The following is a 288,358-nucleotide window of genomic DNA, read 5'->3' as shown; positions in this document are numbered from 1 at the left end:
GGCCCACAACATTGCAGTGGAGGGCTAAGCCCAGCAGTTATGGGCTTAGTTAAACAAAATCGTATGTATTAATTTTAACATGACTTTTATGTATTTAGTATTTTGAATAATAGTCATGGTTCATTTACACAGCTCTAGAACACATTTAAAAGTGCTTTCTATGTATATTTGCTGTTTAAATTATGTACTGATAAGGGTTTAAAAAATACCGGCTTTTGGTGATTTTGCTTATTTTTGGACCGGCGGGAGATCCAAATACAGGGGTGGTGGTAGAAAAACGATCAAGTGGCAACCCTACTTGTACCTGAAATGTCTGCAAGCAACATGCTTCCAAAACAGCAATTACCTCTTTTATTTTACAACAGTGCCTTTCGGCAAGGATGGGAACTGTAGTGTCTTGCTGGAGACGTTCTAGTGTTTCCACCAGCAACTCTGCTGAAGATTGGCTTCCACACTTACCCCACACCCATCCATCACAGGCGTCACCAGTCATATGACCCTGCTAATAAAAAGAGCCCGGCGCACATGCATGAGGCCAGTTATCAGTAACCTTACCACTATGTCCTTGTCACGTTTATTAGTATCATGAGGGCCTAGGGCCACCAACACCACAATTGCAATGATTCGGCCTACCCCCATGTGCGCGCTGCCTACCACTTAGCTGTTCCTCATGGGAGGAAGAGTAGGCAGAGCATGAGGCGCCCCCACGTCTCCCATGAAGAGAAGGGAAATCATCTCCATGCTGGAAAAAGCAGTGAAAAGAGACTGTCCACCAGTGACAGTCTGATGCCTCTGCTGCCGTCGGTCTGCTGCATGACTGTGTGAATCGACGGCCAGTGCGACACAGGGGCAGCAAGAACTGAAGGCGGCCCGAACCCCCGAGAGGTGAGGCAGGACCCTGAAAATAAGGCGGGTAACAGAGACTGCAACGAACAGGGTTGCACCAGCTGTGTCCCCATTGCAGTGCGTGCCAATAGAGAGCACCCGCTGCCAGACACCGATGCACCTGGCACACACCTTTGCAGCGCCCAGGTGATGGGCTGCACTGGGCCGGAGCGTGGCACAGGGGAGCAGAACAAGGTTGCACCTGCAATGAGGCTAGGCGGGCCCGCCCAGCAATAAAGAAAGCCCCACACCTGTAGTGGCCGCGTCTGCGGGGAAAGAGTGACATGCAGCCTAAGAAAGCTGCTAGGGCCCACCTGTGCAGCACCCATGTAGGAGGGAAGCTCCTCCCCTAAACCCGCGAGGAATCCCAAGGCAGCCTGCAGGAGGTGTAAGGGTAACAAGTCTGCCGTGGCCGCGAGGAGTAAGACACAACGTTGCTGCCTTGCAGACACGGACGTGAGAAGTGGCCATTGCCGCCACCTCCCCACAAGCGATAGGACCTGTAATCGGCCTGCAAGGCTGCAGATGGCCTCCCCCACAGCTTGTAATGTAGGTCGTCTGCCTCCCCATTGCGAGGCTGAATGAAAGAAAAAATAAAAAAGGAAATGAAAAACTGCACTTACCTGGATAGGTGAGCTGCAAGCCCGGCCACCAGTGACTGAAACCGCCAGCATCTGCACCAACGAGGCCAGCAGTCTCAGGAAAGACTGCCGCGGCCTGCAAACAGCGATATAGTGCCACCTAGTGGTCATACAGAGTTACTGCAGCCCTTTAAATGAAAATAAGGGAAGCTGCACCTCGAGTGCTTGACCCACCCCTGTTTTCTGAGGTACCTAAGGCTGCAGTGATGAAAACGCCCCCAGCCTCAGGAAGCTGACGGCATATAGAGAGTAGTGGCTCTAGTGCCACCCGTCTGTAGCCCAAGGCACCTCACCCTGAATAATAGTACTAGGGGACTGAGAGGAGAGACTGTGAGTCCATGGAAAGAGAGACTGTTGATGCCCAAAGCTGCCCCAACCAAGCAGCAAAGCCAAGGAAGGCCGCAAGTCCCCATGTTGGACACAAAGAGAACGTGCACTGTACACACAGCACTCAGCGGTAAACAGCCACCACCGCAATCCTGGAGAATGGGCACACCAGGTGCCATCAAAGGGTGCCCATGAAGGAAGAGACAATGGGGGTTATTCTATTATATCCTATGGAACTCGTAATACGTCTGGTGGTATATCCGTCACTTTACCGTCATTTTTAGGACGGATTAACACTCCTCCAAAGTTAGAATAACCCCCAATGTCCGAGGTGCACAGAGGGCCGCACTGGCGAACCTGACAACACGGGCAGGAGCCCAAGAGACAGACAGAGCCATCTGAAAGTGTGATGCAATGCCAGGGAGAAGAGGCCGCACAACCCGGCCGCACTGCAGTACAAGATGCCCACTATTGGCCCATTGTTGAGAAGGTCAGGAGAAATGACCAACCCTGCCAAAGCAGACCAAAAGAAGGCAGGAGCAAGCGCTTTGCCCTCAAGTGAAGACACGAAGGAGGAGACGGTGACCCTCCAGTCACAGAGCTGGCCACAACAAGATCCCGGAACGGACCAGGCCTGCGAGAGGTCTGAGGGGTGAAAGGATCAAGTCCTTCTGACAGGACTCAGCCTGCGAGAGGCTGCGGCAGAACAAGAGGAACCAGCTGAAGTGCAGCACAAGCCAGCGAGAGGTCAATCTGATGCAACATGCTACCCGTGGAGCAACGCCACATCAAGAAAGGAAAAGAGGAGAGATGTAATGGTCTGATGCCATGACGTGAAGAACCAGAGAAGAGTGTGACAGACCTGTCACACAGAAGATCAACACCACCACAGGTGCGCAAGCGAAAGGGAGAAGAGCGACAGGACTGAGGACTTGTACCAGCATACAAGAGGACATCCATCACCACAATCCAACCACCAGGGTGAATAGGCGTCACTGGAGACAGCTCAGCGGGTGGATCAACTGTCAGCTGCCAGCATGCGCAAACCACTTCCAGGCCCCACGTTTCCAAACTTGACCATCATGTCACCAGCCGCTTGACCACAATGGCATCCCTGTTGCCCGACTGCACACGCCATGCAAAAACTGCAAGTGGCCACAAGACCCTCAAGTTATCCTTTCACTAGGGAAGACACCCCCACCTGTTGATATACCACAAGAGATAATAAGATCGTCATCCTTACGAGGTGCATCACCCAAACCACCTAAGCAGCACAGCACCACCCGAGTTGAGACAAAGTCAGCAACAAGACCAGAAGTTGTTAACAAGGCATCCCTGGCACCGTGGGAGGCTGACCACCCCGAAACCTGCCATGAGCCACCATGAACCCACACCTGCCGACGGGAGCAGACCAGACTATTTGGATCATCCACCCTTGGGGTTGCAGGAGGCTTGGATGTGGCCCTGTTGGAAGTTCTGCAGTGACCCCTTGGCACGTCCTACAAATGGCACGCACAGCCCTGTGATGATCCAGAGGCAAGGGCCTCATGGAAATTCCGGTGACAATGGAATCCAGCCATGAGAGATATACTTGAGGCATCTCCATGACAGGCACCGGGAAGAACTCGGATCATGGATGGAGACTGGTCACCCAAAGACTATTGCACAAAGGCTAGAGCACCTGAGTCCTGAGGGCCAGAGCACGCTGACCCTATGACAACCATCCTTGTGGCTTCATGCATGATTGGGATGTGATCCTGTTGGCAGTTCCTCAGCAACGCCTCTGCTTGGCCTGCAATAGACCTGGCACAGTCCACACGGTCCCGTGACAGCCACCAAAAGGGCTTTGAGGAGACTCCTATCCAATTGAGTTCTGGCACGAGAGAGAAGCCTGGAGCTGCTCTGCCAGCAGATGTTAGGATGCATCAAGGCTTTCAAGGATGACGCTTCTTCATCTAGGTCATCCACAGTCTTGGAGGTGTGCCATCCCTTGAGCCGGAACGCCTTCCAGAGATCCCTAAAGTGGACCACCCACTGCACCTGATGCACCTACATCAAACTTTGTAAATAGACTCCAACCCTGTGAGCCCAGGTGGGACAAGACTGACAGTTCCTCAAGTGAACGGTAATGTCCTGGACAGGTGATTGTGGTATTCGGACCTCATCTACACTGCCATTTGTGTCCAGAGCAGTCTGGTTAAATGATGGAGGCGTGCCGTGATGCCCAGTGCCCCAGCTGTACCAATTCCATGCAGCATGTCTGGCGAACCGCCTTAAGAGACTCAGTGGACTCAGTGATTGTTTTATTGTTGATGTTTTCTCTCCCACAGGTTGGACTTAGTTGTTTTCTTCTTCAATAAATTTGGGGAGGGATGTAGTGTCCTGCTGGACACTTTCTAGTGTTTCCACCAGCCACTCTGCTGAGGGCTGATTTCCACACTCACCCCACACCAATCCATCACAGGCGTCACCAGTCAGATGACCCTGCTTATAAAAAGGGCCGGGCGCACATGCCCGAGGCCAGTTATCAGTAACCCTACCACTGTGTCTGTTTCACCTTTATTAGAGTCATGAAGGCCTAGGGCCCCCAACACCACAGGGACTACAAAGTGTTCACCTTAGTGTGCTGCATTGGAGCAAAGCACATGGGGCCATATTTATACTTTTTGACGCAAAACTGCGCCAACGCAGTTTTGCGTCAAAACAAATTGCGCCGTCTAACGCAATTTGGAAGCGCCATGCGGGCGTCAAATTTATACTTTGACGTACGGCGGCGCAACCAACAGGTGGGAGTCATTATTTCGTGACGCACACAGCGTCGGTCTGTCGTAAAGGAAACCCACGTAAATGCGACGCACATCACTGTGGGTCGATTTACGACAGCGCAATCGTGAAAACGCCGTTTTTTTTCACGCTATTGCGTTACATTTTTGCGCGAAAACTGCCCTTTCAGGAGAGGAGACCCAAAATGGATCCTAGATGCCCCAACAGACCCCAAGAGGATGAGAGCAGACCAGGAACCAGCCAGGAGGAAGCATACAGGACCCAGGACATTTAAAAAAAAAAAAGAAAGTGTCGCTTCAGTGCAGAGGAGCAGGAAATCCTGGTGAAAGAGGTGACGGAACACCAGCACCAACTTTTCATCTCCTCAAAATTGCCACTCAGTAGGAGAGAGGCCATCTGGAAACAAATTGTGGACAAGATTAACAGTGTGGCTGAAGAACGCCGGACAGTCACCGAGTGTAAGAAACGCTGGCATGACTGCAAACGTAGGACCAAAGAGAAAATGGCCAGGAACAGGAAGGCAGCAATGCAGACTGGAGGTGGGAGTCCAGCACAACAGGAGGCCCTGGACCACATGGAGGAGATGGTCGCAGCCGGCATCCCGGAGGAGATCGTCACAGGGATTCAAGGACTGGACAGCGCAGACTACCACGACACAACGCACATGCAGGGTAAGTCGCATGGGGAATTCAAATGCAATAATGAGGATTGTAAGCAGGGGGGATACCTACTACACAATGCATGTAAGTCAGCACATATATGAAGTGGCATGGGGAAAGGGACACGGCAGGGGGGCATGCCCAGTACTGACCGAAGCTGGGGCACGACAAAATACAGCAACCACAACAGTCCCACGGGGACATCCTGTAATTACAACAAGAGAGCCAAGGGAAAGCAGTGACAGGTGGGAAGGACACTACCTCAAATCCACATCCAGGCACTTGTCTTGCCAAATCTATTCCCCATCAACTAGGTCCCTACCTGTAATGCTGTAGCAAATACAACAACTGCAACTTAACTGCCACCACAGTTGACAATAACACCTCTCATCTCTGTGCAGCTATAGCACCAAATGGCAGGAACCCCACCCTGGAACATACATACCTAAAATAGGGGGTGAGGATGACATCTGCAATTACTCCTAGAAATAAGACAAAGGTACCAGTACACTCAAATGGCGAATGTCCATAACTGACACATACATAACCCTAAGTAAACAGCAATAGGAGCCACACAGCACTAACGACACACACATGCTGCATACGTCAGGGTCCCTCACGTGCCTGGCTAACAAGGCTACATCACTAATGTCATACTGCTCAGACAACAACATTGAGGAGGGGACACAGGCAACTGGTCACTGAAACACATCTGCACAGTCTTACAAAAAAATAGGACATTCATACGATAAACAGGCCAATCCAGTAAGACACACATTATACCCCATCATATACAAACATCAACAATGTTTACATCCATACCACATCCTAACATTGACATGCATAGGTAATGCCACGTAACATGTACAGTTCATGCAATGTGAATAAAAAGTGTATGGGGCAGGGCCTGAGAGGCAAGTGTGCTGGCAGGGCAGTCACAACACCCACAGTCAGTCAAAGTGTAGTGTGGCAAGTGAAACGTATACTTTGCGCATTAGCCTCAGGCTGGAGGCCTTTGTGCATCTTACCCTGAATGTACTAATACTCATTTGCTCACATCTAAGAGCCTCAGAGCACTTTGCACTAAATGATTCTCATTGCCCTTCCTATCAGTTAATGTAGCAAATAGTCAGTCCTAGGGTGTTGTTAATTAGTCAAATCACTCTGTTTTGCCTACTTCTGCACTGGAGTTTGCCAGAACATATTCACTCTGTGCCCCAGTCAAGGATACCGTCTGGTACGTTGCTGATAGATGTGGTAGGGTTGAAGGTCTGGCATTCCTGCGTAGGGAAACCTTGTCATCACCATGACATATGTCTTTTAAATTCACTTCCTCGTCCCAAGACACGCATGGGGGAGTTTCCAAACATAAATTCACAACTAGATGCTGCCTGCCTTGCTGCTGATGCACAACCAGATCCCAGCCCATTCCTCTGATATGAGGGATGATGTCTCCCCTGTGATTCAGACAGGCAAGCTCCAAACTTAACATGCTGTGCTATACATAGAACAAGCAGAGGGAGAGTAGAAACTGTTAGGCACCATGATAGTTGTGTACTAATGTATTAGTCTCCTGCGGACTATTTCAATTCTAACAGTGTGTATTGTTTGGGTTATTGGGGCTCACACCTAAATTCCTACAAGTCAGTTGTACAATGAAACTTCATATCAAACAAATACTGTCTTTGTCATTTGTGTATGGGAACATACCGGAAAAGATAGAAATGTGTAGGACCTGAGTGACCACCACTTCCCTGAGAAGTTCCAAAGATGTCATGCGCTTGGATGTCTAAACATTCCTTTGATGTGGGAGACCAGAGGCACTGCTAGTTAGTCTGAGCTAAATTGAATATCTGGGTGACAGAGTTATATACAAGTGGGTCAAACTTAGTCCCCCACACCATTAGCTATCCTGCTGCCTAGAAAGCCAAGAATCACATGTAGGATAATGAGAGCCCACCCAACAAAATGTCCCTCCATAACAATAGTGAAACACCGAGGGAGGAGTAGGACCAAAAAACGCCTATTTCTAAATAATTACAAAGCAACACCTAGAGGCAACATGGCAGACATGTCTGAAAGATCCATAGCATACATGTGACACACAGGTGGGCCATAGGCCTACAACAATGCCCTGTGACGGACAGCAGATACCAAGACAAACACAGAGTACAAAGTTAAGGCATCCAAAGGCTTGTATCTTAAAGCAAAATTGTCACAACACAGACACACTAATTGTACCCTGTTTCATTGCAGAGGAACACGGATCTCCTGCCGATATGCCTGTCCATGAGTTCCCTGATGACATGGATGACGAGACCATCAACCTCCCACAAGAGACCCTTGACATGGTCCTTGCAAGCCTCCAAACCCCACCTTCAGTCACAAGGAGGAGCACAGAAGAAGCAGCCACCACAGTAGAACCACCCGCCACCCCAATTGTAAGACCTGCCAGCTCCAACACAGCTGAGGACTCTGACGACACTGGCACCAGCTTCGAAAGAACTGTCGTTGGGGTCCAGCGGGAGCTGGCCAAGGAGGTGCGGGTGGGGATGCAAACTATGGCAGCCAGCCTTGAGGGGGTGCGTTCGTGCATGTTGTCAACTGCTGATCAGGCAGCTGCAATGCAAGCCAGAACATCACTCTTGGAGGAACTTTTAAAAACACAGAAGGAAATCTGCACAGCTGTCATCCAGTTGGCACAACAACTCCAACTGCAAGCCAGTCAACGTGTGCACGAATGCAACATAGAACCCCTCAGGGCCGACCCGGCTGCCTACCATCGGGATGTGGCTGCCATTCTGAAAAACCAGCAGGCCCTCCTTGCTGCAGTACTGCCCTTCATTACTCGACAGGGATCAGCCCCCGGGATGTCTGTCTCCATGTCTTCTAACACTGAGGTGTGTGTTGCCCCTTCACAACCAACAACAACAAGGATACACCAGGCAACACACACATCAGAAGAAGAAGACATGGAACAGATAACATTCACACGCAAGAGTACCCAGAAGCCCTAGTCCCTGCACCATGGCCTACTCTGACCAAGGTCCTACGTTTTGACACATGCCAGTCTCACTACAACTACCCTCAATGACTGTTCGGCAATCCACTGTATGACTTGTCCCCATTGGCAGTGAATGTTTCCCTCCTACCATTTGGCTATTCATGTTCCTCTGCACCGTCTGTGACCTCACCCCAGCATGTCAGGAGCATCATCCACACCCCGTCTGTAGGATCACTATGTAAGAATGCACCAGAACGGACTCAGCTAACATTGTGAATGGACATTTTGCATTACACCACCTACAAATAAATATCACTTGCACACCTATTGTGTCTCTGTGTCATTTCACACTTCAACTGTGCAGTAGATAACTCCAAAGTGGCTGTGTGGAAACCATGTCGATTCTCTATACTACTGTCCTGATTTCATATATACTGAAACATCTGTGCAGTGGCCAGGATTGCATCATAGCTTTACTATACTGAGGAAAATAACTGATGAAGGGACTAAGCACACACAATCATGCTGTGTTGGACAGAATGATGCACCATCTACAGCTATTCTAGACAACTAATGGTGGCTGAGAAATGTAGGCACCATGCGATACTAAAATTGGAAATTATGCTGTAAAATGAAAGGAATGATAAACAAATTACACTGCATCAATCACCCTTACGGCGTATACTTCCATGAAGGAAAGTCATGCTGAATCAGTACACACATGATGTAGGTCAGCAATGACAGCAACAAGACAAGAGTGTGAACAAATCCTCATCTACAAAGCTCTCCCTGAACTTCACAATGCTGTCCGACCTATCTATTTACCTACAATAACAAGTCGGGAAACACTCTTTGTGAAGTAGGATACATACCAACCCCAAACCTTGATGATCAATGCACACTACCAATGTTGGCTCTCCCACATGGTGGATACTTACCAAGTTAGCACACGGGTAGCTGGCATGTTAAACCTCATTAGCCTGGGGATAGCGAGCATGGAACACAAATGTCATACTAAAACTTTCTGCTACACTGATGTCAAGCCTATGAAAAGGTAGCAACTAACGCATCAGGTAAAGGGTTAACAACATTTTTATTTCTAAGTAGTAATAAAAGAGGCAACTAAGGGAAAGGTAAACCTACACTAATCTAACCTGACTACTTCTAACCCACAACTGTCCCTAACTAACCTAAGCTAAACTTACTCTACACATGTAACGAAACGATCTAAACATCAACCCCCCACCCACCATTAAGAGACAAGACACATGCAGGACAACACTTACTAACCTACACACATACTATACTATCCTAAACAAACATATATATATATTTTTTTTTTTCTTTTTTTTTTTAATTAAACAGGAATCCCAACATTGCCCCCCACCCACCCACCCACACAAAAATATTAGATAGAAAGAATAAGGACCCCCCACCCTCTTACCTAACACTAACTAAGCTAATTTCCTATACTTATCCTATAACTAACCCCCCAAACCCAACTAACAGTATGAAAAAGGAAAGAGGTGAGAGGGGAGGGGTAAAAGTTCAGGAGGGCAAAATGACTACAGATTTGCCCTCTGTAGTGTGCGCCGGATGGAGCGCACCTTCTTCTTCACCTCATTCATGTCCTCCGCAAGGTTGTCAACCTTGCGGATCAACCTGTCCAATTTTCTGGACAATGCCTGGAAGGCTTCAGGGTCAATAGGAGGGTCAGTGCTGGTCTGGGTGCCGGTGGAGGTTGTTGCTGGAGTGGAGTGGCCACGGGACAGCCCTGCTCCCAACACACGGCTGGGTCCAGGTCTGGATGAAGATGCCTGGTCCGTTGCTGTGTCCCCTTGGGCAGACCTGGTGGATGTAGTGGCAGTGGTTGTTGGTGGCACCGTTGGGGGAGCCTGTGGTGTGGCATACCACGCCCCGGAGGCCCAATCCGAATTATATCTGCGGGCCATCCTCCGATACCCACACTGCACCTGCAGGATGTGCCTGTACCTCATTGCACGGCGCTCGAAATGGTTGCGCTCTGCGGCACTCAGGTTTGCAGCTGTGAAGAGAAAAGGGAAATATTGAGCATTGATTTTACAGTGGGTTGAATACCACCATGGGTCATTTGTCCATTACTAGAAATGTATTTTTGGCAGCAATTGTTACAACATAGTTCACTGAAAGGCTCAGAGGAAGTACATGTGAATCCTGCATACCTAAGGGCATATCACACCTAGCATATACATGTCTCTACATGATGGATGACATCACCCTAAACTACTCAACCAAATCATACCTAAGGCATGAGACATTATGGCACCAGCTCTTCCGCATACTGACTTCTCTACATATGTCATTCTATGTGATAACAATCACACTCCTCACTCAATGGCATTTGGAATTAGTTGTGTGCTAAGATTGAACCCCTGGCCCAGAATCATATGTCCACACTAGGGGTCAGATGTAGGACTCTTGAAATAACAACTAGCAATTATGCAAAGCAGAACGGTGTCTCTGACACCGTCTGCAAGTCGCTATGGGGTCCCGAAAACCCACCTCATGAACATCAATGAGGTGGGTTCCAAGTTGCCCCACCGTAGCGACTATGGGCACTCACGGGGATGGAGGCCTGCTGGGACCAGCAGAAATCCATAGACGTGACTGCTTTTAAATGAACCAAGTAATTTTTCCCCAAGTGTAGGCCGTTTACCTGAAAGGAAAATGAGCTGCAATTAGTTTAAAAACACAACAATTCAACTTGGAAATTTTCAAGGTAATTATTGGTCCCTTAGACCACTGGCTGTTTTGTGCAGGATTATTTTGGTCCACTCACAAAGGTGAAGGTTTACAATGAGGACCCCTTCTAGTCAGCAAGTTGGTTACCATCCACTTCAAGTGGATGATAACAGCTACTCACTTTGCAACCACGTACTCGGTTGCAAATGGGATTGCCTACCACTGTGATTTGCAAGTAGGTCTGGTAAACCCCTTTATCATTTCCATTTTGAAAAGCACTTTCCTAATATGTACATGACCACCAAATACATTTTGGAATAGGAAACAGACGTTTGCAAATCACAAACATATATTGATGCCATTTGCAACGTGTAGACATTTTTCTCACTCTGGCCCTAGGTACTAACTCAAGTCACAAAAGGTGTTAAGTATGTGTAACATACTGGTTGCTACAGTCCTAGGTACCCTGTTTCACAGTAACATCCCAGTCTTTGTGGGTGGTGTGGGAAGAACAACCAACAATCCCATGTTCAATGCACACCCAGGAGTGTACAGAAAGTTCAACAAGTATGTGCCTTCACACACAACACCTATGAAGGGCTAGCAACACGTTGTAGTCAGCCCAACCTTGTCACATCCCAGGTCCACACTTGTCAAAATGATATGACTTAGCCCAACATAACATACTATTAGTGAGGTATGTTTAACAACACACACAGAGGAGGTAGAACACCCATTCACATGATTCAACTGAACACCTAGGCCATTGCACTCAAGTCACATACACTTCGAGTTCACCTTGTGGAAGTACATGGCCCCGGAAGATCCGACCTACAGTGTACACAGTCCATCCTCAACTAGGAAGAAACACTTGTCATCAAAGCCATGTGCCTAAGCTATCTGGGAGACTGTCAGTCTGATATGCAGACTCAGTTGATGGCAAGTCCCTGACCAAGTCTAACATTGACCAGTGTATTCCAAATGAGTCATACCATTCCCAATTGCCGCCCTAATTGAATGGGCTACAACCCCTCAATCTGAGAGATGACTAGGTATTGCTTTACAGAAACATTATTCAAATTTGATATCACACTAAAACAACAAAGCCAATGAACGGCCAGCACATCAAATCATGAATTCTCTTGAACACACAGTAATCCATCATGCTTAATTACCAAACAATGTAAATAGCACTCAGGCGACACTCACTGTAGGTATCGGGGTCGTCAAAATGGGCCACCTCTCCCATGGTGTATGGGGCTGGTCCACCTGTAAAGCATGAAACAAAGATTATACTCAGACTGGGTGAACGGACAAATAATTTCTGTTACAATGACACTGTGTGAATATGACATGGTAATGATAGACTTTCACACATGCTCATCCTGCATGGATGACTTTGTATTCAACATTATCATTGGATGAGTCTCCTGCTCCAGTGTCACACCCTACTACACTCATGCAGTGGCCAGGACAGTCATGTGTCGTCCAAGTTAATCCTCCATTAGTATGCCCCAACAATAATGTTAACCATACATCTCAGCATGTGCATCCCATAGAGACATTCCAAAACTGGTTCCATGAGGAATACATGACCACTCACAATCAAACAGGCTATGTGGACAGGTTCAACACACAGCAACCAGACACACATGTGACATATATGTGAACAACATGACTAACTTCATGTGACGTGAAGGCAACACACATGTATAGCATCATCATGTGTTTCCAATTTTCTGTCTAGCTATGGCGTCTGCATATGTAGGTATGTTGTTTCTACATGACGTACTCACTGGCCATTATGACCAGTGGAGTACAAATAGAGCAGTTCACGTGTTGCTTTTCTGACACAAATGCAACACTACATTACATGCAGCTACAGGCATCTGGTATGTGTTGCAAAAATGAGCCATCGGACTGGTAGCATAGGTCTTCATACACATTCTGCAACAAATACACATTAGGACACATATGTATACCTTGGTAGCGCAGCATTTGCAACATTTTGTGACGCAGAGAGGGGGGAACTTAGCAAAATACAAATAGATGTTGGATTTTAATGCTGTTATTGTGTGTACATGTGTTGCAAAATATGGGGATTTATGTGTATAACCATGGGCCTAGGTATCCCTAGCATTACACACAGTCAGCTACTTATTTTGCAGATTGGCTAACAATCATCACATGTTCACACACAGATTTCTATCATTCCCATTTAATAGATTTTTACTCACCAACATGGCCACCAATCCGGAGTCCCAGGTGGTCCAGCAGGTCCTGTTCCCTGGTGACCAGATCTGCCCAGCGGTGCTTGAGTTGGTGTACATTTCTCAGACTCCCGTAGACCCGGACCAGGTGATGGCGCACCTTCTCCCACCGGATTTTCCTCGCCTCCGTGTGATACCCCTGTATCACACGGCCCCCAGCTTCCAGCATTAGTGGCAGGAAATGGCTTACTAGCCATAGGAACCCCCCCAATTCGTCTTCACCCATCCTGGACAGGCGAGGACTACCTGACATATTGAGAGGACTAATGCTGGACAAAATAAATATGAAAGTAAAAGTGGGAAATGGGGAAAGGTAGAGGTGTGAAAGAAAAAGAAGAAGGAGAAAAATAGCCCAACTAACCCCCCAAACTATGCTACCCACAACAGACTCCCACTGACAATACAAACTATCACAGGTATAGACAAAATAACACTAAACAGACTGAGACAATGTTATACAACAATAATAGATTGACAATAAGACAAAATACAAGGCACACAGGACACAAAAGCAGTAAAACACAGGACAACACCTTTCACACAACCACACAGTCTAGATAAATCTGAGACTGCAAAGTGAAAGTGAAAGTTAACTCCCAGTACAGATTTTGTAAACAGGATATCCTATTACATCACTTCCTGCAGAAAATGGCCGCCATTTTTATTTTCCCGTTTTGCGTCATATTTTCACGCATACACAGTTGTGCGTCATTTTTTTTTGACGCATTACAGTGCACATGATGCGGAGTGAAAAAATATGATATGATTATTAATATTTTATAATGTACATGAGATGACCAACATATTGTCCATGTAGCGTCAATTTTACCACGCATACAGCATGGGCGTCATTTTTTTTACACGTACAGTAGTGCACATGATGCGGAGTGAAAAAATATGATATGAATATTAATATTTTATAATGTGCATGAGATGACCAACATATTGTCCATGTAGCGTCCATTTTACCACGCATACAGCATGGGCGTCATTTTTTTTACATGTACAGTAGTGCACATGATGCGGAGTGAAAAAATATGATATGAATATTAATATTTTATAATGTACATGAGATGACCAACATATTGTCCATGTAGCGTCAATTTTACCACGCATACAGCATGGGCGTCATTTTTTTTACACGTACAGTAGTGCACATGATGCGGAGTGAAAAAATATGATATGAATATTAATATTTTATAATGTACATGAGATGACCAACATATTGTCCATGTAGCGTCAATTTTACCACGCATACAGCATGGGCGTCATTTTTTTTACACGTACAGTAGTGCACATGATGCAGAGTCAAAAATATTGTGGATGTCAATTATACTTTGAAGGCGAAATATTAAGACACTTTTGGATACATTTGTATTTGACTCTGCATTGTGTGCACACATGTACGTGAACAAATTATGTCGGCCATGCTGTATGCGTAGAATATGGAGCAAATTTTTCCTTATGTCTTCATGTTTTTAGCTTTGGAAAGGGGATTTGTCATGGTCAAACGGTGCGATGTGATACACATATGTGTTTGGATATGACACATGTCCGTTGTTTGATGTATAGAAGGCATTCACACTGTAATGTTTGGGATATGTTAACTAATGTATTGACCATATTTGACTACATATTTGGTGTAATTGCTGATGGCTATTTTGAAATGATGGATGGGATACCATTATGTATTCCATCTCCAAAATGGGTCCACATTTATGATGGTGATGCTTTTATCTGTAGTCCTAACAGGGAGTGGGAGAGTCACTTTCAGTTTTTATGGGGCTGAGCATGTCCCATTATGATTTTGTGTTTCAGATTTGTGTTGGACTTGTGACATGGAGGCCACACATGTGCCTTATGCATGTGTTTAGTTCACAAGTACATGATTCTTGTATGTTTTGGGGGCGGTAGAGGTGGACTTAGGCCCCCAGCACCCTAGGATTTGACCATCTAGAATAGCTACTGTATCCATGGAGTATATTTATTATATCATGGCAAACCTGCAGCAGCGGGCTAATGTAAGGCCATATGGTATGAATGACTGTTGACCATTCATTGATCTCATTAGCCCATTTGACGTTTGCAGTAATGATGAATTGGAGCAAACTTGCATACCATTTTCCTATGACTATGTTTGCAAGACTCTCAGCGTTCCCGATGTGATAATGAGAAGAATATTTTGGTTGTCTGTGTCACTTTCTGCATAAACTGGTTTAGTGTCATGTTACAATATTCCTGCTAGGTTCAGACTGGGACACAACTGTGATGGTCTACTTTCAAATATTAGATTGATTGTATGACATATGTGTACATGTGTGTGGGAATGTGGATCCACTATCACCTGTCTGGGTGTATGTTGTCACTGTAACTTCAAGGTCTCCTCCTGAGTTAGTGGCAGCTGATGTTGTAGCTATTGTGTATTGCTCATATCACACACTTGAGAGAAGCCATTGATGACATGGTCACGTACACATGGATGGTCCCACCCAGTCTCTGAACACGTGTAATGTGACTTTCAAATGATCTCCAATTTTGGGCTGGATGAGAGACTGTTTCAGTTGTTTGGATCCGGCATGTGTAATTGTCACATTTGTACTCTTGTTGGGCTCTGTGTATGGTAATGTATCATGTCACATCCTACCCTCTGTGCATACAGTTGTGATGTTTATTTTTGGTGTGATGAATTTTAATGGCATTCTTGATCAATGAGACGACATTCATCTTCAGCTATTTCAAACTAAAGGTGGTCAGAAATGAATAGGCCAAAGCATGATGTGGTGTTTGTTATCTGTGTTTATTTACAAGTGTGGAATACAAGTGATTATAATAACTTAAGTAAAAAAATTGTTCACAAGCTGTTGGCGCCTACGCACTCCTGCTGCTGTGTTAGGTTGTTCCCCCTCCTGTTGCAGGCCAGCATCCTCCTCATCATCATCCTCAGGCATGTCTGGGTCCGGTTCAAGGAGGGGAATGTTCCTTTTTACACAAATATTGTGTAATATGGCACAAGTGAGTATGATCTTACAGACCATCTCTGGGGAGTATAGTAGGCTTCCGCCAGTGATGTCAAGGCAGCGGAACCTTGACTTTAGGATCCCAAAGGTCCGCTCCACAATGCTGCGTGTCCTCTTGTGGGCGTCATTGTATGCCTGCTCAGCAGCAGTATTTGGGTTCCCATATGGTGTCATTAGCCAAGGCTGGATGCCATACCCCTGATCAGCTGAAAGAGAAACACAGAATGGTATCAATTAGATGTAGGAGGCACTGTTGTACGTATCTTTGATGGAAGTAGTTGTGTTGTGTTGTCTGTGACTATTTTGTGTACTAATGTGACAACCTATGGTTGTTGGTGGAAACTTTGGCATTGTTTTTTTTCCTTGGCTGAGCAAGTGTTTGTTGGCTAACTGTTTGTCAGCAGGATGTATCGGTTTCTCAAGTACAGTGTGCCCTCCCTTGCATTGTGACTTGTGACACAGGTGTCCGTGTGTCCTCACTGGGGGTGTGATGATAGTTCCATGCAGAGTTGAAACATGAAAGTGTATTAGAAACGTTCAATTGAACATACCCAGGCCATCCCATCCCTTAAAACTTATGCATTGTATTAGTGTACAGGTTATTGTGAGACTTCCAATTTGCAAGGTGACATTTAAGCAACCACAGTCATGAATGTCTTCACACTAAGCTGTAGAGTAAATTCCAATGTGTGAGAGGTTCAATGGTGACTTGTGAAACATGGCTAGTGATGTGAGTACCTCAGTGTGTTCCTGTCTAGGTGTTGCTATTGTGGTGTATGGGTTGTTTATCCTAGAGGGTTTCTGTGCAGTGAGTATATAAGTAGATTTTTGTCCTTACCAACAAGTAGTCCATTGCCATACCGTCCATCCTGGAAGTGTTGGTTGATGGTGCTGTGACGGAAGATGAATGCGTCATGTACACTCCCAGGATATTTAGCCACAATGTTGCTGATCAGTCCTTGGTGATCGACTATGGCCTGCACGTTGATGGAATGTGTGTGCTTCCTGTTGCGGTAGAGGTGTTCACTCGCAGCAGGTGGCACAAGGCGTACGTGTGTGCAGTCGATTGCACCAAGGACATGCAGAAAGCCACTGATGGCGTAGAACCCCTGTTTAGTTTCCTGCTGCTTCTGCACTGTGTTAGGGAAGCAGATGTGGCGGGGTGTCAGTCCAATGATGGCATCCAGTACTTTAGGCAGGAATGCGGAGAAAGATGGTTGTGAGATTCCACCAACCAGGGCACCAGTTGTCTGAAAGGAGCCACTTGCCAGCATGTGAAGTACGGCAAGCAGCTTTGTTTCTGTTGGGATAGTGCGTGGAGTCACTAAAGTGGGGGCCAATTGCTGTTCAATATTTGTCAGCAGCTGCTGAATGGCCTGTCAGTTCAACCGGTACCTCTGGATGATGTCTCGTTCCCTGAGGCCATGCAGGGTTGTTCTTGGGCGGAATATCCTCTCCTGCCTTCTGCGCTGTCTTTGGGATCCCTGCTGTTGTTGTTGTGGCTGCTGTTGTTGCTGCAGGGCTCTGCGTCTACGTGCACGCTGAAGAAAAATCACCTCCATGTCTCCCTGTTGCTGCTCTGCTGCTCTGTTGTTTGTTCTGTGTGTTCTGATTAAGCACAGGTGTGTTTGCCCCATTTTAACGCCTGCCCTGACCCAGGCATTAAAATTTCACGATATTCGTGCTTTGCACCATTTTTTTGCGCCGCCTGCCGCGCGGGAGTGATTTTTGCCCTGAATCATAAATACCACGCACCGCTATGTGCGTCTGTTTTTGGACGGGAACGCCTACGCTGCATGTCATTAACGCAGGGCGGGGTGCCGCTTCCAAAAACTGGCGCACATAGCGCCATTTTCCTGGTGCGCCGGATCGGGGGTCAGGGTTTAAATATGGGGCAACGTTTGCGCTGAAAGTGCGTCAAAATTTTTGACGCACATTCGGCGCAAACGGAGTATAAATATGCCCCATGGTACTTTATTCCAATAACTGGAGTTTTGTTCTTGACTATTTTACTGCATGTATCTGTGTGTGCCATTGTGAGGCTGTGAATGGTAGCAAATTACAGGAGTCCAGCGTTTTATTTATTTAAAGTTACTTCTAGCTCTCACTCAGCAACTCTTTTATATATGCGAGGGGCTAACTGTTTTGGGGTTTACACATATAATGTGCAGCCCACAAGTGTTAGGATCTGATGTATGGTGGGGAAACCTTTCTAATAGTTATGGATCAGTTACGTTTATACGCTCTCTTCTTTAGCGTGCTTTTCTCTGTGTCATCCTTCATTAGTTTTTTCCTCAAATTGAATATGGTGCATGTGAGGCCTTCAAAAATGAGACGCAATAAAAAAATAGTTCACTCTTGCAGTGTTTGTGTGTGCTGGGTAGAGAGTGGGAGCTGAGCCTTCTAGCTAAAAGTGTCCACTTGTGCAAGGAAGAAGAGCATCAGCAGTGCATCTAGAGTACCTGAGCAATAGGAAATATTCGGAACTCTGCAGCTTAGTGTTCTTCACAGCAGCCAGCAAGCCTTTTTTTCTACCACATGGATTGGCTGCAGTTAGTGTAGAGTCTAATGAATTACCTCACCTGAATGGTAGCGAGTAGATCAACTGCAGAAGCTCCCAGATACACATGCAAGGCATACACCCCAGAGCGGGTATGCAACCTTAAATATAAAAAAGTTTGTTGCATTGATGTTGAGGGACAATGGAGGGAAACGATGGTCACGATTGCTAATGAATGGAGGTCTGAGACAAAGAACAGACTGGGCCTGAACACATCCGGTAATTTTGCAACAGAACTGTGATGGTGTTGGTACAACGTCTTAATGTATTTCATTGCTTATGCTTCTATTACTTACTGGTGATTGCATTACTGGGTGTCCTACTCTTGCTTATCGCCATGGCACAATGAGGCCCCTGTGCCTCATAGACTCACCCCTAACAAAATAAAAGCACCCACTCCCTCCATCCCTCCTGTACATACCAAGCCTCCGTAGACATAGTTGACCTAACAACCTGGAGGAAGGGCTATAATGGAGATAAGTGAGAGTAGGACACTGAGAAATGCAATTACCAATGAGTAATAGAAGCATTATCTCCTCATCCCTCTCGCTAATCTCCATTAAACTATGAGACATACCATGCCAAAAATGACGAGGACAACTGTACAAGGAGCTGCTTAGAAACCCAACCAAAGATGCGCATTGATTGGTAAATAAACAGGAAAAACAGGTCAACACTGACACAGCAAACAGAACATCCGAGCCAAAACCAGACCCAAAACACAAAAAAGAAAGGAGACCAACCAGACGACTAGTTGACCTTCCACAGCCAAACGACATTACTGCCTCCAGAAAAAAAACACCTTTAAAGCCAGAAGGCGTAACTCCACAGACGACAGAGATACAAACGGGGGATACTAAAGAGCCTGCAAAACCAGAAGGAAAATCCAAGAGGGACACACCACCTGAGGGAATGGATGTAGAATGGATAACCCTGTCAAAGATGCAGGAGACCTGACCAAGGCTGACCACCCGACTCCAACTGGGGGGCTAGAAAACCTCAAAAGCCATCCGGGAGAAATTCCTGCACCAGAGGCAGAGGCACAGAAAACTGAACCACAGGTTTCCGATCACACTAAACCACCACCAGAACAACCTGAGACTTCCCCCTGTAAACCAGTACCAGAAACCTCTGGAGCAAGGAAATGGAGGGAAGCAAATACTAGGCCCACCGGTCAAGGGCCTGTCATGGCATCCAACCTCAAAATAGACACTTCTCTTCCACTGGATGCAAAACCGGGGAAAACGCGCAAAGTCTGGGCATGCAAACAGGCCCACCCAAGGGTGACCCCACAACCAGCACATCTTGGCAAACAACTGAGGAGAAAGACAAAAGCCCTGGAATTATGGAACCTCCTGCACAGGAGTTCGGCCCTACATTCAAGACTTGCCTGAGGAAGATGGCCCAGATGAACCTAATTGTGACCAAGCCCGTAGAAATGACTGCCTCGCAAACAACAAAAAAACCATGCAATGCCAGTAGATCCATCATGGGAGCTTGAACTATGCAAAAAAATTGGCCCACAGCCCGAACGGCAAGACCAGGACCTGGAAAAGAGTGGACCATACACAAAACACCAAAAACTGCTGAAGACACAAACAGGAATGCAACCTGCAAAATGTTTTCAGCCACGAAAATTCCAGGAGACCTCAGGGGAAGCAGCAGCAGTAAGGAAAGCAGATGAATGGAATAGACACCACCCATGGGCCAAGGCGACCTAGACCCTAAGGAGGCTGAAATACCCCAGAGACCATCAGTACCAGGAAAAGGACAACATACACTCCTCACCCCACCACCAAATCGAATCAGTGAAACTGGGATGAGCTGCCTTGGTACAGGAGCAGGGAGGCACCGTGTAACTGAAGGAAGGAAGACGAAATCGAGGAGATGGCAGCTCCCAATGAAGCTTCACACCAACTAGACAGAAAGACAAGTACCCATGGATGAAGGAACGCTGTAACATACCATCTCCAAGTCATTTGTCCATTGTGCAGCCCAAGCCAGGAGTGCTGCCCGAGAGAGCCGCAGCAAGGAAGATATCCTGCTGCACCCCTTCCCCGGGCCTGGACCTCCCTTACCGAAGGAAAAGGAAAAAGTTCTGCACATGGTAAACCCCTGGTCACCCCAGCAGCCAAACAAAAATAATCGCTGGAACCAGCCGGACCAAGTGTGCAACCAACCATGAAGAACAGCTGGGCAGCGAAGAAGGTGTAACCAGTCCTGCAACCAGAGGAACCAACCGACCATGATAACAGTGGAGGAAGGAAAGATGCCAAAAAGAACTGCTGACCCAACATCCAGAAAGGAATTATGACGAACCATGTGAACCGTGGCATCCAATACACAGGCCGAAATAGCCCCCACCAAAGCCACGAAAAATCCACCTGTAAGGATTTTGCCTGCAGTGCCCCATATGATGCAAACCCAGCACCAAACTAGAGACTAAGAAAAACTCCGTCAGTCCATCATCCACCATGTGAACCACAGGAAAGAAATGCCCTAACCCCACTGACGTAAGAAAGCTCTCCAAAACCAGAGGGGCCTAAAAGGAAGCAATCCAGTGGTATGCAGCAACAGTGCCACCCAACCTCCAATGCACAGGTGAAACTGGAGACAGAAACATTCTTCTCACCAAGCAGCAGAAAGAGCTTTACTGCCAAGCTGCACCATAGAAGGCCACGAAACACAGTGCAACTGTAGGCAACAGAAAACAGCACAATAGGAGGGCATAACTGGAGGCACATACACAATAAGACGGAATATAATCAGTCAAATCATGTTATGTTGATGTGTATAGCACACCAATCGCCCGAGAGGGCATCCAGGTGCAAGGAAGCACCACAAACCCCTTTTATTTGTATTTTTTGTTTCTACCCAGAGGGAAAGCACCAGGAGAGTAGCAGGAGGCCAAATCAACTCAAACATACTCACATCGGCTGGAGGGAGGCTTTGCAGACCACCAACCGGGTGAACAGATTAGTGGAGCTAGGAAAAGTCTGCTGCACTAGGTGCAGATGCCACTCCAGTCCCCGGAAAAATCAAACTTAAACGTACCGCTTTACCATAAATGCTGGCATCCATTCAAACGTGGCAGACTCTCCACCAAAATTATCAATGGCCAGGAATAAAATTACACACAGCCTAGAGAGGCCACTGGCAACAGACCACCAGGATCAGCTCAACACAGAGCCCCATAGGCCGATCGACTGGCAGCTGAGGAAAAACCAACACTCCAGCAACCCAGATATGATATGCCCACCCCGGCCAGAGGAAGGCACCGCAGACCACCGTCTGGACGCAAACAGTGCAAACATAACCATCAGAGTGAGACTGTAAGACCATCCCATGAGGCCTTTGTGAACTCACAAAAACCCAACACAACAACAAGGAGAATGGAGAAATGGCCCCAAAGGTGTTGGATGGTGGCCAGTGAGCACCAGACCACACTTGTAGCACAAGGTCAGACCTATGTCCTATAAGCCCAGGGACACATTGATTTGCCCAGAATCACAGGATGCAGAGCCAATGCTGGAAGTTGAACCTCCAACTCCAGGTCCAAAGTTGGAAACCTTGACCAACAAGCCACCGCACATTCAGACAAGAACAAACATTGCAACAGTGGTGACATTAGCACCAGAGACCCAAGACTACGACCCTGAGCTGTAGCTTCGGGAGATCTGCAGGTAGCCATGGCAACCAAAACACGCACCATGGCCAGAGAAAGGCACAGCAGACCTCCGGCCAGGCTCACAGAACAGAGGAGCAATGAAGAAGCCTGCTGCACCACGTGCAGACCGAGCCCCTCTCGCTGGCCCCTACACAGGGCCTAGACCAGCTGCTGTAAACAAGCCACCTGCTCAACCCATAATGCCACTTACACAGATCAGCAAAGTGCAGCGAAGACACCGTAACTCCGCAAACCATACAGACCAACCTGGCCTGAGGAAGGCATTACAGCCCTCCGGCCAGAGGAAAACAGAGCAAAGTAACAGTAAAGAAAGAACCATGCTCAAACATTGCACCTGAGCACACACAACGAGTGAAACACCTGGGGCCATATAACAGAAGTGCCCTGGGGTGCCAACGGGCATTTGCACTTACTTTGCGAGCTCCTGGTGCACTTTGGTATAAGAGAAAGGGCTGCATACACTTGTGCGGTCCTTTCCGTAATATAGATAGTGCTGGCGCACATATAGTGCCAGCGCTATCACCAGAGAGTGTTCCCTCATTTGCATGGGGCGTGGGCCCATGCAAATGATGTAAACACCTTTGCCTTTGCGCCAGCGCCATATTATGTATGCGGAGCACAGGACACAAAGCTGTTAGGAGGTGACGATCTGTCAGTGCACCTCCTGAAGGCAGCCTACTGGAGGAGGGAAAACAGGATCCCATGGACAATGGTGTTTTGAGTAGTGTGTTCTGAAAATACTTTTCTGTTGTATTTTTAACGATGTAAATATCATTCACCTAATGTTTGTTCTTATTCACAAATATACTTCTGCTGGGGTGTTCCTAATGAGAAAGCGAAGAAGCAATGATAATTTTAAGGTACTGATTTATACAGTGTTGGAAATGGGGTTTCTGTTTGGCTAGGTTATGCACCTAAGCCAGGCATAACCACCACTCTAGTCAGGGTAAGGGAGCTACACACCCAAGATAACCCCTGCTCACCCCCTTGGTAGTATGGCCAGAGCCATCAGGCTTATCTCAGAGGCAAAGTGTAAAGTGTTTCCATAACATACACTCCAGTGACACCAGAAAAACACCACAAAAAGAATCCACACAATGCTGTATAAAAATATAAAATATGTTGTTCATAAACCATAGAAAAGAAACATCAGAAAACAGTAGTTACCTTGCCAACTAGGCAATTGTCAAACATCACAATGGGTATAATAAAAGGAATATTCCCACATTGCACACTTCATCAGAACACCATTATTAAGCATGCTATAGCATTACATTATATATTATATGGTTATCCTGACAAGGCAAGGCATAAAACAACACATTACAGTGTACACTGAGGGCATAAAATGCAGTAGTTAAATGCCGGACGTAAATGAGTCCAAAACATCACCATAACCAAATTAGTACCTACACCGCACCATCAAACTATGTTTCACAACACTCCTGCTCTTCTGGTAGGTACCATACCGTAACCCAACCATAGAGTGCAGGGCCACCTGCACTCCTGCTACTCGATATATGGTAATGTTAACATTACTGCTTGGTATACAGTCCTGCGTCGTTCCAGGGTCCTCCCCAGAGGATTCACCCCCAAGAAGGCAGGACTCAAGGGCCCCCAAGCTCGACACACCAAATAAGTGAAGTGGGGAGGGGAAAACACAGCGTTGTCAGCCTCATGGGCCCTCAGGAGGGCCATAGCACCATCTTTCTCTCTGAACGATTCTGCGAGGAATCCCGGTGTCCCGGCAACACGCCTGCATAAGCTATTGTGCCAACTCCATGGTTCGCACCTACACTGCCACTCAGGTCCAGGCGGACAAGAATAGCTGAAAGGAATGCTGCGTCTTTCGAAGCCTCAGCAACAAAAATGGATGCCTGCTTGTGGCCTGGGGGGCACTAGGTAGTGCGTGCTTCATCCGCCCTTCCCTGGGCACTGCCGGTGGTCATCGCCAAACTGCTCCTTCTCCCCGGCCCTCCTGGGCAGTGGGACCAGTGTGACACTCTTGATTTCTTTTGGAAATGGCCCTTTCTGCAGGCTTATCCCCAAAATTTTTACCTTTTTTCTGACCTGTTTTTGTTGGCTTTAGGACACTCAGCACTTTACCACTGCTAAAGTGCAAGTGTCTCTGTCTAAATTGTATTGGTGACTGGTTTTTCCATAATTGGCATATTTGGCTTACCAGTAAGTCGCTAGTAAAGTGCACTATGTGTGCCCCGGGCCTATAAATCAAATGCTACTAGTGGGCCTGCAGCACTGATTGTCCCACCCACGTGAGTATCCCTGAAAATATGTCTCAGAACTGCCACTGTAGTGTCTGCGTTGGCAGTTTTCAACTGCCAGTTTGACGTGGCAAGTGTACCCACTTGTCAGGCCCAAACCTTCCCTTTTACTACATGTAAGTCACCCCTAAGGTAGGCCCAAGGCAGTCCCATGGGCAAGGTGCAGTGTATTTAAAAAGATAGGACATGCACTGGTGTGTTTCACATGTTCTGATAGTGAAAAACTGTTAAATTTGTTTTCTAACATTGCAAGGCCTAGCTCTCCCTTAGGATAACATGAAGATTGCCATGAAATATTCTTTAAGGGCAGTTTCCCACTGGGGGCAGATAGAGTTTGGAGTTTGGGGTCTTTGAACTCACAATTTAAAAATACTTCTTTTGGTGAAGTTGTTTTTTAAATTGTAAGTTTGAAAATGCCACTTTTAGAAAGTGGGCATTTTCTTGCTTAACTATTCTGTGCCTCTGCTTGGCTGTGGGATACACATCTGGGTCAAAGTGACAGTTAGGCTGTTGGTGAATTCACTCTAGATAGACACACAAAGGGAACTGTGGTGTATGCTGCATATCCTGTTGGGCATTCCTGGGCTAGAGTGGAGGGAGGAGCTGACATTTGCACCTGAATAGGACTATGCATGTCCTTACACAAAGCAGTCTCCAACCCCCTAGAGTGTCTGGGGCTAGGGCAGGAAGAGGCAGGGCCTTGCGCACTACAAAGACTTTCCTTTGAAGTTTGCCTAAATCAAAGGCACAAATGAGTATAACTATTGGACTGCTGACCCCAAAACATCAGAACACTTCTGGACTAAGGACATTCTGACAGGAATAAAAGCTGGATGTTGCAGGAGGAACTGCCATTTTGCCTGTTGCTTTGCTGTGTTTGTCTGATGCTTGCTGCTTCTGTCCTCAAAGTGAAAGGACTAGACGTTACTTTCTACATCCTGCTTTCAACAAATCTCCAAGGGCTTGAACTGAGCTTGCCTCTTGTTATGAAGTCTCCGGGACATCAAAGCCTTAATCTGCCAGTGTCTGTGCTCTTCTGCAGAGAGTCCTGACTTGCTAAGTGGTGCAAATCCAGTTCCTGATGTCGAAGCTGGTAACCTCAGTGAAAATCCAGGCACAGAGGCCCTTGCAGCAGAAAAATGGGCATAGCCCTTGCGCTGCGGCTGAAAAATTGATGCAGCGCCTGTCTCGCAGCAGCATAATCGATGCATCGCCTGCTCTAGCGCAGATCCATCATTGCCGTGCATCTGGATTTTCCACGCATCAACCCTGGATGTCATTTTTGTTCATCAACATTGCCTCCCAACCAGGAATCAATGCATTGCTGGTCCGGTGGTAAAAGAGTCGACGCATCACCAGCCGGGTGGGAAAAGAATCGATGCATTGCCAGCTGTGCCATAAAAAAATCCACGCATCGCCTGTCCAGCGTGAAAATAATACACGCATCGCTTGCTTTTCTGATGCAGCAGCTCCTTTGCAGCCCGCATCATCTTTGTTTTTGACGCATCCAAGGTACAGTCTGTTACAAGGATACAACCACTGATTTTTCAGGATTAAGACTTTCATACCTTTAAAAAGTGATAACCTTATTTGTGTGTGTTGAATTTTTGTCATTTTTGGTCTTGTTTTACTTAGATAAATATTGGCTATTTTTCTAAAATGGTGTTGTCTACTTTTTGGTGTTTTCACTGTGTTACTGTGTGTGTGTGTGTTTGTGTGTGGGTGTACAACTACTTTACACAATGCCTCTGAGATAAGCCTGACTGCTTGTGCCAAGCTACCAAGGGGGTAAGCAGCAATTACCTGCGACCCCCCTACCCTGACTAGAGTGAGAGTCCCTACTTGGACAGTGTGTAAAGTGACTGCTAACTCGAGAGCACATTTCCAACAGTATCTATGCCAAAAAGGGACTTGCAGCCACAGGGAAGAACAGGAGCTGTCACCACCCACTTCCTTCAGATCGAGAATAGCACTCACTTCATGCTACTTCTCCTGGAACCAGACGAGGATGCAGAACATCGAAGTGCTCACCACGTATTTCTCTCTTGGCACACCACTCACCACGCGCTGGGTGTAGTGATCACAGCAAAATAGGGAGGGGGACACACCACCCAGCCCCCAGAGAACATCTGGGGGGCACAAAGATGCAGGGAACTAGCAGCAGGCCAGCACACTTGGGTCTGTGAAGCAGGCTACAGGTCAGCACCACAAGCTAGTCAGCCCAATGGCGGTTCCTCCTGGCAGCATAACAGTTCCTTCTGGAAGTATGCAGTCTGTAGAGCCAGCGGCGTCTGGATACAAGCCCAACCAGTGTCTAAAAACATGGGGTCACAAACCCTGTAGTTATACTCAAAATGTCTTTGATCTAGGGAGCAATTCAAAAGAAATTTAGAAGTGCACAACACCCCCTTTCGACTCCAGTCCTGGCTCCAGACATCAGTGGGGGGTAAACAAGCCCTTTGTGTGAGGGCAGGACACAGCCTATACAAAGGTAAGTGTGAACGCCTTCCTCTCTCCCAGCCCAGGAAGACCATTCAGTATGCAGATGTAATCCTGTTACACCTCTACCCTCCCTGTGTGATGACTGTCTGGAAAGTATGCACAAAGACCAGCTGTCACTCTACGCTAAACATGGATTGAGGTCAGGCTGCAAAACACAAGAGTCACAAGCACAGTGAAACACCCACTTTCTAAAAGTGACATTTTCACAACAGCAATAAAATATCTACCTACACCAACAAGCAATATTTCTCACTACCATTCCAAACATACTAAATATGCCCACGCTACTCCTCACAGATCAGAAATTAACACATATGAACCTTTAAGGGAATTCCCAATGTTACCTTATTAGAGGAGTAGGCCTTAAGGCAGTGAGAAACTAAATAGAATAATTGTCACTAACAGGACATGATACACAATGAATGCACATGTCCTACCTTCTACCTACACAGCACCCTGCTTCTAGGGCTGCCTAGGGCCTACCTTAAGAGTGAACTATATGCAGCAAAAGAAGGGTTTCAGGCTTGGCAAGTAACTTTAAAGGCCAAGTCAATGTGGCGGTAAACTGCCCACACAAGTCCTGCAATGGCAGACCTGAGACAGGTTTGAAAGGCTACTTCTGTGGGTGGCACAAGCTGCACTGCAGGCCCACTAGTATCACTTAATTTAAAGGCCCGTGGTATATGGGATATCACTATACAAGAGACTTATAGGTAAATTAAGGGCCATATTTAGAAGAAAGTGGCGCATCACTGGTGATGCGCAACTTTTCTTGCTGCCCCATTGCGTCCCCTAACCCCACCATGTAGAGCCTTATTTACAATACAGCACACCATGGCACATGTTAGGGCCAATAGCGCCATTTTTTTACGCTATTGAACTGCTATACTGGATTAGCACAAAAAATGACGCTAATCCAGTATAGTGTTAAGAGGCCCAATGAAATCAATGGGAGCCTCATTTTAATGCCTTCTTTAAGCAGGCATTAAAAATGACGCTAGAAATGATGCAGTGAATCTTGTAGATTCCATTACGCCATTTTTAGCGACCCTCTAACGAGGGAACTCCCCTTTTGCACACATCATACATACATTATGCATGATGTGGCACAAAGGGTTTACAAGCTGGCGCAAACCTAGTTTGAGCCACCTTGTAAATATGACGCTATGGTAGTGGCCCATTAGCGTCACATTTGCAGCAAAAACATTTTTGCAATGTGGCACTAAGGGACCCAAGAGCCTTGTAAATCTGTGTCAAACAGGTGTAGGCCAACCATGCCACATTTAAAAGAGAGAGCATATGCGCTTTAGCACTTATCAGCAGTGGTAAAGTGCCCAGAGTCCTAACACCAACAAAAAGAGGGTCAGAAAACAGGAGGAGGAAGGAAAAAAGTTTGGGGATAACACTGCAAAAGGGGCCAGGTCCAACACAATCCTCTTCCTGCCTAAAGCCAGGGTTGACCAATCAGCGCCTTGATGGGTTTCCCTGCTTGGGGCGGTAGAACATGGACCCTGACCTCCAACTGCAGGGGCACGTTCTAATTCTATGCCAATCTGAACCCAGCTGATCTCTCGGTCTGTGCTCCCTAGACAACTTAAGCTAACCCATGGAGAGCCAGGCCCCAGGCCATCCAGGGGTCTCTGATGAGTAGGGTGCGGTAGCATGGCATTCTTTATTCTCTCCACTTCGCACCAGTTCAGGGGTTCTACCCTGCCACTGGTCCCCCAGGCCCGGGTATGCATCCATAGGCTGGACAGGGGTCTGAGGTGAGTATCTTCATCCCCCACCCCTCCTTCTGGGGTTCGCAGCATTGTACTTTTCATGATTTACGTCAGGTTTCTGTATCTTTTTATTGATTAACTGTACACCAATAGTCGATGAATTCAATTTGCCTGATGCATTATGCTCCGTCTGGAGTTTATGAAATAGAATATTATTTGCATCTTTAGATACAAACTTTTATTTATGGTGCGGTGTATTCATGTGTGTATGCTCGAAGGAGTTTTAAGGAATCAGTGTTGTTAATTTTACATTGTGTGTGTGGTAGTACATAAAGCAGCATTTTAGGGGAGATCTTGATTCCGTTTAAGAAGAAACCTCACATGATTTCGAGTTTTGGTAAGTGATTTGGGCACCACCAGGGTTCATGAAAAAAAGGTTTTGAGTGTATTTGTTTTCATTTCTGAGGTAAGGAAGCTGTAGTCAGTCGGATACATTTCCATGTAATATATTTCCCGTTTCAATTCACTGAATTGTAAGAATTGCACTACTGAGTGGCTGGTGCAGCAAAATACTTGTGTAGATTCTTAGGAAATGATTCTGTCTGTATGCACATCCTGCACTGTTAATGGAAAGCTTTCTTGTTTCCTTTGTGCTGATTTCTTGTTGTTGTTCTGTGTTCGTGTGTGCTGGTGACGGTGTCATTGAACACTGGACTGTTATTGAGTGTCTTTACAATATTTTTTAGGTCAGCAAGGGACACCAAGATAAGTTGACTGTGATTTCTACAGGTTTGCACGAGACACTTGCCTGGATTGAATACAGTTTGCTACATTACGCAGCAAAGACACCCACATGGGTTGACTGTAATTTCTACACATATAGGTTCACATCGGGAATACTTGATTGTTAATTGTTGCAAAATAACGTATGTTACTGTCAAGAGCACAACATCTTGGTGCTGAATATGAGATGTTTATCGGTAACCGAACACAATAGCACTCTTTTTATTGACAGCAGAAGGATGAAAGGTTGAGTGTACCTGTTGAGATTTAACATGTGACCATCAGGTCAAATACAGGCTCTTGGAGAGGATACATTAGTCTCCAGCCTACCAGACCTGGCAGGATTTGCAAAAGGCATTCGGATAGGTCGAGTCTAGTTTTCTGTGTAATAATTTTAAATGAAACTCTGGTTGGCTAAGTATCATTTACTACATTTTGCATGTTAGTCGAGTTCGTTTATATAGTTTGTCAACTCTATCTCTAGGTGTGATGATTTTGCAGTTGTTGAATGGTGTCATGATTTGCCAGTTGACAGTGTGTGGCATATTTTATTCGGATTGTTTTGAAGAAATAATCAGTGTGTAAGCCATATGTGTATCTGTTATTTGGATGCGATCTGGTGGCCAGTGTGAGGTTAGCCGGCTTCCTCAAAACGTAATTTCGGTAGGATGGGGTTGATTGGGTGCTGTCTTTGCGGGGTAGCACAGTCACATTTTGAAACACTGTTTGCCCTTCATCATTTTCCCATCACATCTGAAAATATGTTATGACTGACGTACATATTCTTCTCTTCTCATCTGTGCGCCCTGCCTTGCTGTAGAGAAGGTTGCAGTGTCATCATGAAACTTGGAGGGTCTTAGCTTATGTGATGGAAGTCAGGTGGAAGCAGCTGGACACGGAGCAGGAAAGCCATCCTGCCCGCGTTGGGGCTATTATTTGACCCTCTAAACTTGTATCAATAAACCATAAAGTTACTGCGTGTGTCTCAAGTGTGCATACTACATGACCCAAGGGCAACTGCCTTTTTCACTTTACAGCGCTATATATAGGACATCGTAGGAATGAGGCTGCCTCAAAACGCTGGTCATTTGTAATTGCCTTAATGACCGAATTAATAGGTCTGTCCTGAATATCACCTTACAGATCAGGAAAGTAGTTTAAATTATAAATGTGGGAGTAATTTACGTAAGTAAATGTGCATACAGACCAATGTGTGACCTCCTAAAGCAATATACGATGGATGAAAGATAGAACTGCGATCACCGAAGAGCTTGTCTGAGAAATATTGTAGCAATTCCTAACCACTGAGTCAATTAGTAAGGCTTGTCATTGGCTCTAACCTGAATTTTAGGCAGAGCCACAAGCCAGGGTGCAATAATTAGCAATACTGACATACTTCGTAGCTTCTAATCAAAGCATTACACTTGTAATCAGACACTTGTAGCAAGCTAAGAATACTACCCCTTAGAAATACAATGCAGTTGGAATTTGGAAGCGGCTACAAGAAGGGAAACAACTTATAAAAAGGCTTATAGACTTTTAGAAACCCATGAAGATGTTTTATTTAAGCACAGCTGGTATTGGGAGGCTGTATGAACGTGCATTAACTGTGTCACTTCACAACTCCTTAATTATCCTGCTAAGATGTATTGTCTTCGTCTGCCCATCAACATGACCAGTGGCAGGAGGCAACAGTAACTCAGGGGATCTCTCACTTTTGCCCAATGGCTCTGATGATTTGCGAAGCTACGGGACTCGAAGTTTGATCAAATCATTGGCATTCTGTCAGCCTATGGAGTTGTTCTGACTGGGTTTCCCTGGCCAATGGGTTCCTGTTGCTGCTGACTGTGAGCACTCTGCTCAGCGCCTTGCATCTCTGGCTGACTCAGGGTTCTGTGCTCACAGCTCTGGCAGTCCATTCACTCACCTACCCACTGGTTGAATCCTGCGGTCTTCATGATGGCCACCCCTGCATTCTCATTTGACAAGTGATCCATGGATGAACTGGGGCGTCATGGTGATTTGACCCTACCTCGCTGCCTTCTGAGGGTCACAATAGTACCAACTCTGATGTTGCTTTTTCTGTTAGTGGCAACAATCTTGGTCAGGGATGGCAATTAAGCAGTGCCTGCTAGCCTATAGTTTGATGTAGACATCTTTGATGGCCATCTTGTGTTGGTCAGGAAAAAAACTACTGTGGCTGTCATCTTTGATATACCCTAGGAATCATGACTGCTGGGGATACATATTCATCTCATGGTCCAAGAAGTATGTGAGTGGGGAGGCAGGTGCTCTCTGAGATTAATGATGGTGTGGCCTATGGCGTCCCCTTATTCTACCCAAAGCTAGTGCCCACATGGCGCATCAGTTCCAAGATGCACTAATCATGCACATAGACAAAACAATTTTGTTGTTGTCCAGCATCGTTGTTTCCCAAGTCCGGTTCTTCTTGTGACCTGGCTGTTAGTGTTTCTCGCCTGAGGTCTCACAATGTCATTGTGTAAACTGTTTTTGAGAGTCATCTGTGTTTTTTTTTACTATTTGTGTTTATAACCTGATACAGTGCTGTTTATCGTTTGGCCTTTTTGTTGACACTTGACTCTTGGTGATCAATCAAGGGGCACTGACTTGTAATGGTATACCAAGGTACCTGAGTGACCACTGCTCTTGCTGGCATACCTATGACTTTGGGTGATGCCTCCTTACTAAAAAAAAATGGTCTCTCATTTATCTTCCTCTGGTGTTGGAATGGAATTGAAGAATTGTTGTTCTGCTTTTCGCCTGCTTTCATCACTGGCAGTTGTCACAGGTGCTTGGCCTTTATCACCAGGGGCCTTTAGCAGCCCTACTTGGGCATATGACCTGGGCGAAAGTGTCTATTATTCCTTTCCTTGTGTCCATTTGGGTTATGCAGTAGTGATCTCTGGTCTCCCTAATGTTGAAGAGAAAACGAGCTAGTTTGAAGCAACATAGCACTGTGGACAGTTATATTAAGCCTCCTTCTTGCACAGCCCTTTTATCTGCAGATGATGCAGTGGAAACCCTCGGACTCACCACTGTTCTTGCCGACTCTACCTGTGTACAGCACAGCAGAGATTCCTGTGGCAATCCGGGAGCTTCAGAGGTTTGTCAAACACAAAAATGATGCTGTGACTGTTGACTTTAATCTGCTATGCTAGGACATATGCCAGACAATCAAGAAGGTGGATGTTGAAGTCCATTTTGCAGGTTCTGGCAAAGAAGATGATTGATCTTCAGACACAGTTGTTGAACACACTCAGAAGCACCAGATACATAAAACCCATTTGAAGTGCAAAATCAAGAACTCAAAGTGGATGTCTCGCAGAAGTAGATTCAGGATGGTGGGTCTGCTGTAGCAATGGTTAAAAATGCAGGTTCCATTTAGAGGACTCCTTTTTCTCTGCTGATATACATTGGTGCATAGGCCTCTTTTGTGTGTCTCTCCTGTAATTGTAACAGTTTGACTTATCAACTGCAGGGGTTGTAATGTATTACTACAGTGGACCAGAGAGAATGGAGAACTTTGTGATGAGAACACAATGGTGGGCCTTTTACTTGACTAAACCGACACTGCAGCAAGCCAGAAAGTTTTTTGATGAAGCCAAATAGACACTCAGAGACAGAGGTCTGAATTATATGCTGATTCTTCCTGCCAAGTTGCAAATTATTATTGGTAGTAAGACTCTAGTTTTTCATAAATCATGCAGTAGCATGGGAGGATGAAAATGAATTGCCTGAGGGACAGACAGTAGAGATTTCTGCGTCAAGTGCCTGGGGGAAGGGAATGTTGGAGGGTGGAAGAACCATAAGGAGAGTGAGATGATCCAGACACGATTGGAGCTGGCTTGGCATTAATATGATGTTGTACTGTGTTTATTGATCTGGTTCCCAACTCTAGGCTACTTCTTGTGCCTTGAAACTGCCATTTGTTTGGGCAATGAGCTGAACAGAGTTTGACTTTGCTCTGTTTTCTAAAGGTGTGGGGGAGATGGGTGGCAGTGTGGACAGTTTTGCGATCACTCTGCTGTCTTTCACTGATAGATATTCATTTTTATGTTCTTAGGTTTCTTGCAGATTCCCCTTTGAAGCTTCTGAGTTATGTTGACTCACCATCCAGCTAATGGGATCCGCTTGGCAATCTTTCTACTATTTCTTGTACTGTTATTTAAATGTGGGAACATAGTGGTTTGATGTGCAGTGTAAAGTAAAACAAGCTGAACTGCGATGTGGGATGCATCAGGGAGGAAATGTAGATTGTTTGGGATTTTGCTTCAGATATGTGTAAATTAGAAATAAATGGTGTCAGCTGTCAGACCTCAAACCATAACTTCAGCCCGAAGTGGGCAACCAGAGCCAATGTGAACCAACTCCACCGTCTCTTACCTCTTACTGGTATGTATGTAGGACAGAGAAGAAAAGCTCAGGTACCGGGCTGATGGTCCTGGGTGTGGGTAATAGAAGTCCCTCAGTATGGACAGCAGTGACACCTTAAAGAAGGGAAGGACAGCGTCAGTAGAAATTTGTGCAAATGTTTCCTCCTGTGTGAGTTCTACCCCGCAATTGCCCTTAATACCTACGTGAAAACGAAGTATAAGCTCGTCTATGTGTTTTGTGAAGAAGGAGATGAAGTGATGGGCACAGCCTTTCTCAAAACAACTCAGATGGATGGGATCTACAACACAACGCAGATACTCAGCTTAAGGAACAAGCACTCATCAATTTGCAGTTACTATGGGTAAGAAGTAAGCACATGCAATGACCTGTGATTAATGAAAGCATAAACAATTATCCATGTATTCAAGAACTGTCATATCAGTTATCCTCGCTGATATATCTGCAATCGGAGTGTACCACATTATGTGTTCGTTTTGAAGCCCAACATGTCAGGAAAGTGCTGTGAAAACAAAATAAATGAATACTCCTGTCAAATGCAAAGCCAGGGTAACCCCAGTTATGTTCTCACCGAAGTTGTTGTTCCTAAGGGAGTGCACTTCGTAGGAGTCTTTAGTAAAGTCAAGCATGCGCTTGAGAGGTAAAAGAAGAACTAGTTGCAAGCACTAGGAACTATAAGCATCAGATTTTTGCTCCTCACTGATACTTGCACTTAGACTACAGGTCATGTAGACATGCACTATTCAGCAGTGGATTGGCAACCAGTTAGGTAAAAGCAACAGTGGCACTCTGTGTTTGGCATGCAAATAAAGTCATTCAATGCACCCTTCAAGTATCTTTTGGCATCCTTTGCTCAGAAAACATGATCAGGCTCCATGAGCGTCGTTTCATGGGGCTCATCCAGAGCTACCTGGTTAATGTGGCGGGTTCAGTAAATGCAGATTCTTGCTGCAATCCAGATGCAGGTTGGTAGTGAGTTGGCTCCTATTAAATGCCGAAAGGAAGGATGAATCCTCTTAGGCCCAGGAATACATAGGAGCCGCTCCTGCAGGTCAGAATTGAAGCGTTGTCGGGACTGTGGATGCAGCTTAAGTATCAGTCTCTGTGGCCACAGTCGGACACCGTCGCCACACACCGTGATCATGTGAGTTCTTGCTTTTCTGTGACTAGGGCCCTGATTTATACTTTTTGGTACAAAACTGCACTAACGCAGTTTTGCACCAAAACGTTTAGCACTGGCTTGCACCATTTCTGTGCACCAGCTGCGCACCATATTTATGGAAATGTGCAAGCCGGTGCAAAGGGTAAGCTAGTGTAAAAGAAATTGACGTTAGTCGGTGGGGCTGGAGGTATGGAAGAAGGGGGTTTTGCACCAAAAAATGACGTTAGGCAGGTTAGAGTGAAATAAAATGACTCTAACCTGCCTAGAAGAATTGTCTGATGCAAAGCCATCTATACCACATGACTCCTGTCTTTAAAAAGACAGAAGTCATGCCCACCACCCCACTTGCCAGCACAGGGGACCAGGGTCCACTGGGCATGGCCATTGCACCCTGTGCCATGTGTGGGGGGCCCATTTCAGAGCCACCTGTGGCACTTTAAAAAATAAAATAAAATACTTACCTGTACTTACCTGAGATGGGTCCCCCAACCTCCGCTGTCCCTCTAGTGTAAGTGTCCCTGGGATCTGGAGAGGGCACCTATGGGCTTATTCCATGGTGTTCCACAATTAAAATAGGTCCAGAGGTCCCCTAACGCCTGCCTTGACCCAGGCATTGAAAAATGGGGCAAAGCATGGCATGACCATCGACTCCTCACTTTCCATGTCAAAACAGGTCATCGCCATCTCCTCCTCCTGCATGCTTCGCAGAGTGTACAAATGAATCCCAACAGAAACAAGAAAAACAGTAACCCAGTCCCTCGTCAGCAGCAGACTCGACTACGGCAAAGCCCTCTACACCGGTAACTGATCCAAACTCCTCCAACGCCTCCAACGCATCCAAAACGCCTCCGCCCGACTCATCCTCAACATCCCTCGCCACTGCCACATAACCCCCTACCTAAGAGACCTTCACTGGCTCCCCATCAACTAGAGGAACACCTTCAAGCTCCTCACCCACGCACACAAGGCACTCCACAACACCGGACCATCATACCTGAACAACACACTCAGCTTCTACACCCCTACCCGACATCTCCGCTCCGCTCGCCCTCGCCTCCATCCCCCGCATCCAACGCAAATCTTCTGGCGGCAGATCATTCTCGTACCTCGCCGCCAAGACCTGGAACACCCTCCCGCCGGATCTAAGACAGACCCAGGACCTTCTTTCCTTCAGAAAACTCCTCAAGACTTGGCTCTTCGAGCAGTAGCAGCACCTCCCCCCCCCCAGCGCCTTGAAACCCTCACGGTTATGTAGCGCGCTTTACAAATTGACTGATTGATTGATTGAGCATCCTTTGCACCATTTTTTGACCCCTCCTCCCTTTCGTGCACCATTTTTGCACGGCAGTATAAATATGGCATTAAGGCCATAGAGTCACTTTTTGCACGGGAACGCCTACCTTGCATCTCATTAAGGCAAGGTAGGTTTCGACGTCCAAAAAATGACTTTTACTCCATAAATTTGACGCTAGACCTGTCTAGCGCCAAAGTTTAAATATGGAGTTTGTTTTACACCGAATTAGAGTAAAGAAAATGACGCTAATTTGGTGCAAACAGAGTATTAATATGCCCCTAGATAGCTAACCCTATAGCGGTAGCCACATAGAAGCAAAAGAAACACTAAAACAATAAGCAACATCATGGGGAAAGTAATTGCCTATGCCTCTATTCCCCACAAAACATAAACACTATGACATTCATGTCTAGGGCGCTGAGCTGGGTGGTGCTATGCATAAAGGCCCAGAACCATGACATCAACATTATTGCTGATTGTCAGCTGGAATGTTCAGGGGATGAATCAGATGTTTAAGGGAAGAGGAATGAAAGGTTTCTAGCCAGGAGGAATGTTTATGTAGCAGGGTTGCAGGAGACCTAAATGAACAAGGTAGAGTTTGGACGGCTTGTGACCAAATGGGCTGGTTAGCTGAATTATGTGTTTTACGTCATTTGCTAGGTGTTGTGATAGGGATAAAAGACAGTGTACAGTAGACACACTATATTCTACAGCAACAGCACACTGGTTGTTATATCGAGGTAGTTGGGAACATCTATCATGTATTTTAAGAATTATTTGTAAACGTTGCTAATGTCAATGATTCTCCTTATTTTCAGAAAAGGCAGGAAGGAAAACATGCTTTCCTTAAGATCACTTTAATTGTATCCTACACTAATGTCTGGATATGTATAGGTTCTCCCAAAAAACACTGATGGCAGTGTTTAAAACTATGTTGGCTATCACAGCATTTCAATGGAGTGCAGGAGGTGCGGCAGATGCAACCTAGGTCTGAGAAGAGTTTCTTATGTTGTCGGTCCTATTAATTTTTTTTTGACAAACTGGAAAATGTGCACAATTGTATTTATGCTCGGAACGTGAATATATTCTCGAAACAATCACCCATTCAGTGCTCGCTGAATGGGTGGTGATAGGCTTATATCTTGCTGTGGCCCATGGGTGTAGTCTGAAGCCTTACTGATAGAGACATCTTGTATTCTACACTGAAGAAAAAGAGAAATTTAAACAACAATTTGACACAAATGTGAACTCTGTCATCGATACTGGTGTAGAATGGGAGGCTTAAAGGTGACATTTAGAGTCTCTGCATGGGCGAATTAGCGGAGGTACGATGTTTTCTCTAGGACGAGTTTTGAGCCAAGACATGGTTTAACAGAATTGACTGTTGTTGCGCCTCTCTCTATTAACAGATGCGGAGCCAAGTCTTATCTAGGCCTGTGCTAATTTTATCCCAAAATATGTAGCAATGAGTCAGGCTTTTTTCTATGTTGTTGATGAAAATGTGTTGACTTTACATGGAACCAAGCATTACAAGATGCATTTGACAGGATTATACATAATGCTCAATGATAACGATCCGAGGCAACATCGTTCCTTTTCCAGGTCATCCTTGACACTAAAAGGAACAACCCTTAACTTGTCCTTGAAAATGATGCCACCCTCCATGACTTTGATTTTCTGCTTGAATCCTCTGATTTTCTCTAGGCCATAAGAAAACACATTGGGTTGTTTATTCATAACCTTGTCTGTTAGACAGTCACCTCTAATCTTCATCGCTTTTTTTTTACCAGGGCTCATGACTATGTCAGATTAAGACCTATTGACTTACTTATGCCTGCTACCCCTCCTGAGGTATAGGCCATCAACCAGGACTGTCAAGCCACCTCGCCCTTGGCTTTTCTTTCAATCTGACTCCAGGTATAACCCATCTTCTTGCAGTCAGCCTCAAGACCTCAGGACCAGGTGTTTCTCGGTGTTGGACTTTTTTGCTTATGCAGGGTCATCCCCAATCTTTTTGCCTCCTGCCTCCTTTTTTTCTTACCTGTTGCTGTTGGCTTTTGAACTCTGAGCACTTTACCACTGCTAACCAGTACTAAAGTGCAAATGCTCTCAGTGTAAATTGTATGTAATTGGTTTATCCATGATTGGCATAATTGATTTATTAGTAAGTCCCTAGTAAATTGCACTAGAGGTGCAAGGGCCTGTAAATTAAATGCTACTAGTGGGCCAGCAGCACTGGTTGTGCCACCCACATAAGTAGCTCTTTAATCATGTCTCAGACTTGCCATTGCAGTGTCTGTGTGTGCAGTTTTAACTGTAAATTCGACTTGGCAAGTGTACCCACTTGCCAGACCTAAACCTTCCATTTTCTTACATGTGAGGCACCCCTAAGGTAGGCCCTATGTAGCCCCAAGGGCAGGGTGCAGTGTATGGTTAAGGTAGGACATATAGTAATGTGTTTTATATTTTGTGTCAGTGAAATATTGCTAAATTTGTTTCTCACTGTTGCAAGGCCTGTCCATCTCATAGGTTAACATGGGGGCTACCTTTAAATCTGATTAAAGTGTAGATTCCCTTTGGGAGCAGATGGACATGTGGAGTTTGGGATCTCTGAGCTCACAATTTGAAAATACATCTTTTAGTAAAGTTGATTTTAAGATTGTGTGTTTGAAAATGCCACTTTTAGAAAGTGAGCATTTTCTTGCTTATACCATTACTGTAACTCTGCCTGTTTGTGGATTCCCTGTCTGGGCCAGTTTGACAGTTGGGTTGGTTGCACCTCACACTAGACAGTGACACAAAGGGAGCTGGGGTGTAGACTGCATTTACTGATGAGCCATTTGTGCTAGGAGGGAGGGAAGGAGTGGTCACTTACACTTGAAAGGGCTGCGCCTGTCCTCACACAATGCAGTCTCCAACCCCCTGGTGAGTGTCTGGGGCCTGGCCTGGGCAAGGCAGGATTTCACAATCAAGAGAGACTTTGCTTTGAAGTAGGCCTACTTCAAAGGAGAGAATGGGTATAAGAAGGGCACCCAAAAACACAGACTTTAGAACACTTCTGGAAACCAAGAGAAACCTCTGCCTGGAGAAGAGCTGAAGAGCTGAGGAAGAAGAGCTGCCCTGCCTGTGACTGTGCTTTGTGGAGCTATTCTGCAGTTGCTACTTCTGCCAGAGTAAGAGGGCAAAGACTGGACTTTGTGTGCCTTCCATCTTGTGAAGATCTCTAAGGGCTTGATTTAGAGCTTGCCTCCTGTTGTTTGCAGTCTCAGGGACAGCAAAGACTTCTCTCTGCAGCACCTGGAGTCTCTGTAGAGACTCCTACTCTGCCCTGTGGTGCCCATCCAGTTCCTGGGACCCTGAAAGGAGAAGCTGGCAGCCTAAGAGGAGGAAATCCACGCACAGAACGTTGTGTGGGGAAAAGATCGACGCAACTCCGATCTGCGGCTGGAGAAACGACGCGCCGCCGGCTTTGCGGCTGAAAATCGACGCTCGCCTGAAACGCGACCGAACAATCGATGCATGGAGCTGGAGAAATGACGAGCAGCATCACTGACAGAGGCTGGGAAGTCGCAACCTGCACTGCATGGTTTTTGGATCATCGTGCAGCTGGATTTCTGACGCAAACACTGCTGGGCGTGTCAAAACAACGCAAGGCCGGCCCGGACCCGAGAGTGCTGACTGGATCCACACATCCCTGTTCAGCAGAGAGAAGAAATGACGCGCCCGACCCGACGAAAGGAGAAACAACGCAAGGTCTCGTGAGTGAGTGAAATTGACGCATCGCAAGCTCTTTTTGACGCCCACTTGCCCGTGCGGGGTTATTTTTCACGCACCCAAGGTAGATTTTCATGCTAACAGTGTTAGTGTGTGTTTTAAAGTACATAAAGACTCTTCTCGCTTTTTAATTGATAACTTGACTTGTGTATTGTGGATATTTGTCGTTTTGGTCTTGTTTTGTTTAGATAAATATTTTCTATTTTTCTAAACCTGTGTTGTGTCTTTTTTTAGTGTTTTCATTAAGTTACTGTGTGTGTTGGTACAAATACTTTACACCTAGCGCTCTGAAGTTAAGCCTACTGCTCTGCCAAGCTACCAAGGTGGTAAGCTGAGGTTAGCTGAGGGTGATTCTCTTTTACCCTGACTAGAGTGAGGGTCCTTGCTTGAACAGGGGGTAACCTGACTGTCCTGACTGTCAACCAAAGACCCCATTTCTAACACTTGTCCTTCCTCTTTTGCTTTTCCCTTGGGGGTTCCGGGTCAGGGTTTGCCTGCTGATGTTTGACACTGGCTTGCAGAGGGTGTTACCTATCCAGCCCCAGCCTCTTTTCATGATTTCTCCAAGAGCAGGGGGTTGGAAAGTCTGCTGTCATAAGTAGTTGTTTTTGACGGTGTTTGGCCAGCAGGTTTGGAGGATTTTCCACAGGCAGGTGTTGAAGAAAGTCTGGACTATGTTGGTGGTGGTCACTGTTGTCCTCCAAGTTTCTGCTCCATACAGAAGGACCGATTTTACATTGGTATTAAAAAGCCTGATCTTGGTTTGGAACATTAGGTCCTTGGATCTCAAGATCTTCTTTAGCTGAATATGGGGAGCCCTTGCTTTGCCGATTCTTGCCTTGACATCGGCATCTATTCTGCCCTGCTTTTCTATGACCCTGCCCAGGTAAGTGAAGGCCTCAACCTGTTCCAGTGCCTCACCTGCAAGAGTGACTGCAGTTGTGCTGGCCGTGTTAACCTTCAGGATCTTGGTCCTCCCCCGTAACTGTTGAGCCCACGTTGGGCAGATGTAGCTGCCACCGTGTTGGTCTTCTCCTGTATCTGCAGATGGGTATGGAATAGAAGGGCCAGGTCATCTGCAAAGTCCAGGTCGTTGAGCTGCATCCACTGGATCCCATTTCTTCCTCCTGCTATGGATGTCTTCATTATACAGTCTATGGCCAGCAGGAAGAGAAAAGGCGAGCGCAAACAACCCAGCAGGTTCCAGTCCTTGCTTGGAAGGCTTCTGTGATCTGTCCTCCATAGACTACCCTGCAGGCCATTCCTTTGTAAGAGTTCCTGATGATTCTTACGAGTTTATTCAGCACATCATAGTGGAGGAGAAGTTTCCAAAGAGATTCTCTACCCACACTGCCTTCTCATAAGCAATAAAGTTGACATAGAGAGAAAAGTTCCATGACATCAACTGCTCAATGATGAAGAGCAGTCTTGCACTCTGGTCTGTACATGATCTGTCTTTGTGGAAGCAAACTTGCTGATCTCTCAAATGAGCGTTAGCTTGTTCTGCTGTCTTTTCAGGATGACTCTGTTGAAGACATTGACTGTGGTTGATTGAAGAGTTATCCCTCTGTAGTTTGCGCAGTCACTCATGTCACCTTTCTTGTGGAACTGTATGAGATATCCCTCCTTCTAGTCTGATGGCACCTTTTCCTCTTCCCACATCCTTCGAGATATGGGGAAGAGAATGCCTGCTAATGCCTCAATGCCTGCTTTCAGTGCCTCTGCAGGAATGTTGTTGGGTCCTGCTGCCTTCAAACTTGTATGGCTCTCCGTACTTCTCTTTTGGGTGGTCTGCTGCAGTCAATTGACAAGTCCTTGTCAGATGAATGGATGTCTGGTGAAGACTGCAGCATGGGCTGGTTCAGCAGTTTTTCAAAGTGCTCCACCCATCTTCGTTGTTGGCCTTCGTTACCCATGATTTTCTTCTCAGCTTTGTTTTTAATTAGGTCTATCTGGCTTGATGTATCTACCAGAGAGTGAAACCAAACTAAACTGTTGAGGCCCTTTTCAGCAATGTAGACCTTGCTTTACATACTTTGCCCCCCTAAATTCTAGAATGTCTTCAAAGAACCCCATAAGGTCAGTTTTACAACCCTATTAGGTCAGCGCTGCACGATCAGGAGGTTCCAACACCCTATCACCTCATGTATCAGGAAGCAATTCATGAGTGATCTTGGTACCAGAATCAATTAAAAAAATGAACCTTGTCCACTCCCCCCACCTTAACATCAATGTATGGTTCTACACAGTACAATGAGTCACCTTTCTAACACCACTATCAGCTACCACAAATGATGTTAACCTTGTAACGCTCATCTTAACTCACAGTCATCAGATAAACTGGCCACCTTGCTACCAACATTTATTGTGCTATGGCAGACCTTGACAAAGTGTTGTATCTTTTTGCATAGTCTGCAGGTAACATTCTTGATGAAACAAGGTCTGTCATGGTTGCTATGCGTCTGATATGCACACCTGAAACACACATTTGTTTTCTTCTAAAAGGCTTTTGAGTCTTCAATGTTCCCCTTCCATTCCTTGTCAGGCCTATACCTAATCATGCTTACAGTTTCTACTTGTCTGTCATCCAATTCCCTGGAAAACACAGTTATATTTCAATGCTTTTTTGAGTATTAATTGCCTTTTCCAGGTAAGAAATGCCAAAGGATAGCAACTTCCTAAATGTACCCTTAGCAACACTGTGAGTAATAAATTTGTCTTTTTTATATGAGTTGATCGGAAAAAATCTCCAATAGCAATCTGCAACTAATCTTCGCACTGAAGGTATATATGTGTTGACATCCTCCCCAATTTATGTACTCTTGTAAAAAACCTGTATCCAACCACCATCAAGATGGGCTGCACATTAAGTCTACCCTCAGTTTTCAGTCCCACTTCCTGGTATTCATTAAGAGCTTTCCCCCTATTCAAAACAAGAGCTGTTAAATGTTTAAAATTAGACTTCCCCCAAATTCCAAGTAATGCAATAACAGTAGTTTTTTTCTTTCAGGTCTAACCCCAGTGCCCTGAGGGCCCTATTGCAGATTTCAATTGTGTCAAACCACTCACAATTTCCAGTAAATTTGTGATTTGCTAGGTGACTCCAAAACTACAGGCGGTGAGTTTACTGATTGCATTGTGGACCACAAAATCACTGGAAACACAACAGTGTTGCAGGAATAAAGGAGGGGAGAAAGGGCAGGCTAATATTTTTTCAACGCACAGATATTAAGGTACTCACGGTTCAGAGCAAACCTCCCCCTCTTGTAGGATGCACCAAGAATGTACAAGCACTGAGCACTGAAGATAACACTCCCCATATGACGGTGGAAAGAAAAGCTGAGATACAGAACCTTTGAACATTAAAACTGTGATCCGTGTTTGTCTTGTGCCCAAACTAATAGTATCTCAGTAGAGCCCACATGGAACGAGAAACAAACACAAAATAAAACATTTTCACCTGACCTCAAATGTGTTGTGTGCTCATCACCATGACACTACGCTAAGGCCCAAAAAAATCAAGACCCAGAGTCAGGTGTGTGTGTAACAGCATGCGCATTAAAATAACCATCACTCCTGTTGAAGACCAGTCATGGTGGAGTGTACTTTACAAGGAGTTCACTGATCAGTTTTCAGGAAACCATCATGACACGCATCACAAGTGCAGTGATGAACAAAGAAGTGCTGTGGAATCGCATTTTACAGTTCTTAGGTATGCTATGCCTAGTGGCCCCTGTGATACACAATGACAATCTCTGCACAGGCCTACATTAAGTAAAGAGGCCTACAAATGTAATTCGCTACTGCTAGGAACGCATTATGTTGCAAGGCTTGCTCTCTGAACAGCCATCATGAAATATCATCGTCATTGCATGCTAGCTGAAGCAATCTCCCTTCTGGAAAGTACCAGTCTGAGTACGTGATGTTCTCAAGTTCTGTCACAAGATGGACCATGTGATATTAGGCACGTAGGCCACCTTGTGTAAAATCCTTTTCTATGCTTTTTGTTATTATATATGGTATGATAGGAAAAACTACCTTCAGCCATAATGGAGAAGTAGTCATACGTCAATGCCAAAGAACCAATAAGACGTTGAATTATGTTTGTGGTTTAATAGTATAAAAGATTGTGTATTACTTCCTTGTATTAGGCTGTTCGTGTACACTAGTACAGAGCATCCTCCATGTACATGTCTTTCTATTCTATCCCTAATAAATTCCTTATGTTTATCTAGAAGAGCTGGCTAACGGTCGTTTGTATCCTGAATGGGTGCTGAATAATTAGACTTCTACAGTGACACCCCTCAAAAGATGGTGCATTAACTTCCAGGTACTCTCTCCAGTCTGGACTCATCATCATGTGTTCCACTGTGGCCTAGCTGCACCATGTGTCGTGAATCTGGGCCAGAAGATGATGCTGGAGAGCTGGAGCAAAAATGGTCATTAAGGTGGAGCAATAATCCGAGTAGTGGGAGATCTGAGAGTCAGGACTTCTCTTCCTCAAGGGTGCAGGAGATGTCTGAGCATTAACCACGCTCATGACTACGCACACAGGTTCCAGAAATGGTGTTGGCTGTCAGATATCTGCATCAACCTGTTTACGTAGTGATTTTGCAGGAAACCGCAGCACGCTTCAAGAAAAACAGGTTTATTCACAAGATGCTACAGAATGCTCAGGATAATCTCAGATGTCCCTACTGCTTGATGAAGACCATAATCAGTTAGCTGCAGTCACTTTACAGAATTTTATATTCATAGGAAAGCATTTGATATGCTTAGCTGGAGGGATATGGAGATGGTTTTGACAGACTTTATGTAAAAGGGTTCTGTGTGAGAGACTTGAACAAGATGATTTCCGCTCTCGTAGCTGTGTCAGGAAATGTCTTCTTTTCCCATATATTTTCTCTCTGGTGGCTATATATGTGGCATGTATTACCAGACATCAACTCTGCAGGCATTGGATTGACTGCTGTGGAGTTCCCCAGGTGATATCGCAGAATGCGGATATCATTTTTTTATCTACAGGATCTGGCAGTATTCTCTTGAGAGAGCGTAGTTTAAATATCATATATTATAGACGTGAAACGCTTACATTTGGCAAAGCAATATTAATAAATATTAATAAAAATGCATTAATAAAAGTGAAGATTTACTCATTTATGAACACTAATGATAATAATAATAAGATATATGCATTATTACAATCAAAACTGTATTCATTAAAACGTGTATGTCTTAAGTTAGCATGAGTTGCGAACTAGCTGTGTAACTCTCATTTCAAAGCTTGTTTTTCCTGCTTTTTCTGTGTGCGGACTCACAAATGATTATGACCCAGCTATTGTTCTTTCTATATTAATTTGAAACATGAAGAAATCTTCCCATCCGCATGCTAGCAGCTTTTAGTATAAAAGATATGTGCTTTGAAACAGTAATGGACACTCTCAAGGACGATGGGACGAGGGGAAAAGAACTCCTGACCCGAGACGTGTGCCAAGATGGTGAAGTAACCCCGGACGTACCACCTACGAAAAATGCTGATTATGAAGACCAATTGAGAAACAATTCAGTATCAAGAAATAACAAATGCATTACTTAATGAATAATTTGATTGGTTACCAATGATGGGGTGTAGTTATTAACCAATAGAATTTTGGGGGAATGGATTACGAAAAGGGGATAAAAACTCATGGCACAAGAGACAACACACATTAGGTAGGGAATGATACCGATTGCATCCAGAAACTCTGTCACTCTATTTGGTGATTTGAGACTTAGACAAAATTATCCTAGCCGATAGACTGCCCTATTACACTTTCCTCCTTATGAGGAGAGTGTCCCTTGTTTCTATTTAGTTAGATTGACGGTGAACCATCTGATGTCCTGAAGACGAAGACTGATCCTATATGCTGACTTAACTCGAGGAGGGTAATTATTAATGCTAACAGAATCTATATGCCTTTCTTTCTAGGTACCAACTGCTGTATGTTTAATTAGGTATCTTAGTTAGATGTTTTTCAAATTGATGTTCTAAATTGTTTTGCATGAAGCCCAACATGCTAATGCTAATCTGAGGTTAGATAAGGTATTCATTTGACGGATGGAACTGACGTGACTGACATGTAGCTATGCTGAACTGATATTCTATTGTTTATCATGCACTATGGTCTAATCTCTGCTAACATAACTATCCTATGATTCTGATAATCGCATTATTGAAAGTTCATCATAAGTGCCACTTTGTGACTATGCTTTTATGCTTCTTGGTTTTAAGATTAATACGTTTATTATTAGATTGTAATCAATAGGGAATAAAATCACAAAATCTTCCTCCAAGGTGTGATTATTTGAGTCAGAGAATAATGAGTGCGCCGTAGATTTATTGATGCTAATGTGAGATGTATTCTGATACTATTTCTTATTGATTAATGTCTGGTAATTTCATTCTACGGAGACTCACCACTGGGTCAAAAGGTTCATCGACCTAAAACGAGTCCTGATGTGTATAAATTAACATAGACGGACGCGTTATCAGTTCTGGTAGCAGAGCGACGGTTTGGCCCTTGGGGGCCCTAGGACGGAGTTTTCATTGTTAATTTTGTTTTCTGTGATAATGAAATTTGCCAAAACGATGAGTGGCTAGGTTCACCATGGCTTTCCTGGGATCTTGGAGCCTGCCTAAGATGAGTTGGGAATGTTCTCGGCGCCATAGTATGTGTGGTTAGGGTCTTTGCGCTTGCTCAAAGCTTATGCAACTTGCAGGAGATTGTGAGATTGTGTGTATTTAGGCCAAAATAAGTGTCGTTTAGCAGGAGTGGGAGTACTCCACAGTATGAGAGTAGGGAAGTCGGCGTACTTCATGTGAATACAGCGCTTATTGTTCAAAATTATCCACGTGGTTGGTAAAAGTACAGGCCTATTGAGGTCTAAGACTCCGGAGTAGGATGAAAAATATGGTTTATGTTGTAATCTGCGCGATTTAATAGGTCAATCGGGTGTGGTTGACAAGTCAAGTTTGAGTCACAACGTATGTGTGAAACCTTCGATGGAGATTTGACAAGTTCTAAAGTGCACTAGAAGAAGTCATTGACAAGTCAAGAGTAGGATTTGCGGGTCGAATTCTGCTTGCGTATGAGGGAACTGAGAAGGAGAGAGTAGCGGCCGAGGCTTCAAGTGAAATCTCTGTAAAGTTCTGAAGCGAATGTGTTACCCTTCCTGTAGTAAATCGGCAGATTCGTATTGTCATTTAAGGTGTTTGCAATAAATCGCATTAGTTTGTATGAGTTATAAGAAGTTAGTGAGGTGTGGACAAGCCGCAAGACTTTGTCAGCTGCAGTGTGTATGAGTGTGACGTCAGTGGTGCCGCGCTGGGATAGGTCAGATGTTGAGAGAGGTCGCGCACGGATTGGCTGCCGTTCGTGAGAGGCAATAGGGTGAGCAAAGGGCATTTGAAGAGTGTCCTGGGAACTAAGCCGTTTCTGATTAAGTATAAAATAAAATGAATTTTGTTAAGGCATTCAAAAGCGCTTTGAGGGGAGATGTGTACATCGTTGTAACAGATGGGGAACCTACACCGCCCAAGGGTACTCCAGCTTATACAGTTATGGAGGAAAAGGGTGTTGCACCTTGTTTGTGGTTAAAACAATGGCGCAAGTTGACAGAAAAAGAAGGGTGTCTAGCGTTTCCGGAACATGGGACGTTCAATCAAAAAGTTTTAGAAAACTTGAGTTGGATGTTAAGCACACAAAAACCACCTCCGAGACCAGCACAATACGAGGCTCTAGCGATCTGGGATCTGATGGCTCTTAAACATAGGCAGGAATGGTTTCACAGGAGATTGACAAGAGCAGAGAAATCTTATGCAGAAGCAAGGTGGGACAACGAGAATAAGATGTGGAGACGGGGAATAGTAGATGGATTAAAGCTATTTCCAGCGATAACACAGGGAGAAGAGACACAGGGAAAGAAAGCTTCTTGCAAAACTAACAAAGACTCAGACAAAGTTAAAGAACAAAAAAGGACCTTGGAAGAAGAGGATGATTCAGAGGATGAGGAGTTTATGGATAGGTTACTACATGACCGACCACCACCTTATGCGGTGAGTGACAATGTTCCGAGCACTAGCTTGGATCCTGGGAACCAGACACAGGAGAAGGGAGTTACTGATACGGTACAAACTAGCGATACAGCTTTGATACAGAATGGTGACAGTGTACCTACTGCTCCAGACGTACCGACACAGTTACAACCTCCACCACAGATAAAAAGAATTTATCCCGATGTTCCGGTGCTCGAGACTACTACGAACTTAGTGGTGCCGCCAGACCCGATATATACAAAACCAAGATTGGTTCAGATCGAGTCAACCCCACAGTTGGTGTCACAACCGCCACAACTGATACCGGGGTATAACCCAGTAGCGGGTCCTTTGAAAGAACCTGCACCAGGATTATTGGAGCAGACCTATGGTGTTGCAGCTCCTAGAAGCCTGGGATCAGGTCAGACACCTGCCGCAATATCACTACCTATCACTGTTGGTCCCCCAGTACCGTTATATGCCCAAGAGAGAACAAGGACATGCGAACAGGGAGTCATGACCCATGAAGCCATAAGAGGAGGGTCTATTAGAACTCCACAAATAATGGCCCAGGGAGGTCAGGTTTCCGAGCGATCGAGACCTTTAATGGACCTCAGTCCAATAGGGGCACCTCTTGAGGCAATGCGGCAAGCAGGTTTGGGAGTCTTAACTCCCCAAACCATGAGTACAAATACCTCATATACTCCAATGATACATACAGGGAACATTTCACAGCAGGGTTTTATAGTACAACAGTTAAATGAGTGGTTAGAGAAAACGTGTACATCACAAAAGGCTACTGCAACTACAGTAACCGAAGTCAATCCCGAAAAAGAAAAACAAGATGAATACCTGAATCTGGTACGGCTAGGTGCGGAAGCTGCTGAGTTGGTGGAAGGAACAATGGGGGTGAACAGGTTAGAATCTTACACTGAGGCAGAACTGAGGTACTTATGCCCTAATATTACTAAAGAAGTGGGAAAAATACACCAGAGATTAACGAATTTGGCAGACAAATACAACATCGATATTAGGAACACGAAACATTTGAAACGAAGTTACAGATTAGACTTCGACACAAAAGATTTTGAACACATGAGATCCGCAGGCATGAAGACACACCTGAAAGAATTGCTGCAGAGTGCGCAAATCTGGGGAGCATTAGAGAAATGGGAAAACCGTTGGGCAAAGAAAAAAGACAAAGGGAAGAGGGATAGCCCAGGGTCTATTGAAACAGCGACCACACCCAATCTAGATTCAGTAAAAATCCTGCCCATGAGAGAAACAGCTGGTGGTGTTTTAGTCCATGTGCCATGGTCCAGGGGAGATATTTTGTCTTTTACAAACGATTACCCGAGGTTAAGAGAAAAACCGATCGAGTGGTATCAGCAGACAGATAGATTTGTGAAGCTCGCAAAATGTCTTTGGGAGGACTTGAATACTTTGTTTGAGATTATTGTTCCACCAGATTTGTGGCTTGAGTGCAAAAGAGGGGTAGATTGGCCCACTAAGGAACCGACAGGAGCACCTTCTGAAGAGGTGATGAAATATTATCATAAAGTGATTGAGTTTTTGAAACAAAAGGTGTCACCGAAGGTGACCGATTGGCAGAAAATCGACCGGACTTCGCAAGAGGTTAAGGAGTCAATACATGCCTATTATGAGAGATTGTTAAAAGCATTTAAACATTACAGTGGTACTGAAACGATCGAGCCGAAGGACGTGAATCATCTTGTGTTCAGATTTGTTGAAGGGCTGAGACCAGAGGTTGGTCAGATGATTAAGAACCATTTGATTTGTTGGCAAGCTAAACCGATTGACGAGGTGTTGCAGTATGCGAAATACTGTAGTGATGAAATTGAGTTAAAACAGAAAAAGCTGAAAGAAAAGGTGATGGTGATGCAGATAAGAGCTGCACAGGCTGGAATTCAGGGAAATGGTGTTCAGCAAATGATGCATCAGCAACCGCAAATGAACGGTGGGTTTCAGGTACAGCCGAGAGGTAGAGGTCGAGGCTTTGTGAATCGTAATTTAGACATGAATAATGTTGTCGTTCAAAATGATGGGCAAATAGTGAAGAGGATGTCACCATGTCACGCGTGCGGGGGCATGGGACATTGGAAGCGGGATTGTCCAAATATGGTGCATGATGGTACAGTTCAGCAGAGCATGAATGTTGGGGCACAACAGAATCCATGAGGTCCAAGAATGAGACAACAAAATCAGAATTATCAAAATAATTTGGCACAGATGTCAGGGGTACAACCCATGCAGCAAATGCAGACGCCACGTTTCCAAACTGTGTCAGTACAACCAATGCAACAGCAGATTCCTATGGTGCCTAGACAGCAAATGCAGCTACCTCTAGCCCCGATGGGTCAGCAACAGGTGATGCTTCCTCAGCAGGTCACAGGTCAAGTGTCGAGTCAAAACAACACTGTACAGCAATTCCCATTGCGAGGTGAAAATGAGACGAATGATGAATGGTCAGATGACAGTTCAGACAGTGAAGAGTGTAGGCTCGCAGCCTCATTAGAAGTAGATCAGAGAGGCCCATATGTAGAAGGAAAAGTAATGGGCTATAAGGTTTCATTTTTGGTTGACACTGGAGCTACACGCTCTACAGTCCGCAGTGTGGAAGTACCAAGGTTACCCTTATCAGGACGCACAATACGAGTGGTTGGTGTGGCTAATCAGTATTTGACAAATCCAATTACCGATCCAGTACAGATTGAAATTGGAAATTTCCAAGGCCTGCATAGGTTTGTCGTATGCGACTCGAGTCCAGTATCCCTACTGGGAAGAGACTTACTATGTAAAACTAAATGTTCAATTACCTGTTCCAACGATGGAATAGAAGTTCAGACAAACAGTGATGATGAAGGTGATGAGGACCAGCTCATAGGAGGAGGGAAGACGAGCGAAGATTACCCTCTAATTACCTTATTCCCAGTGTTCACACTAATCGACTTACCTGCTGACCTACAAGGGTCCGTAACAGAGAGAGTGTGGGATTTGACAGGAAAGGAGGTTGGATTAATTAAAGGAGTTAAACCAGTCAAGGTGCAGATAAAACCAAATGCAGTATTCCCACAAGTCCCACAATATCACATGACTCAAGACGTACTCATCGAAGTGACACAGATAATTGCAGATTTTCTCAGGCAAGGAGTTTTGAAAGAAGTTTTGAGCAGTCCATGTAACTCACCTATTATGGGTTTAAAAAAGCCCTGTGGGAAGATCGGATTGTGCAAGATTTGAGAAAAATAAATGAAATTGTGATAAAGTGCTGCCCTGTGGTTCCTAACCCAGCGGTAATAATGTTCCAAGTTCCTTGTGATGCTGAATGGTTTACCGTAGTAGACTTATCACAAGCATTTTTTTCAATACCACTGCATGAGGAAAGCCAATGTTTGTTCAGTTTCAAATTCCTAGATAAGGTGTACAGTTGGTGCAGGATCCCTCAAGGGTTTTCTGAATCGCCATCTATCTTTAATCAGATCTTAAAGAAGGATTTGGAACCTCTTGTACTGCCTTTTAATTCAACTCTTGTGCAGTACATTGATGACTTGTTGATTGCATCCAAAACCAGAGACAGTTGTAAATATGATAGCATTGCATTATTGATTCATTTGGGAAGAAACGGGCATAAGGTGTCACCTAAGAAGCTGCAGTACTGTCAGAAAGAAGTAAAATATTTGGGGCATCTAATTGAGAAAGGATCCCGAAGAATATCAAAGGAGAGAATAACAGCTGTCATACAAATGAATCCCCCAACAACAAAAAGAGATGTCAGAATGTTTTTGGGAATGGTGGGTTATTGCCGCCAATGGATACCCAATTTCTCAATCATTGCAAAACCATTAATAAAATTGACAGGAAAAGATGTTAAAGATGAGCCATATACAATCACTTTGACAAAAGAAGAACTTGAGTAATTCTTGGAACTGAAAGAATGCATGTGCAGGGCCCCAGTATTAGGGATGCCTGATTATGAAAAACCTTTTCTGTTGTTTTGTCATGAACGTGATGCTTGTTCTTTGTCTGTTTTAACACAGGTCCACGGAGATGCAAATCGCCCTGTAGCATATTTTTCAGCTACTTTGGACCCTGTCGCAGCAGCTCTACCGGGTTGTTTGCGAGCAGTTGCAGCAGTTGGTCAAAGCCTTTCCCAATGTGAGGGCATAGTCATGGGATACCCTTTGACAGTTTTGGTTCCACATTCTATTGAAATCTTGTTGACAAGAACGAAAACACAGCACATGACAAATGCACGACTTACCAAATATGAGACGATTATTTTGGGATCACCAAATGTTACACTGAAAAGATGCACAGTACTGAACCCGGCAACTCTGCTTCCCAATAAAAATACAGAAATAAAAGAGGGGGAAGAATTTGAGCATGATTGTCTCGAGGTGACTGACCTCTGTACCAAACCTCGCCCAGACATACAGGACACCCAATTAAAAGAAAATGATTGCATTATGTTCGTGGATGGGTCCTGTTTAAGAGATTCAACTGGAACATTAAGAGCTGGCTATGCAGTGTGTACAATGTCTGGCATAGTCAAAGCCTCCTGGCTTGAAAAGGTATTTTCAGCACAAGTGGCAGAATTAATAGCTCTTACAAAGGCCTGCCATGCTGCTGTAAATTTGAAAGTTACAATTTATACTGACAGTAGGTATGGATTTGGGATTGTACATGATTTTGGTCAGATCTGGTCACAAAGGGGTTTCATGACCTCTTCCGGATCACCTGTGAAAAATGGAGAGCAGATAAGAGATTTGTTACATGCAATTCAGTTACCTCTTGAAGTTGCCGTAGTAAAGTGCAGTGCTCACACCAGATCACAAGACTTTGGGGGTGATTCTAACCCTGGCGGTCGGTGTTAAAGCGGCGGCCAACCCGCCAACAGGCTGGCGGTAAAAAATATGGGATTCTGAGCCTGGCGGGAACCGCCAACACAGACAGCCACTTTAACACTCCGACCGCCACGGCGGTACAAACAAACAGCGCGGCGGTCACCGCCAACAGCCAGGCGGCAGCCATTGTACCGCCCACACTATTCCAACTCACCAATCCGCCACCTTTTCCGGGGCGGGAGCACCGCCGATAAAAACACGGCAGAAACAGACTACGGACGGGAAAACGCTCACCACTACGCACTCCAGGAGGAAGGAGGACAGCATGGAACCCGAATTAAACATCCTACCTGCTCTCGTCTACCTTCTCATCTACCACGAGTACGAAGTCCGGCGCAGACGACAACGGTGAGTACTGCACCTACGACACACGGGAGGGGGAGGACGAAAGGTTACGGGCACACACATATGCGACCCCCCCCCCCAACTATGTACACACCAATGCAGAGCAACAAGTCACAGTGACACCACCCAAACACCCCTGAAAAATGCTAGGACATAATCAAATTTGGAATAAATATTTATGTACCAAAAAGCTCCAGAAAATTATTGTACAACCATGAAAGATATTCACAAGAAAACTAATGACATACACATCAGTGTATAACTGAAGTAACAAGTCCTGCACATCCTACGAATTCATCATGTCCGTGGGCCAAAGTCTTGAGAAATAAGGGCAAAGCCCACACAGGAGACCTGAGTCCTTTGGAGAGAACACTGCAGGGGCATCAGATGTAAAAACTACAGGCACCTCAGGGGGAAGGGAAGGGGGGGGGCACCACAGCCACATGAGTCCACGACGCCAGATCCACGAGGAGCCACCATGCCCACTGTACCATCCTGGGGAGTGCAAAGCCACAGTCTCTCAATGTCTCTACAGTGGGTGGGCTGCCCACTGGACCATCCTGGGGAGTGCAAAGCCACAGTCTCTCAATGTCTCTACAGTGGGTGGGCTGCCCACTGGACCATCCTGGGGAGTGCAAAGCCACAGTCCATCAGGTGGATGACAGTCTCCACTGGTCAAGGAGAAGGCATGGTGGGCACAGTGAACCATAAACAGTGATTGAGACAGCGGTGCCCAGCGGAGCGGTGCATGACAGGAAGGGCCCAGCGGAGCGGTGCTTGAGACGGCGGTGCCCAGCGGAGCGGTGCATGACAGGAAGGGCCCAGCGGAGCGGTGCTTGAGACGGCGGTGCCCAGCGGAGCGGTGCATGACAGGAAGGGCCCAGCGGAGCGGTGCTTGAGACGGCGGTGCCCAGCGGAGCGGTGCATGACAGGAAGGGGCCAGCGGAGCGGTGCTTGAGACGGCGGTGCCCAGCGGAGCGGTGCTTGACAGGAAGGGCCCAGCGGAGCGGTGCTTGAGACGGCGGTGCCCAGCGGAGCGGTGCTTGAGATGAAGGGCCCAGCGGAGCGGTGCTTGAGACGGCGGTGCCCAGCGGAGCGGTGCTTGAGATGAAGGGCCCAGCGGAGCGGTGCTTGAGACGGCGGTGCCCAGCGGAGCGGTGCATGACAGGAAGGGCCCAGCGGAGCGGTGCTTGAGACGGCGGTGCCCAGCGGAGCGGTGCTTGAGATGAGGGGCCCAGCGGAGCGGTGCTTGAGACGGCGGTGCCCAGCGGAGCAGTGCTTGAGATGAAGGGCCCAGCGGAGCGGTGCTTGAGACGGCGGTGCCCAGCGGAGCGGTGCATGACAGGAAGGGCCCAGCGGAGCGGTGCTTGAGACGGCGGTGCCCAGCGGAGCGGTGCATGACAGGAAGGGCCCAGCGGAGCGGTGCTTGAGATGGCGGGGCCCTGTTCAGCGGTGCCTATCTCCACGGCGGGGCCCTGTTCAGCGGTGCTCTTCTGCACCGCGGGCCCTGTTCAGCGGTGCCTATCTCCACGGCGGGACCCTGTTTAGCAGTGCTCTTCTGCACCGCGGGCCCTGTTCAGCGGTGCCTATCTCCACGGCGGGGCCCTGTTCAGCGGTGCCTATCTCCACGGCGGGGCCCTGTTCAGCGGTGCTCTTCTGCACCGCGGGCCCTGTTCAGCGGTGCCTATCTCCACGGCGGGGCCCTGTTCAGCGGTGCTCTTCTGCACTGCGGGCCCTGTTCAGCGGTGCCTATCTCCACGGCGGGGCCCTGTTCAGCGGTGCCTATCTCCACGGCGGGGCCCTGTTCAGCGGTGCTCTTCTGCACCGCGGGCCCTGTTCAGCGGTGCCTATCTCCACGGCGGGCCCTGTTCAGCGGTGCCTATCTCCACGGCGGGGCCCTGTTCAGCGGTGCTCTTCTGCACCGCGGGCCCTGTTCAGCGGTGCCTATCTCCACGGCGGGGCCCTGTTCAGCGGTGCTCTTCTGCACCGCGGGACCTGTTCAGCGGTGCTCATCCAGCAGGTCAAGGGAGCCAGACCTGGCCTGGACTCCCGTCTCAGTCGCCCTCGGACCGTGACGTTTCTGGACCCTTCGGGGACGGACTCCTGGCCTCCTTAGTGTCCTCCTTCCCAGCTGGGATGTGGCATGTGGGGTCCACCTTCTCCGCGCTCCTGCTGCCCTTCCGCTCCTTTGATGGGGCTCTCGGGCCCTTGCCTCCCCTAGATGGTGTGGGTGGTGAAGTGGCCGCACATTGCTCCTTGGGGGCAGCCCTGTCGGTCCTCGCACAGCGGCCCTTGTTTTTGCGGGTCCTCTTGCCGGGGGGGGGGGCTGGACGTGTCCTTGCTGCTGATGGATGTGTCACTGCTGGCAAAGGGTGGGCTCCAGAACCCATGCACAACAGTGACACCCGAAGCTGGGCTGGTGGTGGCTGCGGTGCTCTTGGGACTCTTTGAAGATGGATGGGGGAGCTCATCGGGGGGAAAGAGGTCAAGGTTAGCCAGGAAAAGTTTTTTAGGGCCAAGGTAAAAGGGAGGAGAAGTGGAGATGGAAGTGGAGGTAGAGGAGGTGGTTGTAGGAGAGTCAGGTGTGCTGTCATTGGGTGAAGGTGCTGGTGCTGTAGGCTGTCGTGAGGTGGATGGCTATTGGGTGGGTGGCTGCCTGCGTTTGTGTGTCTTGGAAGAGGGGGTGACAGACACAGTGGGAGAGGACACAGGGGACGTGTAAATGGCAGTGGGGGTGGTGACTGCACAAGTGTGGACTGTACTGGAGGGTGAGGTGGTGATGGAAGCACTGGCTGATGTTGGGGTGCATGCAGGTGTGAGTGTAGACGTCACAGGGAGGGAGGAGGGAGACGAGGAGGAGGGGGATACAGGGGTGGGAGTGGCTGTTGGCATGTCTGCATCTGGGTGTTGCTTGGGTGAGTGTTTGTGGGATCTGTGGTGCTTGTGTTTGGATGAGCTGCTCTTGGGTGTTGAGGTGTGTGCAGGCTGGTCTGATGGTGTGGATGGGATAGGCTGAGGGACAGGAGACAGAGAAAGGCTGGAGGCAGTAAGAAGAGGGAGGCTGGAAACAGGGACAATGGCTTCCGTCAGTGCTGAGGCCAGAGCAGTGAACGCTCGTTGATGGGCAGCCTGACCCGAATGAATGCCCTCCAGGTACGCATTGCTCTGTTGCACCTCCCTTTGCACACCCTGGATGGCATTCAAAAGGGTCGTCTGCCCAACAATGAGTGTCCTTACCAGGTCAATGAGCTCCGCACTGAGGGCAGCAGGGGCAACAGGGGCAGGGGCTGAGGTGCCTGGGGCGAAGGAGACGCGCGCCTTCCTGGGCGAACCGGCACGGAGCGAAGACTGAGGGGCTGCTGGGAGGGCGGGGCTGGTGCGCTGGGTGGCGGCTGTACCTGTAGAGGCGGGGGGCACGGATGTTGCCGCCCCCGCTCAGGAGCTCCCGTCCGAGGACGTGTCGCTTTCGCTGCTCTCACCAGCGGTCCCCGTCGTGGTGCTCCCCTCGCCCTCCGGATCACTGGTGCCCTCGGTGTCTGTTCCTGGGCCCACCGGGGCCTTGTGTCCTGCAGCTCCCTCGTGCTCCGATGCCAAGTCTCCTCCGCCTGATGATGCTAATGCACACATGCACAAGAAGATGAAGGATGGGGGTAGAAAAAAGAAGACCAGGTTGAGTGCATGCAATGTCAACACCGTTGGCGGAGAGGACAGACACAGGAGCCTAATGCACTAAGCCGCGCATTCGGGGTACACTACTCAGTACTACTGATTAGGACAACAGGCCAAGAGACGTCAAACGCGCACATGGGAGATGCAGGACCTTCAATGGCTGTACTTGTCACCCTACCGAGGTGGGGGCCGGGGGCACAGGGCCATGCCTAAGGGAGAGGACTACACTACAGAAAGCGCCCTGGCCTAATGTCACCCACAGCCCTCCTCCCCCACCCAGACGCCTCCACTGCGCAGAAAGATAGGAGAATGTGCTGATACTCACCCCCTTGTGTCTGCTGTGATGTCTTAAAGCGCCCATCCAATTCTGGGTAAGCCACCGCCAGGATCCGGGACATCAGGGGGGTCATGGTGCGACTGGCACCCCTCCTAGGTTGGGAGGCCATCCCCAGCAGTGTTTCTGCGGTCTTCCTTGTTCCGCGGCGGATGTCCTCCCACCTCTTGCGGCAGTGGGTGCCCCGTCTGTTGTGGACCCCAAGTTCCAAACTTCCTTGGCGATGGCACGCCAAATCTCGATCTTCTGATGGGCGCTGACCTATTTGACATGTACAGGGTGGAAAGGAGGAATTCATCAATGACCTGCATGTTAGATGTGATTGGCCCCCCCACCAACTTTGCCATATGGCACATGCTCTCATGTGTCGGGCGTTGCACTCCTCATTCGCCCCCCACCCCACCAACTTAAATCCACCCCAATCCACACAGGCATAGCCCATTCCATGTGCACCCGGTGTACTCACTTGTTGGTCTGGAGGACCGTAGAGTAGCGCATACTGGGGGAGGACCCCATCCACGAGCTTCTCCAACTCTTCAGACATGAAGGCAGGGGCCCTTTCCCCAGTCGCAGCAGCCATTGTATCTTCCAGACCGAGGTCACAGCAGCACTTGCAGTATAGGTCCTCTCCTGTGGATGATCAGGTCTCGAGTGATTAAGCAGATAAAAAATGGCGGTCACGCCCGCGGCGGTGCGTACCGCGGCGGTGCGTACCGCGACCGCCGGCGCACTTCGTCATTGGCTCCTGAAACCCATAGGCCTCAATGTTAACCAATGCGGCTTTGCGCCGCGGGCTTCGACCGCCTACCGCCACGGTGTGCCCCGCTAGCGCATTGACCTCACATCCCATTGTCCCACTTCACAGGTCAGGCAGCCGCCATTTCAAGGGCCTACATGGCTTAGATTTTGACTGCGACACACAGGCCTAGGCCTTGCATTGCCACACATACACGCCTTTCAACCCATTGCCATTCTTTAACTGTGCAAGCTGTCTGTACGTACCTGTGGTTTGGCTGGCTCTGTGCTCCATGTTGTCCTTCCTAGGCACCGTCCGCTGGGACTTGCGATGAGAAGGAGGAATCCTCACGTGTACCGCCCGCTGGTGGACCTGTCGACAATGGAAGAACGCCACATCATACTACGATACCGACTTGACCGAGCCACTATCCATGAACTGTGTGCCCAGCTGGAGCCAGCCCTGATGTCCCCCATCCGCCAACCCACAGGAATTCCCCCTCTGGTGCAGGTTTTGTCAGTCCTCCATTTTTTGGCGAGTGGGTCATTCCAGACCACAGTGGCCATGTCATCTGGAATGTCTCAGCCTATGTTTTCAAAGATTTTGAGTAGAGTGTTGTCTGCCCTGATGAAACTCATGCGGAGCTACATCATTTTCCCAGAGGAGGGTGACTTGCCTACAGTGAAGGGTGATTTCTATGCCCTTGGACATATCCCCAACATCATTGGTGCCATTGATGGGACACATGTGGCTTTGGTACCCCCAAAAGACGATGAGCAGGTGTACCGAAACAGAAAAAGTTATCATTCGATGAATGTCCAGGTGGTCTGTTTGGCTGACCAGTACATCTCCCATGTAAATGCCAAATTCCCAGGGTCAGTGCATGACGCGTATGTGATGCGAAATAGCAGCATCCCCTATGTGATGGAGCAGCTACAGAGACAACGTGTGTGGCTAATAGGTGACTCTGGTTACCCCAACCTGCCTTGGCTACTGACCCCAGTAAGGAATCCCCGGACCAGGGCAGAGGAACGGTACAATGAGGCCCATGGGCGAACTAGGAGGATCATCGAAAGGACCTTTGGCCTCCTGAAGGCCAGGTTTAGGTGCCTGCATATGACTGGGGGATCCCTGATGTACTCACCAAAGAAGGTGTGCCAGATCATCGTGGCCTGCTGTATGCTTCACAATCTGGCATTGCGACGTCAGGTCCCTTTCCTGCAGGAGGATGGTGCAGATGGTGGTATTGAAGTAGCTGTGGAGCCTGCGGAGAGTGAAGAGGAGGAAGACTCAGAGGACGACACAGACAACAGGGACAGAGTAATAGCACAGTATTTCCAGTAGCACACAGGTAATGATCACCCATGCCATTTTACATTTCCTGAAAGCCTCCTGCATCTCCACTTTGTCGATTTCCCCCCAGACCTATGGACATGATGTTTGAATTTCCCTTGCCTTTTCTGTGCTGTATGAGCCACTGCGTGACCTCGGCTTGGTTGGCCCATGGACTAATGCTAAGTTACCTCGGTATGTGTAATTCACAATGTTCACAATACGTAATTGATATGTAATGTGTCATACTTTTGTAAATAAGACAGCCAGAGTCCTGTTGATTTCAGTGCAATGTGTGATTTATTATTAGTGCATAGATATTGGTACATGATGGTGAAACAGTGATGGGTGGGGGTGGAGTAATGTCCATGGCGGAGTCCAGTTCTCAGTCTCACAGGTGCATTGTCCATACGCCTGTGGCAGGATGGAGCAGGGGCAGTTCAAGGTTTGACAGGGTGGCCATGTGGGACAGTGGGAGGACTTCAGGGGGTATGTGATGCTGGCGGGGGACTTGACATCCTACTCTGTCGGTTTTTTTGATCTCAGGCTCCTTTTGCGGGGCGGTTGTTGTTCAGCAGGAGGTGGGGTTCTGGGGGGCTGTCGTTGTGGTGGGGCCTCCTGTCCACTAGCGCCGGCGGAGGTGGTAGGCTGTTCCTGTTCCTGGGTAGTGACAGGGGCCCGGTGTGATGCCACATGGGCCCGAAACGTGTCCTCTATGCGGTTCAGGGCCTGGACTATGCTCCCCATAGCGGTTGAGATGTTGGTTAGTTGGTCGCTGAACCCCATGTAGCGTTGCTCCTGCTGTGCCTGGATCTCCTGGAACCTGGCCAGTACCGTCGCCATCGTCTCTTGTGAGTGGTGGTAGGCAGCCATGATGGTGGTGAGGGCCTCTTGGAGAGTGGGTTCCCTGGGCCTCTCCTCCCCCCCCTGTCGCACAGCAGCCCTCCGAGTTGCCCTGTTTCCCTGGGCCTCTGTCCCCTGGACGGTGTGCCCACTCCCACTGCCCCCAGGTCCCTGTTGTTGTTGGGTTGGTGGGTTACCCTGGGGGCCCTGTAGTGGTAGACACACCGCTGCTTGACCTGTCCTAGAGACAGAGGCATGGGCCCGCTGGGTGGGAGCTGTGCGGTTGTTCCCAGAGGGGGTTGGGTCTGCAGTGGCCTGTGTCTGGGTGAGGGGAACCGACTGCCCAGAGGTCCCCGATGGTCCGGGCTGGTCGTCAGGTTCCAGGTCGACAGAGCTGCTGTCATCACTAGTGGCCTGTTCCGGGGGTGGGATGGACATTTCTGGTCCCTCCTGACCGGTGTGTTGTCGTTCGGGTCCTGCATGGGGTAAGAGGGTATGGTTATTGTTTCTGTGTGTGCATTAGCTTGCGTTTTATAGGTGCCCTTGTCCCCCAGTGCTGGCATTCCCTTGGGGGAGGTGTTGTGAGGGTGTTTTGTGGGGGGGGGGTGATGGGTATGTGCAGTGGTCATGCTTAGGTGATGGGTGTCCATAGTTTGGGGGTGGCATGCAGGGGTTGGTGTTGGGTGGGTTGTGCTGGGGAGACATTCTCAGGGAGGATGTGTGCTGGGGGGTTGGGGGTGAGGGTGGGGGTTAGCATGCTGGGGGTGGGGTGAAGTGGTTGGCCTTGTACTTACCAGAGTCCATTCCTCCGTGTACTCCAGCGAGGCCATCAGGATGCAGGATGTTGAGTACCTCCTGCTCCCATGTTGTGAATTCGGGTGGAGTGGGTGGGGGTCCCCCGCCAGTCTTCTGCACTGCGATGTTGTGTCGTGAGACCATCAAGCGCACCTTCCCCCGTAGTTCGTTACATCATTTGCGGATGTCCTCTCTATTTCTGGGATGCTGTCCCACCGCGTTGACCCTGTCCACGATCCGCTGCCAGAGCTCCGCCTTCCTCGCTATGGTGGTGTCCTGGACCTGTGAGCCGAAGAGCTGGGGTTCCACTCTTATGATCTCCTCCACCATGACCCGGAGTTCTTGGTCCGAAAAGCGTGGGTGCCTTTGTGGTGCCATGGGGTGGTGTGTATGAGGTGTGGGGTGGTGTATGTGATGATGTGTGTGTTGGTGTGTGGTGCTTTGTGCTTCTATGTGGTGTGTGTGATGTTGCGGTGTGCCTCTGTGTGTCTGGCTATCCATTCTCTGATGTGTGTCTCTCTCTCCTTCGTCTCTGGTTTTTGTTGGTAGGGGTTTGTGGGTGATGTGGGTGTGTGTTTTATATGGTATTGGATGTGTGGGAGTGGTGTATGTATGGGTTTCAGGTGTGTGCCTTTCAAATTGTCCAATGTGGTAGGGGTTTGTAAAGGTGTGTGTATTTTGACCGCAGCGGTGTGTACCGCCAATGGAATACCGCGGTTGAATGACCGCCGCGTGGATTTGCGGGTCATAATGGGATGGGCGTATTTCTGTTGGCGTGGCGGTGGAGGTTTGGTCTTCTCCAGTTTACCGCTGGCCGCTGATGTGGCAGACTGCAGTGGAGGGCGGATTTTCGGAGGTTTTGCAGTTGTGGGTCAGAATGTCCGTGGCGGCTGACCGCGGCCGCGGCGGTATTGTGGCGGCCTTCTGACCGGCGGTAAGCGGCTTTTACCGCCGAGGTCAGAATGACCCCCTAAGTGTCAATGGGGAATGATTATGCAGATCAGGTAGCAAGATTTTGTACATTAAATTGTATATCATTCAAGGAACAGTGGGAATTGCTACCTCAGCCAGAAAATGACACAACTTTGAATCTAGCATTACAAGTGGTTGATACCTTAGATGAGTTAAAGACACTACAAAGCCATGCTAACAAAGAAGAAAAACGTTCCTGGCAGAAAATGCAATGTACACAAAGAGCAGATGATATATGGGTCTCAGATGATGGAAAGTTGGTTTTACCTAATAGTCTTCTGTCACAATTTGCCCGAATATATCATGGGCAAGCACATTTAGGAAGAGACGCCATGATCAGATCTTTTAAAGTTGATTGGTTTAATCCAAAATTCAGACATGCTGCAGAAATTACTTGTCACACGTGCATTATCTGTCAACAGATGAATGCTGGAAAAGGAACAGTGGTAAATTTGAGCCACATTGGAAGAGCTGGAGGTCCATTTAATAGAATACAAATGGATTTCATTGAAATGCCTGTTTGTGGAGGATTGAGGTACGTGTTGGTGATTGTGTGTGTTTTCAGTCATTGGATTGAGGCATACCCTACACGTAGAAATGACAGTCTCACAGTTGCAAAACTATTACTAAGGGAATTAATACCACAATTCGGGTTCCCGGTTTCTATAGAATCAGATAGGGGAAGACACTTCGACAATGAGGTGATCAAGCTTCTATGTGCAGCACTCAACATCGAGCAGAAGTTACACTGTAGCTATCGCCCTGAAGCATCAGGACTAGTTGAACAGATGAATGGTACCTTAAAATCAAGAATAGCGAAAATGTGTGCAGCAACAAACATGAAGTGGCCAGATGCATTACCGCTAGTACTGATGTCCTTGAGAAACACACCAGATAAGAAAACAGGATTGTCCCCCCATGAAATCCTCATGGGTAGAGCAATGAGGCTACCAGCGGTACCTGCCAATGCACTAGTGAATATTACAGATGATATGGTGTTGGATTACTGCAAAAATGTAGCTGACGTGATACGCTCTTTCTCTCACCAGGTAGAAGCTAACACGTTACCACCAATTGGCGAACCAGGACACTCTCTGCAAGCTGGGGATTGGGTGGTTGTCAAGAAACACGTAAGAAAATCGGGTCTTGAGCCGCATTGGAAAGGGCCATATCAAGTGATATTGACGACCACTACCGCTGTGAAGTGTGCCGGGGTTCCTAACTGGATACATGCCAGCCACACAAAGAAGGTAACGTGTCCTGTTGAAGAGGAACTTGAAAATTCCAGCACAGCAACTTCGAGAGAAGAAGTCTCAGAATCAGAGATCAGTCAAGAAAGATCTGAGACTACAGGAGAGCCCGCTGAGAACAGCCGCGTCCCTCACACTATCAGAGAGTTCGAGAGAGGTGACGAAGTGCCAATCTCAGTGGAGGCAGCAGGAGAACAAAGACAAGGAGAGGTTCTCCCAGAAGCAGACGAATACAATTCAGAACCAGAATACAGTATTGAACCAGAAGGAGAGAGAGACGGAATAGTGACAAATCCAAATCAAAACGAATCAGACTATTCTGATCGAATTCCAAGCCTACCGAGAGAAAACACCATATCACAAGAGGAGGGTGCTGTCCAACGTCCTGAAGGAAATCACCGAAACAAGACACATAGAGGTGATACATGGCCAGAAAAGTCGCCTTTTAGAATAAGAAAATTAACAAATGAGACAATAATAGAAGAGAGTGATACCTCACAAGCAGATGATCTGAGTGAAGGAGAACAGCAAGGCGAACGAAGATTAAAAAGAAAGCGAATAGCAAATCGAAGGTACACAGGTCCTGAATGGGCATATGCTACAACCTCTGAATGGCAACAAGAATTCTTAGCATTCTGTTTTGATCGAGAAGTACCTGGCCAATACTACGGTACCTGAAGGAAAGCAACAGGAAAACTCTGCAGAAAATATATCAAAAGGAAAGAGACTTTATAAACCTACCGGAAAGAGACAATCAAACCTGGATTTGACATCAAGAAACCTGATTACGACAACCTGCTAACCTGAATTGACAAAAAGGGTCCTGGAGTGAGAGAAGACGCTGTAAATACGCGTAAAGAGTTTGCCATCTTAAGTTGATTGTTGATCTGCTATTCTGATTCTATACAAACATGGCTTATAGCAACAAAGGAAGTAAAGTGTGTGGTTGGTTAGGACTTATGATAGGTGTTGTATGCGCGATAATGATTGTGGGAGTGATTGTGGGAATGCCGTGGAGAGAGAGTGAAACTATTAATGCAACTTCAAAACCTGAGACTACCACTACAACTAATAAATTATCACCGTGGGAGAAATTCGAACAAGATACTAAACATCTTCATGAGGGAACTAATACGAAGAGGGAACTTTCTACTAATGTCTTCTATCGCTTATTAAATGAGTATATGGAAACTATGGATACAAAAGATTGTTATGTGTGTACTAAAATTCCTTCATCTGTGCAGGAGGGGGTTACTTATCATAGTCTCCCTCTTACTTATGGAATTAGCTGCAGCTTGTTACTAACGCGATTCTATAATCAAGAGCATGTACAATACTTCTATTCGAATCTGGATGTTGTGTTTTCTTTTGTGCCTGTAATTGAATTCCTAAATAAACTATCTAAAGAGCATGATATAAAATTAGTTAGAGGATTCTTTGAGCCAACACTAACATTTGGAACTGCTTATGCACACCGCAACAATTTAACATGCTTACTGTCTTCTGTAGAGAAAAGCTTTTTAGATCACACAGATGATAGACGCAAAGCATTAAAAGAAAAGTTAGAAAAAGGCTTAGAAAAACGTACTTATGCAAATGATTATGCTTTCACTGCCATTAAAACACAAGGCAAATTAGCTATAGATGCTTTACATGTAGGTAGGCTATGTATATACAGACCAAAATCTGATCAAGACAATTTGTTTGTGGGTACGAGTAAATGTAGGCATGTGTTTTTGTTTCAGAGTAAATGGACCTTCATGTTAAATGGACAAGACCCAGCGATTCCTGGAATCTATTACATCTGTGGGTTAAATACATATTATCGTCTCCCAAAGGGATGGTATGGGACATGTTATTTGGGAATAGTTTTCCCAAAGATATACCAGATTGATGACTTAAAACAAATACCTAAATCTTCTGAAATACAACATTCTAGACAAAAACGAGAATCAGTGGCTGCTGTCATTGGTGACATATTTGGAGCAATAATCCCATCAGTTGGGGTTATCTTAAATTCTATGAAAATTCAAAAGCTATCTACTATTGTGGATAACATGCTGACAAACTTTACAGGAGCAATATTATTAATGGATACTGAACTTGCTGCAGAAAGAGCTATGACTCTTCAAAATCGGCTTGCTTTAGACATTCTTTTAGCAAAGAATGGAGGTGTGTGCAAAATGCTTAATGAGCGTCACTGCTGTTCCTATGTACCCGATAATAGTAAGGAAATTAGAAACATGCTTACTAACCTGACTAGAGATAGTACAGATTTGAAGGAACTGAAAGAACCTGGAGTTTGGGAAAAGTTTGGAAAAGGAATTGCCCGGGTAGGAAACTGGTTTACCAATATTTGGAATGGTGTTCTTGCAAAAATTATGTTGGGCCTACTAATTGTTTTAATTTGTCTATTAGGATTATGGGGAGCATGCAAAATTACCGACAAAATTAGAAGAAACTTGTCAAAAAGAGTCAAACAGAATGAAGAAAGTGAAAGAGAGAAAATGTTCAATGAAATATGGGAAAGTTCACATAAAGGGCAAGATTTTGAAATGCGTATTATGCGCAAGGTGAAAAATTGAAAATCAAGAATTGTGTGATGACGTGCGTCATCAGAGGAGGGACTGAGAGAGCGTAGTTTAAATATCATATATTATAGACGTGAAACGCTTACATTTGGTAAAGCAATATTAATAAATAATAATTAAAATGCATTAATAAAAGTGAAGATTTACTCATGTATGAACACTAATGATAATAATAATAAGATATATGCATTATTGCAATCAAAACTGTATTCATTAAAACGTGTATGTCTTAAGTTAGCATGAGTTGCGAACTAGCTGTGGAACTCTCATTTCAAAGCTTGTTTTTCCTGCTTTTTCTGTGTGCGGACTCACAAATGATTATGACCCAGCTATTGTTCTTTCTATATTAATTTGAAACATGAAGAAATCTTCCCATCCGCATGCTAGCAGCTTTTAGTATAAAAGATATGTGCTTCGAAACAGTAATGGACACTCTCAAGGACGATGAGACGAGGGGAAAAGAACTCCTGACCCGAGACGTGTGCCAAGGAGAGTGTCCCTTGTTTCTATTTAGTTAGATTGACGGTGAACCATCTGATGTCCTGAAGACGAAGACTGATCCTATATGCTGACTTAACTCGAGGAGGGTAATTATTAATGCTAACAGAATCTATCTGCCTTTCTTTCTAGGTACCAACTGCTGTATGTTTAATTAGGTATCTTAGTTAGATGTTTTTCAAATTGATGTTCTAAATTGTTTTGCATGAAGCCCAACATGCTAATGCTAATCTGAGGTTAGATGAGGTATTCATTTGACGGACGGAACTGACGTGACTGACATGTAGCTATGCTGAACTGATATTCTATTGTTTATCATGCACTATGGTCTAATCTCTGCTAACATAACTATCCTATGATTCTGATCATCGCATTATTGAAAGTTCATCATAAGTGCCACTTTGTGACTATGCTTTTATGCTTCTTGGTTTTAAGATTAATACGTTTATTATTAGATTGTAATCAATAGGGAATAAAATCACAAAATCTTCCTCCAAGGTGTGATTATTTGAGTCAGAGAATAATGAGTGCGCCGTAGATTTATTGATGCTAATGTGAGATGTATTCTGATACTATTTCTTATTGATTAATGTCTGGTAATTTCGTTCTACGGAGACTCACCACTGGGTCAAAAGGTTCATCGACCTAAAACGAGTCCTGATGTGTATAAATTAACATAGACGGACGCGTTATCACTCTGAAAGTCGTGACTGGGTTGAATCATTTTGAAACTTCTCTGCTGTGCAGATTAATTAGAGAAAGTGTGTGTTGGCTCGTTGCCGGCCTGTGTGTTGGAGGAGATATCGGCATTGCAATACATGGGCAATAGGATCCCTTCTGATGCAAAGGCGCTGTATGAACAAATGCTACAGTGCGCTGCACAATGCTGTCCATTCTCTGTAACTTTAGAGCAGATTTCTCATGTTATGGATCAGGATTATCCCACTCACTAGTTTCTTATGTGTTTTTAAGTATTTCCCCATAAATTCTCTAATTTGCTTTTTTAAGAACTTGGGTAGGATGCTGCCTAGCCTTTAATTGAGCATGGCACATGATAGGATAGCACTACAAAAGCGGGTCCTATCTTAAGCGGTTAGTAGTCTGGAAGCTCAGCATTTTGAATCTTATTAACCGGCTGCAGTCATACAACATGTAACGGACTAGTTTGTTTTTTTGCGAAAGCCAGTGAAAATGACTATGCACGGAGACGCAGGTGCTGCTTTCTTGTGATCTTTTGCCTTGGAAAGCATTAAGGGGCATATTTATACTCCGTTTGCGCCGAATTTGCGTCGTTTTTTTCGACGCAAATTCGGCGCAAAACTAACGCCATATTTATACTTTGGCGTTAGACGCGTCTAGCGCCAAAGTATGAGGAAAGAGCGTCATTTTTTTGCGTGAACGCCTTCCTTGCGTTAATGAGATGCAAGGTAGGCGTTCCCGTCTAAAAAAATGACTGCGACGCAAATGCGTCGTATTTATACTCCCGGGCAAAAATCATGCCCGGGAGTGGGTGGGGCAAAAAACCCCGCATTTGCGCCGGATTTTAGCGCCTGGGTCAGGGCAGGCGTTAAGGGACCTGTGGGCTCAAAATGAGCCCACAGCTGCCCTCCCATGCCCCCAGGGACCCCCCCTGCCACCCTTGCCCACCCCAGGAGGACACCCAAGGATGGAGGGACCCATCCCAGGGACATTCAGGTAAGTTCAGGTAAGTATAATTTTTTATTTTTTTTATATTTTTTTTTGGCATAGGGGGGCCTGATTTGTGACCCCCTACATGCCTCAATGCCCAATGACCATGCCCAGGGGACATAAGTCCCCTGGGCATGGCCATTGGGCAAGGGGGCATGACTCCTGTCTTTACTAAGACAGGAGTCATGTAAATGGCGTCTGGGCGTCGTTAAAAATGGCGCAAATCGGGTGGAGGCGATTTTTTGGAGTCAACCTGACTTGCACCATTTTAAGACGCCCTAACGCCATTTTCCCCAACGCCGGCGCTGCCTGGTGTACGTGTTTTTTTTCCACGCACACCAGGCAGCGCCGGTCTGCTAGCGCCGGCTAACGCCATTCAATAAATACGGCGCCCACATGGCGCTTCAGAATGGCGTTATCCGGAGCAAAACTTTTTGACGCTAAACTGCGTTAGCGCAGTTTAGCGTCAAAAAGTATAAATACGGGCCTAAATACATTGGGTATTTTTTCCTTATCGGCTCCGACAGCCAGGGAAACTGAGTGACTGTCCGCACATGTGACACTGACCATGGATGATGTTCTTTGGTCCTGCTTGTTCTGGTGTTTTCCCCTCTTCCCTGTATAGGTGGATGGATTAGAGGATTGTCCCCAATTTCGGATGAGGAAGACATGTAGACCTTACTAGACTACACATACCCTCAGGGTTCGTTGCGTTTCTGCAAAACCTGTACATGTATTGCCTGCATAATCTTTTTGTTTTTCAGTATTAATGGATGGGTCTCCTTTTTTCGAGAACGGATTATTTTGATATCTGTTTTTCTGTGATTCAGTGAAAAACTATAAATATTTCCGTAAAAAGAACAGCCGCTGCGTCAATTGAAATAAAAAAGGTAAATGTGCATTCGTGAAAATTAGAATAATGTTGACATTCTTTGTTTATTTTGCCATTTCTATAAAGTGCAAAGCTCAAGTATGTAAGAACTGATTTATTTGTGTACATATTGAAAAGCAGTTATTATTAGAGTATAACTAGCGAGAGTTGACCGTGAGCAAACAAGTGAAGTGCGATGAATGCAACACAGAAGAAGATAGTGCTTGATTGAAGTATGATTTTGAGTGTGAAAGATAAAAATTTGTAGGCTTTGTGATAAAGGGAGGTACTTAAGTTTGCAGGAGAGCATCATATATGTATAGGGCCTAAATGATTAGAAAATGGTGCAGCGCGGTGCCGCAAGCAATTTTGCTGCGCCGAGCTGCAGCATTTCCAAAACACAGGAATGCGCCGTATTTGCAAGAATATGGCGCATTACTGTGTATACCCCTGCGCTAAATCAGCTGCCTAATGCCAATGCAGGCACCCTTGCCCCATGGTGCAAGGATGCCTGCGTTGTGGGGGAGATTGTTTATGTGCAGGAAGGGACACCTTCCTGCACATAAACAATAATTAATGGTGATTTGCTCCTTCTGTGTGTGCTGCATTCTGCACAAACTGCAAAAAACAAGGAGAAATAAAAGTATTTCTCCTCATTGCGCAATTCTAATGCCACCCCTGTGGAGGCATTTGTTTTTGACGATGCTTCAGGTTTACGATTTCTCGTAAATCTGGGGCAGTATCAAAAAGCAATGGGTGTTGCGTGGGTACGCCGACAGTAACACCCATTGCAAGCCCCTTTGATGCAGAAAACTGTGTTGGGCGGCCCATATTTACAAGGCTGCGTTAAACCACAAAAAGTGCCTTGTAAATGTGGAGTAGGGCACAGCGAAAGTGATGCTCCGGTGGCAGAAGGGCCTCGTAAATGAGGCCCATAGTTTGAGATATAGAAAATGCTGTGCTTGAACACAAGCTGCCTTTATACTCCAGCCTAGTCATTAACTTTCCCCCTAATTGTACAACACTCTACTTCTTTGTGGCTAGGTTTGTGCCATATAAATACCAAAACTCACCTACATACATACCTGGGCACTGTCTCTAACTCATCCAGGCTTCAATGGTGCCCTTCCTGGTGTTGGCTACCAGATATCACCTGAACTGGTGGATCTCCAGCCCCTTTTTCAGTTATGAAAGCCCAGAGGTATCACAAGGTATTGCTGGTAGCAGACAGACTGGAAGGAAAAAAAACTATATAGAATGGCTCTGTAACATCCACTTTAGAAATTCAATGTTGGTGCTTGGTTGGTAAGTAAATTATTTAGATAATGAATGAAGATTTTTGTAAATGGGTAAAGTTTATCTCTTTTTATGCATAACTCAGACCGATCACATTTTTATTGTGTAGGACTAAAAATTGGCAGTGTTTTGTTGCATTGTTGACATTGTCAATGTTATTTTAAGGCACAAAAATCTATGTTGCATTTAATATCAACATCTTGCAAAACTTTATTCGACAATCATTCCATCAAAGTCATCTACAATACAATATACAAATGTAAGTTAAAAACTTAAAACATAATAACTAGAATAAAAATAGCACAATATCAAATAAATAATTTAAAACGTACATATAAACGGGGAGCAGTCACAGCTAGCAGCAAGCAAAATCAATCAAGATGCACTTGTATCTGATCCTCCATATGTCCGCCAAAAAATATGATACCCCACATGCCACACACTGGCTAGTGTCAGGTCTTATTATTCTCAATGCCTCTCTGCAAGCCCTTATCCGAATAAGGTGGCAAATTGGAAGAATACATACGGTTTCTACCTGGTCTGCAGAAACGTGACACGATTCTGTGCTTGACTTGATACTGCGACCCCACCTGGCAGTAAAACTAGAAAGAGGTAGGGTTCCATATCTCTGTTGCTGAGAGAGCTTTCTGGTGAGTGGGGGCTCTATTTCATCCAAGAACTGTTCTAGCTTAAACTCAGCCTTCAGTTACAAAAATGGCACTGTCAGGGAACCCTGGAATGACCATCTATGGAATAAACCCTGCTTAAGTTGCCAGGAAGCTCACTTGGCCTGGTCCTTTGTAATTACACTGGCCTCCATAGGGACATCCCAGAGACGTGAGAGCCCAATATTTGTCAAAGTCACCTATACATGCTTCAACCACGAAAAATCATAGGCTGGTTGTGATCACAGCATATGAGGGGCCTTAAACAAATTTTGTCCACTACACTTTTTTGCGCCAAATCCAGCCTCAAAGGAATCAATGGCGTGCTGGAACGTAAGCCGGTAAGTTGGTGCAGAAAGCGATTTTCAGCTATTCCGAGAGTAGACACATCCATATGACCCCACAACTCTGCTCTATAAAGGACAGGTCCAAGTCCCTGACAGTTATATACTTGAAAGTGCAGGGGCAATGGGAGGAAAATATGACCCTCCTGCATCTCTTCACTATTCCTCCTCCAATCTGATCGTTTTTAAGTCTGCACCTTGCTAACTGCTTCTGCCAATCAAGGTTTTCAGTGAGCGTAACCCCCAAATAATGAAAGTTGTGGACACACTCCAATAAGGACCCTCTAAGCATGGGGTTGGCACATGTAGACTTACTGGGGTTAAAAACCATGTACTTCATCTTAGCAATGTTTATTTCTATGCCTCTGAGTCTGCAAGAAGAGTCAAATTTGTCAAGGATTTTTTGGAGAGCCATGGGAGACCTTGACAGAAGCAATGTATCATCTGCAAACATTAGGGCCGGAGCTCTAGTACCTGCAAGACATGGAGCATCTGACTCACTATGGTCCACATAGCCCACCAGTTCATTACTGAAAAGTGTTACCTGGGAATGGATCTGTTAACTCTCCTTGCTGCCTGCACATAAATCCGGCAAAATTGTTTTCATGAAGCCTCATGATTAGCTTTACCAAATAGTGTGGAACCCCTATGTCAGCCAGAATCTGCCATAACTTGGGGCGAGATATAAGGTCGAATGCTGACTTAAGGTCAACGAACACTGCATAAAGGTGCCATTGCCCCATGACAACATACTTCCAGTGTAAGAGCAGTGGGTGAAAAACCTGATCTATGGTCCTGGTGCAGTCCCTAACCCCAGCCTGAGGGGGGTAATGTCTGGGAGACATTCATCCATTCTCGCAATCTAGGGCAAAATATGGAATCCAGACCTCAGGTCTGTCCATGAAAAGATCGCCAGGGACCATATCCAATACTGAAGCCTTATGAGGGACTATTTTGCTTATTCCTATAGTGACTTCCTCCATGCTAATGTAAGAGGAATCATATTGTCTAGCCAGGTAAAACAACAAAGAGCCTGCTGCCCTTGAGCGAGGTCCTTTGCTCTAGATCTGGAGTTGAGCCAGTTAGTTCTGAGTTATATATAATGTCCTGGAGTTTAGCTGGACTTGATAGGAAGTTGGGAGACCCAGAGTGGGTTACTTACATTAATAATCAGGATATTTGTCTCTTTCAGGAGACTTGGGCTGAGGATCAAGTTTATATAGATGGGTTCTTATCATATTGCACTCGAGCTCAATCCCCAGAGAGGGGTCTAGGTCGTGCCAAAGGAGGTCTCTTGGTGCTGTTAAATAAGAAATTGCAATGCGATCATTTGGTATTAAAATAGATTCACCTGATTTAATGGGAGTACAATTTACATTCAATCGAGATTTTAAGATTACTTTCATTAATGTTTATGCTCAGTCTGTCCTTCGGGGATCTGAGTCCCAGTCCTTAGTGCAGTTGTCTGAATTTCTGGATACTTTGCACTCCTCGACTAACTTAGTGCTAGCAGGAGAGTTGAATTGCACCTTTGAACCCTCATATTTGAACAGTGGGCTAACGGATGAAGAAGATGAACCCTAGGGCATTCCACAGCTAATGAATACCCGCCAATATATTCGCTCTTGTGTTGCCTCTCAGTTGGCATCCTTATGTTTAAAATACGGACTTAGGGCCTATAATGGTTGTACGCCTTTCGACTTAAACACTGCGCCTACATTTAAACAAGGTATGTCCACTAGTGTAATTGATTATTTCCTAGTGGACGTTAGATTGTGGTCCTCTCTAAAAGATATGAAGGTGGAAGCCCGTTATGAGAGTGATCACAACCCCCTGCTCCTTACTTTGCACAGGGATGTATTCAGTCGGTCATTGAATGTTCAACGTACTATGGTTCCAACTCCAGTGCTGGACAATAATTATACTCGGGTCTGTTGGCCAAAAGTGCTGTCTAACCCCTTCTTGATAAGTAGGATCTACCAATTGTTTGTTAATGTGATGGCAGTTTATGAGGAGCATGAAGTCAATAACATTACCATTTTTAGTATCCACGAAGACATATTGAAGAAATTGCAGAGTTTTTTTTAATAATAAGACCTTCATTAAACTTTTTGATGTTAATTTGAATAACAATGAATGGTTTAATAAGGACTGCACAAAGGCTAAGTCTGTATTAAAAACAGCGATTACGACCGGCTCTCAAGGGGTGATCCAATCAGCTAGACGTACTTATAAGGAGATTATAATACAAGCAAAGAAAATTTATGAAGACTCAATTTGGCAGAATTTGCTAGATGCAACTAAACGTAACGATAATATGACATTCTGGAAATTATTGTCCAAAAGACAATATAGAGCAATATAAGTAATCATATACAACCCGAAAGCTGGGTGATTTATTTGGCTAAACTTTATGCCACTCCTTGTAATTTCCCAACCCATGATCTAGTTCCTCCACTGTTGGCTAGGATGAGCTATTCCTTAGATTTATCAGGACTGGATAATTGTACTTTCAATGATCCTATTATTTTTACCTTAGTGGAAACTACAGCAGCAATTAATTCTTTAAAATCTGGTAAAGCACCTGGTCCGGATAAGATACCGGGAGATTTATATAAATCAGAACCAATAATTTGGTCTTTGTATATAAATCTGATTTCAAATAAAATTGCTGCAGGGGGTCCACTCCCGAGTACTTGGAAAGGGGCCGAAATAATTCCTATTTATAAAAAGGGCAATGGAAATTCCCCAGCCAATTATAGACCTATTAACCTTATTGATAATCTACAGAAAATCTTTGCCAACAGCTTCTGGAGAGGCTACTAAGTTGGGTACAAGATTCTCAGGTGCTATCTCCACTACAGGCAGGCTTTTACCCAAAAACCAATACGATAGACAAGGTTTTTAGGCTGATGCTTTTGTATTGGAAATATGTAGTCCTTGCCAAGCAATATTTCTACGTTGTTTTTGTGGACCTTCGATCTGCTTTCAATATGGTCCCAAGAGAAAAATTATGCGAAGTATTACACAGAATGGGTACTCCTATTAATATAATCCATCTTTTACAATGGTTACATGAAAATACATATGCGCAGGTGAGATGGGGCAATCAGGGAGAGTTGACAGAACATATTCCCATTCAGAGGGGGGTTCGCCAGGGTTGCATTTTGGCCCCTACTCTATTCACTTTATTTATTAACGAGGTGGTACAAATTTTGTCCTCCTGTCAGAATGATGCTCCTTCTCTGAATGCGCAGAAAATCCCTATCCTACTTTTTGCTGACGATTCTCTTCTTCTTTCTAAGACACCAATGGGCCTTCAGATTCTTGTTGATAGGTTTAAATCATTCTGTGTAGATTATGGCCTGGAACTGAATGTTAGTAAAACCAAATTAATGGTGTTCAGTCCAGGACTAAGTAGGAGATGTACTATCATTTTGGACATGATTCCCTTAAGTAAGGTTAGATCAATAGACTATTTGGGTGTGAGGATATCAAACAATCTACACTGGGAGGACCAGATCAGCAAAAGTGTGGGGCATCTCTGGCATAGAGCGGCCGTTATCCTGCGTTTCTATAAAAGCTCTGTATCTAAAGCTGCATCCCAAGCTATTAAAATGTATTTGGCAAAAGCGCAGGGTGCGGCCGCTTATGGTGCTGAGAAGTGGGGGTTCTGTAATAGTAAAAGATTATCTATGGGTGAAAATAATTTTGCCAGGGCTTTAATTGCGTGCCCCCGTAGCACACCCCTGATTCCGGTGTTTATGGATCTCTGGTTCAATTGCATAGCCGATCTGATAGCTTTAAGACCCTCACTTTTCTGGATAAGGATTTGGACTACCCCTGAACTTGTCATATATAGGGACTCCCTTTTTGATTTATTAAAAAGATCGAATGTAGTTTCCATTCCTTGGTTTAGACACGTGTCAAACTGGTTCTGTATTTTGGGGTTGGGAAGCTATTGGGAGAACCCACAAAACTTGGTGAAAAATCATAAATCTATTCTAAAAACAGCTTATTGGTCCCACGTAAGAAACAACTCTATCTGTGGCAGATCATATGGTTGGTTGACCAATTTATTTATCAATTTTAAGGGGTATCCTCAGTACGAACCCTGTTTAGATTTGATACCTGACATGCTGGGGAATGGTTTGTATGCTCGTTTTTTTTTTGGGTGTTTACCGGTGCTGTCCTAACAAGCAGTTGGGGATCACCTTCAGCCTATGATTCGTGCCCTGCCTGTTTTGGCAGTATTGAATCTGTTGAACATTTCATGTTTTTTTATCCTGCATACTCCATTCCCCGGTCAAAATGGATTCGTACAACTTGCTGAAATTTGGGCTTAAACCATTGTCGCACTGCTTTAAGGATTTTAAAAAGTGTTACTTCTAATTTTCAGATCCTTGTGGTTAGCAGGTTCCTTGTGGCCACTTGGCATATACAAATTTATTCTCTTAAATAATTTTCTATTAAAATAAATCATGTATATAAGTATGTTATAGCTATGAAGTGGAAGGATTTATATTTTAGTATATAGTTATATGTTTCTTGTATTTGGCCTATTTTTTGAATTTTTTATGAGCTTAAATTGTTTTACGGATGCGTTGATGGTTATGTTGACCAAATAAAGCTTGTTTGATGATGATGAAACAAAGAGGCCGGCTCGAGACACCAGCCCAGAAACATCACCACCACCAGAGCTGCCAGGGACCAGGTCAGAATGCTCTATGGGCTCCGGAATGGAATATAATGCAGAAAGATACGCCACCCAGTCAGACATTTGTATATTATTTTCAATCAGGAGGTAGTCATCCGCACTGCCTGTCCTGCCTGATCCAAAATGTCCGTCAGTCGCCCCTTCTCGCTGCAGCTAACGAACCCTCCCACTGCCTAGTTTCCCAGTCCATCTTTGATTCTTGTATAGCAAGTTTATAAGCCCGCCTGGAGGCTTGACTCTTTACTCTGTCTTGGCATTTAATTTCACTAGATAGTGTTCCTCTAGCATCACTGCATCATTTGCTATACCAGGTAGGGGGTCTGTTTTTCCTTGCTGAGTGCTCGTTACCACAAAGAAGAATTCTTCCAGATTTTTAAACAGTTCTAGGTGAATATTGCAGAGATTGGTCCGAGCTTCCATCTTCTCTGCAGGTTGATCTAACAGATGTGATACCTCCCCAGTACAATTGGCAACCAATTTATATAGTGCAGCAACTGTGTCTAATGAGTAAGACAATGCAGTCAGTTTTACCCTATGTTTGTTTGTGGCCAGGACCATCCTGCTGACTAGGGGCTCATTACTAGCTGGACATAAACAAAAACTAGTGGCTTCTAGGGCCAATGCATTAAACGGAGTAGTGCGGCCATATCTACTAATTTAGGCCAAAGCTGAACATCAAGCAGAATGTAATCTAGAAAGCTAGAACTCTGCAAACGCTTCTTGTCCAAGATGGTCCTTCCATTACAACCTCCAAGACCATGATTCAGTGTTAGAGCGTTGAGTTGGATTGCCAGTGGTGACTATTTTTTTACTGCTGGAATTGCCAGCTCCGGTATCCACCAGAGCATCTTCCTCTAGTGGATGTATGGAAGACAGGGCATCTATTGGCTCAAACTGCCAATTGAAATCACCCCCATTCTTAAGAACCTCAATGGAAGGTGAAGGAAGCTGGTTCTGTATATACTAAATCAAAATAAGATATAGGGGGTGATTCTGACCGCGGCGGTCATTCTGGCTTTCCCACTGGGCTGGCGGGCGACCGCCGAAAGTCCGCCCGCCAGCCCAGCGGGAAACACCCTTCCCACGAGGAAGCCGGCTCAGAATGGAGCCGGCGGAGTGGGAAGGTGCGACGGGTGCAGTTGCACCCGTCGCGAATTTCAGTGTCTGCAAAGCAGACACTGAAATTCTTTGTGGGTCCCTCTTACGGGGGCCCCTGCAGTGCCCATGCCATTGGCATGGGCACTGCAGGGGCCCCCAGGGGCCCCACGACACCCCATACCGCCATCCTGTTCCTGGCGGGTGAACCGCCAGGAACAGGATGGCGGTATGGGCTGTCAGAATCCCCATGGCGGATTCCCATGGGCGGCGGAAAGTCGGCGGTACACCGCCGGCTTTCCGCTTCTGGCCGCGGCTGTACCGCCGCGGTCAGAATGCCCGGCAGAGCACCGCCAGCCTGTTGGCGGTGCTACCGCCAACCTCCGCCATGGCGGTAATTACCGCCAGGGTCAGAATGACCCCCATAGTGTGCACAGAGTCCAGGGGTTCCCCAAGAGGCGTGACTGAGCCAATAATAGATAATACTAATGCTCTATTTGTGGTAGTGTGGTTGAGCAGTTAGGCTTAGCAGAGGGTAGTGTTCAGCTTTTGTTGTACCCACACAAGCAATAAGTGAAAACACACACTCAGGGGGTGATTTTGACCCTGGCGGTAAAAACCGCCAGGGCCGGGGTCCGCGGGAGCACCGCGAACAGGCTGGCGGTGCTCCTTTGGGCATTCTGACCGCGGCGGTACAGCCGCGGTCAGAAACGGAAAGTCGGCGGTGTACTGCCGGCTTTCCGCTGCCCAGGGGAATCCTCCATGGCGGCGCAGCTTGCTGCGCTGCCATGGGGATTCCGACCCCCATACCGCCATCCTGTTCCTGGCGGTTTCGGGCGCCAGGAACAGGATGGCGGAATGGGGTGTCGTGGGGCCCCTGCAGTGCCCATGCCAATGGCATGGGCACTGCAGGGGCCCCCGTAAGAGGGCCCCATTTAGAATTTCAGTGTCTGCTTAGCAGACACTGAAATTCGCGACGGGTGCTACTGCACCCGTCGCACCCCTTCCACTCCGCCGGCTCCATTCGGAGCCGGCTTCCTCGTGGAAGGGTGTTTCCCGCTGGGCTGGCAGGCGGCCTTTTGGCGGTCGCCCGCCAGCCCAGCGGGAAACCCAGAATGACCGCCGCCCGCCAAGCTTGGAATGACCCCCTCAATGACTTAACTCCAGGCCCATGGATTTTTATATAGAAAAATATTCTTTTGTTAATTTATTTATAGAACCACAAGATATATTTAGAAAGTAAGTACATTAAATGAAAGGTACTTTGCATAGTAATAGTTAGGACTTTGAATCAAATCAATACTGTACACAGTTTTCATTAAAATGGCAAAAAGCTATTTTAAAAGTGGACACTGCAGTTTCCAACAGTTCCTGGGGGAGGATGAGTGCAGTACAGTTTCTGAGGTAAGTACCACACCTACGGGTTCAGCCTCAGGGGATTAGGTAGCTCACCGTTGGGGGTTCAAGGCAACCCCAAACACCCAGCACCAGTAACACAGGGCCAGTCAGGTGCAGAGGTCAAACAGGAGCCTAAATAACGTGGGCGCCTATGGAGACAGGGGTCCTCCGGTTCCAGTCTGCTTGCAGGTAAGTACCCATGTTGTCGGAGGGCAGAAAAGGGGGATTTGAAGGAGTACTGGAGGGGCCCCAAGTAGGCACAAAAACCACACCCTCAGCGGCACGGGGCGGCCGGGTGCAGTGTGCCAACAAGGCATTGGGTTCTCAATAGAACTCTATGGAGGGACCCGGGGGTCGCTTAGGTGCTGCCGGCAGGGCACAGTGGGGCCTCTCGGGCACGCCATTGACTGGGCAAGGGTGAGTGCCGCCTGCTGGTTGTTGCTGCACCGGTGGTCGGTTTCTCACAGGCCTTGGGGCTGCGGGCGCAGTGCTTCTCCAGGCGTCGGATATCTTCGTCCCTGGCAGTTTTGGTCAGGGGGTTCCTCGGGATTCCCTCTGCAGGCATCCTCATGGGGGTGCAGAGAGGTCATCCCACGGTGGACACGTCGTCGGAGTTGCCTGGGGGTCCTCTCTGGATAGTTGGTTTCTCTGGGCACGGGCCGGGGGTGTCGGGTGCCGAGAAGATGGACTCATGCTTCTAGAGTGAGGTGAGAGTCCCTTTAAAGTTGTTTTTTTGTTCTTTTCTTTAGGCAGGTCCGCTGTCTATGGGAGTTTCTTGGTCCTTTGTGATGCAGGCAGTCCCCTGGAGGCTTTTCAGTGGTCGCTGGTCCTGCAGAACATATTGCTTCTTTTCTTGCAGCTTTTTGAAGCAGGAGACGGGCTGGTAGGGCTTTCGCCGAGTCAGTTGTTGCCTTCTTCTCTTCTCTGTGGGGTTTTCATCTCAGCAGTCCTTCTTCTTTCTTGAGGTCACCAGGAAATCTGAAGAACTGGGTTCAGGGTTGCCCCTAAATACTAAATTTAGGGGTGTGTTAGGGTCAGAGGGCAGCAGCCAATGGCTACTGTACCTGAGGGAGGCTACACCCTCCTTGTGACCACTCCCCCTGGGAGGGGGGCACATCTCTATCCCTATTGGTCCTAATCCTCCAAAGCAAGATGGAGGATTTCTCAAGGGGGGGGGTCACTTCAGCTCTGGTCACCAAAGGGTGGACCTGGCTGAGGGGGGTTGACTCCTCCTTTTTTTTCTCATTATCCCTCCGGACTTGCCGCCAAAAGTGGGGGCTTGACCGGGGGAGGGCATCTCCACAATCTGGAGTGCCCTAGGGCATGTAACACCAGGATTTAGCCTTTGAGGCTCACCACCAGGTGTTACAGTTCCTGTACGGGGAGGAGTGAAGCACCTCCACCCAGGACAGGCTTTGTTTCTGACCACAGAGTGCACAAAAGCACTCACTCCATGTGGTCAGAAACTCGTCTGCAAGTGGCAGGCTGGCACAGACCGGTCGGCCTTGCACTTGCAGTTGGGCTAACATACAGGGGGCATCTCTAAGATGCCCTCTGTGTAAATTTTCCAATAAATCCCACACTGGCATCAGTGTGGGTTTATTGTGCTGAGAAGTTTGATACCAAACTTCCCAGTGTTCAGTGTAGCCGTTATAGTGTTGTGGAGTTCGTAATGACAAACTCCCAGACCATGTACTCAGTATGGCTACCCTACACTTATAATGTCTAATAATTGACTTAGACACTGTAGGGGCATAGTGCTCATGCTGCTATGCCCTCACCTGTGCTATAGTGCACCCTGCTTTAGGTTTGTAAGGCCTGCTAGAGGGTGACTTACCTATGCCACAGGCAGTGGTTTGTGGCATGGCACTCTGAGGGGAGTGCCATGTCGACTTTTTCTTTTCTCCTCACTAGCACACACAAGCTGCAAAGCAGTGTGCATGTACTGAGTGAGGGACCCCTGAGGGTGGCATAATACATGCTGCAGCCCTTAGGGACCTTCCCTGGCCACAGGGCCTCTGGTACGAGAGGTATATTTTACACATCACTGAACTGGGTGCCGAGGCTGTGCCAGTTGTGGAAACAAAGGTACATTTTTAGTGAAAGAACACTGGTGCTGGGACCTGGTTAGCAGGGTCCCAGCACACTTCCAATCAAAGCTGGTATCAACACTAGGCAAAAAGTGGGGGGTGACCATGCCAACAGTGGCATTTTCCTACACAACCCCCCCCCCCAAACAAAAGAGGATGAGACTAACCTATCCCAAGATACTCTTCATTGTCTAAGTGGAAGAACCTGGAAAGGCCATCTGCATTGGCATGGGCAGTCCCAGGTATGTGTTCCACTACAAAGTCCATTCCCTGTAGAGATACGTACCAACTCAAAAGTTTAGGGTTCTCTTCTTTCATTTGCATTTGTCATCTGAGAGGTCTGTGGTCAGTTTGAACTATAAAGTAAGTAGCAAACAAGTATGGTCTCAACATTTTCAGTGACCAAACCACAGCATTCTTTAAGCCAAAGGGCATAACAGTAAACTGATAATGCCCATCAGGTGGTGAGAATGCTGTTTTTTCTTTTGCTCCAGGCGCCATCCTAATTTGCTAGTACCCTGCAGTTAAGCCAAAGATACTCAGAAATTTGGCTGCACCTAACTTGTCAATCTGCTCATCTGCTCTGGGTATGGGGTGAGCATCTGTCTTGGTGACAGAATTGAGTCCTCTGTAGTCCACACAAAACCTCATTTCTCTCTTTCCATGTTTGGTATGAGGTTTGGGGACCAAGACCATGGGGCTAGCCCAGGGACTGTCAGAGTGCTCCATTACCCCTATCTCCAGCATCTTGTGGATTTCCACTTTGATGCTTTCTTTGACTTGGTCAGACTGTCTGAATATTTTGTTTTTGACAGGTAAACTATCTCCTGTGTCCACATTTATGGGTACACAGATGTGTCTGACCAGGGGTCATTGAAAAGAGCTCACCATGCTGTTGTAGGACTTGCCTACAGTCAGGTTGCTGTTGGAGAGAGAGGGTGTCTGAATAGACCACACCATCTACTGTCCCATCCTTAGGGTCAGTTAAGAGGAGGTCAGGGAGAGGTTCACTCTCTCCTTCATGATCCTCATCAGTAACCATCAACATGGTTATATCTGCTCTGTCATTATAGAGCTTAAGGCGGTTAACATGGATCACCCTCTTGGGTGTCCTGCTAGTGCCCAGGTCCACCAAGTAAGTGACCTGATTTTTTTTCTCAAGCACTGGGTAAGGGCCACTCCATCTGTCCTGAAGTGCCTTGGGAATCACAGATTCTAGAACCCAGACTTTCTAAGCTGGCTGGAATTCAACCATTGCAGCCTTTTGGTCATACCACAACTTCTGGAGTTGTTGGCTAGCCTCAAGGTTTTTGGATGCCTTTTCCATGTACTCAGCCATCCTTGAGCGGAGGCCAAGCACATAGTCCACCACATCTTGTTTAGGCTCATGGAGAGGTCTCTTCCAGCCCTCTTTTACAAGTGCTAGTGGCCCCCTTACAGGATGGCCAAACAGAAGCTCAAAGGGGGAAACCCTACTCCCTTTTGTGGCACCTCTCTGTAGGTGAAAAGCAGGCATGGCAGGAGGATATCCCATCTCCTTTTGAAATTTCCAGGGAGCCCCATAATCATGCCCTTCAAGGTCTTGTTAAACCTTTCAACAAGGCCATTAGTTTGTGGAGGATAAGGTGTGGTGAACTGATGTCACCCCAAACTCATTCCACATGTGTTTGAGGTATGCTGACATGAAGTTGGTACCTCTGTCAGAAACCATCTCCTAAGGGAAACCCACTCTGGTAAAGATACCAATTAGGGCCTTATCTACTGCAGGGGCAGTAGTTTACCTAAGGGGAATTGCTTCAGGGTATCTGGTAGCATGATACACTACTACCAATATGTATTGATTCCCTAAGGCTGTGGAAGGTTCAAGTTGACCCACAATGTCCACACCAACCCCTTCAAAGGGGACTCCCACCACTGGAAGTGGAATGAGAGGGGCCTTTGGATGGCAAACCTGTCTTGCCACTTGCTTGACAGGTGACACAGGAGCTACACAACTCCCTTACTTTCTGGGATATATTTGGCCAATAGAAATGGTTCACTAATCTGTCCCATGTCTTGGTTTGTCCCAAATGTCCATCTAGGGGGATGTCATGGGCTAAAGTGAGGATAAACTCTCTAAACACCTGAGACACTACCACTCTCCTAGTGGCACCAAGTTTGGGATCTCTTGCCTCAGTGTAAAGGAGTCCATCCTCCTAATAGACCCTGTGGGAGCCACTGACATCTCCTTTTTCCTGCTCAGCAGCTTGCTGTCTTGGGCCTTCAAGAGTGGGACAAGTCTTTTGTCCCTGGCACAGGTGTTCCCTTGAGGGTCCCCCTGAGCCCAAGAGCTCTACTTGGTAAGGCTCCAGCTCCATGGACTCAGTTCCCTCAGGGGATAGGACATCTTCCTGGGAAGAGAGGTCCTGTTTCTTTAGCTGTCCTCTTACCTTTTCTCTTGGAAGGCTGGGCCATTATTTCAGGTTCCAGCACTTCTATTTCACCCTGTGCTCTGCTCTTTGCTCTTGACTTAATATACACCAGTTCAGGGATACCCAGCATGGCGGCATGGGTCTGGGACTCGATCTCAGTCCATGCTGAGGACTCCAGATCATTCCCTAACAATCATTCTACAGGGATTGCAGAAGAGACCACTACCTGTTTCAGGCCAGTAACCCTTCCCCATTCTAAAGTCACCATTGCCATGGGATGGACCTTAGTTTCATTGTCAGCATTGATGACTGGATATGTTTGTCCAGCCAAATACTGTTCTGGGGAAACCAGTTTTTCTGTCAGCACGGTGAAACGCACCTGTATCCCTGAGGGCTTCTACCCTTGTCCCATTTATCAAGAGCTGTTGCCTGTATTTTTGCATGTTAGGCGGCCAGGCAGCTAGTGTTGCTATATCCACCCCACGCTGAGAGACTAAAGTAGCTTCAGTGTGAACCCTGATTTGCTCTGGGCACACTGTTGATCCCACTTGGAGACTGGCTATTCCAGTGCTAACTGGAGTAGAAGTTGCTGGACTATTCTTGGGACAGGCCTTGTCTCCAGTTTGGTGTCATGTTGTTTACAGGTTGTGGAATCACGTTCTCCTGGATCCATTTGGACCTAGTAGACCCTGTGATACACAATGAAAATACAGGCTTGTTTTTGTTGAACACATTACAATGTTGAATTAACTAGGCCTTGAAGAAATGTCTATTGTGTTTGAAACGCATTATGTTGCAAGGCTTGCTAAACTGACGGCCATCACAAGACACCACCGCATGCTAGCTTGCGAAATCCTCTCTGCTAAAAGTACTAACGTATGCACTTATGGTTCCTCTTTCTCCACCTATAGATGTATCACAAGACATTTGATTCAGAGGACATTGTGCAAGCTTCCTGTCCAACATTCTAACCCTTATATGGAGCATCACGTGTGCTATATAGAAAACGTTTAATCATACGACATTATCAAGAACCAATGAAAATGTATTAATATGTCTGCGGTTTAATGCTATAAAAGATCATGCATTACTTCTTTAGGTAGACTGTTCGAGCTGGATTTTGCCCGCTCAAGTCTCCGTGTACACGTATTTCTTATTGTGTCTTATTAGTTCTTATTAAAAGTAATCTAAAGAAGAGCGGCTGGTCTCGGTTTGTTTCCTGAATTGTCTGGATCTGAAATACTCTGACTTGGCTTTGACATCTGGCTTCGACATCTGGTGGAGAGTTGCGATTGGATTTACGATATCACAGGCTCAGCTCCTGCCTCTCTGCGGAGGGGGGCAACGGCGTTTTGGGCTGGTCGGGCCCCCTCCGGGGCAGGGTGTTGGTGCATGACCATCACGTAGGGCAAGTACCTGTTTTTGTTATATTGTTATCGTATTGTCCTATATGTGATTGAGTGCACTGTTCACCATTATTGCATTACCTGTGTGTCACCCACCACGGATCTGGTCGGGGTTCTAATCCCATACAGCCGCACCCTGTCTCAGGGCAGGAAAGCAAGGGTGTGGGATCTTTGCCTTTCTCTCTTGACTTTCCTGTCATCTTTTATTTGCTAAAAGGACGCCAGTGTACGCCGTCACCAGCACCTTGGCACTGTTTTTTTTCATTCCAAACTTGTGCATGCTTGCGGTGAACAAGGCTGCGTGTACTGTTGTGTGATTGCAGACAAACTCTCCGCTTCACTAATAACAAATGCAGTTGGCAGTGCTGATTTGAGTGCGGGTTTTCCTCATGTGTCATTTGATATGAGCGGCAGAAATAGCCGACTCCCTGGTGTTTCCTGGTGTGACTGTACTGTTTACGTGAAGTGGTAAGGGAAAGCAGTGACCTTTTATTTAGCTATGGGGAACCCCTTTAGCAAGGAACATTTGGACACACACCAAATCACACCCCCTAGGGATAGTCCTGCCTACCAAGTAGCCGTTAAGCAAGGACTACATGCATTAATGTTTCTTGACAAATGGCACAGGCTGACGGCAAGGCGACCCGACTTACAGTTTCCAAGTAATGGTACATATGACATGAACAAGTTGTCATACTTGAGACAAATGCTGATTCTAAGGGGACGTAAGACTCGTAACCTGGAATGGGACTCTTTCTATTCCTGGGACTATTACCTACGAGACCTCCGTCATGCAAACGACATAAAAGCTAAAGTGTGCAAGGAATTGGTGGTGTTGAAAGACGGATTTTATTGTGAAAGACAGAGAAATGAGAAGAGGGAGGAGCGGAGGGATAAAATGCTCGATATGGTAGGAACATTCCCATGTCTTCCTGTGGTAGGTGCACCATCACAGGAACACAGTATGCAGGGAACAACAAAGGAAGAGACCGAGGACTCACTCATAGAAGACATACTGATGGGGAGGTTAGGTAATGAGAACAAAACAGTGAGTTCGGAGGAAAAAGTGCACGTTGAGCACTTAGCGACAGGTACAAAGCCTCCTGAGCTATCTCTGGCTCATAAAACTGCAGCCCGTGAGCTCGCACATGGTTTAATAAAAGAGGAACTAACAAAAATGAACCTTGACCGATTGAAAGACTTTCAAATGCTTCAGGAAGTCAGAGAGGAAGTGGCCCACATTGCTCAGAAAACAAACAAGGAAAGTGACAGTTTGTTGGCGCAGGCTACAAAGAAAGGAAATGGACCAAAATTGTTGAATACACATTGGAAACAGCAGTTCCAAGACGCGTCCAGGGACAGTAGTGAAGGGATGAAGGGATTGCATGAGCTGATATGGGAGATATGTATTTTCACACACCACACAAAGCATAACATTGATATTTTGACGAGGTTTTTAGACGGAAGTCTATTTGAAAGGAGGAACAGCCTCACAGCAACACAAATGAAAGGAAATTCACCATACGGTACACCGAGTGCTTCTCCCAGCACACTAAGAAAGACTAAGGCCCTCATTCTGACCTTGGCGGGCGGCGGAGGCCGCCCGCCAAAGTCCCGCCGTCAGGTTATCGTTCCGCGGTCGAAAGACCGCGGCGGTAATTCTGACTTTCCCGCTGGGCTGGCGGGCGGTCGCCTTCAGACCGCCCGCCAGCCGAGCGGGAAAGAGGCTTCCACGATGAAGCCGGCTCGGAATCGAGCCGGCGGAGTGGAAGCTGTGCGACGGGTGCAGTTGCACCCGTCGCGTATTTCACTGTCTGCGCAGCAGACAGTGAAATACATTTAGGGCCCCTCTTACGGGGGCCCCTGCAATGCCCATGCCAGTGGCATGGGCACTGCAGGGGCCCCCAGGGGCCCCGCGACCCCCCCTACCGCCATCCGGATCCCGGCGGTCGGACCGCCGGGATCTGGATGGCGGTAGGGGGGGTCGGAATCCCCTCGGCGGCGCAGCAAGCTGCGCCGCCTTGGAGGATTCAATGGGGCGGCGGTACACTGGCGGGAGCCCGCCAGTGTTGCCGGTCCGACCGCGGCTTTACCGCCGCGGTCGGAATCCCCATTGGAGCACCGCCGGCCTGTCGGCGGTGCTCCCGCGGTCCTCCGCCCTGGCGGTCTTTGACCGCCAGGGTCAGAATGACCGCCTAAGTTCCTGAAATCAGACAGAAAAAATTGTCGTGCCATACTCACAGATCTCATTGATAAAAGACAGACATTTGCGGAAGTAGAAAGAGATAACAATAGGGAATACAGAGAGGAACTTCTAGCCATGGCGCGATCAGAACTGATGGCCCTAGGCCCTGAGATACACCAGATATGTGCTCACTACACTAACAGCACAAATCTCCTGCCAACAGAATACAGTTGGGACACTTCTCAAATGAGTTTCACAGATGCAGACGTGCCATCCTGGAGTAACAACAAATTTTCTGAAAAACTGTAATACGCTGTATTAAAATTACAGAAATGGAAAGAATTGAAAGAAGGGTTAAAAGCAGCTCAGGTTCTGCAGAGCCTAGAGAAAAATAAGGAAGGGACAGAACAGGTACAGACAAAGATGATGCCTCTGAGAGAGGTACCTTCGTCCTCCTTAGGGGAGGATGGCCATACCCCAACATATGTCTATGTACCTTGGCATAGAGCTGACCTGTTTTCCTTCACCAAAGACTTCCCAAAATTACGCGATGAGCCACACAAATGGTACACAGAATTGAATAGAATAGTGGCAATGGGAGAAATGTTGTGGAAGGATTTGAACATGTTATTCAGTATAATAATACCACAAGATTTATGGGAGGATTGTAAGAAGGTGGTAGGATGGCCGGCAGAGGAACCAGTGAGGGGAAAAGGGGGGGCACCGGGACAAGAGGTAGAGACAGCAAGAGACAAGGGGGGTCATTCTGACCTCAGCGGTAAAAGGCGCTTACCGCCGGTCAGAAGACCGCCATAACACCGCCGCGGCAAGCCGCCACGGTCATTCTGACCCACAACGGCCAACCCTCCAAAAATCCGACCTCCACTGCAGGCCGCCACATCAGCGGGCAGCGATAAACTGGAGATGACCAAACCTCCACCGTCACGCCAACAGAAATATGCCCATGCCATTTCGACCCACGAATCAACGCGGCGGGCTTTCCAACGCGGTATTCCATTGGCGGTACACACCGCCGCGGTCAAAATACACACACAGCACCAAAACACAGGCACATTGGACAATTACAAATACACACACCTGATACACATACACAACCCACTCCCACACAATCAATCAACTATAAAACACACCCCCACATCACCCACAAACCCCTACGACCACAATTACTGAGAGAAGGAGAGAGAGACACAGCAGACAATCCATAGCAATACACACTGAGGCACACTACACCATCACACACACCACATAGTAGCACAAAGCACCACACACCAACATACTCATCATCACATACACCACCCCACACCTCACCCACACCACCCCATGGCACCCCAAAGGCACCCACGCTTTTCGGACCAAGAACTCCGGGTGATGGTGGAGGAAATCCTAAGAGTGGAACCCCAGCTCTTCGGCTCACAGGTGCAGCACACCAGTATAGCTAGGAAGGCGGAGCTATGGCAGCGGATCGTGGACAGGGTCAACGCGGTGGGACAGCATCCCAGGAATAGGGAGGACATCCGCAAACGATGGAACGACCTACGGGGGAAGGTCCGATCGATGGTCTCCAGGCACAACATCGCGGTCCAGAAGACTGGCGGCGGACCCCCACCCACCCCTCCCGAATTTACATCATGGGAGCAACAAGTCTTCAACATCCTGCATCCTCAGGGCCTCGCAGGAGTAGCCGGAGGAATGGACTCTGGTAAGTCCAATCTCAACTACTATATCCCCCCCACCCCACCAGCATGCCAACCCACACCCCCACCCTCACCCCCAAACCCCCAGCACACATCCTCCCTGACAATGTCTCACCAGCACAACCCACCCATCCCAACACCAACTCCTGCATGCCAACACAATCCATGGACACCCATCACCCAAGCATGACCACTGCACTTACCCCCCCCCCACTAACTACCCTCACAACACCTCCCTCAAGGGAATGCCTGCACTGGGGGACGAGGGCACCCATAACACGCACGCCATTGCACACACAGAAACAATAACCAAACTCTCTTACCCCATGCAGGACCCGAACGCCAACACACCAGCCAGGAGGGTCCAGAAATGTCCATCCCACCCCCGGAACAGGCCCACAGTGAGGACAGCAGCTCTGTCGACACTGAACCTGATGACCAGCCCGGACCATCGGGGACCTCTGGGCAGTCGGTTCCCCTCAGGCAGCCACAGGCCACACCAGACCCGACCCCCTCTGCCAACACCAGCACAGCTCCCACCCAGCGGGCCCATGCCTCTGTCTCTAGGACACGTCAATCAGCGGTGTGTCTGCCACTACAGGGCACCCAGGCTAACCCAACACCCCAACAACAACAGGGACCTGGGGGCAGTGGGAGCGGGCACACCGTCCAGGAGACAGAGGCCGGGGGAAACCGGGCAGCTCGGAGGGCTGCTGTGCGATAGGGGGGGGAGGAGAGGCCCAGGGAACCCACTCTCCAAGAGGCCCTCACCACCATCATGGGGGCCTACCACCACTCCCAAGAGACGATGGCGACGGTACTGGCCAGGTTCACGGAGATCCAGGCACAGCAGGAGGAACGCTACATGGCGTTCAGGGAGGAGCTGAGAATCATCGGGACCGCAATGGGGACCATCGTCCTGGCCCTCAACAGGATAGAAGACGCGTTGCGGGACCATGTGGCACCACACAGGGCCCCTGTCACTAGCCCGGACCAGGAACAGCCTACCACCTCCGCCGGCACAAGTGGACAGGAGGCCCCAACACCACAACAGGCCACCAGAACCCCACCTCCTGCTGAAGAACAACCACCCCGTAAGAGGAGCCTGAGATCCAAAAAAAAGACAGAGTAGGATGTCAAGACCCCCGCCAGCAGGACATACCCCCTGAACTCTTCCCACTGTCCCACATTGCCACCCTGTCCAACCATGAACTGCCTCTGCTCCATCCTTCCACAGGCAAAAGGACAATGCACCTGTGAGACTGAGAACTGGACTCTGCCATGGACATTACTCCACCCCCACCCATCACCCTTATAATCACATGTACCAATATCTAGCACTGTAAATAAATCACATATTGCACACAAATCAGTTTGGAGTCATGCTGTATTATTAGCAAATGTTTTACATATTACTGTTCAATATCTGTTCTGTCAATTAGTGATGACAACATACCAATGTCAATACGCTGTAGTTCATGGGCAAACCAAGCAGAAGTCAGGCACTGAGTCATACAGCACTGAGAAGGGAAGGGAAAAACAAAAATTACCCAAAAAGATCTGGTGGGAACTACAGAAAGTACAGATGCAGGAGGCTATAAGCAATTGTGAAATGGCGTGGGTGATTCTTACCTGGGTGTTACTGGAAATACTGTTGTATCACTCTGTCCCTATTGTCTGTGTCGTCCTCTGAGTCTTCCTCCCCTTCACTCTCCACAGGCTCTACGGCTTCTACAACACCACCATCTGGACCATCCTCCTGCAGGAAAGGCACCTGGCGTCGCAAAGCCAGGTTGTGAAGCATACAGCACGCCACGATGATATGGCACACCTTCTTTGGTGAGTACATTAGGGATCCACCGGTCATATGCAGGCACCTAAACCTGGCCTTCAGGAGGCCAAAGGTTCGCTCAATCACCCTCCTAGTACGCCCATGGGCCTCATTGTAGCGTTCCTCTGCCCTTGCCCGGGGATTCCTCACTGGGGTCAGTAGCCACGGCAGGTTGGGGTAACCAGAGTCACCTATTAGCCACACACGTTGTCTCTGTAGCTGCTCCATCACATAGGGGATGCTGCTATTTCGCATCACATACGCGTCATGCACTGACCCTGGGAACTTGGCATTTACAAGGGAGATGTACTGGTCAGCCAAACAGACCACCTGGACATTAATCGAATGATAACTTTTTCTGTTTCGGTACACCTGCTCATCGTCTTTTGGGGGTACCAAAGCCACATGGGTCCCATCAATGGCACCAATGATGTTGGGGATATGTCCAAGGGCATAGAAATCACCCTTCACTGTAGGCAAGTCACCCTCCTCTGGGAAAATGATGTAGCTCCGCAAGAGTTTCATCAGGGCAGACAACACTCTGCTCAAAATCTTAGAAAACATAGGCTGAGACATTCCAGATGACATGGCCACTGTGGTCTGGAATGACCCACTTGCCAAAAAATGGAGGACTGACAAAACCTGCACCAGAGGGGGAATCCCTGTGGGTTGGCGGATGGGGGACATCAGGTCTGGCTCCAGCTGGGCACACAGTTCATGGATAGTGGCACGGTCAAGTCTGTATCGAAGTATTATATGGCGTTCTTCCATTTTCGACAGGTCCACCAGCGGTCGGTATACGCGGGGATTCCTCCTTCTCATCCCAAGTCCCAGCGGACGGTGCCTAGGAAGGACAACATGGAGCACAGAGTCAGCCAAACCACAGGTACGTACAGACAGCTTGCACAGTTAAAGAATGGCAATGGGTTGAAAGGCGTGTATGTGTGGCAATGCAAGGCCTAGGCCTGTGTGTCGCAGTCAAAATTAAGCCATGTAGGCCCTTGAAATGGCGGCTGCCTGACCTGTGAAGTGGGACAATGGGATGTGAGGTCAATGCGCTGGCGGGGCACACCGTGGCGGTAGGCGGTCGAAGACCGCGGCGCAAAGCCGCATTGGTTAACATTGAAGCCTATGGGTTTCAGGAGCCAATGACGAAGTGCGCCGGCGGTCGCGGTACGCACCGCCGCGGTACGCACTGCCGCGGGCGTGACCGCCATTTTCTATCTGCTTAATCACTCGAGACCTGATCATCCACAGGAGAGGACCTATACTGCAAGTGCTGCTGTGACCTCGGTCTGGAAGATACAATGGCTGCTGCGACTGGGGAAAGGGCCCCTGCCTTCACGTCTGAAGAGTTGGAGAAGCTCGTGGATGGGGTCCTCCCCCAGTATGCGCTACTCTACGGTCCTCCAGACCAACAAGTGAGTACACCGGGTGCACATGGAATGGGCTATGCCTGTGTGGATTGGGGTGGATGTAAGTTGGTGGGGTGGGGGGCGAATGAGGAGTGCAACGCCCGACAGATGAGAGCATGTGCCATATGGCAAAGTTGGAGGGGGGGGCCAATCACATCTAACATGCAGGTCATTGATGATTTCCTCCTTTCCACCCTGTACATGTCAAATAGGTCAGCGCCCATCAGAAGATCGAGATTTGGCGTGCCATCGCCAAGGAAGTCCGGAACTTGGGGGTCCACAACAGCCGGGGCACCCACTGCCGCAAGAGGTGGGAGGACATCCGCCGCGGAACAAGGAAGACCGCTGAAACACTGCTGGGGATGGCCTCCCAACCTAGGAGGGGTGCCAGTCGCACCATGACCCCCCTGATGTCCCGGATCCTGGCGGTGGCCTACCCTGAATTGGATGGGCGCTTTAAGACATCACAGCAGACACAAGGGGGTGAGTATCAGCACATTCTCCTATCTTTCTGCGCAGTGGAGGCGTATGGGTGGGGGAGGAGGGCTGTGGGTGACATTAGGCCAGGGCGCTTTCTGTAGTGTAGTCCTCTCCCTTAGGCATGGCCCTGTGCCCCCGGCCCCCACCTCGGTAGGGTGACAAGTACAGCCATTGAAGGTCCAGCATCTCCCATGTGCGCGTTTGACGTCTCTTGGCCTGTTGTCTTAGTCAGTAGTACTGAGTAGTGTACCCCGAATGCGCGGCTTAGTGCATTAGGCACCTGTGTCTGTCCTCTCCGCCAACGGTGTTGACATTGCATGCACTCAACCTGGTCTTCTTTTTTCTCCCCCCACCCTTTCTCTTCATCTTCTTGTGCATGTGTGCATTAGCATCATCAGGCGGAGGAGATTTGGCATTGGAGCACGAGGGAGCTGCAGGACACAAGGCCCCGGTGGGCCCAGGAACAGACACCGAGGGCACCAGTGATCCGGAGGGCGAGGGGAGCACCACGACGGGGACCGCTGGTGAGAGCAGCGAAAGCGACACGTCCTCGGATGGGAGCTCCCTAGGGGTGGCGGCAACATCCGTGCCCCCCGCCTCTACAGGTACAGCCGCCACCCAGCGCACCAGCCCCGCCCTCCCAGCAGCCCCTCAGTCTTCGCTCCGTGCCCGTTCGCCCAGGAAGGCGCGCGTCTCCTTCGCCCCAGGCACCTCAGCCCCTGCCCCTGTTGCCCCTGCTGCCCTCAGTGCGGAGCTCATTGACCTGGTAAGGACGCTCATTGTTGGGCAGACGACCCTTTTGAATGCCATCCAGGGTGTGCAAAGGGAGGTGCAACAGAGCAATGCGTACCTGGAGGGCATTCATTCGGGTCAGGCTGCCCATCAACGAGCGTTCACTGCTCTGGCCTCAGCACTGACGGCAGCCATTGTCCCTGTTTCCAGCCTCCCTCTTCTTACTGCCTCCAGCCTTTCTCTGTCTCCTGTCCCTAAGCCTATCCCATCCACACCATCAGACCAGCCTGCACACACCTCAACACCCAAGAGCAGCTCATCCAAACACAAGCACCACAGATCCCACAAACACTCACCCAAGCAACACCCAGATGCAGACATGCCAACAGCCACTGCCACCCCTGTGTCCCCCTCCTCCTCGTCTCCCTCCTCCCTCCCTGTGACGTCTACACTCACACCTGCATGCACCCCAACATCAGCCAGTGCTTCCATCACCACCTCACCCTCCAGTACAGTCCACACTCGTGCAGTCACCACCCCCACTGCCATTTACACGTCCCCTGTGTCCTCTCCCACTGTGTCTGTCACCCCCTCTTCCAAGACACACAAACGCAGGCAGCCACCCACCCAACAGCCATCCACCTCACGACAGCCTACAGCACCAGCACCTTCACCCAGTGACAGCACACCTGACTCTCCTACAACCACCTCCTCTACCTCCACTTCCATCTCCACTTCTCCTACCCTTTACCTTGGCCCTAAGAAACTTTTCATGGCTAACCTTGACCTCTTTCCCCCCGATGAGCTCCCCCATCCATCTTCAAAGAGTCCCAAGAGCACCGCAGCCACCACCAGCCCAGCTTCGGGTGTCACTGTTGTGCATGGGTCCTGGAGCCCACCCTTTGCCAGCAGTGACACATCGATCAGCAGCAAGGACACGTCCAGCCCCCCCCCCGGCAAGAGGACCCGCAAAAACAAGGGCCGCCGTGCGAGGACCGACAGGGCTGCCCCCAAGGAGCAATGTGCGGCCACTTCACCACCCACACCATCTAGGGGAGGCAAGGGCCCGAGAGCCCCATCAAAGGAGCCGAAGGGCAGCAGGAGCGCGGAGAAGGTGGACCCCACATGCCACATCCCCGCTGGGAAGGAGGACACTAAGGAGGCCAGGAGTCCGTCCCCGAAGGGTCCAGAAACGTCACGGTCCGAGGCCGACTGAGCAGGGAGTCCAGGCCAGGTCTGGCTCCCTTGACCTGCTGGATGAGCACCGCTGAACAGGGCCCACGGTGAAGAAGAGCACCGCTGAACAGGGCCCGCCGTGGAGAAGAGCACCGCTGAACAGGGCCCGCCGTGGAGAAGAGCACCGCTGAACAGGGCCCGCGGTGAAGAAGAGCACCGCTGAACAGGGCCCGCGGTGGAGAAGAGCACCGCTGAACAGGGCCCGCCGTGGAGAAGAGCACCGCTGAACAGGGCCCGCCGTGGAGAAGAGCACCGCTGAACAGGGCCCGCCGTGGAGAAGAGCACCGCTGAACAGGGCCCGCCGTGGAGAAGAGCACCGCTGAACAGGGCCCGCCGTGGAGAAGAGCACCGCTGAACAGGGCCCGCCGTGGAGAAGAGCACCGCTGAACAGGGCCCGCCGTGGAGAAGAGCACCGCTGAACAGGGCCCGCCGTGGAGAAGAGCACCGCTGAACAGGGCCCGCCGTGAAGAAGAGCACCGCTGAACAGGGCCCGCCGTGGAGAAGAGCACCGCTGAACAGGGCCCGCCGTGGAGAAGAGCACCGCTGAACAGGGCCCGCGGTGAAGAAGAGCACCGATGAACAGGGCCCGCCGTGGAGAAGAGCACCGCTGAACAGGGCCCGCCGTGGAGAAGAGCACCGCTGAACAGGGCCCGCCGTGGAGAAGAGCACCGCTGAACAGGGCCCGCGGTGAAGAAGAGCACCGCTGAACAGGGCCCACCGTGGAGAAGAGCACCGTTGAACAGGGCCCTTCTTCTCAAGCACCGCTCCGCTGGGCCCTTCTTCTCAAGCACCGCTCCGCTGGGCACCGCCGGGCACCGCCGTCTCAAGGACCGCTCCGCTGGGCCCTTCCTCTCAAGCACCGCTCCGCTGGGCACCGCCGTTTCAAGCACCGCTCCGCTGGGCCCTTCTTCTCAAGCACCGCTCTGCTGGGCCCTTCTTCTCAAGCACCGCTCCGCTGGGCCCTTCTTCTCAAGCACCGCTCCTCTGGGCACCGCCGTCTCAAGGACCGCTCCGCTGGGCCCTTCCTCTCAAGCACCGCTCCGCTGGGCACCGCCGTCTCAAGCACCGCTCCGCTGGGCCCTTCTTCTCAAGCACCGCTCCGCTGGGCCCTTCTTCTCAAGCACCGCTCCGCTGGGCACCGCCGTCTCAAGCACCGCTCCGCTGGGCCCTTCTTCTCAAGCACCGCTCCGCTGGGCCCTTCCTCTCAAGCACCGCTCCGCTGGGCCCTTCTTCTCAAGCACCGCTCCACTGGGCCCTTCATCTCAAGCACCGCTCCGCTGGGCACCGCCGTCTCAATCACTGTTTATGGTTCACTGTGCCCACCATGCCTCCTCCTTGACCAGTGGAGACTGTCATCCACCTGATGGACTGTGGCTTTGCACTCCCCAGGATGGTCCAGTGGGCAGCCCACCCACTGTAGAGACATTGAGAGACTGTGGCTTTGCACTCCCCAGGATGGTCCAGTGGGCAGCCCACCCACTGTAGAGACATTGAGAGACTGTGGCTTTGCACTCCCCAGGATGGTCCAGTGGGCATGGTGGCTCCTCGTGGATCTGGCGTCGTGGACTCATGTGGCTGTGGTGCCCCCCCCTTCCCTTCCCCCTGAGGTGCCTGTAGTTTTTACATCTGATGCCCCTGCAGTGTTCTCTCCAAAGGACTCAGGTCTCCTGTGTGGGCTTTGCCCTTGTTTCTCAAAACTTTGGCCCACGGACATGATGAATTCGTAGGATGTGCAGCACTTGTTACTTCAGTTATACACTGATGTGTATGTCATTTGTTTTCTTGTGAATATCTTTCATGGTTGTACGATATTTTTCAGGACCTTTTTGGTACATAAATATTTATTCCAAATTTGATTATGTCCTAGCATTTTTCTGGGGTGTTTGGGTGGTGTCACTGTGACTTGTTGCTCTGCATTGGTGTGTACATAGTTGGGGGGGGGGGCTCGCATATGTGTGTGCCCGTAACCTTTCGTCCTCCCCCCTCCCGTGTGTCGTAGGTGCAGTACTCACCGTTGTCGTCTGCGCCGGACTTCGTACTCGTGGTAGATGAGAAGGTAGACGAGAGCAGGTAGGATGTTTAATTCGGGTTCCATGCTGTCCTCCTTCCTCCTGGAGTGCGTAGTGGTGAGCGTTTTCCCGTTCGTAGTCTGTTTCCGCCGTGTTTTGATCGGCGGTGCTCCCGCCCCGGAAAAGGTGGCGGATTGGTGAGTTGTGATAGGGTGGGCGGTACATTGTCTGCCGCCTGGCTGTTGGCGGTGACCGCCGCGCTGTTTGTTTGTACCGCCGTGGCGGGCGGAGTGTTAAAGTGGCTGTCTGTGTTGGCGGTTCCCGCCAGGGTCAGAATTCCATATTTTTTACCGCCAGCCTGTTGGCGGGTTGGCCGCCGCTTTAACACCGACCGCCAGGGTTAGAATCACCCCCAAGGTGTTGAAATACATACGAGAAAAAGTACCAGAGGAAAAGGTTGATTCGTCTAAAATAATACATAAAAAACAGGAGAAGAATGAAAGTGTGACAAGTTACTATGACCGCCTTCTACAGGTCTACCAGCAGAGTAGTAGAATGAGGAACCCACTGGGTGAGGCGATGCCTGCGTTTGTGACCAACTTTGTATATGGATTACAGCAGCCTATACAAACTCATTTACAAACGTCTTTTGTGTGTTGGCAACAAGAACCCATTGACAAAGTGTTAGCAGCAGCCAGGTATTGCGCAGACTATCAAACAAATATCCAAAGGGCAGATGATGAAAAATTCAAAAAGGATAAGGTAAAATTTGTGGTGGCACAAGAACGATTTTACAATAATAATCAAAGCAGGGGAAGGGGCAGGGGCAGAGGACAGGGTGAACGGGTACCTTTCACGTCCCCGCCAGGTACCACCTGTTTCCACTGTAACCAACAGGGACACTGGAAGGCAGATTGCCCTTTTTTAGCCAGGGGACAAAGAAGTAGAGGTCAGCAGAGACAACAACAGGGCAGTATACAAAACGGGACACAACAGTTACTACCCCCACCTTATACTAACAATGCATATGATGCTGCCACAGTAAATGTCCCGGCTTGTGCGGGGGTGGGGTACATATCAAGACATACCACAGGCACCTCAGGGGGGACATGGGTTTCCATACCCACCTCCTGTGGAGACACATTTCACAGGCCCAGTACTGTCAGTTGATCAAGAAGGTCCATATGTAGATGGAACAGTGCTAAGCAGAACTGTGCCTTTTTTAGTTGACACTGGGGCCACTATGTCAATGCTAAAGGCCTCTGATGTACCCAACGCACCATTATCAGCAACTCAAATAACAGCCGTAGGTTTGACAGGACAACCTATGAGTGAATACTTAACACAACCATTGAAATTCAAAGTAGGCCCTATTACTGTATATCACCAATTTATTTTTGGGAGACACTGTCCAGTAAATTTGCTAGGAAGGGATCTCCTATGTAAGTTACAGTGCACCATCAGCTGCTCACCTGAAGGGATCTTCCTGGAAAGCAAGGAGAATGGGATAGCATTACAGGCTTTCATGGGATGTGACTCCAGAGGTAAGGGACAAGAACAAAGTCTCCCACAAGAATTACAAGACTCGGTCCCTAGTGAAGTGTGGGCAAAGGGGCCAAATGATGTGGGAAGAATATTAGATTGCCCCCCAGTGCGAGTGACACTGCGCCCTGGAGCCCGTCTACCACAGGTGCCACAATACAAAATAGCCAAAGAGGGAGAGGAGGGGATAGCTCCAGTAATAGAAGAGCTTTTAAAGAAGGGAATACTGCGGGAGGTACGACACAGCCCATGCGACACTCCTATTCTCCCCGTGAAAAAGGCAGCGAAAGGACCAGATGGGTCCCCGGTATACCGATTTACTCAAGATCTTAGGGAACTGAACAAGGCAGTTATACCATAATTCCCTGTGGTTCCCAACCCAGCCACCATCATATCAAACATTCCCAGTACAGCTTCGCACTTCACAGTCCTAGATCTCAGTAACGCTTTTTTCTCAGTGCCTCTTCATAGGGAGTCTCAGGGTCTGTTCTGTTTTACGTACAAAAATAGAAAGCTAACATATACTTGTCTCCCTTAGGGGTTTGTGGACAGTCCAACATTATTCTCAGATGCTTTAAGAGCAGACTTGGCATCATTGCACTTTGCAGGAGGATCCACTTTGATACAATACATTGATGATTTGTTGCTAGCCTCACCATCATGGGAATCGTGTGTCCAGGACACCGTGGCCCTACTCTGTCACCTTGCCATAAAAGGACATAAGGTCTCCCCAAAGAAGTTGCAGTTCTGCCAATCAAAGGTGAAGTACCTAGGGCACGAACTGTCACCAGGGTCCAGGAGATTGCTACCAGATAGGATAGCAACAATAACTCAGCACCCCAGGCCACAAACACAGAAGGAGGTGAGGGCTTTGCTTGGGGTGGCAGGTTACTGCAGGCATTGGATACCGAATTTCTCCCTGATTGCACAACCACTTTTGAATTTAACACACAAGGATGTGCCAGACAAAGTACCATGGTCAGAAAACTGTGAAGAGGCTTTTCAGAAATTAAAGTTAGCATTGTGTGCGGCACCAGCATTAGGCCTCCCAGATTACACCAAAGATTTCCATTTATTTTGCCATGAAAAAGGTGGTTGCTCCTTAGGGGTTTTGGCACAAAAACACGGCACCTTCTACCGCCCAGTGGCTTACTATTCGGCTACCCTGGACCCAGTAGCAGCAGGTCTTCCCCCATGTCTGAAGGCAGTAGCACCAGCCGCTTTAGCAGTGTAACAATCAGAAAGCATTGTCCTGGCTCATACTTTGGTGTTACATGTCCCACACGCAATTGACACATTACTAACTACCACTAAGACCCAGCACCTGACAAATGCTCGCCTCTCACGCTATGAGTTGACACTATTGGCACCACATATAAGGATAAAGAGATGCACAACATTGAATCCCTCCTGCCTGTTGCCTACCGAAATGGATCATGATGATCCCACCATAGATAATTCTTTCCACAATTGTATTATGGCAGTCGACACACACACCAAGGTGAGGCCAGATCTCAGAGACACCCATTCCCTGAGGCCGAGGGTAATTTGTTTGTGGATGGTTCATGCATTAGGGACCACACAGGGATGCTACAAGCAGCCTATGCTGTGGGGACGGCCAAAAGATTACTTGAAGGAGGAAGGCTACCAAAGATTAAAAGTGCCCAGGCAGCAGAATTAGTAGCACTAATCAGAGCATGCAAATTGGCAGCGGGAAAGACAACGAATATTTACACAGACAGCCAATATGCTTTTGGGGTCACTCATGATTTCGGTCAACTGTGGGCAATGAGGGGATTTCTCACTTCAGCAGGCCAACACATACAACATGCTTCATTGATTGTTGCCTTGTTGCAAGCTCTACTATTGCCCAGAAAAATTGCAATTGTAAAATGTGCAGCCCACACTTCTGCTAAGGACTATGTTTCTGTGGGAAATGCTTTTGTTGACAAAGAGGCACGAAGAATAGCCCTCAGTGGGTGTGAGTATGTAATGGTCCAGGTTAAACCCACCACAATAGCTAAGGAGGAAAGTACATATTTTGATCCAAAATGTGTTCAACAGCAGGCTGACGGGTCAGAACTAACAGATTGGGAAAAGGGTGGTTGCAAGACAGACGGGGAGGGTGTGTGGGTGGGACCCAACGGTAAAATATGTCTACCATCCACATTACTGTCCTCTATGGCACGCCTTTTTTATGGCCCCTCACATGTGGGTAGGGATGGAATGATACGACTGTTTCACAATGTTGGTTTAATACCAAATTTCGGCAATATGCAGAACATTTATGTAAGAGATGCACGGTTTGTGCACAGTACAACACGGGAAAAGGTACACCAACCGCTTCAGGCCATTTCCCACCGCCACATGGACCCTTTGAGAGCCTCCAAATGGACTTCATTGAGATGCCCCTGGTATACAAGCTAAAATATGTTTTGGTAATAGTTTGTATGTTCAGCAAATGGACTGAGGCATACCCCACCAGGAACTGTGATGCACAAACTGTGGTTAAGTGCCTTTTAAAAGAGTTAATACCACGTTTTGGGGTGCCGATTCTTTTAAGTTCAGACAATGGACCAGGATTCATTTCACATGTTATTCAGGGCCTTTGCAAAGGGCTGGGAAGAACACAAAAGTTGCATTGCGCATACCATCCACCTGCAGCAGGGGCAGTAGAGAGAAAAAATGGGGTGTTGAAAAACAGAATAGGGAAGATATGCGCAGTGACTGAACTATCTTGGATTGATGCATTACCATTAGTGCTCCTCGCTATGAGAAGTACCCCTGATAGAGTCACAAAATTAAGTCCCCATGAGGTGCCATTTGGGCGCCCCATGAATATTCCAGGCCACATGTCAGTTGCCCCATTGGCAATAACAGATGAGCTTTTCTTACAATATTGCAGGAAGATAACAGAGACGTTACGCTGTCTTCACCGCCAGGTACTGCAGGCCCTGCCAGAAGGAGGAACGCCACCTGAACACAGACTACTGCCTGGCAACTGGGTTTGGGTCAAGGCCCACACTAGGCGCCATTGCCTTCAACCACGGTGGAAAGGGCCTTACCAAGTCCTACTGACAGCCACAGCGGTCAAGTGTGAGGGTCTCAAATACTGGATCCACAGCTCACACACCAAGAGAGCAATTGAACCTGAGGTCATCCAGCCACCACCTGCGGTACCCATAAAGGTCACACCTGCACCGCAGGGGTACAACCTTCGATCAACAAGAAACACCAAACAACACTGACAGGGCTGCTCGTGCTGCACTCCTACAGGAGTCAGGAGGTGCAAGCGGGTCCTGCGGTGAGACTCCAGGGCTGCTCGTGCTGCACTCCTACAGGAGTCAGGAGGTGCAAGCGGGTCCTGCGGTGAGACTACAGGGCTGCTCGTGCTGCGCTCCTACAGGAGACGCAAGCGGGTCCATCAAAGAGTTCTTCATAGACTGCTCGTGCTGCACACCTCAGGAGAGGGATGGGTGCAAGAGGGTCTTACCTGAATATCTACGTATATCATGCAAGTGGGTTCAAGTGCTAGTAACCTCTGACACCACTCTGTGACGTGCCAACAAGAAGATACAGAGAATAAGAGATTAACAGACAAGAACTAAACAACTGCAAGTTGTGACTCTTGGAATAGAATAATGCCTAGAAGAAGAAGAAAAGAGAAAAAGTGGCCTATGGTACTAACTGACATATGTACCCCTGTTCCAGCAATAATTATCACTATAATACTTATTATATATCATGAAGAAATACAAATCCCATATCTGGACCAAGAACAGTATATAAATAACAGTGTAAATAAAATAGGGATTACCATTGCAGTGAAACAAGAACAAGGGGAGAACTCTAGTGTGGTAGAAAGGGTGGGGAACAGGACACAGTGGATAAAATATTCCAAATGGGAGGAAGATGGGAACAATTACAGGGATAATGCATTTGTGCAAATGGTGAAATTTTATAAGGAATTGGCAAATATGTCTGATTGCTATATTTGTACACATATACCCACCTCTGCCCAGGGAAGGACAGATTACGCCCAGATTCCTCTTCCTCAGTATGCTTCATGTCACATACTAAACAGCATGTTTACAAAGGAAGTAAATGGGACTATAAAGAGAAGGCCACCTAAAAGGAAGAGGAAGGTTGGAAAAGGGAGATTAAAGGAGGGAAACAGTGGGGCGGGAAGAGAAAGTAAAGGAGGAGGTAGGATGGGTGTGTGTGGACAACTTGTACCGGAAAAAGGTGAAACAGAGCTACTGGAAGCATTCAACATAGGAAGAGATGAGGGTTATGTGCAGGGGGAGAAGAACATAGATATATCACAAATGTCCCTTTCTATACATAAGGAGAAAAAGGGGTCATGGTGTTTTCGATACCTCAAAGGCAGCATCCCAAGGCCAAATACATTTTATGATAAGGTGTGTCGAATGGTTACACCAGTAATGAAATGCCCTAACATACACCTCCCCAACCATAATAAGAGCAGCATAAAGGTAGGAGAAAGCACCTGCTCCAAATACTCTGATTTGGATAACATACGGAAGGGCCCAGAAGGTTTGTCTATAGGTCTCTCAGCTCCAAGGGGAATATACATAGTATGCGGGACATCTGCATATTTTAGACTGCCTGCAGGGTGGCAGGGCTCCTGCTACCTGGCGTTCGTACTACCCCGAATGTTGCATATAACAAATTTGACCAATGCAACACAAAAGGCACCCGGTAGGGTACGAAGAAGAAGGGCACCTACTTGGTTGGATAGGTTCATAGCAGTGGAAGGAATATTTGTGATGCCATTAGGAATAGCGCATTCAGAATATCAAATACACAGATTGGCAGTATTGGTAGAAACATTAGCAAGTTCTACTGCAGCAGCCTTAGGTAACATTACTGAAGAACTTACAGACTTAAGAGCTGTTGTAATACAGAACAGACTTGCATTAGACATCATTTTAGCAAGAGCCGGTGGTGTATGTAACGTGATCCATCAGGAATGCTGTGTTTTAATACCAGACAACAGTGGGAATGTGAGGATGGCAATAGGGAAAATAGAGGTGGTAGAAGAAAGAGCAAGGAAAGTGGCGGATGTGACGGAAATAGGAGGAATACTAAAGGACATTGCAGCATGGTTCCGTGGTTGGGGATCCTGGCTGATAGAAGTTCTGGTTGTGGGAATAGTAGGATTTATAACATTATGGGCCTCATTCTGACCCTGGCGGTCCTAAACCGCCAGGGCCGCGGGCAACGGAAGCACCGCCAACAGGCTGGCAGTGCTTCATTGCCCATTCTGACCGCGGCGGTAAAGCCGCGGTCAGAAAAGGGGATCCGGCGGTTTCCCGCCGGATTTCCCCTGTCTGGGCTGAATCTCCATGGCGGCGCTGCAAGCAGCGCCGCCATGGAGATTCCGACCCCCTTCCCGCCACCCTGTTTCTGGCGGTTTTTACCTCCAGGAACAGGATGGCGGGAAAGGGTGTCGTGGGGCCCCTGGGCCCCAGCATGATTTTCACTGTCTGCTTAGCAGACAGTGAAAATCGTGACGGGTGCAACTGCACCCGTCGCACCCCTGCAACACCGCCAGCTCCATTCGGAGCCGGCCTCTGTGTTGCAGGGCCTTTCCCGCTGGGCCGGCAGGCGCTCCTTTGGCGGGCGCCTGCCGGCCCAGCGGGAAAGCCAGAATGGCCTCCGCGTTCTTTTGACCGGGGAGCTCCCAAATGGCGGTGACCGCATGGCGGGCGGCGCGGTCAGAATGACCGCCTATGTGTGTTGATAAGGGTGTGTCCTTCCTGTTTGAACATGTTAATGAAGAAAATGTGTCATAAGGACACTGAGCACCATCATAAGAGCAGGCATGAGGATGAGGCCAGGGAAGATGATGCTATTGAAATGAAACCTGTCCATCAGAATGATTAAACTGTCAATGAGTGTTTTCATTGGGTATCAGAGGGCGGAATGTGGAATCACGTTCTCCTGGATCCATTTGGACCTAGTAGACCCTGTGATACACAATGAAAATACAGGCCTGTTTCTGTTGAACACATTACAATGTTGAATTAACTAGGCCTTGAAGAAATTTCTATTGTGCTTGAAACGCATTATGTTGCAAGGCTTGCTAAACTGACGGCCATCACAAGAGACCACCGCATGCTAGCTTGTGAAATCCTCACTGCTAAAAGTACTAACGTATGCACTTATCGTTCCGCTTTCTCCACATATAGATGTATCACAAGACATTTGATTCAGAGGACATTGTGCAAGCTTCCTGTCCAACATTCTAACCCTTATATGGAGCATCACGTGTGCTATATAGAAAACGTTTAATCATACGACATTATCAAGAACCAATGAAAATGTATTAATATGTCTGCGGTTTAATGCTATAAAAGATCATGCATTACTTCTTTGGGTAGACTGTTCGAGCTGGATTTTGCCCGCTCAAGTCTCCGTGTACACCTATTTCTTATTGTGTCTTATTAGTTCTTATTAAAAGTCATCTAAAGAAGAGCGGCTGGTCTCGGTTTGTTTCCTGAATTGTCTGGATCTGAAATACTCTGACTTGGCTTCGACATCTGGCTGCGACAAGGTGTGACACCGGGCCTTCTTGGGATCAAAGCTTTTTCCCTTATACTCATTTGTGGACTATGAAGAGGCTCGGGCCCACCCTCCTGAACAGGTCTTTGGGACCCTTGACAAGACTCTTTAGTTTTGTCTTTGGATGTCTCACCACCCTTCCACTGGGAAGGCTATGTGGCCCTTTCTTTTGGTCACACCCTGTGGAAGTCTTGGTCACCTTTGTCTTGACCCAGTGGTCCAACTTCTTTCCCAATGCTTGAGGAGAAATTGGACCTAGGTATTCCCAGAGGGACTGGACTCTCCTGTGGAAGAACCAGAATCTCTGAGTCTGATTTGTGGAGACATGGGTCTTGGAACCCTGCACTCCCTAGTTAGGGTGGGTGGGGAGTTCTACCTCCTGATCCCCATCTTCTTCCCCCTCTGATGGGAGGTCTTCCCCTTCAGTAGGTTGGCCCCTAGGTGCTCTGCCAAGAGCTCCTGGAGCTTGAACTTGTAGGGTTGGACCCAGTTTTAATTTTTCTTAATTTACAGAGGGACATTAGCTCTGTCATCCCTAGATGCAGGTAAGGGGTGAGGTTGAGTTCCATCACCATATCCTCTCAGCTACTCATTATGGCCCTCATTCCAACCCTGGTGGTCTATGACCGCCAGGGTGGATGTCGCCGGAAGCACCGCCAACAGGCTGGCGGTGCTTACAGCCGCGGTCGCCCAGCCGGGTCCGGCGGTTTCCCGCCGGATTACCCCCGGCTGGGAGAATCCTCCATGGCGGCGCTGCAAGCAGTGCCGCCATGGGGATTCCGACCCCGTTCCCGCCAGCCTGTTTCTGGCGGTTTTTACCGCCAGAAACAGAATGGCGGGAACGGGTGTCGTGGGACCCCCTAACAGGCCCCCAGCATGATTTTCACTGTCTGCATAGCAGACAGTGTAAATCGCGACGGGTGCAACTGCACCCGTCGCACCCCTGCAACACCGCCGGCTCCATTCGGAGCCGGCTTCAATGTTGCAGGGCCTTTCCCGCTGGGCCGGCGGGCGCTCCCTTGGCGGGCGCCCGCCGGCCCAGCGGGAAAGTCTGAATGGCCTCCGCGGTCTTTTGACCGCGGAGCGGCCAAGTGGCGGTTCCCGCCAGGCGGGCGGCACCCGCCGCCCGCCGGGGTTAGAATGACCCCCTATGTCTCTAAAAGTTGGGATTACTTTTTAAGAAACTAAAAACTACTTCAAATACTTTTACAAAACTTTTAAACTTAAAAAAGGAGATGCTAACAGGGACTTACATAAGGCCCTAGCTTGACACTTTTCTAATGACAATTTTGAAATTTAGTTGTGTGATCAGGTATTGGCTGAGTAGTCCAGCAAATGCAAAGTCTTAGACCTCACCGCTAATCCACCAATGTAAAAAGCTGGATCTGTATATACTATATTAAAATTAGATATAGGCCCTCATTTCAACGCCGACTGCCAATATTGGACCAACAGTCGGCCGCCTATGCGGCCAGGAACCCGCCGGTCGCATTTGGACATCCCCGCTGGGCCGTAACATTACAGCCGGCTGCTAATGGAGCTGGCAGCAATGTGGAGGTGCGGCAAGTGCAGCAGCACCTGTTGTGCTTTCCACTGTCTGCCAAGCAGACAGTGGACATCGCGATGGGGCTATGCCTGGGGGCCTCCTGCACTGCCCATGCCAAGTGCATGGGCAGTGAAGGGGCTCCCAGGGACCCCTGAGTCCCCTTACTGCCAGCCTTCCCATGGCGGTGTTTACTTCCACGGACAGGCTGGCGGTAAGGGGAGCTGTTTACAACGCTGCCCTGGCGGTATGACCGTGAAGCTTCCGCCACAGTCATGATATGGCTGGAAGTGCTGTTGGTGATACTTCCGCCATTTTAACCCTGGCGGTCACCGAGGATTCCCATGAGGCTTGAGACAATAATAGATAATACTAATGCTCTATTTGTGGTAGTGTGGTCAAGCAGTTAGGCTTATCAGAGGGTAGTGTTAAGCATTTGTTGTATACACACAAGCAGTAAGTGAAAACACACACTCAATGGCTTAACTCCAGGCCAATAGGTTTTTATATAGAAAAATATTCTTTTGTTCATTTATTTCTAGAACCACAAGATTCATTTAGCAGGTAAGTACATTAAATGAAAGGTACTTTGCATAGTATTAGTTAGTCTTTGAATCAAATCAATATTTTACACAGTTTTCATAAAATGGCAAAAAGCTATTTTAAAAGTGGACACAGTGTAATTTTCAACAGTTTCTAGGGGAGGTAAGTACAGTACAGTTTCTGAGGTAAGTAACACACTTATTGGTTCAGTCTCTGGGGCAAAGGTAGCCTACCGCTGGGGGTTCAAGGAAACCCAAACACCCAGCAACACAGGGCCGGTCAGGTGCAGAGGTCAAACAGGAGCCACCATAACGTGGGCGCCTATGGAGACGGGGTGGTACTGCGGTTCCAGTCTGCTTGCAGGAAAGTACCTGCGTTGTCGGAGGGCAGACTAGGGGGGTTTGGAAAAGTACTGGAAGGGGCCCCAAGTAGGCACAAAAAGCAAACCCTCAGTGGCACGGGGGCAGCCAGATGCAGTGTGCCAACAGGGCATCAGGTTCTCTATAGAACTCTATGGAAGGACGCAGGGGTCACTTAGGCGTTGCAGGCAGAGCACAGGGGGGCCTCTCGAGCAAGCCACCGACTGGGCAAGGGTGAGGGCCACCTGCTGGTCATTGCTGCACTGGTGGTCGGTTTCTCACGGGCCTGGGGGCTGCTGGTGCAGTGCTTCTCCGGGCATCTGATATCTTCGTCCCTGGCAGTCACAGTCAGGGGGGTCCTCGGGATTCCCTTTGCAGGTGTCATCATGGGGGTGCAGAGAGGTCAGCCCAGTGTGGACACATCGTCGGAGTCGCCTGGGGGTCCTCTCTGAATAGTTGGTTTTTCTGAACACAGGCCGGGGGCGTCGGGTGCAGAGTAGTTGGACTCACGCTTCTGGAGTGAGGTGAGAGTCCCTATAAAGTTGGTTTCTTGGTCTTTTATTAGGGCAGGCCTGCTGCCCCCGGGAGTTTCTTGGTCCTCAGTGACGCAGGCAGTCCTTTGGAGGCTTTTCAGGGGTTGCTGGTCCTGCAAAACATGTTGCTTCTTTTCTTGCAGCTTTTTGAAGCAGGAGACGGGCCAGTAGGGCTGGGGCCGAGTCAGTTGTTGTCTCCTCTTCTCTGCTGAGTCTTCAGCTCAGCAGTCCTTCTTGTTTCTTGAGGTCATCGGGAAATCTGAAGAACTGGGTTCAGGTTTGCCCTTAAATGCTAAATTTAGGGGTGTGTTAGGGTCAGAGGGCAGCAGCCAATGGCTACTGTCCCTGAGGGTGGCTACACCCTGCTTGTGCCCACTCCCACTGGGAGGGGGGCACATTTCTATCCCTATTGGTCCGAATCCTCCAAAGCAAGATGGAGGATTTCTTAAGGAGGGGCCACTTCAGCTCTGGTCACCTTAGGGGTGGACCTGGCTGAGGGGGGTGACTCCTTCTTGTTTTTCTCATTATCCCTTCGTACTTGCCGCCAAAAGTGGGGGCTCTCCCGGGGGCAGGCATATCCACTAGCTGAGTGCCCTGGGGCATTGTAACACCAGGATTGAGCCTTTGAGGCTCACCGCCAGGTGTTACAGCTCCTGTAGGGGGAGGTGTGAAGCACCTCTACCCAGGACAGGCTTTGTTTGTGACCACAGAGTGCACAAAGGCACTCACCCCATGTGGTCAGTAACTCCTCTGGAAATGGCAGGCTGGCACAGACCGGTCAGCCTTGCACTCGCAGTTGGGCTAACATACAGGGGACATCTCTAAGATGCCCTCTGTATGCATTTTTCAATAAATCCTACACTGGCATCAGTGCGGGTTTATTGTGCTGAGAAGTTTGATACCAAACTTCCCAGTGTTCAGTGTAGCCATTATGGTGCCTTAGAGTTCGTAAAGACAAACTCCCAGACCATATACTCAGTATGGCTACCCTGCCCTTACAATGTCTAAGAATTGACTTAGACACTGTAGGAATATGGGGCCAGGTGTAGGTAGGAAAAAAATAGCGAGTCAGAAATTGCGATTCAATGCGAATCGCAATTTCTGACTCTCAAAATGGAATCCAAGAAAAATGTGCGACACCAATTTGCAATTCGCAAATGATGTTGCACCGCATTTTGCGAGTTCGCTTCTAGTGAGGTCGCTTTTGTCGCAATTTGCGAGTAGGGTGTCGCAAATTGCGACTGGCCCGCAAATTGCCTACGGGTGCAGCACAACAGTTTGGAAATTCACTTCCTGGCTCTTGGTGATGACATCAGAACCAGGAAGTCATCAAATACACCTGGGAGGAGGGAGGACCACACCCTTCCAAACTTCTGTGCAACACCCAGGAGAGAGGACCTGCTGCTACAATGGAGGAAACAGGCAGTGCTGGGAGAAAAAGAAAACTTAAGTTTTCTGACAAAGAACTGGAGGTGCTCAAATAGGAATGCTGCCGGCACCATTACAAACTGTTTGGGAAGGCAGCCCTGAGTGTCCCAGACACAGAAAAAAAGAAGATCTGGCAGCAAATCCAAGACCGGATTAATGCCATAGGGGTGAGCCACTGCACCCTGGAGGAAATAAAGAAAAGGTGGTATGACCTGCGCTCCAGGACAGAGGAGAGGGTAGCAGAGAGGCTCAGAGAACTGAGGGGCACCGGACGAGTCCCATCCACCGTCCCACCACCCACAGCCATGGAACAAATGGTGGAGCAGACCCTGGAGTCTGAGGCCGTACTTGGAATGGGAGAGGTGGAAAGTTCAGCGCCAGGGACATCCAAAAGTGAGTACCATGAGATATGCATTCACACCTATAAATGCAGTACCCACACTCTACCAGTACACAGCAGCAGGCACAACCAGACTAGCTCCATTCCAGTCTAGCAAGCACTAGAATGTTCCATTATGGGCAATGTAGTACAGTAGTCAGCATATAGGCAAATGTTTATTATGAGGCATAAAACAGATGTGAGAGACTGACAGTGTATTCCCTATGTCCCACACGTCTCCCACAAGACACCCCCAGCCGCGACAACAGGCAGGGAGGAGACACCAGGCCAGAGACAGTTCAGGAGGCTGCAGCAGAAATTCCTGGTCCCAGGTGGACACCACCAGAGTCTTCTCAGGGACAAGAGCAGGAAATGGGGGAAGATGATACGACCCCTGGCCCCAGCCCCACAGCAAGTCGTCCAGAGCCAGCAGCACAACAAAGGTGCAGACACATACGCAGAGTACTGGCAGTGCCCCAGGAGGAGATAGGGGAGGCAGGACATGCAGGAATAGAGCCATCCCTCCTTAACGGTCAGCGCCTGCAAAACAGACAATTGAGATCAATGTCAAGTACATTGCACAGGATGGAGAGCGACATGACCACTGGCCTGGCTGAAGTAAACACGCAGTTCACTAGACTGAATGAAAATGTGGGGGATCTCACCCAGGCCATCCGCCAACTTGTGAAGGAACTGGTGGCAGACAGACAGAGTGCGAGGCGCAGGGAGCGCCACACAGTGGCACACTTCGACCGCATGTCAGCTGCAATTGGGCGTCTTGCAACAAACACTACTGGCCTGTCTAGACGGACAGTTAGTGTACAGGTGGAACTTGGCCACTTTGCGGGGGATGTGGTACGTGGACTTGGCCGCATCAGCCACGCAGTGGACTTGATGGAAGCTAGGCAGGTGGCAAGGGGCACAAGTGAGACCACTCAGGAAAGTGAGGAGGGGTCCACAATAAGTAATGTGTCTGCCACTGACTCACGTGTGCTAAGGAGTGTGCAAGTGCACGGCAGGGGTCAGCTGACCCACCTGGAATGAGCCATGCTGGGCGCACAAGGAGGAGAGTGTAAGCCATCAGACAGCATGAGTCATGAGGCACATGATGTTAATGTGTCCTCATTACATTTGGACATGTACAGACTTCAACGGACAGCACTTTTCTTTCATCATTTAGTTCACTAATAAAAAGGTTTTGTTTGTTCCACTACACATTTGGGCTCTGTTTGTCTGACATCAGTGAGTGTGGTGACAGTGCCATGTACCTGCCAAAGTATTGGGTTGCAATGTGGTCCCGTCTCTGTCTGCCTTGATTTGCAATGCTTCTATCCCCAGGGTGTCGGTGTGGTAGCTCTTGCTCCTCATCCTCCGAATCTGTGTCTTCTGGGGTGAGATGTAGCCCGCATCTGGTGGTAATGTTGTGTAGGATTGCACAGGCGGCTACAATCTTGAATGCTGTTTCTGGGACATACTGGAGTGCACCTCCACTTTTGTGGAGGCATCTGAATCTTGCCTTTAACAATCCAAAGGTCTTCTCGATGACAGTTCTGGTCTGCCGATGGGCACTGTTCTATCGCCTCTCGTTCTCATTGCCAGGTGTTAGGTACGGGATAAGTATCATGGTCTTAGAGCACATGCACTGTCACCTGTATGCAAAAATAAGCAATGTTAGCAGGCCATGGATGGTTTTCACAGTAAAATGTATGTATGGCTTCAAGGTGTATTCAGCAATACCGAATAGATATCCGTCTCCAAACTCCCCACGTTCTAGGTGTTGGTGTATCCCACTGGGCCTGAATATGTATGAGTCATGTGTACTCCCTGGAAATTTAGCTACAATGTCAGTAATGACATTATGGGCGTCACATACCACCTGGGTGTTTAGTGAGTGGGTACATTTCCTACTGCGGAACACATATTCCAGATTTGCAGGAGGGCAGATTTGTATACGCGTCCCGTCCACACCCCCTATTACATGGGGGAAGCTTGCAATTCTGTAGAAGTCCAAATTGGTGCTGTTAATTTCTGCCTCATTCCTGGGTAGGTATATGTATCTGGACATGTGTGTGAGATTGGCATCTAGGAAACATCTGAAGAATCATGAGAGTGCACTTTGGGATACCCCACCTGCCACAGCAATCACCCCCTGATAGCTACCTGAGGCCAAGAGGTGCAGTGAGCATAGCACTTGCACATGTGTGGGGATGGCGCTGCCGCGCATTGTCTGTTGTTGAAGCTGTGGATTGAGTAGTTCAATTAATTCTAATATTGCTGCACTGCTCAGTCTATATTTGTCATAAATCTCCTCCTCAGTTTGTTGGAAAAGTGTCTACCTGGTTCGGTATATCCTCTCCTGTCTCTGGCTCCTCCTCCTCCTCTACTGGGCGGCGTGGACTCTCCTCCTTCATGCTATCACATACAGTTCAGCCATTTTGAGTAACCCAGATGCCTTCTGGGTCTCCTTTTATACTTTGGTTCTGGTTACCACCTGCTCTGACTTAGTGGTAATTTGGGTGTGCAAAATGGGCCTTTTGCGATTAGTCGCAATTTGCGACTGGCTTTTTCATATGGTTTGCGACTCGCAAATTACGACTTCCTATTTGAGGGTCGCACAATCAGGTCGCAAATTTTGCGAGTCGGTAATGGCTCGCATCACAATTTGCACTTCGGAAATGGGATTTTTGCATCCCATTTCGGATTTTGCGAGGTCGTAATTGCGATTCGGCCCATTTGTGACTCGCAAACCTTTGCTACATCTGGCCCATAGTGCTCATGCAGCTATGCCCTTACCTGTGGTATAGAGCACCCTGCCTTAGGGCTGTAAGGCCTGCTAGAGGGGTGACTTACCTATGCCACAGGCAGTGGTTTGTGGACATGGCACTCTGAGGGGAGTGCCATGTCGACTTTGTCTTTTCTCATCACTAGCACACACAAGCTGCAAAGCAGTTTGCATGTACTGAGTGAGGGTCCCTGAGGGTGGCATAATACATGCTGCAGCCGTTAGGGACCTTCCCTGGCCACAAGGCCCTTGGTACCAGGGGTAATTTTTACAAGGGACTTAACTGGGTGCCAGGGTTGTGCCAATTGTGGAAACAAAGGTACATTTTTAGGGAAAGAACACTGGTGCTGGGTCCTGGTTAGCAGGGTCCCAGCACACTTCCAATCAAAGCTGGCATCAACACTAGGCAAAAAGTGGGGGTGACCATGCCAACAGTGGCATTTTCCTACAGGAGGGCAGTTAGGTGTGCGGACAACTGCTCAATTAAGCCAGATTCTAGTTTATTAGCTGTGGACCTGCAGTAGATATTATAAATGTAGCAAATGACTTTATCTGACAAGGTCAGACTAATGCACAGCAGACCGGGCGAACCTAATTTAATTTCCCTACTCTTGCACTTCGAGGTGGTTTTAATCCATATTGTAAAAATCCCCACCCCGAGGGTCTGCCCGTCCCTGAGGAAATGGCAGCCTGGCTATAAGAAGAAAACCCTGACCAATGTAATGGGTTAAGAGACCATGTTTCCTGAAATTAGGAAACATCAAATGTATCTATAAAAGCACACCTCTCTGGATAGGACAACTTTGGGTGTAGCCCTGCAACATTCCAGGAAATTAGTATAAAATTTGAAGGTTGACTCACCAGCACGGAGTCACAATCGAAGGAACATTTGGGGGCACTTCCACCACCAGCAAGGCTGTCGATATCTGATATTACATAAAAGCGATTTTTCATCGATATCCCAATCAATTGAACAGGTGGTGAGCTAGGTATGATACATTTGGTGGTCCCGTGTTAAATCCCTGGCTGAGCCTGGCTTTGCCCCCTCAGGGCAGTTGGCACATTTTTGTAGAAGCAGCCTAGGGGTAATAAAAAAATACTGCTGATAAGCCGCTGGCTACAACCGAATGTTACACAAAAGTGGGAAACTTAAAATTATAATAACACAGTCACCTTATTGATCAACAGGTCCAGCGCCAATTCAACCCACCCTCCTTGTCAATAGAATCCTATTTGCCATATGTAATAGGCAGTTCTTGTGGTACCCCAGCTAGTGCACAGTCTTATTTAACAGATTATTATAAGTCTCTCTTTGTTCCGCACATAGGGGTGGAACTCCAGCTAAAACAAGCACAGAGGAACAGGATGCTGGGGAGAGACTAACCATGGGCTGTGTTGCGGCATGCCTCCGACCATGAGCAATGTGGGCATTAGCGGAGCATGCTGGCTCCCGTTGGATTCTTCATTGATGTGGAGCATTACTTTGCTGGAAATTAGTTGTACTGTTAGGGACCCCTATAGGGCCCCGAGTTGGGGATAATTTCCTGTGCTGAGATCAGAAATGCAGGGATGACCGCGTCCAAGGGCAACATGGGGGCTTGTTTGGCCATTCTCCTTATCAGGAAAGAAGTACGGCACGGCATCATTGGACTGAACTTGTGCTTCTTTTAGGTAGTTATTACCTTACAGCATCTGCTCAAGTGCCTCTCACTTCGAAATGATCGGGGACACTTCAGCACGCAAAAGTTTATTGATATTGTCTATACAACTCTCCAGCAACCTCCTGATGATCGCATCAGATTCCAACTGCAAAGCCATTAACTATTATAAGGATGGATTGGACCGAGGCGGCCATGAAGCTCTGTGGCAGTGCTGGTCTGGACGGCCATTTCAACTGACCGGGGCTTTGTTGCTCACTTTTGATATTTAGCCACAGTTGTGCAGCAATGACTAGGCCTTGCACTTGTGGCTGCAAGAGAGCATTGTGGGACAGAGTTAACCATCAGTGGTGAGAGAAGCAGTGGGCTCTTGTGGGGAGAGGTTCTGAATTAACAGAACAAGAAGTTTACTTAGCTGCATCGATCCATTTGCCAAATTAAACGACAGTCAGGGGCTCACCACTCTCTGGATCATCCTGTCGATTGAAGTCGTAACGGGAGGGGTCGAAGCATCAAAAACCCCTCCAACCTTTCTCTTCTCCATTTTATATTACTCTGCCTGCAATCCTCTAATACACAGTGAATAATCAATGGATGCTAAAGCAGTCTTGTGGCAACCATATATCTTATACCTCAACTGTGGGAACCAAGAGGGGTGGCCAAATCCGGCCTCGGGCAGCCGTGGGCATTCCCGCGTGTCCCGCACTGCGGAAGCACTCCAATGTTTCTGAAGGCAGGCTCTAGGTGAGAATGCTGGTCTTTGTGGTCCTCTCTTCTGGCCCCACTTGGGCTCCGCTGCCTCCTGAACACTCTTCCCATGCTGTGGGAGCACTCCAATGTTTTTGAAGCCGGGCATCCGCACTGGGATGGGCCAGCAGGGTGAGAATGATGGTCTTTGTGGTCCTCACTCCCTGCCCCATTCGGACCCTGCTCCCTCCAGAACACTCTTGCCTTGCATTTAATATAAAAAGTAAATATGAATTCTTTTCAGATAAAATTCTTAACATGTTATTCTTACCACTGAAAGAAAAACATTCAATCTGTGTGTGGATGCCTTGGAGAAAGGCAATGTATGAATACATTTTGATTCTAAAAGAGTAGCTTAATATAACAAAACTGAGAGAATGTAGAAGAAAAGATGAAGGTTGAGGTCAGGGGGTTCAAAATTAGGGGTGGACGGAACTCACGGAGTTTCACTCTGGAATTCTGTGGAGTTCCATTAAAAACTCTCAAGATTCTGTGTAGATCCATGAGCTGGCGGAAATCAGTATGTTGCGCTGATTTTTGGCACCAGGAGCTTGTTGTGTGCTAAGAAATCAGCGCGAACTGCACCACACGGTGCGTGGAGAAAGAAATACAGAGAGAAGGAAATTAAGACACGAAAAAGGGAGGATAACTGCGAGTGAAGAAGTGATGACGTGGATTACAAAGAATAGAAGGAAGACGGAAAGGGAGAAACAGAGAAAGGAAGACAGAAGAGGAGCAAATGAGGAAGTGAGAAAGGAAGAGAGGGAGAAGGACAGAGCAAGATTGGGAGGTGGAAAGTAATTTGGAAAACGAACGATGAGGTCAAAATAAAAGAAGGCCTTGGAACGATCTGCAGAAGCTGAAGGGAATGGAAAAAGAAAAGATGGCGGAGCACAACCAGCTTGACCGTGAGAAGCTGACAAATCTATTCACAAATAAGAAAATGATGAGACGGGACAGAGGCTGAGATACTGGAGATGCAGTACCAAGTCCGTTACTGCATTTGAATGTTAACACGAGAAAATGTGCTATGGCGGCAGCAAAGCACTGCCGCCTGCATCCCACGGAAAAAAAAGCTGGTTTAATTGTGTTGATGCGGCTCCTTTCTCCACCTTAATTCAGTGCGTCTCTGAAAAACCTCAGGGTGTGCTGCAATCTGTGTTAGGTGTTGACAGACAGATTACATTATCAGCACAAACCGAGCTGGAGCCTATAACCACCCGGAGTCAGCATAGATCCTCCAGGCCGGACAAGGACTTGCAGCAGACAACAAGCCCTGCACGTTCAGCTCGCTGAGACGTAACAGTGCGTCTTGGACGGCTGTCTGTGGCTGTGACATTAATCACAGTGTGAATTACACACTGGACGACACACTAAAAGCATTCCGTGCTAAGGTCCTGATTTATGAAAAGTTTGCACCGCCTTTGCGTCATCTTTTGACGCAAAAGCGGCGCAAACTTACAAAATACAATTATATTTTGTAAATTTGCACCGCTTTTACTTCAAAAAATGAAGCTAAGGTGGCACAAACTTTTCATAAATCAGGCCCTAAGGCCCATATTGAATCTTTTTTAGTGCCGCTTTGCGTCATTTTTCGATGCAAAAACATTGCAAACTTACAAAATACAATTAGATTTTGTAAGTTTGCGCCGCTTTTGTGTAAAAAAATTATGCAAAAGCAGCACTAAAAAAGTATAAATATGGGCATAAGTCTTTCCATGGCCATCTCATAGACCCTAATGCGTCATGGCTACTGGAATTAGGCGACTAAGGGTCCAAATTATGTGGCAGTGTTAACTACATTGTGCAGCAAGGACAGGCAAATTATGAGGTGTAAGTAAAGCCGCACATATTGTGGCAGTATCCCTTTATTATTTTGTCAGCTTTACCCATGTAAACACTGTCTTAGCAAAGGATTTACCTCATTAGTACCACTTCAATACTCAAATAGAGCAATAAGCTACTGAAAGGTGACCAGTCAACCTTCACGAAGGGCCTTCTATGGCACAGCAACACGTTGCTGTGTTTTTTTTAGTAACTTGTGATCCTTTTGAGCTTGAATCATTGTTTTTTGCTAAAATCTGCAAACTATTCACCAGAGGGTGGATTATGTTGCAAATGCGGCAAAGCCATAATTATGCGAATAAAAGTACATTTGCAGAATCGCATAATTCCAGTGGCCCTGAGCAGAAGATTACTTTTCAATTGAAATGGACCTGGATCTTGCGGCGTGAACCTTAGCAGACCTCTTGTTCCATTCAGCGTCTGTTTGCCTTGCTGAAACTGCACCCCATGCAATGTATGCTAAATAATGCACAGATTCTGGTCTAGTGAGGACAGGGATAGACTAGTGACAAAAAGCAGCCCTGTTAAGATGTTAATATTAGCCGCATACTACACAGATGTGAGTGAGGCCAGCAAACAATCATTGCCACTGCAAAAGGAAATTCAGGAGGTAGGCATCAGTTTACTATATCAGCTAAGATAAACAGCTACACACCTTAAAGTAAGACAGGTGGCATCAGACTGAAAGTGTGAGAGCAGAGATTTTACTTAATGAAGTTTATAATTGATAATATACTGATCTTTGGTGAACTAATGTGTGATTTTTCTAATGAATGCTAACAAAACTGGTGACTTTTGTAAATGGCCACCATAATCCATTTTGTTTTCTGCTTAGGCTAACTTTAGTGGTAATAGATTGGTTCTTCATTTTCTTAATGCTTACTCAAAAAGAGTGTGTTTAATAGTTTGTAGACTTGTAAACAGCTACCTCTAGTGGAAATTTGTGTTATGTCTGACAAGGTGTGATTTATTAGGACATTGCTAGAGTTTGACTGTCCTATTGTTTAGAAAATGTCACCAATGTGTGATTTTTCTTCGAAGATGGAATTAGGTGCAACATTGTTAGAGGTTTCTTCCTGAACATGAGATTTTGACAAGATTGAACAATGAATCCACATAGGAGACGGAAGAGAAGAAGAAATTGTTATATATTGTGTATAGCTAATGATTTCGTCAATGAGAATTTCGAATGAGAATATAGTGTAGTATGAATGTGTAACTTTTAGTTATCTCACAGTAGTTTTATTGGCTAGCTAAATGTACAACACCCCATGTCCTGACCAATCATGAGCTTTGTGGAAATTAATATAACGTTCTGTCACTTATTCTTTGGGTCAGACCTTAAAAGATTTTTCCAGAGACTTTCCAGTGATATTTCCAGAGTTAGATTAATAGGGAGTTTTGCAGTCATGTAGACTTGGGGGATTTACAGATCGTTCCTACTGATGGTCTCCCCTTACTGAAGCGATCTTCCTCTTGTTATCTTATGGGTAATGTATACATTGCTAACTGGTATAGGTGTCTTTTGTTTTACAGGTACCAGCTGCAACTCGTGAATTAATTGCTGGATAATAATAATAATATTATTTTTTATATAACCTGAGTTAGTATTTTTTCTAAATTTGTGTTTCAAATTTTTTTACATGAAGCCCAACATGTTAATGCTTATTAGAGGTTATTGAGGTATTTTGTCTTTACATGCTCAAGCTTCATATTGACGTTCTTTGATCTATTGCTTCAATGTATATTATTTCACTGCCGCAGATTTTGGTGTTATTAAGTTGTGTGCAGATTTTGGTGTTATTGAGTTGTGTCATAAAACTTGAGGTAATGTATTAACTTGCTTTGATTTAACTCAGATATACAGTATAAGGCATTCTAATCAGCCATTGATGATTCTTTATGTGTATCATTTGTGTTTGAGAATTATTTTCATGACTTTAGCATTGTTAATATAGGGAAATAAATGTATAAATCTTCTTAATAAACTGGTGTGGACATTACAGTGTAATTAGGTTATTGATTTCATGTTTGTTGATGTTTATTGTAAATGATTATGATATATATTATGGACATCCCCTCTAATCAATGTTGTGTAGGTCCATTGGCCTAAGGCGCGAGATCCACTATTTGGTCTGAGATAATAGCTAGGATTTCTCCGCGCTACAGCAGTTTTTGGTAGCAATGTTACGTTTACGTCATTATTAGATGATGTCAAGGTGATGTCATAGTTTGTGAAATAATGTTTTTGTTTTTTTACTGAAATATTCTGAAATGTTTTACGGGTCTGAGAAAATGAGTTACTAGTTGCCTTAAGTGACTTTTCTCAGTCCTTGGGGATGCTCTAGGTTGAAAGGTATGTTCCTACTGGTGTTTGATTGTATAGAGTGAGGTGAGATTATTTTGTGCTTGCACAGCTTGAGCTAATTTGCAGGTGACTGAGGTGTTCATGAGTTTAGAAGGAGTGGGGGTACTCCAATAGAGTTTAAAAGGAGTGGGCGTATAATAGGTATGAGAGTAGGGAAGCAACATCCTTCATTCGAGTGTGGCGCTTAGTGCAGGAAAAATTGTCCATGTGGTTGTTGATAAGACGGACCTAATGAAAGAGGTCTAAGGCTCCGGAATATATTAAGTGTAGTGAGACCCTTGGTGCAGGTGTTGAGAGACCCTTGGTATATATTGTAATTTGTCTATTTAATAGACCGATCCGGCGTGGTTTGTAAATCGAGTTTGTGAGGTAATTTGTGCAGATTAAATTATAACTGGGATTTGGTGAGTACTAAGTGCACTAGGACAATAATCCAATGATCAGTTGAGAAGTGAAATTTGCAGGTTGAATTTTGCTCATGAATGTGGGGAACTGTGAAAAAGAATAACTGTAGATGTGAAAGCTCAAGCCGAAATTTGGAAGGTTCCGAAAGCGATTGTGTTACCCTACCTGTAGTAAATAGACAAATCTGTTTTCTTTATTTTTGGTTTAAGATTTTCTCGCGAACTAATATTGCATGAGTTTGGTATGTAAATTGTGTGAAAGTCAGGCGGAAGATTTTGTCAGCGTGTCAGCGGTCGCGCTGAGAGAGGGTGTATATATTTGTGATGTAAGTTGTGCCGCGCTAGGATAGGTTGGTTAGTGAGAAGGGTTGCACACAGATTCGTCCATCAGTCTGATTTTTTTGTAGTGGGATTGGAAGGCGATAGCATCAAAGAGGATTGTGGGATGGTAGTCACGCTTTCTGATTGTTTATTTGTTTTTTAACATATTTCATTGTTTTGTTTTGTCTTGATTGGAATAGATTTTGTAAATATTTTTTCTGATTAGATTGTTTTTTTTAACAGATTTTTTTGAAAATGAAGTTTTTCAAAGCTTTAAGAAGTGCCTTTAGAGGAGATGAGTATATTCCGGCAAAAGAGGGAGAAATTTGTCCGCCAGAAAATACTCCTGCATACATCGTGATTGAGGAGAAGGGTACAGGAGCGTGCCTTTGGTTGAAACACTAGGTTAAGATCACAAAGAAAGAAGGTTGTTTGGCTTTTCCAGAAAATGGTATATTTAATTTGAGAATTTTGGAGAACCTGAGGCAGAAAATGTACAGTTTAAAACCTCCTCCGAGACCAGCTCAGTATGAAGCTTTAGCGATTTGGGAGCTAGTAGCTAAACAGCAACAAGCTTTGAAATTCGAGAGCAGAATGAGGAGAGTAGAAAAGACATTAGCAAAAGCTAGATGGGACGAAGAGCAGAAAGAGTGGAGACTAGCTACCCTACAGGGAATTCGGTTATTTCCTGCAAGAACAAAAAATAGTGAGAATGAGTCAAAAGCTGAGAAGAAACAGAAAAAAGGGTTCTTTAGTAAATAAAGAACGAAAATTAAAGGAGCTGAAAAGAGTTATGTTTAATGATGATGATGAATTGGATGAGGATGAATTAGTTTCTGACATTATGCAAAATCATCCACCACCATATACAGCTCAAGGAGGTCAAGGAACAAGTGAGAGTAGAACTAGTGACAGTGGAACCAGTGGAAGTGGGATTAGTAATCTGAGTCCTACTGCACCATCCACATCGGGGGTATCACAGAATATCCTGAATAGGTAATAAATTCAGATGCACAGTAGTTTTAATGATTCTTTGAACAATGGACAGCAGTTGGAGATAAACATTCTTGAGACTTATCCAGAAGTTCCGATTGTAAGGACGACTACTAATTTAGTGTTGTCTCCAAGTCAAAAAGGGTTGAGTCTAATTCAGAAAGAGCCTGTTCAAATACAGATTCCTCAAATGCAGAGCATGAGAACAATACAGACACAAAATGTTGGATCTCTTGTTAGTCCAGATAGGATTTTAGTACCTACTACCATGGGTCCGCTTATGCCACTATAGGGCCAGAGTAATAATAGTGGAATAAGTTCTTTGGCCAAGTTTCAGAATGGGGTTGTGGAGAAATCGACTCCAAGGCAAGAACAAAACCTGAATGAGACTACCTTTTTAATAGATTTGTCTCCTGTTGGGAATTCTGGGATCAGACCTTGCAGTAATAATGAAAAGAGACTATTGTCTCCAAAGCAATGTGCGGATACAGTACAGCAACAAATCTCAAGTGCACAGTCAAATGAGATTTCTTCGAAAGGTCTATCTACACGAGAAATAACCAAATGTTTAGAAGACCTAAATAGTTCAAAGACTCTAAAGAGACAGAAAAGGGAGGAAGACTCAATAGATAGAGTGAGATTGCCAATGGAAGGAAATTAGCTTCTTGAAGGGACAATGGGAGTGAACAGACTTTTGTCAGATACTGAAGCTCATTTGAGATACTTGCGTAATATCATTAAAAGGGAGCAGGAAAGGTACACCAGCAGTTACAGGAAATAGCAGATGAGTATGACATCGATCTCACAAATTTGAAAAGCCTGAAGAGAAGCTATAAATTAGGTCTTGAAGAAGATTGTATACACATGAGGTCTGCAGGGAGGAAGACACATCTTAGGGAATTACTTGAAAGAGTACAGGTTTGGAGAGCCTTAGACAAATGGGAAGGCAGATGGGTAAAGAAAAGGGAAAGACCAAAGAAAGGAGATGTGATGCAGACAGGAGAATCAGTGAAGATGTTACAGATGAGAGAAACACCAGGAGGGAATTTTGTACATGTACCCTGGAGTAGGAGTGATATCTTAAGTTTTACAAATGATTACCCAAGTTTGAGAGAGAAGCCAGTAGAATGGTTTCAGCAGACAGATAGATTTGTGAAGCTTGCAAAGTGTCTGTGAGAAGACCTAAATACTCTCTTTGATATTGTTGTTCCAGCAGATTTGTAGATTGAGCGCAAAAGGAGTGTGATTTGAAAACAGGTGCTCCATCCCCAGAAGTAATGAAATGTTACTATAAAGCTGTTGAGTTCCTGAAAACAAAAGTTTAGCTGAAAAATATTGAGTGGCAACGCAGAGATAGAACAGCACAGGAAGCGGAAGAATTAATTCATGCATATTATGAAACATTGTTGAAGGTATTTAAACATTTTAGTGGTACAGAGACAATTGAGAAACAGGATATGTATCATTTCGTGTTCAGGTTTGTTGAAGGATTGAGACCAGAGATTAGCCGATGATTTAGAATCATTTGATCTGTTGGCAAGCCAAACTGATTAATGAGTTATTGCAGTATGCAAAATACTGTAGTGACGAGATTAAAATGAAGCAGGAAATGTTGAAAGAGAAAGCAATGATGATGCAGATCAAGGCTGCACAGACAGGAATGCAGGGAAATTTTCAGCTGCAGTCGCAAGGAAATGGCATGTTTCAGAGTCAAGGTAGAGGCAGAGTTCGAGGTGGAATGATGTTTCCAGTTGTCAATAAAAATGTGGATTTGAATTCAGTGGTGATGCAGGATGAGCAGCAAAGAAGAAGAGTGTTATCTTGTCACAACTGCGGGCAATTAGACATTGGAAAAGACAATGGGGGTCATTCCGACCCTGGCGGTAAATACCGCCAGGGCCGGGGTCGGCGGTAGCACCGCCAACAGGCTGGCGGTGCTCCGCCGGGCATTCTGACCACGGTGGTACAGCCGCGGCCAGAAGCGGAAAGCCGGCGCTGTACCGCCGACTTTCCGCTGCCCATGGGAATCTGCCATGGCGGCGCAGCTTGCTGCGCCGCCATGGGGATTCTGACACCCCATACCGCCATCCTGTTCCTGGCGGTTCGCCCGCCAGGAACAGGATGGCGGTATGGGGTGTCGTGGGGCCCCTGGGGGCCCCTGCATTGCCCATGCCAATGGCATGGGCACTGCAGGGGCCCCCGTAAGAGGGCCCCACAAAGAAGTTCAGTGTCTGCTTTGCAGACACTGAAATTCGCGATGGGTGCAACTGCACCCGTCGCACCTTCCCACTCCGCCGGCTCCATTCGGAGCCGGCTTCCTCGTGGGAAGGGTGTTTCCCACTGGGCTGGTGGGCGGCCTTTTGGCGGTCGCCCGCCAGCCCAGTGGGAAACCCAGAATGACCGCCGCGGTCTTTTGACCGCGGTACGGTCTTCTGGCGGTTCCCGCTTGGCGGGCGGCTCCCGCCGCCCGCCAAGCTTAGAATCAGCCCCAATGTTCTTTGTTGAATCAAGGTGGTGGTGTGCAACAGACAAATGGTGTTAATCCCTATCCGAGCATGAATGGACCTAGGGTGAGAGGTCAAAATCAGAATTTCCAGAATAATGTAAACACAATGCAGGGTTTTCAACCTTTGCAGCCGATGCAGCAAATGCTAAATGTACAACCACAGGTACAATAAGTACAAATGCCACAGGTACAACAATTGCAGCCACAAGTGCAGATGCAGATGGTGCCTGCACAACAAATTCACATGCTGAGACAAGTTCAAGTGATACAGGGTCCTAAGGATCAACAACAGGTGATGCTTTCGCAGGTAGTCATGAATCGGAAATCAAACAAAAGTGAAAAAACATTTGATCAATTTCCTATACATAGTGAGAATGAAACAAACGATGAATGGCCATTGGATAGTTCAGATGAAGAGGAGTATGTGATGGCAGCATCATTAGAAGTGGATCAGAAGGGTCCTTATGTAAAGGGTAAAGTAAATGATCATGAAGTTTCTTTCCTGGTTGATACAGGAGCTACACACTCAACAGTACGATCTGTAGAGGTTCCAGATATACCTTTATCAGAAAAGACAGTTCAAATTGTTGGAGTTGCGAACAAGCATTTGACTAACACCCTTACAGAACCAGTTATTGTTAAAATTGGTAATTTTGAAGGTTTGCACAGATTTGTTGTTTGTGATTCCAGTCCAGTGTCACTTCTGGGAAGAGAGCTGTTGTATAAAATAAATTGTTCGATTTCCTGTTCAATTAAGGGAATTGAGATTGAGACAAACAGTGATGAGGAAGATTTAATGATTATTGCTGACAATGAACGAGTGTCCAGAGAGTTTCATCTGATTAATTTTGATGAACAGGAAAATGAGGAGAATAATTCAGTTAATTTGAATAATTTGTTTCCAATTTTTTAAATAAAAGATCTTCCAGTCGATTTGCAGGAAAGGGTTAAGTCGAAAGTTTGGGATCTTTCAGGAAAAGACATTGGCTTGATCAAGGGAGTTGAAGGAGTCAGGGTGGCAGTGAAAGAGAATGTGGTATATTCCACAGACTGCTCAATACCCAATGACAAATGAAGCAATCACAGTTATAAGACCTTTGATAGAGCAGTTTTTGGAACAAGGAGTTCTGAAAGAAGTGATGAGTAGTCCATGTAATTCACCAATAATGGGTTTGAGAAAGACAAGTGAGAAAATTCGTCTTGTCCAGGATTTGAGAAAAATAAATGATATTGTGGTCAAATGTTGTCCAGTTGTGCCAAATCCAGCTGTGATCATGTTTCAGATTCTGTGTGATGCTGTATGGTTCACTGTGGTGGATTGATGCCAAGCATTTTTCTCTGTGCCTCTTCATGAGGACAGTAGATATCTCTTTTTTTTTTTATTCCTGACCAGAGTCTATTGTTGGTGTAGAATTCCTTAGGGTTTTTCAGAGTCACCATCGATTTTTAATCAAATTTTGAAAAAGAACCTGGAGTCTTTGGTAATGCCTTACCAATAGACATTAGTGCAGTCCATAGATGATCTACTGATTGCATCAAAGACAAAAGAAGGATGCAAGCAGAATACAATTGCATTGTTTAATTTTTTGGGAGATAATGGTCACAAGGTGTCCCCTACAAAATAGCAGTATTGTCAAAAAGAGGTGAAATATTTGGGTCATTTGATTGAGAAAGGGTCCAGGAGAATTTCAAAGGAAAGAGTAGTGACAATGGTGAAAATGAAAAAACTGGGTACTCAGAAACAAATGAGGATGTTTCTGGGAATGGTAGGATATTGTTGTCAATGGATTCCGAATTTGTCAGCTATTTCGAGACCTTTGCAAAAGCTGACACATAAGGATGTTTCAGATCCCATAATGATGGATGAAGACTCTATGAAAGCATTTACGGAGTTGAAAGAGAGTCTGTGCCAAGCTGCAGCTTTAGGTATGCCTGATTACACAAAAAGTTTTCTGTTGTTTTGTTATGAACAAGATAGATGTTCTTTATCTTTTTTGACACAGAAACTGGTGGTGACAATTGACCAGTAGCATATGCTTCAGCTACTTTAGATCCAGTGGCAGCAGCCTTACCAGGATACTTGCGAGCAGTTGCAGCAGTAGAGCAGAGTATGACTCAGAGTGAGAATATTGTGATAGGTTATCCTCTAACAGTAATGGTACCTCATTCAATAGAAATTCTGTTGACATGATTAAAGACGCAATTCTTAAGGGGTGCATGGCCAAGCAACATGGTCGGTGGGGCGCGCTCCTGGTGACATCCTGAAGCGATCCTGGGGTGCCTGAGGCAAAGGGAGCCCCCCTCCTGCTGTGGGACGATTTTCTGAAGGTTCAGGTACAGCACAGTCCCTTTTTTTGGAGCCTGCGGAGGCGGGCGCTGAGGCGGTGTTTGCGGGCTTCTCTTAGGCCGCACGGGAGCCGACTGCTGGGCCCGGTGAGCTTGTATGAGAGCTGCACACGGGCGCATCAGCAGCGCTGTCGATTCAGGGGCCTGCTGACCTGGCGGCCCGTGTCCTATGCGGCAGGACTCCTAGGCCATGAGGTGAGTGGCAGAGCTTTGGAAGGCCCCATCGGACGCGGCCTGGGCCCTGGTGAGCTGCCCTTGGGCCTGATGTGAGTGGAGGTCGTGGTCGAAGGCCTCCCCTGGGCTACACGAGAGCCGACTGCTGGGCCCGTTGACTGGTGCGGTGGCGGCAGGCAGGCGGCACTGCTGTGATGCTGATTGTGCGGCCCCCAGCCACTGGTGGAGGTGTCCTGTGCCTGGAAACGGGCAGTGGTGGCCTGTGAGGGCATCAGAGGGACTGGCTGGGCTCTGGAGAGCCACGTTGGGGGCCTGATGGACTACAGTTGCTGGTCGGTACGCACCAGAGAGGGAGTGCGCGACGTTGCCCCTGGACCTGTATTTTCTACTTTTTTTACCCTTTGGCTCTTACCTATGAACGCATCGAGAGGGGTAATCTCTTAATAGGGGTATCTGCAACCTCTGCTCTGAACTCTCTGTGAAATAGTGGTGTTCAGTGGTGACTGGCAGTGGGAAGAGCAGCGGATTCAGTTTTTGTGGTTTTTGGGGGTCTTTGCATTCCAGACTTTATTGGTGTCTCTCTGCTCCAGCTAGGACTGGGTTATAGCCCTGGTCCGGGTACGAGGTGAGACTGGGTGGCACAAGCAGACAGACACATCGCAGGATAACACCATGGAGCAGTATACTACCCTGGTGCCCTTGCCAGAGAGTCCGGCCAGATCGGAAGGGAGCGGAGATGATATGAGGGTCCTTGAATCCCGCGGAGCCTTGACGTGTGGAGCTTATTGCAGCCATCCAGAGCTCTAGGGTGGCACTGAAGGGTAAGATAGAGACTGTGGCAGTGGAGGTTAAACCTGCTTCGGGTGGACCTTCGGAAGATGTCTGATAAGGTCAAGGTGACGGAAGGCTCTATTGTGGAGCTACAAATGGAGGTGGGGGCCCTGTGGAAACAAATAGTGCAGGCAAATTCCACGGTCGGACCGCTGGAGGTGAGTTTGGAGGACAAAGAGGGAAGATCCCGGTGAAATAATGTCAGACTGCTGTGTTTCCCAGAGCGTGTGGAGGGTTCCGCTGCAGAAGCTTTTGTCGAGAGCTGGATCCGAGATGTGCTGCAGCTGACTGGGCTTTCTAAAGGTATTTGTAGTGAGATGTGCTCAATGGGCCCTTGTTGCACCTCCCCAGCCTGGCGCGCCACCCAGGGCTATTATTGCCCGTCTTCTGAATTATAAGGATCGTGACTGTGTGTTGCAGAGCGCACATGAGTCTGACAAGGCAATATATGAGAACTGCAAAATATCCATTTATCCTGATTACACGAACAAGGTGCAGAGTTCTCGAAAGGGATTCATGGAGGTCAAAGCAAAACACCGTGCCATGAACAATGGTGCTTTCAGGTGGGAGATCACACTTCTTCGATCGCCCGGAGGAGGTGTGGAGATAGCTTGAGACGTGGGATAGGGTGACCCCCGGGAGGGCGGAAGGGACTGGAGGGGTCTCTTTTTGGGCCTCTGGAGCGGAGAGTCCAGACTGGAGGTCACTTAAAGGTGGTCAGCTGGAAGATGCTGGGACTAGGGGGTCAGCTGTGGACTCTACTCGCAGAGTTGAGATACAACAGGATGGAACAATGGCGGTAGTGCCTGCTGGTTTGGCTGGAGGTCTGGATGTTGAGCCGGGGAGGGGTGGTCCCTGCGCAAGTCTGACTTTGACCTTCATGATTCATGATGTTGCGCCCTTGCTTGCGGGGGTTGTGTCAACAGTGAAAGTACCTCTCCGGTGGAGATATGCGGCTGTATTTTGGTTTGGGGCCTGACGGGGCCTCACTTAAGAATTGGACTGTAGTGGTCATCTGGGGGCCGCTGATACTTAGGGCCAGATGTAGCAAAACAGCAAATTGCGACTTGCAATTTGCGAGTCCGTGCGACTCGCAAATTGCAAGTCGCAATTTGCTATGCAGAAAGGTGTCTCAGATACCTTCTGCAACTCGCAATGGGGTCGCAAAGACCCACCTCATTAATATTAATGAGGTGGGTCGCAGTTTGCGACCCCATTGTGAGTATGGGCACTCACGGGGATGGTGGCCTGCTGGAGACAGCAGACCACCATGTCCGTGAATGCTTTTTAATAAAGCAGGTTTTTTTTCTCCATCTGCAGCCCGTTTTCCTTAAAGGAAAACGAGCTGCACTTGGAAAAAAATAACGAAACCTTTAGTTTCGTTTTTTTTCAGAGCAGGCAGTGGTCCATTGGACCACTGCCTGCTCTGAAAAAATATTTTTTGCTCCATTCACAAAGGGGAAGGGGTCCCATCCACTTCAAGTGGATGGTAACTGCGATTTCATTTGCGACCGCTTTCACGGTCGCAAATGAAATTGCATTGCATTGCGAGTCGCAAATAGGAAGGGAACACCCCTTCCTATTTGCGAGTCGGAAATGCATTTTGCGAGTCGGATCCGACTCGCAAAATGCATTTCTGCATACCGGAGAGGCTTTTGCGCCTTGCAAACTGCATTTTTCGCCGTTTGCGAGTCGCAAAACCCTTTTTACATCTGGCCCTTAGTGAACTAAAATTGGGGTGGTACTTAGGCAATCATTGGATCGATGCCGGGGTGGGGGTTGACCTGGAATGTCAGGGGGTTGAAGAGCTACACCAAGCGCTATAGGGTACACTCCTTTCTAAAGAGGTATAAGGTTAATTTGCCTGTCTTCAGGAAACACATATGACAGAGGAGGAAGCACAAAAACTGAACAAGAAGTGGGGGGGTCAAATGTTTTCATCCTCCTTCTCCTCTTATGCGCTGGGCGTGTCTACCCGGGTGGCTCCAGTGGTTTCATTGACCCACATATACAGTGAAGTAGATGTCAAGGGTCGATATGTTCTGGTTGAAGGTATGTTGGATGGCACACCTATCATTATCCTCAATACGTATGCCCCTAACACTGATGATCACTCCTTTTATACCAAAATACCTGAGATTTTGGGGGACAGTGTGGATGAGCCTCTTGTCTGGGCGGGGGACTACAATTGTGCATTGCACAGTGAACTGGATCACCTTCCCCCGAAGCTGGGGACTAAGCCTTTGATGGTGAAATCTCTCACAGAAGTGATGACACATTTGGGGTTCTAGGACAGTTGGAAGGAGCCGCACCCTGAGGGCAGGGGTTACACCTGTCATTCCAGAACACATAATAAACATACCCGATTGGACGCGTTTCTATTGGGTGGTCTCAATAGCTTGCAGGTGCTGGATGTTACACATATGGGCAGGTTCTTATCTGATCATGCACCAGTGTGAATGCAATTACAATGGGGGGCAGCGGCCACCAGACTAGCGCATAGTTGGCATCTGCCTGCAGACTTCCTTACTGATGTGGGATGTCAGGAAAGGGTGGCCATCAAACAGTACATGGAATTGAATTGGAACACAACCCTGTCTACGGGCCTGGAGAGGGAGGCTATGAAGGCAGTCATACGGGGGAGTTTAAAGGTGTAGCGTGCGGGGTACGCAGACAATTGGAGAGGGAACTTACAGAACTGGAGGAGAAATCGGGGGACTTGCAGCAGCGGTTACCGGAAACGAGAATGACTGAACAGGAGGAACTCAGGTTATTCAAGGAGGATAATAGTTGTTGGGATACCTTGAGCCGGGTCACACTTACAGGTGATAGGCAACGACTGCATCAGGAGGGAGATAAATCTGGCAAACATTTGGCGTGGATTCTGAAACGGGAGGTGGAGGTTCCTCCTATTTTGCACATTAGGAAGGCTAGCTTAGAAATGCTCATGAAGTGCACGGACATTCTACAGGAATTGGCTGAGCATCTCCAAAGGGTGTTGAGGGCTGGTGCTGTACTACCCGAGGAGGGTGTGGGGGGGGTTTTCTGAAGCAGATGCGGCTTCCGTGCTTGGACTTGGAGAGTAGGGATTCACTTGAGACTGCGATTACTGTACAGGAGGTGAGTGAGGCAGTGGCTGCGATGACTAAGGCCCTCATTATGACCTTGGCGGGCGGCTTCAGCCGCCCGCCAAGATCTGACCGCTGGGCGGCCACAAAAGCGGCCGCACTCCCACCACGGTCATCATGAGAACCCCCAAATGGAGCCGGCGGTGTTGCAGCCGTGCAATGGGTGCAGTTGCACCCGTCACGCTTTTCACTGTCTGCTATGGCCAGGAAAAGGCTGGCGGTCGGGGTCTCTCCGTGGCAAATGTGGCGAAAACCGCCGGCGGTGCGACCACGGTACTTCCGCTGTGGTCGAAATACCCTGGATTGCATCGCCAGCCTGTTGGTGGTGCAATCGCCACAACAGCCCTGGCGGTCAAGGGTTGTAATGACCCCCTAAGTCTAAGTCCCCAGGTGGTGATGGTTTTCCTGTTGAGTTTTATCAAACATTTTGAAGCTCTTGGAGGTCTTTGAGGAAGCTCGAGTGCGTGGTATGTTTCCAGACACTATGCGTCAGGGTATTGTGTGCTTAATGACCCCTCCTCGAATCGCCCGCTTACCATGTTGAATAGCGATGTCAAGATACTTTGTAAGATTTTAGCCACCCAGCTACGCGGGGTGATCCAGGGTCCAGTACACGAGGATCAATGTGGGTTTATTCCTGGTCGTAGTACGTCATATAACTTGCGTTGTTTGGCACATGTTCTGCACGAGACCGAAGATGTGGGGACTGAATTGGCGCTAGTGTCCTTGGATTTGGAAAAAGCCTTTGACACATTCGAGTGGGGTTATCTTTAAGTGGTCTTACAGGGCATGGGGTTTGGCCCTGGTTTCTGCGCTTGGGTGCAGTTACTGTATACTGCTCCCACCGCACAATTACGGGTAGGAGGAGAACTATCGGACGCCTGGGAGATCAGCAGAGGCACGAGGCAAGGATGCCCACTCTTGCCTCTCCTATTTGCTCTGGCAGTGGAGCCACTAGCGATCTGGCTTCGAGAGGAGCTGGAACCGTGGCGGATCCAGGTGGGACAGTCCACACATGTAGTTTCCCTGTATGCATATGATGCATTGGTTTATTTACGGGAACCTCATGTTTCAGTGCTGATGCTGCTGCAGAGGTTGTATGTTTTTGGGGTTGTCTCTGGTCTCGAAGTCAATAGGAAATAATTGCTCCTTTTCCCCTTGGGGTCCCTCAGCGGGGTTCCGCAGGCTGATCTACCTAGAGCAAGACTCAGATGGGAGGTTGCGAGTTTCCACTATATGGGTCACTCACTTTATGGCTGTGCATGATAAACACAATGTTGAGTGAGTAGTTGCCGCCTGGAATGTTTGGTTTAATTTTGGAACAGGTTACCCCTTTCTGTGATGGGCAGGGCCCCTGTGGCAGAGATGGTGTTTTTGCCACAGTGTTTATACTTGTCCAGAACTCTCTGTTTCCATTGGCTGCCCGGCTCTTTCGTTGTTTGGATAGTCTGTTGATCTCTTTGGTATGGGCTGGGTGACGGAGTAGGGTGGCTCTGTCGGTGTAACAGAGGTACCTTGGGGGGTTGGGTTGGCGATTCCTAACATTAGACACTACTATTGCGCAGCACACTTGCAATATGCTGCCAAGTGGATGACGGATACTGATAACTGGGAGAAGAGGTTGTTTGCAGGAATGTGCGATGGGCAGTCATTGGTGCATAAACTGATGCCAGGGGTAGATCTGACTCTGATGCGCCCTACTTGATCAAGACCACTGCTGCGATTTGGGAACAGGTATTTAAACATGTACTCCGACGAGCCCCCTTCGATAGAGAGCTGAAGTTATGGGACTTGGCCCCATTTCGGGATATGGAGAAGTTGATGTCTATAGAGGCTTGGAGACTGGTAGGATGCGAAGGTGGCAGGGGATCTTTATCCCAATGTAGAGTTTCTCTCTTTTACTGAAGCTCTAGATTTGTTTGATCTTGGCCCTGTTCAATTCCTGCAATATGCTAAAATGGAGAGTGTGGCACGTGAGATCTGGAGTGGTTTTTCGGTAGCCCCTGGGCCCTCTTCGTTGCTGAATGGTCTGATTAACTTGGGTGAGGGGACGCACTTGATTACCCGGTTTTACAAAGCCCTCCGAGAGGATCAACCAGGTGTGATAAGTGTGGGACGCAGGGCATTGGAGTGTGATCTGGGGGAACCCATAGCGGATGCTGATTGGGATTTGGCTTTGTCTTTGGTGCATAAGATGTCGTGTAACAATAGGTTTAAGTTGTTGCATTTTAACTTTGTACACAAACCATATCTCACACCCAGTCGACTAAACAAGATTGACCCGAGCCATAGAGTGTGCTGCCCTAGATGTGGTATGTTTGGTGCTTCCTTCCTACACCTGGCCTGGACTTGCAGGACAGCATTTGACTTTTGGCAGGAAGTGGCAGCGACAACTGAGGAGGCCACGGGACTGGGGCTGGAGACGACGCCAATGACCTGTCTCTTGGAAGTGGCACGGAAGCCGCGTGGTCGGAGCATCCCATATAAATTGCCTCAGCTAGCGCTGGTGCTGGCCAAGCTCAGGGTGGCAATTGGTTGGATTAGCTCCCAGATGCCGATGATCTCCAATTGGATATGGGATTTAATGGAATGGGGGGCAGCTGAGGAGCAGCAAATGTGCTTGACAAGAAGGGATGAGAGGGCACTCGCTGATGTGGCGGCTTGGGGAACCTTATTGGAGCCGTTTACTAGTGTGGAGGACATAAGCTCTATAAGTAGTGCGGAGGATGAAGGGGGTGGGGATACACATCGCGTCCTCTGAGCAGGTGACGGTCAACTATGGTTTCGACACGTTCCTATTTCCATAAGCTGTTTAATGTCTGGTCTCATGATGACTTGGGCTGTGATCGCAGGATGGAGGGTAACGTTGGGGCAATGGTTGTGACCCTCTCATGGCTTGGACTCTGTTAAGTATGGCCCCTTTGGTACTGTTATACAATGATGATGTACCGTCTTGCTATAACCTGCACTGCATGTTATGTTCTTGTTGGTTTCAACCTTTAAAACTCAACAAAAACTGTTTAAAATAAAAAAAGAGGCAATACTTGACCAATGCAAGACTGACACGTTATGAGGCAGTGATTCTGGGAGCACCCAATGTAACAATTAAGAGATGTACAGTGCTTAACCCAGCAACTTTATTACCGGTTGAAAGAGCTGATTCAGATAAAATGGATGATATTGAACATTATTGTTTGGAAGTTACAGAATTGTGCACATATTGCGCAGATATTAGAGACACCTGCCAAGAAGATAATGATTGAATTATCTTTGTTGATGGTTCCTGCTTAAGAGATAACATGGATACACTGAGAGCAGGATATGAGGTATGTACAATTACTGGCATACTGGAAGCTTCATGGCCTAAAGGAGTGTTTTCTGCTCAGATTGCAGAATTGGTGGCTCTTACTAGTGCATGCCAAATTTCAGACCAGATGAAAGTAACGATCTATAATGATAGCCAATATGAATTCTGCATTGTGCTCGATTTTGGACAGATTTGGTCACAGAGATGTTTTATAACTTTGTCTGGTTCACATGTAAGAAATGGTGAGAGAATATATGAATTGTTACAAGCTGTTCAGAAACCTGAGAAAATTGCTATGGTTAAATGCAGAGCACATCAAAGAGGACAGGATTATATTGACTTTGAGAAATGCTTATGCAGATCAGGTTGCAAAAATATGTGCATTAAATAGTTTCTCTTTCAAGGGAAAGTGGGAATTAATGCCTGAAAATAATGGAGTGTATGCAAATTTTATGATGCAAACTGTTGAGACTTTGGAAGAGTTGAAAGCTGTACAAAACAATGTTCCAGTAGAAGAGCACTGAGATTGGGTGAAAAAAATTTGTATACAAAGGGAAGATGACATTTGGGTGACAGCGAAAGGAAAGGTAGTTCTGCCAAACTGTTTACTAACTCAAATGGCCAGATACTATCATGGTGAAGCACACATGGGAAGAGATGGAAAGATTAGGAGTTTTAAACAGTTTTGATTTAATCCAAAATTTAGACAAACTGCCAAAGTAGTTTCCATAGATGAATTGTCTGCCAGCAGATGAATGTTGGTAAAGGAACAGTGGTCAACATGGGACACATAGGCATGGCAGGAGGTCCATTCAGCAGGATGCACATGGATTTTAGTGAGATGCCTGTGTGTGCTGGTTTGAAATATGTGTTGGTGATTGTGTGCATTTTCAGTTACTGTATTGAGGCTTATCCTACAAGGAGAAATTATAGCCTTACAGTAGCTACGTTACTTCTCAGAGAGTTGATTCCATGTTTCAGTTTCCCAGTCTCTTTAGAATCAGATTGAGGAAGTCACTTCAACGATGAGGTGATAAAGTTACTATTTTCAGCTTTAAACATTCAGCAGAAGCTACAATGTAGTTACCGCCCAGAAGCTTCAGGACTTGTAGAGCAAATGAATGGAACTCTAAAGTCCCGACTTGCAAAGGTGTGTGCATCAACAAATTTGAAATGGCCATATGCTTTGCCTTTGGTTCTAATGTCAATGAGAAGCACTCCTGACAAGAAGACTGGCTTGTCTCCTCACAAGAAGTTGATGGGGAGAGCATTGAGATTGCCTGCAATACCTGCAAATGCTTTTGTAAATATTACAGATGACATGGTGTTAGACTATTGCAAAGGCTTGGCTGATGTGGTCCGATCTTTTTCTCATCAGGTGGAAGCCACAACAGTTCAACAATCTCAAGGTCACGGTCACAACTTGAGAACTGGTGATTGTGTCATCATACGAAAGCACATGAGGAAGTCATGTTTGGAGCCACGGTGGAAGGGGCATTAGCAGGTTATCCTCGTGACAACGACAGCTGTGAAGTGTGCAGGTTTGCCAAACTGGGTGCATGCCATTCCTACAAGGGAGGTGAATGATCCAACAGAACAAGAAGAGGAGCTATTGAGAGTACCAACAGCTAACAGCATTCCAGGTCAAGAGCAAGAAAGAGAAGAACTGGAGAAAATTCCTGAGAATGTTTGAAAAGATGCACCTACTCCTGTGACGGATGAAAAAGAGAGAAGTTTGGAGGAAAATGAATCTTCTACAAGTGGAGTAAGGGAGAATCGGCACAAGAAGAAAGAGAAATACTGGTTGAGAGATGTTCTGATCAGAGGAGGGTGTCCTCAGAAGAGGGTGATCAGAGACGACCGACTGAGAGAAAATCTGCTCAGAGGAGGGTGTCCTCAACAGCAGGTGGTTTGACATACCAAACTGAACAAGTGACTGACCTCATTGGAAAAGGAATCGAGACAGACCACGCCCAAGTGGATTTGACTCTTCCTGAACTGTTTGCGGGAACGTCAGAAGAAAAGAATTTAAGCTCAAGTTCGAATCCAATTTTGAAAAAGTTGCTGACAAGAAAATCACTGAAAGGTGATAATTGGCCAGAGAAAAGTTCAAAAGGAGAAACGATAAATGTAGTTCCACCAATTCTGGAGGAAAGAGAGCTAAATGAGGGAGAAAATACTAGTGGAGAAGAAAGTGAAACTAGTGAAAGGCCAAAAAGGAAGAGGGTTGCAAGCAGAAGATACTCTGGTCCAGAATTGGCATATGTAACTACCAATGAATGGCAAGAAGAATTTGGGAGTTATTGTTTTGATAGAGATATTGAAAATGTTCATTTTGGCACGTGAAGAACAACAGTGTATGATTGGGAAAAAGATGAAATAGAAAGAAGACTTAAAAAGTCATGCTTAAAAGAGACATTTATAACTGATTTTGACAAGCTGTGATACTGATTTTGACAAGCTGCTATACTGGATTTGACAAGGAGATTGTCATGCGTGAATGAAAATGTGAAAAAAAAAAATTAGGAGGGATTTGTTTGCTGAAATGTTTTTTTACTTTTTCGCAAATTGTAGTTTTTTTTTTTCTTTATTCTTCAAAGACCATGATGAACTTTAGTAATCAAAACAGTAGAATTAGTTGTTGCAAATGTGTAAGTATTGGTTTGGTGGTAGTGAGCGTGTTAATATTCTTATTGATGTGTGTAGGAGTGATTGTTTATGAGATGAGCGGAACCAACCATACTGTAGAGATTGACAATTCTTTAGAGGCTACTATTACATCATTAACAAAAGATAAGTTTAGAATAGATGTCAGATTCTTACATCAAGAGAAAGAGCTTTCTTCAAATGTTTTCTATAGCTTATTGCGTGAGTACGTTGAGGTGATGGATGCAAAAGATTGTTATGTCTGTACACAGATTCCAAATTCGGTGGAAGAAGAAACTACTTATCATAGTCTACCTGTGATTTATGCTATAAATTGCAGTCTTTTACTAATGCGTTTCTATAACCAGGAGTACATCCAATATTTATTTTCCAATTTTGATGTTGTGTTTTTGTTTGTGCCTGTCATTGGTTATTTAAATAAAATAGCCAAGGATAATAATATAGTCATTATGAGAGATTTCTTTGAGCCTACTTTAACTTTTGGTACTGCTTTTTTACATAGGAATAATCTAACTTGTTTACTAACACCTGTAGAGAAGAATTTTTTAGATAATACAGAGGATAGGAGGGGAAAAATAAAGGCTAAGATAAATAAGGGAATGATTAATCGTAGACCTGGGATTTATTATGCTTGTACTAACATTACTAAACAAGGAGAATTAACACTAGATACTGAGCATGTGGGAAAGCTTTGTGTATACAGGCCACAGAGTAGTAGTGATAGAGTGTTTGTGGGTAAGAGTGAATGTGGACATGTGTTTATGTTTCAGAGTAAATGGGATTTTATGATGAATGGACAGGACCCACCAGTGGCTCGTATTTACTATATTTGTGGAAGAAATGCTTATTGCCGACTTCCTAGAGGATGGTATGGCACATGTTATTTGGAAATATTATATCTGAAAATATACCAACTGGAAGACTTGACTAAGTTTCCTAAATTGATGAGAATTCAAACGAGACACAAGCGAGAATCAATTTCTAGCATTGTGGGAGACATTTTTGGTGCTACAATTCCTTCAGTGGGAGTAGTTCTGAATTCAATCAAGATACAGAAGTTGTCTACAATAGTGGATAACATGTTGACGAGTTATTCTGGAGCTATCATTCTTGTAGATACTGAATTAGCTGCTACAAGAGCTATGGCTCTTCAGAACTGCCTTGCGTTAGATATTCTTTTGGCAAAGAAGGGCGTAGTTTGCAAATTACTTGGTTGGAGTCATTGTTGCACATATATACCGGATAATTCTTAAGAAGTTAGAGGTTTGATTAATAACGTAACAAGTAACAAAGAAGATTTAAAAGAAGTAACTGAAACTACTATCTGGGAGAAAACTGGCAAGGGAATTACAACTGTGGGAAATTGGTTTGGTAACTTAGGAAAAGGAATTATATTAAACATAGTCAAATGGTTTTCAATAATTGTGTTTTGTTTAATTGGAATTTGGGGATCATATACATTATTTAAATGGGCGAAAAGGAAAAGGTTTGAAAAGAATCAGAAGAGATTTGATGTTCAAATGGAAAAAAATTATGGGAAAAGTAAAGGGAAAAACAAAATTGATGAAAAGGTAAAAGAAACAAGATTAAAAAATTTGAAGAAGAAAATAAATACATTTATTTGGGAATTTGTGTGATGACATAATTAGGCATCAGAGGAGGGATTGTGAGAGCAGAGATTTTACTGATGAAATTTATAATTGATAATGTACTGATCATTGATGAACTAATGTGTGATTTTTCTAATGAATGCTAACAAAACGGGTGACATTTGTAAACGGCCACTATAATCCATTTTGTTTTCTACTTAGGCTAACTTTAGTGATAATAGAGTGGTTCTTCATTTTCTTAATGCTTACTCAAAAAGAGTGTGTTTAATAGTTTGTAATTGTGCAAACAGCTACCTCTAGTGGAATTTTGTGTTATGTCTTACAAGTTCAGATTTATTAGGTCATTGCTAGAGTTTGACTGTCCTATTGTTTAGAAAATGTCACTAATGTGTGATTTTTCTTTGAGGATAGAAGTAGATGCAACATTGTTAGAGGTTTCTTCCTGAACATAAGATTTTGACAAGATGGAACAATGGATCCACAGAGGAGACGGAAGAGAAGAAGAAATTGTTATATATTGTGTATAGCTAATGATTTCGTCAATGAGAAATTGTTGAAAGAGAATTTAGTGTACTATGAATGTGTAACTTTCAGTTATCTCACAGTAGTTTTATTGGCTGAATGTACAACCCCCCATGTCCTGACCAATCATGAGCTTTGTGGAAATTAATATAACATTCTCTCACTTATTCTTTGGGTCAGACATTACAAGATTTTTCCAGAGACTTTCCAGTGATATTTACAGAGTCAGATTAATGGGGAGTTTTGCAGTCATGTAGACTTGGGGGATTTACAGATCATTCCTACTGATGGTGTCCCCTTACTGAAGCGATCTTCCTGTTGTTATCTTATGGGTAATGTATAAATTGCTAACTGTTATAGGTGTCTTTTGTTTTACAGGTACCAACTGCAACTCGTGACTTAATTGCTGGATAATAATAATAATAATATTATTTTTGATATAACCTGTGTTAGTATGTTTTTCTAAATTTGTGTTTCTAAAATGTTTACATGAAGCCCAACATGTTAATGCTTATTAGAGGTTATTGAGGTATTTTGTCTTTACATGCTCAAGATTCATATTGACGTTCTTTGATCTATTGCTTCAATGTACATTATTTCACTGGTGCAGATTTTGGTGTTTTTAGGTTGTGTCATAACACTTGAGGTAATGTATTAACTTGCTTTGATTAAAGTCAGATACATAAGGCTTTCTAATTAGCCATTTATGATTCTTTATGTGTATCATTTGTGTTTTAGAATTATTTTTGTGACTTTAGCATTGTTAATATAGGGAAATAAATCTATAAATCTTCTTAATAAACTGGTGTGGACATTACAGTGTAATTAGATTATCGATTTCATGTTTGTTGATGTTTATTGTGAATGATTATGACATATACCATGGACATTCCCTCTAATCAATCTTGTGCTGGTCAATTGGCCTAAGGCGCAAGATCCACTATTTGGTCTGAGATGATAGCTAAGATTTCTCCGCACTACAGCAAAAGACATCCCAAAATGACCCTTTCTCTGAAGACTAGAAGAACTCTTGCGTGACTGGTAAGTAACTTAGAGCAAAAGTGCTTGTAGAAACAGTATGTGATGTGCTGTGAGCTGTTGCTGTCCCTATGCTCAATCTCAAGATTCACAAAGCGTTTTGAGGGGCTTAAACGTACAGTTAAAGGATTAAAATGGCTTAATTTATGTCTCACATCTATCCACAAAGGATACCTGTCAGCTGTAAAATGTTTTACTCCTGTGGAATTCTCTAAGAGGGCATGGAATTCTGTAACATTAAACCCCATGCAAGGCGGAGGAATGGCAGAAACAAGGCATTGTTTACCTTGTCTTTTTGTGAATACTCAAAAACGTGTCAGGTTATGAATGCTCACAAATCCTCCATCCTGTAGTGGGCCTACACAATGGAATAAGGAGGCACACACACAAGGTAGTTGCTGCAAAAGGGGAAACTGCGTCAGCGCAGCCCGGTCTTTATTTTATAGCCTCTGTCCGCGCTCCGTCTGGACACGCGGGACAGGACACAATGTATATGAAAGTCTGGATGGCTCTCTACATCCCTCCCATGTTTTACTTCACACAGAAGGAATGTGATTACATAGAAAGAAAACCATAACCAAATAATAGGCTCCAAGACTGGAGTGGGGAGGGAAAAGAAAGAGAACAGAAACAGGGAGAGGATAGGACGAACAAACAGAGAACAGAACCAGAAAATTATCATTGTTCACACGAGCACCGGAGTGGCGCGCACCCAGCCTTCTCACAGTAGTCAACTTGTTTCTCCAGATCTCCGGAACTGTCCTCCTATCGCCGACTCATGACGCCACAGGGGTCCAGCAGATGGATGATGGTGCTGGAATACAGTTCATGATTGAGCTCGCTTACAGACAAAGTCATTCAGCTGACTGTTCGGTGCTGGTTTGCGACGCAGATGATACTTTCCACTTCGGGTGAGCGATCCCTCATGTCTGGGGTCACCAGGCGGGGGGGCCCGCATACTAGGCACCGTCACAAGGGCACTCCATGTCCCTTCATCTCCACTCTGGGATACACCCGTCGCTTCGTCTATCTCTCCTTCCTCTTTAGACAGGGCCGAGACTCCGCTCTCCTGAAGTGTGACGTGTTCCTGGTAACCCTCTGCCTGCCTTGGGCTGCCGTTATCATGGAGCCTCGAATGCCGATGATCTCCCACACTTCAGGCTCGAACGGTGTTTGTAACTTTCCTCCTGCCCGACGACTCTTCAATACTACCCTATCACCTTCCTGAAGGTCTCGATGTCTGGTTCGGTGTTTTTCAGTAGCGTTCTGATTAGTGAGTTCTCAGCACCACTGGGTGGCTTCCACATCTAGTTCTGGTGACTCCCAGTGAGGACCAGCCAGGATGCAATCTTGTGGTGGGACTTTGAACATCAAAGCTGTGGGTGCACACCTAGTGGTACTATGGGGTGTCTGGCGATAGGTGCTCAGGTACTGCTGCAGGCATTGTTCCCCCTCTTCTCTCTGTTCCACACCTATCCGGAGGGCCCGATTCAGAGTTCGCATGAATCTCTCAACGTCACCATTTGCCAAGAGGCCAGTACGGCATGATCTTGCGGTGACGTATGGCCAAACCATCAAGGTAGGACCGGAATTCTTGTCCATGAAAAGGGGGCCCATTGTCTGTCCTGATCTCGTCAGGGAGCCCAAACATCGCAAATGTCTTTTGAAGTACTGGACATACGTTTTTAAATGAGTTAGATGATATGACCTCAACAACGGGAATTTTATTGTGTGAGTCTATAAGGACGACTGTCAGCCGCCCGTCCTGGAAACTTCAGAAATCCATGCTCACCTTCGCCCATGGCTTCTGACTGGCAGGTTCGGTGATGATTGGACAGCTGGGTGGTTCTCTGGATGTGATGACGCATGAATGACACCTCCCCACCATTTTGTCAATCTGGTAGTCCATGCCGGGGTACCATACCTTGGCGCGCAACCGAGCCTTGGTTTTGCAGCACCTTGGTGACTCTGGTGTGCTAACTCTATCACTCGAGTCCACAAGCTCTGAGGAAGTACAATTCTCCTTCCCCGAAGAATCAGGCCTTCACTGTCCATGGACAGCTCATCGCTCGCCCTCCACATTCCTTGCATCGCCATCTTGTTTTCATGGTTGGACACCTTCGTTTTTTCCAAGAAGTGTTTCGATTTTCTGTGGTCTAACGCTTCCTTGACCTGGTTGAGCACTGCATCAGCCTTGGTGGCGTTTACAATGTCTGCTATGACAAGGGCATTAGGACATGTGGATTGTACGACCATGCTCACAAAGACTTTGGTGCTCTCCTTGTTTTGTTCTTGGTATTCATCTGATGTTTTCGGGGATGGGTGACGAGATAAATAAACAGCCGGGTTGTTCACCCCCAGACGACTGTAAACCGGTATGGTTGGAGCAGGACGGTCCATTGTTCGATTCGGGGAGGTGCCAGACGCGGGCTTCTAGCGAATAGCAAAACTAAAGGCTTATGATCAGTCACCATTTGGAACTCGTGCTGGTAGGTGTATAAATGAAAGTGTTTGCATGCCCATCGGACCGCCAAGGCTTCCCGCTCAATCTGAGCATATCGTGTTTCAACTGCGGATAGCGCCCTGCTGGCATATGCAACCAGAACCCACTCTTAATGGTTTTGCTCCTGGAGGAGAATGGCCTCAAGACCCACGGGGCTAGTGTCTACCATCACCTCCGTCCTTTTGTGAGGGTTGAAGTAAGCCTTGGTTGACTTGTCCAGCAGTGCTGCTTTAATGTCAGCAAACGCCTTGTCCGCGGCTGGGCTCCACTCCCAGCGGTGGGCTCCTTTGGTGAGCTGTCGAAGAGGCTCCGCCATTTTGGCGAGCTGCGGTAGGAACCTGCCGCAATACGTCACCATTCCCAAGAAACTCCTTACTTCGGTGGGACTTTGGGGAATTGGGGCTTGACGAATGGCATCTGCTTTACGCTGGTCCACTTGCAGACCATCCTTCGAGAAGCTGTAACCAAAGAATTCCACAGACATTTGATAAAATGCGCATTTCTTCTTGTGGAGTGCCAGCCCCGCATCTGCTAGTCTCTGCAATGTGGCCCTTAAATGGCGATGGTGTTCGTCCCTTGTCCTAGAGTGTATTAGGATATCGTCACTCAAGTTGATCACCCCCGGCAGCCCTGACAGAGTCTCTCTGATAGCATTCTGGAACACTTCTGCTGCCGAGGACACCCCGAAGCTCAGCCTCCTGTACCGCCGGAGCCCCACGTGTGTTGAGAAAGTGGTGATGTTTCTGCTATCGGGGTCCAGTTGCAGCTGATGATAACCCGCGTTGAGATCAAGTTTTGAGAACCACTGCGCCCCATTCAGATCCGCTATGATGTCGTCCATCGTGGGAGTTATGTGTCTCTCTCTCCGGATGGCTTTGTTGGGTATGCGCATATCAACGCAGAGGCGAATGGCTCCGGGTTGCTTGGGTTTCGGTGCTATCACCAAAGGCGAAACGCACGGTGTTGGCCCTTCTACCTTCTCTATGACTCCCTGGTCTTCGAGCAACTGCAGTTCTTTTTCCACCGCTGGTCATAGATGGATCGGCACACAGCGGTGTCTTAGGGCAACTGGAGTGACACCTGGGTCTATGTGGAGTTTGATGCATTTCCCTTTCAGCCGTCCCAACCCTTCGAAGAGCTGCGGAAACTCACTGATGAGGTGTTCGACGTGAGAGTCATATACTTGGCGCGCAAAGAATACCAACTTCAGCTCCTCCGTGGTGTAACACCCCAACAGGGTGCCTCGATCTCCGGTCACCACATAAAACTTTGCTTGTTTCAACAGTTTTCCTCTGGTTACTGATACATCCACCGTGCCCTTCAGAGAAACATAACATAACATGTGTATTTGTAAAGCGCACGTTCACCCGCAGGCATCTTGGCGCTGAATAACAGATGTTTATTGTTACCCAACTCAATGGTACTCATTTTATCGACCTCAGAATTTTGGATGAAAGGCTGAGTGAACCTGCCGGGATTTGAACCTGTGACGATGAGGTCAAACAAAGGCCCCTACAGTGGACGCATTAGTCCACTAAGCCACCAGACCCGGCGGGCTCTTGTCCTCCATAGTTGTATATTTTGGTGGTGGTTGGGGTGAGAGATGGTGTAGGGGTTAACTGTTGGAACAGGGTCTCATCCATTACATTGACTGACACCCCATCATCGATGAGTACTGTTGCTAACGTGCCGTTGACCTGTACGTTGCTCATGGGAGGCGGTCGCTTCTTCTGTTGTCTCCCGCCGGTGAATGAGATTACAAAGATGTCTTCATCCTCATCTTCCTCAAAGATGGGCATTCTGGCGGCTGTGTTTTCTCTGGAGTCTTCATTCTCTTTGGTTACGCTCCTAACCTTGGTGTCCTTTCCCTTTTGTCTCCTTGCCTATTAATTCCTGACTTACACATCTTTGCAAAATGGTTGCTTTTGTCACACGGATTGCATTTTCCTTTTGCCGGGCACCCCATTGTTGATTTGTGTTCATACCCACAGCTTCCGCAGGTATGTTTGCTGGGTCTAGAGGAGTTTGGTCTGCGTCCTGGTGGTTGGCGGGTTTGAATGGTGTCTACCTGCTCTTCTTTCACCTGAACTGGATGTGTGGTCGAAGCAGCTGCCAACGATTGTCCTCACACCGCCGACATGGCATCCTCCCAGACCGCTGATAGTTTGTGGGAGCGTGCAAGGACCAGGATTTCGTCGAGAGAGATACCTTGCTGGCGTAAGATGAGCTTTCTCAGAGCGTTGGACCAGTCATCCCTGGATGATCTGGGCTCTAATCTCCTCTTGTTGATTGAGGCCTACGCACGAGATTGCTAGCTTCCTCAGTCATGCGTAGAACATGTCCACTGACTCGACATCCATTTGTTGTGCTTGGCGAAGTTGGAATCGTTCATAGTCTGGATTCAGTTGGGGTCAAAGTGTTTCTTTAGGGCTACTACTGCTGCATCAAAGTCAGACATGTTGCCTGTGTCTGGGAGCGAATCGAATAATTCTTGCAGTTCGTCCCCGCTCATCAGCAACATGAGCGACCTGCGCACTGCTCCATCTGTTTCCCTTGTGGCACAGAAATAGTTGTCTAGTCGATTTAACCATAGGCGCCATCTTGGCGCCGCTGTGGCCGGATCAATCAGTTGGCTAAACGAGGGCAATGCTGTGATTGAGGAATGTGCTCTGGTGTTTAGTTGTGCGGGCAGCTGGGGATTTTCTTGTGGTGTGCACTCATCCTGTCCCTCCCTATGTGCGCACTTTCTGGTTACATTACTTTTACTATTATAATTTTTATTTCTGTGTCTGTGCACTTCCCTATACCAGTGCTCTTTCTATATTATTTTTTTTCTCTCCTCCTTTGTGCTTGTCAGTCTATTTTTTTTTCTTTTCCACTCTGGGGCACCACCGGGTTGTTTTCCTTTGTTAAATGCGTGGACTCACCCCTCCGGTGCTGATCCCCGCGCTCCCCGGGCCTCTCGCCTCCACGGTATGTGATTTAGGCTGTTTTGTTGCTGTTGATCGGCAACAGGGAGTGAACATGTCTCCAGACGCACCCCCCCCCACGTGGTGTCTTCGCGTCTCCGAACACAGGACCGGGCTCACCTCGGGAGGCTGGACAGCCTCGTTGCTCCTGCAGGCCGCGTCATGGGATGCCACGGGACTCACTGCAGCACAGCCGGTCCAGGTAAGATAGCGCCTGCTACCGCACATTCACGCCGCAGGACACAATGCAGCACAGCCGGTCGAAGTGAGGGGGCGCCAGCTACCACACCTACGCTCGCCGGGGATGGTGCGAGGCACACCATTCGAAGTACCTCGGCTGGTGCAGAGAAAGTGGGGGGGAAGGGGCAGACACAGGTCTGTTTGCAGTTTTTTTTTTTTTTCGTGCCCCTTCTTCACGACGCTGTTCTCGGGGCCCAATGTCGCGCTGTGCGGGCGTTCATAGTCCCGCTCGTCGCCAATGTAGTGGGCCTACACAATGGAATAAGGATGCACATACACAAGGTAGTTGCTGAAATAAGGGAAACTGCGTCAGCGCGGCCCCGTCTTTATTTTACAGCCTCTGTCCATGCTCAGCCCGGACGCGCGGGACACAACACAATGTATAGGAGAGTTCAGATGGCTCTCTACACATCCGACTCTTTCCGCCCTGGATTAAGTCAGAGTTTACTCAAGAAAGGGCAACAGCAGCTTTCCCTTTAAATGTGGGAAGGGTTTTCCATGGAGATTTATTTTCTCCTTGATGAAAGAGAAAGAAAATATGTGCCGTCTGCCTTCAAACATGCTGAATTGAACACTGTGGACATTTAGACAGTGGGAAAATACCACAATTTAACTAAATCTAATGAATTGCTCCCTAGTTGTGTGAAAAGGTGCTCTTTGCACAGTTTTCCAGGCATACTAGTGACCTAGGGCCAGATGTAAAAAACTGTTTGCACGTCGCAAACGGCGAATTTCGCTGTTTGCGACATGCAAACTGCACTTTGTAATGCACAAAACCCCTTTTGCGATTCGGTAACCTGGTTCCCGAATTGCAAAAAGGGTTTGTGAGTCGCAATTAGGAAGGGGAGTCCCCTTCCTAATTGCGAGTCGCAGTGCAATGCCAGATTGCTTTGTGACCGCGAATGCGGTTTGCACCCATTTGAAATGGGTGGTAACCCATTTGCAAAAGGGAAGGGGTCCCCATGCGACCCCTTCCCCTTAGTGAATGGAACTGCAAAAAAAATTTCAGAGCAGGCAGTGGTCCTACGGACCATTGCCTGCTCTGAAAAAAATGACACGAAAATTTTTCATTTTTCGTTTTTGTAATGCATCTCGTTTTCCTCTAAGGAAAACGGGCTGCATTACAAAAAATAAAAACTGCTTTATTAAAAAGCAGTCACAGGCATGGTGGTCTGCTGTCCGCAGCAGGCCACCATCCCTGTGAATGCCGACACTCGCAAGGGGGTCGCAAATTGCGACCCACCTCATTAATATTAATGAGGTGGGCATTTGCGACCCCCTTGCGAGTCGCAGATTGTGTCAGGGACAAAATCGTACATTCCAATTTGCAAGTCGCAAATTGGAATCTACCTACATCTGGCCCCTAGTTACTTATCAGTAATTTTAATTACTCCGAGCCATGATCTTCCTCTCTTAATCTTCACAGTTTGAGAGTGCCCTGTTAATAGGACAGAATTAGCCTATCTTTTCATTTAAAAAAAAACTTTTATAGATCCCACTTCTCCCTTCGTGGCGTGGGCCACACCCCCTCCTCAAATAAGAAAGGACGCACTGCACCCACCATCTTTACTTCCTAATTTTCGTTCCTATCTCCAGCATGCATGTTGAGTGTTTCGCTAAGGTGTCTCCTTTTTTTTTTTTTTTAAACTGTCACGTGTTCTGACTTTGGGTAGCTATTTTATTAAGCATAAAACAATATATTTGGGACATAGTGGCTTGGCTGTAGACGCACGAGCATCTTACTGTATCGTAGCTACATTGGTGTCCTGCTTCAGCAGGCAGCTAGAATGGTGACTGCAGAATGAGGACCTCAGCAGACACAAATGAGTGCAAAGGAGGGACTCATGACTTTGCCTGTCGGCGAGGGCCTGGAACAGGGGATGGGATACTGATGAAGGACATTAGCAATTTATACAGTGGCTTGAGTAGGATTAGGGTCCTGCTGTAGCACAGGGCCAAAATGATCTCCTCTTCTCAGCGCCCTCATGGATGGTAAGGTAAGCTGAAAACCTTGGATGGTATTGAGGAGCTATGACATTGAGTGAGTAGCCTCCAAATTTGCGGAAGATGCCAGGCGCTGAACATTGTGGAGCCCCTACCACTGCCTGTTTGTTTGTCGCATCTTTTCTGCATTTATCTATCATTCTGGGTGAATAGGTGGAAAGAAGAGTTCCAGTCCCTTAGCTATTGCTGCACCTCCAGAAGATGCCATGAGGCTGTAGGTATCCTCAAGGCTCACAACAATTTACAAGAGTATTAGAGAAAACATCGTTTGTATTATTAGGCGTGGAGCTCTCCAGCAGAGAAGTATATTTTACTTAGAGCTGCTCATATAAATTCACAATTCCTGCCCCCCTGTCTCTCCCTTGGTTCACAGTCGGAAATGACTGGGGCTGCAGAAAGCAATTGGATTCAAGAACCCAGTCTGCTTCAATCACTGTTATGTTTAAAAACATCCATTATTTTTTGTAAAGTGACACTCTGGGTCAATAATGTTGTTTTTATATTTTAGCAGCATACTTTTTGCAAAGAGACAACATGAATACATATCACTAGCTTTTTTACTACAGCATGGGTCGCCCTTTGTTAGTAAGTTTTCCTCTGCACTCCTTATGCTATTTTGTAGCATACTGTACACTAGGAGATATAGGGCCTGATTCTAACTTTGGAGGACGGTGTTAAACCGTCCCAAAAGTGGCGGATATACCACCTACCGTATTACGAGTCCATTATATCCTATGGAACTCGTAATACGGTAGGTGGTATATCCGCCACTTTTGGGACGGTTTAACACCGTCCTCCAAAGTTAGAATCAGGCCCATAATGTTGCATATGGTGAAATAACCAACGTCAACTACCATGTGGTGCAGAAAACAGGTAGTGTCTGAATGTAGGTGAGCCGAAACAGTTTCTGTTGTAATTCCCTTCCTCGGATACACCATGCAGTTTGGCTGCCCCCAAGCTTGGCTTCATGGAACTTCAAGTCTGGGACTATGCACTCTCAAGGTCCTGCCTCCATGTCTGGTTCATTTTTAAACATTGGTTGGGTAATGAAATGTACTCTTGCTTGGAACGGATTCTTGCAGGGCTGGTAATGGACTGTTTTTCCGTGCATGTTTGATTTTTGTCAGAGCAGGCCTAGTAGGCTGCGCAAAGAACTTTGTATTGGTCCTGGGACTAACAAGATGTCAAAGTACCACTTTTATGGTTGACTTTCTTCCACAATGATTCGTTGTGGTCACAAACAATTTAACTACCTAGAGAAAAAGGCATCCATACGGTTAACAGACCCGTAGTCAGTTTGTCTAAGTCATAGGGGCTGCACAGCAGCCAGCAGAGGTTGGAAGCGGCGTTCCAGTGACAACGTTGCAACCCTGCTCATCGTGAATTTGGTGACCACTTCATTGCAGGTCATTGCAGACACTGCTTTCAGCCCTGAACGTTTAATCTGCAAATCATTGATTTCAGGTGTGTTCATGTAATAAGGGCAATGGAAACTAAGTAAGATTACAAACCCCAGAATGCATTATGCCATCACAAAATGCTATGACTGGAAACAGGCCGCAATGAACTAGAGGGAAGCTGTCGCCCTAATTGTAAATGACACGCCAAATTGGCTCTCTGTTCCGTAACATCTGAGTTCTGACTTGGATGTCACATGCAGCAGCACATCTTTCACTCTAAGAAACCAACTCCTTCCCCCAGGTCTTTGCAGATGCAATGACAAGCTTAGGTGCGATCTCACTCCAGGAACTCGATAGATACATTCTGATCACTCCTGCCTCACTGCGCATTTAATAATAGCGCAGCGCATGCACCGTGGCACGTGCCTTCCTGCCCAATAAAAGCACACTCTCAGCGTTCCGTGCCCTTCCAGGATCAGCTAGCTGCATCACTCAACCTGGTATTAATCTTCCTCCCACAGCATGAAGGAGGTACTTGTTCTCCGATCCGCCACTCGATCAGTGGTTAGTTTCTGGCCTCCCCAAGGAATCTCCATTGTTCTCCTTAGTGCTAATAGGCTGTTCACTGTCCCTACATGCCTTTAGGGTTTCAAGACAGACGAGCATGGCAGGATCCCAGACTTTGGAAGTATTTCAGACGTAGTGTAATCAGACAGGTTTTTACAATCAATAGGGTGTTGTTTCCTGCTGTTCGAAGCCAGCGCTGAATAGCCACGTTCTGTGCCCTTTGTCAACCTGCTTCAGGCACAGTAGATGCGGATACAGAATTTGGAATTCCGGGGTCTGCTACAACTGCCCTAGCAGCGCGTACGGGCAGTATTATAATTACGTTACCTATCCCAGCGACTCAATCATATTAATACGCATACTAAGGTGCCCTTGCAGAGTGCGTGGGCTTCCTGTAAACTTTTTTTTTATGGTTCTCTCTATGCCAAGGACTGGCGCCTTGACACAGAATGGGCAAAACCCTTTGACACATCTGGCCCTTAGTGCGTTTACATTGAAATAACTGCTACTTTTGAAAGACTAATCTTCTGTTTGTGACTTTTGAGCTCTCAGGACAAACTACTACCTCGACTATAAGGAAATGGATACATTTTGCGATTACCTCAACCTATCAATCTAAAGAAGTTTAGTTGCCAGGGGATCTCTCAATAGGTGGCATTTAAAGGGGCATCTTTGAATGATGTTTGCAATGACACTGTTACCACATGAGCCATTTCTCACACCTTTGTGTCCCATTATCACTTAGAAGTGGGGAAGGTTACTCAACTGATTATGTAACTCGTGTGCTCAGTGCTGTTATTTCTTGATAACTTTAATACTTCTTTTGCTGTAATCAATTCTGCGTCCACTCACGGCTTCTAGAATTGTCTTAAGTGACAACTCAAACTTGCTTTGGAATACCTCATTTTGTTTAGAACTGTGGCAAGGAAGAGGGGCGAAGAGGTGATGATCAAGTTGCTTACAGGTTATCTTCCTTACTCTAAGTCTAGATCTTGCTCGCTTCAATCCTAAAATACCCCCCACGTGTTCCTGTGGGTTGTCACAGGGGTGGGTGAGGTTTGGTAAAGCTTGCTTAGCATCAGGTAGAATGCTACTGCTTGGGTATTTACTTTGTGATTGAGTAGGGAGCATGGCATAGGAAGTGGCATCTGTTATCATTCTTTTGTGATGTGATATTTTTGTTGGGTGAGGAAGCTCCACTCAAATTAATTAGGACTGTGGCAAGGAAGGCCTAGGCTTGGAGTAATGACGATGTCCAGTAAGTAACAGGGTCAGTAATACTGGTGCTGTTCCGGATCTAAGGTTAAAAGGTCACCTTTAACTGTTCAGGTGGCTCAGTATTTAATCAAGCATTAGCAAAACAAAAAAGATTTGATATTTTTATGGTGAATGCACCTATCTGTGCATTTTGGGGACAATAGGGCAGTGTGGTTTGTTGTGTGTAGTACAGCTACTGCTGTTACAATCTACTGCTTTGGAGGCATCATTTGTCAAAGTCAGTGATATACATGGTATCAACCTCAGAAGGATAAAAGACTGAAGGCCAGATTCACAAAGGTAAACTTAGACCAAAAGTCTAAGTTTATAACTGCAATATAGTTCGCAGTTCCCTCTCCAATATGGCCGACAAACAAGACCCAGGGAAAACTGTGCAGGGTGCTCTAGCAGAATTGGTGTCACCATCTTTGATGGCAGTGCTTGGAAGCAGAAAAGGAGAAAAGGTAGCATGAGCTACAAAGAGGACGCCATTCTGAAGTTGTGTTTTGAGGAAAAGCGAGAGTGAACGAGGGAGGTAGAGGAGGAGGCGCATCGCGGCGGCAGCAGGGAGTTTGAGCCCAAGGAGCAGGAGATCGGGACGCAGATCAAGGAAGGAGCTGGCAGACCCTTAGTCTCCATTGAAGTCGGTGAAAAGGAGAAGTCTGAAGACCTGCAGGACTTGCCAGAGATTCAAGGTCAGCTGCTGCAGAACATCACGGCTCTAAACTCAAGATGTGGCCTCAGACAAGTCTCACATTGGGGTTTATTTTGTCAGTGGTGGGGATATAAATCCCCAAAACAGAGTTTGCGCTAGAAGGAGGGAGGAAGGGAGAGTGATGTAGCGAACAAAGAGAACACCATATAATGTCCCCTTATGCTGTGCACAAATTCACTTGGGTCCTGGTGACAGTATCAATAACTGAAAGAATTAAGGGCCAGATGTAGGTAGGTATCAGATTGCGAGTTGCAATTTGTGAGTCATAGCGACTCGCAAATTGCAACTCGCAATCCGAGATGCAGAAAGGTGTCTCAGACACCTTCTGCGACTCGCTATGGAGACAGCAGACCACCATGTCCGTGACTGCTTTTTTAATAAAGCAGTTTTTTTTTTCTATTTGCAGCCCGTTTTCCTTAAAGGAAAACGAGCTGCAAAAAGAAAAAATTCCGAAACCATTTGGTTTCGGTTTTTTCAGAGTAGGCAGTGGTCCATAGGACCACTGCCTGCTCTGAAAAAATATTTTTGTGGGCATTCACAAAGGGGAAGGTGTTCCATGGGGACCCCTTCCCTTTTGCGAATGAGTTACCATCCACTTCAAGTGGATGGTAACCTCGAGTTGGTTTGCGACCGCTTTCGCGGTCACAAAGCAACTCTACATCGCGATGCGGTCACAAATAGGAAGGGAACACCCCTTCCTATTTGCGAGTCAAAATCACATTTTGCGAGTCGGTACCGACTCGCAAAATGTGATTCTGCATCGCGTAAGGCCTTTTGTGCCTCACAAACTGCGTTTTTCGCTGTTTGCGATGCGCAAAAGGCTTCCTACATCTGGCCCTTAGTCTCAGTGAGCCTCTATCTGTGTTTATCTCTGAGGCACACTGGCAGCATATTCCTGAGTGCCTGAACCCAGGGAAGACCAGGGAAGCTATATAATTCATGTGAAAAACTGGTGACAAGACTAAAACAGAATCAATTCAAGTTATCTTCAAGAAGAAACACAATTGAAGTTGCCAACCTTATTTTGTCGGATCGGAGGCAAGATGGTGCTCATGTAGATGAGGGCCGTCAGGCCCTACCCACAACAGATGGCGTCAATCATGGAGCAGCAGCCGGGGTAGACGCGATGGAATTTTTAATGTGTGTTTGATTTTTTCCCTTTTTTTTTCTTTTTTCCCTTTTTCGGTGTAGCAGTGATCCTCTGGATCGGTGCCCCCCCTCTTCACTTTCTGAGGTTTGTGCCGTCGCTACTGGCCGCAGCACGTGCAGATGGTGGAGAAGTAGCGCGAGCAGACTGTCGCTTTCCTTCTGCCTGGAGCTTTCCGCTCTGTTGGAACGAGGCGTGGATTTTGGTTGGCAGTGGAAGCAGTGGAGGCGCATTGGTAGAGACGCCGACAGCAATGGAGTCACAGCACACAACGCTGCCCCTTCTCTTCCGCTTTAGTTCACAGCGCCTCGTCTGGCTATTTAATGGACACAGGGGAGCAAGGTGAATTGAGGTGCCGTATCTGTCAAATGTGACACTTTCGAGAGCGGTAAGGTGTTTATCTAATGGATGGTGAATACTTTGTGAATATATACAGGACTTGAACCAGGACAAGATTAATTGGACATGTATGGCCAGGCCTTCCTGAAGTTAGTGAACTGAATTTTGGTTAACGAGATTTGGCAAATTTTGCAACATATTTCCCAGCAATTTTAGTACAATTATGGCACCAAAAAATGGTTGAAACCTTGGCGAGTAGGGGCAGGGAGCCCGAACTGCGCAGATTAAGAAACCTAACGGGGCATTGATCCCCGGAAGTAGATGTCCTGCCTCAATAGTAGGGACATTGTGTGGGAAATTGTCAGCAGGAGCAATTAAGGATGTCAAGAGCAGCATTCCCTCATCACCTTCCCCAGTGGAAGATAAGAGACAACCTACGATTACGTTCTATTTGAAGGGGGGCCCGTAAGAAATCAACCTGAGCATATTGTGCCCCTTCTAGTCGACACCCAATTGATGCTAAACTGGAAACTTGTGGCGGCCAGTGGAGAGAAGGTGTATTCTGAAGATGCAAGCGAAATAGCCAAGGGATAGGACTCTCTCCTAACTAGGTTACAAGGTCCTGAAGTTCCTGAGGTTGAATTGTTCGAGGGCGGTAAGGATCATCCAGCACCATTAAAGAATAAGGAAATACATACACCCCTTGGTGAAAATATGCAACCAGGCTTTGCTGAGCAAGAAACTTATGATGTCTTTCAAGCCAGCCAAGGGGATGCCACCAGCTCGCTGGCGGGTGAGGTGGGGAATTTGAATCATATGGCCCAAACATTTGAGACAGGAGTTGAAGCGAATGGGACAAAGAAGAAAGCGCCTCACTGGCCTAAAGATGGTGGCGATAAATTCTATTCTTTGACTGAGGATTCAGACTCCACCAACAGTGACCAAAGCTCGAGCGAAACTGGAGCTAGTATATCCTCCAAATCAGGGAGTTTTTCATCAACAGCCGAGTCCACAGTGCAACAGCGACAACGAGAAAGTAAGGGGTTAAAGTTGCGGGCTCCCATTAGAGACGATGTGGAGCTCTCTGCCCAGAGCAGAAAGACACTTAAATGGGACTACTCAGGAACCAATCTGATGAGTACAGCGGAGGTGCATATCCCTGAGGCTCAGGCAACGCTGAGAAGGGGGCTGCTGCACGGGTATGCAGCCTGGATCTTAGTATTGACACCAGGAATACAGACTCAGAAATGCTACAGTCTATATACGACTCGATTAAGGAGCTGCAAACCGAGACAAGGGCAGAGAGCCGTCGGGAGAGGATGGCCACGAAACGCTTACAAGGAACTGTTCGCAAGGTGGTTAAGTCATGCATAGAAAGTACAATGGAGTACAATAAAGTACAATGGAGGAGAGCACGATGGCGGTGGAGGCAGACGTTGAGGCTCTGAGAGAACAAACCAAAGCACACGATGGACAATTGATTGATATTATGTGGAAACTGGAAGATCAGGATAATAGGCAGAGGAGTTATAACCTACTGATTTTAGGCATTGGAGAAGGGGTGGAGGGCAATGACATCAGGGCATTCATGATCAAAGTGCTGCGAGATGCTTTCCCAGAGCTTACCAACTGGGACTGGGAGACTGAGGTCCAAAGGGTGCATTAATTTCCAGCAGTACGACGAGAGGGTCGCATAGGGGAGTCTAAACATCCTAGAGCTATATTAGATTATTTTAGATTAGATTATTTTGGCAATTACCTCTTGAGACAGGCCATATTTGAAAAAGCCTGCCCAGATGCCCCATACTGTGGGGAGGGGGTCATTTTCTGTACTCAAACCGACTATTGCCATGTCACTGTAGAGCGAAGCTGGAGGCTACGACAGTTGATCAAATCTTTTTAGGACAAAGGTGGAGAGGCGTATTTGCTCGCACCCGCTTGCTTAAAGACAGTGGTCAATAGGAAAGTTAGACTGTTTAATTCAGAGGTTCAGGCAAAAGAATATTTATTGGAGCTCAAAGCGGCATAATGGGGGTGGAAAAAAGGGGAAGGAAAAAAAATGCGAGGTCTTTGACATTTGAAGGGAATATTGACTAAGAAAGTTGGGGGATTTCAAAGGAGAAAAGTCAGGCAGTCTGGGGCGGTCTGCGGTCTGCACCTGGGTGACACCAACATTCAGGCCAACGTTGGTCTGATTGCTTCCAAGGGAGGTGAATGGGGGGTGGGCTCAACGAGGTGGGGGGTGGCAGTGGGAAGGAGGGGGTTAAGTGGTAGGAGGAGGGGTGGATGGGGAGGAGGGGGGTGAAGATTGGAGGGTTATGGAGGGGGCGGGGAGGGGGCAAGTCACCATTGGGGGGAGTAAAAGGAAAAAACTTTGTACCCAAAAAAATGCAGTCAAAGATATGATCAGCAGGTACAAACCGCTTTGTTGCTAGGAGCATGTGCTACGAAAATGGAAACAAAGGGGCGGAGATGAAGAACCAAGTAGCATCGTATAAATTGCAAGTTGATTATTGATAATGGTGATTTAGTCGTGCAAAATCAATTGGATTTATCTATATGACGGTATTCCGGATAGCATCTATAAATATATGTGGACTAAATAATCCCCGTAAGAGGAGGAAAACTGCAGGTGACCTGAGGATGTTAAAAGCGGACATCTATTGTTTGCAAGAAATGCATGTAGAAAAGACAGATAGAAATCTGTTGGAGACTTTGAGCTTGCGTCTGTTAGGGTGTACTGAGCAAATGTCTAATACAAAGGGGGTTGCTATCATGACAAGTAATACTAAGTGTGTTGTTACTCGGAGGAAAGTGGATTCCATTGGGAGATGGGTGCTGATTGAGTGTCTATTGGGCAATGTTAGATTCACGTTATGCTCATTATATGGTTCAGTGGATGACGACCCGTCCTTATTTGATTTCATATCTGCAGAATTAGCAGTATGGCTCGCTCCGTACATTGTATGTGGTGATTTGAATTTTGATGGGTCATGGGATGGAGCGCAGAACCTAAGAGATGTTAGGAAGGAAAGATACCCGGGGCGGAAGCCTAGAGTCTTTCAGGCCCTTAAGAATATGCAAAAGGAAATCGGATTGATAGATGTATGGCCAACTTTGGAGAGGTCAAACCCGGGATATACTTATTACTCTGCGCCTCATAGGAAATTTGCACGACTAGATTATTTTCTTGTTTAATCTATATTTTTAGATGAATTGGAGATTAAGCTATACCCCCATTTTATGGCAGATCATAATCCATTGGTGCTGGAGGTTATGATAAAAGACTGGCAGAGGTTTAGGAAGGGTTGGACATTCGAGAGAGCTTTGCTGAAGGACCCCCTTTATATACAGCATATGAGCATGCGGTTGAAGGAATTTCTGGATTTTAGTATGGGAACCGCCCCAATAAAGACAGTGTGGGACACATTAAAGGCAGTTATAAGGGGGGAAACCCTTTAGTTTAGCGTAAGGTGACAAAAACAATCAGCAGCCCAGTTTCAGGTACTCATGGGGAAATTACAGGCAGCAGAAGAGCAACTTATCGGGCGATCAAGAATGATGTAGGGGTTGAGGATACTTTACACCAGGTGTTGATAGCCAAAATGTTATTAGGAAAATATTCAACGGAAAGGACAGCTTAAAAATATCTAACAAGGCGAATGGAATGCTATGAATTTGGTGAGAAAGCAGGGCATATTTTTGCAATGCGGACTCGTCAAAGGGTTTCTTTAGGCTCAGTCTTGAAAGTACAGAACAAGGCAGGTTTGATAGTCACCGGTCCCGATGCCATCAGGGAAGCCTTCCGTGAGTATTACATAGAATTATATAGTGCTGCTAATATTGGTCACAAATATACCGATAGTAGCTGGCTGAGGGTGACTTTGGGCGGTCGGATCACTATAGAGGATCAAACAACATTAGGACAGGAGTTTACAATGGAAAATTGGCAGACGTTCTTGAAGTGCTTCCGAGTGCTTCCGAATGGGAAGGCTGTAGGGCCCTTTGTATTCCTTTAGAGTTATTCAAACATTTTAAGAATATGCTCTTACCAGTGTTGTTGAAAGTGGTGATTCATGTACAGCAAGGGGGTAACCCCCCGCTGTCTTGGGGTTATGCTAATATTGTAGGTTTTCTAAAGAAAGGCAGGGACCCGCTTAGTTTAAGCTCGTACCGCCCAATCACCCTTATAAATAGTGATGCGAAAGTCTATTCTAAAATATTTGCGACCCGGTTTTCTGTTTGTATTAGTAAGTTGGTTAGTCATGATCAGCATCGGTTTGTCCCCGGTAGGGACACAATTGATCATATTAGAAGGGTGATAGCGTTGTTTGATGCTACACATATAGCAGCAGAGCCCATGGCTATGATACTGCTGGATGCTGAGAAAGCATTCGACAGAGTCAATTGGGAGTATCTGTGGGACACTTTGCAGGTATGTGGCTTAGGGGGAAGATTTATTACAGCTGTCAAAGCCCTGTATAAGCAACCAAGTGCTAGAATACAGATAGGCGGAGACTATTCAAATGACTTTAGGATTGAGCGGGGTACATGGCAAGGATGTCCATGTTCACCCCTATTATTTGCATTATATTTAGATCCCTTTTTGCGTTTGCTGGAAATAAATGTTAATGTTCAGCCAGTTGTCCGCTATGGATGGGAAACAAAAATGTTGGCTTACGCAGACGATGTTGCAGTCATTACCGCCAACCTGGATTTAGCCCTCATGGAAATCGAGGGGGCTGCAGAAAGTTTTGGGGCAGTATCTGGTTATCTTCTTAATAAAAATAAGACTCAGATAGTTCTGAATGAACATTGCAGCTCGTCGGACGCTCGAAAGGTAGACCATGCGGTTTATCTAGGGATTGATATCCGACCTCAGGTAGAGCAGATTGTCCGGACTAACCTTCAGCCTATTATAAAAAATGCTAGGTATAAATTTGGTAGATGGAATAACTTACATTTGACAATTATGGGGCGGTGCAATATGATAAAGATGATGTTCCTCCCTAAGGTGTTATAATTATTCCGGGCTATCCCATTAGAATTTGAGAAATCTTGGTTTAGAAGGCTGGATCAACTCATAATGCTGTTCGTTTGGTCGTATGGTAAGATACTTAGAGCTAGTAAATACATGACATTATCAAAGGAAAAGGGAGGATGGTCTCTTCTTAACTTTAAACTGTACCAGATGGCAGCTGCAATGCAGTATATGCAACCTTTGTTTAAAAACAGATGTCTGGTAAGTGACGGGGAGTACGTCCCGAATATTTATGAGGTATTAATCAGCCCTGCCGCAAATGGAGCATTGCTCACACTCTTGGAGCCCAGCTACTTTAAGTTTGGTTTAAAGTTCTAAATGCTGCTTTTAAAGGTTGGGGTCCTTGGTGGAAGAAATTCGGGCTCTGTAGATATAATTACTATACTTTGATTAAGAATAATACTTTTCTCCCTGAGATTTTTAGAGACAATATCATGGCAATTTAGAATCAACAGGGGATACAAAGATTAGGTGACTTTATTGAGGGATCTACTATCACCACATTTGAGAATCTTCATGGGAAATTTGGACTAGCCCAAAGGGGCTTTTTTAGATATCTACAAGTAAGGAATTTTATCTTTCAGAAAACTGGTGGGGCAGCAGGGTTTGTAAAGAGCCCTTTGCTAGAGATGATGATCTCCTGTGATAAGATTACGATACGGTCAATATATGCTAGATTGACTGACGATTGACCTGAGGATTTGGCTAAGCATAGTAGAAAGTGGAGTGACAATTTGAATGTGGAAGAGAAGGATTTTTATGAGTCCCTCGAGTTAGGGCAGACCTCCCTGTTTTCAGCATCCTTTCAGGCACAACATTCTAAAACAATTTTTGACTTGTATATTATGCCTGGGGAATTAGTGCAATGGGGTCAGGTAGAGGGGGTGCACTGCCCAAGATGTCAGCTATATGGCATGGATGTAATTCATATGTTTGCCACCTGTACAAAGTTGGCGAATCTGCGTGATAAAGTTGGGCAGTTTATTAAAGAAGTTGCTAGACTAGAAATGTAATTAACACCTGGGGTTGTGATACTCGGTGTGTCGGAGCTAAGCGAGTCATCTGTTTCTAAGTTTATCTTCGTAGTTATGTCAGTGTATCAATTGTGTATTTCCTCCGCATGGCTGGATCAACAACCCCCTACATATCAAAGTTGGCTAAATCACCTCCTGGCAATATACCAGTTGGAACATGCACTGTGTGATCGAAAAGGGAAGAGAGGGCGACGTAAAGGGCAAGACATATTGGGCGGTATTGGGCGAATGGTTAGCTAATAGGAAATGATTGTATAGCGGTATTGTACAGTAGGGTAAATGCTTCTTTGCACATTGTGATATATTATGACTGTCCATTCTGCTGAATTATATTTGTATTTTCTTGGGTACTGAGATTTAAAAAAAAAAAAAAATTAAACAAAAATGAAGTTGCCAACCTTTTATTTTTGGTTTTCTTTATTTGTATGCCTTTTCTTTGTTTCATAAATAAAACCCATCCACTAAAAAAAGGTTGCAGCCATCATTACTCCCTTTACAATGAATTTTAGCATTGATAAAGGTAAGTTATGAGTAGTATCTTTACGTCCACACTCGGAATACAGTTTCTGCACTCAGAGCTGAGAGTTCATACTCAGGTCAGAACACAAAAAACTCTAGATGTACAACCAAAATAGCACAAAATACATCACTGGAATGATGAAATAGCTACATGTAGGCACTGTGCAGTTACAGATGTGGATGTGTATTGCTGTGGTAAATCTTCTATCAAAAACACACACCCCTACAAGAATGTTGAAAAACATCACAAGTTAAAAAAATCTTTTCACATTTAACCCACAGTCATGTGTTATGTAATGTCTTCCACAAACAGTCAAACTGTGTATGTAATATACCACTTTAGATCCATGAACAAACATCAGATTCCTACGGTTCTTCCAAACACACCACACACACACCTGTGTTAGTGCTTATCACCTCCCACCCAGCTCCAGCTGGAAGTCATTAGCCAGTAATATCCTGGCTGCAGACATAAATTCTGAGCTGCCACACACAAACCCTTTAAGACCTTACAACATGTTGCCAAATGTGTCTGTTGGGTGTCCCCTTGTTGACAGAATGATTCAAGGAGAAGGAAGAGGAGAAGGAGAGCTGAGAGGATCTCCAGATAAAGGATTAACCTCTTTGGGATATCCAGCCGAGATGTCAGCTCCAGATTCTGTTTTCCCCCTTATGTCATCTTGGAGATGCTTTTTGAATGTAGCTGGATTTTGACTCTGTGACCTGCCACTCCCATGCCACTCCATCCTATGTCAAGATCCTAGCAGCTCTCCATTTGTTTGTCACTGGCTCATTCCAGAGGGTCTGCAGTGACATTGTGGCTGTTTCTCAGGCAAGCCAGTACCAATGATTGTGTTAGCTGCATGAATAGGAGAGTGAATCAATACATATGTATACCACATACACTGGCAAGAAGGCAAAGAGTTGCTAGGGATTTCTACATCTTATCCTGCTTCCCACATGTGGTTGGTGCAATTGATTGCACTCATGTGGCACTTCAGCCACCTCACCACAATTCCCACATCTTCCACAACAGACACTTCTGGCACTTCATCAATGTGCAGAGTGTGCATGATGCCACTGGCTGCTGTACGGATGTGGATGCAGTGTTCCCTGGTAGTGCACATGATGGCTAGGCATTCCGCAGGTCACCTCTTGCCCCACAGCTGGCAGCGGGAGAGTTTGGCAACGTGTGGCTTCTGGGTAAGTGCTCAAACAACAGACATGTTTGTATTTGTGTACAGTTGTTTATATACACATCCATCACAATTTAATATTTCTTGTGACACATACATGATGCCAACAGATACTGCAAGTACCATTTCATATCTTAGTAACTTTTTAAATTCAATAGGGACATGCACCACAATCTGTACATTTTCTTCCTCAGATGATGCTGCATATGCACTTTCCCCTAATCTCCTCACAACATTCAGGCATACAATTACTGTACCTCCACGTAGGTGCAATAGGGCATACATACAGACAACTAAAGTTGTGATTTAGATGTCTTGACCGAACAGGGAGCATGCTGCTGTACTCTCCTGAAGTTGTGTGGAAAGATAATGATATTGTATTGTGTATTACACAACATTGCAGCAGGTCAGGACTTACACATAACTCTGAACCATCACTTAGGTCTGAATCCAGGGACCAGGGCCATATTACCTAACAGAAGGCAAGGTATGCAGGTGTGTGACTGGCTGGTTCACACTTTTTTCTCTTGAGACACTAGTTGTGTTACAGACTTTGGGGGTCATTCTGACCCCGGCCGGCGGCAGAAGCCGCCGGCCTGGCTGGAACTGCCAGAATACCGCTGCGCGGTCAAAAGACCGCCGCGGGTATTCTGGGTTTCCCGCTGGGCTGGCGGGCGACCGCCAGAAGGCCGCCCGCCAGCCCAGCGGGAAACACCCTTCCATGAGGATGCCGGCTCCGAATGGAGCCGGCGGAGTGGAAGGGGTGCGACGGGTGCAGTTGCACCCGTCGTGATTTTCAGGCATGGCAGACACTGAAAATCATGGTGGGGCCCTGTTACGGGGGCCCCTGCAGTGCCCATGCCATTGGCATAGGCACTGCAGGGGCCCCCAGGGGCCCCACGACACCCCTTACCGCCATCCTGTTCCTGGCGGCCACGACCGCGAGGAACAGGATGGCGGTAATGTGGGTCGGAATCTCCATGGCGGCGCAGCAAGCTGCGCCGCCATGGAGGATTCCCCAGGGCAGCGGGAAACCGGCGGTACACCGCCGGTTTTCCGTTTCTGACCGCGGCTGTACCGCCACGGTCAGAATGCCCATGGGAGCACCGCCAACCTGTTGGCGGTGCTCCCGCGGTCGTTGGCCCTGGCGGATTTTACCGCCAGGGTCAGAATGACCCCCTTTATGTGATTGCACAGTCTGTTGCCAGTGATGATTGGTGGACATTTAACACTCTGTCATTATATTCCATCCTGAGACTACTTTGTAATCCATACATATAGTTTGTCAACAATAGATGTTTTCAAGAGACAAAGTTCCCTGCTACAGATTTTGAGCCCACGTCAGTGATTAGTGTTGACAAAGTTGCAAATGACTCCATTGCCTAAGGGGAGTACATATCAATCCATTTGTGAGATCTTCATGTACAATGAACATCTTAAACTTTGTCCACACTACGGGCCATATTTATACTTTTTGACGCACAACTGCGCCAACGCAGTTGTGCGTCAAAAATGTTAACGCCGGCTAACGCCATTCTAAAGCGCCATGCGGGCGCCTTATTTATTGAATGAAGTTAGCCGGCGCTGCGGACTGGTGTGCGTCAAAAAAAATGACTCACACCAGGCAGCGCCGGGGTAGGGGAAAATGGAGGTTGGGCGTCAAAAAATGGGTCAAGTCAGGTCTGAGGCAAAATTTTGGCCTCAACCCGATTTGCGCCATTTTTTTTGACGCCCAACCCCCATTGAAATGACTCCTGTCTTAGCAAAGACAGGAGTCATGCCCCCTTGCCCAATGGCCATGCCCAGGGGACTTATGTCCCCTGGGCATGGTCATTGGGCATAGTGGCATGTAGGGGGGCACAAATCAGGCCCCCCTATGCCACAAAAAAATAACGAAAAAAATACTTACCTGAACTTACCTTAAGTTCCCTGGGATGGGTCCCTCCATCCTTGGGCGTCCTCCTGGGGTGGGCAAGGGTGGCAGGGGGTGTCCCTGGGGGCATGGGAGGGCACCTCTGGGCTCCTTCCGAGCCCACAGGTCCCTTAACGCCTGCCCTGACCAGGCGTTAAAAAATGACGCAAAAGCGGCTGGACGTCATTTTTTAAGGCCCGCCCACTCCCGTGCATCATTTTTGCACGGGAGTTTAAATAAGGCGCACATGCCTTAGAGTAATTTTTTAGAAGGGAACGCCTACCTTGCATATAATTAACACAAGGTAGGTGTCAACGCTAAAAAATGACGCAAACTCCAAGATCTTTGGCGCTAGACGGGTCTAACACCAAAGTATAAATATGGAGTTAGCTTTGCGTAAAAAAAAAAACGACGCAAATCCGGCGCAAACAGAGTATAAATATGCCCCTAAATGTCACAAGGATTGATGCATATGCATAGAGTCAGCGAGGTTTGGCACTGTGTACAAGAAGGAAACCTACATCTATATGTGAAGCTGAAAATTGTACAATTAAATGTCAACCTTAGATTTTTGAGATACCCATACTCCAAACAAGCACACATTCCCTATTGATTATGTGAAGGTTGGTGTGTAGCAGACTGTACTTTGGACAATGGCCCTTACACACATGTGACATGGGGTATCAGGCAGTGTTCGGAACTCGGGGGCATATTTACTAAATAGTGGAGCAGTGCAGCAAAGCAAGTCAGCTAACTGCATTGCGTCATTGGGAAATGCTGCTACAGGTTGGGATTTGCAGCCAAGGGTTCACTAGCCAACTTGTTCTGGACTACTAAATAAATGCATCAAGTTGCAAAGTTGGCTAGAGGACAGAGAAGCAGTGACCAAGCGATTTCACGGGTGGCTGGTGCTGAATTCTTATAACAACTAAAAGAATCAGCCTCTTTAATACACTACATACTCCCTGAAGGTCAAACAGAAATTTCTGACACTGAGATTGGGAGAGTTGCCCACTCTGGATTTTATAGTGAAATGGCAGGAAAACAAACTTAGGGGAGAAATGTTGCTTGTGCCACCAATCGACTGAGACACTGCTGTATGTCCTCTGTTTTTGTCCAGACTTAGGGAAGCAGTGGAGGTCCTTGCTGAAGGAGAAGTTTAAGGCAGTGGGGATCAAGACATGCAGATCAGCAGTAATCAAATCACTGGACCCAACAAATGTGATGCCACACATCGACTAGTGCAGTTCTTGGATATTTTTAATGAACTTCTTAAAAAGAACTCCATGATTCAAACTGGAGTTATAGAAGCCAGTGATGATGGACTCCACCAGAAGAATACTGTGTCCACTCTTGTTATGTTGGGCAGCTAGAGAAATATAGCTCTTATTAGGTTCCACATCCCACGTAATGGAGTGGGTCAGAGACATGTTATCTCTTATTTCAGTAAATCAAGAGTCAGCTAATAAGTGATATATACACTTGGGCACTTTTATTTAGTAGTATGTACAAGCTGTAATACTCACGTGGGGAACTGCTGATGTTATGGTGGGTGGCTAGGATGACAAATTTGCTATTATCCCCAATCCTGCCAAATCGAGGGCTAGTTTCTGGATCAACTAACAAAGTGCAAGTTTTTCGCCCATTTATTGTTTGTGTTAAATACACCCTGGCACTTTACATTTTAGGTACATTGGCACTTTACATTTTACACAATTTGTCACTTTATATCTTAGGCACCTAGGCACTTTATATCATACACATCTTAGGCAGTTTAAAAGCCTCTGCTTGCTCTATGTGGAAAGTTGGAGTAGTATCATTATGGAAGTACTGGTGTCCTTGTTTATGTCAATCAGTCCGTATAAGGCCCCCAATGTTTCTTCTTCAATGGGGTACATTTGATTTTATTACTATTTGTGTGATTTTAATTGTAAGCTGATATGTCAATTGTGTATAGTTTTAAAATTGATTGTATTATATCCTGCTGTGATGTGCATTGCTGTAAATTGCTAATGTGTAGGTTTATGGTTTTTATTAACTAAGAAACAATATAGTGTACTCCAGATTTATGAGGCTACTCAGCTTCATAAATCTGACTTTGAGCCTTGTGTCATGAATGTACAACTTTGCGTGGTGCAAATGTGATGCAACACTCTTGTATCTATGCTCCTTAACGTTTACCCTGCTTAATTCAGCTGCAGTATAGTAGAGGTTCTTTTTTGGTGGTGAGGATGGTTCAGAATAACCTAAAAATGGCTACCTGCAACCTTAAGCACTGAGTTTCTTGTTTTTCACTGCCTGTGTGACATTTTTCATATTACATTTTTGTTTACAGGCTTGAGTGCAGAGCCCCCGCCTCCAGAGTGTAGTCTCTGCCCAGAGTGCGTAAACACTGCACACAGAGCAGAGACTCCGCAGTTGGTCGGATGTCAATGGTTCCATACAGGAAATGAGAAACAGGAAATAAACAACAGGAAGTTCAAAACTGGAAACTGCTGGCCGCCATTTCATATTCATTCTGAGCCATCCTCACCTCCAAGCAAGATCCTGTGCCACCCTGCTGCTCTGTCTACCTAACCTGTCCCCATCATGGCTCAGGGACTTGAGGACAAAGCAACCCCTTTCAGAGAACAGAATTGAACATTTTAGCTGAGGTGGTGCTTGTTAAGTATCCTCAGCTTTATGGGGATCTGAAGGAACAGCTGAGTTGTGCAGCAAACAACAGAGTCTGGCAAGAGCCTGCAGTGCAGTGGATGTATTCCGTCCGCAGGCCCAAATGTGTAGGAAGCTGTGGGAGGACCTGCGACGCTGGGCCCCGATAAAGGCCCAGGACTTCATGGGCCTGTCCTCCCAGCTGCACTTTCAGAGGCCCCGCGTCAGCCCACTGTACAGGAGGGTTCTGAAAACAGCCTGGCCGACCTGCCATGCGCAGTTGGAGGGGTATGAGCAGCAGAGACCTGGTAAGCGCATGAACTGCTTTATGTATCTGGTAGTATGATGTGAGCGGTGAAAAAGAAGTTACATCATGCTTTTTGTCACCTTTCACTCTATCCTTTTAATAGTTACAGCACTTATAAGGTCTAAGCCTCCTTGGAGCAATTGGAATGCTGTTTAAGGAGGGCATTCTAGGACTTGCGGTGTACTAAACACAACTGGGATAAAGTTCCATTAGAGTTGCATTTTAATGAATGAATGCACATACAATATCATGACAAGTCAACTAAGGGCCCTATAACTCTTGTATCCACTGCTGAAGGAATGGCTTGCACAATCTCTACTGTTGGTATGTGAGGGGTTTGGGCGGTGGATGCTGTATCATGCATGCTTCTTGTGTGTGCGTTTTATCACCATTCCCTTTCTTTGTGTAATGACTACAATACCTATAAGGTGTAAGCCTCCTTGGAACAATTGGAATACTGTTTAATAAGGGATTCTGGGACTTGTACTGTACTAAACACAACTGGGATAAATTTCATTTACAACGATGTGGGTTCTTGGATGCTGTATCATGCATGATTTGTGTGTGTATTGGTCTCTAGGATGACTTTGTGATGCTTGTCTCACTCAAAATGACACAAACATATCAAAGAGAGACAACATCCATCCATCTCAATAGTGGCACATATATAATTTCTAATATCTAGGTTGTTGTTCAAACCTTGCACATGTGGTTACCAGCATACAGCACAGGCACAGCTGCTAAATTCTAAATGAGGCACTTGCCTTGTAGATTGATTTTCTCAATGGATATTTCAATATCTAGAATCACATCTTTGCCAAGGTCTTATTCAAGGCCTTGTTTGTATACGTACACCCTATTTTGCAGGTATGCAGTGTTTCAGTACTCTACACAACAGATTACATTTGAAAGTAAGTGTAACACTGTTGAGACTGCACATTACAGAGATACTCCTGGATCCACTTTTAGGTGTGGATATATCCATACTGGCTGTGTCCGATCTCCACTTGTAAACATTACATTGGAAGATAAATATGTTTAAATGTCCAGAAACTCACATCGCACCAATGCTGAAAATGAGGGTTAGTAAATACAGAAGAGTATACAGAGCAAACCTGAGAAAGATGTTATTTTGTGAGTAATTTTAGGACATTATAATGAGAATACACATACTTTTGGGTTAAGACAAACATAACATTGCCTAGTGAGATCGAAGAAGTACAAAGTAAACACCTGCCTAATGTTGTTGTGAGCTTGTTTATAAATTGTACATCACCTACACCATTCTTTGCTTTTTGTTTCAGTGGACCAGGCTTTCAAGGGACATCCAGACAGGGCCAGGGGCAGGATAGTGGAACCTCAAATCTGGGCCTCCCCCTGGCCCAGAAGAGCTGAAATTTGAGGCGGGGTTCCCAGGTTAGGTCACCTCAACATCTGTGCTTGCCATCGACCCCTCCCTATCTCCTCAGGCCCCCATTCTAACGGGGCCTCAAGCTATACCCCCTGGCACTACTCCACCACCATGTGCCTGCCCAGAAGAGCTGAGGAAGGCATCTGCTCCCAAGCACCAGATCATCTGTTCATCCTTTTCTACTCCCCCTTATCCTTCTCTTCTATTGCAGTGCTGGCAACAGACATAGCTGCTTAGAAGAGGATTGGGTTCTCTCCTTGGATTGCTTGCCTCCCTCCACTGGTGGATGATGCAGCTTCCTCAAGCAACTCATCGTCCTTAGCACCTGAAATACAGAGGTTGCAACAGAATAAGTATTTGCATTAGTATATCATGTGCTCCAACACAGGGATTGGTCAAACAATCTTAACACTACTTAATGTTCCACATTGGACCTTGTTTGTGTAAACCTACGTATGACAGCGCACACTGTAACACTGCGGTGTTCAATGCAGATGTGCAATGCAAAATCAGACTCACCAGCTCCAGCCACAGCTGTGTGTGGTACTGAGATCCTCAGTGATATCAGCTACTGAACCTGGCCCCTTGAGTGCGTTGCAGAAGATGTGGTCCTCGATCCAGCAGCTTCGTAGCGAAGTGACACCAGAATTATTAAACATGTTATGTGAACATGCAAAAATAACACAGACGTACCGTTTATGTTGGGAACATACTACACATCAACTTCAAATGGTATATAAAGTGCCAAAATCTACTAATATCCTTTCACCAGGAGCTGGTTTATGGGCACAATTTGAGAGTCAGTAGTTTACAACACTATATGGCACGCTTACCTGATGGACGGATAGTAGTGGGTCTGATTGCTGCAACCAGGATGTCTCCCAAACCCCTGGAGGGTATTGTTTAAATCACTGAGGAGAACGTGACAGCAACTATGTGCCATACATATCCATATCTCAATGCAATGGATGATGGTAATCATTTCACATGTATATGTAATAGGTAAGGACCAGATATGCTCAAAGTATAGCCCGGGGACCACAAGCGGCCCTCCAAACATTTACATGCGGCCACCCCAGTCAACAGCAGTCTGATGGTAACGCAGCACAACACTGGCATTGAAAAGATTTTAAATTAACGCACAAACGTGTATTTGAAGGTAAATTTAGGCTAAATAAAGGAAGTAACTTAGTTGCCCTGCATTGTTAAGGTTAGAAACACTTTCAGTTGTAAAGATATCTTGCAGCATATGTGCAAAAGTATTCTAAAGTATCTTCAATATTCTAACAGGGAATTTCATTAACTGTTTCACCTTAGTACATCAGATTATGTTGGTGCATTTTAGAGTGGTTGTTAAAGGGATAGTTTTCTAAGGTGAATTTGGTAACATTCATTGTTCTGCCACCCCCCTCCCCGCGACAACAATACGAATAGTGAACTAAGACGCATATCTGTTGTAATGTGCACTCTTTGGGTGGCCTGTGTTCCTACTAAACATAAACAACATCATCATTTTTTATATCCAACATTGGCGAAAGTTTTGTATAGAAACACATCCTGAAGTCATGTGTTTCAAGGATCTATGATATGTAATCATGATGAAAGAGGATTGAAAGTGAAATGAAACAATTTCCTAGGATCACATAATTTGGCTACGTGGAGAAACTGGGATGAATCACACATCTTCAAGTTTCACGTTGTGCAGTTCAGCCGCCAGATGTAAATGCTTTGCTTCACCTACACCCACCTTACCCTCAATCCCCATCCACCCCTAAACACCAACTGCCACCCTGCTGGCATGAGTGTGAACCTCGGCCACATCACTGACCATACATTTTTGCTCCTAGGAAAAAGTTTGCGAGTATCCATGGTATAGACCTTCATGCCAGTTGTGGCTACTCTTTAGATGAGACAATATAGGCAATTTGGTACATACTATATTAACTTGACATAAATGTAGCTTCATCCTTTCATTAGCCAACATGTTATGAGGTAGTTCTGAGCATTTGAAGATGAGTGACAACAGGGATATTTGATACACACCACATTCTACCGGCATATCCAATATTTAAGAGCATGAGTATTTTGTAAAATCATTATTAAGTACACTTACCAGGGTCTGCCATCCGCCCAGTGTGTGGTGCCTGACCAGATGTCACAGCCGTCCGTGGAGCAGAGATCGCAGTAGTAGATGCTTTTCTGGCCAATGTCACAGGGCCTAAAATGATATGCGTGTATTTGGTTAACATTCAAGTTGACATGTGTAATGTAGCACATTTTTTAGTTCAGTTCACATGTTTGAGACCGTTGATGGATTCTATGTAAAATATCTATGGGTTGTCTGATCACAGTGTAGTAGAAGGGACCCTTTTCAGGCCATATTACATACCAGTTTGTGCTGGTGGAATGGGTTGATGTGCCCCATGATGTTGCCTCCCTGCAATTTACAGATTTACTCACCTGCATTTACAAGACAACAGTGATGGCTACTAACTCAGGCACATTTTCTAGTGCCATTTACCATTGTAAAATGAAACCACCTGCAGTGATGGGCCACTGTTTATGAATGAGAAATTGGATGTTACCATTTCTGTCACAAAGGATTCTGGGACTTATAGTGCAATAGACAAAATGAGACACATGAGTCTAACTCACTATGAATTTTGCACAAACTTGGCATGAATTCCATGGTCACATTTGTAGTATACATTTAGCATTTAAATTCATTGTTTAATTCTTCACATAATACCTGGCACCACATTACATTAATCAGTCACAGACAGCCAATGCAGGAGTTAGGGATGCATGGAGGATAGAACGTCCCTCTCAAGTGGTGTGAGTCGGAGGTGGGTTCCAGTTGGTCCAACAGGGCTAGCTCTGGCCACCTCTGTCCTGGTGAACTTTTCCTTCACCCACCTCTTCTCATCCTGCCACTTCTTTTTGTCATTGACAGAACGGACATCATCACCCAATGCAGTAACTGCAGTTGCCAACTGCTGCCATAGGGCTGCCTTCTGTGTTGCACTGATGAGGTAGAGTGGAAGGCCATGCAACTCTTGTAGTTTCTCACTACAAAGTTGACTATCAAGTTAGTATCCTCCTCTGTAATTCCTCTTCCTCCTCAAAGGTAGCATTGTGATAGTTTTCAAGGCACAGAGCAGGCAGGTGCAGTGTCGGTGTGGAAAGACCACAGACTTGAATGTGTGCTGCTTTTATGTGATTTGTAGTGCAGGGTTGCAGGAGGTATTATTTGCCTGCAGGTGTTTGAAATTACAATTACTCAAGTCCAATAGTGGAGTCTCCGCCCCAAGTGCAAAGATTCCGTCCCGAGTGCAATGCTTTTGTACACCGTTGCAAGCTACCTCTCCCCAAGTGCCAAAGATTGCACGTTTAGCTGTGAGAGGACCCTGGCTACCAGTTGTGTCTGTGAGACAACATTTTGTCGCTAGCCAGAATGGCTGCAGTTCGCTGCAATTCCACAGCATATGCTGGATGGTGCCTCTTTTTCCACAGTTTTCACAGGCAGCAATCATACATAACACAGCCATTTCTCACCTAAAGTGCTCTATTTAAGTATTCCTTGTGCAAAACTGGACTGCTCTGTGGCATGAAGGTATAGCCACCTCCCTAGGTGCAGTCAGTTCTTCCTTCTATTACCCTTCCTCGAAGAGACCCAGGTTGGCCTCCAATTTCTCCTCATGATGCACCAGAGGGTCCGGGAGATTATTAATGATTTTGCAATACATGAGGGAAATGGCCTTTTTTAAGATCCTTTCCAGCAGCAGTCTATCCTCCAAAGGTGATGCATTCCTTCAGAACAAGCGCTACTAATGTATGTCGTAGTTGCAAATGCTTAAGGACCTTTGAACTCAACAGGTTAAATTCTACCTTAAGGTTGTCCAGAGGTTTCAGGCTATCTTTACCCCACAATTCACCTAACTTACTTATCCTTAATAGGCCCCATTTCAGAAAGCCCTGTAGATCACACACCTCCCAGAGTAGGCCACTATCTCCCAACGGTGTTTCTCTTGATAGGATCCCTCCCATTGCAGGCATTTCAGTGTTCCATCCCAAGTCAGAAGGACCACCTGGGTGTGTTGTGGAAGTGAGGACTGGACCCCCTCCTTTGCAGTGCTGCCAGATAGCCCCTAGAACCCATTGCATGTCTGTCAACCAGCAGGGTGGCTCATGGAGCGAGGCAAAGGCCCATTCATTAATGATCGTCAGGTGGGAGGCCTAATAGTATGCCTATATATTGGGGAGAGCAATTCCCCCCATACACCCCCTGGGTCAGCTTCCCTACTGTGATTCTATCTGCTTTCTCATCCCAAAGCATTGTGTCTCCACTTGTTGAAATCACTTTTCCAGTATCCACTAAGGAGTATTCTGGAGGACATATGCAAATTGAGAGGGAGATCATCACAAGTGTCGCTGTACTGCCTTACAGGGATAATCGGAGACCATGCCACTGTTTAACATCCTGTTGGAATTTCTCCAGGATTGTCTATTAATTTTCCTGGAAAAATACCTTGTTGTCCCTAGTAAAATATATGCCTAAGCCTGAATCTCTCTGGGTCTATAGGGATCAGGCATCTAGGGGTTCTAATCAACAACTGACCAGATGTGGGGTAGAGTTGAATTGCCCCAATTGATTCAGAAGCCAGAGTAGCCTCTAAATAGACACCAGTAGATGGCCCAGAGTTAACACTGGGTCCACCAGATAGAATAGAATGTCACTTGTGTACAAATATATGCAGTCCACCCATGTGTCTTTCCACATGAGCCCCTGTATCAGGGTGTCACTGTGTATCCAGCATGCAAGGGGTTCAAGTGCAGTGGCAAAATTCATTGAGACAACAGACACCTTTGCCTGGTCCCCCTCTCTAAGGGAAAGGGTCTCAACAGAACTCCATTTACAGATACTCTGACCAGTGGGACATGATATAGAGTGCTCACCCAGGCCATGAAGTTGGCCCCAAATCCCATTTGGGCCAGCATCACTCACATATATGCCCATTCTAGTGTATTGTATGCCTTAGCAGCATCCAGTGATAACACCGCTGTCGGCTGTAATTCCTCCCTGATGTATCCATGCAGCCGAAGAGTTGTCAAAGATTCAGATAAGTGCTTTGGTTGGGCATGAAGCCAGTTTGGTCTGGATATATTAATTTTGAGATAACCTGTCTGAGACATGGGGTGAAGATTTTCACCAATATTTTAACCTCAATATCAAAGAGCAATATTGGTTTATAGGAGCCACAGTCCTCCATGGTTAGATCTTTTTTGGGGGGATAACCACAAACGTGGATATGCTAAGGTCCGGTGGCTGTGTCCCTGTCTTTCTCACTTCCGCAAACATAGCAAGGAGGTGATGTCAATCTGCTAGCTAGGCCTTTATAAATCTCCACTGGTAACCTATTGGGGCTGGCTGTTTTACCTGTTTGCAATGCTGTAATTGCTTCTCTAATTTCCCTGTCAGTGAGATTTGCTTCCAGTGTCATTCTATCCTTGGAGGTGAACTGCAGAACCCGGATATCCTGCAGGAAATCCCATACCTCTCCCTCCACCTTTTTGGTCTGTGACTAACAGAAGGTTTTGTAATCCCTGGGAAGTTTGAAGCAATGTTGGCACTGTCCTTAACACGATTCCCCCTCCCCACTCCTTGTAGAGACACCACCCAGGTAATGCCTTGTTCCTGTCTCACCAGCAACATCAGTAACCTACCCGCTGTACCGCCTACCACAGAGAGTCAGCATTTAATGGCCAGGTGTCGGGCCCTAACCTCATCCCTGTCAATCCTGGTACTCTCACTGTTTTAAATGGAGGGCATTATAGGTTTGTATGTTCGGATTGTCTACACACTGGTGTTCTAGATGTATAAGCTCCCCATCTACCCATTATTCTGCTGCCACCTTATCACTTTCTTTAGCTGTTGCAAGGGATATTGCCTGACCCCTGATCACTGCTTTGTCAGATTCCCACACGGTTACAGGGGATAGGACCGAGTCCTTATTAACCCTGAAATAATTGTCTGTCTTCTTGCAGCATTGCAACATCCCCTTCTGGTCCTTCGGGATTCAGAGATGAAGTTGCCAGGTGTGATGTGGTTTCAACTAGCAGCTCTGGAAGCCCACCCATAGGTGGTAGTGATCAGATATCCCCCTGGTCATATATCTGGAATTTCAAAACCTACCACTAGAATGGCCATAGGTGGTGCAGTGATCTATTTGGGAGAAACTGGGGTGTGCTCCAGAGTAAAAGGAGTAAAACCTGTTTGTAGGGTGGTGCATTTGCCAGATTTCTACCAGGTCCATAGACTCCAAAAACCTCTTCTACCTGGATAATCCTCTACCCCACCCTGTCTAAATCTGCTGAGTTCTATGGAGAGGAGTAGCCTAAAATCTCCAGCCAAAACAGTTGAGCTCCCTTTTCATCTAAAGCTGGTGCCTTTAGCCATGGTGGTAGATAAACTGTGATGAGGTTGAGCTGTGTATTCTTCCATGTGCCAGTGGAAATTGTCCATGTGTGTCACCCACGCCTCCCTCATCAGAAAGGGAACTGATTTTTTAACCCTCCCACCATAGCCCATCATGTAGCCTGCATGGGCCAGAATCTTCTATCCTCCTCTTTTGAACTTTGGGCCAGATGTATGGAATTGTTTTGCACTTGCAAACGGTGCGAATCGCAAAATTTGGCTGTTTGCGAGTGCAAAAAAGTGGTCTGCGATGCATGAAAGGCATTTGCAGACCACAAATAAGAAATTGCAAAAATTGCGATTTCTTGTGTAGCGACCTGGTTTTGCGAGCCACAATTTGCGATTCCCAAAATCCAAATCGCAAGGAGATGCTGCAAAAAATCGCAAATTGCGATTTTTCGCAGAATGGCATTTTGCACATGCAAAATACCATGAAAAGAAACCAGGTGGTAACCTGGTGCAAAAGTTAAAAATGCATTTAAAATGCATTTTTAAATTGAACATATAAAGCACACATGCCCTTTTGGCATGTGTGCACCTTACATGTCCCCCAAAACATTTTTGGGGTGCAGAAGAGGGGGCCTTAGGCCCCCAGCACCCTGGGCTTTTGCATTTCCAAAATTGCGATTTCTGGTTCAGAAATCACAATTTTGGAAATGCAAAAAATTCGCAGATAGCTGCGAATGGGGCCGGTATCGCAATTTGCGATTCGGTAATAGCATTTGCGATTTTTAAGAAATCGCTATTATCGAATCGCAAACGTGATACATGGCACTTTGCGAGTCGGAAATAGCGATTTCTTAAAAATCGCTATTTCCGACTCGCAAAGGGCCGTGATGATACATCTGGCCCTTTGTTCCTGAATTCCCTATGAGGTGCATCTCCTGCAGGAACACTACATCAGGGCCATATCTCCAGTGATATACCACAACCACCTCCCTTGATCTTACTTACTGGCCCATTAATATTGCATGAAAGAATACCCAATGCTTGTTGTTCCACTACACGCCTATATGACTTAGGCCCTAAAGGGAGTATTAGCTGCATCAGTGATAAAGTCCACGTTACAGTCCATCTTATAACCTTTGACTTGCTCATAGTGTGTAGGTGTGTGTCAATGAACTTTCCCCCAACAACTGCCAACCACCTCCACCCCACAACCCTGCACTGCCAGCTTAGAATTAACCACTTCCCCAATTCACAAGAACGTTTTGCTCCACCCCTTCCTGAACCATTGTTAACAATTACCCCCAATCAAATTGTGTTTCCTTGGGGTGAGATACACCATCACCCCACCCACGATCATAACCAAAAACAGTTCATCCACAAATATCCCATGATGTACGAGAGTATAGACTGTTCATGAACAGCGGCGTGGGCGCTTGAAGGTCTGAGAGGATAGATCCACAGATAGCCAGCGTTGTCTAGTGACCAAATGTGTCCCAAGCAGCTGTCTTCAAGCACTGAGGTCAACCAACCCATTGAGAATGTCTGCTGAGATAGATAGTATCCACAGTCGGAGTAACTCCTTTACCTGGCCCGAGCCTCCTCCGACCATAGAACAGAGTCTTGTCCTGGATAAAGACTCTGAGGTGGGCCCAACAGAGGAGTGTGTGTTTTAGTTGCATGGTTCTTAGTTTTTGGCTTTCTTTGAAGAAAGTGTGACATTGCTGTTGCACCTTCAAGGTGTAGTCAGGGAACACCATGGCCTTTGTGGACCCATAAGTCACAGTGCCAAGCTTTTGGGACATCCAAAAGATAGCATCCTTGTCTGCGTAGTTAAAGATGTGGGCAATGAATGGCCTTTGGCGGCACCCTGGGTGGTGGGTGGACAGACAGGGCTCTGTGTGCATGTTCCACCAGGAAGTAGGGGGTATCCCCTCCAATGGCACCCAAGACTTCAATCAGAGCGTAAAAAATTGTGCAAGTGGTGTCCCTCCAATTCCCTCTGGGACTCCCATTATTAGGATATTATTGCAGTGAAAACGTCCCTCAGCATCGTCTACCTGGTTCTCTAACTGATGAACCACTTTCTGGAGTGCAGCTATTTTTCCAGAGAGCTGCTAATGGATTCCTCTGCTTCCAAGACCCTCTTCACTATGTTGCATATCTCCTGGAGTAGCAGTGAGACATCAACACTGAGTTCCTTGATTTCTGTCTCCAGTGAGTACCAGTAGTCCTAAATTACCTGTATAATAGAGGTGGCCTGTTCCAAAATATGATCAGTGCAGGCTGCTCCTTCACAAGGTGAGCATTCCTCTGGTCCAAAGTAGGATACATGAACCTGTTGATCTTGCCCTGTGTATGTCAGGAGTGGGATTGTCTCTCCCCATAGCACAGTGGTGGGTGCTGTGGCAGGTTAGCCCCCAGCGTTGTCCCAAAGGTGGGCAATGACAAGCATGGGGGGTCTGCCTGACCCCACCCCCAAGAGAAGGGGGAGTCACTCCATCTCCTGGCCTCCCTGAAGCCACTTCTTTCAGGCTACACTTGTCTACAGTTTGTGAAGGCAGGTCAGTGCCCCCTCTGTTGTGGTACTAGGACCCACACCCCATCTGTTCCATGGATTCACCACAATTCTGATGTTATGGATGCTCTCGGTGTGGGGGGTGGACAAGGAATTTGGCTCATCTCTGTGTCTTTGTAATCCCTGTGGGACTCTCATGTCAAAAGGCCTCCTCCCTTCTGGTGCAGTGAAGGTGATTCTCTGCCACATCCTTTTTTATTCTTGGCCTATCTGGCACAGTCTGATGCCTCTGGGCCTACCATAGTGTGGCCCTACTGCTTGCAGTACCAGCAGGATCCCCATTGTGGGAAGTAGTCTCTTCACATTTGTTAAAAAACCATTGCACATTTGCTATGTTCAGTGCAGCTCTCTGCAGCCCCCAGCTGTCCATGCACACCCATGCTCCTGTGGGCACAGGTATCAGGGCCTCAAGCTCACTCCTCCCACCGCCTTTTTTCTGGGGTGTCCTATGGCAACCCATTCACCTCCTCTGGCATGGGCAGGCATCTTGCTCTTATCAGGCCTTCACCAAGAGTTGGATCTGGTGTGGCCTAGCTCAATACGGCCCACTGTTTTTGCTGCATGCTGCTGATGACCCTAGTTGTCTCCATTGTAGAGCCCTTGTAGTCATTCTTTGTGTTGACCAGTGGGTGGGCAACGGCAACACCTCGCTCATTGCACACCTCACTGATATTGGATGTAGTTTCTGTGATCAGAGAATTGACTAATGTTGCTTTGGTGGTGCTGTGAGCTCAGCAGCGAGTGACGCCCTCGTTGGTGGCTTAGTGATGCCTCCATTACTTTTCAAACATTGCCCATCTGCATATTTAGGAATGAAACAACCAAGCAAACATCAAATGACAGTCTGAGAAAAAAAATGGTCACAACACCTGCTTTCTTCTGTTCCTCCAGAAGGTGCTGTGAATACAGAAATGTGTGGTGCTTTGGTAGCACAGAGGGTGGCAATTTGTCTGTCCCTCGGGAGTGCTTTGTTTTCCATTTGTTGCCTGTACAGTTTCAGCATCTCCCCACAAATTCTGTGTACTGTAGCCTAGTTAAAAGTTCAAAATCATAATTCAGAAAAACTCTTTCATCAAATGTGCTTTGCAGCCCAGCTGAATAATAGACAACAATTGCTGTTCACCGAAAACTGTACCACAAGTGTAGTAACTGATACCATTCCCTGGGCAGGCTGACCTGCAGGCCTCCATAAGAATCATGGATTGTTATTGCCCACGCTTGATATCATTCTTGTGATTTACTTATCGGAGAGCCACTAACAGTGCTTAATTTGAGCTGGTGGTTTCTGGTGCTTGGCACTGTCACTTCACTCTCAACAGTAGCAGTTCACCACATACTGACACAGTCTTTCTAACTTTGAGATGAGAACTATAGTTAATATTTCAATATGTGCTAAAAAGTAATAATACCTGCTGTCCATGCCAGTCTTGTAGCCTTGGGTGGCCAGGAATGGTCTGAGTTGTCACACTTGTGCAAGTATGATTGATTGTTAGTAGTTGTGTTGGTACTGCCATTGGCAGTGCTGGCATGACAGTGGGTTGTGCAAGGTGCAGTGGCCTCATGAGAAGGACTTAGACGTTTACTTGTTTTTACAAATGAAACACTGGCCAGCAAGATCGGTCATGACCACAGCTGTGGATTCTGAAGAATGTATTCAAATCACAGCAAGACAATCTTTCCCATACTCACCAAGGTGTGGAAACTTGGTACCAGTCAAATAAAACATTATAGTTTAGAAATAGAGTGAATTACTTAGTAAAAACTTCACTATAACGGAGCGTCTAAAGCATAACTGACTTGTTTCAGTTCCAAATAAAACTTTGCCTGAATGCAAATTTAAACATTAAGACCAGCCAACCAAACGCCCTATGATTGCCCTAGAAAAAAAAGTCTGTTTCAAGAATACATTCTCTCTCCTGCATCTTTAGAAAATATTTCATGTTTAAGGTTGATTGCAAGGAGTTTTGGTAATGTGTGGGTGTTGCTTAGATTTCCACTTGCTTCCTCCATTCTTTTATCATCATTCTCTTACTCATTCTCTTAACTAATGAGTAGAGTCTGTACTGCCTCCTTTAGAAATAGTATTTCATCAGAAGTGTGCTTTGCATTAACCATGTAGCTTGCAGAGCAGCTGAGTAATAACATGTGCAGTCCTTTGAAAAGTACAATACATCAATTGAGAGCAATATCCACTCTCAGGCAAATGGTGTTATAGACCCCTGTTAGAATCCCTGAAAAGTCACTCGCTCATTGTCCATATCAGATACCAGTTTCACTCTTTAAACACTCTGAATAATGGACATGAGTGGAGGGGGGCCTTTGAAGCATGTGATGAAATCCTGAATAAAATAAATATATTTATACCCAGAAAAGAACCTCTGCAGTGTTGTACTATGCCACAAAGAGGGCACATGTGCGAACACCATCACAACAACAGAGAGGCTTGGATGACATTTAGCTTTAAAAAGTGCCAAAATGCTGCAACTCTCCTTCTGGGGTGCTTGTAATCCCATTGGTGGTGATGTTTATTACTGATCCGGCTGTTGAGATTTTTCCTAAATTTTTAGGTCTGATGATTTTTTTCTAAATTCAGAGGTGTGAGGAGACATACATCAAATTAATCAACTTTACAATTAGTGTGACTTATTTGGCCACACATTTAATTTCAGAGACCAACTTAAAGTTTTAAAGGGTTTTTATCAGAGACTCAAAGTCGAACTTACATAAATGAGTGTCAAAAACATGCCATAAATGTAAAGAATCACTAAAGAATAATGAAAGTGTCACACAACATTAAACTTTAACAACATATGCAGAACCAATATTCCAATAGCGACAATAAGGAAAAGTGTATGATGCTTCAAATCCAAGATCAAGTTCTCCTGCCTAACCATTTAATTTAAATCCTTAACTATTCTTAATACTAAGGGGATTTTAGAGAAAAGCGTGAGCACCACAGAAACCTCAGTAGAGATTCTGTTGAGAGATGTGAGTAGCATAAAGTCACTTGGGAAAGTAGAGTAGGAGGTTTGTACCTTGTGTAGGTCTGCTTCAGTCAAAAGGCAAAGGGAATCTGTATCCATAACTGAGTAAACAACACTTAAATCTTGAATCTTCCAGGGGCTGATTTAATCGACAAACTCTTCTTTGAAACAACACAGTGATACTTTGCAGATCTAATTGACGTTTTCATTCTTTCATGTTGTGTCCGTATATCCTTGGATCACTCCCATGCTCAGGAATGTGGAGGGGAGTTTAGGTACAGGCTCCATGTTACTCCTTCTGACCTTGGTAACATGTCTTCCCAGGCCCCCTTATCTCCTTATGACAGTAGACTTCCTTATTAACCAGAGACTCATACCAGCCCACCTGCAGATTATGAAAATATGCAGTGAAACAAGCCTCATGTTGAAGGTTGGAAACACACAAAGAACTCGGGCCTTCACCCCGGCCAAGACAACATAGACATAAATGCACATTTGATTTAAACGACTTCCCACATGTTTCTCATAATAAAATGGTTATAGAAATTACATTTCGAAAATATTATAACATGAACATTAGAGTATAGTAATGAATAAATGCAGTTTACATGAAACATTCACAGGATTTTACTCATGCATGTGGTTTACTAGTATGCATTTCAGTGCACTATGTTTATGTGAAAGCCATTTATACATGTTTCATAGGAAACTGATTACTCCATTATTTCACATTTTAGGAAGCATAATGGCACAGTCAAGTTATGCTCTCCTGACCCCCTCTGATTACATATTATGTCATCACAAACCTACTTTCTTCTCAAATGAGACTCTCTAAAACCCAGTCATCTTCACTAGCTTTCGCCTAGATTCCTCCAGATGTTTCATATCATAATAATATGTACATTGATTGTCTTCAATCAACCTCTGCTCTTTTGCTCTTCCTTCCCTTCTGAACGTTCAGTCTCTGGAAAACCTTAAATCCAACCAACAAAACTATTGCCACTATAGCAATACCAACAATGGCTTCTCCACTTCCCAAGTTCCCAAACCACTTGCCTATGGCAGAAAATCCATCTGCAATGGCTTCCCAGACACCTGTCACTTCCAACTCCTTCATCAACCCTGAAATATTCTGGATATACTTCTGCCAATCGGTACTCTTATCTGGAATGTACAACATTGCTGAACCTTCAGCATTCAACAAACTCCGCCCTGTTTTGCAACCACAAATCTAGTGTAAGGTGATTTTGTAAAACCATAGATCTTATCGCCACCATCTCTGTATTTACCAACAACAGTGAGTTTGCTGTTCTTGTAGCTAACTTACACACTAGTGTAGACAACATTTTAATCTTCAGGTCGTTTAGCATCACTCCTACAGATGAAATCAGTGCACCAAAGATATCTAACACTATCTTAGCAGCATTAGCTCCTTGTTTAGTTCTAGATTTCATCTTCCACACAGGATCTTCAAGATACTCCACATGATAGATCTTTGAAAACACTATTGCTAGATAACATGTACCAATCAATCAATCACTCAAGAGTTTATAGAATGCAGCTCCTCACCTGTAGGATGTCAAGGTGCTGGGGTGGGGGGGTGTAGCGTATACCGGAGGTGGATTAGAAAAGCCATGTCTTCAGTTCCTTTGTGAAGCTGGGGAGGGAGGTGGTTTGTCTGATGTGTAGGGGTAGGGTGTTCCAGGTGGTGGCGGCGAGGTAGGAGAAGGGGCGTCCTCCTGTTCTGGTTTTCCTGGGTACTTATGTGAGGGGGAGCTGGACTGAGTGTAGGGTTCTGTGGGGTACTTGGAAGTTGAGTCGCTGGTTAAGGTAGGCAGGTCCAGTGTTGTTTAGGGCTTTGTGTGCTTAGGTGAGAATTTTGGAAGTGATTCTATATTTTATAGGGAGCCAGTGCAGTGTGCGTAGGTGTTGTGAGATGTGGCAGTGTCAGGGTAGGTCGAGGATCAATCTGGAAGCTGCGTTCTGGATGTTTTGCAATTTGCGGGTGAGTTTTTTGTTGATTCCAGTGTAGAGTGCGTTGCCGTAGTCCAGTCTGCTGGTGATGAGGGTGTGTGTGACGGTGTTTCTATGCTTGAGGGAGATCCATTTGAAGGTCTTGCATAGGAGGTGGAGGGTGCGGAAGCAGGTGGAGGTGACTGCATTGATCTAACGGTTCATGCTGAGGTTGGGGTCCATGATGATTCCGAGGCTGCGGGCATGGCTGGGGAGGGTGGGAGATTTCCGAGAGTGGGTGGCTACCAGGATTTGCTCCAAGCATTGGGTTGGGGCCCCAAGATGAGTACTTTGGTCTTGTTTGTATTGAGTTGAAGGCAGCTATCTCCCATCCAGTTGGCTACTGCTTTCATGCCCTTGTGGAAGTTGAGTCTGGCTTTGTCTTGTTCATTGGAGAGGGGGAGGATGAGTTGGGTGTCATCGGCATAGGAGATGCTGTTTATTCTGTAGCTTCTGACAGTAGTGGCTAGTGGAGCCATGCAGACGTTGAACAGCGTGAGGCTGAGGGAGGATCTTTGGGACACTTCGCAGGTGGTGGGTGTGGGTTCTGCGAGAAATGGGGGGAGTCTCACTCGTTGCGTTCTGCTGGAGAGGAAGCATTGGATTCAGTCGGGGGCCTTGTCTCTAACGCCAGGGTGTGATGGGAGACTGTGTTGAACACTGCCCGAGTGGTTAAGTAGGATGATGCCGCCATCTCTCCCTTGTCCAGTAGGGAGCGCATGCCGTCTGTTGCGGACAGGAGGGCTGTTTTGATGCTGTGGTTTGACCTGAATCCGGATTGGGATATGTCGAGGATGTTGTGGCTTTCTAGAAACATGGTGAGTTGGCTGTTAACTGCTTTTCCTATGATTTCCACAGGGAATAGAAGTAAGGAGATGGGTCTGACGTTTTTGAGGTCGGTGGGGTCAGACAATGATTTCTTGAGGAGGGGGTTGATCTTGGCATGTTTCCAGTCATCTGGGAAGGTTGCGGCAGCTAGTGAGCAGTTGATGGTGAGGCAGAGCTTGGGGGTGATGGTGTCTGCAGCTCTGCTCAAGACGTGATGGGGGCATGGGTCCGTGGGGGCCCCATAGTGGATGGACTTCATGCTTTTCAATGTATCTTTGGTGGAGAGGGGTCTCCAGGTGGAGATAGTGGGTTTCTTGGTGTCGATTGTTGGACGGGGGGTTCGGCACATTTGTTGTCCTTGTTGAAACTATCGCAGATGGTTTTGATTTTCTGGTGGAAGTAGGTGTTGAGTCTGTCGCATAGGTCCTGTGATGGTGGGTTGTCCATTGCCACGTTGTTTGGTTGGGCGAACTCCTTGATGATGTTGAAGTGTATTTTGCTTTTGTGTGGTTGTGAGGAGATCCTGTGTTGGAAGGCCTTCTTTCTGGTGTTTCTGATGAGTTGGTGGTGTGCGGTGGTGGCGGCTTTGAAGTTGCAGTGGGCTTCAGGAGATTTATTGATTCTCCAGATTTTCTCGAGGCGGTGACAGGTGCTTCTTGATTCACGGAGTTCAGGGGTGAACCAGCTGGCTCTCTTTGCGTGGGTGTTGTTTTTCTTTTTGAGAGGGCCTATGGTGTTGGCGCAGTCGGTGATCCACTTGTGGAAGGAGCGTGCGGTGGTATTTGGGTCCTCGTTGCGTGCGATGGTGGGTGAGGCAATGGAGACGGCTGTGGTGAGCTGATTGTTGGTTATTCTTGTCCATTTTCTATGCAATGGCTGGGGTTGGGGTCTGGTGATGATGGGTGAGTTGAAGGCGAAGTGGATGCATTGGTGATCAGTCCAAGGGCGTTCTGTGGTGTGGCTGAATGTAGTGGCGGTTCCTTAGTGAAGATGGGATCAAGGGTGTGTCCTGCCAAATGTTTTGGCTCTGTCGAAGTCCTATGTTGAGGAGGTTGTCTAGGAGGGAAGCGGTGTTGGGGGTCTTGTGGTTTCTCGAGGTGGAAGTTGAGGTCTCCCAGCAAGGTGTAGTTGGTGGCTGCAATGGCTTGTGCGGAGATGAAATCCGTGATGGAGTCAGCGAAGGGTGTGCGGGGTCCGGGAAGGCGGTAGATGACGGTTCCCCTGATGGTGGATGTTTGGCTGGTGTATAGCTTTTAGTGTAGGTGTTCCATCAGGTTAGTGGCTTTTTTGGAGTCTTCACAGTGTGTGTTCATGCCGAGGTTGGACCTGTGGATGATGGCAATTCCCTCCCCCCAGGGGAGCTGGGGCGATCTTTCCGGGTAATCTTGTACCCCTGGGGGATGGAAATGGCGATGTCTGGGCCTGATGTGTTGTTGGACCAGGTCTCGGTGAGGAATGTGACATCAAGGGTGATGCTGTTGAGGAGGTCCCAGATTTCTGTGGCGTGTTTGTGGAGGGAGCTGCTTGCTTGCATTTGTTGTTGCGTCATGGGTTGAGTGCGATGAGTTTGGCTGCTGTGTAGATGGGGCATGTGTCAAGGGTCCTGGCGCTGGTCGTGTTCAGGTCGCAGACGGGCGCAGACAGTCTTGCCTTAGGCACGCTTTTGGCGCGCCAGCGGCCACGCAGCAGTCGTCATTAAGTAGGAAGGGGGGGAGGAGAGGACAGCTGGAAGGCGGGAGCAGGGGCGGGAAATGGCATGGAAAAGGGGGCGGGGCAGCAGCAGCAGGGATACAGCGTGAGAGAGAGGAGGGGGCGGGGCCACAGGGGCAGCAGCAGCAGGGGAGAGATAGAGAGGGAGAGCGAGAGTGAGAGGAGAAACGGGGAAGAGAGAGTGAAACGCAGAAAGCAAAAGACAAAAGGAACACAAAAGGCACAGAACATGAAAGGAAAAGCTCACAAAGAGTCAAAGAGAGGCAAAAGAGGAAAAAAGGGGAAAAGAGGCAGAGAGCAGTCTAGTAGCAGAGCTCTCCCACTAGACACCAGGGATGAGGTGTAGGCAGAAGCCTGTGGGTGGAGGAGGGACTCGAACTCCTGACAGAGGTCAGAGTTCAGAGGAAAGAATGTCTCTACTTGCCGATGGAGCTACGAGGAGGCAGAGCAGTTCACTGACCAGGTCAGTGATGTTGCTCGCCCTACTGCGTAGCAGGTGCCGTTAAGTGGGTGGGGAGGACAGGACAGCTGGGAGGCAGGAGCAGGGGCGGAAAACAGCGCAAAAAAAGGGGGCGGGCCATGGGGGCAGCAGTTGCGGGGATAGAACGCGAGAGAGAGAGAAGGGGCGGGCAGCAGGGGAGAGAGAGAGAGTGGGGAGAGCGAGACTGAGAGAGAGAGAGTGCAGGGTGTGAGGAGAAAGAAACGGGGAGGAGAGAGTGAAACGCAGAAAGCGAAAGACAAAAGGAACACAAGAGGCCATGCCATGCCAGTCCATGCCATGCTTCGCTGTAACTTAAAATATGCATACTGTCCACAGATGAAATACACTCCAGGAATCACAGGATCCTTTCCATCCAAAAAGAATTTGCTGTTTTCCTTTGACATCAAAAACATGCTCACAATCACTCTTCCCTATGAAAAACCGGTCTGTATAACTATGATCAATGTGTATGCATAGTTTTCCCTGGTGTTGCCAATCTAAAGTTAATGCTGGTAAATTCCCTTGCGCTTAATGCTCTATTTCTTCCTTATTCCACCTATGTTGTGCTCTAAGATCTTTGTATGTTTTGGATCTGAATTCCAATTCCCTCCTTTAATCTTCTACTAAATTCAAAAAAATATTTTCTCAGTCACGGAACAGGCCAGATTGTGCCTGTGTGCATGTGCAGTGTCTAAAGGCTTCAATGTTATGAAATATTTCCATGCCATTTCTGACCTTTAAAATAAGTATCCTTGTTGAAATGTTTAAACAAAGTAACCTGTGGCAACACTAAGGGCGTCATTCTAACCCTGGCGGTCGGCGACCGCCAGGGCTAAAATGACGGAACCACCGGCAACAGGCTGGCGGTGCTTCCTTGGCCATTCTGACCGTGGCGGTAAAGCCGCGGTCAGAAAAGGGCAACCGGCGGTTTCCCGCCGGTTTACCCCTGGCCCAGGGAATCCTCCATGCCATGGGGATTCCGACCCCCTTACCGCCATCCTGTTCCTGGCGGTTTTCATGGCGGTAATGGGTGTTGTGGGGCCCCTGGGGGCCCCTGCAGTGCCCATGCCACTGGCATGGGCACTGCAGGGCCCCCCTAACAGGGCCCCACTAAGATTTTCAGTGTCTGCAAAGCAGACACTGAAAATCGCGGCGGGTGCCACTGCACCCGTCGCACCCCTTCGACTCCGCCGGCTCCATTCGGAGCCGGCATCCTCGTAGAAGGGGGTTTCCCGCTGGGCCGGCGGACGGCCTTCTGGCGGTCGCCTGCCGGCCCAGCGGGAAAGCCAGAATGGCCGCCGCGGTCTTTTGACCGCAGTGCAGTCATTCGGCGGTTCCCGCTTGGCGGGCGGCGACCGCCGCCCGCCAATGTAGGAATGACCCCCTAAGTCATATTTTGAGATGTAGGCCCTCATTATGACACTGGCGGTCTGAAGACGTTTGGTGGTTTGACCGAAGCCAAACCGCTGAGCCTCCACCCGTCCCACCACATGTGAGCATCTCAAGCCAGCTGGATGGCGTGATACCGCAGTCGCACCACAGGAAAAAGCTGGCGGTATAGCACCCTGGCGACTGGAATAAGCATTCCTGTTACCAGGATACACTCGCACATACATCCACATACCTGCACACTTGCACTTACACACTTTTACACACAAAAACAACCCCCCACTCACCCACCCAAACACAACATATGCATCCTTTCACACTCACAAACACCGCATACACGCATGCATTCACCACCCAGCGCATCCATACATTCACACCCCCTGCCACCAGTGCATACATACATTCACACCCCGTGCATACATACATTCAAACCCCTCTCCCCCTGCACTGCATACACGCACTCACCAGCTCTCACTGTCCACTGACACACATGCATCCGCTCTCCCCGTTCACTCACACAAACATGCACCCCTCTCCCCGACTACTTACATACACATGAACATACATACAAGCACTCACCCCTTCCATCTGCTCAATTGCACTCAATCGCTCAACCCTGAACACACCCACTCATGCACTCACCCCCTCCCCATCCACAAACACTCAAACACCCCCACCCCCACGAACACTCACTCACTCACCTCACCCCGTCCACAATCACTCAACCCCCTCGTCCCGTCCACAATCACTCAAACATGCAGACACACAACCACAAACACCCCCTCCCCCTGTATTCACAACATTCACATATGCACACACACCTCCCCTGTCGGACGATCCACTTACCTCATCCGTCGAGGAGGTCATCTGGGAGAGACCCACCGCCGGCAGCGCCTCACAATCTGGACACCGCCACACAGTATTACGGGTTGTAATATGGTGTGCAGTCTCTTTTTGGCATGGCGGCACCGGTGGCGGTACCGCCTCTGCACTCCCGACCACCAGCACAACTGGTCTTGGAATTCCACCCGATTTCGGGTGGAAGTCAGAGATCAGTCATATTAGTGCGGTATTAAGACCGCCAGCATAGGTGGTATTTCGGGACTTGCGGCTTTGGTGGTCTTTGGAAAAGACAGTAGAAATCATGATGAAGGCCAATATATTGGAAGCTTTCCTCATTGTAGGCTACAAGAAATGCTATAAGTCAACGTAATATGATGAGATGTAATACTTTCCTAACACAGAAGCAAGTAACTGTGTGCAAACATAACAATCCTTAGCATTCATTGTAATAATATATTCAAAGAGCAGCTTAAAATATACATTTGCTGAATAATCTCCTTTAGACTCATCTAAGTGTAATACTTTCTCATCTACTATATAACGATTGTTGTCTTAAAGGCTGAAAGTCTGTGGGGAAACACTAGAAGTTAACTTCTTTACTACGAAGAGTGTAGGGGAAAACACTCCTATTAGCAACACTAGTAATATCACAAAAGAAATAACCAAAAAGCACCTATTATGTGTCTACATCTATTTCTCTGATTTCACTCCATTACATCTTCAGAATCAGATCCATTAGCATATAAATACAGCAGCAGCAAATATTTATTCGTTAATTTCACCAATGCAAACAGTAAAGAGAGTTCAAATGTTCAAAGTTCATTCAACAATAAAGGTGCAATTCTTTGTGAAACTCCCCTTGCCTTACTCCATGTTCTTCTAAATGACAACCCTTCCTCTTCTTCTACTGGGACCTAGGCATTATTCTCAATTCCCTATCCTAATCAATTTAAATGTCTTAAATGTTTACACAGAGCAAGTTTATCAATGGCAATGACAATTCAAGATACACCTCAACCACAATGTTCAGTTAATGGAGGTTCAGCTGGGCGTGTATATTGATTCCAATATTTCTAGAACTCGTAATCTGTGTCATTTGCAAAGTAGGTCTACTCAGGTGAAGAATACCTACGAGTAGGCACTATTGTTCTTTTATTATCTTCTCACTGCCATAGTTTTGTCTTCACTTTCACTCAAGTCAGAGTTCTCAGTCTCTTCAGCAATCGTCGGCGGCACTCATTCTTTTGGCAAACTCATTTTCTCCTTTTCTTGTCTTCTGGACCATCAGTCTCCAGCTTCCACATGCCTTCTTCCAACACTGGGTCATTCCTCAGGGTCTGATTCTGAGTTTGACTTGTTCAACATAGGACTAGACTGGTTGTTTCTGCTTCAGCTTTGATCTTAACTTGCTCAAGACCCCCTTTGGATTGCTCAAGTGCTGCTTCCGGCTCAGTTCGGTTCCTGGCAGCTTGACTAACCTGCTCCTGTCACCTTTCTCTCACCACAGTTTCTTCTGTAACAGCTGCTGTTGTTTTAAGGGGACATTCAACTCGGGAGGATTGGAAGCGTGAATCCAGTTGGGGTAAACTCCACCCTTCACAGAAGTTGTTGTAATCAAGATTACCTAGTAAGGCCCACACCAACGGGGTTTCCGAGATATCTTCCTGATGTGTTTCTTCACCAAGACCCAGTTGCTGGGACTTAGGTCATGCCATTGTTCCTGATGTGGAGGGGTTGTGACTGCTCCAACCTGATGAGACATAAAACATACTACATCGGCTAGTCCTTTGTAGTAATCTAGGACCATATCATCTTTAATATTCACAAGTACATTCACAAAAATCACTGGATGTCTCCTCACCTTCCCCATAATGATTTCATGGGGGGACAGTCCATTCTTTCCATCAGGTACACTCCCAAGACTCATCAACACAAGAGCTAGAGCATTAGGCCACTTCAAATATGTTGAAGCACATATGTTTGCCAATCTGGATTTCAATGTGCTATTCACCTGCTGCACAAGGCCTGAAGCCTTAGGTGTATAGCAACAATGTAATCTCTATTCCATCTGCAGTGCTGCACACCACAGTCTCAGGACCTCACTGTTGAAATAAGTTCCACGATCTGATTCTAAAGAGGTCAGAAAACCAAATCATGGAATGAGTTCACTCAACAACAGTTTAGTTCCAATGAGACTATCATTCTTTCTAGCTCCAATGAGACTATCATTCCTTCTAGCTAGATATACCTCAACCCAATGGGAAAAGATGGACACTGCGACCAAACCGTACCTCAACCCATTGCACACAGGCAGTTCAATAAAATCAAACTGAATCCTGTTAAAAGACTCTCCTGACCTTCCTATGTGACTCAGTGTAACTACAGTTCTCTTCCCAACATTGTTCTTTTGACACACAATGCAAATGTGACACAACGCTTATAAATCTAGGATTGAACCAAGTCTGTCTGAAAAGCCTTACCATAGCATCCCTGCCAACATGAGCTAGATTGTGGAAATGACTAGCCATCAGAGGTAACAGACTGTTTGGCAACATTGGTCTCCCATCCATTGAAACACAAATATCATTATCTCTTTTTACACAACCTGCTCTGACCCAATTCTGTTGTTTTCCTCAGACACTTCCTATTGAAGCATCTTTACTTTACCCGAGGTATCATCTGTTGTCAACAAAAGGTTAAAGTCAATTTCACCCATTCCCTTATTTGTAAATTCACCATTAAATGTACAAACATTATGAGCACAGTATTTTGCAACCTCATCGGTGTATCTATTGCACAAAGTCACATAATCATCTCAAGAACGATGTGCAGGGCACGTGACCAATGTGACTTGCTCAGGCAATTGTAATGCTTCAAGAAGGTTTCTCACTTGTTTGCCATTCTGGATCGAAGATCCAGCGTATTTCATAAACCCCCTCTGGGACCACAGTTGACTATTGGTTAAGATTGTCACTTTCAATTGATCAAAGACACAGCATGTTCTAGTAAGAGAAATCAATTCAGCCACTTGGGCGGATAAAACTCCTTGAATTCAAGAAGCTTCTACAACTTCGGAAAGTTTACAGACCACGTAAGCTTCCACCCCTGCCTCATAAGCATGAACCATCTACATAGAGCACTGCACAAATTCAGGCAATGGTTCATCACATATGTTTGGCCTCAGTTCGGTGCATAGTTCAGTAACAAGGAGACAATCATGGTCCCCTGCACTGTAATCATTACGTACTTGCCCGAGTATTGCCAATAGAGTGAAAGGATTCAAAACACCACAACGTTTTACAGTCACATTTTATGCAGCCAAAGTGACTTGCTCATACTTAGAGAACCAGCTGCCTGTTCAGTGTTGAGTCCTAGACCTAGTCAACAACAAATCTACAGAGTGGGGAATGTACACAGTAATGGGTGACCCATAACAATATTTTCACATCTCTCAATACTAGGGCTGACTGCAGCCACTGATTTAAGGCATCCAGACAGCGCAGAAGCTACAGGATGTAACGTGGTGGAAAAATAAGCCACAGGTCTCTTAGCATTTCCATGTGTTTGAGTTAGCACTGAGAGCGTACAGCCCTCCCTCTCACTGCATAAAAGTGCAAAAGATTTGTTATAATCAGGCATCCCTAGAGCTAGGGAATGACAGAGACATTCTCTCAGCTCTAGGAAATTGATGAGGCAATCGTTATGCATGGTACAGGATCAAACACATCTTTGTGTGTCAGCCTCTGCAAAGGCGTGGCCACCAGGGAAGAGGTGGGTATCCACTGTCTACAGTAGCCCACCAATTCCACAAACATCCTGACTTCTGTCTGTGTGGCTGGCGGCCTCATTCTCAGTGTAGCTGAAATTCTCTCTTGTGACACTGTTCTCACTTCTTTCTCAATGTGATGTCTGAGAAATTGGACTTCTTTTTGGCAATCTTGTAACTTTCCGATGGATACCTTATGACCATTCTCAGCTAGGTGGTTCAGTAACACAATAGTGCTCTGTCAAAAGTCTTCCTGAGTATTCGATGCAGCCATTAGGTCATCAATTTATTGAATGAGGACTGAGTTACAAGGCATAACCAAAGATTCCAAATTTCTCTTTAGAATGTGGTTGAAAATATGAGGACTCTCAGTTTAGGCTTGTGGGACTCGGCACCATGCCAACATCCTATATCCGAACCAAAATGCGAAGAGGAAATGATTATGCTCATGCAACAGTATCGAAAAGAAGGCTTGACACAAAGCAATAACAGTGAACCACTTAGCTTCACATACCATGTGGCACCAAGAAATAACAAAGTTATTTTTTTTAAAGATCTTGTACAATCCTGTATTTACCACTCAGTTTTTGAAGACCCATAATGGGTCCATGAAGTTACAAGGTCTGCCCGTTATTTCCCTCAAAATTCCTTGCTTTAATATCGACTCAATTACGGGAGTTATTCCAGCAGTTGTTTCAGGAGTCAGATTGTATTGTGGTGTTCTCGGGAGTTTAGCATTTTGTTTAACAGTAGTTTGGACAGGTTCAACACCTTTTATCAGTCCGATATCCTTTCCCGAAAGCTCCCACACTTCATTTTTTACTGTCCTTTTCAAATCTGGAGGTAAAACATCAACAGCCAACAAAGTCAACAAAGCTCATGATTTGTTTCTGGTTATTTTAAAGACAGCATCCTCATCTCCTGTTTGTATTTCAGTTCCTGCTGGGGTACAAAAGATAGCACAATTCAATTTGGGAAGCAAATCTCTTCCCAAGTGATCCACTGGACTAGAATCACAAATTATAAACTTTTGTTTATCTTAAAAGAGTTATATTTTCACAGTAACACGGGCAGTTTCCTGCGAGGCCATCTGCTTATTCTCCACACCAACTTGGACAGTTTTTTCCAAGAGGGGTAAGTTTGGAACTTCTACCATTCTCAGAGTAGAACAGGTAGCCCCAGTGTCAACCAAGAATGACATGGGACAGCCATCCACTTCACTATTTATGAATGGTTCACGCTTGTTTATCTCCACGGTTGCACCAAATACACAGTTTTCCTCCCCTCTCAGGCACTGTCACGTTGACTGATCAGAGACATTTCCGTCATACGATTCGAACAAAGGAAACTGCTGGAATGGGTTATTATCTTGTGTCACATTCGCATTCATCCTCAAACGCTGATTCATATTCATATTCTGAAGTGACCCAACAGCATTCTGCTGTGGCATCAGAGGTTGTGGGACTCGTAACATTGAAGCTTGGGGCACATTGAAATTTTAGCTTCTGGGCCTTTGTACACCCTGCATCTGGTTAGGATTATTATTCTGAAAGGGGACCAACCTTGCATTTTGAACTGAGTAGCTAGATTTAAATGACATTCTCTCTTCTAATGTCCCAGCATATTGCAAATGTAACAAGGAGTTGACCTTTTCAAGCTATTAAAATCCATTCCTGAACTAGGATCAATAGGAACACCCCGTCCTCTCTCTGCATAGTACTTGGTGACTGCTGATATACACCTTGCATTGCACCCTCACTGCTTACTACTGGCGGGATCTGACTAGTTCTTTGAGCTGCTTTCATTTGAGCGACCATCAGCTTTTCATTTAACTTTTTCTGTTTCCTCTCAATCTCATCATGGCAATACTTAATGTAACTCAAAATCTTTTCTACTGACTTATTCTGTCAACAAATTAAATGTTGCTGTAACATCATGCTGATTTGCGGCACCCATCCTGTCACAAAACTCCAGACAAAGGTGGTCATTCTGACCCTGGCGGTCTTTGACCGCCAGGGCGGAGGACCGCGGGAGCACCGCCGACAGGCCGGCGGTGCTCCAATGGGGATTCCGACCGCGGCGGTAAAGCCGCGGTCGGACCGGCACCACTGGCGGGGTCCCGCCAGTGTACCGCGGCCCCATTGAATCCTCCGCGGTGGCGCAGCTTGCTGCACCGCCGCGGGGATTCCGACCCCCCCTACCGCCATCCAGATCCCGGCGGTCGGACCGCCTAGATCCGGATGGCGGTAGGGGGGGTCGCGGGGCCCCTGGGGGCCCCTGCAGTGCCCATGCCACTGGCATGGGCATTGCAGGGGCCCCCGTAAGAGGGCCCCTACATGTATTTCACTGTCTGCTGCGCAGACAGTGAAATACGCGACGGGTGCAACTGCACCCGTCGCACAGCTTCCACTCCGCCGGCTCGATTCCGAGCCGGCTTCATCGTGGAAGCCTCTTTCCCGCTGGGCTGGCTGGCGGTCTGAAGGCGACCGCCCGCCAGCCCAGCGGGAAAGTCAGAATTACCGCCGCGCTCTTTCGACCGCGGAACGGTAACCTGACGGCGGGACTTTGGCGGGCGGCCTCCGCCGCCCGCCAAGGTCAGAATGAGGGCCAAAGTGTTTCATATCATTAGACTCCATACCACTGTAATGCCTGAATGCCTGTAATAAACTTTCATAATAAGCATGGATCAACTTCTTTGGTTCTTGTGTCAATTTTGACCCAATGAACATCTTGGGGAGGCATCTTCCTTTTCAATAAAGTCATGACCTGCTGAAGGACCCTTTGTTATTAGATTTATATTTAGTTCAGTCTCAGGCCATTGGACAGCTGTCTTACACTGCATCCACAAATCACTTGAAACAACACTGTCAAACAACATATTTAAATCAAGCCACAACACCTGTGAAATTTAAAAAAATCTTTCGCCCTGTCTGTACCACTCCACTGGCATCTCTCTTTATTTTGGGAAAATCATTGGTAAATGGTGTAAGATCACTTCTGCTCCATGGAACATGTACATAACCTCCACCAGGCACTTCTTTTAATGGAAAGGTTGTAACACCCTCCTCTGCTGCTTCCAAAGGCAGTTCACCCCAAGGTTTCTTTATCGCCTTCTTTTTTGCCCGTTTAGTCTTCCACTTACCTGGTTAATTCCATTTCCTGATATTACATATTAGTTCCTCAATCTGAGTTATCAATCCTGGAGTCCCCATAACAGCAATGTCTGTTTCACTGAAACACACTCAATAGCTCTTCTGTAAAGCCTTAGTTTTATTCAGGTCTACTTCATGCCTTTGAGCCAATTCTGCCAATTTATCATAAACTTGGCCTGCTCACTTGGTGATAGTCCTACACGTAAATGCAAGTTCATCTTCATGATAAGTCTCTAATTGTTCCAGCTCAAGATTTCCAATAATCATTGCATAAAATTGTACTGTAAGCATTTCCACATCCAAAATCCTTACTTTCAGTGTTGATGGAATTGTTCCATGACTCATCTCTGTACTCGCACTCCCTCTAGATGTGTACCTTCATTAAAATGTTTTACCCAATTAACTATCTCATTCACACTAAGGGATCGAATCACCAGAGGAATCTTAGATATTGTGTCATTTCTCTGGGCACCATTTCCATAATTTAAAAGCTGTTACCATACAGGAGTTTCATGGATAAGCACTTTCTGATGAGTAGCTATTGATGTGCATCTCCACATTTGCAAAGTAGTATTTGCATTGCTCCACATGGGGTGATAGCATGTGTTGGAATCAGAGGAGCAAATTCTCTAACATCTTGACTATTTGGAACACCACCCTGTCCCCCAACAGTATTTGGCACAGTCAGATTGTAAGTATTTTTCCAGGAGCCTTCTGATTTAAACATAGGAGCTACAGGGCCAATAGTAACAAGACCTGTAAGAGCATCAATAGTGCTCACAGTAGGGTCAACTGGGGCATACTCTTTCAAACCCTCACTTCTTCGTTCACAAGGTATACTAGCTGGGATGGCTCTCCCAGGTCTAGGAGTCATCTTAGCTAGGGCAGTGGCAAAGCTAATTGAGCCATCACCATCAGTACCATGATTTCCACTCTTGTTTCTGTCTTCATTATGTGGTGGAGAGCGTTCAGACAGTAGCACATCCAAAGGACTATCTCCAGAGTCACATGCTAGGTGCTCATCATGCTCTTTAATTTTTTTTCTCTTTTTCTTTCTCTTTCCTAATCATTTTCCTTTACTCCTTCCCTCAACTATATCGGTGGTCAAAGCCAGATACAATCTAACTCCTTCTATAATTGTTCTCCATCTCTCCTGCTCAGCACCCTACCTAGCATCCGCATAAGTACGTATAGCTTTCTTTGCCCTAGCCTGGTATTTCTCCTTCTCTCTGGCATGAGCAGCACGTTGCCAAGCATGAAGTATTGTGCGGATCTAGGAGGTGGCTTAATTTCGTACAGCTCTCTCCTCAAATTTCTAATAATTTTCCAATTAAATGTGCCATTACATGGAAATCTCAATGGACTTTCATTCTCTGTGATCTTGTGCCACTGACCATGCCAAACACATATGTGAAGCCCTGCATTAATCACGATACAGCGACCTGGGGTATCTTCCGGAGGCTCTTCTTCTCTACTTGGAATATGAACATCACCTCTAAACAAATCTTGCATGCTTTTAAAACATTCAATTTTTTCTCACTCAATGTCAACAATTATTACAAAGATTTGTTTCAGTTCAAAACAAAGCTGTATCCTTGATTCCTTGTTCCGAAACAACCACCAACTGCAGCGTGATCCCTTATGACATTGCCACCCAATAAAAGCTCAATACCTCACCAACTGACCTATACCAGTGCAGCACACAGTGACATGGATCTTGCTCCTCGCAGCAGTTCCCCCTCCTTTACAATCTGCATGCACATTCTCTCCGTAATATCACACACGTATGACAAATACAATATTATAACGTTTGTCTGTTCCACTAAAGAATAAATACATTTTTTAAAGCACACAAGAAAGTTTCCCAACACTTTGAATGAAACCTCGATCTGCTGAGTGTGATCCAGATCAGTATAGTTTCACTCTGCGCATTAAGATCCCCTATACCAACCCCTGACAATCACACAAAATAAATTCCTATGGTAACTGTGCTGTTGATGATGTCTCACAACGAACACAACCACTTAGCAGACTAATTAATATGGTATCTTCTGCACTTTTTAATACTATCCTGGGATCTTCGGACCCGGTAACCACTTCAACTTCTTTATAAATCACCACGCTCACACAACATACAAAACATTTAAGCAAGGCACCACCCAATCTCACAATCACAGCAAACTAAATATGACCTGCTGCATCCATAACCCTTTTAATATTCACACCTCTGCCTTAAGCTCAACTCTTTTCCAGGTCTCTGCAAATTCGTCGATCCTCCTAATCTGGGTATAGGCATTAAGGTTTGGATCCTGGGTACTGACTACTCTAGAATATGGTTCCAGCTCTCCTCACTTCGGAAAGAGAAGCATCCTCGCCACTACCATCTGATCATGCAGTTGTCACTATTCCTAATTCTTAGGTCCGAATAATCTTTTCTAAGTTCAGAGAGGTGAGGAGACATACATCAAATGAATCAACTTTATTTACAGTGCAACCTATCTGGCCACACATTTATTTTGGAGACCAACCTAAAGTTTCAAAGGGCTTTATTACAGACTCAAAGTCAAACTTATAAATGAGTCTCAAAAACATGCTCTAAAAGTAAAGAATAACAAAAGAGAATTAAAGTTTTGCGCAAAATTAAATTCTACTGACATAGGCAGAACCATATTCCAATAGTGACAATGCAGAAAATAAGGAAAAGTATATGATGCTTTAAATCCAAGCTCAAGCTCTCCTGCCTAACCATTGAATTTAATTCCTTAACATTAGAAATACTAAGGGGATTTTAGATAAAAGCATGAGCACCACAGAAACCTCAGTAGAGATTCTGTTGAGATATGTGAGTAGCATAAAACCACTTGGAAAAATAGAGTAAGAGGTCATAACCTTGCATAGGTCTGCTTCAGTCAAGAGGCAAAGGCAATCTGCATCTGTGACTGACTAAACAACACTTACACTTGAATCTTCCAGGGGCTGAATTCAGCAACAAAACTCTTCTTTGAAACAACACAGTGATAAATCGCACATCTTATTGACATTTTCGTCCTTTCATGTTGTGTCGGTATGTCTATGGATCACTCCTGTGCTAAGGAATGTTGAGGGGAGTTCAGCTACTGGCTCCATGTTACTTTTTCCGAACTTGGTAACACGTCTTCCCAGGCCCCCTTATCTCCTCCTGACTATAGACCTGCTCATTAACCACTTGTACCGTCGCATCTGGAGCTTATGAAAATATACAATGAAACAAGCTTTATGTTAAAGGTTAGAAACACACAAAGAATTCGGGCCTTCACTCTGTCCAAGCTAACATAGACATAACTGCACATTTGGGCCCATATTTATACTTTTTGACGCTAAACTGCGCTAACGCAGTTTAGCGTCAAAAAGTTTTGCGCCGTCTAACGCCATTCTGAAGCGCCATGCGGGCGCCGTATTTATGGAATGGCGTTAGACGGCGCAATCAGACCGGCGCTGCCTGGTTTGCGTGGGAAAAAACCACGTAGACCAGACAGCGCCGGCGTAGGGGGAAAATGGCGCATGGGCGTCTTAAAATGGGGCAAGTCAGGTTACGTCGAAAAAATCGTCTTAACCCGACTTGCGCCATTTATTTTCGACGCCCATCCCCCATCAACATGACTCCTATCATTGTAAAGATAGGAGTCATGCCCCCTTGCCCAATGGCCATGCCCAGGGGACTTCTGTCCCCTGGGCATGGTCATTGGGCATAGTGGCATGTAGGGGGGCACAAATAAGGCCCCCCTATGCCACCAAAAAAATATATTAAAAAAAAAAAATTATACTTACCTGAACTTACCTGAATGTCCCTGGGGTGGGTCCCTCCATCCTTGGGGGTCCTCCTGGGGTGGGCAAGGGTGGCAGGGGGGGTCCCTGGGGGCATGGGAGGGCACCTGTGGGCTCATTTTGAGCCCACAGGCCCCTTAACGCCTGCTCTGAGCAGGCGTTAAAAAGTGGCGCAAATGCGCCGTTTTTAGCCACGCCAACTCCCGGGCGTCTCTTTTGCCCGGGAGTATAAATACCACGTAAAGTCCTGGGAGTCATTTTTTAGACGGGAACGCCTCCCTTGCATATCATTAACGCAAGGAAGGGGTTCACGCTAAAAAATAACGCACATTCCGGGAACTTTGGCGCTATTCGCCTCTAACGCCATAGTATAAATATGGCGTTAGTTGGCGTTAGTTTTGCGTCGAAATTGCGTCAAAAAAAACGACGCAATTTCGGCGCAAACGGAGTATAAATATGGCCCACAATTTCTAAACTACTATAACATGAACATTTTGCATAATGATGAATAAATACAGTTTACATGAAACATTCACAGAATTTTACTCATGTGTGCTCTTTACTAGAATGCATTTCAGTGCACCACGTTTATATGAAAGCCATGTACACATGTTACGTATCAAAATGATTACTGCTTTATTTCACATTTAACAAAGCATATTGGCACAGCTAATTTATGATCTCTCATTAGTAACAATGTGTTTGAGGCCAGTGTATCTCTCTATTGTCCATGGAAGCAAGCACTGAGGCTGCAGCATAATCCTTTGTCTGGGTGTGCTGCCCTTCCCCAATGCAGAAGCAAAGGTAAAGCAGTAAAATTGAATCAATGCCATGCCTGAAGCTATTGAACACCCAAGGTCTGTTTCGTGGGTTGATCTGAAATGAGACTGGAATCTCAAATACCACAATAAAGGGGACTGGCCCATCTCCTACTCTGTTAATGCTGTTCATTGATTGGGCTGGATCGACATGTCTGTACCACTGCAACTGAACAGTGGGTATATGGACAAAGCCTTTCTCTTTGTATTGTTTTGCATTATTTTTAATAAACATAAAATGTGTCCAGCCTACTCATAAATAAATGTTCTCCTTCTCTATATAATGCACCAATGAGGTGAAGCATCATGTGTGACATGGTCGAGTGTGCGTTTCAGCTTTAGCATAGTCCCTCATGCATTCCAATGTTGAGACACCAAACTGCTGAAGAAAGCTGTCCCATATCCCCATTCTGTATGTAGAGGGCATGTATTAAACACAGTATGTTCATCATGAATGGAGCAATCACCGGTACAAGTCATACCTAACAGGGCCTCTGAACTGAATTACCTTATGTGTCAGGCCACCAATTCTACATTTTACTTTGGATGGCAGCAGTTAGTTCAGTCATGTGACATGCACAGAGCAGAGCAAACTGACCCCCCAATGATTATTCCCAATGAAACTGAATGAAAGTTGGGACTGATATAAAACCCGCTGGCTGCACTTCAGTTGTAGCCCCATTCACTGGTAGGCAGGAGTATTGATTCCAGTTTGGGATTTTCAGCAAGTAATCCCGCTAGCAAAGTGCCATCTGCACACACCTTATAAGACGTTTGAAGTTTCCTTAGTAAACCTGCCTGTGAAAAAGGTAGATATTAAAAGTTACGAGGGGAACCCTGTTGCACAACATATGTTACCAGCATGCTATGGTGAATAGCAGGTCATGGGAAACAGTATCAGCATTGTCTGACAAGTCCAAAAATATCAGGAATGCAGATCAACCAACATTTCTTGTCCACTGAAGCTTGCCCTTAATTTTAACTAGGGTCAGACACTGTCGTGTCCCGGACAGGTACCTAGTTAACAGCTGTGCAAGAATGATGGACTTCAGGTTGTTCTTGCAGTTGCTTCTTATCATAGGCTTGCTTGACAATTTTCATAATTAGTGGCAAATTTGAAATGTCAAATCGATTTTGGGGTCATCAGATGGGACCTTCTTCATCTCAGTTTATGCACTTGTCGATCCATTCAAGGGGGTTTTGACTCCTATGTTGAACTGCATACAGTATTGGAGACACGATTTCAGTGCTACATGTGCATAGAACTATTAGCTCCACAGGGACAGCGAAGACACAGAAAATGAGTTTATCAATTGATGATGAAATACGATCTTCTTTATTTTTTAAGGAACGTTAACTTTGATTGAACTGCCACATGCCTCTGATAGGTTTGCCAACATGGTTTGCAATGTGTAACTTTGCCTTCTCCAACTGTACATGTAAAAGTCCAATAGGAAAAGCTAGAAGTACTTCTCCAGCAAAATGTGATTTTTATAGCAGAAGCAGATTTACGGCAGAGCACCGAAAATGGCTGTCACATATTCATCAATCAAATAACACTACAAGCCACTAAGGTTGTAGACCAAGAAGGTTAAGAAGGCAGATGGTTTCAGCGACCCTAATTTCAAGAAGCTGTTGAAATGGCGGTATGTATTGCCATAGAGAGAGGAACATATATTGGTGGTGCAAACGTACTGCAGAAGGCTTAGAAAGGACTTTTAAATGTATGGTGACTGCTCATGGACAGAGACGTTTCTGTATTGCTTGAAGCTCGGAAAATCATCTCTTCACTCCTACTGCTGGATGGTCGTAACTGCTCATTAGCGACTTCAGAGACTCCCATGTACAAATTAAAGGATAGCAAAAAGCTTCTGAGTATTGACTAATTTAACTGAAAAGTGATGCATTTTGTAAGTTGTTTAAAACACCACTCTGTAAAGTGCATTGTGTAAGTTTCTTCATTGTAATCCCGGAAAGAGAAATTTGGCCACCTCTGCTTGTTTCTATTAAAATTGAGTTTATGGTGTGTTGAGACAACAGATATCTTAGGGGAGGTCTAAACCAGCTTACCTTTTACTAGTGTTTAGGATTTCTGATTTCACCTACAGACTGCTCCAGCTACCTGTAACAACATATTTGTTGTATTCAACATACAATTAGAGGGGGCCCTGGGCCAGGTCACTTCAAATAGTTGTTTTTGTGTGTTCTTCCTATACCAGCCACTTGCTTGAAAAATTGTCATCCATGTCTCAGGCCAGCTCGCAGCCAATTGGCTCTTTTGCTTTTTTCTATTATATCTGTCTGTGTCCTTCCATCTCCTATGAAATACATGCAGTACATGAGGGCCTGTTTTCTCTCATCTGCTTCTCCCCACTGTCACTTTTGCTTTGGTTTTCCTTTTTCCGTTCTTTATTTGTATGCTCTCTCCATACCCCTTTTCCCCCACGGCCACCATCTGCTAATAGGGAGGAAGTAGGCCATATTCGTTTTTTTATGATAATGTACAATACAAACCAAACAGTGATGGACACCCATGCATATACAAGGGCTCATCTTTGAAAGATTTTTGCCATAAACAATTATAAAAGAAAATAAGTGCAGACAAAATCAGTAGCTCTACGTCACAGTGTCTCAGACTAGACTTATTGGCTTTGCCAAAGCTTATTTCTTACTAGTAATGAAATGTTACCCTTCTTTTTATGTTTCATATTCACCTTTTTCATACAGTAACATAAAAGCAAGCCCAGTTTCTTTCAGTATTCACCTTTTGCTTTATAACAACAAAATGTTAGCATGTTTGTTACTTATCATTCACATTTGTTCAAGTTAAATAATGTAAGTCCCATTGTAATTTTTACATTCTACCTTTCTTCTTACTATTTGAGAGAAGCATTATTGTTACTATTCACCTTTTTTCTTATTTGTAGCAAAGTGTTTATTCACTTTAATTTTTAGTGTTCACCTTTTTCATATTTGCAACAAATTCTCAGTCTCATTGTATTCATTTCCTTCATAACGGTCACCAGGTCAGCGGTGCCCACCTTGGTGGGTAAAGATAGCTTAGGTAGTTATTGACGCAAAAATGTGGTAAGTAGTGTCAATGTTATATTTTTTAATATCTCCCTTAATAGTGTCTGCTTATTTGACTCTTGCTGACCTGACCTCGGGTCGCTCCCCATGCCGCACGGCTCTTCCTGGGTGTCCGTGTCTCACTCCCGCTGCTGCCAAGGGTTCGCCGCCCCTGGTGATTGTTGGTTGTACTGCTAATCTTTTTTTCTCCCAAATTGTCTTGTAACTTGTTGTTTATATTTTGGCATTCTGCTTTTGCTTTTTGTCTCTCATTTTTGTCTCTCTGCTAGGCGCTCCCTTTGCGCCACTGCCCTCTGTGCCCCCCACTTCCCACCGCTGCTCCCCTGCGGCCCGCCCCCTTTTACCTTCTGTCTCCCATGCCCTCGCCCATTGGCCGCCCCGCTCCCGCCTCCCAGCTGCTCCTCCCTCCCACTTTGCCTCTTATGGAGGTCGCAGCGCAGAAGCGCAGCGGAAGCGCGCCTCGGGCGCGCCATAGGCAAGACCGTCTGCGCCCGTCCGTGCCTGGACTGCGCCCAGCGCCAGGACCCCTGGACCCCGCGCACCCCGCAACGCCAGACTACACTACGACTCCAGCACCCTCCACGCACTCAACACTGGACGAGACCACCCCTGCTACCGGGCCACCCCGAAGCGCACCCAAGGGCCCTTCGCCTGCCAGAACTGCAGATTCACCAGCATCCAGCCCACCAAACCACCAACCAGAGAACCCAACCACCTTCACTGCATCCTCCTCAACACCCGCTCGTAAGCACGCCATTGAACTCTGGGACCTCCTAGACACAACCACCCCGACGTCGCCTTCCTGACGGAGACCTGGCTGAATGCCACCTCAGCACCAGGCATCGCCATAGCCGTCCCACAGGGCTACAAGATATCCCGCAGAGACCGCACCAATGGAGTGCGAGGGGGAATCGCCATCATCCACAAGGACACCCTCCGAGTCTCGACCAACACCGACGACACCTTCACCACTGCCGAGCACATGTACTTCCAGATCCACACCAACCCCAACACCACCCTCAGAGGAACACTTGTCTACAGACCACCCGGACCACGACCACAGTTCAGCGACACCATCGGCGACCTCGTCAGCACCCATGCCCTCGCCTCCACGGACTACAACCTCCTCGGGGACCTGAACTTCCACCTCGAGAACAACAGCAGCGCCAACTCCACCGCCCTGATCGACAACCTCGCCAACCTCGGACTCAAACAGCTTGTGACAACACCCACCCACGCCGCTGGACACATGCTGGAACCCATCTTCTCCACAGGCCCCCATGTGTCCTTCAGCCACACCACCGAACCCCACTGGACCGACCACAGATACGTCCACTTCACCTTCCGGAAACGCTCCACACACCACCGCACCCAACAGCTACCACGCTGCTGCTGGGGCAAGATCACCAAAGACCAACTGACTACCACCCTCGCCCTGAGACCACCCGCCGACCCCACCAACCCAGACACGCTGCGACTAACTTCAAACAGTGGATCAACGACTGCGCCGACACCCTCGCCCCTCTCAAGACCTCCACAACCAACCACACCAACAAGAAAGCCGCCTGGTTCACCGAAGACCTCCGGATCTCCAAGCGTACCTGTCGGAAACTGGAGAAGAAATGGCTCCACGACCGAACACCAGACAGCCACACAGCCCAGAAGAGCGCCACCCGCAGACACCACCAACTCATCAGGACCGCCAAGAGGGCCGCCTTCAAGGACCGCTTAGACAACAACGCACACAACACCAAAGAGCTCTTCAGCATTGTGAAAGAACTCTCCAACCCCAGCTCCAACACCAACTACATCCCACCATCACAAGACCTGTGCGACTCCCTGGCCACCTTCTTTCACCGCAAGATCACCAACATCCACGACAGCTTCAACTCCGACACCCCGCACCCACCACCGAGACCACCACCCCTGCGACCACCACCCGCTCCAGCCGCCTGACCGCCTGGTCCTACGTCAGCGACGAAGACACCATCAAAACCATGAACTCCATCCACTCCAGATCCTCATCCGACCCCTGCCCTCACCACGTCTTCAACAAAGACAGCACAACTTTAAACTAAATATAAATAGGGGACGGTAAGCGCGCAAATCAAGATGCCGATCTTCCGCTGGTTCACTGCTGAACCCATCCTTTACTGATGATTTATTTAAAAGATAATATCTGGTCTTACTGCTAGTTTTATGCTCCTTAAACTTCGCATGACCAGCGCTTTGAAATATGCGAGTACTGAGGCTCATTTTTGCATTTTCAAGGAGCTTCCACCATCGAGCCTCTGACCGGTGTCTCACTTCAGGTACTACAGAGTTTTCTGTCAGGAGGGTGGAGCAGTGTTGCCAGATTTTGAGAGCCCCTCCCAAGCCCAAACCTGTCCAAGTTCAAGCCCAAATTCAGCCCAACGCAGACTAGTATCAGCCCAAAAAACAGCCCAAAGTTGCAAACCTCAAAATATGCAAAAACAGTCTCCCAGAAACATTCTAAGCATGATTCTAATTTTTATTCAATATGTACACAATGAGAGCAGACTCAGTGGGCGCAGTTGAACTTCTGCAATCATGTCATAATTCTACTACTACTGATTTTAAAGATCTATCTCCACTATCATTGTCTAACTGATACGTCAGTCATCACAAATCTAAACCTGAACAAGGCATTGATTGCTGATCTTTACAGAAACAGACTATAGCCCATCTCCAAGAAGTCTGGCAGCAGGAATGTTGAGACCCCTTAAGTAACAAGACTTCCAAAACAGTAAATTTCCCTGATCTCACACGATTAACACCACAAAATGATACACATGCAAAGAAACCACCCTACAGTTAAAGCAATTCCGGCATGACTTGTTTGGCAAGCTGTGAGGGTCTTCACAGTACAACAAGAGGCCCACTTCAAGAGACAGTCACATACTCTGACCACCCCCCCGTCCTTCACTCTCAAGTCTTTTTTACTCTAGTACTAAATGTTACACAGGACCTATGATGTTGTCTTTGTGTTTCAGCAAATTCTAGACTAAAGGGTGGTGTCTTGGCAAGAAGAAGATGGATTTGTTTGGAGATGAAATGAAAGCAAGGCTTTTGGAGTGGATTGGAAAAAGACCCCTTTCCCAAAACCTTCTGTGGAACACTCCCCCAATATCTCAAACCTAATGCCCCCTCAAGTCTGCTAACACGTCATCACTCAGCTTGTCTTATTCCATTCCCCTTCGTCATTAGCACTGTCCCACTTATCTGTGCAATGCCATTAGGCTGTGCAGCTTCTTTACAACTGTCAGTACAGCCTACAGTAGGTCTACAGTAGGATGTACTCAGAGGAAGGGGACATGCAGAAGAGGGACCGGCTGGGCATGCAAAACAAAATGGGAGCAGACCATCGAAAATAATTATATTCAACACATAACACACCTGAAAAAGCTCCAAAATTAACATTCCTAACAAATGCAGATGCCAGGTACAAACATTAAACGGCTTTTTCTAAATGAGCAAAATCATGAAAGATGTAGGTAGTCAATGATCAAACATCATTCAGACAGCCATGGATAATGTTCGCTGTGTGCCAACATTCATGATGCTTTTATGCACAAAAGAGGGTACATTAGTGCTAAGTGAATCTATTGGCCTGTGTTTCCTTGCAGTTGTAAAATACAATTAAGATCAGAGAGTACACCAAAAGTGAACTTTGCCATATATCAGCAAACAGCCAGTATTTAACATTGAATACTCCAATGACAACAGTGCGCCCTTGGAAGCAGAGTCAAAATAACTTTCTCAGCATCTCGGGGTCTTGCCAACTGATTTGAATTTGAAAGAGCGGTTTTGTTAAACCCACAACATCCACTTCACACCAATGCCCTAACATAACTTCTCTCTCTAAGCAAGGCATTCATCATTGTGCTTTCCAAACCGCAGAATCCTTCATGTTTTCTCTTTTTACTTCTTAGTTCTTTGAAGTAGTCTTTGGGTAACAAGAGCATCGTAGGGTCAACCCATATTGCACAACATACTGTGGCCCAGATTTATACTCTGTTTGTGATGAATTAGCGTAATTGTTTTCACGCTAATTCAGCGCAAACTTAACTCCATATTTATATTTTGACGCTAGACTAGTCTGATGTCAAAATATTGGAGTTAATGTCATTTTTTGCTAGCGGGAAACTAACTTGCGTCAATGAGAAGCAAGGTAGGCGTTCCCGGGCAAAAAATGACTCTAAGGCCCTAGTGCCTTATTTATCCTCCAGTGCAAAAATGGTGCACGGGAGGGAGGCGGGCCTAAATAATGGCGCTAAGCTTGCTTAGTGCCATTATTCAACGCCTGGGTCAGGGCAGGCGTTAGGGGTCCTGTGGGCCTATTTCCATGGTGGAACACCATGGAATAAGCCCACAGGTGCCCTTCCGAGGCCACAGGGACACCCCCACCCACACCAGAGGGACAGCGGAGGATGGGGGACCCCATCCCAGGTAAGTAGAGGTAAGTGTAGGTAAGTATTTGGTAACATTTTTAAAGTGCCATTGGGGGCCCTGAAATGGGCCCCCATATATGGCACTTTGTGCAATGGCCATGCCCAGGGGACCCTAGTCCCCTGTGCTGTCCATTGGGGTGACGGGCATGACTTCTGTCTTTTCTAAGACAGGAATCATGTGGTATGGTAGGTTTTGCTTCAAAAAATGAGGCAAGGCTGGTTAGAGGAATATTTTTTTATTCTAACCAGCCTAATGTCATTTTTCTGTGCAAAACCCCCTTCCCCCATACCTCCATCCCCACCCGGCTAATGTCATTTTCCTTGACGTGAGCCCACCCTTAGCGGCGGCTTGCGGCATTCCTTAAATATAGCTCCCAGCTGCCGCTGTGGAATGGCGCAAGCTGGTGCTACACTTTTGACACAAAACTGTGTTAGCGCAGTTTTGCGGGCCAAAGTATAAATATGGACCTGTGTTCTTCCTAGTCCCCCTCGGCATACTGAAGCAGCCCAAGTGTAGCTTCAGAGCTATAGAAAGCAAAACATGATCAGGCATGCTGCACCTTACTTCTCTCCTATGAACAGCACTTTGAAGCCCCATCAGTAACATACTGGCTACACCAGTGTCACGTCTTTCTCCACTTTTCCTCATGTTTTTCTTTTCTCCTACTCCTTCTGCAGAGCTCTGAAACTGCATCGGGGATACAGACAGTACATAAATAACCTATAGCATAATGCCAAGAATTAATCACACAACACAAACTCCACCAAATTACAATCTACAGAGCACAATGTATACCCTCTTAAACTGGCCGCATATATTCAAGGGCATGACACGATTCAGAAAGTTTAATTCAGCTATTTTTATTTTGAAGTTGCTGTATCCCAGTAGCAGCGCCGGCCTTACCTTGTATCAAAGCTTGGCTGCCACAGGTATAGCTAGGAGGCACTGCTAGTCTGAGTCCTAATAGGGAATGCTTGGGCGGGAGTGTGGTGTTGCATGGGGAAGAGTGTGGTGGTGGTGGCTTTAATTTGATGTGGTGAAAGACAGACACATTTGTACCTTCTGCTACATTTAGAAATATGCTGCACAGTGTGCTTAGGGTAGGGTGAGAGGCGCTAAAGGACCACAGAAGTAGCAAAAGTGCCTAATCCAGTTTTGCAAACTACTTGGCTTCTCTGTATGCGCAAGTGAAAGATCAACGTTGTTCAGTCAAGCCCTTTACACACAAATAATTCCCCTGACAACAAATGCTTTAAGACAGTGTTTTCAAAGGGCAGGCTTTTTAAGGACCTGAATTGCTTTGATTGGAAAGAGAATGTACCTGCTCAGCGCTGGTGCAATACTTTTGAGTGGAGAGTACAGTGCTTATTTTGTGTTTGTTCTTTTCGGTACGGAGCACCGGCACTTATTTTTGAGGGCTGGCGCTTAATTTTCTACCTCAAGCATTTATTGTGAGCAAAAGACACATTTGGCAAAGACGGAGAAAGAGAAAAACGAAAAAGCATCACAAAGGGAGACATCAGAAAGCTGCAGGAGTGAGCTGAAGGGGCAGGGAGGGGCTGTAAATGGATTGAAGAGGCCTGAGATGGATTCAGCATTCCATGTTCGCACATTTAATTGCAGCAGCCGCGTGTTTAAGAGGAGGACTTTGGGCACTGGCACGTTTTTATTTACAAAACACTAGAAGGATAGTACCACTTCTTAATAGTAACAAGTACTCTGGGATAGTGAGTAGAAGCCCATCAGCATATCCAATTAAAGTACAGCTTTAATAGAACCAGCGTATTTATTTTAGAAATTAGCACATCTAAAATATAAATGAGCTCAAGATTAAAGCCATTGAGCAAGCAGTACTTTTTCTAATATTCACCCACCTCGAATGAGCCATGCAGACATATGTCACTAGCTGCCTTCTTCGGAAGAGGTATCATGAGAAGGCAAAGGCTTATGTTGGCGATGGACAGCAGCACAGACACCATACCTGTGGTATGCTGCAGCCAGCCTCAGCCTTTGTCTGCAGCTTCAGATATGTTGCTAGTGTTTTGCCTCCGCCCTCCGGAGGCTGGGCTCACCCCTTTGTCACCTTTCCTCTGAGGCAGGTCTTCAAGCAGGACCTGCCAGATACGAGCAAAGGAGTGGCGACTCTTCGCTCAGGCTTGGTCAAAGAGCTGCTGCCAAGCTTGAACCTTGAATCACCTCCAGAGAACCAGTCTCCCAACTCATTGGAGGATTGGACACACACTGGGCCTGGGCACCGGTGATTTTCTTCATTTTCTGTGCCCGCTTTCAGTGTAACCGGACAAGAGACAATAATAGTTTCGTGAGGCGCCGCCTCACCTATGAAAAACAAGCACACAGGGCACATCCAGCCCAAAAATCAGTCACCCGCCACATCGTTTTATTCCCGCACAAATGGGGAAAATGTCGCCCATTTGTGCGGGAAGTAGCCCAATCTGGCAACACTGGGGTGGAGTCACTCTGAGGTAAGGGCACGGCTGAGGTCTAGACCTCTCCCACAGCTGGTTTTAGCTGCTGCACAGCCTTGTATTGCAAAGTCTTTTATTCCCACGTTCCTAATTCTTCAATTGGGACTGCACTTATCTTCTATATAATTTATTAATTGCTATGAAAGGAAAAAATATTCATGTTATGAATTATAAACGTAAACAAACTACATCTCCTCCACTGGTAAAGTAAAAAAATGTTGATTCTAATGATCCTTCTTTAGCCCCAATACTTGAAGAATACAAGCAGTTCACTCTAATAAGGATAATATTGCATCTGAAATTAAAAATATACTCAGGGCTAGTGTTTCTATACAGGTATCTGACAGTGCAATAAAAACTCAAGACAGTAAAGCCAAAATTTATACTCTCATGCCTATTGCACCAATATTTGGGTGAATGAGTAGTTTATTACTTGCTTTAGAAAATTGCAATTGACAATACACCTTGCATGTTTTTAATATGCCTAAAGATGTGGAAGGGAATAACTGCAGGTTGTGTTCCCAGAAAATTTTGAGATTGACAAGGCACACAAAATACCTTCACATCATACTTACAAAGCGTCCCAACTTTGATAATTTAACTTACACGGGGACTCATTTTAGGCCAATGAATCTTTTGACCGCGTTTGGGGACTTCCCAGAACGAGATATCTGTTTAGCATTGCAATCAATGGATCAATATCGTCATCAATATTCACAATAGCTAATAAATCAAACTAATCAATAACATTTATTAAGAATCAAACACACCATGACCTTTCAGCCATGAATAACCACACAAATCTAGTAAGAGTTAGGATGTTTATTCACTATTAGTTACAATCTAATAGCATATTTATTAGTCTCAATATCAGTAAGCACATCAAAACTACTACAATATGGCAACTCGAGTAAGATTTTATCAAAACATAGATAATGAACATTAGAACGAAGCACGACGTTAACATGAATCAACTTTAGCAAAGTAACATTAACACGTTATTCAACAAAGCAAGAATTCAGTCATTTGTCTATTTGCATCTGATTCTAGTGAACTCCTCAACTAACCTCGAATTAGCATCAGCATGTTGGGCTTCATGCAAAATTATTTAGCAACACAAATTTAGAAAACATCTTACTATGGCCTCTATCAAAAGAGCAGTTGGTACCTAGAAAGAAAAGGCAAACAGGCAATTATAATATATCATGATATAGTTACCCCTCCAAATGGGACAGCATACAGCGTCAGTCTTCGTCCTTAGGACATCAGTCGATTCGCCATCAGCCAGGATAGAGGAGCTAAGCCTAAGCAAGGCATGGCAAGAAGGAACTCTTCCCTCATGAGGAGGAGAAGTAAGTATCGGGCAAAGTAGGAAGTGAGGATGGTTTAAAGAATCAAACAGCTAAAGTCTCTCAGAGTATTAAGAATAATGGCTTCAAGAGTGGCAGGGTAAGGCGAGTAAAGGCTCGGTAATGGCTTCAAAAGAATGGCTAAGAAGAATGGCTGATTTCTTCTTGTGTCACGTCGTTATATCAAAGTTGTCGAACAAGTCTCCAATTTCCCATTGGGCAATATTTGGTGCATCATTATCTCTGTCCAATGATCCATCACACACCTTACTAGAATTTTCACCTAAGACAGTTCTCACGTAGTTTATTGGTTCCTGTGATTGACGTCTTCAACGGGTAAAATGTCAGGTAAGAAAAGTTACACTTGTCACTCCAGTCAGTAGTTCCATTGTCTTCTCCTAGTTTAGGCGAACTTGCACCTGTTGTGAATTACACTGTTGCATTCAGCAAGAATGTCTCCTTGAGCAAGTCGGGTCCCATGAGAAAGAACTTACTATGAGTACACACATATCTCTAGCTTCTGGAAAAATACAGCTTCATGTCCTTCAGGAAGACAGCACATTGCACGTTAGAAAAACATAGTTAAATATGAGACCAGGCAGCTAGGCCCAGACCCTTGCTAACTAAGGCCTAGTGATTATTTTAGCAAAACTTTAATACATAACTCTTAATGCTAATACAAAATCATACATTAAAACATTGTTAACTCATTATTAGTCAGTTTCATTAATCATCGTATACAGTGGTGGCCACTCCCCGTGGGCACATTTCAAATGCGTGCATTAGTACTATATTAACACATCTTCAATGCGGCTTCATTATACATAATTTTGCAAGCATTTCATGTTAATACTGATTATAAAAGTTACACTCCAACATTCTTCACGTCACATCAAACCTTGTCAAATAATACTTAAAATTCTGCACCATCATTAAATGGTCATGATAAGGAAGGCAGCAAGAGAGATTCCATCTTTAATAGTTGATGGGAATAAAATATTCATCCATCAAGACTTTGCCAAGGAGACTGTTAAGATCCGCAAAGAGTACCCTATCTTCAGCCAAGGCTAGGAAGTTGTGGTTTTAAATATGGGCTCTGTGACCTCTCTACTATGCACATTTTGAAAGATAGTGTCCTGAAGTCCTTTCAGCGTCCTGGTGATCTTCGCCTCTTTTTGGACCAAAACTCACAACGCTCCATGGAAATGAATGAGAATAATACTTGAAAAAACACTTTAAAGTTTCTTTAAAACTAGTCTAATTAGCAGAATTACTTTATAAGGGCTTTCATGGTTAGGTCATTATTGTTATGGGTGTGTGCGATGCAAGATAATATTTATGTTTTATGTTGTCCTTTTCATTTGTCTGCGTCTTTCCTTTTCTCCCTTTCACTTAAAGTTGGAGCTATGTTTTATTCTTTTAGTTTATAAGAGTCTGTCCTGTTCACTGTCTTCATTCTTTTATAATAAGAATAATATTAAAGGCATTAAAATTATTTCTTTTAGCTTTAAAGGTTTGCGATACCCTGGCAAGCATACTAAGGTTTTAGATTATTTAACAAAACATAAAGCAGATATATGTTTACTCTAAGAGACTCATATAGATGATACAGTTTTATCCTACATGAAGAAAAAATAGTTTGGTAATAATATTTCCTCTCCGGCACTTTATGAGAAAAAAGGAGTTGCTCTTCATTTAGCAAAAAAACTGGATCTTCAAATACTATACAAATGCTCTGATTCAGACGGCTGTTTCCTCATTGTTAAAGTAATGTGTGTGGCCGTACTAACCATGACCTTAATTTTTGGTCCCTTTTTACAACAGAAGTATCAAAATTGGGTAATGTTCCACTTATTATTGGTGGTGACTTTGACTACATAAGTGATCTTTATTGGACAGGACATCCCAAGCGACATAGTACCCTCCAAAAGCCTATTTCACACTTAAATCCTTTTTTAGAACTGCCAAATTGATAGATATTTGGAGTTTGCATCATCCAACAGAAAACCAATTTACTTTTATTTCTAATCTTCATAATACCTACTCTAGAATAGATTATGTTTTGATCCCACTATCCAGAATATTGAAATTTCTGATCATGCGCTCATTTTATGTGTTTTTCAACCCAGCTCCTTTCAACAGTCTCAAAGTTGATGGTGCATGAATACCAATGTTGTCTTTAATGAAAAATCAAACCAAAACTGTTGTCAGCATTGCATTATTATTTTTCTTTTCATTCTGAAGGTTTTACTTCGATTGTTAATAGATGGGAATTAATTTAAGGCATGTATTAGAGGGGCGACAATATCTATTATGGCACATAAAAACAAATCATTTAACTCTAGAATTAAATAATTATATAAGCAAATAGCAAAAAATTAACGCCTGATTGCAGAGGTTTCCACCGGTCAGCCCAGTGGAAACATTGTAATTGGCCTGGGGGAGAGATCACCTGCTCAGCCGCGATCTCCTCTCCACGGAGGTGGTGTGCCGACGGTCGGCCCGCTAACCTCGTAATGAGGCCCTTAAACTCTTTTTTCCAATTCCCTATATCACTTACCTCAAAGTTGTTATTATGGTATAATCCTGGGTCCAAATTAGCTCATCACACAAAATGTTGGCAATCTTGATTTAAAGATGACATTTTTAATTTTAAAGATATTTACTATAACAATGCCTTTTTATCTTTTGATAAATTAATGCAAATATTTCGTTTACATCCATCAGATATTTATAAATATGAACTTTTGTGTAATTCAATCTTTCATTCCTTTCCAATTAATTGTCCTCTAACTACTATCCCTGATTTAGAACTATATATTTTAAGAATTGCTTCATCATCTCATGCTGTATCATTGTTTTATAAAACAAACTGAATAATAATAATAAGGGGACAATGTCAATATTTTATCTTCTTTTTGGAATATGGAACTTGGTTTATCATTAAATCAAGACAGATGAAGTATAGTCTGGTCCAATGATATCTCTAGATGGCTTCCTGTTTCTCTTTACCAAACGAATGTTTTCATACTATTCAATTGCTTATGGACTCATTTAAGATTATTTGATGCAAAACTTGTAAACTCTCCTAACTGCTGGAATTGTACTTTGAATATAGGCTCATTAAGTCATATGCTTTATGAATGTAAAACTGTTGGTGAGTTTTGGAAAGAGGTATGGATGATTATAACAAAAATGTTAAATATTACAGATAACCTATCATTTAATTTAGTAATTTGTAAATCAACTTTACTTACTATCAATCTGTCTGTTATCAATAGCAATCTTCTAGATTCTTTACTTTCTGCAACTTTAAAATTAATTACCACCAATTGGAAAAATATCTCATGTATGGTGGTCCTGGATAATGTTTACCAGAAAAGGTGCCAATTTGTATCAATCAGGTATTGTTCACAATAATTCTAAATATAAATTATTTTGGAAATCAATTGATTATATTACTTTAAATCTCTAGATAAGTATTAATGATTAGATGTTAAATAGTTTAAGTATAGGTATAATGGTTAACTTTAGTAGCTCTAACACCATTTATTTTAAATGATGATTTCATTTACTCTCTCTTTATTTATTTTTCATTTTCACATAGTATTATTATAATTCATAAAGTTAGGTGTTTTACAGACGTTTACTATAAAAAAAACCTACAGTGAATAGTTTTATAAGTGTACCTATAATATTAATTTAAAATCTGTATGTACCTGTTTCGGAGCTCTTTTATGTAATGTCTTTTCATATTCAACTAAAACTTAATAAATAATTTGAACTCGAATAAATGTAAATAAAGGTAAAACAGTGTTCACACTGTATTTATTCTTAATAAAACTATTCAAGCCTCACTGTTACCTATAGTATTCGCCTTTTTTTTCTGATAACAACAATCTCAGTCTCATTTTTTTAGCAAATGTAAACACATGCTCTTGGTACGTAATTAGGGGCCTTATTTCATGTTTAGTCAAGTGAATGGGATACTCTGACAAAAACAAGACTCTAAATCTCCCTATTGACCACCTCTGCCTCTGTACATTTGGCATTGAGGTACAGCTTCATAAAAGTGTTGAAACACATCCAAAGCACCTCAGAAATTTAAATTCATCACCATGAAGGCATAGCATGGTTTCTTATCACTTGAATCTCCCAGAAGGTATTTAAAACCTTAACGCAAACTGTCCCTGCAGAGACAGTCTTTCCCACAATAGACTCATTCATGCTAACAATGCTGAATTTCAAAGATTAATTTTGCTTTTCCTTCACTCCCATGTGTAAATTCCACAGTTCTGAGCTGCAAATTTGAATGAAGGGGTAAGACATAGCTAAAGGACATATACACATCTAAAACACTCATTCGTCTTCTATGACATGTACGGTAAAATAGGCCACCTTCAGATACTTGGGTGAATAATGTGTAGCGCACTTTGGGATATTGTTATCTAGGTATTTAGGACATTTTAACTTGTTTAATACAAAGGGTTCTCCATGCTATAGAAGAGCAGTTTTAACATGTGGTGAGGGGTTCCAACGGAGTCTGCAATGCCTACTCAGGGGGTCAGTGACTGCTTAGAACAATAAATATAAGTAATAAAGTAAATATAAATAGAGAAGCAAAATGTAAATTTGACATTTTAAAACCTTCCGTAAACCTGAAGGAATTTGAAATTAGAGGCTAAAAATTAAGTTGGTATCCACAAATTGATTCACGGGAACAGTGTAAGTAAATCAAACAGAATGTAGCATGGATGATAGGTGGCCTCAATTGAATTTAGAAGCTGCAGCCTTCCCAAGAAAATTCAAATTTATTTTTGTGAATTCAATAAAATATTATATAATTTGCGTATGTGTTTGACTAATGCTTGTTTCAGTATGTTTGTGTATTGTTTTGCTCTTCAAATCATCAAAATTGCTTAGGCTGGGGTCTCTGGATTCTATTAATGCCACAGTAGAGGGTCACTGGATTCAAATAATGATTAAGTGGGCATCCCAGGATTGTAGTAATGATTAATTGGGGATGCACAGAGTTAAAGAGGTTAAAAACCACTGCTATACAAAATAAGGAGGATTCTTACGAAGGTCAACTATGCTCATTCAGCAGACCCAGTAGAAAATGTTTACAATCAGCAAAAGCAAAAGAAGCACACAAAAAGAGTGCACCTCTTATACAGTGTGTCCCAGTTATGTTTATAAAATTCCCTTTAGCTTCCTCTTGACCATGTTTGCTTCACTTATATAAAATAATTAATATAAACATTTGTGCTTGACTGTAATATATCTCACAATCGCCATGATTCCTGTTCACGAGACATGCCCTCCTTTAAGTTGAGATGCACCTTAGTACCAAAGATGTACATTTTGTGATAGGTTTTGTAAGCAGTTGGGTTACTGGTTGAGGAGAGTGGGACTCTACTCAAGTAGTAACCACAGTTCTTGTCCGGGTGAAGGCAAAAGCAAATCCTAAATTAACACGTGCTCAATCATCGGGTAGCTCGGCACAGAACAGTCAGACTTAACTTAGAGGCAATGTGTAAATTAAATATGCAGCACTTCAAACAGTAATAAAATGAAAGCACAAAACAAGAAAAATCTCAAACCATTTTAAATGTGAATAAAACCAGATCAAAACAACAAAAATCCAACCAATAGGCCCGGGAATGAGTAGGTTTAACGATGTTTAGTGAAAATAGTGCCAAATAGCACAAAACACCAACAGTAGACATCTGGTCGTGCTAGATTAGGACAAAGTCACCAGTTTAGGCAGACCGTAAAGGAGGACGGGTAGGCTACCAGGAACCAGTTAGGCCAGCTGAACAAGAGTATCTTAAGTCCTGGTTGCAGAGAATTGCGAGCTCCCGCATTGAGGACGCCTCTCGCATCACTTGCCTCCAGGAGATGCGATTCTGCAATGCGAGGTCCTACATTATTGTTGAGGATGCTGTCAACACAGGAAGCTTGCGTTGAAAATATGTTGTGCATTGGCTGGTTCTGAGTCCAAGGAGACTGTGAAGCTTACAATGCAAAGTCCTGTGTTGGCACTGAGGCTTCCTTTGATAAGAGGTTTGTGATGTGAGGGCCTGTGTTGGGGATGCGTCATGCAGTGGCGGTTACATGTGACTGCATGGTTGATGTGTACTCTTGAACTGGAAGAATCATTGCAGCAGATTTGATGCATCGATTCTGTTCAGGTTTGTTCTGCGCAGCATAGGTGATGCGTCAATATTGCTGGGTCCGCAGATGGGCTGGCAGAGCACCTTCAGGCCCACTTCCAAGGGTCCAGGACTAGGGTGGCACCACTTGATAGGGTAAGACTCGCAGTTTCAGAGTCCAAGTGCTGGTTACAAGAGACTAGCCCTTGAAATCACTTTGGGGGGCCTGGGTTCAGGTTACAGGTTTGTTCCTGGGCGCCCAAGCTTGAGGGCCGCCAACAGCAGCTCAGCAGAGCAAAGCAGGCAGCAGTCCTTCAGGGCAGCACTCCAGCAGAGGTGCAGCCCTTTCAGCAGCACAGCAGTCCTTCTTCCTGTAGAGTCTTCCACAGGTCCAGAAGTATACTGATTTGTTGGTGTCTAAAGTCCAATATTCATACTGGCACCTCCTTTGAAGTGGGAGAAGTTTGATGAGGTTTCCCTTTGAGGTGTACAGCCTAATTGCCTCCCCTTCCCTGGGTCTAGAATAAATGCAGGGGATAAGCAATCCATTGTGTGAAGGCAGGACAAAGTCTATTCACTTGTAAGTGGGGCTGTGCTTCACTTTGCCATCAGATCCTGCTAGCGGTGGCCCCCTTGCTCTCTATTGTGTGCAGCCGTTTAGAATCAATCAATCAATTATTTGTATAGCGCAACTTCTCACCCGTGGGGTCTCAAGGCGCTGGGGAGGGGGCACTGATCAATCGAAGAAGCAGGTCTTGAGGTCCTTCTTGAACTGATTCAGTGAAGTGGACTGCCTGAGATGGAGTGGCAGCGTGTTCCATGTCTGCAAGGTAGGAGGAAGATCTACCACCTGCTCTGTTCTTCCTGACACTAGGGGTGGCGGGGGGAGCCAGTTGAGCAGAGCAGAGTTGTCTGGAGGGGGCATTGAAGGATAGGCACTGGTTGAGGTAGGCTGGTCCGATGTTGTGCAGGGTCTTGTAAATGTGTGTTAGGAGTATGAAGGTTGATGGGGAATCAGTGCAGGATTCTCAAGTGGGCGGAGATGTTGCTGTGGTGGGGGATGTCGAAGATGAGTCTGGCCGCGGGGTTCTGTATTCTCTGGAGTCTTGTTTGAAGTTTCTTTATGATGTCAGCATAGATTGTGTTGCCGTAATCAAGTTTGCTGCTGACGAGTGTCTGGGTGACCGTTGTACTTGTTTTGATGGGGATCAACTTGCAGATCTTTTGGAGCAGACGAAGTGTGTGGAAGCACGGTGTTGAGATGGAATTGACTTGGCGGGCACAGACAGCAAGGAGTCAAGAATGATGGTAAGGTTGCGTGCATGGTTGGTGGGGGCAGGGGCAGTTCGAAGGTCTGTTGGCTCTAGGACTCATCCCATGCGGTGGGTGTGGGGCCCAGGATGAGAATCTCTGTCTTATCTGAGTTGAGCTTGAGGCAGCTGTCTTTCATCCAGTCAGCAACTGCTCTCATTCCGTTGTGGAAGTTGTTCTTGGCTGTTGATTGTTCGTCAGTGAGGGATAGGATTAGATGTGTGTCGATGATGTAGGAGACAATGTTGAAACCGTGGTGTCTAACGATCCTGCTGAGTGAGGCCATGTAGATATTAAAGAGGGTGGGGCTTAGAGCGGAGCCAGGGGGGACTCCATAGCTGGTTTCTGTTGGTTCTGAGATGAATGTTGGGAGTCTGACTCTGGTTTCTTCTGTGAGGAAGGAGCGGATCCACCACAAGGTCTTGCCTCGGATGCATCCATTGTGTAGTCTGGTGCATAAGGTTGTGCCAGAGATGGTGTCGATGGCGGCAGAGGGGTTGAGGAGGATGAGGGCAGCTATTTCTCCGTGGTCCACTATGGTGCAGATGTCATCTGTGGGTGCGAGGAGAGCAGTTTTGGTGCTATGGTTGTTCCTGAATCCAGATTGAGTGAGGTCTATGGTGTGGTTTTCTCTAGGAACTCTGTGAGCTGCGTGTTGATAACATTTTAGATTACCTTGGCCGGGAAGGGAAGCAATGTGATTGGCCTCTATTTTTTCATTTCCCTTGGGTTTGCAGAGGGTTTCTTCAGTATAAGGTTGATTTCAGTTTTCTGGTATGGTCTTGATGGATCGGTTGTTTGTCCGGCACAGTTCGGAGGTGATGGTGGTGCTGGCTCGGTTAAAAATGTGGTGAGGGCATGAGTCCGAGGGTGCCCCTGAGTGGATAGAACTCGTGAGTTTTCAGGTGTTTTCAATGGTAATGAGGGTCCAGTGGCTCAGGGTTAGCTGGGGATTGGGGCTTGTGGAGGTGCTGATAGGTGGGGGGCTTGGCACTCAAATCCTTCATAGATGTCCTGGATTTTTTGGTGAGAAAAGATGACAAGGTTGTTGCAGAGGTCCTGGGGGAAGGGGAATGTCTGTGGTGTCCAAGCCAGGATTAGTGAATTCCTTAAGTATGTTGAAGAGCTCCTTGCTGTGGTGTGCGTTGTTGTAGATGCGCTCCTAAATGAGTAACTTTCTGGAGGATCTAATGCACTGGTGGTGTGAGGTGACTGTGTCTTTGTAGGCTTTACGGTCTGTCATGCTATTACTGTTTTTCCACTTTCATTCTAGTCGTCTGCAGGGGCACTTCGATTCTTGGAGATCGGCTGAGAAACAACTGGGTTTCCTTAGGGGAGCTAGGGTGTTGGTGCAGTCGGGGTTCTAGTGGTGGAGATTGTGGGCTGAGGCGTTAGCGTCCATGGTGTCCAGTGGTGGGGAATGGCTGACTGCGTTGGTGAGCTGGGCCTCGGTAACCTTACTGCAGTTTCTGTAGGAGTGCAGACGGCGTGATAGCATACGTTGGTCTTGGCGAATGAGATGTGGACACAGTGGTGGTCAGTCCAGTGCTGTTTGGAGGTCTGTAAATGAGGGTTCCACAGAGGGTGGTGTTCGGGTTGGTATGGAATTGGAAGTATAGGTGTTCAGCAGAAGAGGCCTGTGCATCAAGCTGGTCGTGAGGAGGAGTGTGTTTTTGTAGACGATGGTGATGCTTTCTTCTGGTTGGCTGACACAGTCTTTCTGGATAACCTTGTAGCTGTTGGGAATGGCGGTGGTGATGTCCGTGACTGAGGTGGGGGTTAGAAAGGTCACTTCGGGGGCGATGGAGTCGAGAACATCCCATACTTCTGCCGTGTGTTTGACGAGGGAGCGGGTATCAAGTAGTATGCTTCTGAGGTGTCTGGGTGTTCTCGAGGTGGAGTGGTTTGGTCTGCAGGGGCAGGTGAAGGTGCAGTTGTGGCAGGAAAACGGTGCCTTGAGTGTGCTTTGGTGAAGCATGGTGGCATGCAGCAGAGCCTCTGATGTTGAGGGCATGCAGGGTGCTGGCATCGTATTGAGGGATGGTGCGGGAACCAGGGTCCGTGGCGCTGGGCATGGTCCAGGCACAGACAGGTGCAGATGGGCTTCTCATTGGTGAGGCTTTGGCACGCCTGTTGCACAACCACACAGTTTCCACCATTAAGAAGGGGAGGGAGTTGTGAGGGGTCAATCATCTGGGAGGTGGGAGGTTGGGAAACTCAGCGCTATGTGGGAGGAGGGGCCACAGGGACAGCAGTAGCAGGGGAATGATGGAATCAACAAACAGGATGGAAAGGCTGCAGAGAGAAAGACGGAAGGCCACCACTGGCTGCCACGGATGAGGCACAGGTGGGTCCCTGTGTGATGTAGAAGGCCCTCCAAAACACAGAGCCAGGCAGGCTCAAAGGACAACAGCAGCAACAGGTAGTGCTGCACGGGGAGCAATGCACACTCTGACCAGAGGTCAGTTAGAAAGAATACACGAAGTCCAACTGCCAACTACAGTCAACCATGTGACCAAGAGACAGCGTGCAGGCACTAAATGGCTAAGGCAGGAAAATGTCTACTTTATAAAAGTGCCATTTTCAAAATTGTAAGAAAAAATCTGACTTCACCATAAAATAATATTTGTCATCACAATTCCAAAGACACGAAACATGAACTGTTCACCTATTCCCATTCGGGATATATAGTTTATTAAATGTAATATGGTAACTCCAACATTATCTTATGGAAGAGGTAGGCCTTGCAATAGTGAAAAACGTAATTAAATTAAGAGTTTTTCACTATCAGGACTTGTAAAACTTAAAAGTATTTTGAGCATTTCAGGTATGTTATAAGGAGGTCGACAGATCTTTTCACTCTAGGAAATGGGTAGGAGAAAATCCAACATCATCAATCAAATCAACATTTACATTTTACAGTATGACTAATTTGGCCACATAAGGAAAACTCAAGTCTGGAATAAGGTTAAAGGGTTTTATTACAAACTCAGACTAAGGTTAATGTAGACAATTCTCAAGACAAGACTCTAAAGATCCAAAGTTACCATTGGCTGTCCAAGACATTGGAACAACTGCAGCTTAATTAACATCCAACCGACTAAACATTCTATCAATGTGATACAGAACATAAGCACCAGAACTTGATGCTCAGAAACTAAACATTAATGGGAATCCCTTGAAGGTACAAAGTTTCCAATTGCGCCTGTGCTGGGCTGCAAAACATGGGGACAAAAAGTAAAAAGGCAGTAAAGGACAAAAAGAATTTGGAAAAACTGCATCTGGGGCAAAATGAAGCTAACTAAATTTGGCAGAAATTAAATAAAAAGAGAAGTGGCTAGCATGTCAGAAGCTCGGCCAAGAATCTTCTAATTGGGTCAAAAATCTAATTCTTTTCTCAGGAAGCATTAGGAAGGTGAGGGGTAAGGTCTGTACCTCTCAAAGTCCAAAGGATGTCTGTCCTACATCTGAATGAAGAGTCCCCAAACCCAACTGGAGGATGGTAAATTAAAGTCCAATGTGAAGATGATTTGTCCATTAATCACACCACATGGATCGGAAGATTTGACAGTCCAATCGAAGGACGAAGGAGAAACAGCAGCACTCATCCTCCTGGACCTCTCCGCAGCCTTCGACACGGTATGTCATCACACTCTCCGCACACGCCTCCATAACGCCGGAATCCGCGATAAGGCACTCAACTGGATCTCATCATTTCTCGCAGGCAGAACCCAGAGAGTCCGCCTTCCACCGTTCCTATCAGAAGCCTCCAGAATCATCTGTGGCGTCCCCCAAGGATCGTCGCTCAGCCAACCGCTCTTCAACGTTTACATGGCCCCACTCGCCAATATCGCACGGACACACCACATCAACATAGTTTCCTACGCAGACGACACTCAGCTAATCCTCTCCCTCACGAAAGACCCTACAACTGCAAAGAACAACCTCCACAACGGACTTCACGCCATCGCCAGCTGGATGGAATCAAGCTGCCTCAAATTAAACACGGACAAGACAGAGATCCTCATCTTTTGCGCCAACCCCTCAGCATGAAACGACTCCTGGTGGCCCACCTCCCTAGGATCCGCACCCTCTCCCACCACCCACGCACGTAACCTGGGATTCATCTTGGATTCCACACTCAGCATGATTCAGCAGGTCAATGCCATTTCTTCTTCTTGCTACAACACCATCCGCATGCTCTGCAAAATCTTCAAGTGGATTCCCGTCGAAACCAGGAAAACTGTCACCCACGCCCTGGTCAGCAGCCAATTGGACTACGGAAAAGCCCTATCTGCAGGAACAACAACCAAACTCCAAACAAAGCTGCAAAGAAACCAGAACACATCCGCCCGCCTCATTCTTGATGTCCCACGCCGCAACCACATCACCCCCACCTGAGAGACCTACACTGGCTACCAATACCAAAGAGGATCACCTTCAAACTCCTCACCCACACACACAAAGCTCTCCACAACACAGGCCCAGCCTACCTCAATGACAGACTCACCTTCCACACCCCCACCCGCAATCTCCGCTCCGCCAGCCTCGCCCTCGCCTCCGTCCCCTGCATCTGCCGCACCACTGTCTGAGGAAGATCCTTCTCCCACCTAGCCGCCAGGACCTGGAACTCCCTACCGCTCCACCTTCGCCAGACCCAAGACCTCTTGACTTTCAGGAAAGGCCTCAAGACATGGCTTTACGACCAGTAGTTCCCTCTCCCAATGCCTTGAGACCCTAACAGGTGATTAGTGCGCTTTATAAATCCTTTGATTGATTGATTGATTGAATCATAGCACATCATGCAACAGGCATCTGCAACAGGCATCTGCAACATCAGGAAAGATTCCCACTATTGTCATATGAAGGCATTCGTCTTTGCTCTCTTGTATGACTTTGCAACAATTTACAATGTCCATGTTCTTAGTCTCTTAGGGGCATATTTATACTCTGTTTGCGCCGGAATTGCGTTTTTTTTTTTGACGCAATTCCGACGCAAAACTAACTCCATATTTATACTTTGCCGTTAGACCCGTCTAGCGCCAAAGATCTCGGAGTTTGCGTCATTTTTTAGCGTGGACACCTACCTTGCGTTAATGATATGCAAGGTAGGCGTTCCCGTCTAAAAAACTGACTCCAAGGCATGTGCGTTGTATTTATACTCCCGGGCAAAAATGACGCCCGGGAGTGGGTGGGTCAAAAAAAATGACGTACAGGCGCCTTTGTGCCGTTTTTTAGTGCCTGGTCAGGGCAGGCGTTAAGGGACCTGTGGGCTCGGAAGGAGCCCAGAGGTGCCCTCCCATGCCCCCAGGGACACCCCCTGTCACCCTTGCCCACCCCAGGAGGACACCCAAGGATGGAGGGACCCACCCCTGGGACATTAAGGTAAGTTCAGGTAAGTTTTTAAAAAAAAAATGTTTGGTGGCATAGGGGGGCCTGATTATTGCCCCCCTACATGCCACTATGCCCAATGACCATGCCCAGGGGACAGAAGTCCCCTGGGCATGGCCATTGGGCAAGGGGGCATGACTCCTGTCTTTGCTAAGACAGGAGTCATGTCAATGGGGGTTGGGAGTAAAATAAAAATGGCGCAAATCGGGTTGCGGCGCAAATTTTGCCTCAGCCAGACTTGCCCCATTTCTTGGCGCCCAAGCTCCATTTTCCCCTACGCCGGCGCTGCCTGGGGTACGTCATTTTTTTTAACGCACACCAGACAGCGCCGGTGGCTAACGCCGGCTAACGTAATTGAATAAATACGGCGCCCGCATGGCGCTTCAGAATGGCGTTAGCCGGCGCTAATTGTTTTGCCGCAAAACTGCATTAGCGCAGTTTTGCGTCAAAAAGTATAAATATGGCCATTAGTGTACCAGCTTGAAATTTATTTTAGCAGGCTCCATATGAATAGGACAATAGAGCATCTATTTCCAAACATTTTATGGGAACAACATCTGTAAAGGAATGACACATTAGCAAAAGTAAACAGCTTTCTCACGTTCACAATTTATTCTTGTTAGGACACATATAGCGTTATAATTGCAATGCCATGATTAATAAAGTTTGTCAATATTCATGTTACAGTAGATTGAAAGGTGAAATAACTTGTTAATACATTTCAGTAGGTAAAATGGAGCACTACAATCTCCATCATTAGCACATAACACTTAAAACACTTTTATAGAGAAAATCATTATAGTTTCAGTGAAGACTATTCCTTAACAGCATTAGGAAACATAGGGAATCAAATTAAATGATTTTACTTCAATGCATCGGGCTACACCACATGCATTAAAAAATTTATCTACAGTGAGTGTGCTCTTATATAGGCTTTCAGTGCACCACTTTACAGTTAACTAGTTAGCATTTCACAATATAATGAAAACATGGTCATGTAAAGATAATCATTGTGGCATAAAATGTAACAGCCACATTTCAGCTGCACCAAGTATATGTCCTACTTTATAAATACACTGCACCCTGCCCTCTGGGTTGTCTGGGGCCTACTGGAGGGGTAACTTGTATGTATTAAAATGCAAGGTTTGGGCCTAGCAAAAATGTTTATTCTGCCAGGACAAAATGGCAGTTTAGAACTCTCCACACTGGCTGCAATGAAAGCCTGATGCATGTTTAAAAGACCACTAAAGTGGATGGCACAACCAGTGCTGCAGGCCCACTAGTAGCATTTAATTTACAGGCCCTGGATACCACTTTACCAGAGACTTATAGGTAAATTAAATAGTCCATTTGGGAAAAAGCCAACGTTACCATGGTTTAAGGACTGAGCAATTGCATTTTATCACTGGCTAGCAGTGGTAAAGTGCCCAGAGTCCTAAGGCCAACAAAACGAGATCAGCAAAAATGGAGGAGGAAAGCAAAAAGTTTGGGTAAGAGCACCCTAAGGCTGAATGGTCTAACAGGTTTGGTAAGCCCAAACCAATTACATTAATAATACTTATGAAGGACATTTAGAAGCTGCATAACACTCATCTGTGCACCTGTTTATATTCTGGCTGAGAATGTAGTCATGTGATTGTATTAGAAATTGTTTGCAGTAGGGTTTACATATTTGCATCTTCCCTTCTTTCAGGGGACTTGTTCTCATTACTGCTGTAAGGGAAGGCCAACTAGCATAACAGTATTGGAAGTGACATAAGTTTAGTGCCTCATTAGAGTTATTATAAACTGAGTACCCTCTTGAAAGTTTACCTCTTTATAAACACTGAGGTGCAAGCATGAATATACGTGACTAGTGGCAAAATCATTTCTGTGACAAAGGAGGATGTATGTTTTTCCAGCATGATTTTTATTCAAAAATGCTACAGACAAACGTCTTCCCTAAGATCTTCAAGTCAGGAGAGTACACCCCCTGGGGGGGAATTCTCACCACTTCAATCCACTTTAATACTTCTTTCAGCAGGTGTAAAGGTGGGCAGTTAACGTTTACAGGGGCATATTTAAGAGCTCCTAGCACCACCGGAGTGTCACTATTCGTGATGCTCCAGTGGTGCTATGCCTTGCACCATATTTACAAGGTGGCGTTAAGCCACTTTTTGTGGCTTAATGCCACCTTGTAAATATGGCCCCTTCACATGCAGCACTTTGTGTGGAAGGGGCATGCAATGGGTGTTGCTGTGGGCGTGCCACAGCAACATTCATTGCATTTTGACGCTGCCTCAGATTAACGAGTTTTCGTAAACCTGAGACAGCTCCCAGGGGTGGCGTTAGAATGGCACAACAAGTAGAAATGCTTTCATTTCTTCTCGTTTTTTTGCTTTTTCTATGTGTCCTGCATTTTGCAACAAACATAGAAAGAGCAAATTGCCAAGTAAGATTGTTTTTGTGCAGGAAGATATTCCTTCCTGAACAAAAACAATCTCCCCCTCAACGCAGCCATCCTTGCACTATGGTGCAAGGGCGGCTGCGTAGGCACACAGCAGCAAATTTAGCGCTGGTGCAGGGGGGAACACAGGTGTGCGCCCTGTTCCAAGAAATGGCCCATCCCTGCATTTTCAAAATGGTGATGCACGATGCTGCCAATTTTGGCGCAGCGCTGTGCACCGTCATTTTCGATTAAATCTGGCCCACATTGTCTAGAGCTCCGTGGTAAATCACGTGCAGAGTTTAGTAACTTTCCAACCACACTGAGTTGGAAACATTTGAAATCTGCAAATTATGCAACTCGTGGTGGGTTATGACTGAGGTAAGCGCGAGAAATCATTAATTAGGTCGAAGAAACGTGACATTTCCAGAGACTGATTTATGGTTAAGATTTAGAGCACGCAAACTCTTGGGAAACGAGAGCACATGCTGCCAAACAGTCTATTTAAACTTTCCAGACTGGAAAAACAACCATGAGAGGTCGGCTGTGATTTCAGGTTCTTACAATCCTTGGCCTCTCTGAAGAGACTGCCAACAAAGGAGGGCTACAACATGCCGACTACATTTGAAGTTTTCAAGGAAAACATGGAAATGGAGGGGGGGGCTGAACATCCTTATACCTTATCTAAATATTAGATGAATACAACATAGAAGAGAGAGTGAGTGACTGTGCAGTGTTTGGAGTGTGGCCTATGGCTTCACGTATGCCTTTGTTAGTGTATGTGCCTGTAGGGTGTATTTAGAAGCCCCTAGCACCACTTCTTCCTTTTGTGTCATTTTTTTAAGGTAAAGCAGCATTAAAGAGGCCTTTCTCCTGTGCTGTAGTTAAAAAGTGGTGCAATGCTTGCATTGCACCCCTTTGTAAACCCTTGCCCACATTATGCCTGCGCCAAGCATAATGCATGCAAGGGGGCGTTCCGATGCAGGGACGCCTGAAAAAATGGCGCAGTGAAATTTACAATATTTCACTGCCATGTTTTCCGTAATTTTTAAAACCTGCTCAGAGCAAGCGTTAAAAAGACGCACCTATTTTAATCAATGGGCCTCCCTGTGCTTTGCTGCACTAGTGCCCGAATTGTTGTCCCTAGTGCAGCAAAGCGCCACAATAGCTCAAAAAATGTAATGCTATTGTCTTAACTGCCATGGTGCGCAGTATTGTAAATATGGTGCAACCATGGTGTCAGGCAGGGACGACGCAGGAAAAGTCACTTTCTTGTAAATATGCTCCCATGTTTCCTAAAGTGTACCATCTAGTTGGGTAATATAATTCACCAGCTTTTAAGTGCGTCAGAAAGACACATTTCTATTTGAAGAGAATAAGGAGAAGATAGTGAATTGATGGGAAAGGATTACAATGCGAACTCCATCTTTGTGTGTACTAGGTTTGGTCGCCACAGAAACGTGGTTAATTCATTTTAGTCAGACCTCAATACAATATTCCTTACTCTCAAAGCATGTCAACCATCTCACATTGTTCATTCGCAAATAGGGTACATGCGGCGGTAGTTGTTGAGCATGTCTAATACACAACAGTATTTAGCAGCCCCACCGCGTTTAAAGTGGCAATATCTTTAGACTATATAATCATCTGCTATTCCTTCATTTAATTTACAAGTTGGCATTGCCAGTGAGGCTTCCTATAACCACCACAGTGTATGTGAGAAGTCATGGAAGCAAAATATAAAGATCCATGTTAATTTTACTACTTTGGAAAAAATGAAGGTAACGAGATGGAGTCCTTTGATGTAACTATTTATGCAGTTAATATTTGTGTGTACATGAATGAGACCATTGAAGGCATCATTCGCGGACAGAAAGTGCAATTCTTGGCCATGCTTCAGAGAGCAAGAACATCAAGCTTTAGTGTCCCCCGGTGATTGGTACCAGATTTTGTACTAAGCGCCATATTTATACTCCGTTTGCGCCGGATTTGCGTCGTTTTTTTTACGCAAATTTGACGCAAAACGAACTCCATATTTATACTCTGGCGTTAGATGCGTCTAGCGCCAAAGTCCATGGAGTTTGCGTCATTTTTTAGTGTGGACACCTACTTTGCGTTAATGATATGCAAGGTAGGCGTTCCCGTCTAAAAAATTGACTCCGAGGCATGTGCGCCGTATTTATACTCCCGGGTAAAAAAAAATGACATCCAGCCGCTTTTGCATCGTTTTTTAGCGCCTGGTCAGGGCAGGCGTTAAGGGACCTGTGGGCTCGGAAGGAGCCCAGAGGTGCCCTCCCATGCCCTCAGGGACCCCCCCCTGTCACCCTTGCCCACCCCAGGAGGACGCGTAAGGATGGAGGGACCCATCCCAGGGAACATAAGGTAAGTTCAGGTATGTAATTTTTTTTTTTTTTTTGTGGCATAGGGGGGGCCTGATTTGTGCCCCCCTACATGCCAATATGCCTAATGACCATGCCCAGGGGACAGAAGTCCCCTGGGCATGGCCATTGGGCAAGGGGGCATGACTCCTGTCTTTGCTAAGACAGGAGTCATTTCAATGGGGGTTGGGAGTCAAAAAAAATGGCGCAAATCGGGTTGAGGCGAAAATTTTGCCTCAGCCTGACTTGCCCCATTTTTTGGCGCCCAAGCTACATATTCCCCTACGCCGGCGCTGCCTGGTGTACGTCATTTTTTTTTACGCACACCAGGCAGCTCCGCCGGCTAACGCCGGCTAACGTCATTGAATAAATACGGCGCCCGCATGGTGCTTCAGAATGGCATTAGCCGGCGTTAGATTTTTTGACTCACAACTGCGTTGGCGCAGTTGTGCGTCGAAAAGTATAAATATGGGCCTAAAGGCGCCTAAGTATACTTTTTTAGTGCCGCTTTTGCGCCGCTTTTTGACGCAAAAGTGGCGCAAACGTACAAAATACAATTGCAATTTGTAAGTTTGCGCCGATTTTGCGTCAAAAAATGACGCAAATGCGGCGCTAAAAAAATATAAATATGGGATGGTGTTTAAATATGTTATTTTGGCACTTCGATGAAAGTAGCGGTCGTAGTCCTGGCGAGGCGCCGCCGAGCCACGTAGATCGTACCACTCCATTGGTTGTACTTTACAGTGTTGTGTAAGTTTGAAGGATGGTTTTGTGAGCATTTGTCTGGGGTAGTTCTCTCATTGTTTCGGCGAGTAATAGAGGAGAACAAAATGCTGTTACCTGTTCCAGGAATAAGCAGTCGACAGGTCTGCATTTATCATGTCACATTGCGCAGGCTTTGCTTTCTTAACTAGATCGCCTCACCCCTCCTGCTGTGTCTGTCCTGCTAACTGTACAGTGAGAAGCACCCACTGCTTCAAGACTTCATTCACTTCATTCATCATTACTTCGGTTTACATTGTCTCTGCTTTTCCAATCACTCACAGCCCTTCCTCAGCTGGACCCCCAGAGAATTACAATTGATTCTTTCTCTACGACTCAATCAATGAAATCGACTCAGGAATCTGTGAGACAAATCCGAAAGCATCACCTAAGCACAAAATAACTTATGGTCACTGAGTACAGTAACTCGTTTCAAGTAGACGAATGAGATGCTCTTGGGAGTGCAGCAAGGTGACAAATTGGGGTGTCAGATTCTGTTCCATGTGTCAGAAGGCAGATGGGGCTAAGAGGCCCCACCACTATGGAAATTGAGGTAGTTTGCCACTTGCGCCCTGGACCCTGCCGTACAATGGCTCAGCAAACTGGCCAAGAACATCTTGTCCGAACTTAGGCCCTGATTTATACTTTTTGGTGCAAAACTGCACTAATGCAGTTTTGCACCAAAAAGTTTTACACCGGCATGCACCATTGTTGAGCGTATTTATGGAATGGTGCCAGCTGGTGCAAAGGGTAGGCTAGCGTAAAAAAAATGACGTTAGTCGGGTGGGGCTGGCGGAATGGAAGAAGGTGGTTTTGCACCAAAAAATGAGGTTAGGCAGGTTAGAGTAAAAAAAATGCCTCTAACCAGCCTAGCATCATTTTCTGATGCAATCAATCAATCAATCAGTAATTTGTTAAGCGCGCTACTCACCCGGAAGGGTCTCAAGGCGCTGAGGAGGGGATGGGGGGGGTTGCTACTGCTCAAAGAGGCAGGTCTTGAGGCGCTTCCTTTTGTTGACAGGTAGCCAGTGGAGGTCTCTGAGGTGGGCTGAGATGTGTTCGTGGGGAGGGAGGTTGAGGATGCGTCGTGCTGAGGTGTTCTGGATGTGCTGGAGTTTCTTCTGGAGCTTGGCCGTTGTTCCCGCGTAGAGGGCGTTGCCGTATTCCAGTCTGCTGCTGACGAGGGTGTGGGTGACCGTTCTTCTGGTTTCCACAGGAATCCATCTGAAGGTCTTGCAGAGCATTCGAAGGGTGTTGAAGCATGAGGACAAGATGGCGTTGACTTGCTGGGTCATAGAGAGCGAAGAGTCCAGTATGAAGGCGAGGTTGCGTGCGTGGGTAGTGGGCGTTGGGGCTGACCTCAGAGTGGCAAGGCACCAGGAGTCGTCCCATGCTGATCTGTGGGGCCAAAGATGATGATCTTGGTCTTCTCCGAATTCAGCTTGCTTTCATCCAGTTGGCGATGGCATGGAGTCCGGTGTGGAGGTTGTTCTTAGCGATTGTGGGGTACTTCGTGAGAGAGAGGATGAGCTGAGTGTCGTCTGCGTAGGAGACGATGTTGAGGCTGTGGGATCGGACGATGTTGGCTAGCGGAGCCATGTAGACATTGAAGAGGGTGGGGCTGAGAGAGGAACCCTGGGGAACTCGGTAGATGGTCTTGGTGGCCTAGACAGGAACAGGGGGAGGCGCACTCTTTGGTTTCTTCCAGAGAGGATGGAGGTGAGCCTGCCAAAGGCTCTGTGGTGAATTCCGGCATCGAAGAGGCGTGTGCATAGGGTGTGGTGACAGACGGTGTCAAAGGCTGCGGAAAGGTCAAGGAGGATGAGGGCAACGGTTTCACCTTTGTCGAGCCTGCTCCTGATGTCGTTAGTGCAGGCGATGAGGGCGGTCTCAGTGCTGTGGTTTTTGTGGAATCCGGACTGGGAGACGTTGAGTAGGCTGTTGTCCTCCAGGAAGCAGGAAAGTTGGTTGTTGACTAGCTTCTCGATAACCTTCGCAGGGAAGGGGAGTAGGGAGATAGGTCAGTAGTTTTTTTAGGTCTTCAGGGTCGCCTTAGGGCGTTTTTGAGAAAGGCGTTGACTTCAGCGTGTTTCCAGCTCTCCGGGAAGATGGCAGTCTCAAAGGAGCTGTTGATGATAGTCTGAAGCTGGGGAGCGATGATTTGGCTGGCTTTATTGAAGATGTGATGAGAGCAGGGATCAGCGGGGGAGCCGGAGTGGATGGTGCTCATGGTCTTGGTGGTTTCCTTATTGTTGGTGGGGGTCCAGGCGCTCAGTACATTGGTGAGGCAGGGTCTGATGGGGTCGACCTTGGCAGTGGTGGGAGACGGCGGTGCGAAGCTTCCATGGATGTCTGTGATCTTGCTGTGAAAGAAGGTGGCGAAGGAGTCGCAGAGGTCTTGCGAGTGGGGTGGGTCGGCGGAGCAGGACTTGGGGTTGGTGAGTTCCTTGATAATGCTGAATAGCTTCTTGCTGTTGTGTGCGTGGTTGTCAATTCGTTCTTTGTAGAAAGATCTTTTGGTGGTCTGGATGAGCTGGTGATGTTTGCGGATTGCTGATTTGACTGCGGCGAAGTGGTTTTCTGATTGTTCTTGGCGCGAGATATTCTTGGCTTTCCGGCATTCTCGTTTGGAGGCCTGAAGGTCTGCAGTGAACCAGTGAGCTTTCTTGTTGGCACGGGTGATGGTGGTTTTCTTGAGTGGAGCGAGGGTGTTGGCACAGTCATCGAGCTATTGTTTGAGGTTGAGGGCGGTGGTGTTGGGGTCATTGGTTGTGGGTGGTAGGGCGTGGGCGAGGTTGGAGATCAATTGGTCCTTGGAGATCTTGTTCCACTTGTGGTGGGGGGTCCAAAGCTGTTGGTGGTGGCTGGTGGGTTTCAGGAAGTGAAAATTAACACAACGGTGCAAAACCATCCATACCACATGACTCCTGTCTTAGAAAAGGCAGGAGTCATGCCCACCACCCCAATGGCCAGCACAGGGGAACAGGGTCCCCTGGGCATGTCCATTGCACCCAGTGCCATGTATGGGGGCCCATTTCAGGCCCCCCAATGGCACTTAAAAAAAATACTTACCTGTACTTACCTGGGATGGGGTCCCCCATCCTCCGCTGTCCCTCTGGTGTGAGTGGGGGTGTCCCTGGGTCCTGGGGAGGGCACCTGTGGGAGTATTCCATGGTGTTCCATGATGGAAACAGGCCCACAGGTCCCCTAACGCCTGCCCTGACCCAGGCATTAAAAAATGGTGTAAAGCAAGCTTTGCACCATTTTTTGGCCCCTCCTGTGCGTAATTGTAGCACAGGGGGATAAATATGGTGCTAAGGCCATAGAGTAATATTTTGCACGGGAACACATACTTTGCATTTCATTGACACAAAGTAGGTTTCCACATCCAAAAAATGACTTTAACTCCATAAATTTGTAGCTAGACAGGTCTAGCGCCAAAGTATAAATATGGAGTAAGTTTTGCACCGTTTTTGCATAAAACAAATGATGCAAATTCAGCACAAAACAAGTATAAATATGCCCCTTAATTCTCAAGGAAGCAAGGGCGAGGTGTTCAAGGCTTTTCAAGCCAGTTGTGAGTTGCAAGCGCTAAAAGCTCAATAGTCAAACAAGAGAGGCAACAATATATTGACCAGCCCAGGGCTTAGCTTTTAGTTAAACAAAAGTACTTTATTTGTTTATACAGAAATGTGAAATATGGCATGCTACAAAGGTGGCTTAGTTACAGGATTGCAATCTCCCTATGAAGTCTAATGGAATGCTTACACTGTTTGTGGCGCCCACCACCCATCTACTCTTGCTTTGGGAAGTTCCCCTACATCTAGGGAAGGAATATTCACTTATCTCTATTTAAGTGAACGGTACAGGTATTAAGCAGATTAGGCACATGTAGATCACTATTTGTTATTCAGCAGCTCATGGGTCAGTTTACTAGTCCTTTAGACCTAACACATTTGAATTGACACTTTCTCTTTGCTCATATTGGGCACAGTCTCTTAACATAAGCAAGCCCAGCTCTACATTAACTAAGTGGTGTAGTGAGTCCATGCCACGAGAAGGTGTGATCAGAGATTTCGCACCCCAAGGCTTATGTGTCAGAGACAGAAGAATGCAGATGGTAGTTTAATGCCTCCCTGTGTAGTGTCCTGCTGGACACAGTCTAGTGTTTTGCTACACAGCCACTCCTTGGGAGTTGTAACTTATACCCAGCCCATACCCATCCAACACAGACGTCACCAGTCAGGTGACCTTGGTAATAAAAGAGTCTGAGTGCACCTGCTTGTGGCTGGTTGAGTAACCATACACCCTGATGTCTGTGTGCTTTATTATTTCAGCATGTGGGCCTGGGGCCCACAACACAACATTGGTGACGAGAGGTGTGACCCCATGTTCGTGCCTCCTAGGAGGTCACCCCATGATTGAGGAGGAGGAGATCGGGATCTATTTTGACGCCACAACCTGCCCGTGTAGCAGGGGCATGTCACCCCAAGAAGAGGGTGATCTTTGGAATGGCAGAGGGAGAAGAGAATGGAGACTAGTCATCTCCTATGCCTCACCGCTACTGCTGCTGTATGCCTACTGCAAGTCTGAGTGGGCGAGCAGCACAAAGAAGCCCATGTAGAGCTTTTGAGAGGACATCGATTGAGGTAAGTGCCCTGGCACCTGTAAGAACGACCAGGCCTGTGAAAGGTAAGTCCGGAGCCAGATACCATCCATCCCGACAGGAAGAAGACGAAGCTGTAGCATGAACAGTGCATGCCTCTGATGTGGCCCTGCTGACACCGCTGTCAATGCAGGAGCCTTCTGCATCACCAAGACAGGAGCCGTGCAGCGGCCCAGCGAGAGGAACGCCGGTTGCCCGCTGACAAGCAGCTCCCCATCCCAGCAAGTGAAAAGGAAAGAAATGGCACAGAAGTAAACGTCCCGCTGAGCTCCCAGCAACCTCCTGCCAGTGACACCGCTCCAGGGATAGGCCCACTCCTGCATTGGCAAACCCCTACTTGCCGTCTTCTATCCTGGCGTATAGAAAAGTGAGTGTTTTGTTAAAATAAAGGAGGGACGGTAGTACCGCATCGACCAGGAGGCCCATAATCCACACTCATAGCAGTCAGCCTGCATTATAACGCCAGCTGCATCCCTGGCTCCATGACTGAACGAGTAAAGGACTGTGTGATAGCCCAAGACCACTCCCTACACTGAGAGGTCGATGCCTGCCTCTACAACACCGGTTGGAGAGGAAACTGTACTTCTCGCGAGCAGACTTGGGGGCAAAGAAAGAAATGTCACCACAGTACAAACGAAGCCCTGCTGCACTGGTAGTACATAACCCACACTGCAACTGCCTCGCAAGACTGCACCAGCATCTCCAGTGCCATGTGGCCTGCAATCCAGCGAAGTCTGCCGCAGCCAGTAAATAGAAGTGCTGCAGCTCCACCTAGCAGTGACTCAGTGAACCACTCACTTGTCCCAATAAAACAAACTATCAGCAAGTAGGAGAGGCCATTTTTGGCCAAGAGAGCACCAAAAGAAGGGGATTAACTGAAAACCCCTGCAGTGTGTCTCAAAGAGCACAAAGCTGCCCCAGCTAAAAAAGCTGCCAAGAGTCCTGCAAAGCCACATCACAAGTGACTTAAAAAACATAATAATAAGGTGCTGCCAACAGATACTCACTGCTGTGCATAGCACACAAGTGAAAAGAACCACCAGATGCACCAGTGCATACAAGTGCTGAAGAGCACAGCACACCCCCTGGAGCCTGTAGACACCACTGCAAGACAGAGTGAGAATACCTGCTATCTACTGCCACAGCAATAAGAAAACAACCTTGCACTGGCTCGCAGAAGTGGAAAGTGACCAGCACATCTCCCAATCTCCGATGCCTCCACAAAACCATGGCAGAAGGTGTGCCCATGGCTTGGAGTGTCGAGAGATTGGAAACAAACACAAAGAACATCAGGAAATTCCAGCAAAGCCCAAGACAGCAAGACACAGGGAGCGTTGTGTGCTGCGCAATACCACCTTGCAGCCGTCTGCCGCCACTGCATTTGAGGAGACAACCAAATGGCCACCATTGCCCTGCCAGTGATGGTGTCATGTGGAGTAACCAACCCTGCCAAACCATGCATGACCCTATGCAGGACTATCGCCGCAACTGCACTTCCTTGAGGCGCAAGCACTGCGCCCTCAAAGGAAGAGAAGGCAGAAAGGGACGTGACCCATCATCACTGCCCCGCAGTGGGCCAGAGACTGATTAGGAAGTGTCCTCCCACACTTGCCTCAAGAGGGAGTCGACAGTGACTCACAACTGGCAAGAAGAGAGTTGCACACCCCAAGTGGCACGCTGCCACCACCGTAAACTGGAGAAGACACCAAGTCCTCAGACAAGGCTGGATCTGTGAGAGATCCTCGCAAAAGAAGACAAGTGGCTGAATGCTACACCACAGCAAACAGGAAGAGAGCGTGGCACTACACCATGCCTTGAAGGAGGAAGAAAGGAAGACCTGGCTACCAGGGAAGCACAAGAGCAAAAGATCTCTGTGTGGAGAGACAGAGGACTCATGCCATCACCCAAGAATGTACCTACTCACAAGACAGCCACCGGGTTGCAGTGACATCACTTGAGACAGCTCAACAGGAGTACAACAGTAAGCCACCTGCATGTGCAAACCGTGTATTTGCCCCATGCTTCACAATGCGACCATCCAGCCACCTGTACGTGGCTGCTTGAAGCTGATGGCATCACTGCTAGCATCTGCACATGAGCAGAAGAAAGACTGCACTAGCCATGTTGAAGTCCCGCCAGTCACCCTCAGTACAGCAACATCAACACCTGTCGTCCAGGTCACCTACTGGCAAACACCATCATTGCCATGTGCATTACTTCATCCAATGAAGGAGCATCTTAACATCAGAGTGGAATCTTAACTTTGCAAAATATCAAAAGACCAATGAGGCACTCTTGGCAACGTGTGAGACCAATTGCTCAGAGATTATCTGAGAGCTCACCTGCACCTGGCTCCTGTTGGTAAGCGCACTGACCACGTATCATCCCTGCTTGCGGTTGCATGAGTGATTTGGCTGTGGCTCCTGTTGGAGAGACTGTAGCGGCCTGCAGATGGCCTACACGCAGCCCAGCACAGCCCACGCATTCTCGAGGAGACCATCAAAAGGGCCTCAAGGAAATTCCTGAATGAGGAATCTGTAACAGGAGGTGGTCTGGAAGCTGCTCCACCAACAAGGTATCAGGACGTGATAGGGATTTAGAGGAGGACATCACATCACTGCAGATGCCTTCACAATCTTCGAGGTATTGGCCTTCATGCAGTCAGGATGTCTCATGAAGGATATTTGCAGCAGACTCAATCAACGCTCCTAATGCACCAAGTTTGAACAAATTGAACTGTTTACCCCAACAGCCTCACCATGAGTGCCAGCAGGACTGATCCACAGTGTGTGAGTGGACACTGAACCAACCGTCTGGCTGTTACCGAATCCGTACTTCATCCACACAGTGCTCATGCCCAGAAGTACCTGGTTAAATCATGGACTGTTGAAGAGGTGTCTGGGAGCTTCCAACTGCACCTGTCCACTGCAATCCTGCGGCCTGTCTCTCAAGAACGAGAAACTGATGGTGGTGTTTAGTTATTTTGTTTTCTTTTACAGGGTGGACTTGTATTTGTTTTTCAGTAAAGTTTGGGAGGAATGTAGTGACCTGCTGGACACAGTCTAGTGTTTGCTACACAGCCACTCCCTGAGGGCAGTACCTTATTCCCACCCCACACCCACCAAACACAGGCGTCACCAGTCAGGTGACCCTGCTAATAGAGCCTGAGTGCGTATGCTTGTGGCCACTTGAATAACCATACACCTGGGTGTCTGTGTGCTTTATTATTACAGCATGTGGGCCTAGGCCCACAACACAATGCCCTGGACCACTGGGATGAGCACTGCACTCTGCTGGTAAGTCAACTATCATAGCCTCTGGTTCAAAGTAGGCAGCTGGTTGTCTTTGATGATGGCTGTGGCCTCCAGGTGGCTGCACAGCTCCTCATGGGTGTATATCTTATAGAGACAACGGTAGACCCAGGATTCCAGACAGGTAATGGAAATTCTAAGAGCACAATGCCAACTAGGTGCACAATTACAGTTTGCAGCAGGAACTTTAACTGGAGTTCAGGGGATTCCTCACATTTTTAGTCGATACTAGATTAACTCCCGGCCAGTAGTTGGATTTTCTGGGTGTTCCACATGCCAAAAGTACAGTTTGAGTCTTCTTTTGGATAGTCTCTCTTCCTGTAGGGCCAGATACTCTCCCTCTCTGAATTGACAGGAAGGCTTGTAGGCACATAGGCAGATCCTCAGTTTCTCCAGTACACTGTATACTTCAGGTGATGTCTTCTCACCTATGGGAGACTAGCTGTCAGGTAGACTCCATCCCATGTCTTGCTTGATGTAGCATTAACATGTAATTAGTGTTATTTTTTCTGCAGTTTTGAATCCCAAAATTGAATGCAATCTCAAAAAAGTTTCCTCTGTATCCCCCTGAAAATTGACCTCATCTTAAAATATCTAATTGTTGTTTCTTCTTTTTCTTTCAAATGGACGTCCCATTAATTTAATTCCTCTGCATGTCTCCTCTTTCTGAGCACAGCCTACTCCAAGTCATCTTAAACCTTATTATTGTACTTCTTCTGATTGCTCGTAACTCATCTGAAAGCTGATAATCTCTCCTTTAAAAGCCAAACCGTATCAGTCTAAAAATCCCTTTTCTCCTATAGTTCACTTATTATTATCACCAACTATTTCCATGAATTCTTATACACCTTCTTACTAAAGATCACACCTAACTCCTATTAGTTTAAACTTCCACACATACATTGAAGTAAATGTATATATTGATTTCCCTAAGAGCACACATTTATCCCAATAATCAACAATAACTACTGAAACAAACAATAACATTAAATTCTGAAGCACTGCACTGCCTGGCATGAAGTGCTTTGACATTTCATCAGGGCTAGCAAGCACTCCAAAATGCAGTTACAATACAATATTGTAAGAAATTTGGTTACTGGTTGAGGGGGTAAGTAGGAACCATAATCCTTGCCACAGTGAGGCACAAGAAGCACTAAACTAACCTGTACTCAACCCTCTGGTATATTGGAACAGAATAGTCAGGCTTAACTTAGAGGCAATGTGTAAATTATTTATGCAGCACTTCAAACAGTAATAAAGTAAAAACACGACACAAGAAAAAGCCCTCACCAATTTAGAAATGTAGAGTACCTTTAAATAAATATATCAAAACAAAAAAAACAAAAATCTAATCAGTAGAAATGGAGCTGTGCAAGTTTAAAAGACTTCATTAAAAATCGCCCTGAAAAGTGCAGCATGCCAACTGTGGATATATGGTTGTGCCAGACTGGGACAAAGTCACAAGTTCAGACGTAACGCTTTGGAGTGTGGGCTGTCTACAATGACCCAGTTAGGTCAGATGAAAAAGAGTACATTGAAACCTGGTTGCAGAACATTGGGAGGTCTTGCGTTAAGAATGTGTCGCACAGCTGAAGTGATACATCAGTTCTGAGGAGCTGCGATGCATGTTCCTGCATTGTCGTCGGGGATCCCGTCAACGTGGGGCTTGTAATGTGAAGTCCGGTGTTGAGGATGCTTATGTGTTGGTCCTGAACAGCTGCAAAGATGCAATGCAAGAACCTGCGTTGTCGAGGCTACCATCCACAAGAGATTTGCGATGCAAGGGCCTGTGGAAGGGAGGTGTAGCACAGTGGCGGGTCTGATGCAGGCTACATGGTCGATAGAGTCTTTGTGTTGGGAAAATCCTCACAGTAGAGGAAATGTGTCAGTTCTTCTTGGGGTTTCACCACGCAGCAGAGGAGATGCGTTGGTTCTGCTGGACATTAGATGGGTTTGGCAGAGCACCTTCTTGCCTACTTCCAAGGGTCCAGGACTGGGGTGGCACCACTTGGCAGGGTAGGTCTCACAGAAGGCAGAGTCCAGTTACTGGTTTCAAGGTGGTTGGAGCCTTTTGTTCCTGAAGCTCTAGTCAGGAGGCCAGCCAACTAGCCCTTGGAGTTGTTTTGCTGTGCAGGGTTCAACAGATGCAGATCTAGTAATTCTCACCAAGGTAAGAGGGCAGCAGGCAGCAGGTCAGCGTAGCAGGGCAGCAGTCCATCAGAGTGGCAATCCTTTCATCAGCAAAGCAGTCCTTCTTCCTGGCAGAGTCTACACATGTCCAGAAGTGTGCTGAAGGGTTGTTGTCTGAAGTCCAATATTTTTACCTGAGTCTTCCGTTGAAGTGGGAGAAACTTCTAGAGATTTCCCTTTGAAATGCACAGGTTTCCTGCCTTCCCTGCCCTGGCTCCAGACTAACCACAGGGGGTATGCAGCCCACTGTGTGGAGGCAGGGTACAGCCTATTCAAATGTAGGTAAGGCTGTGTCCAGCTGTGCCCTCCCATCCTACCAGCGATGGCACATCCAGAATCACCTAAGCTCTGTATTGTGTGTCGATGTCTAGAAAGAATACACAAAGCCCAATAGTAAGTTACACCCAGTCATGCGAACCACTGACAGGCTGCAGGCACTAAGGCCCTCATTATGACATTGGCGGTAAGTGCTGCTTACTGCCATGCTGACTGTCGCCAACATACCGCGACCACAGCAGTATACCGCTACACGTATTATGACACACACATAGAAATCTGCCACTATACAGACACACACACAAGTCTGCCAGCCCAAAGGTCAGTGATAAGCTGGTGGTACCAAAACCCACACCGTTACGCCAACAGAAATACACCCACAGCATTATGACCCACAAATCACCACGGCGGACATTCAACCGTGGTAAACCATTGGCGGTACATACCGCTGCCCTCAAAATACACACACACTAACAAAAGAACACCACATTGGACAATTCAAACTACACACACATACACACACCACACCCACAAACCACTATAAAACACACACCCACATTACCCACAACCCCTTACCACTACAAACAATTTACAATTGAGAGAGACACGCCAGGAGCATCCACAGAACACCATCACCCACACACCATCCACGCACCTCACAGCACACACCCAAACACATCACCCCACACACCCTCACACTGCACCCATGGAACCACAAAGACACCCCAGATTCTCTGAGGAAGAGCTAAGGGTCATGGTGGAGGAAATCATCCGGGCAGAGCCACAGCTATTTGGATCACAGGTGCAACAGACGTCCATTGCTAGGAAGATGGAGCTATGGCGGACAGTCGTGGACAGGGTCAATACCGTGGGACAGCTCCCCAGAACAAGGGATGACATCAGGAAGAGGTGGAACGACCTACGGGGGAAGGTGCGTTCTGTGGTTGCAAGGCACCAGATAGCTGTACAGAGGACTGGCAGTGGACCCCCACCTCCTCCCCCACAACTAACAACATGGGAGGAGCAAGTCTTGGCAATACTGCACCCTGAGGGTCTGGCAGGAGTAGCAGGAGGACTGGACTCTGGTAAGTCAAATCTCTATTACTATCACCCCACCTACCTGCATGCCATCACATACCACCACCCCAACACTCACCCCCATCACCTCACAATCCTCACATATACCCCACCATCACAACCTACCCATCCCAGTAACCAGGACTGCATGCACCACCAATGCATGGACACCACTCACAACCCTGCATGGACACACATCACCACAGCATGCACACTAGTGACAATCACTTAGCCAACCCAATCACAACTCACACAAGCCAAAGCTGCCTTGGTAATAACAACAATAGGGGGAAACATACCCATGCACAAGATGTCACACTCAGTAACAATAACACTGCTTTCACAGACCCACAGGACCCCCACACAACGTCACCGGAGAAAAGGTGCCAGCAACATCCAGTCCCCGCTGAAGAGGCCCACAGTGATGACAGCAGCTCTGACCTCCTGGATCAGGATGACCAACCTGGCCCATCAGGGACCTCTGGACAGTCGGTGACCCAGGCACAGTACCATACCACCACAGAGCCTACCCCCTCAGGAAACACCACCACAGCACCCACCCAGCAGGCCCATCCCTCTGTCCCCAGGACACGACAATCAGCAGTGTGTCCACCACTTCAGGGACCCCAGGCAACCCCACAAACACAGGACGATCAGGGACCTGGGATCAGTGGCAGTGGGCACACAGTTCAGGGGACAGAGGCACAGGACAACAAGGAAACTGTGAGGACTGATGTGCGACAGGGGGAGGACAGGCCCAGGGAACCGACTCTCCACAAGGCACTCACCAACATCCTGGGAGCCTACCACCATTCCCAGGAGACCATGGGCCAGATACTGGCCAAGTTGCATGAGACCTAGCGGCTGCAGGAGGGTCAGTACCTGGGGATCAGGGAGGACGTGAGGGACATCCACACCACCCTGGTAACCATTGCAGGGGTGCTGGCAGACATAGCCAACACCATGAGGGAGGCAGTGGCACACCAACAGGCCCCTGACACTAGCCACACTGATGGACACCCCTCCACCTCCACTGCCTCTAGTGGACAGGAGGCCAAGCCACAGGACAAACAGGCCAACAGCACACCTCCCCCTGCAGAAGGAGAACCACCACGCAAAAGGTCCCTGAGATCCAGGCAGAAGTCATAGAACATTGCCAAGACCCGCCAGGAAATAAGACTCCCCTGAATGTCACCCTTGTGTCCCACTCTGTCACCCTGTCCACCTTAAACTGCCATTGCTCCACTTCCTATGCCCCCCTTGGAGAATGCACTTGTGATACAAATAGACTGGGCTCTATCCTGGACTTTCCCCCATCAGCAACCCAGCCCACTGCAATACCCCTTCCATTTAATAGCATATAAATAAGCACCCTGGGAACAAATACAAGTATGGGGTCTGTCATTTTATTGAAATATGTACACGTTTAACAAGCTGTAAACATTGCAATTCAACTGTACAGTTATGTATACATAGGTATAACCTGTAGTGGGCAGCAATAAACACACCAGGAGCCAGAGTGGGGCACTGATATCTGAAAATAGAGATGCCAAATGGTACAGTAAGTGGCCATAGAATTTGGAAAATCAGGCTGCCATGTACAATGTCCAAGACAAAACTGCAATGGAAGGTGAAGCTACAGTGTCTTACCTGTGTGTCACTGGAAGTACTGTTGAATTATAGTTGTTCTGTTGTCCACATCCTCTTCCTCTGCCTTCTCTTCGTCACTGTCCACAGGCTCCACCGCTGCCACACAACCATCTCCCGCCTCATCCTCCTGCAGAAAAGGCACCTGGCGTCTCAAGGCCAGGTTGTGCAACATGCAACATGCAACGGTGATCTGGCACAACTTCTTGGGTGAGTAGCACAGGGATCCACCTGTCAGATGGAGGCACCAGAATCTGGCCTTCAGGAGGCCAAAGGTGCGCTCAATGATCCTCCTTGTTCGCCCATGTGCCTCATTGTTACGTTCCTCTGCCCTTGTCCTGGCACTCTTACTGGGGTAAGTAGCCATGAGAGGTTGGGGTAACCAGAGTCACCTGTAGATATCAATGGATACCTGTTAGCCAGACACTCACCCTTAGGGCCAACCCCACACCCATATACCAACAGACACGGGGTGGGGACCATGGGCTCACCTATTAGCCACACCTTGTGCCTCTGGAGTTGAGACATCACATATGGAATGCTTCTATTTCTCAAGATAAAGGCATCATGCACAGACCCAAGATACTTTGCATTGACATGGGAGATGTACTGGTCCACCAGGCACACTATCTGCACATTCAGAGAGTGAAAGCTCTTTCGATTTCTGAACACGTGTTCATTTCTCCGGGGGGAGGGGGTGAAAAGGCAATATGTGAACCATCAATAGCACAAATGATGTCGGGGATATGTCCCAGTGCATAGAAGTCAGCCTTCACTGTGGCCAAATCCTCCACCTGATGGAATACGATGTATCTCGCATGTGTTTCATCAGGGCTGACAACACTCTGGTCAGCATGTTTGAGAACATAGGCTGTGACATCCCTGCTGCCATGGCCACTGTCACTTGGAAGGACCCACTTGCCAAGAAATGGAGCACTGACAGGACCTACATAAGAGGGGGGATAACAGTGGGGTTGCGGGTAGCTGAGATCAGGTCTGGCTCCAATTGGGCACACAGCTCTAGGATTGTGGCCCTGTCAAGTCTGTAGATTAGGATAATGTGCCTGTCCTCCATTGTTTCCAGGTCCACCAGGGGTCTGTACACGGGGGTATGTCTCCATCTCCTATTCATCCTCAGCGGTTGAACTCTAGGGTGAAAAACGGTGAGCAGATGGACATATTCAAACATATCCTCAAAGTCAAATACCTTGCATTTTGTCACAGAGACAGTATGTGAATGTGTAGGTCCGTTGATGTGCCTATGTCTGCTGTGGCGCAGTTAGGTGCCATGGCCTGTTCCCCCCTGAAATGGCGGCCGCCTGACCTGTGAGGAGGGCCAAGTGGAAATGAGGTAATTCCGCTGACATGCGCTGTTTCGGGAGGCGGTCGATGACCCTGTGCAACACCTCATTCGTTATTATTGGGGCTTACGGGTTCCAGGAGCCAATGGTGATGTACATCGGCGGTGACGGTACGGACCGCCGGGGACGTGACTGCCATTTTCTGTCTGTTCACTCACTTGCTATCTGACCTTCAACAGGAGAGGACCTATACTGCAAGTGCTGCTGTGACCTGTGTCTGGAAGCGATCATGGCTCGAGTGTCTGGGGAAAGGGCCCCGGCCTTCACTTCGGAGGTGTTGGAGAGACTAGTGGATGGGGTCCTACCCCAGTACCATTTACTTTATGGTCCTCCAGACCAACAGGTGAGTACACTGTGAGCATAATGCATGGGGCATGAATGTATGGAGTGCTGTGGGTGTAAGTCTCGTGTGGGGGTGGTGGCTGAGGGGTTCCTGGGCAGAGTGCTGCATGTATGGTGGGCAATGTCTGCATAAGGGGATGGGAGGGATATGGTGAGCCATGAGTGTAACAGTCCGGACAGTATGACTAATACCTTTTCTTATGTATCTTTTTCTGCAGGTCAGCGCCCATCAGAAAAAGGGTATTTGGCATGCCATCGCCAAGGAGGTGCAGACCCTGGGGGTCCTTGACAGGCGGAGCCACCACTGTCGCACTGTCGTGGGAGGACCTGCGCTGCTGGGGAAGGAAGACGGCAGAGGCCCAGCTGGGGATGGCCTCCCAACGAGGAAGGGGTGCCCGTCGTACCCTTACCCCCCTGATGTTCCGCATCCTGGCGGTGGCCTATACGTAGTTGGATGGGTGCTTGAAGGCATCACAGCAGCCGCAAGGGGGTGAGTACAGTTTCAGAATAATGAAAATGCGCGTGTTGAGGTGTTATCTGGGTGGGGGATATGGGTCTGTGGGTACCCCTAGGCCAGGAGGAACATGGCAGGCTCAGATGCACTCCAACCCCAAAAATGCTAGTGGGCATCTACTACTGGGCAGGGTCCTGTGGGTTTCAGGGGTGCTGCTGTTGGAGTGAGGCATTGTACCCCATGGCCTGATGACTAGCATTGTAACTGGTAGTGCATGGCCTAGTGCATAGGGTTGTTCCCTGTGTGTTGTGTACGCCAACTGTGGTGTTGTTGCTGGCATTGACCAAGTGTATCCTCTGTCTCTTCCCCCCCTTTTTGTTTTGTCACCCTGTCCTTGTGTGCATTAGCATCATCTGGCGGAGGAGCAGAGGCCCTGGCGATGGAGGGAGCTGCATCCCACATGGCCCATGAGTCCGAATCCACAGACAGTGAGGGCACTAGTGGGAGGGAGGGCGAGGGGAGCACCATGGCAGAGACTGGAGAGGACAGTTTTGACAGCGACACCTCCTACGATGGAAGCTCCCTGGCGGTGGCGGACACCTCTGTGCTCACCCCAACTACAGGTACAGATGCCAACCCCTGTACCAGCACTGCCCTCCCAGCAGCCCCTCAGCGTGTTTCCCGTGCCCGCTCACCCAGGAGGGTGGGCATTTCCTTTGCCCCAGGTACCTCAGGCCCTGCCCCAGTCAGCCCTACTGCCCTCAGTGAGGAGGCTATTGACCTCCTGAGATCCATCTCTGTTGGGCAGCCAACCATACTGAATGCCATCCATGGGACTGGCAAGGCATTTGCAACAAACAAATGCATTCCTGGAGGGCATTCACTCTGGCGTGGCAGCCTAACAGAGATCATTCCAGGCTCTGGCCAACTCACTGATGGCAGCCATTGTCACTGTCTCTAGCCTCCCCCCTCCAACTTCCTCTACCCCGTCCCAACCCCCTCAACCCCAGCCTATCCCAAGCACACCTTCAGACCAACATGCACCCAAATCAACACACAGAAGTGGCTCAGGCAAACTCAAGCACCACACTTCATCCCACAGGCACTCCCACAATCACCATCCAGATACAGACACACCAACATCCACTGCCTCCAATGTGTCCCCCTCCTCCTCCTCGTCCACCTCCCTCCCAGTAGCATCTCCACTCACACCTGCATGCACTACATCCTCATCCATTACCTCCATCACCATCACGCCTATCACTACACGCACCCCACTGGCAGTCACCACCCCCACATCCATGCACACATCCCCTGTGTCCTCTGCCACTGTGTCTGTGCCCCCTCCTCCCAAAGTACACAAACGCGAGCCCTCAGACATCCAACAACCATCCACCTTATGACAGCATCCAGCCCATGCACCTGCACCCAAACACAGCAGACAGACACCTCCTACAACCACTTCCTCTTTCTCCACTCCCAAACCTTCATCCTCTTCCAGCCCCGGTGTCCCTAAAAGGCTTTTCCTCTCCACTCTTGACCTATTCCCTTCCCCTACCCCCCATCCTTCACTTCGAGCCAGGGTGGGCAGAACCAAGGCCAGCACCTCAGCCACCCAGTCCACGGCCACTGTAGTTTCTGCAGCTACTGCAGGTGTCAGAGACTCCAAGGAGACACCTGTCAGCACTGCCAGTGTGCCTGCACCAGCTGCCAAGGGCAAGAAGGGTCCACCAGCTAGCAAGGGCAAGGAGGCACCACCAGCTAGCAAGGGCAAGGAGGCACCACCAGCTAGCAAGGGCAAGGAGGTATCACCAGCTAGCAAGGGCAGAAAAGGACCACCAGCTAGCAAGGGCAGGAAGGGAACACCAGCTGGCAGAAGCAAGGAGGCACCACCAGCTGCCAAGGGCAGGAAGGGAACACCAGCTGCCAAGGGCAATAAAAAAGGCACAGACATCGCAGGCAGGATGGATCTGGTGCCTGGTGTTGGAGAAGCATCTGGGCAGACAACACCAGCCATGGCACTTCAGCCATCTGAGGCTGTGGGGGAAGGGCTGGAGCCTCCCCCACCACTGGCAGCACCGCTACCTGCACCGCCTCAAGCACCGCCACCTGCACCGCCACCTGCACCACCGCCAGCAGCAGCAGCCCCAGTGGGAAGCCGTCTAAGGCTGCAGGAGAAGGGCTGGATCCACTGGCAGCACCGCCACCTGCACCGCCACTAGCACCGCCACCTGCACTGCCAGCAGCACCACTGCCAGCAGCAGCAGCCCCAGTGGGCAGCCGTCCGAGGCTGTAAGGGAAGGGCTGGAGCCTCCACCCACCACTGGCAGCACCGCCGCCAGCCTCTCAACTGCCACCACTGAGCAGCCGTCACCGCTGGCGGGCAGTGTGTAGTCGTGCCTACATGGGCTGTAGTGCATCCTGGCCCCTGCAACTGTGATACCCAGGTGAGAGACTGTGACCTTGCACCATCCACGATCTGCATCGCTGGGCAAAAGGCCCCCTCCAGAACCAGTGGAAGAAGGCATCAGCTCACCCCCTCCTTGCAAGGAAGAAGCACACTGGGCACAAGGCCCCCTCCAGAACCAGTGGAAGAAGGCATCCACTCACCCCCTCCTTGCCAGGATGAAGCACACTGGGCACAAGGTCCCCTCCAGAACCAGTGGAAGAAGGCATCCACCTGCACCGCCAGCAGCACCACTGCCAGCAGCAGCAGCCCCAGTGGGCAGCCGTCCGAGGCTGTAGGGGAAGGGCTGGAGCCTTCCCCCCACCAATGGCAGCACCGCCGCCAGACCCTCAACTGTCACCACTGAGCAGCCGTCACCGCCGGCGGGCAGTGTGTAGTCGTGCCTACATGGGCTGCAGTGCATCCTGGCCCCTTCAACAACTGTAGGTGTGATACCCAGGTGAGAGACTGTGACCTTGCACCATCCAGGATCTGCATCGCTGGGCAAAAGGCCCCCTCCAGAACCAGTGGAAGAAGGCATCAGCTTACCCCCTCCTTGCAAGGAAGAAGCACACTGGGCACAAGGCCCCCTCTGGAACCAGTGGAAGAAGACATCCACTCACCCCCTCCTTGCCAGGATGGAGCACACTGGGCACAAGGCCCCCTCCAAAACCAGTGGAAGAAGGCATCCACTCACCCCCTCTTTGAAACTGTGGCCTCGCACTCCCCAGGACAAGCAGTGGGCAAACCACCCACTAGAGAGGCTGTGGCTTAGCACTCCCCAGGACCAAGCAGTGGGCAACCCACCCACTAGAGAGACTGTGGCTTTGCACTCCCAAGGACCAAGCAGTGGGCAAACCATCCACTAGAGAGACTGTGGCTTTGCACTTCCCAGGACATCGCAGAGGGCATGTAGCCCCCTCCAGGAGCAGTGGTGTTTTACCATCTTCCAGCTGAGGTGCCACCCGTTCCCCTTCCCCCTGAGGTGCCTGTGTATCTTCGACCTGATGCCCCAGCAGTGTTCTCTCCTTATTGAGGCAGGAGTCAAGTTTCGCCTTTGCCTGTGTGTTATGGCCCTGTGGGCCACGGACATTTTAGACTGAGCATTGTGCCTCCATTTGTATGTATTGTAGATACTGTTTTGTGCTTTAAGGATGTATTTGATGGTGTTGGTACAGCCCCGGAAAAGCTGGTGGATTGGCTTGTTGTAATACTGTGGGCGGTACATTGTCTTCCGCCTGGCTGTTGGCGGTTACCGCCACAGTGCTTGTTGCTACTGCTGTGGCGGTCGGTGTGTTAAAGTGGCAGTCTGTGTTGGCTGTTTCCGCCGTGGTCAAAATTCCATTTTTTTTACCGCCGGCCTGTTGGCGGTATTACCGTCGCTTTATCACCGACCGCCGGGGTTGTAATGAGGGCCTAAATGGCTAAGGCAGGAAAATGCCAACTTTCTAAAAAAAGCATTAAAAAAATTCTAATTTAAAATCAGACTTTCACAAAAAAGATACTTTTTCATTACAGTTCTAAAGACATCAAACATAAACTGGTTACATGTTCACATTTGGAAATTATCACTTATTAAATGTATTAAGGTAACTGCAGTGTTATCCTATGGGAAAGGTAAGCCTTCCAGTAGTGAAAAATGAATTTAAGAGGAAGGTTTCGACCTGACAAAAGGTTTATTTTGCCAGGTTGACATGGCAGTTTAAAACTGCACACAGGGGTTGCAACGAGGACCTGACATATGTTTATATGGCTACTTAAGTGGATGGCACAGTCAGTGCTACAGGCCCACCAGTAATATTTAGTTTACAGGCCCTGCCCACCAGTAGTGCCACTTTACTAGGGGCTTACAAGTAAATGAAATATGCCACTTGAGTATGAGCCAATTCTATTATGTTGTAATGAGGGAGTCCAAGCACTCTGGCACAGGTTAGCCTTAGTATAATGCACATAGTCGGAAAACTAGTGAAAATGAAGTCAGCAAAACAGGAGGCTGGAAGGCAAAAAAATAAAGGAGAACCATGCCAAGGATCCCAAGTATAACAAATATGTAACCCTCATAGCTCATTGCTATACATAACATTCAGCTGTCGGGCATTCAATTGTAGTTTATACAGACACCATAATAGTTTACTTATACTGTTTGATGCTCTAACAATCTCATAAGACCGCACCAACAGGCCGGGAGGAGGAATCGCAACAGTCCACAAGAACACCATCAGAATCTCAACAAACACCAAAGACACCCTCAATGCCACCAAACACTTACACTTCAAGGTCCACATCAACGCCAACACCACCCTCAGAGGAACCCTTGTCTACAGGCCCCCAGACCCCTGTCCTCAATTCAGCGACTCCATCGCCGACATGATCAGCACCCAGGCCCTGGCCTCCACAGACTACATTCTCCTCGGCGACTTGAATTTTCACCTTGAGAACGCCAACGACAGCAACTCCACTGCTCTGATCGACAACCACACCAACCTCGGTCTCAAACAACTAGTCACGACGCCCACCCACTCTGCCGGCCACACACTCGACCCCGTCTTCGCCACCAGCAGCCACATCACCTTCAGCCATACCAGCAAACTCCACTGGACCGACCACCGCTGCGTCCACTTCACCTTCCAGAAACCTGCCACTCACCACCGCCCTCAACAGATCCCCCGCCGCAACTGGAACAAGATCTCGGAAGGCCAACTGATCTCCATCCTCGTCCGGGCCCGCCACCCAGCACCACTGACCCCAACACAGCTGCCCTCAACCTCAGTCACTGGTTAGACAACTGCGCCAACACCCTCAGCCCGCTCAGGAAATCCTCCAACAACCGCACTAGCACCAAGGCCATCTGGTTCACCACCGACCTTCAGACCTCAAAGCGGGAGTGCCGGAAAATCGAGAAGAGGTGGCGCTGCTAACCAACAGAGAGCAACCACGCAGCCCTCAAGACAGTCATCCGCACAAACTACCAGCTCATTCGGACCACCAAAAGATCCTTCTACAAAGATCGCGTCAACAACAACACCCACGACAGCAAAGAGCTCTTCAGCATCTTCAAGGAACTCGGCAACCCCAGGCATTGCTCCATCGACCCCCCTCCATCACAAGACCTCTGCGACTTCCTCGCCGTATTCTTCCATCGCAAGATCATGGAAATCCACGACAGCTTCATCTCCTCGCCCACCACGACCACCACCAACCTCAACGCACCCAGCCGCACCAACCTCTTGCTCTCCTGGACCCACATCAATGACGAGGACACTGAAAAAACAATGAGCACCATCCACTCCGGATCTCCCTCCGACCCCTGCCCCCACCATATCTTCAACGAAGCGAGCCCCATCATCACCCCCCAACTCTGCATGACCATCAACAGCTCCTTCGAAACCTCCCTGGAGAGTTGGAAGCACGCCTAAGTCAACGCCTTGCTGAAAAAAAACAAAGCAGACACCGAATACCTCAAGAATTACCGACCCATCTCCCTTCTTCCCTTCCCGGTGAAGGTCATCAAGAAGATCGTCAACGGTCAACTGACCCACTTCCTGGAGGACAACAACATTCTGGACATCTGCCAATCCGGATTCTGTAGGAATCACAGCACCGAGACCGCCCTCATCGCCGCAACCTACGACCTCAGGACAAAGGCGAAACCACAGCCCTTATCTTCCTGGACCTCTCAGCTGCTTTTGACACTGTCTGCCACCACACCCTATGCACTCGCCTCTACGACGCCGGGATCCGCCACAAGGCCCTGGACTGGATCACGTCCTTCCCCTCTGGCAGAACTCAGAGTCCGCCTCTCTCCCTTCCTGTCGGAAGCCACCAAGACCATCTGCGGCATCTCCCAAGGGTCTTCTCTCAAACCAACTCTTTTCAACATTTACATGGCACCGCTCGCCAACATCGGCTGATCCCACAAACTCAACATCGTCTCCTACGCTGACGACACCCAACTGATCCTCTCACTCACCAAGGACCCCACCACCACCAAAACCAACCTCCACGACGGACTACATGCCATCGCCAACTGGATGGAGAAGAACCGCCTCAAACTCAACTCGGAAAAGACAGAGATCCTCATCCTCGGCTCCAACCGCTCCACAAGGGATGACTCCTGGTGGCCAGCCACCCTAGAAACTGCACCTATACCCACCACCCACGCACGCAATCTAGGCTTCATTCTAGACTCATCGCTCACCATGACTCTTCAAGTCAACGACGTTTCATCTTCCTGCTTCAACACCCTCCGCATGCTTCGCAAGATCTTCAGATGGATCCCCATCGAAACAAGAAGGACGGTCACCCACGCCCTCGTCAGCACCAGACTGGACTACGGCAACGTGCTCTATGCAGGAACCACAGCCAAACTCCAGAACAAACTACAACGTACATAGAACACCTCCGCACGCCTCATCCTCAACATCCTACGCTCAGCCCACCTCAGAGACCTACATTGGCTTCCCGTCACCAAGAGGATCACCTTCAAACTCCTCATCCACGCCCACAAAGCTCTTCACAACACTTGTCCTGCCTACCTCAATGAGTGACTCTCCTTCCACGCCCCCACCCTCCAACCCTACTCCGCCAACCTTGCCATCGCTCCCATCCCTCGCATCCATCGAACTACAGCCGGTGGAAGATCCTTTTCCCACCTCGCCGCCAAGACCTGGAACACCCTCCCCACCCACCTACAACAGACCCAGGACCTCCTGACCTTCAGGAAACGCCTCAAGACTTGGTTATTCAAGCAGTAGCAGTTCCCTCCCACCCCCGCCCACCAGTGCCTTGAGACCCTAGCGGGTCAGTAGTGTGCTTTACAAATGCTTGATTGATTGATTGATTGATAAGACAAAACTAGTATGAGTAATGTCCCTCACCCAGTACTGTAGCGGTCCATAGCAATAAACCGCCTATCATCGACCCAAGGCATGGAAGAACTCAAGAGATCTGCCACATGCCACTAGCCAAGACAGAGTTTAATGTAGTCCATCACTGCAGGTCCCATCAAGCTAGATACTGTGACTGCTTCTTGACATCTCATAATAACAATTAGATATGGGATGATATTACTAAAGTTATATAGCTTTTACCCAGCAGTCATTACACCTCCTGACCTTTGTTCCCGCAGTCCTTATTGTGTAGGTAAGTGCCACACGGGAAGTATGTACAATGGGTTTTTACCTTTACCACCCTTCCTTTACCACACTGTGCTTTACTCCAAATTCTTTAAAATAACTTTATTTTAATGTTAATTTTAAAACAAAAAGGGGTTTAGGTTGGGTAAAGATAAAGGAGGGTAAGGTGAACTTTAGGGTTAAGGGGTGGATAAAGGTAAAGGGTGTTGGCGATGATTTGAGGGGTAAGGGATAGGTACAGGTAAAGGGAGGGAGGGGTACTTTTTAGGGTAGGGTTGTATACTGGTAATGAGGTAAGACTGATTGTAGGGTTAAGGGATGTGTATAGGTAAAGGGGATAAGATTGATTTTAGGGTAAAAGGGTGGATAGAGGTAAAGGTGGCTTTAGGGTTTAGGAGTAGGTGGAGGAAAAGGGGTAAGGACTATGTAGAGTTCAAAGACAAGTAGAGGTAAAGGGAGATAAGGGTAATTTTAGAGATGGGTAGAGGTAATGGAGTAAGGGTGATTTTAGGGTTAAGGGATGGGTATAGGTAACAAGAGGTAAGAGTGATTTAGAGGTTTAGTAGTGGATATAGGAAAAAGAAAAGGATTTTTTAAGTTTCATGAGCAGGCAGATGTAAAGTGAGGTAAGGATTCTTTCTGGGTTTACAGATAGGTAGAGATAATGGGTTAAGGTAAAGAGGATAAAGGGTATTTTAGTGCTCAGCGGTGGGTAGATGTAAAAAAAAAAAAAAAGGGGGAGGTCTTTTAGGGCGATTATCCCAAAACAGCGAAAAGGAGGGTTTGAGCAGTCACTCCCCCAAATATATAGTCGTCACTGGGTATTTATAGTCAGGACCACATTTTCATATGAAAAGCAGGTCTTTTTCTCCTAACAACTTTGCTGCCGTTTGACAAATCTCCACTGGGTATTTATAGTGAGGACCACATTTTCATATGAAAAGCATGTCTTTTTCCCCTAACAACTTTGCTGCTGTTTGACGAATCTCCACAAAACTTTCCAAAACAAAAGTTAATCCACCTCAGTTCCATCCTGGAATGTTTTGGAGTCATCCCTCAAGCAGGGTCCTGAGAATTACACCAGAGGTGGCAGAAAGCTAGATCTTGGTCCAGAAAGGATGCTTTTTGTGATTTGGTGTAATTCCATTCAGTAGTTTTTGAGAAATGAAGGTTTAAAATGTTTGTATCGTTCATGCTGCAAAGGATTTGCAGAGCCATCAGATCTCAATGTAAGATCTGATTGACTATCAATACATCAACAAAGATGTGACAGCAGCCTTTTTAGTCCCCCCGTCTTGTAACACAAACTAAAATAAATTATATAGGGGCAAGGTAGGGATACCGTGCCTCCCTATGCCTGGCATGAGATGAGGGGGGTCCCTGAGGGAACCCACGTCCAGGGCAAAGAGTACTTTTTTAAACGGAACCATGCATCTACATTCCCGTAAATAAAAAAAACCAAAAAGCATAGGCTCCTGACATTTTTCATTATAAATAAGCCTTCTGAGGAGAGGGCCAGATCCGGGGGTCAGCAAAATAGTTAGTTCATAGGTTGGGCATGTGGCCCCTCTTTCTGAGCCTCATTAAGTTCCTGGGGACCCCATCCCCTGGGGTCAATTAATACATTTGGGGAAGGGCCATGTGCCCCCCAGACCTCATAGAGGCCCCAGGGAATGATATTCATAATTAGAGGACGGGGTGTGTGGCCCTATATCCACCGAGGCTGAGTTTTACAATTTGGGGAATGTGATGTCTAGCCTCCTCACTGTGCCTTTCACCATACCTGGGCCCCCATCCCCTGGGGCCCAACGAGTAGTGCAGTGTCATGCGGACCCCATCCCACAGGACTCTGCTATATTCCCTGCTCCAGAGAGTGTGGGTAGCGAATATATAGTTTATTTCCTGCCCACACTCTCCAGGGCAGGGAACAGAATTTTGCAATGGCCCTTGTGGGAACACAAAAAGCACTGCAGCTGTCCAGGTGGTAGCAGAGAAATTAAGCCGGTTTCTGTCACACCTAGGAAGGGTGCTGGTTTGGGAGCCAGCAGGGATGGCAGAGACCTAGGGGCTCCCACACAGCCCAAACATTTGGATATGCTGTTGGTTCCTCAGGTGGGCACAGAAGCACCCACTTAAAAAAATATCCAGCCCCATAAGCAACCAGTATGGGTGCTAGCTTGGGTGCCGGCATGGGCCTTGGGAATCCTCCTGTGGCTCCCAACGTTGGGGTGTGTTGTAGGTACCCACCAAACAAAAAAAACAAAAAAAAAGAATAACAATAAGAAATAAGTGGCAGATCATGCGAATTTATTATTCACTGTTCTATGCAAGGAATGCTCCATAATGCCCTGGCGCTTTTTTTATTACATTATTTCTTCTTGGTGGTGCCCCTAGGAAGGGCAGGAGCCCAACCAACCATTTATTTTTAATGTTTTGCGTGGCTGCAGACAGTGCAGCAGCCCCACCCCCAGCAACATTAACATACACACACACACACACACACGGAGAAAACAGAGTAAGTCTCCTGGGTCATTGAATCCATGACTCCATGGGAGTTTTTTTAAAAGCATGCTGAGCTGGAATTCTATGCTCTTCAGCTGAAGAGCAGGGACCCCTTGTGATAATATCTAGGATTAAAAAATATGTTAAAAATATTTAAAGACGTTTTGTTTAGTAAGGCTTTATTAAACTATTTTATGGCAGTAATTTTTATTGTACATTTCAGTGTATGAGCTTATAAAATATACATTTGAGTACAGTTATTGGTGACTTCTTGACAAACATAATAGGTCTGTTTTATTTATGTTGATGTTCAGACCCTTTGATAAAGAGAGTGGGCCCGCATTTTAATATATTTTTTGGTATCTGATCCTTTGATAAAGTCAGTAGGTCTGCCTTCCCTAAAATGCCACCCTTTTTATTGTTACATCACGTAGTCAGCCGTGCGCACCTGCGGGGTGTTGTGGAGGATTAACTTTTTGTTTTAGTGGTGGCAGTGGTGGTGCTGCTGGTGGAGCTGGCAGTGGTGGTGGGAGGCTACAGCCCTTCCCCTGCAGCCTCGGACGGCAGCCCACTGGGGCTGCTGGCAGTGGTGCTGGTGGCGGCGCTGGTGGTGGTGCTGGTGGCGGTGCTGGCAGTTGTGGGGGGAGGCTCCAGCCCATCCCCTGCAACCTCGGACGGCTGCCCACCGGGGCTGCTGCTGCTGGCAGTGGTTCTGATGGCGGTGGTGGTGGCGGTGCTGGCAGTGGCGGGGGCGGCTCCAACCCATCCCCTGCAGCCTCAGACAGCTGAACCACCATGGTTGGTGGTGGGGGCTCCAACTGAGTCCCAGAAACAGGCCTCTTGTCCTTTCTGCCTGCTGGTGCTGGCACCTTGCCCTTCCTGCCAGCAGCTGGGGATTGCTCCTTGCTCCTTTTGGCAGCAGCTGGGGACTGCTCCTTGCCCTTCCTTTCAGCAGCTGGGGGTGCCTCCTTGCCCTTCCTTCCAGCACTTGGTGCAGGCAGCCTTTCAGTGTGGCTGCCTGGTGCCCGGGATTATCTCCCACCTGGAGTAGCTGTGGACACTACTGTGCCCGTGGAATGGGTGGCTTAGGTGCTTGCCTGGGTCTTGACTGCCCTGGCCTGACGTGAGGGATGGGGGAGGGGTAGGGAAGAGGTCAATGGTGGAGAGGGAGAGGGAGTGGTGGTAGGAGGTGTCTCTCTGCTGTGTTTGGGTGCAGGCGCATGGGCTGCTGGGTGTCTGAGTGCTTGCGTTTGTGTATGTTGGGAGGCCGGGACACAGACACAATGGGAGAGGACAAAGGGGATGTGTGCATGGAAGTGAGGATGGTGACTGCCAGTGAGAGGCGTGTGCTGTTAGGTGTGCTGGTGATGGGGGTAGTGAATGAGGATGTAGAGCATGCAGGTGTGAGTGGAGATGAAACTGGGAAGGAGGTGGATGAGGAGGACGAGGGGGGCAACAGTGGAGGCAGTGGATTTTGGTATGTCTGATTCTGGATGGTGTTTGTGTGAGTGCCTGTGGGATGAAGTGTGGAGCTTGTGTTTGCCATGTCCACTCTTGTGTGTTGTCCTGGGTGCATGCTCGTCTGACTGTCTGATTGGGATAGGTTGGGGTTGAGGGGAATGGGATTGGGTAGAGGAAGTTGGAGGGGGAAGGCTAGAAACAGGGACAATGGCTGCCATCAGAGTGAGGCCAGAGCCTGGATTGATCTATGTTGGCCCCCATGCCAGTGTGACACCCCTCCAGGAATGCATTTGTCTGATGCATTTGGGCTGCCAGCCCCTGGATGGCATTCACAATGCCTGACTGCCCAACAGAGATGGATCGCAGTAGGTCAATAGCCTCCTCACTCAGGGCAGCAGGGCTAACTGGGGCACGGACTGAGGTGCCTGGGGCGAAGGAGATGCCCACCCTCCTGCTTGAATGGGCATGGGAAACTCACTGAGGGGCTGCTGGGAGGGTGGTGCTGGTACAGAGAGCTTCCATCGGAGGAGGAATCCGTGTCCGAACTGTCCCCTCCTGTCTCTGCCGTGGTGCTCCCCTCGCCCTACATCCCACTGGTGCCCTCACCATCGGTGGATTCGGCAAGCTGGGTCCTGTGGAATGCAGCTCCCTCCGTCGCCGGTGCCTCTGCTCATCTGTGCATTAATGCACATAAGGACAGGGTGACAAAACAAAAAGAGGGGGGAAGACACAAAGGATACACTTGGTCAATGGCGCCAACAACACCACTGTAAACTGTGCACTTGTATAGCACACTACTCACCCATTAGGGTCTCAAGGCGCTATACGCATACCGCTGTGGAACCCCTTCTGGCTTTTCCCTGTGAGGTGCCCACTCCTGGACAGCCCCAGGGTGAAGCCAGGCATCCAAGCACTGAGAGAGCCGTTGTGGAGATTAAGCAAGCTATTGTCCCAGGGAATTGAGCCCAAGACCTGCCGAGGTGGGAATTGAACCCTGGTCCCAGACCAGATCTCTGCATCAGGGTCTGCTGCTCTAACCATTGTGCCACACTTCTCCACTGTTGGCGTACACGACACACTCACACACAGGGAACAGCCCTACACACTAGGCAATGCACTACCAGTCAGAATGCTAGTCACCAGGCCATGGATAGGGACACTTAACGCCAATTGCAGCATACCTGAGACCCACAGACCCCTGCCCAGTAGTGGATGCCTACTAGCTTGGTTGGAGTACTTTCACATCAGAACCCTGCCCAACATGGGACCAACCCTGCAATACCAGGTCTGGCCTAGGGGCACACACAGGGCCCCCACCCCCCACCCGTATCCCAACCCACCAGGTGCAAGTTGTATATTGGGGCACTGTACTCACCCCCTTGGTGCTGCTGTGATGCCCTCAAGCGCCCATCCAGCTCCGGATTGGCCACTGCCAGTATGCGGGCCATCAGGGGGGTCAGGGTTCGACAGGCACCCCTTCCTCGTTGGGAAGCCATACCCAGCTGGGCCTCTGCGGTCTTCTGTGCCCAGCATCTCAGGTCCTCCCACCATTTCCGACAGTGGGTGCTCGGTCTGCCGTAGATCCCCAGGGTCCGCACGTCCTTGGCAATGGCACGCCATATACCTTTGTTTTGATGGGCGCTGACCTGCAGGGAAATGGACACAGGGAAAGGTATAAGTCCGACCGTCTTGCCTGGCCCACCATGCCCCTTCCTATCCCCATTAGCACAGACATGGCCCAACATACATGCTGCACGCTGCCCAGGACCCATCCACCACACACCCGCTACATGAGGCCTTCACAAACAGCACTCCATGCACTCACGCCCCATGCATCGTACTCACGGTGTACTCACCTGTTGGTCTGGAGTCCCATACAGCATTCGGTACTGGGGTAGGACCCCATCCACCAGTCTCACCAACTCTGCCAGAGGTGAAGGCAGGGGCCCTTTCCCCAGTCACACGAGCCATGGTCAGTTCCAGACACAGGTCACAGCAGCACATGCAGTGTAGGTCCTCTCCTGTTGAAGGTCAGGTAGCAAGTGAGTGAACAGATAGTGCATACCGTCACCGCCGGCATACATAACCATTGGCCACTGGACCCCAGAGGGCCCAATGGTAGCCAATGAGGAGTTGCACAGCGGTTTTCGACCGCCTCCCACAACGGCGCACAATGTCAGCGGAATTACCTAATTTCCACCTGTCCATACAGGACAGGCGGATTACATTTCGGGGGGGGCAGGCAATGGATCCTAACTGCATCACAGTACACAAATGCACCATTTGGACATTTCCAACAAAATACTGTCACAATCACAACATGCATTGAACTGTAGTGGTTGGAATTAAGAGATGATGACCAGCTGCTCACCATTTCGCCCCATAGATTGCAACCACTGCAGATGAATAGGAGATGGAGGCATCCCCCGTGTACAGACCCCTGGTGGACTTGGAACAATGGAGGACAGGCACATTATCCTCACCTATAGACTGGACAGGCCCACAATCACAGAGCTGTGTGCCGAATTGGAGCTGGACCTAAACTCTGCTACCCGTCACCCCACCAGGATCCCCCCTCTTGCACAAGTGCTATCAGTGCTCCATTTCCTGGCAACTGGCTCCTTCCAAGTGACAAAAGGGCTTGGCAGCAGGAATGTCTCAGCCAATGTTCTCAATAGTGCTGATCAGAGTGTTGTCTGCCCAGATTAAACACATGTGCAGCTACATCGTTTTCCCCCAGGTGGAGGATTTGGCCACAGGGAAAGCTGATTTCTATGCAATGGGACATATCCCCAACATTATTGGGGCAATTGATGAAACACATATTGCATTTGTTCCCCCCCCCTGGCGAAATGAACAGGTGTTCAGAAATCGAAAGAGCTTTCACTCCATGAATGTGCTGATGGTGTGCCTGGCGGACCAGTAGATCTCCCACATCAATGCAAATATGCTGGGTCGGTGCATGATGCCTTTATCCTAAGGAATAGCAGCATCCCAAATGTGGTGGCTCAACTCCAGAGGCACAGGGTGTGGCTAATAGGTGAGTCCTGGTTCCCACCTAGTATATGTTGGTGTATGGGTATGGTGTGGGCCCTAAGAGTTAGTGTGTGGCTAACAGTTGTACCTCGATATTTGCAGATGACTCTGGTTACCCCAACCTCTCATGGCTACTGACTCCTGTGAGGAATCCCAGGACAAGGGCAGAGGAACATTACAATGAGGCACCTGGGTGAACAAGAAGAATTATAGATAAGACCTTTGGCCTCCTGAAGGCCAGGTTTTGTTGCCTCCATCTAACAGGTGGATCCCTGTGCTACTCACCCAAGAAGGTCTGCCAGATCGTCGTGGCATGCTGTATGTTGCACAACCTTGCCCTGCGTCACCAGGTGCCTTTTCTGCAGGAGGAGGAGGCTGGAGATGGCCCTGTGGCAGCAGTGGACCCTGTGGACAGTGAAGATGAGGAGGCAGAGGATGAGGATGAGGGCCATAGAAGTGCAATATTTTGTGAATACTTCCAATGACACACAGGTAAGACCGTGTAAATTCACATTTAATTGACAGTTTTGTGTTTGACATTGTCACTGGCAGGCTGTCTTTCCCACTTCTATGGCCACTCACTGTACTCTTTGGCATCACTATTTGCAGATATTTGTGCCCCACTTTTGCTCCTGGTGTGTTGACTGCAGCCAACTATAGGTCTTTCCTATGTATACATTACTGTACAGTTGAATTGCAATGTTTAAACTTGGAAAAACAAATACATACTTAAATCATTTGACATACTCCATACTTGTATTTTTTCAAAGGGTGCTTATTTAAGTGCTAATAAGTAGAGGCAGTAGTGGAATGGGCTGGGTTGATGAAGGAGGAAAGTCCAGGATAGAGTCTAGTCTATTTGTATCACAGGTGCATTTTCCAAGGGGGCATAGGAAGGGGAGCAATGGCAGTTCATGGTGGACATGGTGACAGAGTGGGACACAAGGGTGACAATCACAAGAGTCTTATTTCCTGGCAGGGGTCTTGGCAATAGTCTCTGGCTTCTACCTGGAACGCAGGGAACGTTTGCGGGGTGGTTCTCCTTCAGCAGGGGGTGCTTGTGGCCTGTTGGTCCTGTGCCGGGGCCTCCTGTCCACTAGCGGCAGCGAAGGTGGAGGGCTGTTCATCGGTTTGGCTAGTGTCAGGGGCCCAATGGTGTGCCACTGCCTCCCTCATAGTGTTGGCCATGTCTGCCAGCACCCCTGCAATGGAGATCAGGGTGGTGTTGATGTCCTTCAAGTCTTCCCTGATCCCCAGGTACTGTCCCTCCTGCAGCCGCATGTTCTCCTGCAACTTGTCCAGTATCTGGCACAGCGTATCCTGGCATTGTTGGTATGCTCCCAGGATCGTGGTGAGTGCCTCCTGGAGAGTAGGTTCCCTGGGCCTGTCCTCCCCCTGTCACACACAGCAGTCCTCCCAGCTTCCCTGTTGTCCTGTGCCTCTGTCCCCTGAACCGTGTGTCCACTGCCACTGACCCCATATCCCTGTTCGTCCTGTGTTTGTGGGGTGGCCTGGAGTCCCTGTAGTGGTGGACACACTGCTGATTGATGTGTCCTGAGGACAGAGGTATGGGCCCACTGGGTGGGTGCTGTGGTGGTGTTCCCTGAGGGGGGAGGCTCTGTGGTGGTGTGTGACTGTGCCTTGGTAACCGACTGTCTGGAGATCCCTGATGAGCCAGGTTGGTCATCCAGATCAAGATGAGCAGAGCTGCTGTCCTCACTGCGGGCCTCTTCTGGGGGGGGACTGAATGTTGCTGGCACCTCTTCTCCGGTGACATTGGCTGGGGTACCTGTAGGGATGTGAATGCAGTGTTATTGTTTCCGCGTGCGGCATATTGTGCATGGGTGTGTTGCCCTCTATGGTTGTTGTTGCCCTGGCAGATTTACCTTTGAGTGAGTTGTTAGTTGGTGGGCTAGGTGATTCTCTCCAGTGTGCATGCAGTGGTGATAGGTGTCCATGCAGGTCTGTGAGGGGTGTCCATGCATTAGTGTTGCATGCAGGGCTTGGTATTGGGATGAGTGGGTTGTGATGGTGGGGTATGTGGGAGGTGGTGAAGTGATGGAAGTGAGGGTAAGGGTGGGGGTTTGTGATGGCATGCAGGGAGGGGGGTGACAGTAATAGAGATTTGACTTACCAAAGTCCAGGCCTCCTCCTAGTCCTGCCAGGCCCTCAGGATGCATGATTGGCAAGACTTGCTCCTCCCATGTTGTTAGTTGTGGGGTAGGAGGTGGAGGGCCACAGCTAGTTGGTGTCTTGCTGCCATGGAACGCACCTTCCCCCGTAAGTTGTTCTACCTCGTGAGTGTCAGGTGTGTGTAGTTTGAATTGCCCAATGTGGTGTTGTTTTGTTTGAGTGTGTGTATTTTGAGTGGTGATTCATGGGTCATAATGTGATGGGCGTAGTTCAGTTGGCGTAATGGTGTGGGTTTGGATACCGCCAGTTTATCACTGACCTTTGGGCTGGCCGACTTGTGTGATTGGCTGTATAGTGAGGGATTGGTATGTGTGTGTCATAATACGGTTGGAGGTTATCCGCGGCGTTATGTTGGCTGCACTCGGCATGGCGGTAAGTGGGATTTACCGCCAATGTCATAATGAGGGCCCTAGTTCCTTATTTTCCCGGGGAATGCCACCTCCCTAGGGCACAACATTACTCAAAAAGGGGGGAGAGGGCATGCAGCCCCCCTGCCAGGCCATATTTGGTCCCAGGACCACCACCTCCCGAGGGCATGACCAAAAGCAAAGTGGGATAGAGGCCGCAAGGATCCCCTCCTGGGCCGTCTACGGCCCGAGGCCTGCCACCTCCCTGGGGCCAGCCCGTGCAAATTGAATGTAGGTAGGCCACACGCCCCCCTCCTGGAGGCCACTAATGGTGTTTGTGACCGCCAACCCCTAGGGCCAGCTCCCTATCTCCCAAGGTGCCCATTTTCTGGAGATGGCAGATTGCTTTCGGTTGGCGGGAGCTTTGACAGCTTCCGCCAAGCGGGGGCAAACTGTAAGTGCGCTCCAAGTGGGTGCGCGCTCTTGGAGTAGACTTTTCGTCTGTTTTCCTGACCATTTTCAAGTGGTCCAGAAAACAGATGAAAGGATAGCTCCTGCATGCAGGGGACATTATTTTTAGCTTCTCCCTGTGTGCGGGAGCAACGCCAACTATTTCAGTAGGCGGGGAGCTGACAGGGACTCCAGGGGCCTTGAGGCTTCCCCCGCACACCCCAAGAGGCTGAGACAAACTCATTCTCGCTCTTAACCCCTACCAGTATGTAAAATGACCTAGAAGCCCCACCTGTTTGGCCTGACATATAAGTGTGTAATGTCTTTCTGCCTTTATCCAGGATTATGGACAGCTTAATAAAAAGCCCCCAGAGCTCGTTTTACAGCTGATTTTGGAGATGCATTCTTGATGCAGAGGAATATGAGCACATCTCCGTCAAACAAAGAAGCATTTAATACATGTAATTAAGGGAAAGTAACCTCGTTTGGTGGAGGTTCAACTCTTTGTGGTCTTGTTGTCTTCTCTACATGAGGATTCTTGCAATTGCATATATCTGTAAGAAGGCGCTCGAGGAACAATCACATTGCAAAAATTATAGGCAGACAAGGTCACTGGAGACATTACCTTGTGGTCCTTTACAAAGCTGCAAAATGGAATATGCACTATACATTTGCCCAACGAGATAGCACTTGCCAAAAAGCAGTAGAAAGTACTGCAGTTGAGTAGACATTTTCATAAAACTATGGCCTCTACTTGGATAAATAAGCATCTCAGGATGCATTCTGCCACCAATGTTCATTTCACAGAAATTAAGCCTCAAGCCCCACCTAGGGTGCCAAAGGGGGGGTTGGCCACCAGACATTGCTGTAGAGCAGGCCCTGCGGTCAACCCCTGCCACGCATGGTTGGATGCTTACCGGAGTTTGGTTGCATGGCCTGGCCTCAGACTAGGCCCTGCAGCCAAACCATGCCACTGTTCGCTGCAAGGCCTGACTGCAGGCCATTTCCTGCAGTCAACCCCCTGCTGCACACAGTCAAAGGTTGTGCACGGCACAGGGATTGGATGACAATGGAGGTTGGTTGCAGGCTCTGCAGCCAACCCCTGCAGTGTAGGGCTGAATGCATGCGGGGGTTGGCCGCAGGGCCTGGCCACAGAAGAACTTGGAAACTGACACACTTTTTCCAGACAGGGGATATGTATGCAGTCTAAAGTTTTGAAACTGGTTTAGATTGGTTCTCTTTTAAATGTCACTTTCTGGCTGCTAACCTGCTCTCACAATAAAATATAGTTACAGTGCAGTTTAGCCTGCAGATCAAGAACAATAAGGGTTGGTCCAGCCATACATAGATAAACTAGGAAGTGACCTAGGGCATTATATTACCTGTGGCTTCAATCTTCTGGGAAAAAAATAAAAGTTAAAAATTCTGCCTTTAGTGCATGGGTGTGGAGGTACTTATTGCATGGTTAACCTAGAATGTTAGCTTCTAGCCGCTAGTCCATAGCCAACATGCAGTACAGTAACCTGCTGTTGGTTGAAGTACAGTAAACAGAAGTCACTCGGAGTACAGTGACCAGCATACAGTCTGAGTGCATACGCCTGTAATTAGAGTACAAGCAATTTCAGCCACTTAGTACTGACATGGACAGTACAGTAACCAGCATTTGGTGGGAGTACATAACTTGCCAACAATGGAAGCACTCTGCCCTGCTCCTAACGAGGTCATAGTAGCTTGGAGTCAACAAAGCTTTACTAGCCTGCAATCACCAACAGTATGTTAATTTTCATTCAGAAGCTCCTGCAGTTAGGAAACCATGAACTGGTATTAAATGTACAACAAGCAGCAATCCAAGTACACCTTCATCCAGTGTAGTAACCTGTAATTGCTGTGGAAACTAACCTTCAGTCACAGATCAGGAGATTGCTTTCTTAGCCGCTGAATTTGCTGGCTGTTTTGACTTTCTGTACCACATTTTGACATCAGGTGTGCAATCTGTTTTTGTGCACTTTTGCCTGTATCTTGTACGATTTCCGGAAATAAATACCCCTTCGACATGTGAATCTTAAAAGTCTCAAAGGAAATTAAGGCACTTCTAACACTTCCTGCAACTGTCCCTGAGCCCTGTGTCCTAAAAAAGAAAATACAAATACAATTTTGGGGGATGAGGGGCAGAGTATGGCTACTCTCACCCCCTGCGTGTGGAGGTGATGGGGGTCTTAAAAGGAACTTTGAAGAGGCATGCATCAGTGATGATATCAATTATGCTATTGATATCTTTGAATATGTCATGAGTATTTTAATATGTGAGGTCATAAACAGTGCGCAGCACAGCAAACTAAAACTGGTGAATTTCATTGTGTGTTTTTTTTTAGCTTAAAATGGTAGTTTGTAACTGACATTCTCACATAACTGTAACATCAACTTAAATTTTATTTTTTTCAGAGATTGTGGTGAACACACACACACTCACATATATAATTATATTGCTTTGGGAAACCCTCACCCCCTTTTTTACTCCTTCCCTCCATTTACCTCTTCCCTCCTTGAACCCTAAATTTACCCATACTTCACCTCTGCCCACCCCTACACCCTAAAATCACCCATCTTCCTTTTACCTCTATCCATCTCTAATTCATAAAACCATCTTTACCTCCCTTCACCTTTATCTACACCTTTATTCCTTTTTCCATAATATGAAAAACTGTTACTTGAAAAAAATACTTATCTGCATGGTAACGTCTTGCGTGGTTAAAGCTGTACACAATGGTGTAACCTTAATGGTTATAATGGTAAAGCCTTGTTCGAGGAAAAAAAAACCCATCATCTTCCTTGTTAGATTTTACAGCAAAGAGCGAGAGTCAACCGTAGGTGTTTCCCAAGAGTGGAGGGATGGCCAAGTATTGAAACATTTGTTCGATTTCTTTAGGGTCAAGAAGTCCAATCAGTTTAGGTTGGAGGCTTTCCATTAATATTTGAACCATTTCTCTGGACATTTTTTCAGCTCTGTGCCTAGCAAATTAAATTCTTTCTATTTTCCAAAGACTTCGGAGGACCGCAAATTTTCTTCCAGGGCATGACTGTCTGCTACTTGACCTGCTGCGAAGGTCAGTCAGATGGTTGGAGCAGTGGGAATCTCGTGCTGGCTGAAAGCCAAATGTGAAACTCTTCAATACGCCTTGATATCCCTAGTGCTCCAAACACTCTAGCTATGTGGAAAGAAAGAGTTTCCAAGATCAAGGCAAGTGGTCTCATATGGAGAATAACAGAGGACCTCCAAGTTACTAAGATTAAATTCCATTCTAGGACTGTACTTATAAAATGCTGAAGCTGATGGATTTCACAAACCCTATTTACTCTGCAGGACTGAGTCAACTGGGCCCTCTTTATTTGTTGCTATCAAGAATCTTTCAACAGAGCAACCATTGCATTGACACAAAGACGACAAGGGCATTTTGTCCAGCTTGGATCATTGTATTCTTCTTCAAAGCTATACACCTGCTTAGCTGATCTGAAGTTGTAAACTTCTCCTTGGACATTACCTGCACCAGCTCATGCATGTGAGTATTTTGCTCTAGAATTCTCTGAGAGAACTGAGTGGGAGAAACATGCTGAATTGAAATGAGAGCTATCTGTGTTGCTTTACTAGAAATTCTCATCCCACTGTAAGTCTAAAGCCACGAACCCAGCTTCACCCATTCCCTTCAATATACAGCTACTTTAGATTACTTGGTTTCATAATGTATTTCCAAATGATAGCACTGGCTAGTGTCCCACCTTCCAGGGGACAGCTGCCAGATCAACTTGTAGCTCAGTATGCCTCTACATGCAGTCCAGTTGCAAATACACAGACACTTATAAAGTATGGACAGAAAGAGGCAAATACAACATATAATGCTTAAAATACTATTGACCAGAGCATAAATACATACACATGCTTGTCCCGGGCTATTATATGAAATCCATCCTAAGGGTGATACAAAATACATCGGACCTCAACAATCCAGCCTACATTATCATTTTGAATAACCACAGGGAAGCATTTTTAATCATACAGAAGAAGCTGCCACATCTACAACCAGGGTAAAAAAAATCCCCAGTTCCTTATTGAATGCCAACTGTGAACCAACATACTTGGCATCTCCTAGTTTATCTTTCAATTCATTAAAAAATGGAGGGGTAGCTAGTTGCCAATGGGCTCTAATAACAAATTTTGCAATCAAGATGGGAAAAATCCAAGGTTTCCTGGCCCACTTGGAAGACAAGCCTAAATGCATGGATGCTCTCAGTGAAATGACTTACACACCGGGGTTTTTTGCTTCATGTAGGCCCTGTTAATAGCTACTAACAGTGGCAGCTCCTCCGTTACGGCAGAGGTGTATCAACCCACTGCCTCAGCAGCATAAAATCATGTAAAATAAAATGATAAATGATAAAGAAGTTTAATTCTCATTTTATTTTACATGACAGGAGTCAAGTCTATGGGGGGGCCAAGGCAAGCATGGAGGGACTTACAGTGGTGGGCACTAAAAGTGCGCATGATGGTTTGATTGGCTGTCGTACGACGGCCAAACTGTCATAAGCACTTAGATGTCTCCAGGCTGGTGCATGGAGAGAAGCTGGCACAGGCTCCCAGTCCCTCTTGGAGTGTAAAACCAGCTTGCTTCACCCAATCCCGACGCTGCCTTCATGCTGGGAAATAGTATTGCCAGCATGAGAGCAGTGTGTGGATTGGTGCAGGGGAGTCTGGGAGACTGTGATAAGGAGAAGAGATGCGAGTACCAAGGCGGCAGGCGGCAGGTAAGTTTTAATTGAAATGTATTTATTATTGCCCCCCCCCCCATTTTTCCCTCCTGACAGCCGCCACTGACTACTAAGACCCTTTCCCAATAAAATTTCAGTGTTAAACATGTCCAAATATTATGTAGCCAGGTGCCCATCTCCCAAATCTTGGGAAGGTGGATGATTTCTCAGGATTCTGTTTATTTATAAAAGACAGCATATAATATACCTGCCGCTGTGCAAATAATTTCATATGTTTAAAATTTGCTTCTCATATTATTATAGCTTTAAATGGGTGAAATTCCTGCCAATCTTGGTGGCTAATCAAAGCTACCGCTTCCCCTTGCCGTCTTTTAGCGATTGATTCAAATATAACATTTCCAAGCCCCTGTTAATATGAAGGAGGGAAACCCAGTAGCTAACTTTAAGCATAAAGGAATGGTTTCTAAAAATATGACCGACCAGTAGTCTAGATCTTTTTAATTCTTGCAAGCCTATACTCTTCAAAGCTCTTAGAAACCTGGTTGAATACAAACTGAAACCACGCTCCCTGGCCTCCTGTTTTCTGCTGAAAGACATCACTAGGGGTGAGATTACCATTGATGATTCAACTGCCCAGTTTAGCCAAACCAACTTCCTCCAAGCGCTGAAGTTCTCCTTTAGTCATTCCTGGAAGATTAGCAGCGACTGTAGTAGTTTGAGCACGCACCATAAGTATTGATAAGAAATGCTACATCTTTGTAAAGTCGCTGGTTAGATATGTTCAAAGTTCAATGCTGAACCAATTTGAGTTTGCGTACTGGCTGCAGTTTAACAGGTGAGTAGCAAAATATATCAAAAATCTTATCTAAAAAAAGTTTTTAAACAAAGTGACTCTTAGTTTAGACACCCCAAGAATAAGAATTAGAAATTTGACATGGTAATAGTAGCACAGATTAGAGACCGCCGATCTCAATTTTTCTTTTGGCAACCTGAGTTTCTCAATGCTTATATGGAAGACTGCTTATTCTAAAGAAAGAAGCCAAGCAACCAAGCCATTTCTTTAAAAAAGATTTTATGGATCCATATCGAGACAGCAGAAAGCTCGGATACAACAAGCGGCAGTATCTTCATTTCACTCAGCTCAACTCTACTAACTACAGAAATGGGCAGACAATTTCAACTGTTCAAAAGTCATCAATTTTTAGAAGTGAAAGGATGAATGTGCAGCCAATAAAGATTATCAAGATCGTGTGAAAAACAGATTCTCAAATACTTCTTAGGACTGTTGTTATAGCTAGCATCCAGCCCCCAGGGTAGAATTCCTGGCAAAGTATTAAATAATAAAAGTTCCATTTTTGATTGCTACATTTTATATCCCCCCTAATTCTGCAAAATTCCCAATTGTTTCAAACAAACCCTTGCTTGATTGAGCTTTTGCAGAAGTGTATACCAGGAGATCATTGGCAAAAAGCTTAATCTTCGGAGCACTGGGGGCTATCGCCTCTCTCTCTAAAGAGACTCTAAAAGCTATTGTCAGAGGATCGATGCATAGAGTGAAGAGAAAGGGAGACAAAGGGCACTCTTACCAGGTGCCCCTGGAGATTTGAAAACTGCCTGTACTCCTCCCATCAATTATCAAAGAGGCATTAGCACCTTTATATAGATTTAGTAAGCTATTTAGCACCTTTATCTTGATGTTTTAAGCTATCTACAGGCCTGCCAACTTCATCAAAAACCTCATGGTGTGAGGAGGGAGCCTTGGAGGGCCATGGCCACGTGCAGAGAAGCACCTAAGAGACACTTTTGTCCTCACTCTGACCCCAAAACCTCCCTTAAAAAACAGAAACAAAAGCTTGCTGAGGCTGTTGCCGAGTTCCTGGGGTGTTTTCACAGCCATTAATGGACATTGGCAGTTAAAAGCCTCCAAAAATTAGCTGAAAACCTCTGTTTTCGATGGTTTTCAGCTCGTCCTCCCTCCCACCGAGTGATTTTGGCTCCTCACTGGAACACAGTGAGAGGTGAGCCAATATAGTGTGTCACACGGTCTCACCGTGTGAGTTGACAGGTTTGTATCCATCAATTGGGATGGAAGCCCCTCTTGCCCTAGTACTTTCCTTAGTACCTCCTCTACAAAGACCTGGTACCATTTCAAAGGGAACACATCATAGCCGATGGCTTCAACGCAAATAAGGTCCTGATGGCTAACTCTTCCTGTGTGATCTGCCTGACCAGGCATACTCCTTCTTAGGTTGATAACCGAGGAAGAAACAGTTTCTCTAGATAACCGATCCTGGAGGAGACAGGTGGTTCAGAGGTTTCAGTGTAAATGTCCTCAAAATGCCCCAGAAAGAGCTGCTCTATTCACTTAGGATCGTTAGTAAAGCCTAGTGGTTGAGGGTCATGAATTTTAGTAATCTGGGCAGCTGTGGCTCTAGTTTTCTTGCACCATAGCCGACCTTCCCGCTATGTTCCCCTTCTTCATAGAGCTTTATAGCAAACCAGCTCCTTTTTTTAAGCAAAAGATTAAAATCCTGTTTAGCCTTTTCCCATCAAAAACATGTTCTAGATTGGCATTGTTAATCAGGTCAGCTTTGGCCTGTAGCAATCTGTATTGCTTAGAATAAACTCATAGGCCTGCTTTTCCCTGACAGGGCCTCTAGTAAATTACTTCCCCATGTAAGGTAGACGTGTATGCTTCCAAGACCAACTCCAAAGAAGAAGAAGGGCTCAAATTTATCTAAAAAAAGTCTGTGATCTTCACCTTAATAGCAGCACACAAAATATTCCTCTAAGAGCAAAGACTGATCTAGTCTCCACCTGGGTACTGCTGCTATTCTAGATTGCAGAGATAGAGCCAAAGATGGGGCAGTATGGTCTGCAAAGCATTTGGGTAAAAAGCTACCATGCCATTTAGTACTAATTGTGAAGTTCAAATTAAATCTATTCATGAGGCTGATTGAAACCTTTTAGAATAGCAGCTACATTTCTGACTTGATAGATTAGTAGTCCTCCCCAGAGGAAATGCTGCAAAAGTGGAGCTGACTTTTTTTGGTGGCCCCTTTTTCTGGAGGTGTCAAAAGAAATAGATTTGGGAAATCCACTACAGCTAGCCTCAGCACGTAGAGTGGCTCGGGGTTATCTTCAACTGGGCTGTAGTATGAAGCTATAGAAAAAACAAATGTTTGAACTTTAACTGCGGCAGCTGCCCAGCTCTACTATGAAGAGTTTTGTTGATAATCAGTGGGATTTTGTTTGAAGCTAAGATTGCGGCCAACCTGATGGGCAGCAGAGGCTAATGAAACTGCTAATTATTTGAAGGGAGTCCAAAAATTATTCTCTGCTTGAACGAAATTTTAAGGTGGGTCTCTTGCAGCTGCAATAGTGATGTATTATTATTATTTGTTGGCCAAGAGAACAATGCTCTTCTCTTTTGAGGATTATTAATTCCATTAACATTTACTGAAACAACTTTAAGCTGAGGCATGAAAAACAGAGAAAAAATAGCGTTTCTGTTTTCTAGCCAGCCAACCCTTTCCACAGCTCTTCAGTCCTTGCCCACCCTACTTCCTCTCCCCAATCCCTCTTCCTCTTTGGCCTTAGTGGTCCAAACTGAAACTGACCAATCCCCCGTCCTCCAATCCCCTTAATGAGGGCCCACCTTCCTCTCACTAGGCAATCCTCCCATCCTGAGTAAGGTGATCTGATATGCACCATAAGAATGGTGAAAGTGAGAAGAGAGAACCACTGTCCATTCCTCTATACTGTGCTGTTCCCTAAGCCTTGAAAGAGAGAAACACATATTCTGGAAGCATTCTGTGGATCCAATCATTGGTAATTCATTTCTAGTGCTCTAACAGCTACTGAGAAAGCCATCAAGAATACATTATTTATTTATTATCATTTATGTTGCCCCCCCCCCTTTGCCCCGTTAAACTAGGTTTCAACAGCTAGCCCCAGGGAGGCAGATCCATAACCAGAACAAAATGAAGCTAGCCCCTGACAAATCTGAATTAGAAATAACAAAAAATATAATTTCACGTCACACCAAACAAATTAAGGGATCTTCTGGTAAACATTTGATCCCAAAAATCTACCTCACAGCTCAGTCCAAAGCACATGAAAAGCACAGAACAGCTGTTTATCCATAGTAGTTGAAGCGCCATATCGGACAATATCAGTTCGTTCACCCCAGAATGCTTTTGAAGGCCACTAAATTAAAGTTGATAATCTATATCAGTCAAGATGTGGGACCTACCACTTGCAAGGAACTTTAATTTAGCAGGTTGAAGCAGCATAGCACGAGCAATCAAGGATCGAAAGTCAGAATCATTTGGTTAAAGGTCATCCCCTACCTGGCTGACTCAAACGGCATATCTGAAAAAATATTTTCCTGATTACTGTGTCGAATTTTTTGAAAAAGTAGACATAACCATAATAGCTGAAACCACGAGTCATTTAATGCTATTTTGCCTTTTCTGTTGTGCTTATGTTATACATAGCATGTTCTGCTCACTCGCTTCTGCCATTTGGAGCCCCTCTTCCATGGTTGACACCATTAAATGAGGATTCATGAATGGCTAGCTCAGTGTCTGGAAGTTTACATTTCCTGTATCGTTTTCAGTGTCTGTTTTTGCTCTTCTCATGAGAAAGCTGTGCACCTGCTAATCTGAATTTTGGTTTCTGTCACATGGTCTTTAATTTGAAACAATGTATGAAGAACATCTATAAAAGAAATTCAAATTGGATATGGTTTAGCATTAATTGCTCACTGCTATAGAGGGGAACATGTCACTTGGCACAGCGATTGTGCATTTTGCTTGTGTTGCTGAAATAATCCGTGCCGACTTCAGTAAACGTGAGATTTTTGTTTTATCTTCCACAACTGCTTCAGGAAGGCTGCTGACAACCAGGTGCAGAGATCTACTGCTTCATTGTGCCTATGATTTGAAATTTGAATACTCCTGCTTGAAGCCAGCCCATTGCCACGTGCTGGGAGAGACATTGCTTTGCACAAAGGCATTGCCTGAAAAGAGTCATGAGAATGACATTTGAAACAGAATCAACCCAAATCATTTTTGAAACCTTAGACAGTGGATTCATACCCAAGGTCTGGAAAATCTATATAAGACTAGGATCCAAGCCACAACGGTTTGGCAAGTTCTACTTGACAAGGAAGGGAGTGTTCCAGAGAATATTAAAAGAGCTATTGTGTAACCAGGGCTGGCGTCTGGCTGACAGTCTCCCAGTCTGAGGGACATCACCTGAAGGATGTGCTTTCTATGGAAGGTGTGAAAAAGAAAGAATGATTGTGCCTGGCCCTGCAGGAGGGTAGACTGTCCAGATGAAGAAGCCTAGTTTGTTTCTGGTGTGAGGAGCACCTAGAAAAAACTGACTTGTCCAGAGAATGAAGACAGGAGTGACTTGTGTTGTGGAAACAGTCATTTTGCACCAGTTCTGTGTGAGCTACATAAGATGGTGCCAGGAAAAAGTATCCTGTATCCTGTGCCAGTTTGCAGCCAGAGTTAGAGACTGTAGCCACCGCTGCAATGCTATGAATGTATGATGTGTCTCTGCTGAAGTCCCACATGCTGCAGCTGCTGGAAAGAAACAACCAGGAGGGATTCAGAGTGTTGGTCTCAACTGCAGCACCAATAACATTGGAGCACCTGTCTGCAGCCAGCCTGTAGGTCTGCCTACACCAAAGAAAAGTGCTACAAGGAAAATCTGCCTCACAGATTGCCCCTCTAAACTTTGTCTTGAGCGAGGTTGCTGGTGTAGCCCCTGCAGAGAGCCACTGCCTTCTGCTGCATACCCTGAACTGTTACAATAAACATGTAATGTGCAGCTTAGCCTGCACTTATGGACAAGAGACCAAACTCAAGTTAAGAAGTTTTGCCGAAAGGGTAAAGGGACATTGAACTGGCTTGCGCGTTCAATTTGCGAGAGTATTTGAGCCATCTGTGCATAAAACTGCTCCAACCCAGAGTGTATCGGAAACTGTAGATACTGGATCTCAACCACAGTGTTAGGAAGGAGGGATACTGTGAAGAATGGTGTGTAGCACCTCACTGTTTAACACCACTCAGTTTGTAACATTGTATGTTGTTTGTATTTAAATGTGTGCTATTTTGATCTGCTGTGAGATTAAAGTACTTTATTTTTATATAAACGATAAGCACCTGCCTGGACAGTATGTTAGTGTGTCTCCTGGTTGTTGTGAGCTCTTCTCATGCCTACTCTTCCCACAACCTTCCTGGGAAATCTGTGACCACTTGCCCTTGCTATACTGAGAGCGGGGTGGTAAGGGTTGCAACTGGCCCAGTTTGCAGAGGCCAGATCCCAGGACACCAGTGTCCAATTACCTCAACATTGGCCACAGGGCAGGCTCGGAGCCTGTGCCTGCCTGCAGCGACGACAGAGCAGAGCGGATGGAGCTGCTCAACGTGGTAAAAATGTAAGTTTGAGCCGCCTCCCCCTTTTTCCTCCCGCGAGCTGCGACTGCTACCACAGTTGCAGCCCTGTAGCCCCTGACTGTCTTTGGCTCCCAAAAGGGGTCGATTAGCTCACAATCTTTGATAAAACCCCATTAGGATATAGAAAAGTATCTGAGAGATTTTCTAGATAAATTATGTCTCTGACATGCACTCATTAATTTAGCACCACACATCTTAAGTAGATTAAAAGCTCAGTGGGTGCATGACTTGGTAATAGAGTAGTTGGACTGGTAGGAGGTCCTTAAATACCAGGAGAGGTAGCCACACGAGCTGGATTCAGGCTGCTACAGTTAAAGCCATTGACCCAAGTGTATTACACCTGAACAAGGTTTAAAAGAATTAGGAATGCAGAGCCATGCCTGTTCATGGGGAAGTGGCCCATCAGGCATTAACATCAGGCATCAGGAAGTGTGTTAAAGAAGTCACTTCTTCCACACCATGTGGTTATGTCCCTGATTGAAGGAAATGTGGGAGGTGGTAATTGGATATCTGAATTTGATCCCAGAGGCCATGCTTTTGCCAAATGCAAAATTAGTGCTGGTTAGAATAGGGTCTGAAGATGATTTACCAAGCAAAAATAGAATACTACTAATTTGAGATTCATGATTGCATGCAGAGCTATAGTCAGACTTTAGGGGAGCCCTGCGGTCCAAAAGCTGGTTAAGTACGGGGCCAATTTGGACTGGTGTATGCTGGTAAAGAAAGTAGCATACAAGGGTGGAGGATGTCCTAAGAAACATGAACAAATAAGGTGCCTTTGGAAACGCAATACAGACAATCTGGGAGAGCACAGAGTGGAGGTAATTCAAATCATGCACAATAAATATCTTTACAAATAGGTTCAAGTAAATGGGGTGGTTCTCTTCACCATATGATCCAAGACATTGGCCAACCAAGACTGTCCGGTTGTAAACAATGTATTAACACTTCCCTCTTTCTCTCCCCCTTCAAGAGATTTTGTAAAGCTTATATAGTGTTGCAGTCAGGAGCACACAATGGGATGCACTCCCACTTCCATTTTTGGATTCAGTGCATTGGGGATACATTTTAAATCTTCTGTTTTTCTTTGTTAGAGCCATGCTGTCCTTCAGAGCAGTATGTACGTGTGTACTTAGTGTAGAGATGTTTCAATAGGAGGCACTTTAAAAGTTCAGAATAGCAAATGTAAGAAACAAACCAAAATATTTGGGACTTTTTATTTTAGTGCTGACCTAAAATGACTTACATTTAGAAGAGTGTGACTCAAAGATGATCAACAAAATTTGTGAAAAGAAACATTTGTACGATTAAGAATCAATCGTTCTTTGCATTGGTTTCCTGGTGCAAACAAACAGATTCCTCACAATCTGTCCTTTGGCATTTGTACACAACCTGTACCTGTTTAGTGCCTGTCTAAAGCAACCAAAAGGTCGTAGGAGCCCATTTTATTAAAAGGAAGCACAGAGAGTTGTAAGCATGCTTAGAATTATTTGGGCCTTTTTTGATGCAGAAACAGCTTTGAGCTAGTGAGCCCCTCGAAAAAGCCCACAAAGGGCTTGTTGCGGTTTGTTAGCTGGTTTTGCTCCCAGCAATAGAAGAGCATTGTGGGCCGAGACCCCAAAGTTTAAGAGAAGTCCAACCCCGGAGAGGGGTCACCAAGGATTCTGAACATCCCCACCCACCCACACCTTGGAGCAGGCGTCGCAGCACCACAAAAGGTTAGCGGAGGGGTACAGTCAGCAGTACAACATAGTGCTCAAAAGATGAGGAAGTACCCCAATAACACCTCTGGGATGGCTGACTTCAGGGGTGGCAAGGGGCAAAGAAGACTTGGGAAAAAGGGGCAGAGGCAGACGGGCATGGCACTTGCAGCCCGGGAAAAGTCAGGCTCGCCCACAAAGACTTGGCAGCAAGGGAAACCTAGCCGCAGGCACACACTGGGACCCCAATGGGCAGAACATACAATAGTTTATGAAAAGACCAATTGCATGGGTCATATGATTGACCACCATTTCGTGTGTTGTTTACCTTGTACGTGCCTGAATAAAGAGCTGCAGCCATGTTTAGCCAACAAATGCCTCCATCGTGATGTTTTGGGGATGGGTGTAAAAAACATGGCCTCGAGCGGAGGGTTTCTTGCACGTCTGGGAGGACTTAGCACTACAGCCATGGAATCACTTATTTCCAGTGGCCATCATATAAAAGAACTTTGTTAAAATAGTATAACCCGGGAAAACTGATTGAACATTTAACTTTCTCTTAGCTGCGATTGTTCAGTCCTTTCAGCACTTTTTTTGAGTGGCAGGGGGTAGGTTAGTAGTTTTGTTTTCTGCTTATTTACCTTATTCCTCTGCGCTTATTGCAAGGTTAGGCTTGAGCTTGGCCAATATACCAGAACAAGAGCCAATGCATCTCTAGTATGTCCTTTGTGTGATCTGCTTCACACAAACATATACAGGAATCTTAAGTCTTAGAATAGAGAAAACTGAAATCACAGGGCACATTAGCCTTCAGTCAGTCTACATCATTTAATCTTAAAAATCTGAAACCTTCAATAATGCTCAGCAGTGCCTGTGCTAGCAGTCCAAAACCATTAACCTGCTTGTGAGCGTGTTGAGTGCTGTGCATCTTGAACAATTTGCAGTCTTTTACTATCTCTAAGGGCAACCTATGGCCCTCAGATATTCTGACAGCCACCCTGTAGCTGTAGGCTCTCAGTACACTCTATAATTTGTTGCCACGCTCTGGACCGCCTAGCTCGTTGCCACTCTCTGTATCCATTAGTCACCCTGAGGGTATTTTGTAACTTGCGGTCATGCAATGAAATGTTCTCTTGTCTTCTGCCACCCCTCCCCAAATGCCATCCAAATATTTATGATAGATGACTTACATTTTTGTTAATCAAACTCTTATGCCTGTAACTGATTCATCTTAATTAAAGTATGCATTGTTTCTTCCCTGTGTTTCGGAGATGGCAAGAGCTGATACTTTATAAAAGAGTTTTCGACGTGATATCTGTTCCTTCCTAGGTAAGGGAATCCTTGCGCACTATTTGATTCTTACCGAGGCACAGGTCTATCTGTAACGTGATTTACCGTGGCAGGTAAAGGAGTTCTTCATCCAGTCTGTTTTCAAGTTTGAATGCCTGCATAGTTTTAGATAACAAGGGACAAGATGTCTGCCTATCGGTGAATTGCAGACTTTTGCGGTCATCTCAGCCCTCTCTCCAACTATGTACATAAGACTCCGCACACTTCTTTTCATTCAAATCTCCGTGCAGTGTAGGAAAGTACAGAAGAACAGTTACATCCAATCCCTTCATTTTAATTATTGTGTTGCTTTAAAACACAGAGGTATTTGGGATCCTACATGTCCGATAGATATTCCAGACCCATTGTGAGTTGTGAAGCAACACTGGAGTTGACATCCTCCTTGAAGTTGCTTTAATAAGATGGCTGACTTCCCCCATAGTAGATCCTTGGGTCAGGTGAGTGAACAGAACCAGTGGAACAAACTGATTTTTCTTCAGGTCCCAAATAATGTTTCTCAAGTTTTTCTCTGAGTAGGGTTTTGGGCCAACTACAGTGTGAAAACTTAATAAGAAGGAGCCAAGTTGCCATACCCCATCTTTTAAGCTGAGTGTGCAGGCTGACATTCCAGAGAGTATTGACGTAATAAGTCAGTCTGACTCTAGCAATGTTTGAGGGACATTTGAAAAAGTGATCAAATGTTTCCCTGAGAGAAGAAAAAATTGAGAAATCCTTTGTTTTCCCTTTGCAAGAAATAGTCTTTGAGTCAAACTAGTCAATCAGGGTATGCAAAATTAGAAAGTAATCTGTGCACCTTCTGTACGGTATTTAGTGTAATCAGTTTGTTCTCTGTGGATTTTTGTGTTTTTTTAACATTGATTCTTCTTTCGAATGTCTGAATGTATCTGCATTGCAGTGGTACATATTGCTGGCTCATAATTCATAACAGACCACCAAACAGAAGAAATTAGATTCCTGATTCAGAAATAAGTCCAAAAATACTAACTCTGGAAAAGAATTCACCAGAGATATGACTTCAACCATACTCTTGGTGAACATAATTCTGCTGGTGTAATCGATACATTCTACTCAAGTCTTTGCACTTTCTCCAGAAATCAAAGGATTTCTTCTGCTGCCCAACTCTGAATCACGCCACACTCTAAGAGTGCATCCAAATAAGAACTAAGGGCCAGATATAGCAACTTCCGCATTTGCGATTCGGAAATTGCGAGTCTGTGCGACTCGCAATTTCCGAATCGCAAATGCGGATGCAGAACGTCTGCGACTCGCTAGAGGGTCGCAAAGACCCACCTCATAAATATGAATGAGGTGGGTCGCATTTTGCGACCCCATAGCGAGTCCCTGCACTCACAGGGATGGTGGCCTGCTGAAGTCAGCAGACCTCCATGTCTGTGACTGCTTTTTAAATAAAGCAGTTTTTTATTTATTTTGCAGCCCGTTTTCCTTAAAGGAAAACGAGTTGCAAAATAAAAAAAATAACGAAACCATTTGGTTTCGTTTTTTCAGAGTAGGCAGTGGTCCATTGGACCACTGCCTGCTCTGAAAAAACCTTTTGGACAACATTCACAAAGGGGAAGGGGTCCCTTGGGGACCCCTTCCCTTTTGCGAATGAGTTACCACCAGTGTGACACTGGTGGTAACTGCGAAGGGGCCCCTTCCATTTTGCGAATGAGTTACCACCAGTGTGACACTGGTGGTAACTGCGAATTGCTTTGCGAACGCATTCGCGGTCACAAAGCAATTCTGCATTGCAATGTGAGTCGCAAATAGGAAGGGAACACCCCTTCCTATTTGCGAGTCGCATTTACAATTTGCGAGTCGGTACCGACTCGCAAATTGTGAATGTGCATCGCAGAAGGCTGTTTGCATGGCGCAAACTGCGATTTTCGCAGTTTGCACAATGCAAACAGCTTACTACATCTGGCCCTAAGTCCTATATTTCTCTTTTCATTTTAACACTTCCTTTAATTTAATGTAATGAATTATTTTTTGCTGTGAACATTCCATAATTTTTTTATTATGTTCAATGTCTTCTCATTTCCTGCACCAAACCTCCACTCTCTCTTTCAAGGGGTTATTGGCTGGCCCAAATGACTAATGGAAGGCAAGAGATTTTGGAGAGGGGGCATTCTGAGCACCTACTGATGTATAAGGAGTAATGGGAGGAGGCTTCTGATTTTGATGGACTCCAATTATTCCTTGATTTCAGAAACCCAGGGTGTCAAACCGTTAGAGTGGTAACATTGGTTGCAGAATCTTTATATCAGGCAAAGAGGTATAATGGATATATTATGAAGGTGACCTCTCGTCTGTAATTTTCACAGACTGGGGGTTTCGATGATTGAAGTCTTAACGGACAGCATTTGTATGTAATTTTAGCCTCTCATATAAAGGGCAAAGTTAATTTCCACAATAGGTTCCCCCAGCTGAAGTGAACGGGAGGACGTCTCCTGTGCTAAATTCCCGAGTGAGGGACTGGCAGCGAAAAATAAATAAGCCTTCTTGTCTGGGCGTCTGCTTCCTCAAAGAAATGCAAATGTGTGCAATTGGTTAATTGACAAATGTAAAGGCTGCTTCAGAGGCATTAATTTGTGGAGTCACTTGAAGCTTCATTATTACAAAATATTTTCTTTCTGAGAGGGAACTGCAAGGGTGTTCCATACTTAGCTGTGGAATGTCTGCTTTTAATGGACAATTACCAAAAACATGCATTGGGAAAAATCTAGGTATGACTGAAATCTATACTTTAGAAGCACTTTCATATTAAATCTAATTGTAAATGTACTTTTAGTGACTATGCTATACTGTGTATAATGAATGCTTACAATACTGACAAACTTTCACATAGCTATCAGAGACCTTGTAGCACTAAAAATGCACGTCACTTTTCCCTGCCTCAACAAATAGGATTCAATTCTGTGGGCCTCTGATTGCACATATATGCATCTGCAGTGATTGTATTAACCAATAGAGGTTTTCATAACATAAAATAGTGTATTTCCCACTGATTAGTTTAACTTAATTTTAGTTAAGGTGTGCATTTTTTCATATACCTGACAGTGAGAGATCAACAAAATAGTTATGGAATATTTTGCTTAGTTTAGCCATGCCTTTGATTCCGCCGCCACGCTCACTGACACCATCCCCATGGCAGTATCCACTCTTTTTTTAGTGCATTTCAACTTCTGGATTGAATAGCTTCGAGGTGGGGAGCCATCAAATTAATTAGAAGAGCCAAGCCAAGGGTCCGGCTCGGATCTTAGAGCCAGTGCATAAGCTAAGCCCTAATATGTTTGCTATATAAATCATACAACAAACATCATGTAAAATATGATAAAATTCAGGAGAAGTGTTTTTCTTTAATATATGAAGCAGCACCGTTAATACATTAAAATGAAGTCCATTAAATCAAATACAATAGGTTTTGTACAAAAGGTATTAAGAACTCACTTATCTTAAAGTGCTTTTATATAAATTAATGGAAAAAAAGATTTTTAATGAATTAAAATATTTGCCTACAGTTGCACAACTTAAGCAGGGAAGCAGCAATTTATCCCAGTTTTCTAATCTGATTTTGTACAAATCGGCCAAGAAATACGTACTTGTCTTTCCATATGTTAGGGCTATGTTCTTACTTCTTTGTGCATTTCTCTGCAGTTTTTATGTAGTGTGAACTCAACTCAAGGTACTGGAGCACCTTACATGAGCACCACTTACATTACACAAGGTCCCTCTCATTGTTTATAGGCATGGAGAGGTTAAGTGGTTTGCCCAGAAGAACAGGATGTTGAGTCAATGCCAAGACACAAACCTGGTACCCCAGTTCCAAAGTTGGTAGCCCTGTCCTTAACGCCACATCCTGTGTAGAGGGAATGAAGTAGGCAGAAGCCACAGGAAAGCTTAGCTCTTTATGGCAACAGGACCTCGTGCTGAGCCAGAGCCAGGCTTCAAGTCTTCAATGGCTCGCCCACTTCTAGAATAGCTATACAACGTCTACAAAGTCAGTGATTTTAGCATATGGTGTCCTGTCTTCCCTTACTTTCATTATTTACCTTTAGAGGCCTGCCTCATGTCACTGACAAACTTGCCCTGAGCGAATGTGTCCTGTGCGAATGGGCAACGTTATTGAAAAATGTAGGGTTCCTACATGTTATTGAGTTTACAGGTTACAGTAAGTGAAGAGAAAGCTGGGTGGAATAATCCTGCGTAGAATGGTCTGTAGAAAACAATGAGTAGTGCAGTAAGCCCTCCTTAAAATGTTTACGGTTAACCTCCGTCTTATGCATGGGCGGCCAGACAGCCAGTGAAGCTTCCATTAGAACCGAGCAGTTAAATAATGGCCTTGTATGTCCACATGGGCTAACCCACCCACAGTTGCGGGTAACTTTAGAGTGAAACAAAATCTACCTGGTGGCACTCCAACCACCAAATCAGACATGAAACATGTTGAGGTGTCTGAAGAAGGAATGAGGGCTGAGTAGGCAAAGGTTCGCAAAATAATGCAATAACTGGGGTAAAATCACCAACTTCATTAGTTCCACGTCACCCATTACTGAATGTGGAAGAGAAGACTGCTGTATATTAATATGCTTTTGGTCTGTGTCATGTAGTAATGTTTAGTGTTATGGAACATTTGCTACATAAATTCTGAAATAGAATGTAGAATGGACAGACAGCTAGTTATGTCATTGAGAGACAGGGAAGGCCTGGAAGAGGGAGTACTCTGCTAAAAAGGATTAAAGTTAACCATCATTTTAGCTCTTATGTTTCGATCGCCTTCACTACAATTGGCGACGAGCTGAAGGAACACTTGTTACTACCCAACATACTCAGAACAGGACCAGTGTTACCTCCTTGGAACCAGTGTTTACAGATTATATTATCAAAGTACTACCAAGATCATCAACAACATTCTGGAGGAATAACGATATTGTGAACCTTACTGTGGAGGTAATGTACTGTCTTCATTTTATCACCAAATAAATTCTTAGTCATATTTATCATTGTGTGCGCGATATACATTGTGGTAATAGTATTGCAAGCTTAAGATTTCAAATATTGCGGCCACATCTAATAGAACAACATGCGGACAGGATTTATCAAATGTCATTGTGCTACTGTTTTTCGAAAGACGCTCTACCGCGAATTTCACCGGACTTAAACTCATCAGTCAAAATACGCTATCACGCTGTACTTAAAGGGCAAAGAGCTTGTTAAAGTAAGATAGAATACTAACTTCCCAACGTCCCACATCTTCTTACACGACTGTAAGGGACTGGATTCAACCGGAAGTTATTTGTTGATGGGAGTTGCATTCTGGTTGGTCTGCTTATAGAAGTGTAGTAAAAAGAGAAAGAGGACATTAAACTCATAAAACTCACTGTGCAAATTGGAATTACAACATGTTTTACTTTTGAGGAACATTGATTCAGCATTCAGCAGTATTATTTAATATTTATCCTTGTGCAAATTGGCATCAACTTTCCCAGTGTTTTACACGCTTCATATAAGAACATTCTGGTGGGTGCAAATTGCTGTGATTTGCACACTTGAAACTTACAGTGCAGATCACCAGTAGTTTTATAAAATTAAAGCATTTGGTTTACATACAAACATGCAGTTTGAACAACCCACTAAGTTTTTGCAGAATAAAGGAGACCTACCTATACCTTGGGTTAGGTGGAAAGAGGAATTTCTAACTTATATGAGAGCAATCGATGATGAAGAAATGTCACAAGAGAGAAAAAAATATTTTACTGCACTGTCAAGGTTCAGAAGGACAGATGATATTCAGAATGACACCAGAACAATACCACGAGCATCAAGGACAGCAAGGAGAAGAAATAGATGTATTCCAAGAGGCATTATTAAATAGGTTCAAATTGTATACTAGAACACAACAAAGTGGGGAAACATTTGATGAATTTCTTACAGCATTACAGGGGTTATCCATGCATTGTAATTTTAGAGCAATGACAGATTAGATGATTAGAGATCAGATTATAGTTCATGTTAGAAGCAAAAGATTACAAGAACAACTGTGAGTGATCCTAAATTACAAGATGTAATCACCACAGCTAAAGCATTAGAACAATCAGAGAAGTGGATGAAATCTGTAAAGGAATCATATAACGTTAAAAGTGTGAAGTAGTATGTGCTATGGGGGGCAGCAGTTCTAACAGCAATTTGAATACACTGAATAATATGTTGGGTAAGAAATGGGATAAACACTATAATATGGAGCCTTTATCATGCCATCGTTCACCTCAATGTCCTGCTGTTGGGAAAGAATGTAAGAAATGTGGCATGATTAGGCATTTTGCCTGTTTGTGTAGCGATTCAAGAAAAAGTAATAATAGCGTGAAAGGAAAAGTAGCTTATATAAGCAATGGAAAAAATAATGAGTGTGCACATAAGTGTGACTTGAGGGAGGGCGATGAAAAAGGTATGGTTCTGTCCCTTTAAAATAGTGATGACCTTGTGAAGGATGGTGAAGTCAAACGTCCACCTAAGTCTAAAGTGCATTAATGGGATAGAATTGGAGCTTATGGCTCATTCCGGGTCGCCCTTGAAATTATCACACAGGAATATTTTGTTAAAAAATGTGATGGGGTTTGGAAAATAAGTGATTTAAAAGCACCTGATATTATATCTGAAAGCTTTGATGGAACAGTAATTGATGTTATATGTTTTGTTGAAACTGAGATAGTGTTTAAAGGAAGATCTGCCATTATAAAGTTATATGTTACTCTAAAAGGAGTAAATGTTCTTGGATGGAAAGACCAAGGGAAATTGGCAATCATACTGAATCCAAGAAGTCATGACTCTTTATTGGTGATAGAAAGTTGTGTAGAGAAGGAGTGGGTCATATCCAGATTTCGAGAAGTTTTCACTGATGAGTTGGGAAAACTGAAGGATACATCCATAAGATCAGGGTGAAAGCAAATGCCAAGCCGGTGGTGCAGAAACTTAGAAATGTACCTATTAATGTGGGAGGAATTGAAACACATTTTATTGGAGAAGATTAAAGAAGACGTTATAGAAGAAATAGAGTAATCCGAATGGGTATCTTTGATAGTTTTTGCCAGGAAAGACAAATCCTTGAGGTTGTGTGTGGACCTTCGAGCTGTGAATGCAAATATTATTGAGAACTGTCATCCTCTGCCCAACATAAATGAGGTAGTCAGCATGCCAGAAGGTGCAAAAATCTTCTCCACCTTGGATTTGAACTCAGCGTATCATCAAATTGAGCTGACAGAGGACTCTCAACATCTTACAGCATTTATCACAGCACAGGGGTTGTTTCAGTTTAAAGGAATGCCTTTTGGGTTAGCCTCTGCGGCAGTGGTATTACAAAGGGCAGTGCTACAGTTATTTAAAGGCATGGATAAATATGTGAAGTGTTTTCAAGGCAATGTATTGATATTTTCAAAGAATGAAAAGGAACATAAGGAGCATGTTAAAAATGTCTGTGAAGTGTTAGAGAAAAATGGTTTGACTTTAAAAGAAAAGAAATGTCAATTTTTCTCTAAATCAGTTGAATATATGAGCAATACTGTATCAGGAGAAGGAGTAATACCAAAAAAAAATTTAGTAGATGCTATTGTTAATGTTCCTGCCCCTCATAATCGGAAACATTTGCAGTCATTTACAGGTTTCTGTGAGTATTATCATACATTTATTGCAAATGTTGCCACTATAATGGAACCAATGAGAGAACTTACACGGAAAGGGGTTAAGTATGTGTGGATGGAAAAACAAAAGAATGCCTTTGAGTTTATTAAGATAGAGGTTATTGAAGCCCCTACTCTTAAACCTTTTAGAGTGGGAGCACAATGTATTGTGACAGTTGGTGCCAGTATGTATGGCACTGGGGGAGTGTTATCTCAAAGATGTGGAAGAGAGACATGGAATGTTACGTTTGCTTGTCGTATGTTAATGGATGCTGAGAGAACGTATACTGCAATAGAGAAGGAATTGTTATCAAGAATTTGGGCCATTGAACACTTGTGGAATTACATGTGGGGTTCACTCATCATTCTCAAGACTGATCACAAGCCATTGGTGGGGATCCTTTCTCCGGGTGGTGGATAGAATGCTACTGCTCGAATTGCAAGACTGGTATCAAAATTGCAAGAGTATTGTTTTTCTCTGGAATATGTGCCTCTGGAGAGTAACGCAGTGGCAGATTGTTTATCGCGGCTTCCTCAAGATGGAACAAAAGAGTTTGATGTGTATCAAAATGAGATGAGAATACATGTTGTGTCTGTGGTATCTGAGTATATGACTAGTGAACTTAGAAGTATAGAAGAGAAAGAATGGATGAAATATAATGAATAAGATTTGGTTTTGCAAGAAGTTAGAAGATACATTAGGTGTGGATGGCTAAATAGGAAAGGACATCGGGAGGGATAGCATCATTTCATAAAGTAATGGATGAATTAGAGTTAGAGATGAAATTGTGTTAAAAAAGGTAAAGAAACAATTTTGCACAAGTTTTTAGTGGCCAGGACTAGATAAAATGTGATGAGTGAGTGTGGAGTATGTGTTAATGCTGAAAAGATGTTGAAGCCAGTGCCAGCTGCTCTTCTGCCAGTGCCTTGGCTGGATTCACCCTGGCAGAAGTTACGATTTGATACATCAGTTCCATATAACTCACTGCCTGCTGAAACTCGCTCTGCTTTAGTCTTAATAGACTATCACTCTAAATGGCCGGAAGTGAAGCTGGTTTCTCAAGTTACCATTGGTACCATTATTGGATGTCTCCAGGAATGTTTTGCTAGAGAAGGATATCCCATGGTGTTGATATCTGACAATGGAGTTCAATTAATAGCAAAAGAAATGCAGAGTTTCTTAAAATATAGCAATACTAGACATGTCACTACTCCCCTTTCTGAGTCACAAGGCAATGGCCAGGTTGAGAGATTCAAATGTGTTCTTAAGGAAAGCATCAGCTGGAAACGTGGATTTGGAAGACAGTGGAAAGAAAAGTTGAGAGAGAAATTATGGTATTATCATATTACTCCCCAGAGTACTACAGAAGTTAGCCCTTTCACGTTGTTGAGAGGAAGACTTCTTGTTTCTAAATTTTCCCCATGGCGGCTCAAAAGGAAGCAAGGCAAGGATCAGGAGAAAATCTGTATTGAGGAGGTTAAGGAAAGAGTGAGGAGAGAACAAGAAAACAAGGAAACATATGATATCAAGTGGAAAGTGAATGAACCCTCATTTGTAGTTGGTGATTGGGTTAGAATATGCAAGCCAGGGTTTGTGAGGAAGGGAAGATCCAAGTTTGGCAAAGCCATGAAAGTGTAAAAAGTGTATAACAAGAGTGTGGTCACACAAGACAGAAACATTTGGAAAGTAAGGAGGTTGGCGAAGTGCAATGTGGGGTGTGAGTTATCTTCAAATGTTTAAAATGGATGTTCAGTTGTGAAAATACGAATTGAGCCTGGTTTGAGTGTTTTGCCATCATTTGAGCATGTCCGAGAGAATGTCAACCAAAATGAAACTAGGTTAGAGAATAACTCTTTCTGTGATGAAGAAAGGGCAAAAGTGACTAGTAATAATTGTTATATGATAAAAGAAGATGATTCTATTGCTTCACAAGTGAAATATAGTGCTCATGCAAGATGTTTGCCAGCCAAACTCGGAGACTTTGTATACTATCTTGTATTTATTGTTTCTTTTATTTGTTGTTGTTGTTGTTTTGTTTAAAAGGAGGGAAATATGTTATATATTAATATGCTTTTGGACTCTGTCATGTAGTAATGTTTAGCGTTATAGACCGTTCACTACATAAATTCTGGAATAGAATGTAGAGTGGACAGACAGCTAGTTATGTCATTGAGAGACTGAGAAGACCTGGAAGAGGGAGTACTGTGCCGAAACGGAATAAAGTTAATCTTTATGTCATCTCTTATGTTTGGATCATCTTTATTACAAAGTCCGAAAAGCAAACTGGGTTGGTCACTCTGCCCAGATTTCCATCCTGCAAATCAGCGGCTATTCATCCCTTGGTGTCGAAAGGTGACTGATTCCAAATTCAGTCTGGGCTCTAATGGTATATAAAGGGGAAAACATGACATATGTTACAGAAACACTTCTTACATTATAAAATCTTTATCATGTTTTTACATTGTGCTTGTGTAATTTTCATCCCAAATATTTTTATGAATTTGCATGTATTTTGGCACTTGCGCATGAGCCAGGTCACTGGTTCGGACTTTGCTTGGTTGCAGAGCCATTTTAAGAGCTTGACAGAGTGGGCAATTTTCCAGCACAACCTTCCAAAGGATCTGGCCCCTGCTCACCCTTCACAAGCATGACCAGCGGACATTTGTACAAGTAGTGTTTGCCAAGGTGAGAGGGTGCTTCTTATTCAACCACTTGACATCTTTATTTGTCCGGTTCTTAACAACAACTCTTTGAATCATTTGCTGTGGATCTCACATCTGACCTCTATCACATCCTGTCATTAGATGTGAGACTATCGCCCACACCATGTGCTGTGTCTCATTAATTTATATTAGGTTTAACGTTGACTGGAGGTTTAGGTGAGTCAGATGTTTTTGTTCTGCTTGTCTAAACTAGCAAATTTCACTTACCTTAAGGCTTCTAAAAATCTTCGCCATTGGTTTTAAAATGTTTAGTAACATAATCAACATTTTGCTAAATCTGGATAGGGGTGATGCTCAAACCAGTCCCCTTTATTATTGCAATTTTGACATATGCACAGTTGAGCTGCTCTTCTACAAATGGTACTGTGCAGGGAACAGGTATTTCAGAGTCTGACATTGCACCTTATTTGGACAGAAACGGACATCTCTCAGCTGCAGGCTAAGAGGAGCCAAGCCATCTTTCCTGTAAAAATTAGGGAACTCCGTTCACCCCGTCTTGTGCCCTGTTTCACTTGCTACATTTTAGTTTTGATCAGTGCTGGAAATTGTAAAAACAAAATACTTGGGAATCCAAAAATTGGGGGTCGAGGTATGGCAGCGGAAACGGGGCACAGCCATAAGGAGCGGAGCCTGAAAAGCACAGTCTCGCTTATATATATTTTTTTTTAATTTGGTTGCAAAAAAATTGGCAATAAGGCCAAATGTGACAATAAATCAGTTCTAACTTAATTGGCTATAAAGAGGCTGCATTTTAAACCTCTTACTGTGTTCAGATACCTGTTGGAGAGATATTTGTGTGCCCAGCAATTTTCAGCCTATGATACTAATGGTAAGACATCTCTTGTGGTTAATGCACCTCCTGGAGAGATCTGTGTTTTGTTTAGTTATAGTTTTGACTCAAAATGCAGCAAGTAGGGCTAATGTGCCTGCTGGAAACCACATTGTGTAACATGCAAATCACAGATTTGTATTTTATGTAGCTATGAAAGAAGATTACTGCTTTTGGTACAGAGATCCTTTTGTTATTGCAGCTGTTGCTAAAATGTATTTGATTGGGAAGTATAAAGTCTTATCAGTACAGACTGTCCCAGCCACTAAGGTACGTTTTAATTCCTGGGTGTGTTTCTTCGGTCCACGCACTTGTAGCATAAAAGAGTATCAGTATGGACCAATGTGACTCCTACAACTTGTGACCCCTGCTGTTTGATGTAACATTTCCTGTACATTGACCACATTATAGCGCTTTTTTAAACTTTAGGACATGTTGCACAGCAGCTTATGCTACTGTGTGATATGGTTATAGAAAATTGACAATGCTCGATAGATCTCGCAAAGGCAAAAACCTATTGGCTTTGCCAATGCTTATTTTCCATTTTGCTTCTTGTAAAGTAGGAAAGCCGTGCATGACTTCACCTGTGCAAAATGTCTGACTTTTCTCAAATTCACTGGTGAATCTAATGGTGTACTCTATATTCTTTGAAAGTTCGTTTAGAACCTGAGACCCTGTATCGTAGACAGTTGTTCGTACAATTTAAAATAAAATGGCAAAGGCAAAAAGGAGGCAAGTGGATTTCCTGGGAAATGCGAACACCACCTTAGGGAGCCCCCTCTAATTCTGGAGTATGGGAGTCTTGTCAAGCTCTAATAGTAGTCAAAAAGTAGACTTTTTCAATCGAAAGCTCCTCTTACCTAAAGCCTGAGTCCAACACGATATTGAAAATATGGATTACAACCTGGTTTTCCCCTGCCAAGCGCCCTGCTGAGCAGAAAAAGCACAGCTCACTGTAATGCATTAGTGCAGTTCATGCTTTCATAGCTCTGGGGATGCCAACCATACAGGAACGACGTACACTACAATTAATTACAGAAGCTTCAGGGAGCTTCCTGCATAGCGTCACCTCTCCTGTCTACCCGTCCTCCCCTCCCCTACCAATACTGTCAGTGCTCAGCCAATTTGCTTCCATCTGTGCAGCCACTTCAAACAAGGGGGCCGAGGCAGCGGTAACGGTACCACCTGCATTTGAGGAGAAAATGACAGATCTGGGTGTCATCTGCATATGAAAAACAAACCATGTCTTCCAAAAAAAAAAAACGAGTTTAGAGTTTAGACACGCGTTGATCAGGAGTGGTGGTAACATTCTGACGCAGACGGCATGCAGACTGACTTTCGATCCCTGCTTTTCATCTCTGTCCCAGAGAATAAGGAGGTATTGGCACATAATCATCACAGAGACCAACAGTAGGGTTATTGGTGTGCTCCTCACTGCTGGGGTACCAGTGGGACAACAGTAGGAGATGCTTAGTGATTGGACACTGAGCCTTATTTACAAGGGCGGTGGTGCAGGGTGGGGCAGCACATGTCTTGGTGACCACCCTGTGCCACAGGGAAAGGCCACAAATGTGCTGTATCTCCACATATCTGTCCTCTCCCCAGCGCTGGTGCACAAATTACTGCCAGACGCCAAAGCAGGCGCCTTTACACCATGGTGCAAGGATGCCTGCACTGTGGGGGTGATTGTTTTAGTGCAGGAAGGGACACCTTCCTGCACTAAAACAATCACAAGAGGTGTTTTCCACTTTCTATGTGTGCTGCAGAAAAGAAAAAATGGGGAGAATTAAAGAAGTTTCTCCTCGTTGCGTCACTCTTACACCACCCTTGAGGTGGTGTAGAAATCTGATACATTCCCAGCCTTGTAAACCTGGGAATGAGTTAGATTCCTTTGGCTCCCTTGAATGTTGCTTGGGAAAACCCGAAGCAACACCCATGGAACGCACTCTTCATGCAGAATTATGTGTGAGAGGGGTCCATATTTACAAAGCCATCAAAAGCCACGCAAGGTGGCTTTGTGTGGCCTTGTAAATATGGGCTGACACACTGTGCCAACCGAGCGTAAACAAATTACACTATGGTGGCGCAATTTTCCGCTAGGGTCTCGTAAATGAGGCCCTTTGAACTGAACTGATTAGCAGTAAGTTATGCAGGCCAAGGTTGTCGCCGTTTTTATGTCTAGTCCACTGGACAGGTCTGCTTCTCATTTGAGGTCATTCCCACAGACGAGTGCTATTTCTGCTCCATCCCTACAGATCAAACTGCCTTTGCTCTGTATGTAGTCCAAGTGTCTGGGCTACTTCAGTTCGGGTAGTTCTGTGGTCAGAACTCTTTCTACTGTACATAGGCTCACAGGTCAGTGCTATCCCTAACAAATGTAAATTTTTTCCACGTGACATAGAAAGCATTCTTAAACCTCTCACTTGTATGCAACGTGTGGTTGAGAAACAATGTTTACCGATGGATTTCTTCTTCTGAAGAAATATGTACTGCTGAGAATTCCAGCATGGTGAATCTGTACCATATGACAGCTGTCACTTCTGCTAGGACGGTTTCTACTAATTACTTTATTATTTTTCTCGTCCTTGAGGGCCCAATTTACAAACTGCATTTTGTAGTGCATAAAGTAGTTCTGTAGGAATACTACTTATTACAAGGTGCAATTCACAATCCTACAGGTACAGGTCTCAACTTCCTCCTTGCCTTTCTTTTCTGTAAGGAGATTTCAGCCACGGTAGCAGCGTTTTCCTCAAACATAAGTATGCTATTTTGTAGCAAATGTGGGAGGGACCAGGGAGAGAGGTGGCAAAATGGGGAATAGTTTATCTATCTATCTATCTATCTATCTATCTATCTATCTATCTATCTATCTATCTATCTATCTATCTATCTATCTATCTATCTATCTATCTATCTATCTATCTATTACCTAGTGGTTGTTACCACTAGGTAGTTATAGTTAGGACCAAGTTTCTATAGAAAAAGTGTTTTTTGTTTTGCTGTTAACTTTGGTGCTGTTTGATGGATCTTCACACATTTCTCCAAAAAAATACAATGCTCACTTAAGCTGCTGTCTTGAAAGTTTTGGGGTGATCTGTCATGCGGGGGCCGAGAAAGAAGGGAGGTTCCAATACTCTTCTTCCCCAAACATTTTTCCACAGAAATTGCACCGGAATTACTTGATGGAATTTCACCAAATTTGGCAGAAAGGTAGCTCTCAGTCCAGAAATTACCCTTTTTGTAATTTTATGTTAATCCGTTCACTAGTGTTCGAGAAATTAAAGAAAAATAAATTTGTATATATAGGTACGTTAACCCCTTAGCTGCTGGGCCTTTTCCCCCCCAGTGCTGAGCCCTTTTTTGGCTATTTGGGGTAGTTCGCGCTTAGGGCTTCATAACTTTTTGTCCACATAAGCTAACCACGCCAAATTTGCGTCCTTTTTTTCCAACATCCTAGGGATTCTAATGGTACCCAGAGTTTGTGGTTTACCCTGGAGGAGACCAAGAAAATAGCCAAAATACAGTGAAAATTTTGT

Source organism: Pleurodeles waltl, chromosome 3_1 (assembly GCF_031143425.1).
Source record: "Pleurodeles waltl isolate 20211129_DDA chromosome 3_1, aPleWal1.hap1.20221129, whole genome shotgun sequence".
Taxonomy (NCBI): Eukaryota; Metazoa; Chordata; class Amphibia; order Caudata; family Salamandridae; genus Pleurodeles; species Pleurodeles waltl.
Note: the sequence above shows the minus strand (reverse complement) of the source record.